General features: G+C 37.7%; 11 protein-coding genes across 18 annotated transcripts; 7 read left to right on the top strand and 4 right to left on the bottom strand.

The window, feature by feature from the left end:
- Positions 1–4,061: 4,061 nt before the first annotated feature.
- Positions 4,062–36,677, bottom strand: LOC134656988 (serine/threonine-protein kinase Tao). The gene is made up of 22 exons (XM_063512552.1): positions 36,426–36,677; positions 35,979–36,064; positions 33,938–34,080; positions 33,367–33,596; positions 32,642–32,759; positions 30,425–30,688; positions 28,346–28,468; positions 27,545–27,785; positions 25,471–25,607; positions 22,640–22,719; positions 21,487–21,758; positions 19,878–19,990; positions 17,828–17,998; positions 16,310–16,521; positions 15,326–15,476; positions 14,639–14,751; positions 13,023–13,149; positions 11,727–11,828; positions 11,253–11,387; positions 10,588–10,746; positions 5,829–5,947; positions 4,062–4,244 (listed from the first exon to the last, which is right to left on the bottom strand). Exons 3-22 carry the CDS (start codon positions 33,959–33,961, stop codon positions 4,121–4,123), a joined length of 3,015 nt encoding a protein of 1,004 aa, XP_063368622.1. The 5' UTR covers positions 33,962–34,080; positions 35,979–36,064; positions 36,426–36,677; the 3' UTR covers positions 4,062–4,120.
- Positions 36,678–37,395: 718 nt separating this feature from the next.
- On the top strand, positions 37,396–217,154 carry LOC134656962 (chromobox protein homolog 1-like). 2 transcript variants are annotated; one of them, XM_063512525.1, is made up of 7 exons: positions 37,396–37,515; positions 38,844–38,967; positions 40,604–40,627; positions 40,942–41,088; positions 42,069–42,247; positions 43,476–43,564; positions 217,138–217,154. In XM_063512525.1, exons 1-5 carry the CDS (start codon positions 37,417–37,419, stop codon positions 42,245–42,247), a joined length of 573 nt encoding a protein of 190 aa, XP_063368595.1. In that variant the 5' UTR covers positions 37,396–37,416; the 3' UTR covers positions 43,476–43,564; positions 217,138–217,154. The 2 variants fall into 2 exon arrangements, with proteins under 2 accessions (XP_063368595.1, XP_063368596.1); XM_063512526.1 differs by lacking the exon at positions 40,604–40,627.
- On the bottom strand, positions 46,422–51,918 carry LOC134656813 (uncharacterized). The gene is made up of 2 exons (XM_063512338.1): positions 51,892–51,918; positions 46,422–50,065 (listed from the first exon to the last, which is right to left on the bottom strand). The coding sequence occupies exon 2, from the start codon at positions 50,055–50,057 to the stop codon at positions 46,473–46,475; it is 3,585 nt and encodes a 1,194-aa protein (XP_063368408.1). The 5' UTR covers positions 50,058–50,065; positions 51,892–51,918; the 3' UTR covers positions 46,422–46,472.
- LOC134656853 (pupal cuticle protein-like) lies at positions 94,809–102,331 on the top strand. The gene is made up of 3 exons (XM_063512378.1): positions 94,809–94,959; positions 100,724–100,925; positions 101,768–102,331. The coding sequence occupies exons 1-3, from the start codon at positions 94,948–94,950 to the stop codon at positions 102,160–102,162; spliced, it is 609 nt and encodes a 202-aa protein (XP_063368448.1). The 5' UTR covers positions 94,809–94,947; the 3' UTR covers positions 102,163–102,331.
- LOC134657308 (uncharacterized) lies at positions 105,030–107,267 on the top strand. The gene is made up of 2 exons (XM_063512882.1): positions 105,030–105,386; positions 105,946–107,267. Exons 1-2 carry the CDS (start codon positions 105,266–105,268, stop codon positions 106,935–106,937), a joined length of 1,113 nt encoding a protein of 370 aa, XP_063368952.1. The 5' UTR covers positions 105,030–105,265; the 3' UTR covers positions 106,938–107,267.
- Positions 122,268–137,877, top strand: LOC134656841 (glucose dehydrogenase [FAD, quinone]-like). 2 transcript variants are annotated; one of them, XM_063512367.1, is made up of 14 exons: positions 122,268–122,306; positions 126,225–126,470; positions 128,737–128,908; positions 129,503–129,702; positions 129,961–130,085; positions 130,765–130,945; positions 133,413–133,673; positions 134,097–134,248; positions 134,589–134,754; positions 135,062–135,263; positions 135,351–135,395; positions 135,652–135,820; positions 136,596–136,700; positions 137,645–137,877. In XM_063512367.1, the coding sequence occupies exons 1-14, from the start codon at positions 122,289–122,291 to the stop codon at positions 137,859–137,861; spliced, it is 2,259 nt and encodes a 752-aa protein (XP_063368437.1). In that variant the 5' UTR covers positions 122,268–122,288; the 3' UTR covers positions 137,862–137,877. The 2 variants fall into 2 exon arrangements, with proteins under 2 accessions (XP_063368437.1, XP_063368438.1); XM_063512368.1 differs by lacking the exon at positions 136,596–136,700.
- LOC134656825 (condensin complex subunit 3) lies at positions 138,683–172,286 on the bottom strand. Its single transcript, XM_063512353.1, has 29 exons — positions 172,035–172,286; positions 169,805–169,975; positions 168,966–169,091; positions 168,024–168,172; positions 165,797–165,956; positions 163,588–163,769; positions 162,399–162,593; positions 161,147–161,304; positions 160,643–160,833; positions 159,403–159,501; positions 158,693–158,764; positions 151,841–151,969; positions 150,671–150,784; positions 148,927–149,095; positions 148,643–148,725; positions 148,069–148,186; positions 147,711–147,796; positions 146,382–146,501; positions 145,750–145,917; positions 145,174–145,270; positions 144,846–144,920; positions 144,619–144,732; positions 143,819–143,953; positions 143,070–143,372; positions 142,118–142,294; positions 142,060–142,075; positions 140,828–140,939; positions 139,218–139,315; positions 138,683–138,940 (listed from the first exon to the last, which is right to left on the bottom strand). Exons 1-29 carry the CDS (start codon positions 172,194–172,196, stop codon positions 138,886–138,888), a joined length of 3,834 nt encoding a protein of 1,277 aa, XP_063368423.1. The 5' UTR covers positions 172,197–172,286; the 3' UTR covers positions 138,683–138,885.
- On the bottom strand, positions 174,708–189,938 carry LOC134656863 (ABC transporter F family member 4-like). 2 transcript variants are annotated; one of them, XM_063512392.1, is made up of 12 exons: positions 189,810–189,938; positions 186,097–186,298; positions 182,617–183,113; positions 181,866–182,025; positions 178,461–178,671; positions 178,092–178,374; positions 177,903–178,003; positions 177,336–177,648; positions 176,848–176,958; positions 176,472–176,623; positions 176,115–176,319; positions 174,708–174,920 (listed from the first exon to the last, which is right to left on the bottom strand). In XM_063512392.1, the coding sequence occupies exons 2-12, from the start codon at positions 186,290–186,292 to the stop codon at positions 174,723–174,725; spliced, it is 2,427 nt and encodes an 808-aa protein (XP_063368462.1). In that variant the 5' UTR covers positions 186,293–186,298; positions 189,810–189,938; the 3' UTR covers positions 174,708–174,722. The 2 variants fall into 2 exon arrangements, with proteins under 2 accessions (XP_063368462.1, XP_063368461.1); XM_063512391.1 differs by having other exon boundaries at positions 189,768–189,934.
- Positions 194,761–197,384, top strand: LOC134656958 (peptidoglycan-recognition protein LB-like). Of its 2 annotated transcripts, none has more exons than XM_063512521.1 (5): positions 194,761–194,915; positions 195,542–195,630; positions 195,762–195,975; positions 196,798–196,916; positions 197,162–197,384. In XM_063512521.1, exons 2-5 carry the CDS (start codon positions 195,549–195,551, stop codon positions 197,356–197,358), a joined length of 612 nt encoding a protein of 203 aa, XP_063368591.1. In that variant the 5' UTR covers positions 194,761–194,915; positions 195,542–195,548; the 3' UTR covers positions 197,359–197,384. The 2 variants fall into 2 exon arrangements, with proteins under 2 accessions (XP_063368591.1, XP_063368590.1); XM_063512520.1 differs by having other exon boundaries at positions 194,762–194,915; positions 195,542–195,648.
- LOC134657155 (peptidoglycan-recognition protein LB-like) lies at positions 207,307–210,228 on the top strand. Its single transcript, XM_063512706.1, has 3 exons — positions 207,307–207,579; positions 208,872–208,990; positions 210,005–210,228. The coding sequence occupies exons 1-3, from the start codon at positions 207,524–207,526 to the stop codon at positions 210,226–210,228; spliced, it is 399 nt and encodes a 132-aa protein (XP_063368776.1). The 5' UTR covers positions 207,307–207,523.
- Positions 214,860–221,987, top strand: LOC134656950 (peptidoglycan-recognition protein LB-like). Of its 4 annotated transcripts, none has more exons than XM_063512510.1 (5): positions 214,860–214,924; positions 216,119–216,265; positions 219,676–219,925; positions 220,855–220,973; positions 221,709–221,987. In XM_063512510.1, the coding sequence occupies exons 2-5, from the start codon at positions 216,121–216,123 to the stop codon at positions 221,972–221,974; spliced, it is 780 nt and encodes a 259-aa protein (XP_063368580.1). In that variant the 5' UTR covers positions 214,860–214,924; positions 216,119–216,120; the 3' UTR covers positions 221,975–221,987. The 4 variants fall into 4 exon arrangements, with proteins under 4 accessions (XP_063368580.1, XP_063368581.1, XP_063368579.1 ...); XM_063512511.1 differs by having other exon boundaries at positions 214,886–215,023; XM_063512509.1 differs by lacking the exon at positions 214,860–214,924 and having other exon boundaries at positions 216,056–216,265.
- The last annotated feature ends 4,217 nt before the right edge of the window (positions 221,988–226,204 follow it).

Genomic DNA, 226,204 nt, shown 5'->3' with positions numbered 1-226,204 from the left:
TTTCATTAATAAGATTATATTACAATATAATAATAATTATAATGATAATAATTATTAAAACTACAAGTCGATTGTGTTATTTAAATATATAACAAAAAATAAAATGAAAACAACAACGGCCGGCGGCGGCCGCGGCCGCGCCCGCCTTGTCTCACCTCTGTCAAATATTGCTAACTACCTATCGGTGATAATAAACGACTATACAATGGTAAAATATAAAAAAAAACATTTTGTTACAATGTACATAATAATACGTGATCGCTAACTACGAGTTTGGTACTTCTATATCGTAATATTTAGTAATTTGTTGAAAGTCGTGAGGGATGATAAACGTCTAATTTAAGAACAGCTAAGGGTGGGAGGTTGAACAGGAAAGAGCCTACGCGGCTATACTCACGCCACTGACAATCCAACCTCTAGACTGAGCTTAGGCCAATTCTTTCATGAAACCGATGCTGCCAAAAATACGGGGGTGCGGGGGGACGAGGTGAGCGAATCCCGTGCCGTGATTGGTCCGTTCAAAGACACGGACCAATCATGGCACGGGATTGACTCGAAGATGGAGTAACGCTACCGTATGTGTGGCAGAGGGGGTAGCGCGACTATGCTATGTCTAGAGGTTGGATTGTCTGTGACTCACGCCTTCCGCCGATGCACCAAGAATTTCGCGACTTCACATTTGTCATGTAAATAAATAATAATAATAATTTGTGTGTCAATATCGGGTATAAAAGGTCCTTGCCGCATGGCACTCCGGCTGAGCACTAATAGCGAGCCACTACGTCCCTAACGTATGCCTGTCGTGTCTACTGCTCCAAAGCGAAAATACAGCTTCTTAAGGCCCCAGTACACAATGGGCCACTGCCGGTCACTCCAAGGGACGCATTTATATCAAATATCAACATTTATTCAGCAAATAGGCCACAAGGGCACTTTTACACGTCAATATGGAATTTACATACAGCAAAAAAAAACACGTCAATAATTATAAAATACAACTAAGCCGTAAATATCAAATCAAACTAACATAGAGATGTATAAAGCCTCTAAATGTCGAATTACAAAAAACGCAAGAACAATAGTATTGAAAAAAAAAACACAAAGATACAAAAACTACTTATGAGTTAGACTATTTATGAGTTAGAGGGAGCAAGTGATATTGCTATCTCATTCTACCGCATGGCTGCGTCCGTTGGAGTGGCCGGCGATGGCCCATTGTGTACTGGGGCCTTTACAGTTCAATTCCGGTGTGCTTCGGTTCTAATGTTTTTAAGAATTTAGTCGCGTTCTAACGACCATAAATATATCACGAATGGAAAGCAGAGGCCAAGTGGCTGTGCATGGATTGGCTATTTACTTTTGCTTTATTTTAATTTAAACGACGAATTTTGACGTGACTAAATGAGGTTCGCCCGGAGTCCGGAATACATTTCGCCCATGTTGGCCTTATTATTATGTAAAGTCAAGATGACGAGTGGTGTGAGTCTGTGTCTAGAGATTATTGTCATTTACTTGGTCAGTTCAGGTGGGGAGGCTAGGTTTTTAAAGTTCTCTAGGGTGCGCAACGCCATACCTAATAATTACTCGATCCACAAGTTTACGGCGTTTAAATATGATTAAATTATTGCAAGTCTTTTTCAAACATTTTATGAATTAAATATCTACTTCGCTTAGGTCGTGAGTTAAATTTTCTAATTAACCTTCCATAAAATAATACAAGTTGTTCACGCCAGTGATGTTTACAAGCGATTTGGGACGAAAATAAAACGAGATATATTTAAAATATCATAAACTAAATTTGGATGTTTATGACTAAAATCGGCGTTAAATTAATTATATCAATCGTCTATACATACATGACTGGTAAGCTTAGTTGACAATACAATAGTTATTAGGACTAAATAAAGAAAATAGCACTAGAGCGGGCCGCTCGGCCCGTCGCCTCCACAATATAATGTACACACACGCGCACCTTACAAAAGTAACCAACTATGTATAATAGTTACACATATATTATTGTTCTCTATATACAAACGCCGAGCCCTCTGCCACTACGGTAAGGCAAACGCGTGCTTGCGCAGTACAAACGTCGTATAAATACTTTATTATATTTACAAACTCAATCGGCAGTCGGTTACACTATTCTTTGCTGAGCACCTGCGTTTTTGTAACGTTTTAATAAAGCATTAAACAATTAAAATCTAATAAAGCGAACACGATGCCAGTCGCACCGTCACAAAGATCCCTAGATATAAAACTAACTCAGGCAAAAGCATATCAGTTCAATAGTTAAAGAATTTAACTTACAATAAATTACATGCAAAAATTGTTCCTAAAGTAAAAACTAATGATATGAATATTATAATTTTGACTATCTAATATGTTTCTTTGTGGTGTTGTTTATTGTTTCCGTTCGTTGGCTCGGGCGGGGCTCGGGTGGCCTACGTCTTCTAATAATGCCATGGCTACACTTCAAGCGTAGCTTTCGGTCAGCGCAACCACTCTCCGACTACATACTTTACCTTAATATATTTTTTCACATGATCACGGTATTTTTCGAAATTTTCTTACTCTTACTCTTCACAGAGTAATAAGATTCAAAAATTACCTCAACCACTATGTAAACTTAGTAAACTACGTATCGTACAAGTAGATCAGGAGTACTAAGTTTATAGTTTAATCATGCCCTCTACTAGGCCGGGCTCCGTTGATCTGACGCATTTAAAAATATTGCTTTTTATCGATGGACGGTCTAATCGTATCCTAGTAAAATTGATTTTAAGAAAACAGTATTAATTTTCTTACGACTAAGAGATCGTTTATAGGTATATTCCGAATGGTTTTATTCACATAACGGACTCAAAACACCTAGTCGCCAGCGCAGGTCAGGTAAATGTATCACTCGCTTCGTCTAAAGCCCCGTCTCCATATCGCGCGGCAAACCATCGAACATTGGCTCGCGCGGCAGCCGCGCGCAATGGATACCAGGCGCATCGAGTTGGCTCGCGCGGCAGCCCGGTATCCGTTGCGCGCGGCTGCCGCGCGAGCCAAATTTCAGCCAATGTTCGATGGTTTGCCGCGCGATATGGAGACGGGGCTTTATGAACAGTCGTGACAGCGCGCCCGGGAGACCAACGGACCCGCCCTACTGCGTAAAATGTCTAATATAGAAGCGTTTCATTCTCACACGACCGCACAATTTAAATATCAGCATTCTGTCGGCACTCGTCACACACACGTGGTGCGGCCCCGGCGAGAGGTAAGCGTACACCACTGATGTACACGCTAACTTTACAATAGTAACCGAATAAACCTGTAATATTAAATATGCTATAAACTAGTGTTAGAATAAACGGATTGTCCTATTGAGCCGGAGCCGCGTCGTCGCAGCTATTAATATATAATTATTTAATTATGGAGTGCATAAACTTAAATAAGGTAGAATAGGAAATGCCCTCCCGAACCACCCTCGTCTACGAATACTGCGGCACGTTTACAATTGGAAGACATAACAAAAACATCATAATCACAAACAAAGCGTCGGCAACGTCGCCAAATAACAGCGTAACAATTTGGAATCGCCATTTCTAAACTTAGATATTATCATTTCCATACTCTTTCCTAGGGAGGGCTGGACAGTCTCAGTAATATAATGGGTACATGGATCTACTATGCTCTTGCCAAAAGCACGTACACGAAACGTTCGATAAACACTAGAACGATAGGCCTTCAGCCGTCACTGACTCGAAAACTCCTACAACGACCGCCAATAAATCTAGAAATAAAAATTATTTGTCACTTCGCTAATAACCAGAGCTCGGCGGGGGTGAGCTATTTTCCTTATAATATGACGTAAGACTTGTCAAATTATAAGGTAAAGCTCACCCCCGTCGAGCTCTGCTAATAACTGTCCAAGGACAGGAGAATTTGGCAAAGAAAGTGTCGGTGCACATCAGACGCACAAAAATCCTTACAAAATGCGATATCTTCCATGGACTCGCACGTTTGATATGTGCCGACACAAATATAATGGCAACAAGATACCTTATTTGCTTCTGGCAAAAGCATGTGTGTGTGGATGGGGCGGGTGTGGGGAGTGGGGGGGCGTGGCCACGCCCCGTTAGAGCGAGCCGGCGGGGAAGGAGGCGGAGGAATTGGAGTGTGCGAGCGAGAGCATGGATCCCGACAGCGACTGCTCCTCGTCGCCGAACCCGTCCCGGCTGCCCTCTGCGATCGCCATTGCGCTGTGGACCAAATAACGATTTACCATGTCGTGCATATTGAGAGGCCTTATTCGATTCTGTATGTAGTGGCCAGGATGCGTAGCCAACGTGCCAATCGTTAACACTCCGTATCGTAGCGTAGTAATCTCTCTATTATTCTTCCATATTAGTGCGATAGTGACAGTTGCGTTTCGTTCGCTAAGGAGCGTTAACGATTGGCACATTGGCTACGCACCTAGATCTTAGAATTGGTAATTTTATGAAATTATCGGTTGGCCATATCATGAAAAAGTCAAACCTAACCTAACCATAAACTAATCAATTCTGTGATCTGGCCACGATATGTACAGTCGCCATCAGATATATCGGAGCGGCCGAGGTGCTGAAAAATATCTGAACACGCACTCTAACGCCTTGACAATAGAGCCGTGTTCAGATATTTGTGAGCAAACCTTTTTGTTAAAGACCTTTCCTAATACCACGTGTCACAAAATTCAACGATAAGCTGGCACCAGAAGATGGACCTGCTCATGACTAGGTACTCGAGGAAAAAAGAAAAAAAAAATCTCCATTTATTATGGAATTACAAAAAAAATGAAAATCGTCACTTATTTTTAACGACCATGTCTACAATTTTTCAATTTTTTTTTCCTTGAGCAGTCATGAGCAGGTCCATCTTCTGGTGCCAGCTTATCGTTGAATTTTGGGACACGTTGTATATTAAAAATCTGTTTTTTTTTTTTCATTTTAAATATAACGATTTCATGAGAGAGAGAGAAGAGTCTTGATGCAGCAATCCCTGATAATGATGTAAATGGTGTGTAGTGTTTATAGTTTGTAGCTTTCTAGTAGACCCCGAAGGCTTATCCTATTGTCTATTGTTCAGTAAAACCGCACGTGCTACTTACCTGCAAAAAAGGGTCCTAATTATTCTATTTGGCACCTGAGCGCGGGCTAGTCCAACGCTCAAAAAACCAGTGTAGGTGCGCTCTCCGATAACGCGCCTTTGTTACGCATCTCGATGACACATTTTAGACTGGTTCTGTAGCGTTCGACTCGCCGGCACTCAGTAACGGAAGTACTGACCACACACGTCGTAACAAAATATTTATCCATTAGTTCATTTTGAATCTTATTGCAATTTCCATAGGAGTTGTAATTCAATTACCTGGGTAAAGTGAACGAGCGATTTTTATGCAGGTGGTTGTGGCACGTGGCACGAGCGGTTTTACTTAACAATAGACAATAGGATTAGCCGTCGGGGTCTATTAGAAAGCTACAAACTATAAATGGTGTGTAGTGTCATAGAGAAAAAAATACATAGAGTACTCACTCCATACATCAGTTTTAGTACCAAAAAGACTATTAGCATCTAGCATCGAGTAGCGGAACTATCAGTACTGCTACTTGACAATAGATGTAGCCACCGACCGGAAAGTCTTATGCTGTTGAGATAAGACTTTCCGGTCGGTGCTACATCTATTGTCAAGTAGCAGTACTGATAGTTCCGCTACTCGATGCTAGATGTAGACACTGATATTAATAGTCTGAACTGATGTATGGAGTGAGCACTCTATGTATTTTTTTCTCTATGGTAGTGTTTACCTGAAGCCGAGCCGGGCGGACTCGTTGTCGAAGTGGTCCCGCTCGCGCTCGTGGCGCTCGTGCAGCAGCCGCGTGCGCTCGGCGCGCTCCGCCAGGAACTGCGCGCTCTCCATCTCCATCTGACCATAGAGAAAATTAAAAGCGGCCAAGTGCGAGTCGGACTCGCCCATGAAGGGTTCCGTATTTAGGCGATTTATGACGTATAAAAAAAAACTACTTACTAGATCTCGTTCAAACCAATTTTCGGTGGAAGTTTACATGGTAATGTACATCATATATTTTTTTTAGTTTTATCATTCTCTTATTTTAGAAGTTACAGGGGGGAGGGGGACACACATTTTACCACTTTGGAAGTGTCTCTCGCGCAAACTATTCAGTTTAGAAAAAAATGATATTAGAAACCTCAATATCATTTTTGAAGACCTATCCATAGATACCTCACACGTATGGGTTTGATGAAAAAATTTTTTTTGAGATTCAGTTCGAAGTATGGGGAACCCCATGGTCTAATAAAACATGGTCTTCTCTTCCCAGAGTGTCACAAGCCTACGTCACAATAACATTGCCACTTTATTTCAACATAACATGTTACATGGGTACATTATATCTATGGTTAATAAGTTAAAATATTTCTTTATAATTTCATTTATATGTATTTTATCTTAAATTTTACAATAACAGGTCATTTTTAATTATTCGTTAGCAATATCTTCCGATTCACGAAAGAAATTTCAGACGTTCGGGTAATTCTGTTTACACTACTGGCAACACAGGATAGCGCTGTCACATTTGACAATCCGCCATGTTGTCCCTGACCGTCATCCTTGTCGAACGCGTGTTAATTGTTATTTCCTTCTCGCTCAGTGTCAGCAGTCGCAGTGTTTTCCAAACTGTTCACGTCGTAAGCTTGGTAATTAATGTTTTGTTACGAAAATGGTTGGCTGTTCTATTCGGAACTGTAAGAGTAGGAGTGAAAAGGGCAGTATAGATTTGTTTTATTTTACTATGTTTCTACATGAATAACTTAAAATTAATGCCGTTAAAATAATTTTCACCGTTGGTTAAAATTCTCCCACATTTTAAAGTTTGAGAACCTGTAAACAGCATGATGACGTAGGCAAGTGACAGTTAGGTCATACGCGAATCTCGGAAGAGAGTACCAGGCGGAGTATATTATACCATGGGGAACCCCAAAAATTTATTGTTTTTTTTCTATTTTTGTGTGAAAATCTTAATGCGGTTCACAGAATACATCTGCTTACCAAGTTTTAACAGTATAGTTCTTATAGTTTCGGAGAAAAGTTGCTGTGACATACGGACGGACAGACAGACGGACAGACAGACAGACAGACAGACAGACATGACGAATCTATAAGGGTTCCGTTTTTTGCCATTTGGCTACGGAACCCTAAAAATACATAGAGTGCTCACTCCATACATCAGTTTTAGTACCAAAAAGACTATTAGCATCTAGCATCAAGTAGCGGAACTATCAGTACTGCTACTTGACAATAGATGTAGCACCGACCGGAAAGTCTTATGCTGTTGAGATAATACTTTCCGGTCGGTGCTACATCTATTGTCAAGTAGCAGTAATGATAGTTCCGCTACTCGATGCTAGATGTAGACATTGAAATTAATAGTCTGAACTGATGTATGGAGTGAGCACTCTTGTCTTACTTATTTCTCTATGATCTGACAAACAACATCGTGTTACATGCGCTCACACAACAAGTAGCAAACGCTTCATTACGGAAGATGCTATATAGTTAGTTTTTTTTTGTATTATAAATAAGGTAAACAATCTTGATATGTCTTTTAATTGAAAAACACATTTTAAAAATAAGTTACGGCAAATATGTAACAATTATGAATCTAATACGATCATTTATATTATTCTGCTTTCATAAGTAATAGTTACTAATTTTTAAAAAGCGTTTTTCAATTAAAGACATGTCAAGATCGCTTACCTTCTTTCAAGTTCTTTCTAATGCTAAAAAAAACGAACTATAGTAGACTTTGAAGCTAGTATGATTTCGCTCAAAAACTAAATAAGAGACTGAAGGAGTGTTAATTAGAAAGCAAGGAATCGTTTAGTTCGGGGCGGCACAGAGGGCTGAACTAGTCAAAGTCACAGCTCCCACACTGTACTGTATTTTTGCTCCTTTACGAGACACTTGGCCGCGGAGAGATTGTGGTCACATCACAGATGTTGAAGGAATCCTCAGGTTTGGGCTGGGGTTAACAAACCACGGCTCGCGAGCTGTTTGCGCCTCCTTAAAGTTGCACATGCGGCTCTCCAAGACACCCAAAATATTAAACCACTTATAGGGCGTATAAGACCACTCAAATTATGTTTTATGACTCTTTGAGATTCCTAAAACTGATGATTTGAACTGCGATTGGGTCTTTTCTTGCGTTTGCCGGCCCCTCTTTTAGTGGCAGTGGGAGGGAGAGGTACCTATTATAGTCAGAGGCGCGTTATTATATTTTGGAAGCAATGGAGACTATCTTACGGAAATTAATACGTATATAAATTAAACGAATGCTCTAAAAGTAAAACGTATAACATATATTGGGAATATTACGCGAAAGTCTGCGTAGGGGGCGCCACTCCCACAATAAGTTACAATCTATGGGTCTGCCGCAAACGAGAGAGTCCAAATTTTGTTATAACCTCTCTATCACTCTTGCATATTCGGATTGCATATAGCTGAGTTTCGATTTCGCGTTTTCCGGTAGGCCCTTTGTAAACAAACCGCCTTGATGTATCAATGTCATTTGATTGTCTGTGAAAACTTACAAGAAGGTACAGTATGTATAAATTACTCTATGGTATACTTTCGTCGTTAAGTCACTACTCTGGCGGCAAAACTTTGCAGTAATACTCCCTATTGAATCGAAAAGTAAGATGTCGGACACAACTGTTAAGCTTTGGATTCCTCCGAAAACGGTGCCGTCATATGACGGCCGTCATATAGCGGCCGCAAAAGACGGCCGTCTTTACGGTGGCGACATGTGGAAAGTACCACGGCGTCATAACACACCGTCATCCACCAAGGTCAAAGCGGCAAATTTGAAAAATGTAGGCGCGATGGGATAACGTCCCATAGAAAATTTGAATTTCGCGCCTTTTCCTACTGACAAGATTTGCTTGATCATCTATAATTTACCAGCCCATCGACACCCCATACTATGATAACTTAGGAACGTACTTGTTACCAACGTTGAGGCATAGTAAATAATCTTATCGAATTAAAATGACTGCTGTTGCATTTTGGTAACACATACCATACTTGCTTTCAAACATAGACGTATTATACCTACTTTTCTTTAGGTTGGTATGATCGTTAAAACGTCTACCGTCATTCTAAATTGTGGTGAAAGCGGTTATGTTACGTGTTTATTTTTTTGTGTTTAGACCAAATAACTTTAGCTTTTATTTAAATGGGGGGCAAATCTTTAAGAAAATGTGAAGTTTGTGGGGTCAGGCGTGTAAGGAAACTTACTTCTGATATATTTTTAGCAAGATTTCCTCTTGATTCGAACAGGTCGGTAAACTGATGTTTTTGTGCGATATTTTCATTTTGAGTCGTTCCCAGATACTAATTTAATTAGTTTGGAGTAGTTTTTATCGTTTACCATCCTTGATTAAAACGAAAACATTCTGTGAATAGATTCTTCTTGTAAAAACTAGGTAACCTAAGACACGAATAGTGTGCGAACAACTTATCGATAATCCCTTTATTTCAGATATCGACTATGGGTAAAGGTAACAGGTAATGAGGATTTGGAATATTTACCTATACAAAGGCTGAATGAAACTCCAACCTCTGAATATCTACAAGTGAATGAGCCTGACAGCTTTTTCCCTTTGTGGGAAGTTGGAGTTCACAGGCAAGACTCAGTGTTTGCAGGAGTGCTCTAAAAGTAGATTGTAGCCTTAGTTACATTCATAAGCGTATTGTAATATGCCTACGTAAATATAAAACTATCTGTATCTTATCTTTATTATGTAAAATAAAATTATTTTTATATTTTGCATTTATTTTATTAATCCACCTGATTTTCCATATTTACTTTTACAGTAGTACAGTACAACAGCACGTATCGCACATTTATCGATATCGATAAACAGTAGGTACCGGAAGTGTCGAGCCCTAGCGTTGTTTTTTTTTTGTGTTGGCAGTATTGACATGTATTTGGTGTGTTGGCACAATGTACGTTCTTAATTCGGTTTAAGGCTTGTTCGAGAGTGCCGACTCTTAAAACGTAGTGATTTAATACTCTTTGTAATTTACTTGGAGGATGAAATATCATCAGAAGAGGAAAATAATCGTAGTACGGAATCATTTATTCAAATCTCGTGTCATTTATTCAAAATGGCGTCACCGCTATCTAATAAAACGTTCACGAAACTATCGACACCGTCACGACGGCCGTCATCTTACGTTACGTTGACAATCAACGTAACGTAACGCCGTCTAGGAAACCGCGCCATCTTGTTTACATAGACAACGTTCTAGTGACGTCAGTCAACGCTATATAAAGTCTATTTTTTTATTCGGTAGACTGAAATGACAGCTAATTGTATGAACATGAAATGTCATTTCATACTATTAACTGTCATTTCAGTCTACCGAATAAAAAAATAGACTTTAGCGGCCGTAATATGACGGCACCGTTTTCGGAGGAATCCAAAGCTTTAGTAAAAACATCGTTGCCTAGCAACCATCATTATGATATAAGTATGTAGTACCTTCTGCTCTAGCAGCGCGCGGCGCACGGCGACGCGCTCCTCGAGCTCGCGGCGCTCGCGGTTGCGCTGCGCCTCGGCCTGCATCTTGCTCTTGCTCTGGTACGCCGTCAGCATGTCCAGCTCGTGCTCCAGCTGCATCTTCAGCTGCTCGCACTCCATCTGCACCGAATACAAAACGTTACCTACTAATAAATCAAACGGCACGCATTTCATGACCTTCTAAGGCCGCGGGCTGGACGCGGAATGTAGACTTGAATGAAACTGTTTTGGACGACAGCGGCTGCGCGCCGCGTGCGCGTCTAGTCCGCGGCCTAAGGCTAGTTTAGTGTCGCTAATAAGCGCCAACGATGATATAACGTCAACAGTTCAGCGCCGATCGCTGCCCCCTTGCCTGGAGTGAGCGTTTTAGTATCAAGCTGAATCGTCTCACACGAATGATAGATTCTAATAGTCCGCGCTCGATTAACATCAGTAAACGTTCTAGTATCGAGCTAAAAACGACTCGTACAGACGATCAGCGCTGATCAGGCGCGCTGACCGTTCGCGGCTGTCAATGAGTGCTACATTAAAAACTATGATGTGCTCGTTGTTGCAGACAGGCAAACTTTGAACATAAGGATTAATTTAGCTTATCAGTACTAAAAGGTATATAAACAAATGCTCACCATCTGGCTCTCGTCGAGCCGCACCGTCTGCTTCTGCAGCATCTCGCTGATGCTCTGATCGTACTGCTCGCCCAGCAGTACTAGCTTGCGCCGCTTTTCGTCCTTCAGCGACTTTATCACCTCTTTTTGTTGTTCCTGTAAATACAAAAAAAAAAATATTTTTAAGAAGCCTCTTTTACAATCAAATAATAAAAACACCCAGAACTTCGTCATTCTTGTATTAGATTCGGACCAATTGAATTGACATCACAGCGCTGAATTGTCGAAATGAAAATTTTACGAAACCATGACGTTTACAATGACAATTCCACACTTTGTCCAGTCAGTCGGTGCAAAAACTACCCACCTGTGCACTGTGTACACTCAAAGAAAAAAAGTCCGTCCCCAACCAAGTAGTGAATAACGAATAGACATAAGTCAAGCGAAAGTAAACTTTATGTCAATGTAAAAGAGATTAAATTCATCAGTACATACCTTGGCTGTCATTTGTAAAATCTGCGCCTTGAGCGCCTTGTACTGACGCGTCTGGATCTTGCACGTCTCTCGAAACTGCTTGCGAATTTGCATTTCTTTTTGCTGGTGAAACAAAAGAAAACATTTACTATATCTGCGTTTGAAAGGTCGCAACACTATGTAAACTTTAAATGAATGCTCACATGGCGCTCGAAAGTGTGGGCCTAAAAACCATAATGTGTGTTATAATCTTATAATCAGTGGTCAGTGGTGGTGGTAGTCCTGCCGGGCTAGCAAATGATTGGCGCGACAGTATCCCGGCACGAGATAGACTACCCGTCCCTCTTTAATTAACATGGTCAATAAAAGACGGGTAACCTAAAAGCCCTCTCGCCGCGATATAGACTACCCGTCGCTCGCTGCTAGGCCTACTGGCTGGTATACGTCTAGTTATATCTTTTGTACAGTCAGCTTTGTATTTGGAAAAGTTTTCTCAAGTGTCAGATACTTTTGGCGCGTTGTTTCATCCGCTACTATTGATGTTGACTAAACACATTTGCGGCCAGAATAATTTTCACTGCTTTACGTCGTTTCGACTCACTATCTGCCTGTCTATGTTGTTAGAATTGTGTAAATGGGTGGATCCACTATTTCTGTCCTGTCAGCCAAGAGACAATAGTAGCATAGTTTGTTAGAAAACATTGTACACTTTCTGACACGCTTGGCAGACGACCCTCAATGTCAATGTTTATAAGTATCACCAAAAAGCGTGTTTGGTGAATTTAAATGCATAAAAATCAGGTTTTAAAGATTGACCCAGGAGAACGTACCCATGGCAACAAGTGACAAGAAAAAAGTTAATTCACCCAAATGTTTCCTATTTCCGGAGTGTTCAGCGGCACTAAGAAAGAAGCTGAATCTGAGCAGGACAGAGCCAGATATCTTGGAAAAGCTAATTATTACTGGCCGCATGGCAAGGAAGCGTAGGGATGGACGCATGTCCACATGTTGGGCGGACAGAATAACGTTGGTGACAAACGCCACACTGCAGGCTAGCATGCACTGGGCCCAGCCGGGCTAGCACATGATTGGCGCGACAGTATCTCGCGGCGAGATAGACTACCCGTCCCTCTTTTATTAATGTTGTTAGAAAAAGACGGCTAGTCTATCTCGCCGCGAGATACTGTCGCGCCCATCATGTGCTAGGGGTGCAGGACAAAGCGGCCTGGAGAGCACTGGTGAAGACTGACCACAATCGTCACGTCCCTCAGCCATGAGGTTACGACAAGGAAGAAGAAAGAAGGTAAGTAGTGATACCTTGAGGCTCTTGGGTTGCTGCTTGAGCTGCAGCGCGTGTTTCTTGCGCAACTCGTGCTCGGCGCGCGCCATGTACTCGCGCTGGTTGGCCAGCTCGGTCGCGTGCTGGTTGCTCAGTTGCTCCTCTCTGCGGAAAAAATGTTTGTTTTCATTTCACATGTATCTAATTCTTGGGATTAGGTTGCCGAGTGGTTCCCAGCCTGTCTAAGGGAGGTATTCCACCTGTCCAATTTCTTGGTCTAATGTGTATTTGTCTCTCACATTTTGCTTAACCTCTCAGATCCCAGTGGCTCCAATAGGAGTCGGAATTGTATGGATTTGAGAGGTCCTGGGAAATGAGGGGTTAATAAGGGAATACCACCCAAAGTAGCTCTCGTATAAAACACTTAACCCTTTACCAGGCTAAGCACAGAACATATGTTAGGCTAAGGATATATCTTTCCCACATACATACGGTACTTCAAACCATAGAATTAATATGACTAGAACAACTGTCAATCTTCAAAAGTGCGACCAAAAATGAAATGCAAGTGTGTGCGTAAATTGTCTATGTGAGATCGAATATAGTGATGTCATGTTACAACATATTAATAATCTGTCGATGTTTGATTGCTTTATCGACTACTTTTTCAAATGTGTTATTTTAAACGTTAAAATTCTACGACATTATGACGTATAAATAACACTTGCACTGCGTGTACTATCAAAATCGTTGCAGACTTATCTTAATGTAACTCTTACTGTGTTGGAAAGTGAAGTTTAAATTTACCGCTAAACATGAGCACCTTCAAAAAGGTATAACAATCGTTATTATTTGAAGTCGGTTATAAAAGCTAATATCTTAATGATGTCTTGTGAAGAAATAATTACATAGCTATTAATATACCGACAAGTTATCGATACTGTCATATGAACATTTTGTCAAGCCCTAGTGTAAAGTAACAGGTTATGTTTTTACACAAAATATTTTAAATTATAGACTAATATGATAAAATATTAGCACACAAAGGAAGAAAAACTTATAATAAACTTTATAAACCGGCTTCTTACACTTTTTACGCTGTTATTTTGACAAAATATCGTTATGAAAATTTCGCTAGGAATATCATAAATCCTCTGAAATTTGTGTTTGCTTGGATTATTTGGCACTGTAACACTGAAATCCGGCACACTACAAGACGCAATCTTCACTGAATTACTTTATTTAATACTTTTCGTCCTAATCCGTGTATATTTTTCAATTTGAAAATTACTGTGATACGCTCTTGGCCGTCCGCGGCCGTCGTCAAAGTCAAAAGTGGTCACGTTTTCTCATTGGTAGTCTGACTCTTTCGCACTCATGGTATGTTCATATACGTGATGGCTTCCCTTTCGCACACTTCAGCTGTCTGTCAAGCGCGAGCGCGAAAATGACAAGTCTGTGCTTCAAACATGTGTTCTATTTTTGATTAGTAAGACTGACATTGGATTGTCATTTTTGAACTGTCAACCTGGTAAAGAGTTAAAACAGTCTGCGTTTATTTTTGAAATCAGGTCGCCAAAAGTGAATTAAGGTTTCCTTTAGGTTGAAAGTGGAAAAATGCTAAGATGAGAAGGTCTAATAAACAGCTTGTTACCTTAACGCGTGCACCCCCTTCTGCTGCCGGTACTCGAGCTCTTGCGTTTTCTCGTGATGCCGCAGCAGCATGGCGTGCGCCTGATCTAGTTGCTGTTGCCGTTTGTTCAGTTCCTGGACACCAAGTATAATGTTATGTATTAAGGTTATTCATAATTTGATGTATTCCATGAAGAATTGGGAGAATTCCTCAGCTCTTATAAGCATAATAAAAAAAACCGGCCAAGTGCGAGTCGGACTCGCGCACGGAGGGTTCCGCACCATCAACAAAAAATAGAGCAAAACAAGCAAAAAAACGGTCACCCATCCAAGTACTGACCCCGCCCGACGTTGCTTAACTTGGGTCAAAAATCACGTTTGTTGTATGGGAGCCCCACTAAAATCTTTATTTTATTCTGTTTTTAGTACTTGTTGTTATAGCGGCAACAGAAATACATCATCTGTGAAAATTTCAACTGTCTAGTCTGTCTATCACGGTTCGTGAGATACAGCCTGGTGACAGACGGACGGACGGACGGACGGACGGACAGCGGAGTCTTAGTAATAGGGTCCCGTTTTTACCCTTTGGGTACGGAACCCTAATAAAAAAAGCGGTTTTTATTTTAATCGCAAAACCAATTAATTCCACTTAAACAGTGCTATTTGGTGAAAGTATTTGTTTTGTATTGTATTGTGGTGGTGTAGGTACCTCTCGGAGCAGCTCCTGCTCCTTGTGGTGCGCGGCGAGCATGCGCCTGCGCTTGAACCGCCGCAGCTCCAGCTCCAGGTACTCGCGCTGCGACCGCACCAGCCGGGCCTCCTCCGCCGCCTCTGCTTGCTTCAGGTTATCCTTTTGCGACCTGACAACGTAAGAAAAACGTTAATTAATATCAGGCACACTTGTCAAACAACAGTATGTCAGCAAGAACTAGAGTCTGTACGGAAGTCGTATGTCAATATTTTTAAAAGAAATCAAACAATATGCAGGATTTTCTCCTATTGAGTAGTGTTTTCTAATGTGAATGTGTAGGTCTTCCAACTTTTATTTTGGGTACAACAAAAAATTTGATTAGCCGAAATGTATGAAGTAACGGTTTTTTTCCAGGATTGCCTTCCAGTCTTGCTCCTGCCGCGTTGTGATGTACTTCACTGGCTTCTTCTTGGGAAACCGAACCCTTAATCCCTTGAGACCACTTATATTTTAATCTGTCTGTAGCGTGGCATCCCGCTGCCTTTTACGCATGGCATCGTCCATACTCCCTTTTCAGCCGCTCCCTGTTAGCCTTGTCATCGAGCTTACGTTTCGCCTAACGTTCTACAATATGTTTTTAGTGGATTGGTCTCTTGAGAACACCATAAGTCCCTACTCAATCTTTGTTAATAGTAGTACTTTTAGCTATATTCCGGTCTATTTTATATATATTTATTTATTTATATGTATGTCTATTTGTATTTCGTATATGTGTATGTTTATTTAATGTGATTGTGTGTGTAAACGTAGGCTCCATAATGCTTTTGCAACACCTACCTTTTCGATTATTTCTCCGTTTCCGCTACCCAAAGGTTGTCGGAAGAGATCGCTCTTTAGCGATAAGACCGCCTGTTGTCTGCCTCTACATTTAATCAATTCTTTCCTTTTGTATCTTTTTACTGGGGTGTGCCAATAACGAGTATTCTATCTACTTGTACTTACTGTAACGTGGCGTCCCGCTGCCTCTTGGGCGTGGCGTCGTCCATGCTGAGTTCCTTTTTCCACCGCTCCTTGTTGGCCTTGTACTCGCGCTTGCGCTGCGTCTCGAACGCCTTCCGGTCCGCCTCCTGCCGCGCCGTGATGTCCTTCACCAGCTTCTTCTCCGCTACGGCGTTCTGCTTTGTCTTACGCTCGAGTTCTTGAGCGTGTTTTGTCTGTAACATGTAAACACGTTTAATGTTGAGCTTTCTGCAGTGGAGGATTTAGTCTTTGCCGCTCTAGGCCCCGGGCCATGTAGTAACTACTAGCCACCCCTAATGTCTTGCCGCCCTAGGCCCGAGCGTACTGGGCCTTAAGGCAAATCCGCCACTGGCTTTCTGATCCCGACAGAGGTATATCCAGGCTGGGACCTTGGGCTGAGCTAAATCATACATTATTGTATCAGTGAAGCGAGACTAGCAAGTGCAAGCACAAATTCACGTAACGGGCGTATACCCAAGTTGTAAATATATGTAATGGAATGGGAAATGTTAGTGCACTGATTTATATGCAGTAAATCATCATCATCTTCCTGGCGTTGTCCCGGCATTTTGCCTCGGCTCATGGGAGCCTGGGGTCCGCTTGGCAACTAACCCCAGTAATTGGCGTGGGCACTAGTTTTACGAAAGCGACTGCCATCTGACCTTCCAACCCAGAGGATAAACTAGACCCGTATTGGGATTAGTCCGGTTTCCTCACGATGTTTTCCTTCACCGAAAAGCGACTGGTAAATATGAAATGATATTTCGTACATAAGTTCCGAAAAACTCATTGGTACGAGCCGGGGTTCGAACCCGCGACCTCCGGATTGCAAGTCGCACGCTCTTACCGCTAGGCCACCAGCGCCAGTAAATCATGATGCAGATAAAACAACGTAAAAGGTCTGAAGTCATTTTCTTAATCATTAAAGTGTGCCGCGTAAATTGGATTTAATAACATTTTCAGATTGTTTAAGCGTTCGTTAGAGTCACTAGAGTCCTAAACGGTCCTAGTATATAGGGAGGTCAACGCCCCCGCAGTAGTACCCACCTGCAGCCGCTCCAGGTCGCGGCTCAGCTGCTGCAGCAGCGCGTCGTACTCGCGGTCGAGCTGCGCCTTGTGCGCGTCCACGTCGGCCTTGTTAGAGTCACTACTGAAACGGTGCTAGTATAGAGGGAGCGAGGTGAACGGGCGCACCCACCTGCAGCCGCTCCAGGTCGCGGCTCAGCTGCTGCAGCAGCGCGTCGTACTCGCGGTAGAGCTGCGCCTTGTGCGCGTCCACGTCGGCCTTGTTAGAGTCACTACTGAAACGGTGCTAGTATAGAGGGAGCGAGGTGAACGGGCGCACCCACCTGCAGCCGCTCCAGGTCGCGGCTCAGCTGCTGCAGCAGCGCGTCGTACTCGCGGTCGAGCTGCGCCTTGTGCGCGTCCACGTCGGCCTTGTTAGAGTCACTACTGAAACGGTGCTAGTATAGAGGGAGCGAGGTGAACGGGCGCACCCACCTGCAGCCGCTCCAGGTCGCGGCTCAGCTGCTGCAGCAGCGCGTCGTACTCGCGGTCGAGCTGCGCCTTGTGCGCATCCACGTCGGCCTTGCAGCGCTCCTCTAACTTGAGAAGAGCCGCCTGGTGCTCGCGCCGCATTCGCTTGTAGCCAGACATTTGCTCGTGCATCTCCTGAGGAACAAATGAGCATTTCATTTCAAAACTTTATTTTAACGGTTACGGGAGATACATATGGTTCACTTCGTGTCTGCCTAGCACATCCGGCCAGTACTGGTTCTGTATGAAATCCTCAAAATCTTTCCACAGAATAAGGTGATATAGAACCGGTATCTGAAGATGCCTTAACTCTACTGCAATGTCTTAAAAAAACAAATCAATCTATGTGGTGTTCCATGCCTAAAGGATCCTTGTGCTCCATCTACATAAAGACCCTTCTCGGATGAAACACCCCAAATAACTCTATTAAAAATCTAATTCCTTTATAAAATTTTGTAGATTAGTCTTATGCAGCAGTTCCGATTACTTTTTAATAGTGTCCGACCGAAACATGTTTTTTTGCCGAAACCGAAACCGAAACCGAATGTTCGGCTTCGGCTCTAGTTTCGGCCGAAACCGAAACCGAAACCGAAACTTTTGTAGACTTGTTAAAATCGTTGAAAAATGTCATAAAACCGCTTTTACACACATATTATGGGGCTGTCAACACCCAATGTCCTTGAAATTGATGTTACTTAAGCAGTTTTTTATGAAAATTACTAGAGTTAGACCAAGATAATTCTGCAACGATTTTGATAAGTTGATAACACACGCAGTGCAAGTGTTATTTTAAACGTCAAAACTTTTATGAAATTATGACGTATAAATAACATTTGCACTAGTTGCACTGCGTATGCTATCAAAATCATTGCAGAATTTTCTTGGTCTAACTCTATTCATTCACCAGTCAAGCTAACATGTAGACACAGGGTCAACTAAAAACGCGAGCGCAGCGAGCGCGAAATTTTTTGTTAACAATATCGCAAGGCCGGGTACCGATCTTCACCTGGGCCGAAAAGTCCGAAGTGCCCCATTGAGGCGAACTTTTATGCGAAGTCAAAGCCGTGCTTAAGGCTTCAGGATAAGTAGTTGAGCACAGACTCCAACCAATGTCCATTGTATTCAAAAGCGAGACCGCAGGCCGAGCATGGCGCAGCGAGGCCAAAGGCTAAGCTGAAGTAGAGGATATGTGGAATACAAACCAATGGTAAATTGAGGTAAAAAGTGAGGCTAGTTTTCTTATTATTATCTTGCCCAAGGCCCAGTAACATGCGACAGTGCTATCTCATTCACTTATAGGTATTGACAGCCTGTTAAGACTGCGTCAACCGTCCAGTGGCGCCCTCATTAGTGGAATTGTGTTTTATAATAAACCAATTAATGTCTGTACCTAATATACATGAATCAGTATATGTAGGTATTAATATTGTTGTCCTACTTATTCCCCAACTTTTGGTCTTTGTCCGAAGTACCATTTCGTAAGTTTCGGCCCGGCCGAAAGGTTCGGCCGTTTTTTGGCCGAAACCGAAACTACAGCCGAAACATGATTTTTTGGCCGAAACTGGCCGAAACCGAACCTTCGGTCGGACACTACTTTTTAATTTTGTTCCCACTGGGACTAAACTAACTAACCCCCAATACCCTACCTAATCCCCCAATTTAAAATGGTTCTAGCAATCAATGCATATACATACTAGTAAAGGCAAATAAATTTAAAGCACCACGTCTATTACCCCCATGGATAGTATAGTCCCACACACAAGACATCCTCCAGACTGAGCATAGTAGCGCTACCCCCTCTGCCACAAATATACGGTAGTTTTACTCAATTTTCGAGTCAAAGTGTCTTTGTGTGACGTCCGTGTCTTTGAACGGACCAATCACGGCACGGGACTCGCTCACCTCGTCCCCCCGCACCCCAGTATTTTTGGCAGCATCGGTTTCATGAAATAATTGCTCTAAACTCCGTCTAGAGGATTCCTAGTCTATGTATAGTCCAGACATATAGTTGTACCTGGTTGTGTTCCTTCTGCTGTTTGGTGACGATGCTGGTGGTGCGTATCGTGGCGAAGTTGTTAGCGCCATGCTCCGACACGAGCGACAGCGTGGCCGACACGTTGTTGCTCACTGGAACATCGCACAATGACATATGACTCTTTATTGACATTATAGGCGGCGGTAAACAGGACATACAATAAAGATAAACAAATTGTTTATATTATATCCGGCCGGTCAATCTGACACCGGAATTAGCGATTTAAGGGTGACGCTGGTCGATCATCGAAACAGTGCGTTAAATTTATATTCATATTAACGTTATAGACATTGGTCATCCTAATAAATAATCTAATCGACACCAGAAATACAGTTAAGCTTTGGTTTCCTCCGAAAGCGGTGCCGTCATATAGCGGCCGTCTCCATACAAATACTACGACATCCATATTTGGCCGTATTATTTAGTATGGAGACGGCCGCTATATGACGGCACCGCTATCCTAGGAAAACCGATCTTTACAGGCACGTCTAGTACCAACCATCTCCCTTTACTCTGTGGTTTCCGTTGTAATTACTTCATATGTCGACAAAGTTATACAAATTATGAATTAAAAATAAGGCGCTAGTGAACACGGGAAAACGTCACGAGTGCACCAAACACGCTTTGCTGTGTCGTCACGAGTAAATCAGTTTTAGGAAAATATGACAGTTTTGCATCAACATTGAGAACAAAACAAATTGTAAATGATTTTTGATGAGGAAATATATTCCACGATGACATCACATCACATGAATATGTGCATTTGCAAAGTGTTCCACGCTGTGTAAATCGCAACATTTAAAATTATAAAAGTTACCTGCTCGCATAAGTATTTTATGTATAATGTGCCACACCCGGCATAATAAATTGTAGCAATGAATTTATAAACATTGAATATAATGAATTTTAGTACCTACGCTAGTAACTGATCCGTACTGATAGGTATTCTCAGTTGTTGATGTTACAATCAATGATGTAGCTTATTATATCAGAAAAGTTGACAATCAAAACACCTTGAAACAATGCTGCATTTGAATATACGTATAAAATCGTTGACACTATGTTTGTTTATAAGAGTACTAACCTAACAGCAACCCCCTTAGCTGGTCATCGGTGGACCTTAAGCTTTGGTTTCCTCCGATAGCGGTGCCGTCATATAGCGGCCGTCTCCATACTAAATAATACGGCTAAATATGGATGTCGTAGTATTTGTATGGAGACGGCCGCTATATGACGGCACCGCTATCGGAGGAAACCAAAGCTTTATTTGCAATAAGGATTACTAATTGGCTACTTTCCTACTAGTCAAATCAGCTTCTTTTTTAGAACTGTCAAAACTGTAGAATTTATATGACTTTTTATATTTCAATCCAATTTATTAAATAGAAATAGTATTTGAAAATAACTGCTATCTATGTTTTTCTAATAATTATCTGGTGCTTTATTTCGTGCACGGTGTGAAATAATTTATTTTAAGTAGAGGAAAGTACCCAATTATCAGGTAACACTTTGGACAATGGTAGGAACCAGCGGCAAATGTACTAGTGTGTTTTAGTTGTCAACTTACAAGATATGATTTCGTACATACCTCTATTGGCCTGCCGACGCTGCGTGTTCCTGTTGTCGTCGCTATCCTGCTGTGAGGACCACGTGGACGGCGCGTTGACGTACTCGCGGTATTCCGCCTGCCTCTCCCGCTCCCTCTCCCTCTCTCGCTCCCGCTGCGCCTCACGAATGGCCTCCCTATTCGCGTAGTCATCGCCGTAGTCGTCGCACAAAGAGTCGCGGTTGGCGAACTCTCGCAGCGCGTCCCTGTTAACGTAGTCATCGTTGGGCGGCGGCAGAGGGCTCTCGCTCTCTCTGCGTAGGAAACAGCAACATGAGTTAAACCAGCGCTTGCGTCTGAAAGGTAAGGTGGCGATCTAGTGCGGGAGGTGCGCTGGGTGAAAGCGGGTGCGGGATGATGAAGCCTACTTGCTCGCTAAATTTATAAGAAGAATATTCTAACTGGAAGGAAAAGTTCGTTTACTAATATACAAAGATTCAATTATCGAAATCTTGAATCGGCAAGTCGATCATATGAGACTTGCGCGAACTTTAGAGATAAAATATTGCTAAAGACAGTTTTGTGCTATTCTACATGTGCTATAATAACATGCAACATTTAAGGCGAGCGAAGAATTAAGCAATAAATAAACTTGAAAACCCACCCGCTACTTATAAATTTATCAATGTTATGTTAAAGTAAATTGGATACTGTGTTTATCGAAAAAGATTTACCATCAAAAACCTTTCATTTAAATCAGCGGTCGGCAAGCTTTTAGCGGCCAAGGGCCACATAGTAGTAAACGAAGTTGACGCAGGCCGTACTTTGATAATATTTATCACTTTATCAGACATTGTTGTTTGTCAATATTACATACAAAATAGCCAGGGATGCTCGTGGTCCGCAAGTGACAGGTTCACGGGCCGCAGGTTGCCGACCGCTGATTTAAATGAATGACTTTTCTTTTAAGACAAAGTTTCAATAAATTGCCAGTTCCTTTTCCCTTGATTACCGTTAGTCCAATTAATGACGTTTCTTTGTCAAAACAAAGCACCGCTACCGAATGACGTAATATCTGACAGGAAACTTGGTCCTACGCGTCCATCGTCTTATAAATTAGTAAGTAGCAGCGAGTCATCAAACACGTAATGAAATGTCGTATAATAATGTATAATTGCATAATGGCTCAACATACCTCGTAGAATGGGAGGAGTGCTGGTGGTTGAGATGCTGGTACTGCGGCTGCTGCTGGTTGTGGTGGTTTGCGTTTATTTGCTGTAACAATCGTTAACAATTAAATTGATGTAAGTATATAGCGATTTGAAGTTACGATCATTAAATATGTTAATCAAATATTAAAGGTCTAAACCTGGAAAATGTTATAAAACAAATTCAATATAATCTCGTTTTGTTCAATATAATCTCCTGGGTATCCGCTCAGGTGATTTTAATGGATATCATGAAAATAAGTCAATAATGGTCGCCAAACTTTTTGACTCGTAGAACCACAGACTGTCTCACTACTTTTTGTGGAATTTGGCTCTCCCGCTTCCACTCTGCGGGCCAAAACTATGAGCAGAAACCGACCCGCGAGCCGTAGTTAGAAACCTCTGAGTTACAAGATCGAATACAAACGTTACTGACATTAACATACGAAAAAGACGACGATTTGATCATATTTCAAGTGTTATCCGATTCGTTTTTGTAGGCAGGTCTGCAATGTTCCTTCCAAATTAGTACATTTCACAACATTTCCCACTGTTCTGTACAATGGCATTGCATAGAAACCAAATCGTCCATGGAATTTACACAACACAGCAAACTAGCCGCCAACACTTGCGAAGAGTCAATTATGAACTGAATTATATAAAACATTTAAAGTTTATCCTTAAGTGAAACACAATTTCGATAAAGTCAATGGTAATATTGGTCATAACACGCACATAACGGTAAGAATATAAAATTGTACTTGTTAGAACTTGTTTAGACAAGTTGTAAGGCATAACGCAGTTTTGATGACGAAAATTTGTCTGGGACGACGCGCTTACTTTATACGCATGGAGGATGTAGGTGTAGGTATTTAAAAAATGTAATTAAATAATTATATACGGTGCGTGAGTAGCGGCCGAGGTGGTTTATTAGTCTGACCCAGAGTGGTCCTAATGATTTCAGGTTTACTGGTTTATACATGAGTCATGACTCGCGATCGTGCGATAATAAGTGCTAACCTGACATCATGCATGACATTTGGTGCTCATTTACAAGATAAAACATGGTTTTTCGTTTTCAATTATTTTAAAATCAACGTAAACTCATTTAAATGAGGTTTGTTCATTGAGACGTCATCGTCTTCGTTTCGTATCTAATCTAATACCTTTAAACGAGCAATGCATGTTTATTTATTTATTTATTTATTCGCTAGGTGCACGACTGGTGCTGCCCTCATTTTGGCAGACTTTCTACGTTAAATCTTATGGAGTAAAATTAGTTCAAGCGGCTGCCGCTAGTACTAATATCAGACATTCCATAAGATTACCTGTGTTTGTGACGATCAGCGCCACTTCCCCCTCCACCGACTGCGCACCTTTCCAATACGTATATTTAATTATGCCGTTTCCGAGATCCCTGAAATATATATTTCAGGGATCTCGGCTCTAACGATTTTATTTGCTGTATGGGGGTTTTCAGGGGCGATAAATCGATCTAGCTAGGTCTAATCTCTGGGAAAACGCGCATTTTAGAGTTTTTATATGTTTTCTGAGCAAAGCTCGGTCTCCCAGATATTAGTAACAAATAGTTACGATATTTCATAAAGAGTAGCTAATTTGACTAGTTTGTTGAGTATGAGTGCCCTATTGTGAAATAAGTACTAAAATCAACACTTAGCTGATGATCGGTCGACGTCATGCCTTTGCAACAAGGTAGGGACACAATACTGTGTAAGATAGTAGTAAGCAGCAATAATTGCTAAGCGGGCGAAGTGTTCAAAATGATCTTGATGCGACTTTATTGTTAAGAGAATGAGAGCGCGTCAAGGTAATTTTGAACACCTCGCCCGCTTCGCAACTATTGCTGCTGACTGTACAAACAGGAACACTCCTAACTGTACTTGGGTGGACCTTATTACAAAAGGCATAAGGTCAACCGATAGTCAGTGTGTGCGATGGTTGGTACCATAGACTAGGAATCCTCTAGACGGAGTTTAGAGCAATTCTTTCATGAAACCGATGCTGCCAAAAATACTGGGGTGCGGGGGGCGAGGTGAGCGAGTCCCGTGCCGTGATTGGCCCGTTCAAAGACACGGACGTCACACAAAGACACTTTGACTCGAAAATGGAGTAAAACTACCGTATATTTGTGGCAGAGGGGGTAGCGCTACTATGCTCAGTCTGGAGCATAGACTAGGAATCCTCTAGACGGAGTTTAGAGCAATTATTTCATGAAACCGATGCTGTCAATAATACGGGGGTGCGGGGGGACGAGGTGAGCGAATCCCGTGCCGTGATTGGTCCGATCAAAGACACGGACCAATCACGGCACGGGATGCTGACACTTTGACTCGAAGATGGAGTAAAACTACCGTATACAGTGTGTGGCCTACAACACGGGCGAAAAATTAAAACGTAGATTCTACTCCTCAAACAAGACAATGTTTGTTTAGCGACTTTTAAAAATAACTTGTGGTTTGTATTTTAAAACACTTTAAAATTTATTCGAACACGCAATGTATTACGAAATTGACTATGCCTGTACGGTGACAAGACTGACGGGCAATGTCAATTAGACGGAATTTAAAGTACATTGAAAATATTATTTAGTTTGTTTGAAAAAGGGACAATTTTAAGACTACATAATTTCAAAAAGTTGTAGAACAAAAGTTTGAGGAGTAGAATCTACGTTTTAATTATTCGCCCGTGTTGTAGGCCACACACTGTATAGTGGCAGACGGGGTAGCGTTACTGTGCTCAGTCTAGAGGATGTCTTGTCTGTGGTCTGGGGGATGTCTTGTCTATGGTAGGTACTGACCGGGCGGGGCCGGCGGCGCAGGCTGCCGGAGGACGAGGACTGGCTGGAGGCGCCCGCGGCGCTGTGCTCGGAGGTCGCCGAGTTGGACTTGGAGCTGTCGCCGCCTGAACGCTCCTCGGCCGTTTCTTCGCTGTCACCTGCGGTGAAACAACTATAGGTGAACCAGGATCTATTGAGGGTGCGCCATTTTACGGAAATTTGTTGGTACTAATTTCTAGCAATGGCAACAATTACCCTCTATGATAGTTGTCAATATTGACAATGTAAACATTGCTTTGTCTAGTTTCGTGTGAATTATTATTAGACTGCAATAATCATGCCGAAAGTTTTAGATTTTATAGAGAAAAAAGTTGTAAATAGTCTATATAGTTATTTATTGGAAAAAAAAAACGTGCGGGAGAGAAATTTCTTCCATTAGAAAACATAACGAAATTAGCATCTGAATTGACGGGTAAGTTTCAAACTTATGGATAAATGTCACTATAGTCAGGTCGTCACGATTTGGTTGATGTCTTGTAATCATTTGATTTGTGTATTAGGTGTATCGCATGCATCGGTATCACGGATTGCTAGCGAAGGGCGTAAGGGCGTAATTAAACGACCAAACCTAAAAAAAAAGAAACCAAAAAAAGAAAATTGACTTTACGCTATTCATTTTATCTAAATCGAATCAGCCATTTAAGCGTAAAAACCGAAGAAATATCCAAACATCAAACTTCGCACTTATTAAAGTTGTCGGAATAAAACAAAAATCATCTGCCAATTTCCATTGTCCCCACTATACAAATTGTTGCTATATAAAATTCAAAACGAGCGCCCTCTTGACAATACTCCCAAAGTTCTGGTTTACCTATAATTAGGTAACAGTTTAATTACCCCTTTTGGTATAGTCAAGTGTAAAAAATATGGGCGCATACAACTTACTCAAAAATATGTACAATAGTTCTTAATTCGCTGATATAGGAGCTGAGGGACATATTTATGAGTATGATGATGAGTGCACCCATATTTTTGCACACGAGTACCCCTTTGATATATATCCCATTGGGCGGTATTTTCGTAAATACTAACGACAAAAATTCCAGATTCGCTGTGAGACATGTCTATTGTATTTGGACAAACACAACGGCCGTCATTTAATTTTGTGATAGTACTGATAGCTTTTATATAAAAGAAAGATGTAACACAAATATACTTATGGATAAATAATGGCACATGTGTAGCCGATGTGGCATTTTCCTACTAATTAGAAACTTAGTACTCACCAATAGCACTCTCGTTGTGACGATCCACCATCAATATCTTCTTCATTTTCCTATAGTTCAAGTTGTCCAGGTCGCGCACGGCCGCCTTCGTCCTCTGGATCAGATCGACCAGCGCGTTGGTCGACCAGTGCCTTGTGATGTGGGGGTGCTGGAGCAGCTTCATTGATGAAGGTAACACTTTACTACTAAATAAAGTGGACTCACCGATAGCGCTCTCATTGTCACCATCGACCATCAATATCTTCTTCATTTTCCTATAGTTCAAGTTGTCCAGGTCGCGCACGGCCGCCTTCGTCCTCTGGATCAGATCGACCAGCGCGTTGGTCGACCGGTGCCTTGTGATGTGGGCGTGTTGCAGCTTCATTGAGGAAGGTAACACTTTACTACTAAATAAAGTGGACTCACCGATAGCGCTCTCATTGTCACCATCGACCATCAATATCTTCTTCATCTTCCTATAGTTCAAGTTGTCCAGGTCGCGTACGGCCGCCTTCGTCCTGTGGATCAGGTCGACCAGCGCGTTGGTCGACCGGTGCCTCGTGATGTGGGAGTGCTGGGGCAGCTTCATTGATGAAGGTAACATTTACTACTAAATAAAGTGGACTCACCGATAGCGCTCTCATTGTCACCATCGACCATCAATATCTTCTTCATCTTCCTATAGTTCAAGTTGTCCAGGTCGCGCACGGCCGCCTTCGTCCTCTGGATGAGGTCGACCAGCGCGTTGGTCGACCGGTGCCTTGTGATGTGGGCGTGTTGCAGCTTCATTGAGGAAGGTAACACTTTACTACTAAATAAAGTGGACTCACCGATAGCGCTCTCATTGTCACCATCGACCATCAATATCTTCTTCATCTTCCTATAGTTCAAGTTGTCCAGGTCGCGCACGGCCGCCTTCGTCCTCTGGATCAGGTCGACCAGCGCGTTGGTCGACCGGTGCCTCGTGATGTGGGGGTGCTGGAGCAGCTTCATTGAAGAAGGTCGGTCTTGAGGGTTCTTTTGGAGGCACGCTTCGACGAAGTATCGAAACGTGTCCGACCATTCTGGAGCCTGAAAAAATTGGATAGTGAGATGTCTTATACCCGGAAGCCACTACCATACCACTTTTAAGTGTCTTTTTATTGCTTGAGAATAGCTTCATTGAATAAAGTTTATTTGGGCCACAGTAAGTGGTTAGCATTTGACGTAAAAGTATTTTGTAAAAATACGTAAATATAATAAAAATGCTAATAAAATATCCTTTTCAAACCAAGAAACACGTGTAATTGGGAATTAAAAGATTTAAACGCAGCCTGTTGCGGTTTTCCTCTTGATTAATTATTATTTACGCTTATCAATAAAGTGATAAGTAATAATAAGATCGTATCTTTGTAATTTTATTAATATAAAATTGGCACTTATATTCAAGACTAATCTAATATTAGTGGATTTTGATGGAATTGCACTTTGTTTGAATGAAGATTCGTAGCCCCTTGGTATGAGACTTGAAAACTACAGACTTAAAGCGTTTATTTAAATGTAGTAAGAATTGTTTTCAACCTTAACTTATGACCGAATTTTGATAGAACCTTGCTTGTATAGTATTATTACAAAAATACAATTGATCAAACCTGTAATGTGGGAGAGTCGTTCTGCGCGATATGGTAGAGGGCAGACATGGCGTTCATGTTGAAGTAGGGGGGCTTCCGCTCCGCCAGCTCGATACACGTGATGCCGAGCGACCACACGTCCACCTGGTACAACATATAGTTGGTCAAGCAAATATTGTCAGTAGAAAAAGGCAGCAAATTTGAAAAATCGCGGGTTAGCAACACTAGGTTCAATTGTTCGAAAATCGCGTGTCATTTATATCTTATACAGATGAGATATAATGACCTGTTTTGTTTACATTTCATCGGTGTTCGATGTACATTGCTGCATTTGTTCGTTTCCTAGGGATACCACACTTTAGTTTGCTCTACATTACTACTGACATATCCAGCTTGATAGACTATAGCAACTTCAATTCGTGTACGGTAAACTATTTATGATTTATTTTTGTCAGTCGTTTTAATTTACTTTGGGAGTCTGCATGTGAAATCGAATATAAGTTCTAGCACCGTCTAAATAATAGTACTTTGCAGAAAGCAAAAGGCGGAAGCCGTGTTTGGAGAAGAGCTGAGAACACGATTCCAATCAGACACACCCCAAAAATGCTACTATGAATTTTATTTAAACACAAACCGGAAGTTTGGGGACAGAGAAAGTCCCGCTTAATAATAAAGCGGCAAAATTTTAGTTTGCAAAAAAAAAAACAGGAAAATTATACAATGGGATTGCTAACAAGTGTGTAATTGATTAGCTAAATAAAAGGTTCCCCTGGGAATACCCTCAGTCTATCGGATAATGCATGAGTCAACGCGAAGCTTCTCTCTAATGCCAGGAAAATGGCATGAATTTCTTGTAATCAATCATATTAGAGGCGGAGCAAAACCCACTAATGGTACAACCACACTGGGTTGTTCGCCGTATGAAAACAATGTCTGTTGTCTGGCTTCGATTCGACAACATTAGGTGAAGAACCCACTGTTGTTGTACCCTCACATTCACTCTCTCAATAATATAATTATACAATGAAATACTGAAAAAGATGAGCCAACAGTTAATAGATAGACCAACAAATTATTCGTATGAATATATGTATACTTGCAGTTCCCGGAAAGGACATTTTCCTGTTTTGTTTTATACTCGCGGTGCCCAATTCCGCCAGATGATCATTCCCATTCCCGACTCGAAAATTTGATGAATAAAGGTCGGCCAGTGGCCGTTCTCTGTGAGTGGAATGTTTCCAGCCTTGACATCTAACTCACCTTTCCATCATATTGTCCCTCGTCCATCGCCAATATGACCTCCGGGGCCATCCAGTACGGCGTCCCCACGAAACTGCTCGCCGGGCACTTGATGCGTGCCGTTCTCTGTGAGCAAAATGTTTGTAGCCTTGACATCTAACTCACCTTTCCATCATACTGTCCCTCGTCCATCGCCAATATGACCTCCGGGGCCATCCAGTACGGCGTCCCCACGAAACTGCTCGCCGGGCACTTGATGCGTGCCGTTCTGAGCAAAATGTTTGTAGCCTTGACATCTAACTCACCTTTCCATCACACTGTCCCTTCCACCGCCAATATGACCTCCGGGGCCATCCAGTACGGCGTCCCCACGAAACTGCTCGCCGGGCACTTGATGCGTGCCGTTCTGAGCAAAATGTTTGTAGCCTAGACATCTAACTCACCTTTCCATCATACTGCCCCTCGTCCATCGCCAATATGACCTCCGGGGCCATCCAGTACGGCGTCCCCACGAAACTGCTCGCCGGGCACTTGATGCGTGCCGTTCTGAGCAAAATGTTTGTAGCCTTGACATCTAACTCACCTTTCCATCACACTGTCCCTTCCACCGCCAATATGACCTCCGGGGCCATCCAGTACGGCGTCCCCACGAAACTGCTCGCCGGGCACTTGATGCGTGCCGTTCTGAGCAAAATGTTTGTAGCCTAGACATCTAACTCACCTTTCCATCATACTGCCCCTCGTCCATCGCCAATATGACCTCCGGGGCCATCCAGTACGGCGTCCCCACGAAACTGCTCGCCGGGCACTTGATGCGTGCCGTTCTGAGCAAAATGTTTGTAGCCTAGACATCTAACTCACCTTTCCATCATACTGCCCCTCGTCCATCGCCAATATGACCTCCGGGGCCATCCAGTACGGCGTCCCCACAAAACTGTTCGCCGGGCACTTGATGCTCGCACTCCCAAAGTCGGCCAGTTTGACAGTCCCATTCTCCGTGAGCAGGATGTTGCCAGCCTTGATGTCGCGGTGGATACGGCCCAGGCTGTGCAGGTAGGAGAGCCCGCATACGACGCCCTCGCATATTGCTGCGATTTCTTCTTCACGCAGGGGACGCTTGTGGACCTGAGTGGAGAAGACGTGAAATTAGGAAAGAAATGAAACCAATTTAATCTTATCGCATTACTTTATGCGGTGTAATAATGAAATAATGTCAACTCAAGTAGCATGATTATCACTATTTATTTACTGAACTTTTTCCGTATAATGTTCGTGATTTAGAACCTCAAGCGTACAGCTACAGAGTTCTTTCTAATCCTAGAAATATTACTTTATTGAAGATGCTAAATGAGACCAAATTATTGGAATAGTTTGAATATCCATATTAGAATAAGCATTTTTTTTATACCACATCGGTGGCAAACAAGCATACGGGCCGCCTGATGGTAAGCAGTCACCGTAGCCTATGGACGCCTGCAACTCCAGAGGTGTTACATGCGCGTTGCCGTTATCAAAAACCTGTACACTCCTTTTTTGAAGAACCCCATACTGTAGACCCCCGGGAAAACCTCTTAAACCGCACAGTACGGTACGCATGCTGACAGAGCCCTAAAAACTACGACCAAAGCAACAAATTACTGAAACTATTTGCCACTTTTGGTTGACCATTTATGGAAGTCAAATGCATACATTGCTCGAGATACCTATCGTACACAGCGCAACTTGATAATCGATATCGCTTATAATCATACCTATTCTCAGCGATAACATATTTCTATGTAAATGAGTACTCGAAAGCTCAAGACTGCGAAATGTTTAAATTGTAATACAGTATCAATTTCTCGGAAATCGTGAGGTCATACTTTTGGGATATATTTATTAGCCTTTGTATCTGTCATACGATGAATGATGACTGATAGCATTTAGCGTAATTGCTAAGGACTCGCATGCGTCATGGCATGAAAAAAAAAAAAACGACAACAACGAGCTATCTTGATCTCGGACACTATTTGTGAATGAGTGTGAATTCTATAGCTAAATAACACGTAGATAAAAGAGCATGTAGGTATAACTTTACTAGTTTACTTTAGTCATCCTTGTCTGGAGATAAATAAATTCTGGTGAGGAGTCACCGGCATTGAAGTTTCGTCGGTTAGACGCACTTTAGACAAAGAGGGGCAATTTATTTTAAACATTGTTCTGTCTATATCTATAGTACTTCGAATACATGGTCAAACAAGTTTAGATTTGCATTAGAACAAATTAAATCATTTTCAGAAAATATTTTAATTTGTTTTTATTTCAAGTAGACACACTACTATATAAATTATAAACTTTAAATAAATGTCATATACTGGCACAGGCACCTGCCGCGATAGCAGAGGACGCTGGTTCGATTCCAGCCTGGGGCACTGGAGGCCTTGGTCACTTTTTCTTAGTATATGACATTTATTTAAAGTTTATAAGTTTAGATTTCTTATTTATTTTAAATTTCTTGTTATTGACCCACTGTGAGAAATCCCAACTCTAACCTCTTTAGCAGATACCTACTGAAATGAAACAATTGTGTAGATCAACGTTAAATCTGGCGGCGGCAGCTGTCATACCGTAGAGAGCTGTCATACTTTTAAGCAAATTTTAACGAACAACACGGTTCAACCTTAATACTTACATAATTAAAGACGTCAAAACTGCTGAAAACAATTATCTAATTGGAGGACAATGCAGAAAAAAGGACAAAAGAACAAAATCTAATCTCATGCTTAAAACCCTATATTGTTTCATTGCCAGCTAAGGCCTACTGTCCATGGAAGCGTAGCTGCATACCGCTTCGTGGACAGAGTTGTGCGGTTTTGTATGTAGGCTGCAAGCAAGCGTACACCAAGCGTACAATGACGAATACGCGTCTATGCAGCTACGCTTCCGTGGACAGTAGGCCTAATGGTCTCTTTACCCTTAATTCCCAGGGGCCTAATTTGCCTGCCAAAACCCGACCTTATGTTTTAAACATAGAATTGAATCTTGATTCTCTTTGCTGACCCGATATCGCGTCGATAGAAAGTGAAGGTTGGAACTTACTTCGATAATGTCGGAGGCCGAACCGACACAGTACTCCATGACCAGCCACGCCGTGTGCTCCCGTTTGTAGCACCCTTTGTATTCTATGGTGTTAGGGTGTTCCAATTGTTTCAAGAACCTGCAAGAACATTTTTTAAAATATGGTATAGAAACCTGCATTAACTGCTTAGAATTTTTCATCGAGCGTGCTCGTGTCGCTGCCGGTACAAGTTACACGAAGTCTTTGTCTTATTTATCAGACTGCGGCGAAATGAGCTGGATATTGTATGTCTTATACAAATATTAGTCTACAGTTAAAAGGTTATTTTAGCAGTCCCAAAAATTATGGCCCAGACGCCAGACTCAGGGAGTACATTGCACACATTTTACCGACTTAGGCAAAAGACTCGAATAATAAAAAAAATTGTCGTGTCAGCGAACGGTCTCATAGCGAAGAGTCTCGACAAACATCTAGAGAGGCTCTCGCTGGGTGGTTGGATCAAGGGTCAGATGCAGAAGGCGGTAATTTTGGACACGGCGCGTATGTCGCGCAGGTTGGGCCCTGCCCTGCTGCCGGCGGCATTCTAGGTTAGGTTTTTTATAATGTGTGTATTTTTATATGGTTATGTATATTTTTGTAATGTTTTGTAAGTGTTTTGGTATTGTACTTTTATACTCACATTGTAAAACCCTAACCTAAGACCCAAATGAAATAAAGAAAAAACAATATAATTATGTGTGCTCACTTTATCTCTTTCAATATGTCCTGCCATTTCTCCTCACTCTGCTTCCCCAAGTATGACATCTTCTTGATAGCAACAATCTCCTTCGTGAGATTGCAGCGAGCATAATACACCGCCCCGAAAGATCCATGGCCGATCTCCCGGAGATCCTCAAAGATCTTCTCCGGGTCATGTTTGCTGAACAACTCGGCAATGTCTGGGTCCTTGAGGCTGCCAGGACGTGGCATCTTTATCTGAAATAATATACATGTGATAATATATGGTTTTTAAGCTTAGTACTACTACTATCTACTGGATAATTACTATTTAGGACAGCAGTACCTTGGCGCTAAAACTGACTAACTGTTTAAATTCGGCGAATTGTAGTATCAAGGAAATCCCCTCGAAGTTTTACTTTGTATATATTTTTTGTTTTACTGTCAACCAATTTTAAAAATACTTGACTAATTAACATACTGTTAGTTTAGAATATTCAAACAATACAAGGAACATTTTAACATAGTAAAAATTTCAAACGCAAATCAGTTTTTGCTGCAAGAGGACAATATTATTTTTAAATTGTTAGTAGGTATACCTCTGTGTTATTGCAAGAAGCCATTTCTATGTTTCCCTTATTATATCAGCAGACTCTTATTTTATATCTGTACATGTTTATGCATATATATTTAGCTGAGGCAGCCTTCCCCAACCAACAACCATCTGTTACCATAGTTGACTCTACAAAAACCACATTATTTATTAAAACGAGAAACTTAATTATTATAATAATCTTTATTAAATGGGTTCTGATGGCAAATGAAGGAATAAAAATGGAAATGATTTGATTTCATAGTGATTGAATCATCTAATAAATGACAGACAAATATATATTATGTTTATAGTACCTACTTTTGCATTTTTTTGCAATGAGGCATATCTTTGACATAGAGTATATGCATGACATCCTAATGGCAATGGATCTATTTTATAAACACTGGCAGATTATCTTCAAGTCTACACAGAAGACAAAAGGAAACTATAGCTACTTATTTAGCTATTTTGTGAATTTCATCTAGTGATTCACTACAGTATTGCTAAGCTTTGTAGCAGTCACATGTGGTCTCAGAATGGTGTATGGTATGGTGCTAATGACATTACTTGCTAATAATATGTACAAATAATACTTCAGCTAAAACTTTTATTTATATTTTTGTGTATTCATGACACAACAACAAAATTAATAAATGTGTGACGTGAAACCACATAGGTAATATAGGTATAACTCGTTTTTTTCCATTAGAAAAAAGGTAAACAATCTTGATGCGTCTTTTTATAGAAAAAACTTTTAAAAAAGTCACAGGACATACTTTATTTATTTTCAACTTTATTGCACATCAATAAAAGGTACAAATGGCGGACTTGATGCCTCGTGGCATTCTCTACCAGTCAACCATAGGGCTGAACAATACAATAATAATAAAATAGGTTTCAATAAAAAGACATGTCAAGATTGTTTACACTTTTTTCTAATGCTTAATAAACGAGGTATAGGTATCAAAAAATTCAAAAACATAATGATATCTAATATTAATTTTAGGGTGAATGAGTGATGCTCAAAATTGAATGTGAAGACATTAATAATTTCATAAATGTGTGAATATTTTTTTAGGTATATTGGAATTTTTTGGAAATGGTATACCTGTTATGGTTATTATTTTTATCATTTAGCACAGTCAATAAGGCATGATTCACTTTCACATTTATAAATATACCTACTTATCAGATGTTAGATTGTGTTATTCATAGTAACAAGTAACAATAAAAGGTAGGAGTATTTATGATGGAGATTTAATTCAATTGTTGCCTTGGTACCAAATTGGAAAAAAATAATGGTTTAGGTAAAAATGAAACCAATACAAATTAAATACCAGTTGCAGTATAGAGTATAGACTTAAATAGACAATGAACCAGGAAAAATAAATTTAAATACCTATCATAATCAGACAACAAAGTAAATAATATTTATACACTGAAAATCTATAAAGATTTTCTTATAAGATGTTTCTTCAAACACGAGCACACATAACAATTGCTCTATAATTATACACCATTGGAGCAACCTTGAATTCCAATTATTCTGTAATTGATCATTATTCCTTGATCAGTGATGTCCCATGATAAGTGCAATTTGTCTCATTATGTGTTTTAAATGGATTGTTTGCAAACATTTACAGTAATGGATATCTATTCTTGATTTCTAGTGTGATAAAATTATTTACCTATTTTTGTGGTGATATCATTTTTACTGTATACTTTGTGAATTGTACAACAATCAATATATGTATACTTGTTATTAGATGTTAAGAAATCTTCTTTTTAACAGCCTTACTGTCAGTTTCAAGGTTATTATGTATCAAAATGAGATAGATTCAAATTAATCTCCATTCATTTATTAAGGACTGAAATCTGTAACTTTTGAATATGTTAATTAGTTATTATACTTACTAAAATATTAGTTAGAAAAAGTCAAATAGAAATCTATTTCTTTCGTAAATAACTCGTGAACCAATGGTGTTTGTGTGGTATGTAGGCATATTATGGGCAGATAAAATCTGAGTAATAAGGTAAGCACATACTGCTCGCGCCAGCTGAGAGCCGGCAGCGTCCGTCAGTTAATTAGAGCACTCCCGCCGCCCCGGGCCATCCTCCGAGCTGCCGCTATCTGCAACAGTAGGAAACGGCAGCGATAACACCAACCAGCCACGCCGAGTCTACTATACGAACCCCACCCCCAACAAAAACATTTGCCGCATTGCTCCACACTGCCGCCTACACACGATCCCGCACTCTCGCATATGCTAACTACGAAACACCCGTAATTTAATTATGTGAACCTTAAGAACGTCGCCGCAACCCACCTCGGCGTATCCACAAATTTCGGACCTTCGTCACCCGTCACTGCACTTGATCACAAACTTACGCCCCCGTGGACGCCTTTCACACTCACTTTTATCAATAATTATCAGTTGCACCCTCCTGCAGAGGGTGAAAATTAGTATTATTGCGAAATACTTGGCACTTACTTAGAAAATTTCGCCTCAAAATGGCGTTGGGGTATCGTGCGCAATGATAGTTTTTTGTTTCATATGGCACTCTCTTTATGGTTTTCCATTACTCTCTGGATTCACTTTGTAATCATTGAGTCACTTTTTATTTATCTTACGCTTGAAATTAAGGCGCTTTGTCGATATTTTGTGAAAATTATTTACAACTTTCCCGTTCAACTCAACTTCAACTTTCTGAAATAAATTAAAAGCGCCCTCTACCTATGATCGCAATAAACATTTGCTAATTGAAGTTGCTAGTGTGAAAAATGACATAGACAACACCAAAAATAAAACCCATACTTGGCAACGACTTGGCATGAACTTGGCAATATAAAGAAAACGTTTTTTTATGTAATGGCAACTTTGGTTGACAGTTGTTTTTTTTTGGGAAATTGAATTTTATATTTTATCTGTTTCCGAGTAGCCGCACCGAGTGCACGGCGCCGGGTTTTTGGATTTCTACATTGCGATACTTTGATTCATGCAAGTATATCACTATTTGTTGATAAATCTTATCTTCGAGTTCTCTTCATACAATAATTATCTACGTGCTTGTTAGTTAGTTTCATAGTTAAAGCGAAATCTTAGCTTGGGTTCCTTCATTCAAAATGGCGGGATAAAAGCTTGGTTGTTTGTTGTTTCCTTGTTCAGAAGTAATGATTGTTCTTAATTGTTAGCCACAATATAATTATGGTCAAACAATAATATTGTAGGCTGTTAAATAGGATTAACAGCATATAACAAGTTATTGTGTATTGATATTTTGTTTTTGTTCCATATCCTCCAAGGTTATACTTTGGTGGTCCTATATAACTGAAAAAAAAAACATGTTTGTAAAGTAATCAAATACAGTAATTGTAATAAAATTTTTCGTTCCACTTAAGTGCTGATGACTTCACATGTGCCATAGTCCTTAACATGAAGAATCATGGTTAGCGTTTTACTAATAACGAGGGTTTCGTTTCAGATGAACATGTCTGAGAAGAAGAAGGAAGGAAGCGAGGCTGAGCCTGAAGAAGAATTCTCTGTGGAGAAAGTTCTTGACCGAAGGGTCCGGAATGGAAAAGTGAGTAAACACATACTAAAGTCTTCTTATCTTCTTTTATCAGTCCCATAGGACAGGTTAATTCGGCAGGCTAAAAACAGGCCGTTGACAGATTACTAAGGTTTCTGGATTAGGGGCTATTCATAAATTACGTCATTTCAAATTGGGGGGGGGGGGGGGGAGCCTGGACTGGGGAGGAAACGGGGTCATTCGAAGCATGATTTTTGGATGATTTTAGGGGGGGGGGGTCAAGAAACGTCAAAAATCGATGACGTAATTTATGAATAGCCCCTTATCATCTACCTATGTATTATAACATATTGCATTGATTAAACTAAAAATAATCAACTAAGTAGAAGAGTACTTCTGCAATACATTTTTGCACTTAATTATGAAGGCACTCTCAGTTGGGGAAGAAATTTCTAAATTTTTTGACCATCAAAGTCCTTTTCTTCAGCCCGAGATGATCCTGATTACAGTAATCACCATAAGCATAGGTTTGGATAAGCTAGGGTCTATGGCAGTGGTTCCTAACCTTTTCAGTCCGGTCACCCCTATGACTAACTAGGGAACCTGATTTTACCCCTCTTCCCAATGGTAATAAAAAATAAAACGTGTACGTTTGTTGTATTGTTATATTAGGTTAGCTTATTACCCCCGTAAAATACCAGTTTTACCCCCACGGGGGTAATTACCCCCAGGTTAGGAACCACTGGTCTATGGTAACACCAATTGACAATTTGATGTGGAATGATTGTGTATTTGAAGTAGAGCCTAGAGCCGTCCTAATGTATGGTAGCCAAACCTTGGCCCTGACAAAAGATACTACATCCCAGCTGGCATGCTGCCAGCGCGCCATGGAAAAGAGCATGATAGGTGTACGTAAGACTGACCGGCTACGAAAAACATCCTAATTAGGAATAGGACGAAAGTAAGACATTGCCACAAAAATTAAAAGACTCAAATGGAAGTGGGCTGGCCATATCATCCGAGGCACAGACAAATGGAGCAAGCGAGTCACCCAATGGTACCCAAGAGGGGTAAAAAGAAAGGCGAAGAAACCTCTAATGAGATGGGACAATGACATCGCGCAGGTAGCTGGCCATACCTGGAGTAGAGTGGCAATAGATTGGAGAGAGTGGAGAAGGTTGGAGGAGGCCTTTGCGGAAGGGCAAGCAGACAAAGAATACAAAAGATGGGAGATAATAGAGAGATAATGTGCAACTGTTTTTTGTTCCGTAAATAAAGGCTATTTTATTTTTATTTTATTTTATAGACCCACAAAGTAATAATAAGACTAATAATTCATATGCCATGAATTGCCATTATCTATAACTTGATATTTACAGGTGGAGTACTTCCTAAAATGGAAGGGGTACAGTGACGCGGACAACACATGGGAGCCCGAGGAGAATCTCGACTGTCCCGATCTTATCTCAGCCTTTGAAGAGGCCAGGAAAAAAAAAGAAGCTGGTACGTAAGATATATTCCTAATTATGTTATCTGTTGGTTGTGTCATGCGATGCACAAAGACTTTACATATTTAATAGGTATTTACTAGGGATGTATCGACTAGTCGGGAAAGCCGACTATCCGGCCTCATCTGTAGTCGGCGACTAGTCGGCAAAAATGGCCGATTAGTCGGCAATTTATAAGTGACAGAAAAACAGGGCTAAAAGAAATAAACAGCTAATATTTACCATAAGCTTTTAACTTATTTAACCCAAATTCCTAGTTAGGGTGCTTACGAAAACTTGTTCGAATTATTGATGGTCGCTTTCTTGTGTCCAATTGTCGTATGTGGTTTAGGACTTATTTTTTATTTTTAGCGTTACTATAATATGATAAATAGCGCGACGAAAGGGGTAAAAGGATTGTTTTTTAAGTGCATCTGAACCAAACTTAGACGAAACTAATGATCTGGCCGACTAGTCGGCCGACTAATCGGCCATCCGAGCGCCGATTAGTCGGCTAGTCGGCCAAATCAATAGTCGGTACATCACTAGTATTTACTTAACAAACCTGCATGATTGCATTGATTGCATTTATGTCAAATATAATTGTTGTTGGGGGGGATTCAACAGCTACTGGTGGAGAGCAGGGGGAGGCTATCTCCGCATACGCGATGTGCTAATAAATCTATAAAATTGGTATCTAATGTAATTGTACTCTGGTTGAGGTGTACCAAAAGGGTACGCAATGAGAGAGCGGCGGGGCGGCAGCCGGGCTCTAAATAGTATTGAATAAATAAATAAATACATAGAATGCTCACTCCATACATCAGTTTTAGTACCAAAAAGACTATTAGCATCTAGCATTGAGTAGCGGAACTATCAGTACTGCTAGTTGACAATAGATGTAGCACCGACCGGAAAGTCTTATCTCAACCGCATAAGACTTTCCGGTCGGTGCTACATCTATTGTCAACTAGCAATACTGATAGTTCCGCTACTCGATGCTAGATGTAGACACAGAAATTAATAGTCTGAACTGATGTATGGAGTGAGCACTCTATGTATTTTTTTCTCTATGATAGTATTGAATAAATAAATAAATAAAAATAAAAAGCATTTATTTCAGATGTAAAGTCCATCGGGTTTAGTATCATTATTACTAAACTTAAAGTTAGGGTTATTATTATATAAAACTAAAAAATAAAATAACAAAAGTCGATAAGTAGGTAGGTAAGTATTAAGTCGATAAAAAAAGCTCCCGTGCAATGGGCAAAGCAGCCGCTTTGCCCTTGCGTATCAAAGCGCAGCCACTAATTCTCGCCTTTGCCGCTTCGGCGCTTTCTAAGTATGCGTACCCTTTGCTACACCCCAACCGACATGTGTTAAAATTAACATTTCTGTAATCAACCCGCATAATCATATTCTGGGTGGAAAGGGTTAAAAGGTTATAACCTCTAGTGGCCCACCATACAAGAAAAATTGGCTTTCTAATTTGATCATAATTGTTTTTTTTTGTTCACTAATCAATTGAAACAAACCAAATGCAACTCTGTTCCAATTAAATAAGATTTAATTTTAATTGAAGGTAATTAGTGGGTCACTAGAGGATAAAGGGCCAATATTCACAACTCATATCCATTTAACACACTTCACAGCTGGCCCAGGAATAGGACAATCTGGTATGAATAACTCCATCACACTAACCGCTTGTAGTTTTAATATATTATTTTTGCCTAATATTTTGTGAACTTGCATGTGTCAGACTTATTTTATACCACAACACAATGTATATTGTAGTTGGGAACCCAATAAATTTTGTAATAAATATCTAAAATGGTTTAATTGAGCATACCATCCATGTGGATATGGAGCTTGTAATTAAAAAAAAAGTCGTGACAAGTATTATTTGCTGTATTCCAGACTTTTATAGATTAGCTATTTTTATACATTGCTTAATGGCCTCTAAAAAACTTATAGGTACTTCTTTTTCTAGAGGGTAAAACTGCAAAGGTGGATAAAGAAGTGAAGAAACGCAAGTCCACCGCAGCCACGCCCGATCTCAAAGGTGCTAAAAAGTCCAAGAGTGATGACAAGAAAGCATCTGGCTTTGACCGTGGCCTCGAGCCAGAGAAGATTATTGGTAAGATCCCATTTGCCTATTATGGTTTTTATTTTAAACGCAAATTGCTATGGAACCTTTTTTATCTTGGAGGATACAACTAAACGGAGTAGCCATTAACAGGCTTTCCCCTCTGTCGAAAATAGGCGGCCAACGGTCATACACAATGTATGGACTGACGTTTATCTGACATGGCTATTTTTACGTTACGCATACATTTGACGTTCCCCTCCCCCGCAAAAATCGCCAGACTGTTTTGTACAGAAAATTACAGACATGGCGTCTCCGTTTGATTATATCCTCCAAGTTTTTTATGCATAATATAGAACTTTTTTGTTATTCATTTTGTGATACTCGCATATCGGTACAAGTAGATATTGCTCTTATTGGGACCTAACAGTGAGTGTGTTGTCTGTGTGCAAATAATTCTCTGACCATTCTAACTAAACACAAACTTTACAGTAAGAATGCGTACATCTCTATGCGCTCCCTATAAGCTAGAACTCTAGAACTCTAGTGCTAGTAATTTGACAGTTGACAGAGTCAAATAGTATGAAAGCATAAGCACAAAATTTCACTCTAGCTCCATTGAGCCATAGAGAAAAAAATACATAGAGTGCTCACTCCATACATCAGTTTTAGTACCAAAAAGACTATTAGCATCTAGCATCGAGTAGTGGAACTATCAGTACTGCTACTTGACAAGAGATGTAGCACCGACCGGAAAGTCTTATGCTGTTGAGATAAGACTTTCCGGTCGGTGCTACATCTATTGTCAAGTAGCATTATTGATAGTTCCGCTACTCGATGCTAGATGTAGACACTGAAATTAATAGTCTGAACTGATGTATGGAGTGAGCACTCTTGTCTTACTTATTTCTCTATGATTGAGCTTGATCGTCTTTTATTTCCCCAACATCCACTGCACAGTCACAGGCATTAAAGTTTATTGCACACAACCAAATGAAACAATTGTGAAATATTCCTCATTTCACTTACAGGAGCAACAGACAGCAGTGGGGAGCTGATGTTCCTGATGAAATGGCAAGGCACAGACGAAGCAGATCTCGTCCCGGCCAAGCAGGCTAACGTGAGGTGCCCGCAGGTCGTCATCCTGTTCTACGAGGAGAGGCTCACCTGGCACACGCCGGCGCCTGATGATGCCAACAACGATGACTAGGTAAATTCTTGCTAGATTCTATCAACAATAAACTCAAAGCTTTCTTTAGCGATTTTTATATTTATAGTTCGTTTTTTTTAGCATTAGAAAGAACTTGAAAGAAGGCAAGCGATCCTGACATGTCTTTTAATTGAAAAACGCTTTTTAAAAATCAGTAACTATTACTTATGAAAGCAGAAGAATATAAATGATCGTATTAGATTCATAATTGTTACATATTTGCCTTAACTTATTTTTAAAATGTGTTTTTCAATTAAAAGACACATCAAAATTGTTTACCTTATTTCTAATGCTAAAAAAACGAACTATAGGATTGTGGGGGACTATTTATTGTTTATGTAAATGCCCAATCAGTCCTGTTACATTTAAGGACCATAATACTGTATGAAGACATTGATGTAGGACTAATGGGCGAGATAATTTTTTTTTAAATAAAATTTCACGTTTTCTCCATAATAAATAAATGTATGGAAAAAGTTTTTATTAATTTGTGGCTTTTTAGTACATCACCGTAAGTTGACCCCTAGGAAACTATTGATACTGGATAGGAATGGAATCGATTGCCATAAAAAAAGTTTGCTATAAATGACCTTTTTCTTGCACCCTGTGTGTTTTTTCCAAAATCTGTAAACGCCAATCTTCATTAATTTGAAATTGAGGGAAGGTCTTCTAAGACCATTTTCGCGTAGCAGCACGGGATCTGGTAGCTGTTGTCACTGACCCAATAAGAAAATCCACCCTGTATATGTTTGATCTGTGTTTTGTTGAATAAAGTGTGTGCAATTTATTAATTTGTTGAAATTGTGAAGTTACCTACATCTCAATTATAAGAGGGGCTGTTCATAAATTACGTCATCTATTTTTGACGATTTTGGACCCCCTTCTCCCCCTAAAATCATCCAAAAATCATGCTTCGAATGACCCCGTTTCCTCCTACGTCATGCTACCATCATCCGATGTCCAGCCCCCCGCCCCTAATTTGAAATGACGTAATTTATGAATAGCCCCATAGTGGTAATATGTATTTCAAAGCTGAGCTTGAATTAGAATCCGCCTAAGCTCACTTTGCACCGACTTGAATAGAACAGTGAAGGAGTGTCATTATTATTTAAAACTTCATATTTTCATGGATATTAGACATTAATGATGACATGGCCACACTTGTCATTACAAAGCCCCGCAGAGTTACCTTGGTCCAACTCTAAAGTAGTTTTTATTTTCTTTTCAGATTTAACTGCTGGAAGGTTGTGGAGGTGAAAATATTCCATTACTGTGGTATCGAAACTGTTTAATTTTACTCTGATTCATTTAAACTTGGTGTTTTTCAAGCAATATATACTTTGTTGGTTGGGAATAAGGCGTTATTTGTATTGATATTCATTCTTGAAAACTGTTCTTATAAAGACCGATGAAGTATTGCCTTTTGCTTGAGAAAGTCATACCCATTTTTAGAATCCATTATGAAATGTATCATAAGGGCTCCAATCGTCGCTGTCCTATTGTTTAAAAGTACCGGTCAAAACTTTCCAACTTGTAAGGACCCAGCTTAAAAATTAGCTACGTGCTTGTTCGCGTCTTTCCTGTACACATGGCAAAGTTAACCCTTAAATGTATGATTTTTTGTATAATTTCCTAATAAATTGAAACAGATGGGTAATGTTGTCACAGCTTTTTAGGGTTCCGTAGCCAAATGGCAAAAACGGAACCCTTATGGATTCGTCATGTCTGTCTGTCCGTCCGTCTGTCCGAGTATGTCACAGCCACTTTTTTCCGAAACTATAAGAACTATACTGTTGAAAGTAGATGTATTATGTGAACCGCATTAAGATTTTCACACAAAAATAGAAAAAAGCAATAAATTTTGGGGGTTCCCCATACTTAGAACTGAAACTCAAAAGAAATTTTTCATCAAACCCATACGTATGGGGTATCTATGGATAGGTCTTCAAAAATGATATTGAGGTTTCTAATATAATTTTTTTCTAAACTGAATAGTTTGCGCGAAAGACACTTTCAAAGTGGTAAAATGTGTGTGTGTCCCCTCCCCCCTGTAACTTCTAAAATAAATAACTCCTCTAAAGTAAGTAAGTAACTTCTAACAAAAAAAAAAATATGATGTACATTACCATACAAACTTCCACCGAAAATTGGTTTGAACGAGATCTAGTAAGTAGTTTTTTTTTAATACGTCATAAATCCCCTAAATACGGAACCCTTCATGGGCGAGTCCGACTCGCACTTGGCCGTTTTTCTTGTCACACGTTGCTATGGTTACGGTCTCCTGAGTCACTCTTAAAATTCTAGGTTTTTCGTATTTAAAATGAACCAAACTTGCATTTTATGATAGTTATAAGACCTTTCCATAATGGGACATCTACTGAGAATGTTAGTAGAACATGGTACAGCAGTTCTTCTAACAATCTATGCTACTATTATCTCCTCGCTGATGGAACAGAATAACAACAAGAAATAGTTGATTGACCCTTGTATAGATTCTGGGAAATTAAAGATAAAAATCATAGTAATTAAAAAATAATAGGTATATGCATATTGAGCCACTGGCCATCAAAATATTCGATGTAGATCTACATCATAATGCATTTAAGGGTTAAGGGTAACTTTGCCATGTCTTCAGGAAAGACGCGAATGAGTTAAGCATACTTTAAAATCTATATGACCCATTATACGCTCAAATTGTGTAGCATCCATTATTTTTATAAAACTGATTCTATTGAAATATATGTGTTACTTTCACTCTCAAAAATATTTTCTACACAAATCTATTCCAGTCCACGTTGATATATTTTTGAGTGTGCTTGCAGCACAGATGTTTTTGGGTCACGGTTAAACTTAATTTGCTTAACCCGTGTTAAATTTGCAATACTTACTGGTACATTAAATGTATGTTCATTGCATTAACTACATGAACGATTTGTAAATTATTAACGCTTGGGATTAGACAGTGTTTAAAATGAAACTATACTTGAGTATGTTTCTGGATTTGTGGATTTACACAAAAAGTTATGTGGATATAGATTAAGGATCAATCATAAGCAAATGAACTGAAAATAATTTCGTAAAAGTTTCAAACAATGATTTCTTAATTTTTTTTGTAATCTTATGACTTGTTTTGTCACCCATACAGTTCATTATGTCTTACCTTTTTATTATCGACTGTAGGTTAAGTGACCAGGCAATAAAAGTGTTTGCCAAATTTATTTTTTATTAAGCATCTCCTTTACATACCTAATTCCATTAATATGTGTGATCAGATAAGTATCTTCGCTTACAGTGCTTACAGCATTACATAGGTATATAAACAGTGCAAGTGGGCGTGTCCACGTCCACACAGAGCGAGCGAACTCGTTCGTTTGTGGGCTAGCTGCGAATAGCTAGGTAAGGTTGCGCACACAATAAATTATAGAATAGAATAGAAGAAATTTATTCAGAAAACGCTTAAATTTAGGTATTACATGAGACAACAGAACTAGTTTATTTTTAAGCGTCACTGAAAAGGTCTCCACTCACCGTAATGTCAAGATACCACCTAAGGATCTCGACGATCTTCCGTGGAAACCCTTCCGAGAGCGCAACTACACGCTAAAGTACAAATTTTATATAAGTGCAAAAGTTTCAAGTAAATTTAATAAGGTTATAATTATTATTCAATTAAAAACTAAAATAACAAACTACGGTACCTAAACAGTCATTAATCAGGTTAATCTGTCATACAAGGTGAAATTAATTATGTAATATGCGTTTGTTCTAGTAGGGATGGCACAGGAGTATAATTAGCAGTTTCTATAATAATACCGGTCAAAATCATAACCCTCCTATTGCGTTGTCGTACCTAGTCGGGTAAAAACAGAACAAACGTTTACTTGTAGACGACGTTTCATCGATTGTATTCGATGTGTCAAGAATAAGACAATTGTGCTTTGATTTTGCAGCTGATTAACTCGCAGTAGGACTCCATTCATTATACGGTAACTCTGGTTGCCAAAAGTTGCCTTGTAAATCCAGTGACCACGACACATGGCGTGGGCACAAAACAAGGGGCACGATTTCTTTTACAATCAATATCTCGTTGTCTTAGGTAAATAATTGTTTTTGGTAGAGGCACGTCGAATTATTCTTGGGTGTCGACTGCGCGCAGCAAATGGACAGACGCCTTTGAGCATGCCGAAACATAAACATTGGATGACTGGCTCTTTGTGGACCCAAATCACAAATTCATATGCCTACAATTTTTATTTTTATGGTAAAAGTGCATTTTTACCTCCAAGGAGGGGTGAGTTAAAATTGTTTTGTAAAACTCCAGTAATGGGTCGTCTTTGTCATTTCCACAGTATGATGGTAATATCCTTATAGAGACTAAATAAGACTGTGTCAGCTCTTCCGTTAGCATGTGTTTCAAAATTTCTAATCGAATTCCTTCATCTGGAATGAGATCGTCAAGAACAACCCCTAATGCCTTAGTAAAGTATTCATCAATGCTAGGAAAGAATGCCTGTATGTCCTCTCTCAGAAAGTCGAGGCATATTTTACCGAATTGTGGGGCTACTTCCTTGCAGATGGCGATCCAAAAGTCATTGTCTTCTTTGTAATTGCTGCGATCAACCTTTACTTTGTTATCGTGTACAACTTGTGCAAATGCAACTGTCAGTTTCCATTCTCTTAACATGAGATACGCGACGTTTTGATCTAGCTTTTGCTCAAGTTCTTTTTGAATATTAGCAAACATGGCGACGGGCACCATCTTATCTTTCTCTACAAGAGGCCTTATTTTTTGGCGCAAGATGTTCAGTAGCTGTTTAAGATTAGTTTTCACGATGTCATTTTTATCTTTTGTTGCCCATACAGCTACCGAATGTCTCAGTAAAGGCAACAGTACTGTTTCATATTTCTGTGCTTGGATTTCTACACTTCCAGAACAACAAAGGAATGATGCTAGCAAAGGCATCAAATTATTATGAACAAACCCATCTGTCTTATCTTTTGTATAGACAGCAGTAAAGTACTCTTGTAGAATCTCGGCTAAGAACTCTGGTTCCATCGAATCTATAATATTCTCCATATCGCATATTAAAGCATTAAGGGTTTGTACGTATTTACTTTTGTCTAAGTCCGACTTTGTAAGCAACGCTTTCGTAAACTTGTAGCTTCTCATCACAAAGGCAGGTCTAACACTAAGGGGTACTTTTCTGGCGTTTCCTAGGAGTTCGTATATGGTTTTGTCTTCCTCAAAAGTAAGCGCGTCAATAAAAACTGACAGGAGACCCCAAACATTTTCAATTTTCGATGGTTTTTTTTCTTTGCACAGCATTTCGTAAGAGAGTTTAAATGTAACCGCTCGAATCGATAAGTTTTTAATGGTTTTCCAGTGAATACTGAAAAGTCTTTGTAGATCTTCGCTTTGCATTTTTGCAAAAGCACATCGGATACCATGTTTCTGTAATGAGACGGGAGAGTCTAATAACTTGGGTATTAACTCGCTACAGCGGACAGTGCACAAGTTGTAGAGAATTGCGTTTAGAGACGGAAGAGCGAATTGCAAATAATCTCCTTTAGCGTAAAGTAGAATTTCGTCAGGAGTCGGCTGAGGTCGAGCGAAATGCATATTTTTAGCTATGTGCTTCCTCAAACTCACCAGGACTTCGTCATTCTTTTCCCAGTTTATTTTTTCGTCTTCCGGTTTATATTCGTTGATAATAACGGACAGTTCCCGTTCCGGTAATAGGAAACTCAAACCTCGCAGTAAAGCTTTATGCCCAAGAGGTTGAGTAAGCCTCTCTCGATATGATTGGGACCATTCAGAGGCAATTGAATCAGCCCAGTATATCCTTAGCTTTGTGAGAAGTTGCCGCAAAGAAACTGCGTCGTTACAACGCATGCTCGCTACCACATGTTCGTATCGGGAGAGTAAACTTGGGTCGTGTTTCAACGCATTGACACATACTCGGTCAGACTCGCACAACAGAATTGATTCTTCAAACATGTATTTTCTCCACTTCTTGTTGACGTCGTATATCCATGATAGTTTGGTCTTTATGGCGTTATCTCGTTTAACTTTGATTAGTTCGTTAATTTTCTTCAACACATGGGGATAGTCTGCTAGATTTTTTTGCCAGTCATTTAATAATGTGAGCATTAGTTCAATCAACTCAACATTTTCATCGAAAGAAGCATGATCATCGAAATTTTGTTTTTCAATTTTCTTCAATTGATATTTGTACAAGAATTCAAATAATAGTGTTTGTTCTGGTACGGTCATTTTTGTCTGGTATTCTTTAAAATTGTAAAATTCAAATCTTTTACTTACTTTTTCAGGCACGTCCTTTTTGTTTATCACTTCATGAACAATTATAGCTTTTAGGATGATTTGATCGTCATCATCATCAAAGTCTTCGTCTTCCGACTCAATGGCATTAAAGATGTTCATCAAAAGACCCCAACACTTCGAGTCATAACTGAGAATGTTGGTGGGTCTGTGAAGTAAGTTTTGAACGAATTCAACTTTGTTATCTTTGGAATCTTTTAGATGATTATCATTATAATATTGCAATAAGGAATCCAAATGTCTCAAGTCGTGATCAACGACTCGCGTTAGCCGGCGGAACATTTGGTTCTTATCATAATCGTCAGTAGTGTTTTTTATCTTTTCTTTAAACTCTGTTAAAACTACGTCAAATGGCAAACACTTGTACCAGTTCAACAAGTCACTAGTATCACTGCAGCCACTGCGATTGACGTATTGGTATAATCGTATCATTCCAGCGTTCTCATCTTTGGGTTCATCCCCATCCACGTCTTCATTACTGAACGCACTATCTAAAATATCTATTTCCTGTTTATAACATTTGTTTATAAATATATCTCTAATCAAATTTATACGTTGTTCTTGTGGCATTCTTTTAAGGAAGCATTGCACCTTGCCGAAATCAATCCAAGTAGGTTCTTGGATATTTGCTTGTGATAGCAAAAACTCTCTAACTTTATTCTCATCCAAAAATTTGACGAATGTTGGAATATGAATATGGTTAGCATAATGACAGAAGTTTTGATGAATTCGTTCAGGGCATGTCTTCATTAAGAGTTTAGTAAACTTTGCATTAAATACAGGCAATTCTCCTCTTTTGCTTTTTGCTTGAGTTTCTATCATATCGAGGTAAAAATCTAAATGCGTGTTTAACAAAAACATTGTCTCCTGAAACCCTTTGCGAGTGCAGCCCCACTTCTTTATACTTCTGACGTATACTCCTAATATATGATGTGATTTTTCACAAAGGCGTTTCAGTAGATTTGTATCAATGTCATTAGAATATTTTTCGACCTTGATCTCCATAAATGCGACAGAGCAATGTGGCAACCACTTGAGGGCAGTATTCAGATCGAAGGGTTCGTAGTAGTTGAAGAAATCTTCGACACGTTTCTCGTCTCTTAAGTTGAGCCTTATATGCAACATCAATTTATTAGCCGCTTTAGCCATCATGTTCGGGATGAGATGTGAATGTAAGTATTCCGGATTTATAATATGGGCGTAAGTGTTATCGGTAATAAGCCAAGAACTCTGCGTGAGTGCACGTGAGGCGTACAACATGTCATTACCCTTGAGAATCCCCAGAATGTAATCTACATCCCTATTTGCCCTGGCGATATCGACCTTGACTAAGTTGTTTACATCATCTTTGTTGAAATCATTGTCTTCTAGGGCGCCCCTTGCCTGGTTTGCAGTAGATTCTTGGACAATTTTATTGTAGCTGCGATGTTTATGTCCTAATGTAGGACCTTCTAACATCACCGGAGCCATTTTAATACCTGAAAAAAACAAAGAAAGATGATGACGAGTTCGTAGCTTTTGGCGTCGAGACACTCGGAACGTGGGGTAGAGGAGCGCGTGGGCTCCTTAAGGAGCTTGGTAAGCGGTTAAGGGAGGCAACAGGGGACTCTCGCGCAAAGGATTGTCATCGCTATACAGCGCGGGAATGCTGCCTGCGTGATGGGCACCTTGCCGAGGGGCCTAGGTTTAGAAGGTAGGTTTTAGGGATTTTTATTTTTTTTATTAGGTTTAGTTTTAGTTATTTTATTTTATAAGGTACTTAAGTATTAAGTTTGTATTTTTTACGTTAAATAAACAAATTTATTTTAAAGAAAGATGATTACTGATTTTTGAAGGCTGAGTAGGTACACTACCTACAGAGTCTGTAGGTAGTGTACCCTCTGCAGTACAGAGGGCCTACGACGAAAATCGAAAGTTTGCTATCAGCCTCTATCGGTCTTGCATAGGTAGATATCAAGTAACATGCGAGATTAGTCATTGTTACCAACTGACATTTCTTTTTTTTTTTAAATAAAACGTCATCAAAATTAAATTCCTTTGTTTCTCAGAGATGTTCTAAATTTGAATATACCTAATAGTTGGGCAGTAGACGATGCTAAATGTGTACTTACTCCAGCGTCGACCAGACCTATTGGAATCGAAATATTAGAAAAGAAGAAAAAAAAGTTGTATAAAGTTCAGCGAGCCGGAAAGCATCTACATTTTTTTTTAATGTTGGAGGGTTAAAAAATCGTTTGTGGGTTTGTTCGTTTTACTCCACGTTAATGCTATATTTTTTCTATAACTTAATATAACACTTATTTGTAGGCATTTTCTTAATCTGACGAACACAAGTTTGACGCCTAATTTTTACACTGTGACCGTCAGATTAAGGAAATGCGTGCAAATAATTATCAGATTAAGTAAGTAATATTTAGCACAATTATAGCGTTAATTTGGACTAATATGACCAAATCCACAATCTGTTTAACAATTTGTTGAACCCCCCACCAACCAAGGGCTCAACATAGATGGCTAAAAGGGGTAAAGGTAGACTACACGGGGTAGCAAGATATCACTCATATCTTAATTTGACGCGCTCGAGTAAACACAAAAATCCCCTCTTGGGCTCCCCCCTACCATAATTAAAATATCGATAACGTGAAGTAAATATTACGATTCAACCACAGATGAAAGTTTGTTAATACTACATGCCATTAGCTAACGCTTCTGAACATATTGGAAGTTATGATATGAAAGAAGATAAAATGTTAAATTGATGCCTAAAATGTTTGCCTTAAAGGTTTGCCTCGTCGACGTCGTTTTCTTTTTGGACTTAAAGGAAATTAAAGTATCTACTTAAAGACCTTAAAGCAAGACGATTAGATTGGGTGTAACACCAATTATGGAGATAATAGGACCTATATTTCAGACTCGAGAAAGTTAAAATGGTAAAAATGTTGTGTAAGAAAATAAGTTAAAAATAATCATAAACGCACATTTAACAGAACCTTGTTGCACTGTTATCATAAATTAGCATTTCGACCTCCCAATTCCAGCCAGAAAAAACAAGTGAGTCATTTTGCAATCCTAATAATAGACATCGTCCGACCCAGCAATTGCATTTGCATTTTTTACGCTTGTCCTTGTTATTTCAGTGTATAACGCCCACTTTTGAACACTAACATTAAAACACAAATATGAATCAAATTAGTTAAAGACTTATATATATATTTTACGTGGAAAATAACATTAAACTATAATTAGGTAACAAAAACAATGTTCAATATGTTTATTACTTACTAGAATTTTATTTTGGTCTTACCTTTTCTTTATCATATAGATAACCACAAATCCTCTAAATTCAACGATTCTTTTGTATTTGCATCTAATGTTGTGTTGTGCAATTCACCGGGTGTTTGTCTGATTGTGATTGTGCGTCAGCGTATACATGTCATTTGTCATGTATAGTTTAGACAATATTTTCGTTATCTGTGGTGCAAACTTGTGCTAGGTTCACATGGACGCGTTTTATAAAGTAAGGCCTCGTCTCCACGGTTGTTATTGGTGTAGCGATTTTGGCTGTTTCTAAGTACTAAGTATGACTACTAAACGTATAACAACTAAACGTCATGTAATGCAAAGTTAACTGCAATTCATAATATGGTAGCTAAAAAACATTTCGTTACTAGTTGGTACTAGGTAACGCTTTTGAATATTGTTTCATTTTCTTTTAAAACAAAAGAATCTGTGAAAATGCCAGGGTTGTCGTCATATTTTATGAGTGTGTTAGTACCTATTATTGTTAGTATAAAGTAGGTTTGAGTAGTGTGTGTAGTGCGTTTATGAATAAGGGGCTTAACCCCTCAACTGCCTTGTCCCGTACACGTCCCAGACAATTTGGACTGTAATGAATAGTTGAAAGGTTATTAATTAACTAGCAAATTTTTGACAAGGGCGTTCGAGGGGTTAATCTCTGCAATACCTAATTTAAAGTCGACTGTACAGCGAGCTAATTAACCCTGAATTAACCCAATTTAAATTAATTATTCAAAGAAAAGTAATATAGGATAAGTAATTAACATTTCAAATTCCCTATTATTTGTCATCCTCCCACTAGATACCCCCAAATAAATAAATAAAATGTTTTCAAAGTCTTGACTATGATGGTGTACGTACAATACAGCCACCATCAAATAGATAGTGACGGTAAAAGTATCCAAATATTTCGGATCACATTTTTCTATGGTAACACAGGTGTGTTACGATATATTTGGTCACTTTGACCGTCACTATCTATTTGATGCTGACCATTCCGATCGAATGTCCCTTGCGCAATGGGTAAATTTTTCATTGATATAAAATAAGCACTGACATTGTAGGCAAGTATCCTAGATATCGTGACCGCAAGATTATATTTGTTTAGCAACATTGCCTTGTAAATCAATGCACTCTTGATTTAGATTAACATTGAAACCAATATTACGACCATAAAAATAAATCACAATCGAGAAGAAAGATCTTATCTTTATCTCAACAACAATGAGAACATTGTGTTTTGTTGATATTATTTATGATGACTCTTTTGTGCAAATGAAGTATCGCCATGACGGTATTAGCATTTTATTAGGTTACCTATCGAAGGAGAGGGACACCTTTTGCAAGCGCCCAACTCTCAAAACTGCCACTTTTAGTTGTATACCAACGTATTAAGAGGGTGTAAACTAGAGATGCCACGAATATTCGGCAACTATTCGGTATTCAGCCTATTCGGCTACTTTGCCGAATATTCGGTATTCGGCCGAATATTGCCTACTATTCGGCCGAATACCGAATATCTGTTGCACCTACTTAAAAAGAAAAATTGCACAATAAAAATAACCAAAAACTATGTAGGTATATTTAGAATATGTTTTTGGAAAGTTGTTAAATACGAAGACCCTTTTTTGAGCATTTCTTGATTAAAAAACATTTTATTTTTATCACGAGTCTGTTTTGTTTGACTCTATTCATTATCATGCTGTTCAACAAAAATATGTATCTTAGCTAACGTCATCTAACGTTGAGCTTTGTTAGCGATCAGTTTTCATAATAATTGTGACTCAAAATGTTCGCATGTCATGCCGAATATTCGGTATTCGGCCAAAACCACTATTCGGGGCATCTCTAGTGTAAACCCGATAAATTATTAGAAGGTAACAAAAGATCGGAGCGTAGCATGCCGCGAAGGAGGTGGAATCCACAGCCAAATGAAAAAAAAACTGAATCGACTTTTACACAAAGCGAGAGATTATTGTGGTATCGTGAGCGTAGCGACAGTGTGTTGCTCCTTAGACTCGGCAACGTTGTTACGTTGGTAGGTATATATACCTTTGAAGCTCTCGAACCTGTCAGTGGCAGCAGTTCCTGAGAAACGGATTAGACAGAATTATCATAAGCTCTCTCAATGCTCTGGTTGTAGTCAGCTCGTTACAAGTATTGTACTGTAATCAACGAGGTTATAATATGTAGTACGTAGGTGCTTATATTTTGTCATATCGTTTTACCAATTTCTCATATTTTATGTAGGTATAAGTAAAATGATAACTCTAATGAGATAAATGCTTAGGTTAGGTCACAGCAGGGCGGACACGCCATACATCAAAAATGATTTGCGTTTATATATGTGTGCGCGTCACGTCTGTACACGCGTCATTGAGTTTCTGACGGAATCTCAGTAGAGCGACTTACGCACACATTCATGTCGCGGGCGAGGTAATCCGAATCGGGGCGGGGCGGTGCGTGTCCGTTCTGTATGATAATACTATTACTTATTCTGTGGTTAGGTATACACTCACAAGGGGGTAGATTAGGTAGTTAAGAACAATTTTTCCCAAATCAAGTTTTTGCCAGTCAGGTAAAATAAAAGTGCACCCTCCAATTGTAGCTATTTCTAAAGTAGATTAGGTACGGTATATTTTCCATAAAAAAAATACGCTTAGCGGGTGGAACGCATGTATTACCTAGACGCGAAACTATTTTTTTAATTGCATTTACTTTAAATATTTGAATTGTACAATATATTAAACGCATTTTAAATATTTTGTGTAAAATTTGTAAACGGGTGAATTACTTATTGCTACAGTTATGGGCCCTATTGGTTGGTCTCCATTACACAACTGCACTAATAAATTCATCACTGTATGTAGACTAGTTTGACAAATTGATCAACTTCGAATGTTGACGCCCTTTGAGAATTAACTCTATTATTCGCTTTAGGCTATTACTATAAGTAGTATAAGTAAATGTAATATGTTTCAATACAATTTTAGAATGACGAGTGTAGGTAATTTTAAAAGCTTTAAACTAAACCCTAGGGCTCTAATTTTATTGTTCCGAAAATATGGTTACTAAATACTAATACACAGAGAACATTTTACAAATAATCGGATCCCTTGAAAGTCATAATGTAATGATTGTCAGATTACCACTAGTCATAATTATGAGACCGTTAACTATTCAGGATTTTCTTAAGGTTATCCTATATGTACATAGGTTAGGTTTGTTTTAGAACAATCCTGAAAAGTTACGCGTTTCTGAGAAAAACCAAATTATGAGTAACGAAAATGCGGACTAACAATATACCTATGCGCCAAATCCCTTTCCATATTTAAAAATCTTTTAAAATCCCATTACCTGTCACTGCCTTAATTTGCTTTTATTTATTTATGTATGTGTATATATATATATATATATATGTATTTTATATATTTATTGTATTTACTTAAAATAATTCTTCAATATATCTTTTTATATTTATTCTTGATATGTGAGGCTATTCTATTAGTACTCTACGTAATCTCGTATCAGCACTACCCGTTCATTGTTGTAAGTTATTGGTTTCCTGCTACCCAAAGGTTGTCTGGAAGAGATCGCTTTTGAGCGATAAGACCGCCTGTTGTTACCTAATGTAATGTCTGTTCTTTCTCTGTATTCTTTTTCATCATGTGGTGCACAATAAAGAATATATTATTATTATTATTATTATACCTACATATATTATGACTTAAAACTTTATGGGAAACAATAGAGACCCTACAAATAATAGAAGTGGGTAATCTAACCTAGATAATCTATATAAATTTTTATTATAAGTGAATATGTATGGATGGTCTTTTATTTGAAATTTTGGCGTAAATCTCATATTAGCCACCTCGAAATATTTCGAATTCAAAATTTCAGCGGTAAGTGCCTAACTTCGCTAATAATTCCTGCAAATGTCGAATAAATAGATTTCGTAACCAATGAATCGAATTTAAGAAATAGAAGATCGTATCGGTCTAGTCGAAATAATACCTATCATTATAATGCAAATATTTTGTTATTTATATAATTCCTATTTAGCTTTAGGCCTTCGATACCTATCAAAATAACGAGTTTGAAAACAAAACAACTTCGGTACAATTATTATTGTCAGATACCTATTATACCTAAAATATGCAAGTGTTCTTTCACGTTCTCAAACAAACGTACGGGGTCCATCTGATGATAAGTGAACACCGTAGCCTGTGGACGCTTTCACCTCCAGAGGAATGACATACGCTGACTCTGTTTTTTCACTCATCTCATTCGCCGAATGACCTAATCACGTGGTTTTTAATTTTAACAGGGAGTTTTGGATTTTTCATACATACTTTTTTATGAAATTGCGGTAACTTTTCTGCCGACCCGAGGGGTTAATTTCTATAATGGAATAAACTACACAATATGCATTCCCAGATCTGACTTTAGGTAAATCGGGGCACTTGCCGTGGCTTGTGGGCTGAGTGCGTGTTACCCCACAATAAATTACTAAATAGCCCTTGTCCAGCAACAGCCTCCGAATACCCACTAGGCACTCGATTCCTATCGCTCAGCAAGCTTTGAACACATGCAAACCAGTTTTGTAAACCAAGGGCCACATTGCATATTGTTGGCCTTTATGAACGTCTGCATGATTAACCTGCTTGACGTTTGGGATCACAATAATGTAGGTCCCTCTTCTCCTAGCTCCTCTCAGAAGCTTTGACAACCTTACCGAGGAATCCTAATACGAAATATCAGCTCCGCTCTGAAGCTTTGACAACCTTACTCACCAAGGAATCCTACTTAATAATACCAAATATCAGAGAAGAATTCGCTCGACACTGTCGCTTTTCTACTTCAGACTTCAGACTAATCAGACTCCATGCTATATGATCACCACAGCTGCCAATACCTATATCGCTCTTGCATATTCGAGTAATAAAGAGATTAGAGAGGCAGATATGGCATTCCGATGTTCGTGGTAGAAGGAAGCTATTTCGATTACTCCTGGGTTTATATGATCAACAGATGTTTGTTCCGGTTAGATTGAGGCGATTACACGCTTTGCAATGGGAACGCAGGGCCAGATATTGGGACAAGAACGCGGGCAGGGCGTGGCGCCTTTTATTACGAACGTGCTTCTATTTCAAATTGGAAATGTACCTAATAGGCCCTCTGTTGTCTGCTATTCATACCTTTTCGCATGCACGAATGCGTATTTTTTATCTAATTGTTTGGTAATTTAATTTACTGTTTTTTTTGCTAATTGGTTTAAATGTTTAGTAATTTACGAACCGGATTTCGGATATTTACGTGATTCGACAGTAAATAAAAAAATACAGCATACCTAAGTTAGGCCTATACAATACAATACAATACAATAGTTATTTGTACAACAAGTGATCAAAGTTTGATATTTCTTCGAGTGCTTATTTGAGTCTCGTGCAAGCGAAAGATTCTATAATAGATTCACGAGCGTAGCGAGTGAATCTAATTTAGAATCTTGAGCGTAGTAAGGGACTCAAAAGCACACGAGATGTAAATAACTTTGATCTCGTGTAGTACACAACATTTTTCACCTGAGCAGTGAGAACATACCTATTAGACTTGAAAATTGTAATCCTTCTTCATCAATACCTGCACTCATGTTTTCTTAAGATATACAAACAATTAAGTTTAATTACCGCAAAGACCGCAATGGAACACAAAAACAAAACGTAATAATAAATTCCAGTAAAATAATATAGAAATAACAAACATTAACTGACACTTCAATCGACAACTTTTTTTTGTAAAAAAAATCTTTGTAAGATACGGTCCGAATTACGGATACGTACTATTTGTCAACTATGGTAGAAATTCTTAAAAGTAAAATAATGAATTTTGCGTGATGATCTGTGTATTTTTTGAGTTCATTATTTTAATTGTACAATAAAATACCTAAAATATAGTATTTTATCAGTTTTTATCAAATCTTAAACTTTTTTTTATATTAAGAATTCATACTCGTACGTGGTTTGGAACGATGCGGTCTGAAGTTTTTCGGGGGTCTATTATAAACCGTGAATATAGCGTTGAATGGCGTTGAATGTCGTTTTAACTTTTTTTGTCTGTTTCTTTATGCTAACAGTGTGAAAGGGACAGAGATAATAGAACCCAAGTATTTCGAACTTTTATTAGACCCCGCATGTTGAAATGACATTTGACTATAAAGGTCACTTGAATGTCATTTTGTCTCACTCAGTGCTTTTGCTCATTGTTTTAAAGAATCAAAGTACCCTTGTTCGAGCTGCTGAGGTGAAAAACTATTGCACACCTCACATACATGTAGTTTACAATAAATGTACACTAACATAAACAAAGACAATAGAGGTAACAACAGGCGGTCTTATCGCTTAAGAGCGATCTCTTCCAGACAACCTTTGGGTATCGGAGACAAAAGAATTAGAATATACGGTAGTAGGTGGCGCAAAGAAAAATTATGAAAAGTCGAATTGAATATAACCAAACAACACAAAACATTAATAAAGATAAACATACTTAAATACGTATAACCATATACGTATACATACATTTATTTTAAACTGATTAATTTTGGGCATATAGAAAAAAAACAACTTTAGGTATAACTGCATGGGAAAAACTAGGAATTACTCGATAAAACTTAAATTACTACAATATGCGACCAATGCGTGAAGGCGCGCGCAAAATATATATGAAGTGTCATCGTGACAGTTGGTGATTTTTTCTTTTATGGCGGCTCTAAATTCGCGTACCTTGGCAAGCGAGCGAGATGTACTACATTGTTAATTATCCAGAAATAAATACGAATATAATTAAGAAATGATCCTGCATCTTGTGGTATCAAAATTAATTGAAAACAAAAGAAAAATAGGTATAAGATTTACGTCAAGATTTGTATTTTTAAGCTTTTAGTAGGTACTACATATGTGGTGGGTGCCTCTTGGTAATCTTCAGGATAAGGCTATCTGTGCACTGATTTGACTGAGGGTCTTTGCCGTGGGTAACCTTACCGGGTTTTGAACCCAGGACCAAACTCCGCGGACGGAGTCACAATTTAGGTAAAACAAACTAGTCGTATTAAATCGAGATATCGTGGTAGACGCCGGTAAACATATACCGGCAATTTGTCCCACAAATCAACTGTTCACATTAATCGAGCATGAATAAAGATTTCCGGCGATTAATTATCGACTCAAGATTTAAATATCAATCGATGGAACTGTGTAGTTCCAGAAAACCGAGCTTATTTTATTGTCAAGCTTTTTCTATGATTTGTTGCTTAATAGGTAGGTATTTGGTTCAAGCGCGCAGTTTAAAGGCCGAATCACACCAGATGCTTAATGTAGCTATAGTTCCAAACATTACATTACAACCAACATGTGTTTGCTCGGGCGTCGTCTACGCGAAAAGCCAGCATACTGTACCCCACAAGTGAATTAAATCACGTCTTTTTTACTCTTTACTACATTGACATAGATCCATTTCTGATGAACTTAAACCTAAAGGGACTCTCTCCTAACGTCACCGATAATTGCATGCGATTTGCAATACACTGCGGCATCTGATCGATCAATTGAATTCGTTGCTCCTACTTGGCCAGCAATTATTTAAAATCGCATGCCATATAGGTACATTGTCGAGGACTGACTCTACTGAGGTGCATGAATTCAATCGATCGATCAAAAGCCGCAATGTATAAGCGATATTAGCGAACTTAGACTCCTTATTCTTTTATTTGTTCGCGAAAATTGTACACATAAAGTATTGCATCTACCGCATAAAATTGATTGATTTTCTATTGAGTAATAGAAATAGTCATCAATATTATCTACCTTTCAGAGTCCGACCCAATTCTTGACCTTTGCTGCACCCGCTAGTAAAGGTCGGCAAAAATAACATGCTCTTTAACATTCCACGCCGCGGGCTTGTCTTCCGAGATATTGGCTACTTTTAATGCCGCCAGTAAATTAGACGTTAAAAGCAAGTACCTACCTAGACTACACGTCAAAAGTATCTACCATTCTTCAATAATTATGTATGTTTTTAACTACCGGCAATTTTTTGCTAAACTGATCAGTATCATCTTCTATTCAACTTAAACATGTATTTGTTATAATCGCTATATGAATAGGAAATGTATGACGGCAGCAATAATAAGTATATCCCCATTTGGAAAAATATCCCTGGGTGGCACCACTCATATTAACTAATTTAGTATATAATACCTATAACTAGTTTATGAAAGCGATAATATGTGGTGGCCGCAAGTCGTCTTATGCTCTATCTAGTAAATAAAATAGATACCTGATATCTGTGGATGAAACTCAAAAGTAATTGCGTAAACAACACAGCTAATCTAGGACATCTAGGTGTAACTTAGTAATCTAAATTGGTTAATAAAGGAATTAACTATCAACACTGCATTGGATCTGTTATGGGTAATTTTCTTAATTTGCAGCTAAACTCAAGAGCAATGAAAACGGGCCACTCTGAGCCTCAGAGTCTGAGGTAGCAGTTCTCAAACTTTTTTGATGACACATCCTTTTTGGAGAGCGAAATTTTTGACGGAGCCCCAAATAAATAAAAAATTAGAAAATAATAGAAGAGTTGGGTTTTGGGTTTATTTTTATATTGCCGCGGGCGGAGCCCCCCACATACACTTTGAGAACAGTTGCTCTCAGGAAATTTACACTCAATATATACGGTTGATTCCCGCACTCTACCCGAGTGGAAAGGCAGCCTAATTGCCGGTTAAAGAGGGTATATAAAGTATATGTTTCTATATATATTCCTTTTGCACAGTCTTAACTCTTAGCCCTACCGGCTAGACGGACACTGAATTAGTAGTACCAAAACATAGATCAGAATTGATTACTTAAGGCCGCACCTGCCGCCTTGTACTGGATGAAAGCGCCGCATTGCATAAGTCCGACAACCGACAAGTACCTACTACGACAATGCTTTGTATTGTATTCTGTTTTGATAACAGATCGGGTACACTCAATAACAAACTAGGATTAACCGACTTGAATGAAGTTAGGTTTTCAATTAGGTAATGGGTGGTAATGGTGTGTTTTTTGTACAAGTGTATTTTTTTATCGTCTTATTAACATAAGTGGAAAATCTCAATATTTGCAATCAAGTGGTCGGTCCCGGTCCTTCCGCACCAAAAATACCTCTTACTCGTATCATGGAAATTGTGGAACCTCGTTAAATGGACATGATTTTATAACATATACTAATCTATGATGATTGTATAGTTAGGTACGACACAGGCCTACTTACTTTATTGAGTTAACTGTGGGATTAGGTCAATTTGTTATTTATTTTGTGTAGGTAGGTATATTTCTTTCTTCACTACTGTCCACTTGCCTATCAATCACAGACACATTTCTATCGACTAGGTAGGTACTCAGTAGTAAAAAACAATCCACGTTTTTTTTGCGATAGAATTATAAACAAAACTGATTCCTTCGCATTAGCCACAACTTTGTAACGAATGTGAATCAGTTTTATTACACAAAGTAAACATATTTGAATCGAAATGGATGCTTATTACGCAAATGTGCTCACAAGTAGTATATACTTAACGTCCTTTTTAATATCTTCCATAAACCCAGTTCCATTTAGATACCGAACCTTGAGCGATATTCTGACTCAAAAATCGGTTATAGATTTGATATTGACATTACTTTAAAAGTAACACTAACCTAGCCGCTGCCATACAGTCGTAGTAGCGCTCTCGTTTTAAAACGACATTCTGAAATAATATAATATTTTAATAAAAATTGAATTAGCATATAGGTCGGTAAAGTATTAGAGGTAGAGGTACTAGTTTTAGTTGCTAGAAATTTTAATGAATACAATGAAATTAGAGCGAGTAGAAGTTTTACATACAAAATTGTGTATTTTCATGTGAGAACGTAACTTCAATTATATATGGGAGCGGCTTTTGGGCGGCGCGGCGGGTTCGTCAGTGCATCTGGTTGAGTTTATTCATTGGTGCGTAGATACGTGATTCATAAACTGTATTAGTTTCATTATTCATGTTAGTTTTGAATAATCTGAATGCCGCTGGTGTCGGTGAGCGTACGCGGTTGGGCGCGGCCGGTACCTTCAGTCAGAAACAAGTAGGTACCTACTTACACTTCACAACTGTTTTAACATGTTGATAAGGAAAATTATAAATTTGATCATTGTAGCTTTATAAAAAGCTTAAAAATTATAACCCAATCACAGAATATATCAACGAATTCCAAAATTTGGCGTAGCCACTAGTTTTTATGAGCGACTGTCATTTGACCTTTCAACCCAGAGGGGAAACTAGGCCTTAATTGGAATATAAGTCCGGTCTCGTCACGATGTTTTCCACCACCAGAATGCGACTGGTAAATATCAAAGGATAATAATAAATATCTAAGTAGGTACTCTATAGTGGGGAAAAGTGATAGAGCGATACGCTATGCGCCCTGCCCATAAATAAAAAGGTGGTGGTGTATGCAGGCTATCACATTACGTAGGCTGCCTTTAAAAACATATTACCAGTCACACTACATCAGACAATAGGTATTTGTAGAACTATTTATTCGTTATAGATTTCTTTTGTATGTAATCTTAATAGTTCTTGCAAGTCATACTACCTCGAGCTATATTTACGAAACGTTTTTGAATCAGCTAATAGGTTCCATTGATACATCTGATACATTTAGCTATTAGTAATTAATTTTGCTCATTATTTGGGTATAGAGTTGTGTTTTGCAATAGTGATCTAGTCACTTTACTGTCCTATCATACTAGTTGAATGGAAATAATTTACAATAGCTAAATTTAATTTTTTACAAGCAGAAACGTCTGCGACCGATGCTATTAAGCTTAGAATAAATTTAAAAGTGGAAAAATTACTGTCTTGGAAGCGACTTGAACTCCAGAGGCCGTGAGTTCAAGTCTCACCCAAGACAGTAATTTTTCCACTTTTAAATTTATTCTAAGCTTAATAGCTAAATTATCTAATCTAGGTAGGTGGGTGGTGGGTAAGGCGTAGTACACACACTATAATAGTGTATTGGATACATATTATGGATGGGTATTACGTAGTTATATACAAAGCAGTATCCAACAAAATATCGTTGTAAGGCCTAAATATGTGCTATCAATATAACATAGTATGAGTAGGATATGTATGAAAATGTGTTTTCAAAAGCACTTGAATGAGCAATTAATCAAATAGTTACCTATAGGTAAGCAATGAGCACGTTTAGCACAGCCTTTACATAACATTCCTTCATTGTAATTTCGTAGATTAAGCTTATAGGATGGTTGTTAAAAAGTATGATTAAAATAAAAGCAACAATGTTTACCGAGATCCGGTGGTTTTGTGGGTGCCTGCTGGTTGTCCTTGTAGGTACACTTTCTATGGGTGCACAATACTGGACATCATGTTGGGATTGCTAGGGGTAAAAAAGTTATTCAAGGTAATATTCACCATTGGACAGTCACACGAAATTAGGGGCTGTAAAGAGACATAGACAGATATCATAGATAGATAAATTAAAAGTTAAATATCTGGGAGACCGAGCTTTGCTCGGAAAACATATAAATAGTGTCCGACCGAAGGTTCGGTTTCGGCCAGTTTCGGCCAAAAAATCATGTTTCGGCTGTAGTTTCGGTTTCGGCCAAAAAACGGCCGAACCTTTCGGCCGGGCCGAAACTTACGAAATGGTACTTCGGACAAAGACCAAAAGTTGGGGAATAAGTAGGACAACAATATTATTACCTACATATACTGATTCATGTATAATTAGGTACAGACATTAATTGGTTTATTATAAAACACAATTCCACTAATGAGGGCGCCACTGGACGGTTGACGCAGTCTTAAGAGGCTGTCAATACATAAGTGAATGAGATAGCACTGTCGCATGTTACTGGGCCCTGGGAAAGATAATAATAAGAAAACTAGCCTCACTTTTTACCTCAATTTACCATTGGTTTGTGTTCCACATGTCCTCTACTTCAGCTTAGCCTTTGGCCTTGCTGCGCCATGCTCGGCCTGCGGTCTCGCTTTTGAATCCAATGGACATTGGTTGGAATCTGTGCTCAACTACTTATCCTGAAGCCTTAAGCACGGCTAGGGCTTTGACTTTTCGGCCCAGGTGAAGATCGGTACCTGGCCTTGCGATATTGTTAACAAAAAATTTCGCGCTCGCTGCGCTCGCGTTTTTGGTTGACCCTGTGTCTACATGTTAGCTTGACTGGTGAATGAATAGAGTTAGACCAAGAAAATTCTGCAATGATTTTGATAGCATACGCAGTGCAACTAGTGCAAATGTTATTTATACGTCATAATTTCACAGAAGTTTTGACGTTTAAAATAACACTTGCACTGCGTGTGTTATCAACTTATCAAAATCGTTGCAGAATTATCTTGGTCTAACTCTAGTAATTTTCATAAAAAACTGCTTAAGTAACATCAATTTCAAGGACATTGGGTGTTGACAGCCCCATAATATGTGTGTAAAAGCGGTTTTATGACATTTTTTCAACGATTTTAACAAGTCTACAAAAGTTTCGGTTTCGGTTTCGGTTTCGGCCGAAACTAGAGCCAAAGCCGAACATTCGGTTTCGGTTTCGGTTTCGGCAAAAAAACATGTTTCGGTCGGACACTACATATAAAATGTCAAAAATTAGCGTTTTCCCAGAGATCAGACCTAGCTAGATCGATTTTTCGCCCCCGAAAACCCCCATATACCAAATTTCATCGAAATCGTTAGAGCCGTTTCCGTGATCCCCGAAATATATATAAATAAATAAATATGCAAGAATTGCTCGTTTAAAGGTATTAGATAGATAGATTTGGTTTACACCTAGATACCTTTGTAGTTTTGGAAACAGATGTTACTCATCAAAATATATAATAATTGGCTTGAAGGGTCTGAAACAAAATCAAACGTCCGGTTTCATAATTGCATTCATTCTGGGGCCCCATTTAACTCGAGTAAGTAGAGATGACGACATGGCTACACTATCGCTATTACTTTTGTGATAGGCGGCGAGGTAGCGAAAAGCTGTTAAAATGTCCAATTTGGAATTACTAAATAATATACTCGTTTTACAATCATACAGTTTACGTTACCCTACCTATCTAAGTATCTATATATAACGCCTAACGGTAGGTAGGGTATCTACCCTACCTACCGTTAGGTTAGGCGGCAAGTCGCATTGCATCTTAGTATAGAGAGGAGTAAGACCATTGACGTATAATATCTAAGGACGGGCTAATGGGGCACTAAACATCGTACTAGTTCAGCGGTGCTACCCACGAATTCCAGCCAATCGTGCAGTCTAACGCGACTAGTTGCGACCAATAGCGCGAGTAATGCGAACTCGTCAACCAATCGCGCGCGTGATGCGAACTCATCAACCAATCGCGTTGTAGCGATTTCACACCGCTGTACTGGCCCCTATCATGCCTCATTATTATTGCCCGTAAAGCCAGTCCCTAGATATCTATGTCAATGAATAAGAGATGTTCGATAATGCCGATTTAGTACCTAATCCTAATAGTTTCTTTATGATTCTGCCAGTTTCGCGAGTCCAATCGAGCCCCAGGAGTTGGCACACTTTAATAATAGTTCTCGTGACCTATTTTTAGATCCTTTAGAGCCAATTTAAATAATCCATTAATATATTCAAATAACATTCATAGCTACATGAAATTATCGAAAGATTAGAAAACAATAGATTACGTCCCACGCATTAGGAAATTAATTACTAAAGCGGAACTGAGCTTAATTTGCACTGGATTTGATAATACTTAATCCAATTATCGTGAATAGCAGGACCTATTGCCATCGCTAGAGAACACTCGCCTCAGCCGGCTTAGGTGACAATCGCTATAGCTTCGACAACGAAACGCTTTGTACGTGTCTCTGTAAGTCTGTATCACTCTTCCATATTAGTGCGACAGTGACAGTTGTGTTTCGACCGTAACGGAGCGTAAACGATTGGCATGTTGGGTACGTGGCCTGGCTGGCTATTAGTCATCAGTACCCACGTAGCTAATAATCTAGGTAATCTGGCTAAGGAAATTTAAAAAAAACGAATGCAAATGCGACATGCAGAACTAAACTCTACCATGGTAACTTTGCACAAACTTATAGGCAGTAAGAACGCATAAGTTCCACTCCACGTACTTGACGTAGCATTTGGCATGAAAACTTACCAAAAATGAATTTTGGTCATATATACGTAAATACTAAATACGAGGTTTAATTATAAAGTGTTGGAAAATAGACTCTAACACGATGACATTATGGGCGATTTTCGAAATATACCGACATTCTGAAGAATTCCGAAGTACCCAATACATTTTATTAGTATATTTTAGTTTTTATATAATATTATAAGTATTAGTTTAATTTTTAAGTAGGTTTATTTTACTTATAGTTTAGTTTTTAAATCATTGCACTAATACATTGTAATATTAGTTGAATTCTGTCTCTAATACATCTTATAAGTTAATGATTGGATCATTCGATCATGTCTGTTGCGAACTAATTAAGGTAAATCAGTTTGTCTGCAATACCTACGAGGGGTGTTCAAAATATTCTCGGTATGAGAATGAAAACAAACAAGTACGAAAAGTTTGATATTTTTATTTTTCAATATACTCCCCCCCTATGTTCATACACTTAAAAGATCGATCAATTATTTTTTTTAATCCCTCGTAAAAATATTTTTTATCTTTCGTGTAAAAATGCTCCTCCACTGCCGCCTTCAATGCTTCATCGTCAGAAAATTTATTTCCACGCAGATCCTTTTTAAGATTGGGGAGCAAAAAGAAGTCGCTGAGGGCTAAGTCCGGACTATACGGTGGATGAGTAACAGTTTTAAACCCACATTCAACAATAGCTGCCTTGGCAATATGAGCAGTATGGACGGGGGCGTTGTCATGCAGAAGCAGAATACCTTTGGTTAACTTTCCTAGCCTCTTTTCTTTAATTACATCCTTTAATTGACGTAGAATGTTAGCGTAGTACTGTCCTGTGATATTTACACCTTTTTCTTTATAATCGATTAGTAATACTCCTTCACAATCCCAAAATATCGTGGCCATGACCTTGCCAGCTGAAGGGATGACCTTGAACTTCTTGGGATGAGCTGAACCCTTAATGTGCCACTGCATGGACTCTTGTTTACTCTCTGGGTCATAATGATGAACCCAGGTTTCATCTCCAGTAACTATTCTTTGCAGCACCTCATCAGGATTTTCACCGCACAGGTCAATAAAATCGGAACAACAAGCTACACGCATGTCTTTTTGAAGCCGAGTCAGCATTCGCGGAACCCATCTTGCACTTACTTTTGACATATTAAGATGGTCATGTATAATATCATGTACGGTACCAATAGAGAGATTGGTTACTTGTGCTATAGATTTTACCTTCACTCGACCATCTTCCAATATAAGTTTTTCCACTTTATCAATATTTTCTTGTGAAGTAGCTACTACAGGCCGGCCAGGTCTAGGGTCATCTTCAATACTCTCCCTTCCGCGTTTAAACTCGCTTGACCACTTTTGAATGGTAGATAAAGAAGGAGCAGACTCACGGTAAACACAATCCATTTCCTCTTTTATGGTTTTTTGATTTTTACCCTGTTTTGTCAAGAATTTTATCACGCATCGATGTTCTAATTTAGTTAACATTGTCAATTCGCACATGATGTTCATGTTTGTTCAGCAATTGCAGAAAAACAAAAGACCATCTCGGTTCGAATTATACTTTTTTTTAATGTCAATGAATAAACCTTAGCGGCCAGTAACGAAAGAAATTTTAGAAGAGGTCGTAAGATATCAATACCGAGAATATTTTGAACGCCCCTCGTACATATTTAAACTTTCTACTCGAGTAACAATAGTAGATCATATCACACTTTTAATGAAAAACATTTTTTTTTTAATTTTATAAATATCTATTTCCTGAGTAGGACGTCAAAGATCACACAATTGATTGGTTTGCATTAGTGGTGGCGATTCAGCCCATTGGAATAAAGATCGGCGCGCGCGCCGGAGCGCGACGCACGCGCACGCGACACAGACTGATCGATGAAATTTTAATGTAAACGAATTTCGCCTTTAACTAAGGAAAAAGACCTCATAAATACATGCTTCCAAAATTTATTTTAATTTGAAACTACCTACTCAAAATTAGACTCTATATTCCTCAGAAAATAAGGGATCGATCGGTACTTTTAATGGAGTTCAATTAGGTTTTTTACTTCATTTACCAACTTTCGGTCGTTAAATGTTTCTAACATTATACTTACAAATCACTTTCTTAATCTAATCACATTAATAGCTACTAAACTTCTGCTTTTGTCACCAAATCGCATAAGAATTAGATTTCTCTTAAGAGGGTGCTAACCCAAAATTGTAGTTTTCATATTGAATTTTTACACGTTTTAGCAATTTTTTAAACATAAGTAAATTTTCATAGTATCTAGTTAATTGAGATAAAAGGTAAAAACCCGCACTATTGCCATTTTTTCCGTCGTAATCGTAAGTTTTGCGCGGCGCACTACGAGTATATCTTGTAGGTACCCCATAATCATAATCATAATCATAATCATTTAATCGCAATCCATGGTATTACAGGTGTTAACTAATGGCCTGGCCCCCACTTAAGAGTGGAGGAAGAGGGTGCACTGTTATACACCTTGAATTTTTTAAGTTTATTATTTCTAAAATTTGTACCTAAGATTTGCCTGAAGAATTAAGGATGACTCACGCTAGAACGGTCCGTATCCGCGCCGACTGTCCGCCGGGCCAAGGCGTCCGACACATCACGTCATCACCGACCCGACCCGGCATAGAAACGAAGTGTTGGAAGCCTCGACCCTGACCCAGACCGTTCTAGCGAGAGTCATCCTTTAGGTGCCTTAACGGCAGCACGCTTTGGTAAGAACCGCTAACCGAAAATAGTTATTTGTACAAGAGATCAAAGTTTGATATTTCTTCGAGTGCTTATTTTGAGTCCCGTGCAAGCGAAAGATACTATACTAGATCTCTCTCTCTCATATAGAATCTTGAGCGTAGTAAGGGACTCAAAAGCGCACGAGATGTATATAACTTTGATCTCGTGTAGTTCACAAAACTTTTCACCTTAGCAGTGAGAACATATTAGAGAACCCGAAAAATGTATTCCTTATTGATCACTTACCACTATTGACTCATGTTTTCTTAAGATATACCAACAATTAAGTTTTGACCTCAGCAGCTCGAACAAGGGTACTTTGCTACTTAAAAACAGTGAGCAAAATCACATTTTGTTACTCATTTTGTCTAATTCAGTGAACAAAATGCGATTTTGCTCACTGTTTTTAAGTAGCAAAGTACCCTTGTTCGATCTGCTGAGGTGAAAATGAACATCTCTACGACTTACGTTCTTTTATAACTGATAAAATCTGTGATGCTTGACTACCCGCCCATTACGTTACGTTATCTTATGCTCCTTGTTATTCACGTCGTAAAGAAGGATTATGAGTACATTTAATCGCTTCCTAATATTCTCATATTATAATCTTATTAAAAAGGTGTTAAAAGGAACATTGGTATTAGACATTTTGCACCTGTGACCTTTAGTTACTCGTACATAGAGTACGGACTCACAGAATGCTTTGCATATAAATGAACCGGAAAAACTGATAAGAGGTGTTGTCTATTAATTAACTTAGCCCATAAACAATTGCAAATTGATATATGGTTCTGGAGCTAGGCGTGGTCGTAGACAGTCATATATCAGAGCGGCCGCGACAAAAACTGACCAGGGCCAAAACGCGGAAACGTTACTAATACCGTTTTCAAGAACATGCTTAATGATGTATTTATTGGCAATTAACCGAGAATAATACCAAATAAGCATTGTTTCATGTAAGCGTAGACCTATTCATCATTGACACCGGCTAAATTGAGCTGCTCTAGCAGAGACCTCCAGATATCACTACCGTGTTTGACCCCTTATAAACTATTAACTCCGAGAATGTTAATACCTAATCGGAATGACTCTGGTATTTGAATTCAAGACATTTTATCGGTGCGCTAATGTAGATAAAAGGCCCGTTTTGGCGCGATTAGACAATAAACCAGAAATGCTGTATAGGCCCGTTGAATAATTGGAAAGTGTGGCGATTTATAGTACCTACCTGGTTCGTATTGACCCAATATGTATTTCTAGGTACTTCCTTGAAATAACCTACCTTACGAGTAAATTTACAGAGATCAAGGGTATAGCAGAGCCTGGTATACCTACATATACATACATAGGTAGATTAGGTAGCTGGTAGCTACCTACATAGGTACGTAGCAGAATATCTTTACATTAATCTCTTTATCTCGCAATCTTTAACGAAAGTACCTAATGCAGAAAATATAAACGAAAAAAAGATTCGATAATTAAGATAATGATCACTATTGTCCTAACAGTAACAATTCGTTTCTTAGGAAAATACTGACTAATAGGTAGTAAGTACATAGGTGTGTAAGTGCGAAAGGCACTTGTAGTGTACGTAAACGGCGAACAAAAATTCGTCCGCACTATCGCGTGATATGTGTATCGAATTCGGCGTCAATAACGAGAGCAGTGAACACACATGAGACGCCCGACAACCTTCTAGCTCAACATTACAAGCTTGTGGATTGATTACCGAAATACTACAATTAATAACCGATATGTAAACGAGCTCATGAAATATGAAACGAATTGGAACGAGTTCACCAAGTACCCTGTACTTACCAGTCTTACCACTGGCAATATGAATGGTTTACCTATGTATCGGCGCGTGGCGTTAAATTGAGACATTTCCCGTAATTTACCTATGAAGATATGGTATGTGTTTGCAATGGTTTATTGCGTAACTAAAACATTGAAATGTTTACACTTAGTTAAGTACCCAATGGTCATATAAGAGAAGACCCGTCTTCGCCACGTTTTAGTTCAAAAAGGAGAACATGTGGGAAAGCGAAATCCAGGCTCCGAAGCAATAGCTGAAATTTCAATTAAGATTCTGCTTAGATCAGCAAAAGAAAGAGAATCAAACCTTTTCAAAACATATTAATGATAATCGGTTTATCATCGAACACAAGTCACTGATTGTGAGCAAAAATGGTCAGTTTTCAGAGTAATAAATCTGGCCAAAATTTCAGAAAGTTTTAGTTTAATTTAAATTGGTATCATGATGTGACATTTGACACTCATAAAATACATAAGTAAACTTTATTCTTTCTTTCTTTAGAAGTTTATTAAAACCAGTGGAACATATAATTGAAACGTCTTACATTACGTAATGTTCTGCTCAAAACACAGCTTAATGAGTATAATGACTGTAATATTCGAAGCCATTTCCTGGTCCATAAGGTGCGAAAATTATCATGAATAAAGTGCATAAAAGTATGGGTACTAAAATTTAACATGACGGAATTGAACCAGTGTCCTTGTTACTTTCGACTCGTTCTGTAACAACCCACTTTAGCGCAGGGCTCTTCAAAATGTCGCTGAGGTCAATCTTTAATTCATACTTTATCGGTGGTTAAGACAAAAAGTATTTCATACCTATTTGTTTAAGATCAGTTTTTTTTTGCGAATGTCTCGTATGTTTGTGTAAAGGTAGAGCGAGCTGCAATTTTGCGGCCGGGATGTACATATTTAGATTGGCACCTATTGAAAAAAAGACATGCGGATGATGGATAATTGAATAGAATAGAATAAAATTTATTCAGGACGCTTATACAACATTTTACAAAAACATGTCACAAAAAGCGGCCAAGTGCGAGTCGGACTCGCCCATGAAGGGTTCCGTATTTAGGCGATTTATGACGTATAAAAAAAAAACTACTTACTAGATCTCCTTCAAACCAATTTTCGGTGGAAGTTTACATGGTAATGTACATCATATATTTTTTTTAGTTTTATCATTCTCTTATTTTAGAAGTTACAGGGGGACATACATTTTACCACTTTGGAAGTGTCCCTCGCGCAAACTATTCAGTTTAGAAAAAAATGATATTAGAAACCTCAATATCATTTTTGAAGACCTATCCATAGATACCCCACACGTATGGGTTTGATGAAAAAAAAATTTTTGAGTTTCAGTTCGAAGTATGGGGAACCCCAAAAATTTATTGTTTTTTTTCTATTTTTGTGTGAAAATCTTAATGCGGTTTACAGAATACATCTACTTACCAAGTTTCAACAGTATAGTTCTTATAGTTTCGGAGAAAAGTGGCTGTGACATACGGACGGACAGACAGACGGACAGACAGACAGACAGACAGACATGACGAATCTATAAGGGTTCCGTTTTTTGCCATTTGGCTACGGAACCCTAAAAAGGTTTAAAACGTCGCTGAAAAGGTTTCCACTCAGCTTGGTGTCAAGGTATCTTATGAGTACCTTGACGCTGGTCTTCCGTGGAAACCCTTCCAAAAAAAACGAAAGTTCGTATATCTAACTAAAGAGATATAATAATTGCATTACCTATACAATTGGATTTTCTTTGTTTGTTAGGTAAATAGGTATTGAGTTATGTATTTGCTAAAACGCATGTAGTTAGGTATACAAATAAGTTTAGTGGCCCACGACCCACACTACAGTTCGCGTCCAATGATGTTTTTTTTACTTCTTGGTTTAAGTATACTATTTCTTCACTTTTTGTTAAATAGGTAAATTCGTGCTAATCTTTCGAACTATGCGAGCCTCTTGGTTCATCTGTAAGTATTCTTTAGTAAATATAGAGCGACCTTGACGGTCGATGCTCAGCGAACAACGAAATAGAAAATAATGCAACTTTGAGATTCCTTATCTGAGACTAAAACTAAAGTGTGTTTAATTTTTAACCGACTTCAAGATTTCAAAAGGAGGAGGTTGTATATTCAGTTTTTTTGTTTGTTACTTCATTACAATCATAACTCCGAAATTACTCAACCGATTTTGAAATAGTTATTTGTACAACAAGAGATCAAAGTTTGATATTTTTTCGAGTGCTTATTTTGAGTCCCGTGCAAGCGAAAGATTCTATAGTAGATTCACGAGCGTAGCGAGTGAATCTAATTTAGAATTTTGAGCGTAGTAAGGGACTCAAAAGCGCACGAGATGTAAATAACTTTGATCTCATGTAGTTCACAAAACTTTTCACCTCAGCAGTGAGAACATATTAGAGAACCCGAAAAATGTATTCCTTCTTCATCACTTACCTCTATTCACTCATGTTTTCTTAAGATATACCAACAATTAAATTTTCACCTCAGCAGCTCGAACAAGGGTACTTTGCTACTTAAAAACAGTGAGCAAAATCGCATTTTGCTCATTTTGTCTCACTCAGTGAGCAAAATGCGATTTTGCTCACTGTTTTTAAGTAGCAAAGTTCGAGCTGCTGAGGTGAAAATTAATTATTTGATTGAAAATATATATAGGTACATTGTACATTACATATACAGATTGGTCCCATTTTTGTTAAAACCCAGTTCGGATACCTATTAGGATCCATGAGGAAACGAGGGAACTCCTCAAATGTGACAGGTGTCGCAGTCGGATCGTATAATCCGCCGTATTACATTACGGCTAGCCGTTTTCCAAAACAGGGGCGTTTTGAAATGCGGCGGTTCAACGATTAGCCGGATTGAATGCGGCTGAATGAGAATCCGCCGGAATATATTCGGCGCCATACGTTCTTCAACATGGCTAGCCGTAATGTAATACAGCGAGTCATTAGCCGCCGCTTTGACAGTTTTTAGTTCCCATTTTTAACACTCGTGGCGCTGCCTGACATAACAACAACAAACTATGAAGAACGCTGGGGTGTCCATCAAATCTGGAGTTCGTCGGACTCTTTCTTTTCAAAAAACATTCCCTTGGCAACTTAACAAGACGGATTAACTAACGGACGGCTTCTATTTCTGAGCGGTTTGCCCTTCGGGCATCTGAAGCTACCTAACGAACCTAACCTACCTACCTATTGATTTAGTGAGACGTCCGCGAAAACATTACACTTTGGGGAAAAAAGCGTAGGTAGGTAAGTAGGTTAGGTTCGTTAGGTAGCTTCAGATGCCCGAAGGGCAAACCGCCCAGAAATAGGAGCCCCGCAAAGCGGGGCTCCGTCTACTTAAGTTGTGAAGGAAATGTTTTGGAAAAGAAACACATGTAGTGCGGTGGGACCATGGTAAAAATAAATTAAATTGCAAACATTGTCAAACTCCGGTTACGTAGGCGACCGAAAGAACTGGTCACTAATCTAAATAGTATAGTACGATGCGGCTAAACGTAGACCGCCTTATTGAAGAACGTATCGCAATTACAATCCGGCTAATCGTCGAGCCGCCGCATTTCAAAACGCCCCTGTTTTGGAAAACGGCTAGCTGTAATGTAATACGGCGTATTATACGATCTGACTACGACATAGGCATACATATTTATAGTGATTTTTGTATATTCACTGTAAACTGCTTATGATGAACAGAACGGAACTCTTCATCGATGCATCTTCTTCGTTATGTTTGTTAAGCAAGTTAGGTTTTTATCAAGCCACATACAATGATATTATATAACCATAGATAGGTTATACTCATACTTGAAGAGCACAAAAAATACTTCCATATTAATTTCTGTGCCTACGAAGAAATCTGTTATTTTTGATTAATTTTCTCATTCCATAAGGTCGTCTCTTTCTCATTCGGTGTGCGTGAGCTCATTGGCACGTGCACATTCCTCGCTTGTCCAGCCGCGTTTTAAGGCAACTTGTCCAATTTGTCACAAGCGCTTCAATTTTGGAACGCCTATAACCTATCTTGAGTTATAAATCATTGGCCACATACAAGTCATACAACACAAGCTTGAGTTTTGATGATGGATTCCATGAGGAATTGAGGGAACTCCTCAACTCTTACAAGCATACTTATATAGCATATTATAACAATAGCCATAATAAGCCAAGCCATAATAGAAGGGACATGCTTCGTTGGACTTTTTCGGTTTATTCAATTATTATAAAAGTGAGGGGCGTAAAACAAATTCCATGCAAATCTTTATATGCTCCTAATTCTGATAATAGTTAAAAAATGGTGCATTGATTTCCATTTTGATAGGTAGCTTGTGGGGTGGTGTGATATGTCCTGTAACCAACCGATCATTATAATAAAAAATAAACGCCGCCGCTTTAAACTCCCCTTTGTGATTGCAATCTTCAGGTCAATTTTAAAACAAAATTAACGCAGTTTCGACTTAAATAATAGTGTATCGAGGCGTAAGGTCTTTTGAGTGTTCCGACACTAAAGGAAGCGCGCGTTCATTACATGCAACATTTTCATCCGCGTTTTCGTTTTTTTTTGCCGAAGTCAGATACCTTACTCGTATTGAGATGATTAGGTACCCAAATAAATGTGTTTTATGAAAACAAATGAATGTGAATAGTGTAAATTTAATCGAATTTAAACTTAGAACAAGTGAGTCTAAAGTCTAAACCGTAAAATTATTCAATACCTACATACATTTAAGTCAGTGGGCGGTTCCGCTCCAGTGCACTGATATCGAATCCTACATCAACTACAAATTTACCTAAATCAGATTATATAGTATGATATTCCTTACAATTCTACTTTAAAAAAAATCAACTACTAAGAAATATAATTAAAATTATTTCATGCTAAATGAACAACAATTACTTACAGCAATTCCAAAAATTGTCATGAACCGCAGACGTGTCACCGCTTTGATTTAGTGCAATCCGTATTAAAACGTTAACTTGACCCTAGTTCACTTGATTTACGGTCAGCCCATTTGTCAACGTTAATTGGCTTAATTATTTGGTCGTATCATGATCATGTAGGTATGTTCCTATCGCATGACGAGCGCGGGGGAGTCAAATTTGTGTAAACCATTGTAACTAAGAACTTGAGACGTGAAAGAACTATTTGTAATTACAGTCCACGTACACAGGGTTTGGATACGCGGTTATCAAGTGATTCAAGTGTTTGGAATGAGTGCCGTTAATTCAGTATCGGTAGCACAATGCCGCTTGCCTTGTTGTGAGCATCCGGATCCTGGCAACATAACAGGTGACACCTTTCGCTCGCTATGCGCCTATGAATTTTGTGAAATTAAAAAATGAGATAGCCAGCGAGAGAGAGATGATGAGAAAGTCAATGAAACAAGCAACAACGGTTGCACTCCGGGAGTGCCGATAGAAGTGAAAACTCACCTCACTATGTTACCGACGCCAGGTAACACGATACATACGTTTAGCGGTGGTATTCTATTTATTTATTATATATTATTATCATTCTCAAATAAGATCACACTTTTTTATTGACATGTTTATTTACATCCTGCCATGACAACGTCAAATTATTTGAACATAGGTAAAGAGTCTTGAAAAGGAGTCCGCAACATAAATGTCAAATAACATTGAGTTTTTCTTTATTGATTTAAATGCCATTTAAATTATGAGTAGCCACCTTATGGCTCCTCTACACGATGGGCCAACGCCGGCCACTCCAAGGGACGCAGCCATGCGGTAGAATGAGATAGCAATATCACTTGCTCCCTCTAACGCATAAATGCGTCCCTTGGAGTGGCCGGCGTTGGCCCATCGTGTAGAGGAGCCATTACGGGGCTTACGGTCACGTGATCGCCTTACGCTGTCTCGAGTTTATCATTTTTTCCCCACCTCAAAAAGTGCCCAGCGCCGCTAAAGAAGTTTTCACTTCAAAAATTTGTCTTAGTTGAGGTTACCGAAGTAAGGTTGTATTGTAAGCAACCTTGCCCCTGCATATAGTAGAACATATTTTTAATCACATTTTAGCTAGCTTTAACACAAAAAGTATCTACTTATCGCAAATTGAGTCAGTACCAAATTTTGTAGATTTTCTACCCTAAATTTTTCCTAGTGTTTAAATATAATTACGCATTACTTAATACTCTTAATAGCTGATAAACAATTTTGTGTTATGTTACAATTCCAAATAGAGACCTTTTTTAGTTAAAGAATTTTGCAGATAAGCATACGCATCTTATTTAGTTATTTTTGGCATTAAATTGTATTTATGGTACATATTATTTACAAACACAATGGAGAAAAAAAAGAAACTCATATATAATAATATAGATATATATAATAATGTTATTTTTGTATAATTGCTAAAGTTTTTACATAACATACATAAAAAATCAATTAAGTAAACATATAAATGTTCTAAATTAATGTAGCTAATTGGTTAAGAATGTCGCTTAAGCGTAAAAAGGTTTCTAGTCGCCAATCAAATAATAGATCAGTGCCGACATTTCGTCTAAATCATTGTAGGTACCTACCTTTTAAGTAGTGAGACCTTGTCCAGGAAGACATTTGCACTTTAACAAAAAAACCCGTCATTTTTATTTAATTGCTCACACTCCAAAATTAGAAGATAACGACCGTGCCGCAAGCGAACAAACTTTTAATAACACGTCCTGCGATCAATTACCTGCACTTAATTATAATTTATTAAGAGCTCAACTGAAATGACATGCCTCTGGCATGCATTTATTAGGTGATTTACTTACTGCGCCTTATTAAATGGGCTATCTTTGAATAATTACGGCTGTTTTGACGCGGGCAAAATTGATCGCCTTGGAATTATTCTACGAAAATAATCGGCAGTGTGTAGGTATTTAGTGCGTAATTTAAAATGCAATGAGTCGTTTCATTTTATGGGTGCTTTAATTTTGTAAAACATGATTTGTTTAATAGGTACTAACTACACTCGCAGAATTATTTAAAGTATTTTAAATGCCATCAGGGGAAGCTGAAAACTAGTTTTACATTTTCATTCTGCCGTAGCCAATTCTAGGCTATTCTTGAAATTTATGAAATGAAAAGCTAAAACTTTTTCCTCGAGGGATTGTTTTCTTTCAGTGGTGGCGGTAGGCCAAATGTGGGCATCAACTTTGCGAAGCTCCTTTACTTTTCCAGTTTATATGAAGATTTATAAATAAGACTGTGTTTTGTAACTTCGACATTTTTGCGAGGCTTTTTGTCAACGTCGGGTGGTAGGCGGTCGCCGTTGTAACACTTGTAACCAACGACCAGCGCAGCCCTGTCCACTTTATTAGGGATATTAGGGAGATACCTATATCTACCAACTGTATTATTATTATGCTAGCTCCAACCTGTGCCTGGTTGCAGCATTTTTTACTGTCGGACCTTTGAGTAGTTGCAGTTTTTGTCAACACGGCAGCCGGACAGGTGGGCGGTAGATCTAGCGATAAGCTAATTCTGCTAATTGATTGCTCGCATGCTGTGACTCTATGTTTTAGTAACCAGTAGACACTATTATGATAGATTGACTTATAAATTACTTGTTTTTTGGGATATACTTTTGAATTTTTACTGCCGTTATAGTGTAATATATTTAAAGTTTGAACAAAGTCATATTTACTGTTAAATAGGTATGTTATGTATAGGCTAAACTTAGCATAAAAAATCAGCGCTGGCTAGCATATTGATGCGGAATGCCACATAGCCGAGATAAGTTGGTCAAACCAAATTGTCAGTAAATAAGAACAAAAAAACTATACTCATCCTTTTCTTTTGGGTGCTAGTACTAGTGTAAGACAAAAATAGTATGATTCTCTCTGTCTATGTTTGAAATGAGACAGTCCTTTGACAAACTATATATGCTTACATTAAAAAAATGCAATGCCTTGCTTTATGTACTTACGTATCTTAATTAACTAGGTACCTATACTACTCGTACTAGCAACTAGTACCATTAATACTATAGATATTTAAACCTAAAAATAAATAAAAATATACATACTTAAATAAATTCGACTCCGGTTCAGCATAAACCGAGGCAGATCTGTCTGTAAACACATTACATTAGTAGATTTACAGGTACAATACATTAATTATCCTAGGCACCTAATCAGTAATCACAATCAGCCTGTCTAGATCGATTGCTTAATTTTATTGATCACGGCTTTTACCACTCTAACAGCTCTGTGAAAAACCAGTCGCGCTCGTTGTTAACTCAAATACCACAGCTTTGTTTTACAATCCCATTAATTATGTTTACTTAATTTTATTGTTGATCATGTGGCCAGAACAACGGTTAAGGCGTAAACATTGATAGCTGGAGCTGTCGTGCCATGCTGGCGCGTTACCGAACTTAATCTTAATAAATTAATAAGCCCGCATATTTGATGATGACAAGTTGGTTCGGAGTTAGTGCGAATTAAGTAGACAGATAAATCTGTGGTTTCGTGACCCGTTGACCGCTTCAATCTATTCTTGAGGCTTGGTGGCGCCTCGCCGGGTTGGGTACAGAGACGAATACAATTTCTAAAGGGCCATGCTTGTTCCTGAAGGAAAACGCTACTGCGAATAAGTGTAAGGCCTGAGTGGACGCTCGAGCTGGGCGTGCAGCGGGGCGGGGCGTGCGGCGTGCATGTTAAACAAATGCAAACGTATAGTAGCGGCCTTAGTGCACGCTGCTCAAATCACTTGTGAGCCCGACGCCACGCTGCACGCCCGCCGAACGCTCGAGCGTCCACTCAGGCCTTGCACTAAAACTTAAAAATGTAACAAATATGTATATTTAAGTACAGAAAAAATTGCATGTAGTAACATGAGTTCGAGTTTTTTGTGTGAAAATCACGTAACTTTCTGTATCTTTTTATGTATAGCAGTCAAATGCAAACAATTTGAATCTCCTTTATAATTAGTACCTAACCTAACAACTTCCTATTGAAATATTTGGTGACATTCTTGTTAGTTTTGTCAATGAATGGATTTCAAAATAGCAAATGAATGTTATTGCAATAGGTAATTGCTACCGTGGGGCTGGCTCGTTGGCGACCGGCTGTGTCGACAAAGTGCACGTAAATATCGGTGTCCCCGTAAGTGGGCCATTAAATGAAACTAGTTCCTTGGATTATTGAAAAATGCAATTCTATTATTTTTAATAACAATGTTTAGATATCAAAATAAATTAAAAATTAATCGGTCGGCTCTACATTAAGTTTCAATAACAAAGCCTGCTCAACCAACGAGAACATTTCGTTACACATTCCTTACAGCCATTCATAGAAAATCAATTTTTTTTTTATACGTATAATAGAGTAAGTATATAAAGTGAAATCATGGATCACCTTAAACACACATACACTACGCACGATAAGATAAATCCATTGATTATGGGGGGGCGGTTGAATATTACGTAAGGCATGGGTCTTCATATTTGACCACGGCCAGGTCATTTTGGAGATCATATGATTATGGTTTAAAAAAATGGATAACAGAGATTCCAGAAATACCTAGTTTGTATTTTATAATTATGCGATGGTTTTTGCCTGAGCCCAAAATCGAAGGTGTGCTTACGCGGGACTGTCCAAGAGATTTCGAGCCATGCCACCGTGAACGGATGACCGGTCTAGACATCTCTCGCGTAAACAGAGGACGCTAGTTCGATTGCAGCTCTGGACACTGGATACCTTGGTCATTTTTTCCTTCGTATATGACATTTATTTTGGTTTGATTTGTACCTTTTGCTTGTAATGTACATGGTTCGAGGCTATTACCTACAGTACAGCTACGCGGTGAATGCTCCTTTTGAGCGCCCTGTATACTTTTGCTAATTTTGTTAAGTACAGTCTTCATTCACTTGTACTGACTTATAATGTGCATCTAAATCTCAAAGCCATTCGTGAAAAAATCAGTAGCCAAGTGCAAAACGCGACACTCACAGCGAGCGGCTCGGTTCGCCGCACCGACTTGTAAAGCGATACATTACACCTAAATGTTACAACTCGGTCACCTTTAGAGAGACGGATGATTGGGCTGGCCAGACTACATCTACCATTTTCGCATTCCTTGTCATAGCTCGATTAAATTACGAGTACTTCGGTGTGGTCGTACCATTACTCAATCGGATCGGGAGGCCGGACTAGTGTAATTGAGCTATTAAGACGCAACGGTCTTTTGATCCGGGTTCTGTTGCCGCTTTGGGTAAAGAAAATGAACTTAATTTAATTTTTAATTTATTTATTTTAATTTTGTTAAAATATTTTATTTAGTTTATTTTTTAATGTACCTTAAATATTATAGATTATGTTTTCCTAAATAAATATAAATGAAACTGGAATAGATGTCTTATCAAGAAAAACTGACAAAGCCCTCCACTGGTTGAAGCCGGATTAGAACTGGCATCCCCAACTTTAGCTACGGAAGCTGGGGACATCATATTTAATAATTACTTATAATTGGATTTTTTCCCCTAATTGTAAATAATCACTGAAGAACACTTGTGTGATTTTAACTTTTAATATTACAGTCGTAAAAATTGTAACCTATCATCATTCTTCTTAGCTATGAAACCAGTACCGTGAAATTGATAATTTAAAAGAATTAAACGTCTAACACTAGAGGTATGTTAATTGGCGAAAATAATTAGATTTATAGCAAATAATAAATAACAACTAAGGAAACGTATCACTAAACTATATAATTGTAGGAATGGTCTGACGCTTAAGTATACCTACCTAATGTTAACAAAGTTTATTCTAATCGCTCACCAATCGCAGGCGAGTTCATCGATGAAACGAACCTTGATTGTGTGGGAGATGCAGAGATGACTGACCCTCCCCTGCAAACAAGTTTCTATGCAGGGGGGGTCATCAGTTATCTCTGCAGCTTAATTAGCCCCCTCCTGGCACTTATAGCAAACATTCGACAGCCCACAGTAAGCCAAATTTTCTACGAAAGTTCACATCATCTCACACATATCTTCATATCTTAGGGGTCTCCCGCAAACTTCGAATGGTCACTCCAATAACGCAAGAGTAAGACGGAGATCTCCGAATTTTGATGTTCGCGGTAGATCCTCAAATTATGCAAACTGTAACATATATTAATGCAACTCTTTTTTTATACACTGGAACGCCATTCGAACCCCTAAATGTCTGTGCTGGACTTTCTCTCATCCGGATATCTAAATATCCTGCGAACAAAAGTCCAAATCCCTTAGGTTTCGTCCGAATTCTCCACTCACCCGGGTTCACGAAACCACTAAGAATAGGCACACGGCCAGGAATCAATTGCTAAAACTTTTGTAACGCGTAAAACTGATTAATAGCTCAGAAAGAAATAGAGCGAGTAATCAAACAGTACACGCACACACTTGCCGCCTCGCGCCTGTCTGGTAACAGCTTTTGACAACCTTAAATTAAATACATAAAGGTCATTTTGGCATGGAAACGGCTGTATTAAAATTATGCAGATGCATTTGACGGACGCAATGCTATAGTTGCCAAAGTGCAGAGTAATAATGCATGAAAGAATGCAACAGTGCTAATCACTAATTGTCCTGTAGAAACAGTCAACGTGAGATTGTATTGGGGTATTTTTTATTTGACTTACAAAGTAATTACTAATTAACATTAGAACCAGTTCCCGATGTCCAATCAAGTATGCTGAAATGACCTCAGTACAATGTTAGCAGCATCAAGCTGGATCAGGGTGGAGATGGTTTAAATGCATGGCTTTTGTACTGATACGCACCGATTGAATATAATAAAGTGAAGCGATATATGTCATTATAAACGTCATATCTTTGACATTACATTACATTACACATTATTACATTACATTGTACATTATTGATGACATTACTAAAGGTTGTCATTGCAAATGCCATGCAGAGTTAGCTTGGTCTAATTCTAGACTAATGTCTAAAGAGAATTCAAACGAAAAAAACTTCTTTAGAAAATAAAATCTTTGACAAAAACTCAAAGTGGCCAATATCAGTCTCACCGGCAAGTGGGGGTAACTGAGGACAGATGGGTTAACTTTGGACAATATTTTGTGACTACGAATTAATCTAGCTCGTTGAAGAATTTGCCCTAAGACTGATAAATCTGAAGATTGTAAAAAGGACACTGCTGTCAGCTTTCCTTAAACTCGCCTAGTGGGATAACTGGGGACAGGAGAGATAACATCAGACTAAACTGAAAATCGTAATTATATTCCAAAAAAAAAAAAGTAAGACAATGTTGCCACTGCAATAATTTGTTTGTAAAATAGGTAGTAAATTCCTTTTTATAAATAAACACGCTAAGATAATTATTTATTGGTAATTTTACTCCTACGATTTAAAAAAGTACTTTTATTTACTTATCTTTACATAAATACAAGACGCGCTAGTAAAAAGTGGCAACATTGTCTTACTTTTTTTGGAATCTAATTACGATTTTCACTTTAGTCTAATGTTATCTCTCCTGTCCCCAGTTACCCCACTAGGCGACGCCATACTGTTAAGTTTTGCTTTGATCTTCAATACGATATCTATTGATTACTAATATATGGTAATGATATACCTACGGCCTGTCATCAAGAAAAGTCTAATAAGAAGTTACTATCCGGCAATGTACAAACGGTGTTGTTGCGCTTCCTAACCGGTTTCCGGTTTTAGATCGATAATCGATATCAACGATCAGTTGCTTCATGAATGCGAAATTTATAACGTTGCCGGTGTAATGGGCGGGAAATCAAGTTTGACGTGGATTTGTGAACTGAGGGGCTACAGCGAAAACCATTTTTCGCAAATTGCGGGGATCTTTCTCTTTTACTCCAATGAAGGAGTAATTAGAGTGACAGAGAAAAATGCCCGCAATTTACGAACTTCGATTTTTGCGGTTATAGCCCTGGCCGCGTAGCCAACGTGCCAATCGCTTACGCTCCGTAGCGATCGAAACGCAAATGTCATTGTCTACTAATATGGAAGAGTGATAGAGCGTTTCGTTAGCGGAGCGATAGCGATTGTCAGCTTGGCATGTTGGCTACGCAGCCAGCTCAGGGTATCGACTCTGCTGGCTGAACCTACTGCACTTTAATATTACGAGATATGACAACGTTTTAGGAGTCAAAGTTTTATGAGCTTCTCAGTCTTATTTACTATTTTTATATACTTAATCAATCTTTAATTTAAAGATGCCATGAATATTCGGCAACTATTCGGTATTCGGCCGAATGTTGCCTACTATTTGGCCGAATATCTGTTGCACCTACTTATAAAGAAAAATTGCACAATAAAACTAACCAAAAACTATTTAGGAATATTTAGAACGTGTTCTTGGAAAGTTTTTTAATACGAAGAGCCTTTTTTGAGCATTTGTTGATAAAAACATTTTATTTTTATCATGAGTCTGTTTTGTTTGACTCTATTCATTAACGCTGTTCAACAAAAATATATCTTAATAGCTAACGTCATCTAACGTTGAGATTTGTTAGCAATCAGTTTTCATAATAATTGTGACTCAAAATGTTCGCATGTCATACCCAATATTCGGTCGCCGAATATTCGGTATTCGGCCGAGAGAGGCGCCGAATATTCGGTATTTGGCCAAAACCACTATTCAGGGCATCTCTCTTTATAAATTAATGATCCATTATTTAATAGAGTCAGACCGAGAAAAGTCTGCAGCGATTTTGATAGCCCACGCAGTGCAAGTGTCATTTTAAACGTCAAACTTCTATGAATTTATGACGTGTAAATAACACTTGCACTGCGTGGGCTATCAAAATCGCTGCAGACTTTTCTTGGTCTAACTCTAGCACTGGGTGTTAGCAGTTTTTATACACCGTAATATCGCCTTATGTCATCTTAAGTACATATTACAAAATACAACAACACTGCACTGAGTGATTCTCCACACTTATTAGAGCACCGTAAATTGAGATTTAATCTCTCTCTCACACGTTTTTACCCGACTTCTAACAAAGATGGGTTATGCTTGCCTCAATCATTTTACTTGCGTCACTTTAATCTTATAAATGTATTGCGATCGTTCTATTGTGGTTCACCTCTAAAGTCTATTTTTTTATTCGGTAGACAAAAATGACATTTCATAGTATGAAATGACATTTTATGTTCATACTATGAACTGTCATTTCAGTCTACCGAATAAAAAAATAGACTTTAGGCGGTGAAATTTGTAGCAATTTATGTCAATGTCATGACTGTTTTAGTATCAGGATGATTGTAACATGAATTTGACATTTGTTTCACGTGGCTTTACTTAAGAGGCAACAGGAGTGGTCATTTCTCCATACAAACGTACTCGACTGTTTCCTCCGTGGGTTTTGAAGCTAGAGCAATGATTTTTTTAACACAGATTAATATTATCAATATCTGTGTCGGACCGTTTTTCTTTTTTTGATATTTTTGTTTTTTAAGGCGCTAGAGCCCTTCAAAAATGGCCAAAATGGCCTAATTGACTATGCCGCAATGAGAGGCGTGTTATTCAAAACTGATATCAATTAGCCAAAAAATCAAAACGGTCCGACACAGATAATTTCATAATCATTTAGATTTCCAAATTTGGTTACGATTGGTTAAGTTTTGGAGGAGGAAACAGTCGAGTACGAAACCTCGATTTTTGAGATTTTTACGCAGGATTTTTCGCCTTGTCCTTATCGCACTAGTTTTAGGAGCCGCTTCCGTTAGCGATACGGGTATATTTACCTAAAATATTTAAATCTCAGCTCCTGTTTCGTCTTAACTTGCTCGATACATAGCAAATACTTTCAACATTTTCAATCTGTTGACCGACTCCCGTTTGCAAGTGCCCGGCAACCATCTGAATCTAATAACCGATTAATAAGGTATTAGCTAACGTGCCAATCGTTAACGCTCCGTAGCTTATCGTAGTCATCACTCGCTATCACTCTTCCATATTAGTGCGACAGTGACAGTTCCATTTCGTTCGCTACGGAGCGTAAACGATTGCACGTTGGCTACGCACTCTGGAAGACATTTCTACTTTACAAGTAAAGTAGTTAGCTTATGAAAAATAACCCATTGAAAATACCCTACCTACCTAAATATATCAATCAAATTAACGGACAAATCGACTTTGGGGTTGTGCACAAATCATGCGAGGTGTTTTCGGCTACTCCCCCCTCTCCCCCTTGATGATATTTGGTGAACTTTTTGGCTACCCCAACCACATAACCTCACGTGTATTTCTTAGATTTTATTTCATTCGACCTAATTTTAAGTTACGCGCTCCAAAATTTTGTAAAATAAGATAATAGCGCGGTAAAGTGCGGACTGAGGTTTATGTTTAACGAGACCGAGAAAAAGTATCTAATCATGATGTGGTAGGTATTTTTCTTAGTTTCGTTCACTGTAGAAAAATACCTACACGTGAGGTCTTATTCTTATACCCATCCCCCAACGTGATCTTTCGTGATTTTTTCGTGACCCCCCTCCTCCCCTAACAAACCTCGCGTGATTTGTGCACAAGCCCTTTGTGGTCTACTAGCAAGATAACCGCATGTTTACGAAAACAATTTATTTCTATTACCGAGTGATGTAACTCATTGAATGGCAGTTGGCGTGCCATTGAAAGCAAAACTCGACCGCCGCGGCGACCCCGCGCGAGATCGAAAGTGCAAGCGCAGCGATGCGCTCTAGGGATTCCCTGAAGGTGTGTCTCCAATTAGAGCTATAGAGAGTATGGGGATTATAGTTATTTTTTTTATAAATCTGTGTGTGTCTACACGGCCACTACCGAGGACGAGACCTTGTTTTAGCACCTACCTATTAGAAAAGATGTTCTCGAACTTGAAAACTACTGTGAGAGGAGTATTCGGGAAAAAGAAAATGTCGATGTTACTGGAATTCTTGTTAAGAATATCAATTTTGATTCAGGGATAAATGTTTTTTAGGAACTATTTGCTTCATTCACGTTAAGTCCAACACACACACACAAAACCAGACGATTCAACGGAGCCACGCCGTTTTGTCGCCTAAATAGTGTTTTAGTTTTTTTTTTAAGTTTATATAAAATGCATGTTATATATGTTAGTCTGTAAGGTATTTGTAATATGGGCCTTGTTGCCTGATTTAAAATGTTAAATAAAATAAATAAATAAATAAGTAATTAAACCATTCATTTTCAATAGGGACATTAATCTGCGTCTTATTCCATATCACCCCATTATTAAAATTCTTTGTTGTTCTCAAAAGTCTATCTCCTTTTTCCGGACAGCCCATAATTTAACAGACCTACAGATAGGTTAGCCCGGTAAGTAACTAACCTGTGCCACTTTTGAAAACTTTTTTACGTTGTTCAAAATACGTAGGTACGCAACACACCTACATTAACGATACAGGTCGTTAAGACGTTTCTTAGGAGTTCAATTGCACTTTTATCGCAAAAATAACTCATAAATAACCGACAACACGCCATCTTTCATGTGATAATCCGACAGGTGACTAAATGATAAACATGAAGAGATCTCTTCCGGTTCAGAAAAGACGTAAGAGACACGTTTAAACAGTTCACTTACGACGTTTATTGTAAGCAGAGCTATAACGTTGAGAAAGGAAAATGCAATTATTTCAACGCATATTGGGAATGCATGTTTTGCCGCATTTATACTTTTAAACTTAAAGTTTGATTTTGAACGGCAAAAGAGCCAAGAAATGCAACAATTAATATAGAGTCGACCTTCGTCCGAGGAATTTCATGCATTTTGTTCCATTATTCTGATAGAAAGGAGAGATTAATTCACTTATTGGCCATTGCCTACGCTTCCTGCTTTCCGCACGCGAGATACATTTATATTTTAATGACGATGAACTACAGAAATCATTGACTTATTTTTGTTGTGCAATCATTTTCTGGAAAAGGGTTCCATTTTAAAATATTATGTAAGAAAAAAGTAATGTTTTTAAACGTCTGCATAAGCATAAGGTAACTCAATAATAAAATGGAACTTTGTAAAACAGCAAGTATTCACGAGAACTGTTATGTGATAACTTCAATTAAATATATAATGTAAATCCATTCCTGTAACTTGTGAAGGCTAAGATAGTAGTTCCACTTCACTGAATGGCGGTTAATGTTCTATTTAGTACCTACTCAGTTAGTTAAGCAGTTTATTGCAGTTTGAGTAGGTACTTAACTTAATAGTGCCAATTAAATTTAGGAATAAGGGCCGTTGCTCAGGCGAAGGCGGCTCAGCCAGATTTTCTTTCAGGTACCTAGGTACTATTAATTAATACTACAGTAATTACAGTTACAGTAATCGAGAAAGAGAGATCTTTTGTTGCTTTGTTGTGTGTTAACCATATGAATAATGTGACCATGAAATGTCTTCTAAAAACTGTACTAGTTAAATATCTGCGCTAATTCTTTAACATCCTGCAATTAAACGAATCAGTTGCATCTTAATTAATAAAATAAGTTTGCTGGTTATTTTATACCGCCTTTCCACGATGAAGGATAAATACGATACTGGTCGAGGTAATAAAATCTCATATACCACCAGACATTGATACTGAGGATATTAAAATCTGTACAGAGGGCCTACCGCGAACCACGTTCGACGTGTTATCTCCCTGTCACACTTACGTACGAATTTACAAGTGCGACAGAGAGGCAACACGTCGAACGCGGTTCGCGGTAGGCGCTCAGATTTCATTGAATAAAATTAACGAAGGTATGTAGTAATTGTAGATAAAAATCTAATGAGATAAAAATCAGCTAAACTATAGAATGAACTGTCGCCTGTGGTATTTTTGGGCCGATACGACCTTCAAACCTTAAAGAAAAGAGCGTAATCCCATCTTAAGTGCCGGCAAAGCTCTTACAACCCCTCTGGTGTTGCGGGTGTCTATGGGCGACGGTAATCGCTAGCCATCAGGCGGTTCGTCTGCCCGTTTGTCTCCTAAATCATAAATGTGTAGATAAAATGGTTTGCGGAATAGTTTGGGCAGGTAAATAGTAGCAAATTAAAAATGTTTATTTGCCACTATTTAACTGCCCAAACTATTATACAAACCAAAGTATGTATAAGCAACATTTTGGGTTAACTTTATTTCCCCGGGACTACGAGTATCTAATAAAATGATTACGTACCTACAATGTCTACGTTATACTTTTTACTAGCCACCCGCCCCGGCTTCGCACGGGTTAACAAATTATACATAAACCTTCCTCTTGATTCACTCTATTTAAAAAAAACCGCATCAAAATCCGTTGCGTAGTTTGAAAAATCTAAGCATACATACAGACAGACAGACAGCGGGAAGCGATTTTGTTTTATACTATATAGTGATAATAAATAATTCATTTTCTATAATCTCCTCGCCAATTTGACAATTGTCATGCATGTAATCAAATAATCATCATGGCTGCATCTATGCTTCAGTATAAAAAAAAAATCTTATTGTCAAGGGACCGATTCGGACCTGAAAATACCTGTAATATGTACCTATTACTAAAGTTACTATTAATCGCCATAAACCGGCAGTTAATCCGTTTACGAAATCAAACTGACAGGTGTTTGACAGTCTAATTCCAATATTTGACAATCCGATTGTCGCCTCTATTGCCTCGAAATTAGGCAGTCAAACACTGGTACATTTAAATGCCCCGAAACCCCGAGGCTCTACGTTATGCGTTGATTGGGTAGTAATTGGCTAATTGTCGGGGTGTGTCCGGTTCTATGCCACTGGGTTAGCAGGGAGCTCGTATAAACAAAGAGTCATTAATATCATTACCCATAATGAGCACTGTGCTCTCAAAGCTATTTGCCTGTTTAAGGCTGCGGCAAAGTCCGAGCGATGCTGCTTTTGTTATAGTTATGTTATACATAATAATTCGTCGCGGATAGAATGCCGCAAGCGATCCCGTGACTCTCCCCTAACGGCAAAGAGATGCAGAAGACGTTAGTGAACACTTGGGCAGTCTCCTACCCTCCCTCTAGCTAGCAGAGGAAGCTATGGGCTTCCCCAGCCCGGGGGTGAGATGCGTAAATGCAGGGGTAAAAAAAAGGCCGAACAGGCATACAATTAGTGGAAATTGAAATGTTTATTAAATGTATTTATATGTGTATATTATACAGCGTGTAAGACCTTACCTGCAGTAGTAAAATCAGTTGGTTATCAACTGCATCTGGATAATTGCTACGTATTAAGTACTCTCGTTTACGAACAACGGGCGTAAGTGGCCGTAATAACGCCCTAACTACTAATTACACGTAGTTTATTGTCTGTTTACATTGACTTTTACAAGGCGGTCATCAAAATTCCTTAGTTGTTAGATAAAACAATAACGTAGTGTTCGGAAAAGCATAATAGGTATTGATAATGATACAGATTTAGCAACCATACAGGATGGGCGAGTACAATGTTTTGTCAACGTAGGTTAAATTTGCTGTAATTTAGGTATTTTCTATAAAATAGCATTTAATCTACCATAGATTTGGCGAAGACCGGCATACAAAATGGAGTTTTCGCGTATTCGTGAGAAGATTAGAGCCGTATACGATGACTTGTCTAGTACGCAAGTGATCTGCAATTCAACAACATTCATTAATTCTAGATTTTATTCGACAAGTTTGTAACTTATTTTCATTCCAATACACAAACATTTGTGGATTCCGTAAACACTAAATTTGACAGGTCTAATTACAGAAAATGACAGTGTTTACGCTAACTTTGTTTTAATTGGGTGGGTATTCATTGTTTAGTCTCGTTAACGTTAACTTTAATAAGTACAGTGCGCTACGCAAATACACGGTTTTTTTACTAAATCTACACCTAATACTACTAAATTTTAATTCAGCTTTAAAAATGTTTTCGTATGTCTGTCCAGCTGCTCTGTATAAGTCGCGTTTACATAACCGATTCTCGTAAAACCTACAAAATATACAGTTTTAGATGTATGGATTTTTTTACCTCAGTAGTAGGCATTGTGAGAATTTATTTTTCGTGGTTTTAATATGTCGTGTTTTTATCTAGGTATATATTTTTTTATTTACTTCATTTTGATATCAAAAAAAATTGTCCATAGGTAGATGATAATTAAAAGTCGTTTACTAGATTATAACATTGATATTATTAATTTGGTTTTCAGCCAAAAAAACTGCTTTTTACTGTCCTGGAAAATCAATTAGGCAAATCTTGTATCGGATCCCATAGATTACTAAAAAAATACTTAAGACATAAAAAATCAGAAACAAATAGTTTTCAAAAAATGTAATTAATATTTCTAAACCTTTTTTTTTACCTTAAGCTTATGCCATCCCGCCCTATACTATAGTTCGTTTTTTTTAGCATCAGAAATAAGGTAAACAATCTTGATGTGTCTTTTAATTTTAAAAATAAGTTACGGCAAATATGTAACAATTATGAATCTAATACGATCATTTATATTCTTCTGCTTTCATAAGTAATAGTTTCTGATTTTTAAAAAGCGTTTCTCAATTAAAAGACATGTCAAGATCGCTTACCTTCTTGCAAGTTCTTTCTAATGCTAAAAAAACGAACTATAGCAGATAGCAAGTGGCCATACAAAAGACATCAACGCCGCGGCCGTTTCAGTAGTAGACAAATAAGTAGCTCACTCCATACATGGATAAAACCGATTACCTAATAACAAGTTTTAAGCGAGCGAGCTTTGTGAAAACTTATTTTTAATAAGTATTAAACTTAATAAGTTTAATTTACAGCCAGTTTAAAACAAATTTTTAGTTTACCATACCTCCTGATCTCCCATACAACTTATTAGTAATATGTATTTAAATTACAAAATCCATGTATGGAGCTATGGAGTGAGCACTGTAAGGTTAAGCAGGTCATACACATTTTTAGCAAACTTGTCCACGTCTTTCATGTAGACATAGCAAATTTACGGGAATCTTAAGCAAACTTTTACGCGGCACCTTTACAGGCGGGATACACTTTTTCGGTACTTGAGAGTCAAATAAGAAAAACAGGATATCTATGTAGGTACCAGAGTCGTTAACTTTGATTGTATTGGCCACAGAAGTGACCTTTTTCTAAAATGTGTTTGACTCAAGTATTTATTTCTGCACGGTCGGGGTTAGAAATTAGAATCGGTTCATCGATCAGTTCGCGTGCATTTGCGGATTGTAGTATAGTAGTTACCTTTTGTTTTAATTACTAACCACTTACTGCCAATAGGTATTATACTTTTATACCTCTATACTCTATACTGGGTGCTTCCTGTAACAGGAGCAACAAATTGAACTAAAGGCTGTATTCCTCAAACTGACCAACATTTGTTCAGCAACTTTTAAAAATTATGAAAAAGATTTCCTCTTTTTCATACAAAATAAATATTGCCTTCAATGTACGCTGACATCAGTGTGTTTGACGTTGCTTGCCACGCTTTAAACATAACAAAATTTGCAATACATTGCGTCTTAGAATAAACTTTAAAGTGTAATAAAAATCAAAACATGAGTTATTATCAAAAGTTGCTGAACAAATGTTGGTCAGTTTGAGGAGTACAGCCTACAGTTTAAATTATTGCTCCTGTTACAGGAAGCACCCTGTATACGACTTTAATAAACGGTTACGAATAAAATACTTAAACGACAAATAAACTTGATTTAATTTGCAAATTAATTTTCTAATACCCATTTATAAACGTTAAAAGCGACTAAGTGATATAATAAAGGTAACATTAGAATAATTAAATAGGTTAGTAGTGAATTTATAAAGCTTCCATATGATATTACTGATTTTTCCTTAAAATAAGTATTTATTTTACCGGTTTTGTTTTTATGTAAGGTTTACTATGGAAATTGACAGTAACAGCGACGCGTTCAGTACCAGTAGTGCAGCTGCGGTCAGAAATGGAATGTTACCCTTACAATAAATAAAATGGGCCTACACAAGTTAACCCTTTGGCATGGGTTGTATAGGTAAATATAGTTTATCTACAATATTTTTCAGGATTTTTTTTTATCATTACCTGAAGTCAAAGTGGATTAGACCGACTGTAAATGATGATGCACAATTTACTCATCACTATTTTTGTAAACAATATATAAACGGGCATATAATGGCAGTAATTGCCATTAAAAAGCAGTTATAAAAGGGAGTGAAGCTGGGAATATACAGGGTGGCCCATTTAGATCGGTCAGGATGATGGGAAAGTCTGAAACTATAAGACATACGAAGATCTGTTCTTAGGAACCATGTCATCGATTTTAATAACATGAAAAACTACATTCATACTTAAAAAAACAAACCTGTACTCAGCTCGGGAATCGAACCCGGACGTTTTGAAAAATAAAACTAAAACTATTTTTATTTAGATATTATATCGATTGTGTAGGTCTTAAGCAGTAAATTTTACCATGAAACATGATGAAAGTTATATAACTAATTAACATTCATAATTAATTAAAAAAAAATCATACAAAGGTATAAAACGTTATTTAACCTAACCTAACCTTTGGCACACCCATATCTTTATACGGAAAACCCACCTAATGCCGGCACCATATTAATTATTAACACCAGCTAACAAAGACAATAGAAGTGACGATCCTATAAAAAGTACCTGTCACTGTCAATGCCAACGACTGGTGTTTGGGTTGTCAATAAATGGAGGTATGTCGTTTAAGTTTACCTTGCATATTTGATCATGAAAGCACTTGACTTTACAAAAACACTTTAATAAAATGATAATGATTATTACTGAGAATGTAACTAAATAGACCTTTTGAGTCTAATCGGAACAATGTTTGATACCTTCACCTAATCGACAAGTTTTGGACCTTAGTAGAGAATATGAAAGAACAAATCGTGACTCCTCATAGCTGGTTTACCACACTTACTTAATTAAAGATGAACAACATATGTAAAAGTTGCGGAAAATCTTCGACTCCGAAACAACTATCGGAAAATTCTTAAAATTTTCAGATTAAGTAAAGGGACTTTCAAGTTTAGATATGAAAATTCGCAGTTTAAATTCACTGTCAAAAAATTGAGCAATTCAAAAATATTTACCGGAAAGAAAACCATAAACATGCGATATAAAGATGTGCAAAGCTAAAAGCAGATGGCACTGCAATAATTTTGAGAAAAAAATATCTCGTGGTTTGGAAACAATAGTATCTACACCATTTTATTCATTTTCGGAAAGATCCGTTGCTGGCATATAAAACCCTGAGCACACCCCCGTGTAATCCCGAAAATTACAGCTCAAAAAAAATCAACATCATTTGTCATTATCGACTAATACACTCAGAACTCCAAGAACAATGGCATGCTAAATCATCATTATCATCAAACTAAGATTCGCTGCCAAAAAGTATTCATGACCTCTCCGTAGTCCTGTATAGTTATCCTCCAAGCCCGGCCTTTGGGACTCGCCATCTCACAACTTTAACTTAAAGCATCGCATCGAAAGAAAGAAGAAGAAGAATCTTAGCCCATCCTAAGTCGTTATTTTCACTGATTTTATCTCAATACATTTCCAAAAATGAACAATAGAGATCACTTTTTATAGTTCCGTAACTATATCTTCCACAACATGTGACGTTCCATAAAAATATATCGATATTACGAATTTGTAAGCCAAGTTCGACGAAACAGCCGCGTGACACTGCAGTGTGTATTTACACGAACCTTTTCGAGCCTCTAATTCGACCCCCGTATCTTTTTCCCAGTACAGCCAAGGGCCTTTTGATCGAGTCCGAATTTGTGTTCTGATAATGTAGCTCTTCGTTAGCATTCCATTAAAGTTTCGCTACAATACGAGAGAATGTATTACCTCCAAAAAATACACTAATCGAAAGAAGACCGAGCCTGTTAAGTACGTATACGAGTATGTAAAGTATATCACAGTTTTATTGCTAACAAAGAATACGCTCCCAGAACCATCAAATCCTCCACACAAGCACTAAGTCCACCCCGTCCACATCCCCAAGTCCTCCGGAACTAGCCATCTCACAATTAAAACTAAAGCATTGCACTTGCCCGCTAATTGTTTCCAATTACAAGCCTCGTAGCGGGGTGCGTCATATATAAGGGGGCGAACTGTGTCCAAGCGGCATTCCGACTTGGGAGCTAGTCGCAACAACGTCGCACTTAGGCGAAAATTCCTAGGCGAGTACTGGCAACAGCAGCGCCTAAGCTAGTTCGTTTGAGATCTCCACCTAGTACCTAAATACAGTAATCATGCAGTCTATGGTGAGTGTTTTCAGTTTTATTTTAGAGCTAGAAAGCTAACAAGTTTCAGCAGTTTCAAAAGTAACGAAGTTTGGTTTTTGTTCAAAATTGTTCATAAGGGTTTAAATATTCTAATATATGTATCTATTTAGCTTATTATTTTTAATTTATTCTCCATATTATAGTTTGATAATTTTAATATAATATTCTTCAAATAACTTTTTTACTTACTCATACATATAAAACCAATGTGTATGCGTGTGAGATATACGTAATGTAACTTAATGAACACCTATTTCAAATACATATAAATGTATACCTACCTATTGACTGAAACTCCTGAAAACCAATTAGCTTGAAATCGCATGACCAATAATATCGGGATTATGATCGCTAACACCAAACTGATCGTATAATAACTTCCCTAACACTTCCTCACTGAATAATGTAATATCGATGTATCGGCAGATTACATCAACATTACATCCTATTAAAAAAAATATCTTCCTTTTCCCGTAGAACAATGCTTCGCCCAATAAAAAATCTTACGACTTCATTCTTAGAGAATTACAAACAAGGCAAAGTTCTGCATACGTTTGCTATTTTAATATCCCAAATCCCAACACGTTTAAACAATATGTTAATATGCATAAACAAAATGTTACGAATTGCGTTTAACCTATTTAATCGACTATTTCATAACCACCCCAGATAAAACAAGCAGTCAGATAAGCTAAGTAAGAACTTACAATTTTGCACCGTATAGGTAATCTCATTAGTAAGTCCAAAGTATTTATTTGTAATAGTAACATGTAAATTTAATAAATATATAGCTGAGAGTGCTGCTACAAATATGTATCTACATATTTAAATAAGGAAACTATCCATTCAACATGTTTTATTTAAATGAGCAACAAATCTTATCATTGACGCGGAGTAAGTTCATAAACAAACTAGACAAATAGTATTAAAATGTACTGCAGTTTTATGCAAATGCACGCACGCGTGCAGTGGGCGGCAAGATTCTTGTATTCATGTGCAAGCCGCCTAATTCGGCCCACAATTCGTTAATATCGTATAAATCATCGGAGCAAATTCCTAATCAGTGTGTCAAGGTCGTAATTTAAAAATGCATCTAATCGTAGACATATGACAGGTGCATCCGGTTTTTAATAATGCCTAGGACGTGTTATAAAAAAAGTATTTCATTTTGTAAGAGTAGTGTTACGAAATATGATATTCATGCATATAGCGCTGTCTATCTAATTAATCTAATATCTTTAAACGAGCAATTCTTGGAGATTTATTTATTTATATATTTATTTATGTATATATTTTAATGATCTCGGAAACGGCTCTAACGATTTCGATGAAATTTGGTATATGGGGGTTTTCGGGGGCGAAAACATCGATCTAGCTAGGTCTTATCTCTGGATGAACGCTCATTTTTGAGTTTTTATATGTTTTCCGAGCGAAGCTCGGTCTTCCAGATATTCTTGTTAACCCGTCCGCTCCCACGGCTCATATCTTGTCCAAATACAAACGGTGTAGTCACTTTGCTAAAATACTGAAAATTTCCATTACTTATCTATTGAAATAGCTAAAGCAATACGCAAGGAAAGGACAGTCATAATAAAAAAAGCGGCCAAGTGCGAGTCGGACTCGCCCATGAAGGGTTCTGTATTTAGGCGATTTATGACGTATTAAAAAAAACTACTTACTAGATCTCGTTCAAACCAATTTTCGGTGGAAGTTTACACGGTAATGTACATCATATATTTTTTTTAGTTTTATCATTCTCTTATTTTAGAAGTTACAGGGGGGGGGACACATTTTACCACTTTGGAAGTGTCTCTCGCGCAAACTATTCAGTTTAGAAAAAAATGATATTAGAAACCTCAATATCATTTTTGAAGACCTATCCATAGATACCCCACACGTATAGGTTTGATGAAAAAAAAATTTTGAGTTTCAGTTCTAAGTATAGGGAACCCCAAAAATTTATTGTTTTTTTTCTATTTTTGTGTGAAAATCTTAATGCGGTTCACAGAATACATCTACTTACCAAGTTTCAACAGTATAGTTCTTATAGTTTCGGAGAAAAGTGACTGTGACATACACGGACAAACGGACAGACAGACAGACAGACAGACAGACAGACAGACAGACAGACATGACGAATCTATAAGGGTTCCGTTTTTTGCCATTTGGCTACGAACCCTAAAAACGAATCAGGAGATGAAGAGAAAGGTTCTACCGCGTTGGGCGCGCGCATCTTCTTATCCGAAAGATCGTGGGCGGGAAACTGAGTAAGCCTCAAACAGTGTTAATTGCTTGTAATTGAATACAGCTGATTCATCCTTTAATAGCTATTAGATTTGTATGTGTTTCAGAAATCAAACATTTCGAATGTTATTAATGTTATTATCCATACATATCTACTCGTAAAAGCTCTCTAGAACGTTTGTTCAAAATACTTTTTGGCGTCACCAAAGACCCGATATGAATTAGCCTGCAGCAATCTTATGTATGTAAACAATAGTCGTGAACCGGGGTTTGGTGACAAGATTATTTATTTACTTTAGCATAACAGGATGTTAGTAAATTATTGAAAGCCAGTTACACGTAGGCGGTAAAAAAGTTCGCTGCGCAACCCGAGACACACGGCGGTCAATCAAGCGAGTAATTAGAAATATTTCAATAATCCGGCTTTTCTCGTGACCTTCGCGAAACCATAACACTTCCTCACGCCTTCGGCTTCCTCCGTTTTGCAATCCAATTGCAATACTGGTTGTGCACCAGTTCGTCGAATGATAATTCCGATCTATTGCAAAAGGCTTTTGCAACAGAATGCAAAAGCGGCCGATATGAGGCCCACGCCCATAAAATCACGGGGCAACCTGCTTTGTCAGATCCTGGTTCCCTCGTAAATACGTAACCTAGCAAGGTCCCATTTCGCATTCTAAAACGCGCCGGTTTGCAAAACGCTGTTTATCGATACTGATTTGAAATGACCCATTCGAATACATAATTTTCTATAACTCCTTAAAGCAATTTTAACAATTGCATTTTCCTGTACGCAACATCACCTACCTACTAACATTTAATGCTCCAATATATCATGTTAGTGTGAACACAAACCTAGTTAAAAATAATTAAAAAGATAATTACCTATAGATACTTGGTCTAGTTTCTGCTGGACCACACATTACGTCTGCACGAAATGTGTAACAATAACTTGCCATTACATTAAAGGTTAACGTCGAAACACAATTCCCTGTTTAAGAATTACCTACGAGAGCAGGGCGGTGGCTATTTATCATTGCACAACCACCGATTGTTAGCAAATGGCAACGTCAGTCATTCAAAATGGAACCGACATAAACTTGACCACACACGTCCCCGTAAATCCAACTTAAGGTACACATTATCCGTGTGCTGTTTCGTCGTAATGTTCAGAAAAGGTACTGAACCTTGAAATGGAACTATATTTGGACCACAGCCGCTGGGCTTACCTATAATGTTATGTAATTTCTACTTAATTGCAGAGATCAAAAACTTTAAGCACCTGTTGAGAACAAATATGTTAACTCATGCGGTATAGAGATAAAAAGGAGGTTTTACACTTAGTTACATCATTGTCAGTCAATTTAATTGCTAATTATTTTCATTGTTTATTGGGAGGCTTGATAAGATCGAGTGTTGCGATTTTCTAATAAGCTTACTTATCAAAGACTATTATTTTATCGAACAGATATTTCGAAGCGATAGCTGATCTAGATTGTTTCAATCCAATAAAAGTATACGAAGCAGAAAATAAGCTTTAATAATACATTTGAAAATCTTATAAGATAGCAATGCCAAACATGATGCAATTAACTCTTCATTTAAACGAACGTTTAAACAATACACGGAACACGGAAGATGGAAAGGAAACGATTGTTTTCCATAAAGTGATTGAAGGATGCACACAAACAATGGGATTCCGTGAATCCTACAACCTACGTTAACAAAACATCAAATATAAGCCTAGTGGCCCATTTAAACAGGTTACAACTTACGGTTTTCAAGTCGAAATAGATAACGTAGGCTAAAGAGTTCTATTTAGTTTAGCAGTTGGTCAGTGCGTGACAAGCGCAACCTTCTTACCGATTCAGTTTCATAAAATGTTACTTAAAGCTTAACAATGAAATGCGGCTCAAGGGAGAACTGCCCTTATGATTCGGGAAGAGTAGATATTTAAATCAACAATATTTCATCCTCTTTCCAAAGTAGGAAAGCTTGGTACTTTGGATACGTAATACTTACTAGTTGACATAGTTCAATAATAATGGGTTTCAATATAATTACCAGCACTCTCACTATCGTTCCGTGGACCTATAAATAGTCCGATAAATTACTCGAAAGTAGTTCTGGAACTAGTTTACTTATTTAAAGCTTTCCTGGTGCAGTTATTTTATCTGTCATCTGCGGTGCGTGCCGCCGCGCCACGCCCTCGCCCGTGCAACGCCTAGTCGAAACCTTTGCAAAACCCTTTTAAGTATCTATATTTTGTAATTACAACTACCGTATATATACTTTGCCTTTAGTCTGTCAAAGTTGTCGAGGTGCGCAACATACCTACTTCAGTTTGTCATCACTGTTCAAGAGATCCATTGCTTAAAACATCATAATACCTAGAAGACCCATGCCGTTTATAATAGGCAATAAGAAATGGCGACAGAGTCCAAAAAGGAGCATCAGGCGACAGAGTCCAAAAAGGAGCAAATAAAGTATTATCTCTCCCGAATTCACAAGACAAATATAGACGATGGGACTCATGGGAGCATATACCAACCATTTAGCAGCTTAGTGGTCGCATTAAACAAAAAGAGGCGAATTAATCGCTGAATCATGTAAATAGTTATTATAAATACGCGTTTCATATCATCCGAAAGCAGTTGACATTGATAAAAATCCGCAAGCACTTTGTCGAAATCTCGTTACGCTTATAGTTTAATTACCCCATTCATATGGTTCTCCATTTCACACGCATTGTAACACTAACACACTGTAAAATAGTTTATTTCGCAACGGCCCAGTATGATCGCATGTAATATTAAATGGTCCGTGTTGTCCAAATCTCATGATCTTTTGTAAACTGTTGAGCAACTTAGCGTGCTCTGTGACACTTCATTAGAACATTTTCCCTGACGCATACCTTGATAAGGATCTTGTCACCTGTCCACACTGACGGATATATAATTAAGAATAACATGATCTCCGATAAAGTGAAATGCCTAATCCGATGTCACAAACTCGGGACAATCTGGTTTCACTTTTAATTAAACGCTGGCAAGGAATCTGGATGTTACTCAATCGAGAACTCGCATCGGTAGCTAACGATTATTTTACATTTTGATTTAATTTGTTAATGCTATTGTGTCATTGCATTTGTGTATCATTTACTAGAAGTTATTATTATTATTATCATTAAAGTCAATATTTCATAAAGAGATTTTATTATCCTCGTATCTACATTATATAAGTAATCACCCCCAAAAGTCGCTCTCATCTCATGTTAGTCAAAATTACAATGATTGACATGTATATAAACTTAACCGATGAACCAAGCGCTATTTCAAGCCCTGTTTCATCTGAATTATCCGGTCATACTCCAGTCAACTATTTTTAAAATTCTTTGAGTACGTCTTAATCAGACTTGCAATGTTTACATCAACCGCTGACTCCTAATCCTAATAAACATGACATGAAACGGTCCACTCAATAATATTTTCATTTTCAGATTGTCCTCGCTGCCACCCTCTGCCTGGCCAAGGCTTCCTGGCTGCCAGCACCCGTGCAAGACACCCCCGAGGTGGCGCACGCCAAAGCCGCACATCTGGCCGCGCACGCGCAGGCCTCCACCGCGCACGGCGCGTGGGCGCCGCTCGGACACGCCGGAATCGGCCTGGGATACGGCGGACATTATGGCGCGCCTGCTGCTGGTGAGTTGGCTCATTTTACTGATCCTAGTAGTCCATGAAATTGACGATTTTTCATATCATGGGATACGACTAGTGTATTCCGAGCCGAGCCTAATTTATCCTTAAAGTTACAAAATATACAAGAATTTCTCAATGTTTACATGAATAGATGGATACGTTAGTTATTCCAATCAATAAAATATATGGTAAATATATTTCGAGTATAAATGACATGAATTAGTCGAAACTTAATTAGTCGAAACCGTAAATTTTCCCAACATTAATTAATCATGGAAACAATAAAATTACCCTAATCACGCCCTTTGTCTAATCTGCTACTTACTGTTCTAGTGCAAATTATTTTATTAAATTACGTCGCGCATTATCTTTGAAATCTATTTATCATTCTGAGCATACGACACGCACTAGTGAATCGGTTTCGTGAACAGTAATATCTTTTTTACTAAAGCACTAAATAAATTTTAAATTTAACTCCTTTCTACACATATATTACGTTAAAGTATTTCATAGTTAAGTTCAAGTGGGCGTTAAGAATTAAGAGTTAGGTACTAGTAACGCATAAGTTTAACCTAAAACCTAAATAATTAATGTTTCGGTGGTTGATACTTTTAGCTGTTTGCTTGATTAATCAGAATTTTCTAATTAAATCATTCTATAGGTAATTTATTGATATTCTTTTCCTATGAACAATAATGCATTGACAATATAGAACACAAATATAGAGGTACCTAGTTACCTACCCATCTAAATCAACTACGAGTAATCGATTTTTGTATTAATAGTGTTGTCATTTATACCTCAACCACGAGATATCTGATCTTAATCGATTGTTCATCTTTCAGGTCTCTTGAAATACGGCCCCGCCCCCCTGGCGCACGACGGCCGCGTGGTAGACACGCCTGAGGTCGCGCACCTGAAGGCCGCGCACGCCGCCGCGCACGCCACCGCCGCGCACGGTGCGTACGCGCACGGCCCCATCGCGCCGCTCGCCTACCACGGCGGCGCCGGGCTCGGCCCCATCGCTCACGGCGGCTACGCGCCCGCCCACGGCGGCTACGGCAAGTGGACCGGCCCCCCGGCCCACATCCAACTCACCCACGACGGACAGTACGTCGTAGACACCCCCGAGGTCCAGCACGCTCGCGCCGCTCACCTTGCCCAGTACGCTCACGCCGCCCACGCGGCCGCCTCCGCGCCCGAAGAACCCTGGGGCCATGGCGCTCACGGCTGGCACTAAATCCTACCTCTGACCCTAGCCTCAACACTGCCTGACTCTTTATTTTGATATAAAATAGAGAAAATGTAAAAAAAATGTTTTACTGTGTATAAAGAATGCGAACTGTGTATGCAAACTGCAACTCTTGTAGAGCGAACTTGCGAAAAGTAAGAATAAAAAAAACTAATAATGTTAACTTTTGTATTTATTTTTCTGTATCCGTTCCTTCGTTCTTCAAACTTGAAAATAAAAACGAAATCTATTGATAGCCACTTTAGATACCTATCATTTTTAGGATTAGAAAGAGCTTAACAGAAATAAGCGTGAAGTATTTATCAGGCTCTTCAATTGTTATAATAATAATGGAAATATCAAATCTAGCATGTCAATACGTCTAATTTACTTCAAAATTTTACCACAAAAAGTGGTCGATTTGGAACCACAAGCTTACTTCTACGAAATTCTTTCTAATGCTAAAAAAAACGAAGTATAAAACCTACATGGTCACTTAAGCGTGTCTGTCTTACCTTGCAGGTATAATTAGTGGCGACAGGTATATTTTGCCACACAAATTGCCTATTAAAATTACACAGCAATAATTAGGTAGGTACTGGTTAGTAAATATAGGTTCGATGTATACCAATATGCAGTTTACTAGCACGCATCAATGACTTGACTAATAGTTATGTCAACACAGAAAAATGCTGTGATCGTTAGAAATAGAAATAGCCTAGGTCGTTCATTTTGTAACACTATGCCTGAATATGCAGCAACATATGGCTGGTTACGAAAAGATACTAGATAGGTAGAATAATTTCGACTGTCAAAAATGCAAATATAAATTTGTATACAGACTTACAGCTTTCGGACTTTTTCCTTTACATACATAAGACATTATTTTTTGCCGGATTTAATGTTTTAGGTCAACGAAAACTATAAATACCTAGATTGCGGCGAGTTAGAAGTTTGAGTTTTGCATGGATTCAAGGGAGCTAGAGCACAGCCGATGCCGTGTAATCTCTAAACTACTCCTACGGTAAAAAATCGTAGAACTTTTACATGCCGATGTGGTGAAAATGCCATTAACACGTACCTACTTCTTAAATAATTCGATAGCCCATAAAAGACTATTAAGGTCTTTGTGGCTAATTCCGTCATAGGGACTATTCCGTCTATTAGAGTTTTGCTCGAAAAACGAACAAAATTGATAATTTTATCGACAAAGCAGCGATTGTTTTTAGTTTCAGCAATCAAAAGCAGATGTTTTTAGGGTTCCGTAGCCAAATGGCAAACAATGGAACCCTTATGGATTCGTCATGTCTGTCTGTCTGTCCGTCCGTATGTCACAGCCACTTTTTTCCGAAACTATTAGAACTATAGGTACTGTTGAAACTTGGTAAGTAGATGTACTTATTCTGTGAACCGCATTAAGTTTTACACAAAAATAGAAAAATAAAAACAATAAATTTTGGGGGTTCCCCATAGAACTGAAACTCAATTTTTTTTTTCATCAAACCCATACGTGTGGGGTATCTATGGATAGGTCTTCAAAAATGATATTGAGGTTTCTAATTTTTTTTTTTCTAAACTGGATAGTTTGCGCGAGAGACACTTCCAAAGTGGTAAAATATGTGCCCCCCCCCCCTGTAACTTCTAAAATAATAGAATGATAAAACTAAAAAAAATATATGATGTACATTACCATGCAAACTTCCACCGAAAATTGGTTTGAACGAGATCTAGTACCTATAAGTAGTTTTTTTTAATACGTCATAAATCCCCTAAATACGGAACCCTTCATGGGCGAATCCGACTTGCACTTGGCCGCTTTTTTTCCTACGACTGAAAGTCAAAGAACGCTTGTGGACGGAATAGTCTCTAATAGTCTCAATGTGGCAAATTCCGTCATAGAGACCCTCTATGACGGAATTTGCCACATTGACCTTACCTAAAAAACACACGCATTTTGTGTTGAAATTTAGTGTAATTATTTAAATCCTGCGAGATAAGTATATCTTGTCTTAAAATTATGGCAAGCGTTGCAGAAAAAAAGGTAAGCCCAAAAATTTACGGTGCCTTAGAAAGCTCTTGTAAGTAATTTGCCGACAAAAACGCAGATAAAACTAACAGGCGCTCATACATACAACCTGGCATATACACTGATACCTTGCATAATAGTCTTTAGGTTGTGTATTACGATATACCGAAGCTTTCAAGCTTATAAACAAATTAAAAGTGGAAACATTCACTGTCTTCGGTGGGACTTGAACCCACGACCACTGGATCGCTAGCCCAGTGCTCTGCTATAGTTCGTTTTTTTAGCATTAGAAAGAACTTGAAAGAAGGTAAGTGATTTTGACATGTCTTTTAATTGAAAAACACTTTTTTTAAATCAATAACTATTACTTATGAAAGCAGAAGACTATAAAAGATCGTATTAGATTCATAATTGTTACATATTTACCGTAACTTATTTTTAAAATGTGTTTTTCAATTAAAAGACACATCAAGATTGTTTACCTTATTTCTAATGCTAAAAAAAACGAACTATATCTGAGTTACCAAGACCTTACCCAATACCTACAGCGAATATTTCCACCATATATGAGCCTAAGGGAGGCCCTTGCGACATCTACCGTAAGAGTGTTACACATCTTAAACGGCTACCGGAGTTCCAAGGCATACTATTACGCGGATACGAGGCTCCGCAGGGCAGTGGAGTTGGAGAATGAGTAGTCACTGTTCGAACATCAATTTGTTTTATTAACTCAAAACTTACATTAGGTATTGGATACATGAATTAATACGATATAAAAATGGAGATCGTACACGTTCGACCATCAGCAATCGATACCTAAGAGAAGGGATAAATGAGCAGTGACATAGACTAATTATATTTCCTAGCTTCATTCTTAGCGATTTGTTTACATATTGTAGCTGAGCTCCACATCACAGCCTTGCACGGATATTTAAAGTAGGGAGATTTTAAAATCCCCTACTGGCAACACTCAACAACACCCTGCACCGTACCCCTGGTCCGATCTTCACATTCTGTGCTTCCGTGCTCATAGCCTTCGCACGTCACACGATTTTAAATAAATTATTTCAAGCACTGTTCTCAACCATGTCGAAACGAAAAAGTTGTGAAAATGACAGTATCAAAAGGAAGATTGCATTACTGGAATTACAATTACTGCGAAATTCCAAGCGAAAAAGAATAGTTTATTCTGATCATGAAAATGAAGGTGAGTTTATTTCTTTTATTGTTCCTTATTTTATAAAACGCCAGACATTTCAAGCATTAACAAAAATAAATCGGTTTAAAATACAACGCAATCTTGTGTCAACCTACCCTCAAAAAATATTTTTTTCTTTTTATCCGTGGTGATACCTTCATAATGGTGATATTTTATTTTCCATATTTATTATACATTTCGTATAATATCATTTGTAATGATCTTGTGATGCGAGACGCCAAATGGGCTATCTCTTTCACGTATTTTAGTAGCTCGCAAGCTACGATATTAAGACTGGTAATATTATTTTGTGATGCGAGACGCCAACTGGGCTATCTCTTTCACGCAACGTAGACAGGTTTACCAACTTGCGATATTAATTATGATGCGAGACGCCAACAGGGCTATCTCTGTCATATATTTTAAGTGAAGAGTACTCTCAGAACACTTCGTATGTGTGATGCGAGACGCCAACAGGGCTATCTCTTTCACAAAATACATACAAAAAACCTGATGACTTTCATATATTTCCACACGTATTAAGTAAGCTAAATTGTTTTAGGATCAGATACCGATACCGATATGTCGTCAGAACAGCTCGATCGAGATGATTCATGTACATTAGCATCACCGTCACGCGTCGCACAGGCCCCGGAGCCAGCACCGGTACCGAAACAAGCACCGGCACCAGCAATTGTTACTAATGCGCCCTCGACTTCTGACCCTACGATAGCGTCTTTGATCACACAAGACACTATTTCTACAGAACTTGATGATGAGATTCTAGAAGTATTAGGTGACGCACCAAAATCAGAAATCAAAATGGGAAAACCGACACATAAAGATTTAGCATCGAGATGGCAAGAAATCCTAGATAAAGGATTAGTCAAAGAGACGAAAGATAAATTAACCGAAGCCTATCTTATTCCTGAAAACTGTGATTTACTAGTTGCGCCGTTATTGAATCCTGAGGTAAAGGCAGCTTTAGCGGATAATTTGGTGAAACGTGATAACGCTATTATGGCAAAACAACATCAGATTGCCATAGCAATTGCGGCTCTGAATCAAGCAGCCGAGTTGATAATTGCTAAAGAACAACACACCAAGATTTTGAAACCAATTAGCGATGCGTGCAGGCTTTTATGTGACAGCCATTGTTCGGATACGAAAACAAGGCGTGGGTTCGTCATTTCAGCGATTAATCCTGATATGAAGGATGTGCTTAGCGAAACCAAACGCAACAAGTTTTTGTTTGGAGACAATGTATCAGAAAAATTAAAATCTGCAAAAACAATAAAACTGTCTGGATCCGACCTTAAACAAGCAAAAACTTATCGTTCTAACAAATTTCATATAAACAACTTCGTAAAAACGAATCGCAACAACGGAAATAATCGTTTAAACTGGAAGACGATGCCTCGGAAGATAACACCGAAAGCAGACTACTACGGGAGGAGTCGCCAGTCACAACGCAGCGAACCACGTCACGGCTCTCAACGAAGGGGGACAGCGGAGCGACCAGCGGAGCGATCAACGGCCTGGAGGAGCAGGAGACGATAGATGTAGAGGTAGCCTATGCCGGCCGTCTTAAATATTTTTTGCCACAGTGGGAACAAATTACTGACGACGAGACCGTTTTGTCGTGGTTGCAAGGATATAAGATTCCATTTACTTGTACACCTTCTCGTCCTGATGCTCCAAGTGTGTACCCGAAGTCAGAGATTGAGCATACTGAATTTTCAAATGCAATAACTTCGTTGTTAAATATGAAAGCTATCTCAGAATGTAATCACGTAGATAACGAATTTTTATCAAACATATTTCTCGTGCCTAAACCAAATGGTGACAAAAGGTTTATTTTAAATTTAAAATGTTTGAATAAATTTATAAAACCTCAACATTTTAAAATGGATGATTATAGGACAGCCTCAAAACTAATAACCAAAAATTGTTTCATGGCATCAATTGATTTGAAAGACGCTTATTTTTTAATCCCAGTCCATGAAGATTATCAACGGTTTCTTCGGTTTAAATATAATAACACATTATATAAATTTAATGTATTACCTTTTGGTTTATGCACAGCACCATATGTATTCACAAAACTGCTTAAACCTGTAATTGAAAATTTGAGATCAAATGGTTATATGTCGGTAATTTACCTGGACGATATACTTTGTTTTGGTAGAACTTATTTAGAATGTCAGCAAAATATCACATTTACTAAAAATTTGATTCAAAAGCTTGGGTTCATAATTAATGTAGATAAAAGCTGTTTAATACCGAAACAGCAATGCAAATTCTTAGGTTTTATATTTGATTCAGTCAATATGGCACTTAGTCTCCCTGAGAATAAAAAATCTAAAATATTTGATCAATTAATTAAATTTAAATCACTTACGAAATGCAAATTACGCGACTTTGCCGCATTTATTGGACTTTTAACATCTGCCTGTCCAGCCGTCCAATATGGATGGCTGTACACTAAACAATTTGAAAGGCATAAATATCTTTGTCTTTTAGAAAACCCTAATTATGATCAAATAATTTCATTGCCTAGTAAATTTAAGGATGATTTTAATTGGTGGATTGACAACATAGGCTCCAACAATCCTTTTAAATTTAATAAATTTAGATTAGAGATATTTTCAGACGCTTCTTCAAGCGGGTTTGGAGCATTTTGTAATGGTCAGGAAGTACACGGTTTTTGGAAAGAAAATGAAAAAGATATGCATATAAATAGCTTAGAATTAATAGCTGCTTTTTTAGGTTTGAAAACCTTTGCAAAACATGTGTCAAATTGTGAATTGTTACTAAGGATTGATAATGTTACTGCTATTTCTTGTATCAATCGTATGGGGAGCATTCAATACCCACACTTAAATCGCATATCTCGTGACATATGGCAATGGTGCGAAGACCGAAAAATAATACTGTTTGCATCATACATAAATACTCATGAAAATATAGAGGCAGACCACCTTTCGCGTAAAAAGTTTACTGATACCGAATGGGAGTTGTGTGATGAAGCTTTTCAAGTGATTGTAAATACTTATGGCAATCCTACAATAGATTTGTTTGCAAGTCGTAGTAACGCTAAGTGCTCCAGGTACGTGTCATGGAAGAATGACCCGGAAGCCTGGGCAGTAGATGCATTTACAATCACATGGAAAGGTACGTTCTTTTACGCATTTCCACCTTTTTCTATCATATTAAAAACCTTACAAAAAATTATATTGGATAAAGCCGTAGGAATTTTAGTTGTGCCATATTGGCCTACTCAGCCGTGGTTCCCAGTGTTGCGAAAAATTGCCATTTCCAATTTTATACATTTTGAACCAAATTCTAACTTGTTAAAATCTCCTTTCAGATTGTCCCACAACTTGAACAAGACCCTTACATTGGTTGCCGTGAAATTGTCCGGAAATCGTTATCACAAAAATCATTAAATGATAAATCTATAGAGATTATAATGTCATCACTTTCAGAAAAAACTTACAAGCAATATGATAGTTGCTTAAGAAATTGGTTAAATTACTCTAAAGATCATGGTATAGATTATCTGAAACCAACTATTCCCGATATAATAAATTTCTTAGCATTTATTTATGAAAATGGTGCTCAATATGGCACAATAAATTCGCATAAGTCCGCGGTTTCTTTATTGATAGGTACGTCATATCTTAGAGACGAGCGAATTAAAAGATTCATGAAAGGAGTATTTCGTCTTAGACCAACGGGCCCGAAATATGATTTAACGTGGGATCCTGGTATTGTTTTACGTTACCTGTCTAATAAATGGCCCAATGATTCACTTGATTTAGAAAGCTTATCAAAAAAGTTGTCAACATTATTGGCACTCGTAACTGCACATAGAGTGCAAACTTTAACTTTGATTAAATTAAATAATATTAATATTGTAGAGAATGCAGAGGTCTTAATTAAGATACCAGATCCAATAAAAACATCCCGGTTAAATTCAACACAACCTTTATTAAAATTGCCATTTTATGATCAAAATCCGAGTATATGTCCAGCGAGATGTTTGATTTCTTATATTAATAAAACCAGGTCTTTGCGGTCAGGCGATCATAACAACTTATTCATAAGTTACAGGAAACCTTACTCAAAATTATCGTCCCAGCGTTTAAGCCATTGGATTAAAGATACATTAAAACAAAGTGGTTTAGATACTGCCATATTTGGTACACATAGTACCAGGCATGCGGCTACATCCAAAGCCAATTCTCTCGGCGTAAGCTTAGATGTGATACGTAAAACCGCGGGTTGGAGTGCGTCATCCTCCGTGTTTGCCAGATTCTATAATCGGGAAATTGTAATCGATCACAAAAATCAATTTGCTCAAGCAATTCTCTCCTGCACATCCAATACCACTTTACATTGATTAATAAATTTAATAATGTTAAATGTGAAGTTAGACCTTTTTTCGTTTCGTAATAAAATTTTAAAATGTTTTTTCTTTTTCTTTTGTCTTAATATTTTTCTCTCAACATCCTACAATATGTAAACAAATCGCTAAGAATGAAGCTAGGAAATATAATTAATGATCAAACGAACTTACCTGTACGTGAAGTTCGATCATAATTATATGAGTAGCTTCATTCGACGCGATTAATAATAACCCTCCCAAATATCCCTTCCCTATATATATAAAAAAAAAAAAAAAAAAAAGCTTTAAACGAATATGAAGATCGGACCAGGGGTACGGTGCAGGGTGTTGTTGAGTGTTGCCAGTAGGGGATTTTAAAATCTCCCTACTTTAAATATCCGTGCAAGGCTGTGATGTGGAGCTCAGCTACAATATGTAAACAAATCGCGTCGAATGAAGCTACTCATATAATTATGATCGAACTTCACGTACAGGTAAGTTCGTTTGATCATTAAAAAGACGTTAAGTGTCATATTATAGTGTCATATATTATAAGGGTGTTAATACAAGGTTCAATTTTCTAACACATACTCGTATCATAACATTCAAAACGAAGGGAAAAGTGCCTTAAGAAATTGGCGGCGGGTCAGGTCACCACCCTCGCATGCGCGACATTCGCGTGTTAGCGGAGCAAGCGTCCCGTTTCTAACAAAAAAGTAATTTTATATTTATGGTGATACTTCCACACTACGTCTTTGCAAAGTCTACGCAGAGTTAGCTTGATTTGATTTAAAGTACATATAATTCGCATACTGTTATAGCCTACAGACCCTACATTCATCAGTGCAACACCTGTTCACCACGGGTACATGGTACATTACACCTGCCAGGCCTGTGGTTGTGTTTGCCGCTCCCGTATTGGCTTACATAGCCACGAAAAATGGTGTCGCCCTACCTGACACTGTTTCAATAGTCTGTAATAGACTTTAAGGCCAATGATGGTAGCCTACAGTAATGTTACGGGCTGTTGGTACGTTCAACGACTTTGCACGAAGCAGTTTTGCAGGCACTGTATTTTTTTATAATTGTTCCGAGCCGTCCAAATGGCGTTATATTTTATAAATGCGCTACAAGCCTCAATTAGCAATTAATTGTTTGCCTTTATCTGTGATTTTGAAATGGATAAAATATAAATTAACTAATTGATGCTAGTCTTTATGAATAAGGGGGATAGAGTCGAAATCTGGTAAGAAACTTGAAAGCCTCGTTCTTGCTCTTGGTAGAGCGAAAAACTTATCGCTTTGGTCCAGAATTGCTTACGAAAAATGTATCTGAGGAACTAGAACAATTCCACGTGTAGAAACAGTAAATGCCGGAAAATTAAGATTTTTTCGGATAAAATTCAAGTCCCTTACGAATGTCCGTTATTCCCGAAAATGGAATCTGACCTGAAAGAATTATGGGGGTTTGTAAATGATTGTATTCGTAAATGATTCAGAATTCTTAAATATTGTTTTAATAGTGCATTGCTAGTTTATTACAGTGTTGATAAGCAAAATACTTCTTTTTTCCTATTGGGTTCTGGGTTCTGAGTGACCAGCCAAGGTTGTCACATGATTGAAGCCCCGATCGAACTGATTTGCAATACATTGCGTCTTAGAATAAACTATAAAGTGTAATAAAAATCCTAACACGAGTTATTTTCAAAAGTTGCTGAAAAAATGTTGATCAGTTTGAGGAGTACAGCCTACAGTTTAATTTATCGCTCCTGTTACAGGAAACACCCTGTATATATGTGGGTAACCTTTAAATGAGTATAATAACAATCGATTTATGTTATCAGCCATCAACATGTCATATTTATGTCTCCCCGCATATGACACTTTCTAAGCCGAGAGATCGGTGTCAAGAGCGAACCTCAGATCTGCGGGAAAGCCCGAGGGTCTAGCATGCCCCACAAAAGTACTTTATAGTATATTTTATAACTGTATTTGCATATACAGGGTGCCATTTGAGTCGTGATCAGTAATATGTTTTTCTAACTCTATAAACAACCGTTGTTTAACAACGAGCAATTTAATGCCCCTACTCTTACTAAAATCAGACAAGATTTTTTTTATTTTTTGTTTATTTTTTGTCATTTATTTTACTTTTATAAGTGGATTTAGGATATTACAACGGCTTATTAAGATATTTAAATTAGTAAATTGAATCGCCTCTTTGAATCGGAACTGTCATTGACATCAATTTTGTCATTTGTCCCAGTTAGAAATAAAATTTACTTAATTTTTCATTTGAAATATCTGTTGCTGTTGCTATATCTGTCAAAGCTGTTTAAATACCACATTGCCACTTATAAAAGTAAAATAAATGACAAAAAATAAACAAAAAAATAAAAAAAAATCTTGTCTGATTTTAGTAAGAGTAGGGGCATTAAATTGCTCGTTGTTTATGGAGTTAGAAAAACATATTACTGATCACGACTCAAATGGCACCCTGTATTTGTACGTGAAAAGTAAATAAATGATCTGAATCTGAATCGTGATCGAATGTTTTCCTAGATTTTTTTGCACAATACGGTCCTACAAGACCGTGTCCGGCGTCACGGCAGGCAGACCAGAAATCATTGGAGAAAAGAACTTAACGCCTTTCTTGGTAACTGGTGGTAAACTGAACTGTTCAAAACCGGTAAGAAAGTATTTTCGAAAGTAAGGGGTTTAAGAAATATGTCCCTTTCTTTTTAACTGTCATATAAATTGTACATGCGTCTTTGCATGCATACAACTACTGTATAAATATAGCACAATTATTAACGCAAGCCACTTAAAAGCGCTGGATTCACTCTCGAGCAGCTTTCCAAAAAAAAAACAATTTAGTAATAAGTATATAAAGCCAAGTCCAGTACTTGCAGTGGCTTTGGACGAAATCGGCAAAGGCTTTCATCGTCACCATCATTGGTCGATTTTATTTAGCCTTTTCAACACCATCATGCTAGACATTATTGTATTATGGGGAATCCGAGACGAAGCAATTTCTAGCCTCACATATCTATAGATATAGTTTTACTTTTTATGTTATCTATCACTCATTGAGATACACCCGTGTAGGTACATTAGGTTCTATTTTTGGAAGATATTTTGTACTTAAATAGCATAGTTTTTTACAATTAGCGTTAGCATTAGATATGATTCATAAATCATCATCATCACCAGCGTACGTGTATCCCACATAGATTTAGCTAAAATCAATACTATTTTATTCAATATTCACTTAAAAATGGCTAACAACGCGAGGTATTTATATTTACTTAAACACACGGAAAATAAAATAAATATAAAATTGCCCATAATTCCGTGTTACAAATAATGTGGTATTCAATCTCCAGAAAAAGAATGCCTGCTGCAACAAAATATACTCTAGCTACTCTAACTTTAAATTACATAATAAGATTAGCAGCAACACAGCTACGAACACTGTTGCTCAAAAGAAACTGTCCATATTGTGAAAATTTGTATTGAGAGAAATTATGGTTTTTATCAGTTGTTGTTGATTCAAGATTCCAAGCAGTCTCGCCTCCAAGAAGACTAGAAAATTATGGAAGCTTCAAGGTAAAAATATATTATTTCTATTTTTTTTTTCAGTGTATATTTCTATATGTAAAACAAACAAGATATATACAGTGGTATTACTAAAAGAAATTAAAAACTAGCTTAAATCTAAAATAGGCCCTTGAGCCATTGTACCTACCAAGGATTTCTATTTAGTTTATGGCATCGGGTTTTATGTTTTAAAAGATAAAATCTCACATAAAAAATTAACAAAGACAAGCGTAGAGTTTTATATGTCTATAATTTGGAATTTGCATAGTTAATTGAGGAATTCCGTGTCCTACTGTGTTCGAATTGCTTAATTATATGTTAGTATTATATGCACTACTAATTTTACGTAGCAACAAAATAAACAAATATTACCAAATATCATTAAAAGCGGATGTTGATTTAAAATAAGTTACCGTCCGTCTACCGCATGACGCTTCGTGATAAGTTATTGTGATATTTGTGGTTGATTATTTACGTTGCGGTGCGGCTGAAAGTTTAGTACAGTCGCCATCAGATATATTGGAGCGGCCAAGGTGTTCACAATATCTGAATACGCACTCTAACGCCCTGACAATAGAGGCGTGTTCAGATATTTGTGAGAACCTTAGCCGCTCCGATATATCTGATGGCCACTGTACAAATTGTGTTGTGCTTTATGCTCAGTAATCAATACATCACAATTAAGAGAATCTAGAGTCATTTTTTACTGCTCCCCTACAGGCAGGATACATTTTTTGTCAAATTTCTAGGAAATTATTATAATTTTGGCACTTTGGTTCAAGTCGGTGCAAAGTTAGCCCAGACGGACTCTACCTTACATGTTGGCCAAGACAACCAACCTGTCAAGATGGTCAAGTCCATCTCATTTCACCGCATCTCATTCAATCCGTAGATGACCAAACATGCAACTAATCACAGTTGAAAAATACAATACATACAACATACATATGACCACGCCTATTTCCCGGAGGGGTAGGCAGATACCACGGATTTCCACTTGCTACGATCCTGACATACCTGTTATGTGGCGTGGAGTAAAACACAGTTTGACGTTTCAAACTAGACTGATTTAATTTGGTACGTAGTACTGCTTATAAGGGAGACAAATCTCATTAGGATATTAGGGTAAACATGAGAACAGTAAATACATTTTGGTCTCAGGACCATTTAAGATAACTTAACACTAATTACAAATAACACATTAAGACATGAGGATGTTTACAATTATAGATGGGAAGTGTAAATAAAGTAACTAACAAACTAATTAGGATTTCAAAGTACAAAGCTATTGGGAAAGGTAAATAAACTTGTGAGTAACAACTAACAACTTAATAACTAAAACTAGGTATATATGTCGTAGTCAGATTGTATAATCCGCCGTATTACATTACGGCTAGCCGTTTTACAAAACAGGGGCGTTTTGAAATGCGGCGGTTCGACGATTAGCCGGATTGTCATTACGATACGTTCTTCAATAAGGCGGCCTACGTTTAGCCGCATCGTATCTACTATTTAAATTGTAGAGTGACCATTCTTTCGGTCGCCTACGTAACCGGAGTTTGACAATGTTTGCAATTTAATTTATTTTTACCATGGTCCCACCGCACTTCATGTGTTTCTTTTCCAAAACATTTCCTTCACAACTTAAATAGACGGAGCGCTCCTATTTCTGGGCGGTTTGCCCTTCGGGCATCTGAAGCTACCTAACGAACCTAACCTACTTACCTACCTACGCTTTTTTCCCCAAAGTGTAATGTTTTCACGGACGTCTCACTAAATCAGTAGCTAGGTAGGTTAGGTTCGTTAGGTAGCTTCAGATGCCCGAAGGGCAAACCGCTCAGAAATAGGAGCCCCGCGAAGCGGGGCTCCGTCTAGTTAAGTTGCAAAGGAAATGTTTTTTGAAAAGAAACAGTCCGACGAACTCCAGATTTGATGGACACCCCAGCGTTTTTCATAGTTTGTTGTTGTTATGTCAGGCAGCGCCACGAGTGTTAAAAATGGGCACTAAAAACTGTCAAAGCGGCGGCTAATGACTCGCTGTATTACTTTACGGCTAGCCGTCTTGAAGAACGTATGGCGCCGAATACATTCCGGCGGATTTTCATTCAGCCGCATTCAATCCGGCTAATCGTCGAACCGCCGCATTTCAAAACGCCCCTGTTTTGTAAAACGGCTAGCCGTAATGTAATACGGCGGATTATACAATCCGACTGCGACATATAGATCATATTATATAACATACCTCTTTCGCTTCCGAAATCAATATCAAACCTAACGCTCATTTTGTTTGGTTAGTACGTTATTTTTTAAAACTATTTATTTTCATGAAGTAGTTTCTTAAAATGAACCTTGTTTATAAACCATTAATGTTCAATTTATAAACGAGCTACGGAATGTTATGGTCTTTTTACAAGACATTCCTCGTGTTGTGTAACGTTAAACGGTTGCAATTTGTAATGCACGTAACTGCCGGTCGTCGCTGAGGTCACTGCCAAGGAACGATGAACTTGCGCGCACGTTAGCGAGTCAAGAGCGAGAGAACCAGGGTAATGTGACCTGGGACTTGTAACAACTTTAAGTACTCGTAGGACTCGCATATACTGGTACATTTAGGACGCGAAAGAGTTAAGCATACAATAGATTGTGTTTGACTTGCAGACCGAAAGACGGACGGTAAAAAAACGTCTCGTTGGTGCCCGATTATTACGGTATATTCCCCGCCGGACACAGATGGAAATAGGTGTATTCATATAAATCATTCCCATTTGTCCTCGCCTGATATATGGCGGCGGTCTTGCGGGGCGGGGACAAATGGGAATACACCATTATTAATAATTAACAATCAAATTCCATAAAAATTATAATCCAAAAATTTATTAACGATTATTTAATAACGGACATTATTTTTATTTGGATTATTATTTTTATGGAATTTGATTGTTAATTATTATTATTATTGATGTTGGGTTGCGGCGATCTTTTTGTGAATGCATTTTATTTTGACATGTAAAATATAATGTACATTTTCAATCAGAAATAAATTAATCTAATCTAATCCATTACAAACCTCTAAAAACATAAAGCGCGAACAATAAAGATGATTCCAAATGAAATTAGATCAAACATAAACCAACCATTACGTAAATATGAAAAGCGTGATCAAAATTCGCCACAGTCAAGCTTCCTTAGTACCTGGTAGGTAGATTAGACATTCAATGGCGGAATCAATCTAATCGTGATCACTGGCGGAATATACAGTGGGAACAATGAGGTATTTACCTGCGTAAAACTATTAAAGGGGCCCACTGATTAACAGTCCGCCGGACGATATCGGTCTGTCAGTTAGAACAAAAAGTTGACAGCTCCGAACAACTGACAGGCCGATATCGTCCGGCGGACTGGTAATCAGTGGGCCCCTTAAGATCCTAGTAAAATCGTACCGAAAGTAGTTCAGTGTCACGAGATTGTTAGTCATTATTTAACTGCATTTTAATAAGTAATAAAAAAGCAAATAGCCAATAACCTTTTGTGAACAGGTATAAATTAATTTTGACCGTGATATAAAAAATGTTTTTTTTTTTTTTTTTAAGTTGATACTTGATAGTTATTGAGAAGGATTTTAACTTAATTTAGAAACACTGCGTGATTATTTATTTTATCTACTAGAGAATTCTGGTGGCAAGAAGAATAGGTATTAAGTCCGCCATTTGTTATTTATTTTATACTGTGAACCAGGGATGTTGCGGATGCCGATTTTTTGACATCCGCGGATGCGGATTTTTAAAGGCTCACATCCGCGGATGCGGATGTCAAGATAGGTACATAAAAAACGTGAAATATTACATTTTAGTAATTTTTATTTCAAAAAACCGGCCAAGTGCGAGTCGGACTCGCGTTCCAAGGATTCCGTACATTAAGTCCCACTCGCGCTTGACTGCTAATTTCTAATAGGTTTTTTTTGCTACTGACTAAATTACCTAGCAGTCTAACATTTACGCCGATGCTAAGACGTTCCTGAGGGCCTACCGCGAACCACGTTCGACGTGTTGCCTCTCTGTTGCACTTGTAAATTCGTACGTAAGTGTGACAGCGAGGCAACACGTCGAACGTGGTTCGCGGTAGGCCCTCTGTACCGACCTGTTCCACATCCGAATCGATTTTATGCATGCATCGATATTCACAACATCCCTGCTGTGAACAACACTGTTCTTTTGGTATCTAATCTGCGATTATTTATATTTAAAGTGACCTTGTGATCATGTTTTTTTGGATGGACAAAATAGTATTTAACACTACACAAAAAATATAGGTACAAACAATCAACGACGGTATAACGCACAACGGACCAATAATGTCCACCGGACATATTTAATTAAATCTACTAAGGTCCATATTTCAGTAGTTTATTTATAGTGAATAACATAAACAGATAATAAATTCTGAATATACAATAATTGTAGTACCTCTGTATATTTAATTATGTAAATAAATGATACCTGGACCTCAATAAAAAAAAAGAATATACAGGTGATTTCTATGATCTCAGAGCATAATCTCAATTTTCAAACACAAAAAGCACTAAACAAAATGTCACTAAGTGACCCTCGAATTTAAATCCCCGATAACGCATGCATTTTTTAATTGCGTCACTCAAATGGCAAATTCAAAGTGCATCCTCAGATGTGTGTATCGTATCGTATGGACGAGTCGAAAAAGCCGCGAGGTCGGGAAAACCCGAGCTCATCCGTATAACATCAGTGCACAGTGTAATCTGCGTGCGCGCCTGTCGACGGTGCGTCTCCTCGCCCGGACGTCGTGTTGTTTTTGTGCTAGTGTACACGTGCTTAGGAAATTCAGGTAAATGTTACTATATGTGGGAAATAAGTAGGATACATCATAGGCACGCAGTTTAATATTCTTATTTTTTTTTCAAGTGAAAATAAATTGTGTAATTTTTATTTGTCTTAAATTTAAATGGTGCAATTTAAAAGTAATGTGGTGATACATTTTGTGCATATTTTTATTTAAAACAGTTTATTTACAATAATTTTACTAAGCGCCGGCAGGGGCTATAATTTCAGCAGAACTACGTCAGGTACGTTTGTATCGTGCGTGTGATCTACAGTAAGTAGCTACTGCGCCGATTTTGACGAATATGATGTCAATTGACTTGTTACAAATAGCATATCGGGCCATGTTTAATAATGTTTTTCTTTTTTTAACTCATACCTACATGGATTATTTACGAAAATATTTATATTATCTACCACGATATAATTTAATTGTTGTCTATCTAACGACACTAACTACGATGGGGTTAAAGCGTAAAAATAATCATCTCCACTTTACGTGTTCCTCGTAGGTACCTAGGCTTTTTTTTTAAATAAATAAATATTATAGAGACAACGATATATATAACATACAAATACTTAAATACATAGAAAACAACCATGACTCAGGAACAAATATCTGTGCTCATCACACAAATAAATGCCCTTACTGGGATTCGAACCCAGGACCGCGGCTTCACAGGCAGGGTCACTACCCACTAGGCCAGACCGGCTCAAATGCTGAGCCACATGATTAAAATTAAATTACTAATAATGATTTTCCATGTATTCATTGACCAGTTAAGCTACCATGTAGGTACAGGGCCAACCAGCAAAAACGCGAGCGTAGCGAGCGCGAATTTTTTTGGAAAAAAATTGTGAGAGCGTGTTAGAAAGGCCGCGCCGGCCCTAAAAATTCGAAGTTCCCTAGTGAGGCGAGCTTTCATGCGAGGTCAAAGCCGTGCTTCAGGACAAGCTCAGCTGGAGCACAGTGACCCTCACTACCCACTAGGCCAGAGCGGTCGTCAAAACCTAGGTGGAGGTGTCTAACATTTTTTTTTTCGAAACATAACAATACACTCAAGTATTTTTACTAAACTGACCGCTGAAGGTATAATTATAAAATACTAGCTTTTGCTTGCGACTTCGTCTGCGTAGAATAATGATGAATGAATGATAAAAACTATCCTATGTCCTTCTTCCGCCCTCAAACTATCTCCATACTAATTTTTTGTTAAATCGGTTCAGCGGTTTAAGCGTCAAAAGGCAACAGACAGACATAACTAGTTACTTTTGAATTTATAATATTGGTAGGGATGATAAGTCCAATTGTATCACAAATTGGACATCAAAACCTTGAGCGCGCAACAAATCAGACAGATCTAGTTCATCAAAATCATCAACTGTAATTTTAATAATTATTTGAGTGACATTTCCTTATTTGATTGACACGAGCCAGTAGGTACATAATACCTACATTGACACAATACATACATATTAAAATAATAATATTTTTTTATTGCAACGAGTTTTTAATGTGAAATTTCTCCGCCGCTTTCTGTCGCCGAGTATCTACAAGATACTAGCAGTTAAATAAATATATTTCTATACAGTATATCTTCAGGATACTAGAAGTTTAATAAGTATATATTGATTGATTGTCTTCAATTGATTATAAGAGGTAGGTAAATAATAACATTGCTACTTTGTAAAACTAATAATACCTATTCCAGGATCACATAAAACATTACTACCTATATTAATATGGGTTAGCTGCCAATATGCTTAATGATCTTATTTTTTTATCACGTGTGCATAAAATAACCTTTCAGTAAAAAAATATCTAACATCAACCAACCAATCAGAATTATATATGCAACGCAGAAAATCAATTTAAGTACATCATAAAGCTGTATATAGTAATTTTCCGGTTTATTGAAATACTTACCTATATTATATTGTCTTCGGTTCCGCGCTAGTTACTCATAAAATAAAACTATTAAAACGGATTATAATTATCGGGATGTAGTATAAATTGAATATACGCGATATAATCCGTTTTAATAGGCTTATTTCATACTCATATTGATAATAAACAACATTATAAACAGCACTAGCAACACAACACAAAACAAATTATCAGCAGCAGCAATTGAGCTTATAAACAGCATTAGATTTGTAAGAAAAAATATCACAAGGACTGCAAATGTTGCACCTAAAGTTGAAACCTTAATGACGACGAAGCGTTAGCGACAATGTAGTTAGATTGAAATAAAAACACATCGTTAAAAGTTAATTAGTAAAGTTGTGCTGTAGTTAAATTTAAATACTATTACTGTAATTTCAGAATACAACGCCGAGACAAGATCTTGTTCAAATCGGGCAATTCTATTTTACTCTACAATAATAAAAGATGAATGGTACGTTTAATGAGTTCCGCCTTGCCATAAATATAATAAATAAATACTATGGGACATTTTCTTACCACAAATTGACTAAGCTCCACGGTAAGCTCAAGAAGGGTTGTGTTGTGTTGTTTGATAAGTGATAATAAAATAACCTTTTAGTTTTATTAATGAGTTAATCTAAAATTAACTTTATTTTTATAACTTTACTTTTACTAAAACATTATATTTACTAACTTTTTACGTCCTTAAATTTACTGAGAACTAATTTGAAACCCGTGGATACCCGAAATCGTCTAACAAAAACCATACCAAACGCGACATTTCCTCAATGTGAATGAATGGACACTTCGTCAATGTAGAATACAATTGAATGTTATCTAAACCTACATCATTGGCGGATCTTATGATAACTGTCAACCTTTTGCTTAGGACGGTAAATTAGAACTAATTACGTAATCCTGATTTTACTACAACAATACTCGTATATAATTAGTATATTATTATTTTTAATAAAAACCCCCTACGCATTATGCAAAAAAAAAAAACAATTTATGGCAAAAATGCTTTACAGCATCATTTTGGAAAAGAGCTGATACTCTTCAAGTTGCTGGATCGATTTTCCTCAGATAGATAAGCAGACCACCGCAAGCAAACTCGTTTACAGCATCATTTTGGAAAAGAGCTGATACTCTTCAAGTTGCTGGATCGATTTTCCTCAGATAGATAAGCAGACCACCGCAAGCAAACTCGCTTTCACGTAAAGAAAACCGCATCGAAATCGGCCCTTCCGTTGGAGAGCTACAATGCCACAGACAGACAGATAGACAGACATTGGCGTCAAACATATAACACCTCTCTTTTTGCGTCGGGTTAAAAACGGTAGGTAGGTCTAGGTATAGGTTAGCTCAGCCCTTTTTTCCGCGGTTTTTTCCCAAATAAATGAAAAATATCACATCTTTGGCAGACCATGTAATAATAGGTCAGGACAAAACCACCGTTACGGAAACGGTGAATCGATGCGAAGTGAATCGGTAACATAAAGTGAATCCGTTACTTTCAAGCGACACGGCACATCAGCTTCTGCGCTTTACAATAAAATTTGCATTTATGTAAATGCCTGGTGAGAAATTTACGCACAATACTGGATTGGTTATTATGATTTTATAGCTTGTTTTGAAGGTTAACGGTTGTGGCCGCGAACTTGCGAATGGATGGATTATACGGGGGCTTGTTCACTACAGCATCGTGCAATTGTTTCACGGTTAATAGCTTCGAGAGGGAATCTTTCTTATATCATCTTTATTTCGGGAAACTTTGCACTTTTCAATAAACAAGATGACCAATATTGAAGCAAAAATTTGAGTATTTTAAGTTAACGTCTTAAGTATTTCATATCAGTTCAAACACTTAGGTATTAATTATTTTATGAATTCATTTTATCTGAATATGTGTAAAATTATAGTACATTTTACTCGGCGAAAGTACTTTTCTGAACCAGTTATTTGAAACGAATATCAAGTTAGAAATGAGGATAACTAAGGTGGCAAAGTTGTAGCTATAATTTTAAATACACACGCGTGTGATATATGTTAAGAGCCTAGGTGACTGAATAAATTAAAAACTAACACATTTGCCTGAAATAACTAATAAGTATTCCGTATTGTTTCAGTTGAATATCAGTGAAAATGATACAATCGGCAGAGGTAAGTCCGTAATCAATTATACAATATCACTAATAGGTAATTACTAATTAGTTCAACCATAAAAGTATTAATTAGGTATTGCGTTAGCTGCATGCCATAAATTAATATTCTATGGCCGCTTTTAACGTCGATATATATGTTAACATTATCGTGTTACAAAACAGGCTTATTAAGTTTTTTTTCTACTCCAGCACTTAAATGTGTCAATTAAATGACTGACAGTGATATCTAAAGCAATGTCATTTGAATGCTTTGTCTATAGGCTCATAAGATGACTGCTAGCAGTCATCTTATGAGTATAATACAACTGCTTTATTTTTTTTAAAGATACAAGTTCCGATCATCTTGATTGAAAGAGGTATGTTTTCATTTACAATAATAACTCTTTTTTTTTTTAAATAAGAACTCAATTTTTTTTAAATAATAACTATTTTTTTTAATAATAACTCTTTTTTTTAATAATAACTCTTTTTTTTAATAATAACTTTTTTTTTTTTTTTTTGCTGCATAGAAAAAGTAATGTATGCAACAGCTCATAATTGGTTCTTAAAATTCTCGGGTCTTTTTTTACAAAACTCGACTACGTCTCGTTTTGTAACTTCGACCCTTGAATTTTAAGAACCCTTATTATATCACTGTTGCATAAACTACTATATAAGAGCATTATATTATAGGAAGACGATTAACTACCGATACAAAGCATTATGAAAGCCACCGAATGTACAGTCAGAAGTAAATAAATACTTGTAAAAAATGAAATAAAGGAGCTACATACGATTCATTTGTAGCAGGGATGTTGCGGATGCGGATTTTTTGACATCCGCGGATGCGGATGCGGATTTTTAAAGGCTCACATCCGCGGATGCGGATGCGGATGTCAAGATAGGTACATAAAAAACGTCAAATATTACATTTTAGTAATTTTTATTTCAAAAAACCGGTCATTTGCGAGTCGGACTCGCGTTCCAAGGGTTCCGTACATTAAGTCCCACTCACGCTTGACTGCTAATTTCTAATAGGTTTTTTTGGCTAATGACTAAATTACCTAGCAGTCTAGCACTTACGCCGATGCTAAGACGTTCCTGTACCGACCTGTTCCACATCCGCATCCGCATTAAATCCGCATCGATTTTATGCGGATGCGGATGCAGACGCGGATGTTGAAAATAATGCGGAAGTTCCGCGGTTGAGGATGCGGATATTCGCAACATCCCTGATTTGTAGATCGAAAATATATTTTAAGCTCCTCGGGGTTATATGCGTAAAATATTTACTTGTTGTACCGATTGCAAAATTGACTATGGCAGTAGAGCATTCAAAAATTAATACTAGGTACTTGTACTGTCAAAATTTATACGCCAACGGCTTTAGAAAGTTTTCACATTATCCGATCCGATATTAAATGTTAGATACAAAAATTAAATAAATGCCTTTTTATTTTTTTATACATTTAATTATTCTTTGTCAGATCAGCCTCGGCATATATGTATTGCTTTAATCCCAAACCTTAAAATGTAGATCTCTGTCTAGAAACGCATTAAACACTTGATTAAATTAGTTTTTGTGGTCTAACGATAATTACTCGCCTAATCTCCGGTATCCGTGACGAATTGTTTTATACTTGTTCATTTACCGTGACCATGTTAGCGATTTTATGTAATTTAGGGGTATGTCAATAACTACACTACAGCCAGCATCAATAATAGCGGATGGAACAACGCTCTAAAAATATCTGCTATCCTGGATTATTTTACAATTAGAGATATATTTGTACAGTTCGCTATCTAAAGTAGGTACCTGCCAGCCTTCCACCTTCCACAGTGTAGGGAATTGTTCTACATACAGGGACTTACTAATAAATACTTTTGACGCGTAGTATGAACCGTTACTTTTGATGCTGTCTGTACTGTGATGAGCTGATGAGAGATTAGTGGGTAATCGAAAGACACTAACCCTTAAATGCATGATTTTTTGTATAATTTCCTAATAAACTAAAATAGATGGGTAATGTTGTATGGATTGTAGGAAAAATAAATAAAAAAATCATAGTAATTAAAAAATAATATTTGCATATTGAGGCGCGGGCCATCAAAATATACGATGTAGATCTACATCATAATGCATTTAAGGGTTAATATGAATTTGAATCAAAAATGTAAAACACGAAATTATATTTTAGAGCGCCGTTTTAGATTGACCGTGAAAATTGAAATAATTTGAAACAGCTCAAAAGGGCTATTTGGAAGTCAGTGGTAAGGTTAGGCTGAATATTAATCAATATAAGTATCTATGTAATTTATATTAAGAACATACTCGTATGTGTGGTGCCACGGAAACCCTGACTGTTACCGACCGGATATTCAAGCTCATGGTCAAACTATTGAGAATAATTTTGGTACGAGTCGTTTTTAAAATTTTGCATTATTTAAAAAAATGTTGGTTTGTTTTAGTAGAAAACTAAAAAAATGCGCGACAAGCGTGTAATTAATTAATTGCCAAATTAACCAAACTTTTTTTTATCTAAGTAGATACCTAACATAAATAAATTTCGTTATAACGAATTAATTATGAACATGAACGCGTAATGATAAAAATGGTCTTATTATTTTGAGGTGGTTGAACTTTTCATAATCACGTACAGTCTGTATTTTTACGAATCGATATTATGCGTATAAGGCAAGTAAGCAGGCAGAATATAAACGCAAAAATAATATATTTTAATACTGATGATGACTGATTTGCTGATTTTTATCATTTCATTTACTAACTACGGGATTTAAGAGCAATACATTTTGAATAACGATGTGTGTGTTTTTTTTTTATTTTGCATGTTATGCTTTGCCCACCTAGACAATATATAATAGGAATACTGAATAGGTAAATATTGTAAAATTTTGAATACGCCATAGTCACGACGAAATGTCGATCCCGCATCTACAACGTACCTACCTACAAAAATCAATGGAAAATCCAAGTTTTTACTTTACATAATTATGTGAAGCCTTATCTCGCATTGATTAATTGTCTACATGTTTAATAATGGAAAAGGACGTGTGTATACCACAATTATAGTATACTTAAGTCATTCTACAACATTGTATGACGATCATGAATGACGGCTAGTTGCCAACGCACGACAAAAACAGTCTTTACATCCTCAATCATTGGAATTGGTACATGATCTCGTAGTTATAACAATTAGATGAACTGTATTGATGAAATCGTGGAGGAAAAAATAATTACAATCGTAGATATAATTGTAGAACGTGAGTCCCATGGAATTATTATTGAATTATGTCTTTATCCGATGATTAGAGGAACTGATTTAGCAATGACAATGAATTGATTTGTTGACATGATGAGGCAGCAAAAAACGAAGACATACCAGTGTTGTGTAGAACATTTAAGAAGAATGACTACGCAAAAAACATGAATTTGTAAAAAATAACATGCTCGTGTTAGTTGAAATAGTTTTTGTTTTGTAACCGTTTCGCACTTATATTATATTAATTAAAGGAACTAATATAATATATAGTAACTTTAACCTATGTTAACATTGTTAACTTATTACATAGGTATTTAATTTCATGCATGAACATATAAGTAATAAAAAACTGCCAATAAAATTATATACTTGGACACTAGGTTCCTTAGGTCATGTTAGCTACTGATGTGGAGACTCTCCACTGGAGAGTAGATCTTCATAATATTACTTATTAGATTTTTGTATCGTCTTAATCTTGTTATCTAGGCAATCGAATAATCGCACTGGGTTGTTCACCAGATTGGTCGCCGATTTTAATAGATAGGTAAGGCTGCCAGGCTCCCAGTGTGATTGCACCTTAACTTTTTTGGTTCTTATCACAAGAAATTACAACTTTTTTTTACTTAATATCCAATTATCCTTGTTTTTTTCAGCCATGCTCCTGCCCCATACGGGAGGTAGGGCCATCCATGGCCGCCTCCTGCGGAGGACAGTTCATGCTCTTCATGACCGTCTTAGAGGCCTTTATCAACGGCCGCTGCGACCTCGCGGACCCCTGCAACAGGGTCACCAGTGAAACCCCCGACAGTCTGTTGGACAGCTATGACTTCATAGTCGTGGGTGGCGGGACTGCGGGCTCGGTGGTTGCTGCGAGGTTGTCGGAGAATCCACAGTGGAAGGTATGTCTTATCTTCACTGATCCTTTGTTTATCCGAGCGATAGCTACAGTCGCCGTCAGATATATCGGAGCGGCCAAGGTGTTCACAATATGGGGCATTATCTATGAAAAGGGACCTTATTGTCGATGGCGCTTACGCCGCATAGCGTCGCGCGGCATTGTATTTATATCGTAGCATCGTTACTAATGGCGTAAGCGCCATCGACAATAAGGTCCCTTTTCATAGATAACGTCACATATGAACAATATCTGAACACGCACTCTAACGCTGACAATAGAGGCATGTTCAGATATTTGTGAGCGCCTTAGCCGCTCTGATATAACTGATGGCGACTGTACAAGACATATTGCGTATGGTTATACTATAGAGAGTGACATATTTTCGTTCATGGGTAGAAATACATTCGTTCAAGCAATCTCTACCGGTGTTGTCTTCGCCCAGTTATACAATTACGTTAGAGTTAAATATAAGCAATGTCTTCTTACAGATTGTTCACTATAAGGATTCAACAAACGAGACTTAGAAGCTTAGCTAAAGTTCTTTATTCGCTTAAGTCAGTATAGGTACATCTTCAACGGCCTCCCATTCACAATGCCTGTCCATCCGTGTCTGATTAATGTGAAAATCCGTGCATTGTCCATGTCTGCAGAATACAAGATACTATATACATTGTTTTGTTAATTGATGCACTACGGGTAAATACAGCAGCGGTGATTTGTTGTTTAACACATTTGGAAGAAATGTCCAAATATTTCATTTAGTAGAGCCAATATTATTTCTATAAAAATATACGCGTTAATTGGCTAATCCAACTAACGCGTTGTTGAACGTTGAACTTGGAGGATATAATCAAACGGAGACGCCATGTCTGTAATTTTCTGTACAAAACAGTCTGCCGATTTTTGCGGGGGAGGGGAACGTCAAATGTATGCGTAACGTAAAAATAGCCATGTCAGATAAACGTCAGTCCATAAATGTATAAACTGGAATGTGTGCACAATGGTGTATGACCGTTGGCCGCCTATTTTCGACAGAGGGGAAAGCCTGTTAATGGCTACTCCGTTTAGTTGTATCCTATCCTATGTAATGTTAAAATATCGCATGTATGTCTACCACATGTCTACATTTTGTTTTGGTCGATTCTTTGTTACACATCGTCCGAAAAATACTATTATTACATTACAGCGTTATTTTTTAAATAAAACTTAAAGGCATGTAAAAGGAAAAAAAAAAGATAGACAAACCAACCTGCCTCTGCTGCAGTCAAATTCATAATCTCATTTATGTTGATAATTGTTGATGTCAGGCTAAAAGAACCTGATAAAAACGCAGGTATTCGGATAAATTAAGAATAAATAAATAAACATTTAACGGTCCGCCAAACGGGTTTAAAAACCTTACGCCCTGACCTAACACTTCCTGCATGTTTGGAATGTTCTACCAAATTATAACGCGTGATATTTTGTCACATATCGCTTCGCTTAGATCGCTAGTTCGATTTCTAATCTAGTTAAAAACACATTATAAAAAATAAGCTTTTTAAATCTCATTTGATTAACACAAATAAACAGTTCATAACTACAATATAAAGCACTTGGAATGTCAATTAATAGAACAATAACTGAACCTACTTATTACAAAAAAAGAGAAAATGCATAGAAATATTGTAAACAAAGACACAATCATGAAACATTTTTTTAATAGGAATATTTACAAATAATATTTTCCCAATCTATGTAAACACGTGAAGATACTCTAATGACATCATCGTACATCAACATAATTAGTTAAGAAGGTACGAAACTAGTTTTTTAATAAGTTAATCGTTTAGCCGTTTTATATTTTTTATATGAAAACCGCAATCACGGTGTGTGACTGTTAAAAGCAAAAAGTTGCGTGTACGAGTAGGTATAATCATTATTTTAGAGACTCGTAGTAACTTCCAAAACATTCGTTATCTATAAATATGTTCCTGATTTTATTATTGTTAGGCCCACTTGCACCATTCTTCTAACCCGGGGTTAACCGTATAAACCGTTAACTCAGTGTCAAATTGTAGTGGTAACCATGGCAGTAGTAGTAAACTCTTTATTGTACAAAAAGATATTAAAAATAACAAAAAAAATAGTAAGAAGTACAAAGGCGAACTTATCCTGTTGAGGGAGGAGTATCTCCAGGTTTAACCGGTTAACCCCGGGTTAGTGGGATGGTGCAAGTATCAGTTATCAACTGTAAAGGAACTCCTTTAACCTATTCTTCTTTTCAGGTACTTTTAATAGAGGCGGGTGGGGACGAACCAACGCAATCTTCAGTGCCAGCATGGGTGACGGCTTACTGGGGTCGACCGGACACGGATTGGCTGTACAAGACTGAAGCTCAAGAGAAAGCCTGCCTATCTGAAGGCTCGTATTGCAGTTGGCCTAGGGGCAAGATGTTGGGTAAGTCTGGCTTAGTGTTCCTTTAGTTCTTAAATTTCAAGACGGACTTTGTTCCATAGAGCAGGAGAAATTAACGGATAAGTATGTTAATGTAGACGTTGACGTCTGTCGTGCGCAGGGATCGGAACCGGTTTTTTGCAAAAACTTAGAAATAACCATATTTTTCGAATTATTTTATACTCGAAATGTAGGACGTGTTTTTAGGTTACGACTTCGTATTATTAGATTGCTCAATTAGAAATGAAGTAATTAGCAAAGAACGAAAAAATACCGTTTCCGTTCCCATACAAAAAATACCGGTATCCGATCCCTGGTTGTGCGATTAAACTGCCCTAGATACATACATACATACGACATTCTAGGCGAGATAACGGTAATGGCTTCATTACTTATTAATTCATTATTATCATGGTCAACATATGAAAGTTAGTAAGGATGGCCCACGTCGACACAGAGGATTTCGGGCTATCTGCCCACGCTAGTCTACTACGGAATACCTAATTTCCCTGTATTATATCATGACAGTTATGACAGTTGTATTGTCATTAGCTGAGGGGCTATCACCCTATCACTATGTTTATTCCTAAATTCCAGGCGGATGTTCAACAATCAACGGCATGATGTACATGCGAGGGCACGCGGCCGACTACGACGGTTGGGCAATAGAGGGCGCCACCGGCTGGTCCTGGTACCACGTGCTACCTTTCTTCTTGAAGAGCGAAGACAATAGGGAGATCGGAGACGGAGTGTCCAGCCAGTATCATAATACTGGTGGGCCGTTGCCGGTTCAGAAGGTGAGGATACATGACTTTGTCAAGTCGTAAATTTAGCAATTTTAATCATAAAATTGTGGCTCGCGTGCGATTCTATATTCAATGTAGAGAAGATGAGCAAATCAAGTGCCAATTAGCAATTCCAGTCTATCATGCGAAGAGCTAAGAATTTAATTGATATTTATAAAGTAACGAAAAAAAATTCAGGTCAGTATTTGTTGCCTGCTACACAAAGAGCTATAAGTTAAATTATTAAATATCCTTTGTATATGTTAACAGTTCCGACACGCACCACGGTTCGCGCACGACGTGGTGTCCGCGGCGATCGAGCTGGGCTACCCACCCACCAGCGACCTTAACGGGGAGACGATCACTGGCTTCACTATCGCACAAACCCTCAATGAGTTAGTATACCTACATACAACTTATTTTCTTTAAATTACTAAAAGACATAGACAGGAATATAAAACTAACTACACTAACTACAATTAAAATAACTAAAACTAAAAATTAAAAATACCTACCAAAAGTTGGTGCCCCCGGGAGGGTGCCCAATACGCAGGCAGCGTTCCCGCGCTGGATTGCGATTGCAATTCTCTGCGCGAGAAAGCTGCCCGCGCGGGGGTCGCCCGTTGCCTCCCTCAGCCGTTTCCCGAGTGCCTTGCCTATTTTCTTTTACAATTGTACATGTGGTGGTCAAAAATTGTGCGTTCAAACCTCGGCTGTGCGGATGGCAGACCAAATCGTTCTCGAAAAAAGCAAAAAGATGACTAAAAATTCAGTCAGGGTCCATATCATACACAGACAAGAGGTTAAGGCGGTTACTAACTCTACACAGACTATGACTGAGCGAGAATACGGTAAAAAAAACACATTTAACTGATTTGTAAGACCGATGTGATCCCATAAGTGTACTGCGAACAAAGTTTGTGCCGTACACTAAAAAGGATATGCCTAATCCAATGCCACTTCCACATCTGGATCTCTTTATGTATAGCATATTTACCTAATTTACCCAATGTTAACATTGTTAACCAGTCCATCAAATGTAGGTAGTCGGTGACATAAACGCATTTTTTACAGCAACGGTTCCCGGTTCAGCTCAGCCCGCGCCTTCCTCAGACCTGCGTCAAATCGCGAGAACCTTGATGTCCTGCTCAACGCCCACGTTGCCAAAGTACGCATAGACCCCAACACGAAGAAGGTCATCGGAGTCGAGTACATCAAAGACAAGCAGACGAAGTTTGTCAAAGCCAGCAAAGAGGTAATAATAACAAAGTTTATAGGTAGTTCTAGGAGAGCGAGATCCTCTGTTGGTCAAGTAACTTTCATGCTGAATTATTTAAGATCTATCCAGGGTCCTAGGAATAGACCTGTTAATATCTGTTAATATTGGTGATCATTACTTGACCGGAACAACATCCTACCCCTTAGACTACGTGACTCTAGGTCTAGACTAGAAAATCGAAAACATTTCGAGTGGTTCACATTATGCTTTTGACTACTCCGAATGATAGATACGTTATTAATGTTTTTTGAAGTGAAAACTTCTTTAGCGGCGCTGGGCACATTTTGAGGTGGGGAAAAAATTATAAACTCGAGACAGCGTAAGGCGATCACGTGACCGTAAGCCCCGTAAGGTGGCCACTCTTAATATAGATGGCATTTAAATCAATAAAGAAAAACTCAATGTTATTCATAGTGGACCAAAGACCCGCGCGTGGATGGCAAACTTTTACACTTCCATAATGGATTCCGGGAAAATGCCTACATCATTAAAACGGGCTAGGGTAATCGCTATCCTCAAACCAGGAAAGCCTGACGACAAAGCAGAGAGCTATAGACCGATCGCTCTCTTAAGCGTTGTATATAAATTACTGGAGAGACTAGTCCACAATCGCATTCATGACGCCGTAAACGCAATCATCCCCCAGGAACAGGCTGGCTTTAGACCTAACCGTAGCTGCTGTGACCAGGTGCTCGCTCTCACAACACATGTCGAAAACGGGTTTAATAAGAACCTTAAATCATCTGCGGTTTTTATCGACTTGACTGCTGCATATGATACAGTTTGGCGCCAGGGATTGTTATATAAACTGTTGAAAATAATCCCGTGCATGAAGATCTACAGGCTTATTGAAAACACCCTTACTAATAGGCCGGTACAGGTTTTCCTGGGTGACGAAACCAGCAGCGTCAGAACACTAAACAATGGGCTCCCGCAGGGTTCTGTCCTAGCCCCTCTCCTGTTCAATATCTACGTGCATGACCTTCCCGATACTGTGTCACGTAAATTCGGATACGCCGACGACCTGGCTATGATTACCCAACACCACAAAATGGATTCCACCGAACCAATCCTACAAAGAGACCTGGAAGCCCTCGACGACTTTTTCACCCGGTGGCGCCTCTGTCCTAACCCAAGTAAGACGGAAGTCTGCTGCTTCCACCTTAACAATAAGCTTGCAGAAAGAACACTGACAGTCAAGTTTAAAGGCACAATACTTAAACATAACCCGCACCCCAAGTACCTTGGAGTTACCCTGGACAGAAGTCTTACTTACAAGTGTCACCTACAAAAAGTATCGGCTAAACTGCAGACCAGGAATAGTCTAGTGCAAAAATTAACAGGAACAACTTGGGGAGCCTCTGCCTCCTGTCTCCGAACCACAGCGCTGGCCCTGGTTTACTCGACGGCTGAGTACTGTGCCCCAGTCTGGATAAATAGTGTTCATACCTCAGCCGTCGACACGCAGCTAAACCAGACTCTCCGTCTAATAACGGGATGCCTTAAGCCAACACCCACCCACTGGCTTCCAGCTCTTAGTAACATAGCCCCTGCGCACCTGCGAAGAGAAAAATGCCTCCAACGCGAATTAACGAAAGCGCACTGCAGTCCTGGCTTACCAATTCACCAAGACCTCGAGGGTTTCGGAAGTAAACGTCTTAAATCCCGAAACCCCCCTGCATTACTGATGGGAAATTCCCTGACCACCCGGACCCTGGAGGAGGCATGGACCGCAGAATGGGAAGCCCTCAGAGACCAAGCCAACCCCTTCTCTACTCTACCCCTGCGTGTACCCCCAGTAGGCTTCAAGGAACCCCGCCGGGTGTGGTCCGCTCTTAACCGCCTAAGAACAGGAGTTGGCAACTGCGGCCACCACTGGTATAAATGGGGCTGGAGCTCCTCTCCTGCCTGTAACTGCGGGCACCCAGATCAGACCATCAACCACATCATTCTGGAATGCCCCCTTACTAGATACACAGGCCAAGTAGACGATTTTAAGACCCTGTCAGATGAAGCAGTCGCGTACCTGGGAAGGGCGAAATTCTAACTAAGATTTTCTTACAACCTTAACTTTGACATTGTAATCCAGTGACATGTACATATGCCATACGATAAATAAATAATAATAATGTTATTTATGTTGCGGACTCCTTTTCAAGACTCTTTACCTATGTTCAAATAATTTCACGTTGTCGTGGCAGTATGTAAATAAACATGTCAATGAAAAAGTGTGATCTTATTTGAGAATGATAATAATATATAATTAATAAATAGAATACCTCCGCTAAACATATGTATCGTGTTACCGGGCGTCGGTAACATAGTCAGGTGAGTTTTTACTTCTATCGGCACTCCCGGAGTGCAACCGTTGTTGCTTTTTTTTTTAATTTGGAGTATTGATAGCTAAACAAGTATTCAAAATAATAAAGCGTCCTTGTTTTAGGTGGTCCTATCAGCCGGCACTCTGAACTCCCCCCAAATCCTCATGCTCTCCGGCGTGGGTCCTAAGGAGATGCTCCAGAAAGTCAACATCCCCGTAGTTAAGGACCTGCCCGGCGTAGGTCAGAACCTGCACAACCACGTCGGCGTGAATCTCGAGTTTACCCTGACGAAGGAGCCGCAGATTGCCGACTTGGACTGGGCCAGCGCCACTCAGTATCTGTTGAATAGAGATGGGCCTTTGTCTTCTACTGGTTTGTCTCAGGTAATTACATTAATAGTTGAGGCTTCTCGACAAACGTTCTTAACGAACTTCATCCAAGAAAAATTTAAGATCCCAACGATAACGTTAGCGAAAAACAACTTTTTTACTGTCCAAAATTTTAATTTGTATTTTCGCCACAAAAATTTGTGTTTTATTTTTAATGTATGTATCATCGTATTTGCCAAATGGATGAACCTACTTTAAGGCGGTTGTTTTTTATTGAACCCATTTTTTGTTTTTTAAAGATGATCCTTATTAATTATGGGCGGTTTTGACTTTTAATTCATTTTTATATTTTGTACATTTTCTACAATAATTTTGTTATATATGTTTAATGTTTGTCACTTAACAAACAGATATTTTTTTTTAGATGGTTCTTATCTGTTGAATTTTGATTAATGTTAATATACAAATATTCCGTAGCTCACAGGCATTGTGAACTCCAAGTACGCGGCAAGAGGCGGCCGCCACCCCGACATACAGTTCTTCTTCGGTGGCTACTACGCGTCATGTAGCGATGGTGTTGCGACTGATCCCGACAAAGTAAAGGATATCCGCGAGAGGAGAAGTGTGTCGTAAGTTTCCAAAGATCCTAGTGTAGTGTCGGTAAATAATGATTTGAGTTACAATAACAAGTTAACAGATCCAAAGATCTGATCTACTAGATTAGCCTACATGAAGAAGATAAATTTAATGAGAGACTTGCGAAATGCTTTAGCATCTAGAGTTATCTTATGATCTGTTTAGTTACGAGTTACGGACACTAAATTTTTTCCTTTACATCTCAATGACAGTCTGTTTCTTCCTGTCTTTTCCACGCGTTCTTCCCTTCTGTGCCCCTTTATATTTTTCTCATTACCTCCTCACTTAATCATCAGCTCACTCAGTTATAACCACAATCCCTTTTATTTCCAGCATATCGGCCATAGCCTTGCAGCCACGCAGCCGAGGCTACCTCGCCGTGCGTTCGGCAGACCCGCTTCAACCACCTCTGATGCAGCCCAACTATTTTTTCGATGAACATGAGCTGGATGTCTTGGTTGACGCAGCTTGGGTCGCTCATAGGCTGGCGAATACTACCGTGAGTTTTTGTTGTTTTTGTCCGAACATAGCTATTTTTGGCATACTTCCAAATTTCGAAGACCGATTATAGAAATTAGTTTCTTTGTCTTTGAAAGGTATTATTGCCATCACGTCAGGATCTAATTTTGGGATACTGGCGAAATCAATCACATACTACTTATTAGTAAATAGTGTAGTTTCCTTCGGAAAGCACAGTTTGATAAAAAACCAGGGTTCACTTCACATTTTAATAGTACCTAGTACGTACCTTCTAATAAATGTAGGGCCTAAATAAAACAACTAAGAAGAACTTTTTACGTTATTAGATAATGCGAGAGAAATACGGCATGGAGCCTTCAAAACGCGAAGACTGCCAGGACTTCCAGATACCTTCTGACGAGTACTTCAGATGCCTAGCCAAGCACTACACGGCGCCAGAGAACCACCAAGTGGGCACATGCAAGATCGGTGCCAAGACTGACCTGATGGCCGTCGTGGATCCGGAGCTCAGGGTGTATGGAATTCAAGGTAGGAATTGTGAATCATGTGATTTTATGTGCGAGAAAATACCTGCTAGGATTGAATCAATTGCTAAACTTATTGTTTATTTTTCAGGTCTGCGCGTTGCTGACGCGTCTGTGATGCCTGTTGTACCATCGGGTAAGTGAATTAAGGATATCATCAGTTCATCATATAAAATATATACGTTCATATCTAAACCGAAATATTTTACCGAACAGAATCGGACAACACGACTTCGGTAACCGCGCGAAGGCACCTATCATATATTTTCGTTTGCGATGATAACAAAGACATATATAATTAGTTAAATACGATTACAAATGTGATTTCTATGCGTTCCATCTAACTATATGTCATGACAAGGCAAGCAAATGACATCACCCCCATATTTCAGGTAACACAGCAGCCCCAACCATCATGATAGCCGAGCGAGCGGCTCAGTTCATCATGTCGCGCTACTCCCGCCTCAAGAACAAATTCGGCAACGCTGCCACCACTGATGCCATCAGTAACCGGTTCGGCAACGATGCCAGTCCTCCTGATAGCGCAACTACTGGTAAAAGGTAAGGCTAGGTATTTATTTATTGGCGATGTTTAGAGAGACCCCATACTAGCGTCAAACTTCGGCGTCAAGTCATCTCTATGGCTGCTGCTCGAAACAACGTCGCAACTACGCAGCGACACCGTTTTCCATTGCGCTGACTACGAGTAGACGCCACGCTCCGGAGACGCTAGTGTGGAGTCTCTCTTAGGTGAAAGATGAAAGGTAACGGAACTACCAACGTTTTGAATCCTTTTACTTGCAGCGCCGTGGAGCGAAAGATCGTTATAGGCAAATTAAATTAAAGTGGGTAGGTCAAGAAGATCAAGCCAGGATCAAGCTAATTAAGATCGGGTTTCCTATGATAGCGGTGCCGTCATATAGCGGCCAGCTCCACTAAATAATACGGCTAAATATGGATGTCGTAGTATTTGTATGGAGACGGCCGCTATATGACGGCACCGCTTTTGGAGGAAACCAAAGCTTTAGTGCCGTTTTCTGAACCAAATCTATAATCGAATATTATATTTAGTCGTGTAACCATCTAGTGTTGTCGCTAAATGAATTATTATATATCAACTAGTCAAACTGTTAATTGTTGCAGAATACGAGTATACCACTCAATCAATTTATGTTCGTATAACATTGTTTACGTTCCAAATATTTGTAATTAGTTTTGATTTCTAATTCAGGAAGACTTCTCCTTTAGTTAAATCTATTAAATTCAAAATTAGCGGTATAGGTCGATCCAAACCGACCACTATTGGCTTCTAGTTCAGATTGGATGTGTATTTCAGCTTTGGAGAGTCGTCCAAAACGGCGCAGTCGATTTATTTCCAACCCAAATGGAAGTACAATCCCAATGAGAAATACGATTACGATACTCACTATAACCCGGACAGGTAAGGTCTTATTCAAGTGTAGGTAGCTGCTAGAAGCACTGAATGGTAGAGTAGTATTTGCACTATTGCCTCGCACACCCTGACACACCTCTCTTCTTCTTCACCTGATCATCAGAGATCGAATTTTTTGCAGCTAAACATAGTGTCAGTAAACATAAATTATGAACAAGAACGTGTTGAGTTGAGGTGACTAGTCGAGCTTACAGTGCCGGCACGTCACGCCCAGCGGGCTCAGCACGGTTCCATTTTTATCCACTATCACTAAGCCCGTCACTTTCGCACTTACATACTTGTTAGAACGTGACAGGCATGGTGATAAATGATAAAAATGCGACCGTGCTACTAGGGCAGAATGTATTGCTGCGAGTGCTGCGACTAGCAAGACTAGCAAGAGAAGAAGATGAAGTCGCGCGACTTGTGTCAAGATAAGCCAGAAGTGACGATATGCTTGGGCTGTCAAAGTCGAGGCACGAATTTTCTTACACGTTGTTTTAGCGCATGAAACTTGCGGCAGTCTTGTTTTGCTGATAAAAATCCGATCTCTGCTAGTCAGGCTAAGCGTATGCTGAACGCAGGCAACGCAGTTCACGAAGCACAGCGCAGAGCAGATTTTGTAAAGTAAAGAACGTCCTTTAGCTGCGCACGCTGCATCGCAAGGACGTTCCATACTTTACAAAATCTGCTCTGCGCTGTTCTGCGTGAACTGCGTCGCCTGCGTCTCAGCATACGCTTAAGATCGGTTTTCCTAGGATAGCGGTGCCGTCATATAGCGGCCGTCTCCATACTAAATAATACGGCTAAATATGGATGTCGTAGTATTTGTATGGAGACGGCCGCTATATGACGGCACCGCTTTCGAAGGAAACCAAAGCTTTAGCCTTATGCTTCCTTTGGCGTTGTCTAACAGTCACTAACAGGCCCTAATAAGAATTTTCTATTCCCAGATGGTACGGTCACAAAGACTGGAAGATACCGTCGTGGCACGACGCCGATTGGAAGCAAGGCTACCACGGCTACCAGGACGAGCAAAAATACAAGGACAAGGTTGTGGATGGCAGCTACAGAGACAAGTACGACGATCAATACCCTGACAAGTACACGGGACCCAGTCTAGATTGGACTACCATTGGATATCCTAACGATTATACGCACGGCCATTAATAATATAGAGTTTATTTAATAACACCTAATCAGAGATAGCAAGGAAGATGAGCGTTATATAGTATCGTCAGGTGACAAGCAAAACTCACTAATTACCACCATAAATTCATAGCCATAGTGAACCATATTAGTATTAAAAGGTTGATTTTTGTTCAAATATTTTTTAGTCATTAGTGAGTTTTGCTTGTCACCTGACAATATACTAGCGACCCGCCCCGGCTTCGCACGGGTTAACAAATTATACATAAACCTTCCTCTTGAATCACTGTATCTATTAAAAAAAATCGCATTAAATTCCGTTGCGTAGTTTTTAAGATCTAAGCATACATAGGGACAGACAGACAGCGGAAAGCGACTTTGTTTTATACTATGTAGTGATGAAGAGGTAGCCAAGACGTAGAGAAATATGGATACCTCCAGTCCAATCTTTAATTTTTATGACAGGACTCTTCTGTTAATGATTCTAAATAACCCCGTAAGGTACAGGTTTTTTCACGAAAGCTCCGAATGGAATGAACGAAACTTTCTTGTATGAGTGACACATATATTGGTATACAGTCAGAACCGACACACATTATACAATTTCATTCACCCATTCGTTCCATTCGTGCCAGCTCTTGTGAATTGACTTGTACTTTAACCTTTTTCCGTTCCTATTTATTAGAGTTCATACAACACAAAAATTGGCCAAACTGCAGAATAATAAAGATCAAATTCAAGATTAGTTTTGAGTTTCTAAAGATGCGAAATCGGTGGTTTACACAGCATAGTATGTGTGTGTGTTTATGTGTGATTCATAAGAAAACGAGTGTACCCATGTGTGTGTAAAGGCATTTAATTATAGTACAAAACTTACAATTAAGCGTAAATTCATGAACAATACTGAATATGCTAGAAAAAAAGTTGTTACAGTTATATCTTCATTTCTATTACCCGTTTTCTCTAGCCCATTCGTACTGTAATTAGTTAATTACTGTAGAAATAATTAATAAATTGTTAATTAATTTGGACTTGTTTTGATTGCCTACTTCCGTTTGCCTTTTGGTTTTGTTATCACCTCTTCTGGTTCGGAATCGGACCTGCAAAAATATGTTTATGTTGGAAATTTTGGTAACCAATTTAGAAGTACTTAATGAAGCAAAACGCAAGGCTGCATGAAGAAAAACGTAAGGTTACCGAGTTATTTACTTTATTTTTATTTATTAAAGAATAAGCGCTGGTATTTTTAAATTATTTGCATGTTTGTGTTACTTTTTCAAAAGCTTTTGAATGAGTTTTAAGCCAACTGTTTTAGTAATACTCATATGTCAATGCGTGACGTTTTTTCTACACAGTGTAAAATAAAGGTGTACTTACATATCGCTTCCTTCGGGCGTCTCGGGGATGGTGACGTTTCCTTTGGAATCGCGTCTGCTATCGGCTAATTCGCTCGAATCGTTCAGCAGAGATTGTTGCTAAAAATACAATAAAAAGGTTTACTTGTCAAGTTAAATATGCTGCTCTCATATCTATCATGGACAAAAGGTTAGATATCGTTCGTAAGGGAATTTTAAAGCAACAGATCAGCTAGTACAATAAATTAAGTTTTGTAGCAACAATTTAAATAAAAGAAGTATTATTATAATATTAAAAAATAAATCCTAAATGACTGAGAATGTTGCCTTCAGGGCATGGCTCTAGCAAGCCTTTCATGATTGCTCGGGAAATGATAATTGAGAAACTGGCCAATGCAGATTTACACAGAACGAAATTGCACCTCGCCAGGAAATCGCCGCTCGAAGCAATCGTTTTGTAAAGACTTTACTGAGCATAAGGGCTGATTTAGACGGTGCGCGAACTCGCATGCGATTTTAGTTACATTGCGGACCATTGAGGTTACAACAATTCAGCCGACCGATCAAATGACGCAATGTAATGAAACTCGCATGCTAGTTATCGCACCGTCTAAATGAGCCCTAACGCAGGCGCGGTCTCGTTGTCTTGAGCGAGGAACGTCGTCACAAAGAGATCTAAGGACCTACTGCGAACACCGAAGTTCGCAAATTGCGGGCATCTTTCTCTTTTACTCCAATCAAGGCGTGACTAGAGTGACAGAGAAAGTTACCGCAATGGGGTTGGCAACTGTCAAAGGCTTTCATAGATGGCGCCATCATAGCTTGCCCCTTTTTCTATGAGATTAGGCTTCAAGGCCATTAAAAAAAAATTACACAATTCTAGGGATTGACCGGGCAAGCTATGATGGCGCTATCTGCTAAATATTTCGACCGGCCAACCCTATTTGCGAACTTCGATTTTCGCGGATATAGCCCTGTTTCGAGCGGAAAGGGTATAGCCGGGTAAGCATGGCCAAACTGCCCTTAGCGAAAAAAACAATTTCCTTTAACTGGATTATTAACCTATGTATATGTAGTGTTTTTCACACTGTTAATCCCGATTTTAATTTTTGAAAAAAATATATGTTAAACATTATTAAATTCTACATAAAATATGTAAATTTGGTAACTGTCGCTATCTCGCACGTATTTTTTTTATTTTTCTGAAAATTTTCATCTCAATTTTTTACTATTATTTTAAGAGATAATTCAATATTATTTTTTTCAGAAAGCGACCTTAATTGTATATACAACATACCCAAATTACAAAAAAATCGGATTATTACTTTGGCTGTAATAAAATAAAAATGATTTTTCTTTTTTTGCATTTTTTTTTTAAATCTGAAGCATTTCAGGCTTAATATTTGGTGAAAGCACTACATATACATAGGTTAATAATCCAGTAAAAGGAAATTGTTTTTTTCGCTAAGGGCAGTTTGGCCATGCTTACCCGGCTATACCCTTTGCTCGCAAAGCGACTAGCTGTGTGGATCCACTTGTTAACCCGTGAGTTCCCACGTGTGTGACGTCACCATAAGCGTGACCAAATTTGAGCCCTTGGGAGCTGACAGGTTAAGGTTAACTTTAACTTACAAGTTCATTGTCGTAGACGATAGTGTGTAGTTCAGTCTCGTCGGCCGAGTCGTCGTCGGACGGGAAGCTGCCCGTGCTGCTGCGATAGCTCGTGGAGGCGCGAGTTTGAGCTCTGCTGGTGGTTTTGGTTACTGTCGATAAGGAAACAGAATAGTTTTAATATGTACTGCAATGGTATGGATGTATGCATTGCATTGGAACGGGTTATACAATTGAATTTTTCATTTTGCGGCCTAAACCGCAAATAATAAAAATCTGGTGTGCAATAATAGTTATTTACGATACAAGTGCGGAAAAGAGGAAATTCGAAACGATTGGCGATAAATTAAAACACGACCGAAGGGAGTGTTTTAAATCGACACGAGTTGCGAATTACATATTCGCACGTGTACGTTTTACAGTACATATGGCACTTTAAACTTTCGACATAGGCACGGAAAGTGCTATTTGCCGCACTAGTTCGGGAAAGTAGCACCATATGTACTGTAAAGAGTATTTGTATTGTATTGTAATATTCAAAGCTGCGGGTATATTTATGGAGAAGGCATAACTGTCTGTGAAGTGTCAGAAGTGTCAGTCACATATGGACTGTTGTTTGAAGTAAAAAATGTACAGTAAGCTGCAGAGATAACTGACCTCCCTGCAAACAAGTTTCTATTCAGGGGGTCAGTTATCCCTGCAGCTTACTGTACTGAGAGCTTCGTCTATATACAGGGTGTCCCAAGAAGTAGTGATATACTGAAGCTGGGAGGTAGAGGACCTAGAGGGCTATCTGAATCACCCCCATGTATGTTCCGCGATTTTTCGTATTTTCGGAGTTACGTGTTCACAACTTCAAGGGCGCTTAGAAAAATAAAACATACTGGGTAATTTTATCTTTCTTGGCATTAATTTTTTTTTTAATTCCATTCAGTGATCTAACGATAGTAAATGTTACCATACTGAATTGGCCTATCTATCAGCTTAGCACACAAAAAAAATCAAGCATCTACCGCAATAATTCACGTCACCACAAATAAAAATCTCATCGTACTCGGCGATAGGTGAAAAATTAAAAAAAAATCATAACTCCGAAAATACGAAAAATCGCGGAACATACATGGGGGTGATTCAGATAGCCCTCTAGGTCCTCTACCTCCCAGCTTCAGTATATCACTACTTCTTGGGACACCCTGTATATTCCGCCGCTGATTATTGCCGATAAATGTACCCAAGTATTAAACCGCGTTTACTCACCCGCCTTCTTCCCTTTCCCCTTCCCCCTCCCCTTGACCACTACATTATCAGTGCTCTTCCTACTGGCAACTTTAGAGTCCGAGTCCGTGCTGGAGCTGGACCGCAGGCCCCTGGACTTGCGGATGGTGATGTTGGAGGTGTCGATGTCTTTGAGAGGCGGGGTGGGGGATTTCGGCGGTGGGGAGGGGGACTTAGGAGCTTTCTTCGATTTGGTCGCTTTGGCTTTTTGGGCTGCAAATAATTTTGGTTATTTATACATTAATAAAATCACGAGCGTAGCCGATAACACGTGTTTCCCGCTTTGTAGGGAAAAGTGAATGTGTTAATAAGAGGTTTGATAAGTGTAATTAGGTCAAGTCTGCACTCTAGATGAGTTTATAAATTTATAATGCTTGATAGACAAATATATTTAATTGACTTGCACTTCGATCGATTTCCGCTTTCTTCTCGTCTATTGGGCGTTTATTTTTGTTGTCCCCTACACTTTTTTTTTCAAATTTGGGATTTTTTATGTTATTTCTACTCAGAACTGACTCAGAATCACGAGCTCTTTCTATCCTAATAGGAGAAAAAAAGTGTCCCAAAATTTCCATACATTTTTCGATCTTTCCATTACGCGACCGCCATACAAAGTCTATGAAAAATGGTGACGGAATGGAAATAAAAACCTTAGGACACTTTTTTTCTCCTATAAGGATAGAAAGAGCTCGTGATTCTGAGTAGAAATAACATAAAAAATCCCAAATTTGAAAAAAAAGTGTAGGGGACAACAAAAAAAAAAAAAAAACGCTCTACTACAAATAAAGCGAGGCAAATATTACAAACATATTTTTTATTAAATAGATTGATATTGTCCGTCAGAGGTAACAACGATTCTCCCTCCAAAGAAACCCGTGCGGTGTCCACATTTCTGGGAGCATCGCTTAAACCTATTCTCAAAGGGAGCATATATTTAAATTTGATCTTAAGGCGCTCCTGTTAAGGCTCATTCTGGCAAATCACTTACCTCTATCAACATCGGCTAGCGATCTCTGAGACCTGCTCCTCTTAATGCCACCCTTTTCAGTTTCTTCTGTAGACTCTTTGGTTTTCTTGCCTCTTCCTTTTACGTTTTCTGTCTCTTCCGAAGTCTCAGTACTCTTCTTGCCTTTTTTGCCTTTTTCGTTTTCTGTTTCTTCCGAAGTCTCTTTACTCTTCTTGCCTTTATCTTTTACGTTTTCCGTTTCTTCAGGCGCTTCCTTGGTTTTCTTGCCTTTTGCTTTAGTAGTATCTGACCCTTGTCTAGTGATGGATAGTTTCTTCTTTTTGCCTAAATAGAAGATACGACTTACGTAATTTACACTAACTAATTGCAATAATATACCTGTATATATACATCTATCTATAGCTATTTAAATTACCTTCAATAACTAGTGAAAACTCAATTCAAATGCAGAAATTACTAGACTAAAAATGCAATACCTACATCTTAACCCTTTACCAGGCTGACATTTCAAAAATGACAATCAAATGTCAGTCTTACTCATCGAAAATAGAACACATGTTTGAAGTGCCGTATGTGGGAAATATCCCTTAGCCTGGTAAAGAGTTAAGTTGCCAATAGTTGAATAAAAAAATACTATTGAGGCACTCAATGTAATTTATGTCTCATGGTACATCAACATAACCTCTGCAAAGCTCAATCTACAAAAATCGACTCAGTACCATTAAATACAAAGTTGAATATTAAATAACAGAATTCCAGAATCACAATACCTTTAGTAACCTTGGCCTTCTTGATTGGCGAGACTCCGCTGCTGTCGCTGTCCCCGCCCTCTGGTGTGGGCTGCGAGTCGGGAATGGATTCGGGGGAGTTGTCCTCCGGAGTGGGTTCCGTAGTTTCAGTACTTTCTGTATCAAAATAAATATGAAGAATGTGGTTACTCTTTTCTAAATTTTAATCTTATTTAACAAAATTAAATAATTGGCGCGGTCGGTAGGATCCGACTTTCCGAATCGGATTATACTATCTGACGGCGTCTTACATGTCGCTATATAGGTACGCATATACTATTGTAGTCATATACTTTATCTCTTCTCTTTTTATCTATACTGCGGAATAGGGATGTTTCCTGTACTTAAAATAAATTATTTCAAACCGTGCACGAAATAAAGCACCAGATAATTATTAGTAAAACATAGACAGCAGCTATTTTTAAACACAATTTGTATTTAATAAATCGGATTGAAATATAAAAAGTAGGTGAGTTTACCGTGACGTCACTACATTCGTTTTCATATAAATTCCGTATTAGCAAATCGTTTTGACAGTTCTAAAAAAGAAGCTGACTTGACTAGTAGGAATGTAGCCTATACAACAAAATGAATATTTTGAATAATATAGCGAAGATTGAAGGCCCTAGCAAAAAAATACATTAAACAGATCAAGACAAAAAGTGCACAAGCTATGCATGAATGCGAGTCACGTAGGCGAACTAATGTTTAGTGCCTTCTACGCGAATTCCTTTGGTACTAGTGTAAATTGTAAATAAATAAACTCGTGTAAATAAACTCGCCTTCGGTTATTTTTGCACTGAGTTCAGTAGGAGACGTCTCGTCTATTTCTACCTCTTCTTGGACTGTGTCGTTGACGACAACGTGGGTGCTTCTGGCCAAAGGTTGTGTTGTTGCTGGCAACATATAAAAATACATTAAATTGTTTTATTTATTATTTTTAATAAAAGCAGATAGCTCTGAATAAATCAGCTTTTTATTTACTTTAGCACGAGTTTACAGTACTTACGTAATGAGGTAGTGATTCGGCCTCCTATGTTCCCAAAGGTTGTGTCATCCGCTTGCATAGTTCCTTCTGTAACTCCTGAAAAGGATGAATGTAATATAAAAAGATACGGCGAAAATTTACAATCATCATAATTTTCTACGCGCTCACCAGGGGCCCGTTTCTCAAAAACTTGTAACTTGTAATACAAGTGGAAGTCCCTTTCTAACAAAAGCTGTCAAAAAGTGACATCCGCTTGTATAGTGGTCAGTTACAACTAGTTACAAGCTTTTGAGAAACGGGCCCCAGGCGTTATATGAAACATGGTATATTTTATGCGTTATTTACCCACCTGTATTAGACATTTTGTTCATCGTAAGACGTTCGGTGGCTTCTATTGCCCCGAGATAACGCGTGAGGTTGCGAGTCGACTGTTTGTCGGGAAGTTTCTGTAAAAAGTAAAATTTAAATCATAGTTCTGATGTTTGGTCGCAAAACTGCAGAAACAGTGGTATGTTATAGCAGATGACCGCATGGAATAATAGACTATAGTTGGTCAAACCAATTTGTCAGTAAATAAGAATCAAAACAACTATACTCATCCTTTTCTTTTGGGTGCTAGTATTAGTGTAAGACAAAGATAGTATGATTCTCTCTACTTATGTTTGAAATGAGACAGTCCTTTGACAAACTATATTCGAAAGATTGACATAAGTCTATGGGCCTTTGTTGCCTGATAATAAACGATTTATGATTTGATTTAATAAGTGCTAGGCGTTCGTGACCATATCATTGGAAGATGTTTTTATTAATCTGAAACAGTATTGCGGCTGCCTCTTTCCGGCCATTTAGTCCTATCTAATGCACACTCCCCTCACTTTTGATTATGTGAAAATTTACACATATAAATATAGCAAAAAATACTTACGAGACAGAGTTCTTTCAACATATTCGCCAGCACAGAAGCCTGATGCGCGTCTCTAGGCGGCGATAGTAAAGCTAGCATACGGCAAGCTAGGCCCACTTCGGAGGAGGATGGACGCCGGACTAAGTAGCTGCAGAGTAACATCGCCATGGACCCTTGACTGTCAGTCAGCTGAAAAATGTATGGGATTTGATTAGGCAACGAGAAAAATCCAGGAGTTTTATGCATTGACGTAGTGACGTGACTAAGTTAAACTACGTATTTTCGAATGATTAAAAAAGCATAAATGCCACGTAAAATAAATGTATATAACCCAATTGCACCTAAAAAGCTGGTAAAATTTTATTTTTTTATTAAATAAAAAAAACATGAGAGCGAAAGAGCCACCAAAACCAAAAAAAACAAATTTTAATATGGTGTTTGAACCAGATTTAAACCAGTGACAGTGACTTTTCACATAACAGCCGTAAGAACCATTAGAACATCAGTTTGAATTTGGAATTCATTTCGCTGGAACTGAATTTTCCAATCGCTGTTATGCCTGTTAAGGGCCGTATGTCTCGACTACACAGGCATCAAAAATAAACATGATTCGCTAAAATAAATATTAATTTATCAAATCATTATAATCATACCTCATGGTTGATTCTTGTGAGTGACACGATAAACCTGACGACCGCTTCCTGATCTATCTCTGATAGCGGCGAACTAGATGGAGCGTTTGCAAGCGTTCGCAACGTAGGTAGTGTCGCTTTCTGAGAAAAAAAAATACTTAACCTTCTCCACGCCGTGTCAAACACAAAAGCTGTCATAGCCTAAGCAAATTAGAATAATCTGCGGAAATAATTCGTGTAGTTTTGAAAATTGGTACAGATATACCTTGTGGTGTCCAGATAAACATACTAAAAGTCCTCGAGGGTAGGGGGTGTGCTGAGGGTGTAGGAGGGGGTTGAAGGTACGTTTTTTCATATTTTTGCTCATATCTCGAATATCTGTACGAATAGCATTGTAATTACTTCGGACAAAAGTTTTAACATAAAATTTCCTACAAATTTTGTTATGTTTATTTTTACTCTACGATCAAGACTTTAGGAGCTACAGGCTGTTAAAATTAAATAAGAGATAAAAAAATAGACGGTTTAAGAAAATGACGATTTTTCGTAATTGTTCATCATAAATCACACCCTCAGCACACACCCTACCCTCGAGGACTTTTAGTATGTTTATCTGGACATCATAAGGTATACCTATACCAATTTTTAAAACTACACGAATTATTTCCGCAGATTGGCCAAATTTGGCTTAATTTGACGTGGCTATCACTCAGACGCCACATCATTGAAGTGTCAAAACTAAAGTTGAACTTTATGTATATGCACGTAGGTCGATGTTGCTCTGTGGCCTGTGACTGATTAATCGGTCTTTGGCGTTGAACCTACGGTGCGGATACATCGGTCATTGGCGTCCAAAAGGTTAACTGAGTCCTGAGACCCATTCGCGACGACACGTGGTTAAAAATTGGCATTTCCACTTAACTGTGCACCTTTAACGGCCGGTTAGCAATCGTTACAAAACTGACGGTCAATCTCAGATCCCATACATTTTGTGAGGAATGTAACGGTTTGACGTTATTGAAACACGACTGAAGTCGCGCTTTAAGATGCACAGTTAAGTAAAAATCCTCAAATACGATGTCGAGTGCTAATATGTAGTAGTAGTTTAGATTTACATAAAATTTACAGAAATAAACGTACAAAGGCGAACTTATCCATATAAGGGATCTCTTCCAGCGAACGTTCGTGTAGATGAGGGGAGAATTCAAATTAGATAGACAAACTTACGGAATGCACAATGACATTTTAAAAGTAAACACTCACTAAAGTTTAAAAAATTGAAGTCAAATTAAAATATTTTTATACGGCAGACTTGTTGTTTACTGTAATGTAATTGTAATTAAAGCCTACCTGTATTTGTTCTTGTGCCCCGTCAACGTTCGCCGGGAAAGTTTGGAAGAAAACTCCAATCGTCTGACGTAGCAAATCCTCCTCCACTAAAAAATATGAAATGTGAATGTTATAACTCCGTAATTGGTGTTTTTAATTTAATAAATTGCGGATGCAACCAGTCTCCACCACCACCAGTCTACCAGTGGCGGCGCGTCAAACATATCCATAGGCAAGCCGGGGCTACCCAATTTGGATTACATATTTCCTTTACTACTCTGCTCATCGTCCAAAAACAGGCAAGCCGGTGGGAAACTAAATTATCTATCTAAACTAAATTCAGATGATATATAAAAATTGATAATTTCTATGAAATTACCTGTAGCAGGGTTGAACCAAAGCAGCATTAACCGACTCAGTATAGAGGGTGATTCAATTTGTCCAAGATGCAGTAGGCGACACAGGCCTTCCACTATTATCAGCCTGTATGATGCACACTACAACAAAACACACAAGTTAATAATACCATGAGACGTCGTCGTGACAAGTATAAAAACATCGCTATATTGCTGAGATTTAAAGCCTTTCAGTCAAACATTTCAATTTACTACGTTTTAAAATTTGTCGTTGAGACTATTAAGCCCCGTCTCCATATCGCGCGGCAAACCATCGAACATTGGCTCGCGCGGCAGCCGCGCGGAATGGATACCGGGCTGCCGCGCGAGCCAACTCGATGCGCCCGGTATCCATTGCGCGCGGCTGCCGCGCGAGCCAATGTTCGATGGTTTGCCGCGCGATATGGAGACGGAGCTTTACGTACAATTTACCTACCTAATAATTTCAACAAAAAACCCAATTCGCGTTCATTGTAACGATGCTATCACACTGGTACGTGTGATCGGACCAGAGCCGGACAAATTTGAACTCTAATACAAAGACAATGAGACACTTACTGGACTGTCCATGATTTTCAAAAGTAGCTCGATAACGGTACTGTGCGCTGGAGACATTGACAGGATGGACTCCGAAATGGAACCTGAAATGTAACCAGTACAATTTGACACCGGGTTAAAGATTTAACCGCTTAACTCCGGGTTAGTGGGATGGTGCAAGTAGCCCTTACAGAGTTGCCACAACTTGATTTAAGTGACAATCGGCAGGGGCCTTACTGACGCAGGTTGGCTCTTGAGTGCCAATAGCGAACTGTAGTATGCAGAAAGAGAAGAAGATATCGTACCGTCCCCGTCTACAGCGTCCAGATACGCCTTCCTCCTGCTCTTAGACACGTTCTTGGAGTCGTCCTGTGACTCCTCGTCTTCGAACACTCGCACGCCGTGCACGCACAGCAGGTCCACTATACATCGTAGTACTGTGAGCACTACACTCTCGTTTGATGTGTCGATCAGCTGTAAGAAGATATCGACTTAATTTCACAAGTTGATGGTGCATTTTTGAATGAGGTTTTGTGAAATGTAAAGCGAACTAGTCACCGGGTCTATAGGCTGTTACGGAAACTTAATTTAATAAGTTTTTGGCAAAAATTTCACTTTTCTTACAACAGACAACTAATACTCATCGAGACAATTCTAAAAACCCCTAACACAATTAGGTTGCGTTGTTTCATCACACAGTTCCTATGGCCACCTCCTGTCTCCATCATCAGATCAGCTCGATGGTACCATAATATTGCATTGTCACCCGACTTACATGTGTATGCAAATTTTCAGCTCAATCGGAAACCGGGAAGTGGATCAAATTTAACTTGCAAGATTCCATTACATAGTTACATACAGGTCGACCTAATAAAAGCTTGTTAAAAAGCAATGGTTTAATATTTGAACTACATATTAATAAACAGTGCCCTCAGTCAGTAAAATTTCTTCAATTGAAGCATTCTACGGGCTGTCCCGTACAATCATCGCCATGGCATCTTTTTTTCGTTGAATGCTGATGATTATTTTTTTGAGCATATTTTGACCATTTGTCACAGAAAAAGGAACTCCTATACCTGCAAATCTTGTGGAAATTCGCGTTTCTACGGGACAACCATAGACATTAATGGAATGTTCAATTACTGGTATCAGTTACGACAAAAACAAAAATAATTGATGAAAAATAACAACAATAACAGTATCGATATGATGTGACTAACGACAATGGATAATTAACCTAAATACAATAACACAAGGTGTATTTCGACGTGTGCGCTAGTTATTAACGATTCGTTTGATTGTTTGTTGTATTTATCTACTAAAATAAATCAAAAGATTACGTGTATAAAAAAAGAAATCTAAATACAAGTTATTTCAATAATCGTACATCTTGTCCACTATGCGACGCGACACTGAGATCAGAGCATATTGACTGCATGCTTATGGATCTTAAGAGCTGCAAGAAATTATGAACTTAAATACTAGTGTAAGAAGGTTGTTTTTCCATTTGATAACACTTTCTTTTTTGATGTGTCTATAGATTGCCTATACATTCAGACAAAAAAAAATTGGACATCAAAATATCCAAAAATATATAAATTTGTAATAAATATGTATTCGCTAGGTGCACAACTGGTGCTGCCCTCATTTTGGCAGACTTTCTACGTTAAATCTTATGGAGTAAAATTAGTTCAAGCGGCTGCCGCTAGTACTAATGTCAGACATTCCATAAGATTACCTGTGTTTGTGACGATCAGCGCCACTTCCCCCTCTACCGACTGCGCGCCTTGCCAATACGAGTATTAGTCCCCAGATACAGGATAAGTTTGACACTTATGCTTTCAACAGTATTTAACCCTCAAACGGGCATAAGGGCGTCAGAAATTATTCAAAATATAACCCTATCACTTTGCCATAAAGTTAAAATCATAGTGGGAAATATGTATATTCCCTCTACCTTATAAATGGTTTTCGGATTTCCTAAGCATCATTCTCACTCATTTTTTTATTATATTTTCATTATAATTTATTGTTTTAATTCATACGTACATTAGCAAAGAAGAATGCCTTGTTGTCTTTGGCAAAATTTTTGTCCAGCATTCCAAATAGGGCCACTGTTTCTAGAGCAGGCTCCAAGATGTCTGGGTTTTGGAAGATGTCCACCTAAAAACACAAACAATTAAGAAAAATAAGTTTATATTTAGGCGGTAGTACAGTCAGCAGCAGAAGTTGCTAAGCGGACGAGGTGTTCAGAATTATCTTGACGCGACTTTATTGTTAAGAGAATAAGAGCGCGTCAAGGTAATTGTGAACACCTCGCCCGCTTAGCAATTTCTGCTGCTGACTGTACGTAATTACTGATCGGTTTTTGTTTTGGCACTAATTTTATTTCTTTTAATTTTTTCTTTACTCTTGGTTTTGCCATTCAATAAATAAGGAAAGTAAAGAACTTTCTGTCAAAATATTAAAAACCAGCCGGTCTAGCCAAGGCGACAATCGCTTGCGCTTCGCCATCGAATCGCTTTGTGCCTCTCTATCACTCTTTCATATTAGTGCGACAGTGACAGTTGCGTTTAGATCGCTACGGAGCGTAAGCGATTGGCATGTTGGCTACGCGGCCAGGCCCTAAGCAAAGACGCCAATAACGATCGTGGCTCCGTTGAAGTTACTAATCACTACGACTCCGTGAATTGACTGAAGCTGGCAATTTCAATCTGAATTCATGGCAATAAAGTGAAATTGAAATTAGGATGTTAAAAATTGGCATTTTGGCATGTTAACTAATATCTAAACCACTTACCAAGGCTAGAAAAAACGCCCATCATATAGACAACTAATCATAATTTAAGATCCATTTTAAGAGTCGAAAATGTTCGTTTACGGTCTACGGATGTCATTGGGGCATATTTAATTGTTGAGATTGGTGTAAAGAAGTCTGTGTTGTATGGAACAGAGTAATGTCACAGAATAAATAATAGTAGGCTAGGTACAGAAGGTTAACTCTCTAACAAAACGCGCCTGTTACGACACATATGACCGCTAGGTGGCGCTAGCGCGAGCAGACGTCCGTTCCGTAGCGGTACGCGGCAACTACTATGGCTAGACATCAAAATTGGTGTGGGCCGCATGTACTTGTAGCGACGCGACGAAATCGCGGAGTGAGCCACGTCTGGTAATGTTTTCAAAATGACAGGCGATTTTCCGAGTCTTGACACTTACTTCTAACTCGTTGAATATGGTTAGCAGCATGGGGGTGACAGTTTTTAGCTGTGGTGTGTCCAGAGCGGCGTTTAGAATGGTGAGGCACTTGATCAGCGTGTCGGCGTCCGATACCTTCTCTTTTATGGTCTGAAACATCACCACAACACTAATTAACCACATAATCTACCTATCTACCTTTTCGCCACGGCTCCGCGCTGCGATTAACCCCAAGATTTGTTAGCTCTAGTTTTTAGGAAAGCGATTGTCATGTAACCTTCCAACGCAGAGGGGAAACAGGCGGTCTAGCCAAGGTGACAATCGCTATCGCTTCGCCATCGAATCGCTTTGTGTCTCTCTATCACTCTTCCTTATTAGTGTGACAGAGACAGTTGCGTTTCGTTCGCTACGTAGCGTTAGCGATTGACGTGTTGTCTACGGGGTCTGGGCCTTGTAGTAAGATTAGTCCGGTTTCAACACGGCGTTGTCAATGAATCACACAGTTGCATTTGACTCAGTTTTGATTTGTGGGCGGGTAGAGAATATAGTTTTCACCTCAGCAGCTCGAACAAGGGTACTTTGATTCTTAAAAACAGTGAGCAAAATGCGATTTTGCTCACTGAGTGAGACAAAATGACATTCAAGTGACCTTTATAGTCAAATGTCATTTCAACATGCGGAGTCTAATAAAAGTTCGAAATACTTGGGTTCTATTATCTCTGTCCCTTTCACACTGTTAGCAAAAAGAAACAGACAAAAAAAAGTTAAAACGACATTCAACAGTATATTCACGGTTTATAATAGACCCCTGAAAAACTTCAGACCGCATCGTTCCAAACCACGTACGAGTATGAATTCTTAATAATTAATAAATCAAAATAAAGTTTAAGATTTCATAAAAACTGATAAAATACTATATTTTAGGTAATTTATTGTACAATTAAAATAACGAACTCAAAAAATACACAGATCATCACGCAAAATTAATTATTTTACTTTTAAGAATTTTTACCATAGTTGACAAATAGTACGTATCCGCAATTCGGACCGTATCTTACAAAGATTTTTTTTGTTGTCAAAGTTGGCGATTGAAGTGTCAGTTAATGTTTGTTATTTCTATATTATTTTACTGGAATTTATTATTACGTTTTGTTTTTGTGTTCCATTGCGGTAATTAAACTTAATTGTTTGTATATCTTAAGAAAACATGAGTGCAGGTATTAAGTGATGAAGAAGAATTACATTTTTCAAGTTGTCTAATAGGTATGTTCTCACTGCGCTGAGGTGAAAAATGTTGTGTACTACACGAGATCAAAGTTATTTACATCTCGTGCGCTTTTGAGTCCCTTACTACGCTCAAGATTCTAAATTAGATTCACTCGCTACGCTCGTGAATCTATTATAGAATCTTTCGCTTGCACGGGACTCAAAATAAGCACTCGAAGAAATATCAAACTTTGGTCACTTGTTGTACAAATAACTATTTCACCTCAGCAGCTCGAACAAGGGTACTTTGCTACTTAAAAACAGTGAGCAAAATCGAATTTTGCTCACTGAGTGAGCAAAATCGCATTTTGCTCATTTTGTCTCACTCAGTGAGCAAAATGCGATTTTGCTCACTGTTTTTAAGTAGCAAAGTACCCTTGTTCGAGATGCTGAGGTGAAAATTTAATTGTTGGCATATCTTAAGAAAACATGAGTGAATAGAGGTGATGAAGAAGGAATACATTTTTCGGGTTCTCTAATATGTTCTCACTGCTGAGGTGAAAAGTTTTGTGAACTACACGAGATCAAAGTTATTTACATCTCGTGCGCTTTTGAGTCCCTTACTACGCTCAAGATTCTAAATTAGAATTATAGAATCTTTCGCTTGCACGGGACTCAAAATAAGCACTCGAAGAAATATCAAACTTTGATCTCTTGTTGTACAAATAACTATTGTCAAAGGACTGTCTCATTTCAAACATAGAGAAAATCATATTTGTCTTACACTAATACTAGTACCCAAAAGAAAAGGATGAGTATAGTTTTCCTGGTTCTTACTGACTGACAAATTGGTTTGACCCAAGGCTGGGAACCGGTTTTTTCTTCATACAAAAAATACCGGTATTATAACGTTCTTTTTCGTTCGTTGGTTTATTATTTCATTTTTAATGGGGCAATCTAATAATACGAAGTTGTGATGATTCAGACCTACGTAAAGAGCATCAAATAATTAAGAGTGCTATTACATTTCGGGGATGAGCGAGTTTAGGTATTTTACGCGCTGCGGCAGGCCCCGCGATCTCAGGTCGCCGAACCCTTCCACCGCATTTTCCCTCGGTCGCACTACAATGATGGATTAAACATTCTTGATCCGAACGTGAAGCACATTGAAATCAATCATAACAACACTAACTGTACTTTAATATCAAAGTCCTAAAAATGTTATTTGGTACGAAAATACTAAATCCAGTGCAAATATACATACTTATGTAGGTCATTATTACTAGAAAGAAATTATACGTACTGACTTAGGTACTCGCTTATTTTCATTTTTCGTCATTGCATATGGTATAGGTTGTATAGTGAAACTATTTTAGCTATATAATAAAACCTTTAATTTGTGACCCCCGCGCGGGCAGCTTTCTCGCGCAGAGAATTGCAATCGCAACCCTCCCGAGGGCACCAAATTTTGATAGGTATTTTTAATTTTTAGTTTTAGTTATTTTAATTGTAGTTAGTTTTAGTTTTATATTCTATGTCTTTTAGTAATTTATATTTAATTTGTATCTTAAGTTTAGAAACGAGCTGACACTAAGCATCTGATGATGAAGCCTGATGATGATGATGAAGGTGGTCACGGATACCAATCAACCATGTAGTAACATGATTAGGCTCGTTTGATTCGTCTCAACAAGATCTTTGGCACTAGGTGACACTCAGGGTCTGATAATGGAGCTGGAAGATGGCCACTGGAACCAGTCAACTATGCAATTAAACCACTTCGTGTTTGAGCTCGTTTGATTCGTCTCAACAAGATCTTTGGCACTAGGTGATACTCAGGGTCTGATGATGGAGCTGGAAGGTGGTCACCGGTACCATTCAACCATGCAACTAAACCACTTCGTGTTTGGGCTCGTTTGATTCATTTCAACAAGATTTTTGACACAAGATATGACTCAGGGTCTGATGATGGAGCTGGAAGGTGGTCACCGGTACCAGTCAACCATGCAACTAAACCACTTCGTGTTTGAGCTCGTTTGATTCGTTTCAACAAGATCTTGGACACTAGGTGATATTCAGGGTCTGATGATGGAGCTGGAAGGTGGTCACCGGTACCAGTAAACTATGAAACTAAACCACTTCGTGTTTGGGCTCGTTTTATTCATTTCAACAAGATCTTTGACACAAGATAGGACTCAGGGTCTGATGATGAAGCTGGAAGGTGGTCACCGGTACCAGTCAACCATGCAACTAAACTACTTCGTGTTTGAGCTCGTTTGATTCGTCTCAACAAGATCTTGGACACTAGGTGATACTCAGGGTCTGATGATGGAGCTGAATGGTGGTCACCGGTACCAGTCAACCATGCCATGCTTCGTGTCTGGGATGACAACCTTCCAGCTGCACATCAGACCCTGTGAGTACTATGTTGTGTCAAAGATCTTGTTGAAACAAATCAAACGAGCCCAAACACGAAGTGGTTTAGTTGCATGATTGACTGGTACCAGTGACCACCTTCCAGCTCCATCATCAGACCCTCAGTACTATCTTCTGTCAAAGATCTTGTTGAGACGAATCAAACGAGCCCAAACACGAAGTGGTTTAGGTGCATGGTTGACTGGTACCGTTGACCACGTTCCAGCTTCATCGTCAGACCCTGAGTTCTATCTTGTGTCAAAGATCTCGTTGAGAGGAATAAAACGAGCCCAAACACGAAGTGGTTTAGTTGCGTGGTTGACTGGTACCGGTGCCAACCTTCCAGCTCCATCATCAGACCCTCAGTACTATCTTGTGTCAAAGATCTTGTTGAGACGAATCAAACGAGCCGAAACACGAAGTGGTTTAGTTGCATGGTTGACTGGTACCATTGACCACCTTCCAACTCCATCATCAGACCCTGAGTCCTATCTTGTGACAAAGATCTTGTTGAGACGAATCAAACGAGCCGAAACACGGAGTGGTTTAGTTGCATGGTTGACTGGTACCGTTGACCACCTTCCAGCTCCATCATCAGACCCTCAGTACTATCTTGTGTCAAAGATCTCGTTGAGAGGAATCAAACGAGCCGAAACACGAAGTGGTTTAGTTGCATGGTTGACTGGTACCGTTGACCACCTTCCAGCTCCATCATTAGACCCTCAGTACTATCTTGTGTCAAAGATCTCGTAGAGAGGAATCAAACGAGCCCAAACACGAAGTGGTTTAGTTGCATGGTTGACTGGTACTGGTGACCACCGTCCAGCTCCATCATCAGACCCTCAGTACTATCTTGTGTCAAAGATCTTGTTGAGACGAATCAAACGAGCCCAAACACGAAGTGGTTTAGGTGCATGGTTGACTGGTACCGTCGACCACGTTCCAGCTTCATCGTCAGACCCTGAGTTCTATCTTGTGTCAAAGATCTCGTTGAGAGGAATAAAACGAGCCCAAACACGAAGTGGTTTAGTTGCGTGGTTGACTGGTACCGGTGCCAACCTTCCAGCTCCATCATCAGACCCTCAGTACTATCTTGTGTCAAAGATCTTGTTGAGACAAATCAAACGAGCCGAAACATGAAGTGGTTTAGTTGCATGGTTGACTGGTACCATTGACCACCTTCCAGCTCCATCATCAGACCCTGAGTCCTATCTTGTGACAAAGATCTTGTTGAGACGAATCAAACGAGCCGAAACACGAAGTGGTTTAGTTGCATGGTTGACTGGTACCGTTGACCACCTTCCAGCTTCATCATCAGACCCTGAGTTCTATCTTGTGTCAAAGATCTCGTTGAGAGGAATCAAACGAGCCCAAACACGAAGTGGTTTAGTTGCGTGGTTGACTGGTACCGATGACCACCTTCCAGCTCCATCATCAGACCCTGAGTCCTATCTTGTGTCAAAGATCTTGTTGAGACGAATCAAACGAGCCGAAACACGAAGTGGTTTAGTTGCATGGTTGACTGGTACCGTTGACCACCTTCCAGCTCCATCATCAGACCCTGAGTTCTATCTTGTGTCAAAGATCTCGTTGAGACGAATCAAATGAGCCCAAACACGAAGTGGTTTAGGTGCATGGTTGACTGGTACCGTTGACCACGTTCCAGCTTCATCGTCAGACCATGAGTTCTGTCTTGTGTCAAAGATCTCGTTGAGAGGAATAAAACGAGCCCAAACACGAAGTGGTTTAGTTGCGTGGTTGACTGGTACCGGTGCCAACCTTCCAGCTCCATCATCAGACCCTCAGTAATATCTTGTGTCAAAGATCTTGTTGAGACGAATCAAACGAGCCGAAACACGAAGTGGTTTAGTTGCATCGTTGACTGGTACCGTTGACCACCTTCCAGCTTCATCATCAGACCCTGAGTTCTATCTTGTGTCAAAGATCTCGTTGAGAGGAATCAAACGAGCCCAAACACGAAGTGGTTTAGTTGCGTGGTTGACTGGTACCGGTGACCACCTTCCAGCTCCATCATCAGACCCTGAGTCCTATCTTGTGTCAAAGATCTTGTTGAGACGAATCAAACGAGCCCAAACACGAAGTGGTTTAGTTGCGTGGTTGACTGGTACCGGTGACCACCTTCCAGCTCCATCATCAGACCCTGAGTCCTATCTTGTGTCAAAGATCTTGTTGAGACGAATCAAACGAGCCGAAACACGAAGTGGTTTAGTTGCATGGTTGATTGGTACCGGTGACCACCTCCCAGCTCCATCATCAGACCTATATATTCTGATTCTGACATGTCATCAAAAGCATTTGTATTCAGCCATTTTTTAATTTAGTACCTATAAAATATCAGATCATTTCAAATATCTTTAATGCTGTCCGGTAGTTACATACTATACTATAAAACCAAATACACAGTACTAGGATCAAAGTTTCTCAGTCGCCGTATACACGCACTGTCACGCACACAGTATAGCATTTTACACGGCGCCTGCCGCACACAATGATAAAAAACCTCGTCGTCGCCGTTGAAAACGTGCGGAGCCGACCGACACACGTCCTACCTCTACAAGCTCTGCCGCGGCACTGAGCTCACGACCGCGCGTCATCGGTAATATTAGAGTCGTTTTCAAAAAATTGCCAAAAAATTATAGTAGAATTTCATAAACACTAATGTATACCATCAGTATAAGCAAACGCTGTAGATTGCTTGAGTATGAAAATGACTTCGATATTAAGTAGAATTTAGTAGGAATTGACACTTGTTTCGGAGAGAAAATTGAGTTTGTTTTTCTTCGATTTTCTCTTTCTCAAAGGTATTTAGGAAAAATGTCAAAAGTAATTCCTAATGTACAGGGTATTAGTAATACAAAATAGCCAGCTTTACCAGAGTAAACTTCTCAACATTTACAAATACGAGCTCACAATTTAGTGCTTCACGTGGTTTTTCGGAAACAACCATCAGAAAAAAAATCATTACTAATTTAATAAGCCCTTTTTCCAATATTTAAAAAGTAATTCCTAAAGATAAGAAGACGCTTTTACCGTAACAAGTACTCATTGTTTCTAATAATGACCCTAAAGTACTGAATGTCATCGAGGAATATCATCAATTTTGCATTATTTTGACTTTTCTTGTTGGAGCGCTCTTAAAAATATTGGGATATTTTGGGTTATACAAAAAAACCGGTTCCGAGCCCTGGTTTGACCAACTATATATATTCGTTATAGTCATAGTTTACTTACAGGTATGGGTACCGGCGGTGGCGGCGCGGCCTGAACCTCTAGTTCCTCTAGTTGCTTCTGAATATCTGCCACCTATACAATGTATGACAGTCATAATTAGGTTTAGACAGAAGCAGGCGTGGCTCACTCCGCGATTTCGTCGCTTTGCTACAGGTAGCTAAAAGTACATCCGTTCCACACCAATTTTGGTGGCTAGCCATAAGCCGCGCGTGGCGCTGTTGCCAACTAGCGGCCATATCTGTGCTGATCGTAACAGACGCGTTTTGTTAGAGAGTGAGTCTTCTGTACCTAGTACTATTATTTATTCTGTGACAGGAGTGCAAAAATGTTGCCAAATGCTCACGTTCAAACTCAATCTTGCTAAAAGGTATTTGACGGCAAGATGCTTCGTTGACTTTGCATGTCTATCGTGTAAAAATGTAACCAGGCGGTCTAGCATGAGTTGCGTTCGCGCGCGCGAGTCCATACTTAAAGTCGCGCCAGATGTATGGAGACGCGCACGAGAATGAGACTCATACTAGACCGCCAGGCTTCAAAAGAAAAAACCTTTGTAGAATGAGCTTTTTGAATAGTTAAATTTTAACTAAATCTTTATAATCGTAGCTCGATAAGTCGCTGCGATTTCTCAATAATCAAATCGAGATGCTCAATAACTCGATATCTGCTTACAAAATAAAATTAAAAAAAAGTTAAATGAGAACACTCTGTACCTTAGCCTTGCACTCGGCAGCGAGCGCGTAGTTCTCCTCCCGAACCGCATCCTCCTGCTCTTCTATAGCTACGTTTAGCGACACGCGCAACCTCGCTCGCTAAAAAAAAAACAAAATAAAGATAGGATGAGAGATTTTGTAATAAAAAAAACAACGGGTTGCACTCAGGGAGTGCCGGCAGAAGTGAAAACTCAATCACTATTGCAAAATGTCTGCAGCACTATGTATAATTGAGGTTAACGCCATCTAAAGTCTATTTTTTTATTCGGTAGACTGAAATGACAGCTAATTGTATGAACATGAAATGTCATTTCATACTATTAACTGTCATTTCAGTCTACCGAATAAAAAAATAGACTTTAGCGTTATTTCGTCGCATTACTCGAGTTATATCAGTTATTACCAGTTAGATCGAAACTCACTAGATGGCATTTAAATCAATCAAGAAAAATTCAATGACATTGAAGTAACGTTTTACGTCTTACGGTCACGTGACACCTGTTACGAGTTTAACATTTTTTTCCCAACTCATATATGTGGACTATGCGTATATAATTATGTGGACTTCAACTGCATAAAGAAAAGTATCTAACTCGTTTCCTCGGATATTATAAAACCAAACATTTCATTATACGTACGATCCAAACTTGGCGCTCCATGTTTCACGATCACGATCTTATCAGCTATCTTGCGAACGATCCTGCACTTATAGTTTGTCAAAAGACTAATTTCAAACATAGACAGAGAGAATCATTCTTATCTTTGTCTTACACTAGTACTAGCTCCCAAAAGAAAAGGATGAGTATAGTTTTCCTGGTGTTACTGACTGACAAATTGGTTTGACCAACTATACATCGCGCCATAGAGAAAAAAATACATAGAGTGCTCACTCCATACATCAGTTCAGACTATTAATTTCAGTGTCTACATCTAGCATCGAGTAGCGGAACTATCAGTACTGATACTCGACAATAGATGTAGCACCGACCGGAAAGTCTTATCTCAACGGCATAAGACTTTCCGGTGGCGACATCTATTGTCAAGTAGCAGTACTGATAGTTCCGCTACTCGATGCTAGATGCTAATAGTCTTTTTGGTACTAAAACTGATGTATGGAGTGAGCACTCTATGTATTTTTTTCTCTATGATCGCGCGGACCGTCATGTCAGATCGCACCGCACACTCCTGTTGCGCCCGTTCGAGGCTTGCTTGGATAATGACAGCTAATGACCAATAATACCTTCATTTTGATCTGCTGCGTGTCTTGTTGGGGTAGCGGTGCCGGAGGCGGGGCTTCAGGCTCGGGCGGGTCGCGCAGCGCCGTGATGACACCGCACAACACTTCCATACGCGGGGACAGCTCAGGGAAAACCAGCTCTAGGGCTGATACTAGTGGACGTATCACGTCTGCACTGAGATGGCCGTAGTCGCCTGTTGAAAATAGTGCTGCTTAGAAATGAACCTTAGTAAGTCGTTTTAAGGTTGAATACAGAAGTGTTACAGTTAATTTTCTTAAACATTGTTTAACCTACCTACCTACTACAAATTTCAATCTTATTACTAACAAGTTAAGGTCTATAAAGTTTACCGGTGAGCATGTCGTTTATAGGGTTTTGTAGCGCAGTACAACTTGTAATGTAGCCTAGTTCATTAAGAACATATTGGCGATTGCTAGTTACCTTACGAGTTTCAGGAAGACTCAAAATTAAACCTTATTAATGAAACATTATGGTTGAAAGTTTACCGGTGAGTACGTCGGTTATAAGGTTTTGTAGCGCAGCGCGGCCTGGCGGGTCGGTGTCATACACTCGCAGCATGCAGCCTAGTTCGTGTAGGACATATTGACGCGTGCTGAAGCTCACGGGGTCGTCTGCTTCCGACGGGCAAGGGGACTCCACGATACTGTAAAAAATGTTTTATTGATTATATCTTTTACACACCTTTAAACGAGCAATTCTTGTATATTTATTTATATATTTCGGGGATCTCGGAAACGGTTCTAACGATTTCGATGACATTTGTTATATAGAGGTTATCAGGGGCGAAAAATCGATCTAACTAGGTCTTATCTCTGGGAAAACGCGATTTTTTTAATTTTTATATTAAATAATGGGACAGAAAGGTACGATTCACAACTTTTAGCACAAATTTTAAGCTACAATTAGGATTTTATTCTGACAAGTGACACCATATGAAGGGTACACGGAAAGATTTGTCTAGTAATTTTTTTTTTCAAAAATAAGATTTTAATCTCCAAATGTAGAGCTTTCAATGAACTATTTGTTACAGCTTCTGTTGCCTCTGTTATTCTTAAATATAACTCCTTTTTTTCTCACTTTAAAAACACCCATTAACGAAAATTGTATGGTTAATTATCTAAATCATTCCTTTCAAACCGCGATAACTCAAAATGTTGTCAGAGTGACTAGCTGACTAGACATGTTCTTTCCGTGTACCCTTCATATGATGTCACTGGGCACTAAAGGGTTAATAAATGCTGCACAAAGTCCACAAAATGAGAAATTGGTCATTTTAGAATTATAATATGCAATGGCAAGTTATTTACACTCGCCGCCGTCATCGGGCGCGGAGAGCTGAGGCCCGCAGTCTGCGCCGGTCCGTCACCGTTAACGCAAGCTCCTGATGACGCTCCCCGGTACGGAGTGAAATTTGTCGAGCGTTTTCGACTTAAAATACGTGAGTGACCCGTTTATAATATTTTTAATGTCTAATGGTGCCATTAAAAAGATGTAATCGTTTTTCGGTAGATGTCGCTATACGCCACCCCAAAGGCGTGTGGAGGGAAGGAATGGAAAAAAAATTCGCAAGATTCTGGTAGGCTTCCGTAGCTCAATTGGCAGAGCTAACGCACGGATTGCGGAGGTTGCGGGTTCAAGTCCTGCCGGAAGCGTAATTTTTTTTTCCATTTTTTCCTTTAATATAAAATTTTCTAATGTCTGTCTTACGGAAGTTTTGTTATTAATATTGACACTCACGCTCTAATATACCCGATTAGCACGACCAGGTCGGGCAGCACCAGCTCCAGCGTTTCATCGTCGTCTATTTTCTGCAGGTGCTCAGCCAGGTACCTCCAGTACCAGGCTGTTTCTTTGTTAAGCTTCTCCGCTGGTATTAGCCGGAGGGACTTCTCTGTGGGTAGCCATAACAAGAGCTCGGAGATTGGTAGACGCCTGAAAATTTGGGTTTTCAATAAATTTATAGTCAAGACATTCTGTTTCTACCAGTCTCTACCTCTTTAAATTTGACGCTCAGTTTTCAGTGGCAGAAATGGTTGCCTAAAGCTTTGGTTTCCTCCGAAAGCGGTGCCGTCATATAGCGGCCATCTCCATACAAATACTACGAGGGTGAATCAACTTTTTCTTGTCACTCGTTGCCATGGTTACGTTCTCCTGGGTCACTCTTTAAAACCAGATTTTTAGGCATTCAAATTCACTAGACACGCTTTTTTGTGATACTTATACACCCTTTCCATTGAGGGTCGTCTACCAAGCGTGTCAGAAGAAGGTGGTGTACAATGTCTTCTAACAAACTATGCTACTATTGTCTCTTGGCTGACCGGATAGAATAACAACAAGAAATAGTTGATCCACCCACGACATCCATATTTAGCCGTATTATTTAGTATGGAGACGGCCGCTATTTGACGGCACCGCTATCCTAGGAAAACCGATCTTAAGAGACAAGGAGTCATCTATACAATATATTGTCTTCGTTAGAATTTTATATGAAAATAATCAACATTAAAACAGGTACGCGGTTCGTATATCATTGCCAGTATTTAAAAAAAACCGGCCAAGTACGAGTCGGACTCACGTTCCAAGGGTTACGTCCATTAAGTCCGACTCACGCTTGACTGCATATTTCTAATAGGTTTTCTTATCATCTATCTAATATATATAGGTAAAGCACTATTTTATGTATTTTTTTCAAAAAATTTGACTTGTTGTTTCGGAGATAAAGGGGGGGAATGGTCGGACAGACAGACGCACGAGTGATCCTTTCCATTTTTTCCTTTTGAGGTACGGAAACCTAAAAAGTAGGACTTACATACAACAGTTTGGCTTTAATAAAAAATATAGAAATCATCATTCGTCTGATCATTTTGCAATTATGCTGGAGCTCAATTTTCAATTATTTCACTATATACAGTTCAAACAAACTTACTTAAACAATGACTCGAGCAGTTTCCCAGCAACATACTGAGAATCCTTAGCGTCCTGCGCGTTGTCCAATCGTATAGCCTTCAGCAGATCGATGATGTTGCCTTTGAACGTGCTCAGCCAACCGGGAATGAGGATCTCTTCGACCACGCGGCGGACGCGAGTGCTTCGCTCAGAAAGGCCCACCTGAGCAAGGGGAAAACGACTTAACACATATTACATTAAGAATTAAATTTGAATGCCATGCATGGAATTTCAAATTGGAGGTCACAGACAAGACATCCTCCAGACTGAGCATAGAAGCGCTACCCCCTCTGCCACAAATAGGTATACGGTAGTTTTACTCCATTTTCGAGTCAGTCTTTGTGTAACGTCTGTGTCTTTGAACGGACCAATCACGGCACGGGACTCGCTTAAGCTTTGGATTCCTCCGAAAACGGTGCCGTCATATTACGGCCGCTATATAGCGTTGACTGACGTCACTAGAACGTTGTCTATGTAAACAAGATGGCGCGGTTTCCTAGACGGCGTTACGTTACGTCGATAGTTTCGTGAACGTTTTATTAGACAGCGGTGACGCCATTTTGGAATAAATGACACGAGATTTGAATAAGTGATTCCGTACTACGATTATTTTCCTCTTCTGATGATATTTCATCCTCCAAGTAAATTATAGATGATCAAGCAAATCTTGTCAGTAGGAAAAGGCGCGAAATTCAAATTTTCTATGGGACGTTATCCCATCGCGCCTACATTTTTCAAATTTGCCGCTTTGACCTTGGTAGATGACGGTGTGTTATGACGCCGTGGTACTTTCCACATGTCGCCACCGTAAAGACGGCCGTCTTTTGCGGCCGCTATATGACGGCCGTCATATGACGGCACCGTTTTCGGAGGAATCCAAAGCTTTACCTCGTCCCCCACACCCCAGTATTTTTGGCAGCATCGGTTTCATGAAATAATTGGTCTAAACTCCGTCTAGAGGATTCCTAGTCTATGTTGGAGGTATTTTAACAATAGCATAATTTCTTTCAACAGCCATCAGCTGCAGAACATAGGGCTCTCACTAGAAACTTCAAAGCAAACAGTCATGTGACGCACAAACCGGTGGACCTTATTACAAGAGGCATAAGGTCCACTGATGTATGTCCAACGATTCCCCGTGATCTCGACTAGATTATGGTGTCATCTTGTAGACGACCTGTTAGGTTACGTCCTCCTACAAAAACGTGGGTGGGGCACTGCCACCTAAGTCTAGCTAGTAGAGTTATCTCCACGGCGGATACGCAATTTAAATTCGAGTTAACTTTTAGGTTCTGCAAAGCTTTGGATTCCTCCGAAAGCGGTGCCGTCATATAGCGGCCGTCTCCATACAAATACTCATCATCTTCCTCGCGTTGTCCCGGCATTTTGCCACGGCTCATGGGAGCCTGGGGTCCGCTTGGCAACTAATCCCAGTAATTGGCGTGGGCACTAGTTTTTACGAAAGCGACTGCCATCTGACCTTCCAACCCAGAGGGTAAACTAGGCCCGTATTGGGATTAGTCCGGTTTCATCACGATGTTTACCTTCACCGAAAAGCGACTGGTAAATATCAAATGATATTTCGTACATACGTTCCGAAAAACTCATTGGTACGAGCCGGGGTTCGAACCCGCGACCTCCGGATTGAAAGTCGCACGCTCTTACCGCTAGGCCACCAGCGCTTCCATACAAATACTACGACATCCATATTAAGCCGTATTATTTAGTATGGAGATAGCCGCTATATGACGGCACCGCTATCCTAGGAAAACCGATCTTAAAGCTTTGGTTTCCTCCGAAAGCGGTGCCGTCATATAGCGGCCGTCTCCATACAAATACTACGACATCCATATTTAGCCGTATTATTTAGTATGGAGACGGCCGCTATATGACGGCACCGCTATCCTAGGAAAACCGATCTTAAGAGATGTCCACTAGTAGCCGGAGAGCTAGCCACGAAAATAGGTATGCAATTTATAGAGCAACGAAATCCCTCTAGTTAGTGTGCCATACTATCATTATTAATTAATCCGGTCGCCTGGCAGCTGTTCAGCGGTGGGTGTGACAGTGGTTGGGCAACAAAGGGGTTGTAAAATCAATCGAAGGTGTGCAATTTATAGAGCTCTGTGTTTGGTGTGATATAATAGCTAATTATGTATTTAATTCAAATATAACAATGCCAGTTGTACCTTGAGTGTGTGCACCCTCTGCCGCACTCTGAGCTGAGTGACATTGACGTTGGCGATGTACATGAATGCGGCGCGACGCACCGCCTCGTCCACGTCGCACAAACGCTCAAGCACGTAGGGTACGTTGCGAGTGCATTTCGCTATTTGCGATACTATTGCTCTGCAAACAAAAACGTTAGGTGATAACTTGTTGTAGTTAATTATAGTTCGTTTTTTTTAGCATTAGAAAGAAGGTAAGCGACCTTGACATGTCTTTTAATTGAAAAACGCTTTTTAAAATCAGTAACTGCTACTTATGAAAGCAGAAGAATATAAATGATCGTATTAGATTCATAATTGTTACATATTTGCAGTTATTTATTTTTATAAAGTGTTTTTCAATAAAAAGACACGTCAAGATTGTTTACCTTATTTCTAATACTAAAAAAACGAACTATAGGGTGTGATATAAGATTTGGCTGCGTGCTACCAAATAACAATCTGCTCTGTTTAAGTGTTTATACGACAACGGTTTCACTCACTTGAATTTTTAGTCGCTATTGGCGACATGTTTCGGGCCCTTCGGGGGTCCTTCCTCAGGCTCGAGTGCTCGCGGCGACAGCAACTCGTGCACCCCCCGAAGAAGATGAAGGTGAGGGGCCCGATACATGTCGCCAATAGCGACTAAAAATTCAAGTGAGTGAAACCGTTGTCATATAAACAGTTTAAAATATGTCTCACGAAAGTTTAATATCGAACAATCTGCTCAGTAAATAAAAATACAATCTGACCTTCTTTTCCCCGCCCCACGTAACCAAGGCTAGGCAAAAGGGGAATACACCATTAGATATTGTCCCAAACTAAGCTATCATCTACTAGACTAGAAAACCAGTGCAAAACAAGCTTGAAAAACGTTTATAAATTAAATATTGTAGAGCTACTACTGTATTCCAAGAATATTAACCTTTTAACCGCCAGCAATTTTTGATCGAGCGTGCTCGTGTCGCCACCGACAGTAATTGTACCACGCAGAGTAAGGTGGGCATAGTTACGGGAGTTATAAATGTGCTGTAAAAACCAAATCAGATCTTTGTCTTATTTATCAGACTGTGGTGAAATCAGCTGGATAATGGATATGTAATGTCTTATATATCAGACTCTGGCGGTTATAGGGTTAAGGGTGGGTTAAGGGCTACGCGGAAATTATGAATATAACATATAACATAATTGATAATAATTGGGTTGAAGATATAAAGATTTGCCCCTTATTCATAAACGTGCTACAAACCTCAATTAGCTAATAATCGTTTGTCCTTATCTGTCATTGACTTATGTATTTGTAAGAAAGGGATAAACCATAATTGAACTAAATCAGGCCCGTAAAGTTTTATGAATAAGCAACCTTTAGTTCTTTACGTCACCCTAGGCTCGTAAGTGGGATTTTGTTCCCACGACGCGAGAAGAAAATCTCACTTCCTGGCCAAGGCAAGACGTAAAACTTTATACAAACCACGGGCGGTAATTCGTAAAGCCCCCGATCGCATATTTATGGCCCTCATCTTCGGTTCGGGCCACAAACACCTGCGATCTGGAGCATTTACGAATTCACCTCCCTATGTATAGTTTGTAGCTTTCTAATAGACCCCGAAGGCTAATCCTATTGTTTATTGTTAAGAAAAATCGCTCGTGCCACGTGCCACAACCACCTGCATAAAAAATCGGTACTTCGGTTACTGAGTGCCGGCGAGTCGAACGCTACAGAACTAGTCTAAAATGTGTCATCGAGATGCGTAACAAAGGCGCGTTATCGGAGAGCGCACCTACACTGGTTTTTTGAGCGTTGGACTAGCCCGCGCTCAGGTGCCAAATAGAATAATTAGGACCCTTTTTTGCAGGTAAGTAGCACGTGCGGTTTTACTGAACAATAGATAATAGGATAAGCCTTCGGGCTCTACTAGAAAGCTACAAACTATATGTAATGTACTATTGCATAAACGGTAAGGAGGTACATGAACCTATAATACCACAAGGTGCGTCCAGATCTGCGAAGCCGTGAGCGACCGGCGCATTCGCTAGATCTGGACTCACCGTTGCATGTCACATATAGTTTGTCAAAGGGCTGTCTCATCTCAAACATAGACAGAGAGAATCATACTGTCTTTGTCCTAGTACTAGCACCCAAAAGAAAAGGATGAGCATAGTTTTTTTTTGTTCTTAATTACTGACAATTTGGTTTGACCAACTATACCTTCTGACTGAAGCGCTAGGATCGCAGCTCATGTGGAATTTGTAAGCCCTTGTGACTTCATCCTCTGGGTCCATAGGGTCCTGTAACCGCTGTAGCGCGAGCGCCGCTCGGCACCGCACGGCACCGCGGGTGTCTTGGAGTCTTTGCATCTGTAAGTATAATAAGAAACATAAAATTAAGGAAAGTAAACTGATGGGCAGAACCAACATAATGGCGTGACAATTTAGGGAGTTTCAATAAATTGAATCTCTTGATTAATTGTGAAAACGAGATTAGAAACAAGTCTGATAATATCTGGTTAGGAGAATTGCAAGGCTGTCAGCGTTTCTGGAAGTTGGCGGCCGGTAGACAGGATTGGTTAATATGATGGTGACCATGTACGGAGAAACAAATGAAAAAAGTTTATTGCATAAATTTAACATTTCTGTGTCCTGAGCTCGGAAACCCTGGGGTACAGGACCCAGTTTCATGTTACCAATTTCTTAACACCAATAGGGGGTATTACTGCAATGTTCTGCCACCAGAGTGCAGCACTAGCACCCATCGTAAACATTCGTAAAGCATGTAATAACTTATACATACTGTACCTTAATAACTGTTTTTTTGACAAGTTTTCACAGACAATAAAATATGAATAAATATTTACTATTCTATTCTATCCTAAACAGACCTTTAACCTTTTAACCGCCGTAGACTGATATATACGGCCCACTTGCACCATTCCACTAATCTGGGGTTAACCGGTTAAACCTGGAGTTACCATGGTTACCAGTACAATTTGACACTAGGTAACGGTTTAACCGCTCAACCCCGGGTTAGTGGTATGGTGCAAGTGGGCGTAACATAAGACATTCAAAATCGGGCTCATTTCGCCGCGGTCTGATGAATAAGACAAAACTTCGGTGAATGGTTTAGGTGTATGAATTATTTGGTACCAGTCACCTGTGACTGGAGTAACTTAGTGCAGATCTCCTCGTCCAGTGAGGCGTCTTCCCCGAGTGCTGACAGCACAGCCTCTAGCAGCTGGCTGGCGCGGTACCGGACTGACTGGCCAGACACACATTGACACTGAAAAAAAAAGTGTTCTTATAAATATATGCTGGCCAAACGTTGATATAATTAAAAAACAATTCCAATGTGTTTAGGTTAGCGTTGTTGTTGGTGTATTCCAAATTTGAAATCTAAAGTTCCAATAGATATTTAGCAATGTGTCAGACAGACGGACGGACGGACGGGCAGAGTCACATAATAAAGGTTCCTTTTGTACCTTTTTGATACGGAACCCTAAAAAGTACCTGTAGTAAAAGTTCACTATCTAACTGAGGGATAAAAACCGCTTTTCACAAGATCACTTGAAGTTATGCAAATATCCAACTTCCACTTCTAAGTCAATGCAATCAAAAGATATGCCTGTTTATATGAAATCCAAAATATTATAAACCAATAAGGTACTTGCCATTGACCTTGAAACATTGTTTAGCAAAGAGCAGTGTCTTTTAGCACAAAGGGGAAGTCAAATAAAGAATTGTATGTATTGTATACATGTTCAGCATGTTCTGAATAATACCCCATTTTAGGAATTATTATTAAGCCGCGTATCAATATCACGCGGCAAACTATCGACCATTGGCTCGCGCGGCAGCCGCGCACAACGGCTGCCGCGCGCGCGAGCCAACTCAATCATTGGCGGGCTCAAACGTGCCGCGCGACGAACCATTTATTATTATAAGATAAAGGTATTATTATTAGATAAAGTCTACATCATGTAAATAGGTACTTACATCAAAAATAATATTGATGATAAAAAACAAGAACTCCTCCTCATCATCCAGGGTTGTGCAGAAGGTGGCCACAAACTTGATAACCCGGTCCACATTGGGACTGGTGTCTCCGAAAGTAAATAAGTACATTAAAGCATTCTTGAAACTCTCTCTGAAGACTTGCTCATCCATCTGCAAAACGTCCACCATTTATGATCAGTACAAATACAAAAGGGTATAGCCGGGTAAGCATGGCCAAACTGCCCTTAGCGAAAAAAACAATTTCCTTTTACTGGATTATTAACCTATATATAAGTAGTGCTTTCACCAAATATTAAGCCTCAAATGCTTCAGATTTAAAAAAAAAATGCAAAAAAAGAAAAATCATTTTTATTTTATTACAGCCAAAGTACTAATCCGATTTCTTTGTAATTTGGGTATGTTGTATATACAATTAAGGTCGCTTTCTGAAAAAAATTATATTGAATTATCTCTTAAAATAATAGTAAAAAATTGAGATGAAAATTTTCAGAAAAATAAAAAAAATACATGCGAGATAGCGACAGTTATCAAATTTACATATTTCATGTAGAATTTAATAATGTTTAACATATCTTTTTTTCAAAAATTAAAATCGGGATTAACAGGGTTAAAAATTCGAATTTGTAACTTCCCATAATACCTTCTCTTCATACAAAATAACTTGTACGTTATACTAGAAAGTTATATTCCCAACGCAATTTGAATTTAGAACGCGACTTATTTTGCTGAGCGCGGACCTTAAACTCCGTGGCTGTATGTGGCTAGGGCGAACGGCATTCAGAGATTTAAAAAAAAACCGGACAAGTGCGAGTCGGACTCGCGCACGGAGGGTTTCGCACCATCAACAAAAAATAGAGCAAAACAAGCAAAAAAACGGTCACCCATCCAAGTACTGACCGCGCCCGACGTTGCTTAACTTCGGTCAAAAATCACGTTTGTTGTATGGGAGCCCCACTTAAATCTTTATTTTATTCTGTTTTTAGTATTTGTTGTTATAGCGGCAACAAAAATACATCATCTGTGAAAATTTTAACTGTCTAGCTATCACGGTTCGTGAGATACAGCCTGGTGATAGACGGACGGACGGACGGACGGACGGACGGACGGAAGGACAGCGGTGTCTTAGTAATAGGGTTCCATTTTTACCCTTTGGGTACGGAACCCTAAAAACAGGAACAGGAACGGGAACAGCGCGGGAACAGGAAAATAGGCACGAATTTTATACAGAGTGTTAACGATTGAAAAATGTCTGTTCCTTTGATGAATAAAATACATCACATTCTAAATTCAAATTCGTAAAGACTGCGTTCACAATATACTTCATTCGTTTATGACTACTTAGCTTTGCTTGTATGAAGAGAGAGTATTATGGGATGTTACAAATTCGAGTTTTTCACACTGTTAATCCCGATTTTAATTTATGAAAAATATATGTTAAACATTATTAAATTCTACATGAAATATGTAAATTTGATAACTGTCGCTATCTCGCATGTATTTTTTTTATTTTTCTGAAAATTTTCATCTCAATTTTTTACTATTATTTTAAGAGATAATTCAATATAATTTTTTTCAGAAAGCGACCTTAATTGTATATACAACATACCCAAATTACAAAGAAATCGGATTAGTACTTTGGCTGTAATAAAATAAAAATGTTTTTTCTTTTTTTGCATTTTTTTTTTAAATCTGAAGCATTTGAGGCTTAATATTTGGTGAAAGCACTACTTACATATAGGTTAATAATCCAGTAAAAGGAAATTGTTTTTTTCGCTAAGGGCAGTTGGGCCATGCTTACCCGGCTATACCCTTTATTTCCATTAATACTTTTACAATTAATGTAGGTCTTATTATTAACACATTCAGTGCCGAAAACACAACTATCGGGTATTTTATGATTTCGTTCCCAGGCCGGACGACCCGATAGTCGGGATCGTGGTACTACAGGTTTATATGACGAAATTGTTGTGGCCTGGTACGGATGTCTTGTTTGGCTGGGTGGCAATGAATGTGTTATGTTGATGAGAAAAAATTTATAGGCACAGCTTGGTAAATTTTAAGCCCATACGGTTAATGATGATTGATACTGTAAATTACAAATTGGGTGTGATAAGCTACAACATAGGTACACACTATGAACATGGCATAACATTTTACATTGTAACTCACTTTGCTTTAATGTTTACATAATTATTGTTTTATTACGTACCTTTTTGTAGAGTTTGGTCATCTCCTTAGCATACTTTTTGTGTTGTACAATGTTGTATTGAACGTTTTGAAATATTTGAAACATCGTCGGATCGTTTTTCGGATTGGGTTTCGGCTTATTCATATTAACACATTGCAGAACGTCTGCGTCCGTTGGCGGCATTTTTGTCAATACTTACAATAGCAGTGATATGTTAACTAATTATAAAACCTTTAAGAAATTAATTAACAAATAATAAAGAAAAGACTCAAATTCACTAGAGAGCGACTTGAGAACGACCGTTGTTTGTTGTGATATTTTCGAAATTTGGCTTGACATTTGCTTGGTTATTGCCATGTAATAAAATTATAAGGTACGGCGCCTAAAGTCCTATCACACTATCGCACCGCATCGCAACCTTGGTGCGTCGTATTTTAGAGTTAGACCAAGAAAAGTCTGCAGCGATTTTGATAGCCCACGCAGTGCAAGTGTTATTTACACGTCATAAATTCGTAGAAGTTTGACGTTTAAAATTACACTTTCACTGCGTGGGCTATCAAAATCGCTGCAGACTTTTCTTGGTCTGACTCTATCTTCTTAGTAGTTTGTGGTCTCAACTGCAAGCGCCGCATACTCATAGTCGTAAAGATAAATTGTTACGTTTATAGAGCCCTTTAGCCATAATAATTATGAGTACGTTGGCAACACCTCATGTAATGTCAAAATTTTAAATTTTTGGTATGGTTATTTTTATTATTTTTAAACAGAACTTTATGAAGTGAAATAAAACTAGGTACTTGTGGTTTTCGAGTACTAAATAGACAAAAATATGGAAAATTACATAATATTATACACTACAGTACTGTATATGTGCCTACTTACTTTATCAGTTTTGTTAAAAATCATAAAATATGAAGTGGATCATGGATCTACTATGGAAAACTTTGCCAACATTAATAATGAAAAGGTATTCTGTTAATAAAAAATGGTTAAGTTAACGACGTTAAGAGTGTGATTTTTCTGTCTATCGTAATAAATGACTTAAATCTCACGTGTTCCTTAACCATAGCCGAAACCATGCCGAAACATGTCTTCAGAAGAATTTACTTCCATCGGGCTTGTACATGTGTAAGTAATATTGTATACTTTTATTATTCGTATTATTCGTAAAGGTTGGTTGGAAGAGATCACTCTTAAGCGATAAGACCGCCTGTTGTTACCTCTATTGTCTTTGTTTATGTTACTGTACATTTATTGTAAACTACGAGTTTGGTGAGGTGTGCAATAAAGAGGTATTGTATTATTATCACTCAGATTTATATACTTACTTTTGCGGTACCCTTCGGAGCGGCTTCCTTGTGTATCCCTGTCTGTTGGGGAACTAGGGGAGGTTAACATGTGCCGATGTTCCCCATATCCAATATATATAATCAATTTCCAAGGCTGCTAGTATTGGGAACTAAGTAATAGTAGCATTCATGGTCTGTTGTACAATTGCGTCCCCTTCTTCTTCTGTTCTAAATACATTATTATACTATTGAAGCATATGAATTACTCCATACTTGTATAAAATCACCTGCCTGTGAGGTACCTACCGCTGAGGGCCAGGGAATATTATGCTGCCCACAGTACAAAATTTAAGCAATGGAAGTTTGAATCTAGTTGTCATTTTATTTGGGTTGAATTTCATTTGTTAAAAATTGTTACAAGACACAAGAAATGCTACTTTATTTGTTTTAGTGATGGTTGAAACTCTATTGAAATAGCATGTACATCACAATGTACACTAGGGGGGCATAAGGTTATGCTAATAAACTGACTCTATTGTGCAAGGAGAGATCTTGTATCCATAGAGTAAATCATAAACAAACAGCTACATAAGTTTAAAAAAAGTTTATTGTTTTCCTTTGGCAATACAAATTAGGCATTATATTAGAGATTATCTTATATGTATGTGTCAATATTATATACAAATCACATAATATTTTTTTAATTAGTATACCTGCATAAAAATAGATGCCATAATAATGTGGTCAATCTGACATATTATAATAGTAGTTCCGCCGTTTAATTCATTAAAATACTGATATATAAATATTCTTAACATGTAAAATGGTGGATATAAATAAATATGCACCCTAAAAGGGTTAAAACAATAAGTATTTTTATTAGTAAATAATTATTAATAGTTCTCAAGCAATCATAATTTTTATTTTACATAGTTTCTAGTTATATTTTAATTTGCGGCATGATATGTTCAACATTTCAATTGTTGTTCTTATTCCTTTTATTCCATTAAAGAAAAGAATACATAAATTGCTAGCAATCAAGTTTTAGTTACTTTACATTGGTAACTTAATATATTAGTTAGTTATTACCATATTCCTTGTTATTTATAAAAAATAACTCATTATTTTATCAGCAACCAAAAATGTCATGTTTAAAAAATCTTTACATAACATAGGTAATCTTAATTTTTTGAATATTTACTTTTAATACCAACGACACTCCATGTTTGAAATTTATACGACTTAATAGGGTTGGTTAGATGAAGCTTTTTACATATGGCGCCAGCATGTTTCCCCTGTCACGCCTATCAATAGTGTCCAATAGTTTATTTTTTTGTTTTAAGGCCTTGATGAGCCCTTATAGCCAAATCCCATACAACAAATCTAAAAACAGGGGAAACCTTTGGCAGACCCTTCCCCATTAGCCAAGTTCGCTAATAAGAGAGTCGAGTTCATTCTTGAGTGTCATGGATTCTTCTCTCTGCTTCAGTACGTCATCCTTCAGTCTGTCCACATTAGCCATCAGGAGAGCGTTGCCTTTCTTTAGAGCGGTCACTCTGCTCTCGTGTCGCTTCAGCCTTGTCGAGAGGTTGTCCTTCTTTTTCGGCAATGGAGCGTCCTGAAGTAGATATACACAAACTTTACTTAGTGTTTAGTTAACAAATAAATAGGTAGCCTACAGGTACTCAGACAACGATTTATATAATACATAAATATTTAAATACATAGAAAACACCCATGATTCAGGAACAAATATCCGTGCTAGATAAATGCCCTACACAAATAAATGCCCTTACCGGGATTATTCGAACCCAGGACCATCGCCGGCTTCATAGGTAGGGTTACATTCCTAATAATACGTATACTCAAGACATGAGAAGGGTTACTCGATAAGAGAGATATTTATTATCACTACATAGTATAGAACAAAGTGGCTTCCCGCTGTCTGTCTGTCTGTATGTATGCTTAGATCTTTAAAACTACGCAACGGATTTTGATGCAGTTTTTTTAATATATAGAGTGATTTAAGAGGAAGGTTTATGTACAATTTGTTAACCCGTGCGAAGCCGGGGCGGGTCGCTAGTTCCTAATAATACGTATACTCAAGACATGAGGAGGGTTACTCGATAAGAGATATATTATTAATCAGAATAAATTATCATTATTATCACTTGTTGTACGTTGAAGTTAAAAAATAATCCTGCTGCACTATGTGCTGGAAATACTGCATTTGCATAGAAATACACACTTTTCTTTAACCTCTAGCCGTCCCGCCCATACGTCATGGCCCATCGTGTAGAGGAGTCATTAAACCTTGCCAAGCAAAATGAAATTTTATTTTGTCAACACAAAGTTCAAATTATAATGGAACAGGAGACCGTTTTATAGGTCACTGGGCGGTTAGAGGTTAAAGAAAATACGTTTGCCATTATTTTCGTACACTGACCTGTTGCTATCTCTATTGCACGCGCATAATTATATTGCTGTCCCGCCCATGATGCCGGCTGTCAATGGAGTGTGCGAGCGTGATAGCAATATAAGTATGCACGTGCAATAGAAATAGCAACTGGCGGGTCAGTGTAAGAAAATCCTTGTGGTAAGCGTCTTACCTTTATAGTTTGTCAAATGACTGTCTCATTTCAAACATAGAGAGAGTCATACTATCTTTGTCTTACACTAGTACTAACACCCAAAAGAAAAGGATGAGCATAGTTTTCCTGGTTTTTACTGACTGACAAATTGGTTTGAACAACTATAGTAGGTTACTGTTCAACTTAAAGTTACTACTTAGCCTCTAATACAGATCATTTACCTCAGGTTCACTCTCACTCTCCGTTTCGCTCTCTGTGTCCTGCTCGGTCTCAGTTTCAGTCTCCTCTTCGGTTTCACTCTTCTCCTCCTCCTCCTCTTCCTCTGATTCCTCTTCCTCCTCCTCCTCGTCTGAGCCCACTTCTTTCATCATGGCTGCCATTTTGTCTACTTCGCGCTTTAATTCTTTGTATTTCTTCTTCTCGTCTCTGCAAAAATAGTCAAGTATTTACTCGCCTGTTTTGGAGAGCATTACGTTACGTTTATTGAGCAGCAAACACTAATCAATATATTTAAAAGGCCCTAATGTACAAGCACCAAAATAGCACATAAGCAGTAAACCTCTACTAATTCTACTCACTTCAACGCCAGTTGTTGGTTTTTCAGGGACATTTTGAAAGCCATTCTTTCGCGTTTCATAAGGTCCTGTTTTTCTTTTAGGTGTTGGATTTTGTTTTTCATATTGCGTACTTCTTTTTCCATTCGCTTTTGTTTCTTTTCTTCGCTCTCCTCCTGAAATTAGACATTTTTATTAGATAAGTACTTAAATTGTACCGTAATTGTCATTATTTCAGCATTTAAACCCCCGCTGCTGAGCATAGGCCTCTCTTAGCGTACGAAATTGTTCAAGACTAAATGGTAAGTAACTCATTATCTATCTGAAATTATTTGAACTACCTACCAAAATGCTTATGAATCAATGCAATCATAAAAATTATAATATTTATTATACACACCTCTTCTGGCTCTGATTCCTCTTCCTCCTCGAAACTGTCGTCTCTGGTAACCGAAAGCTGTTTGATTGCGTGACTTGATCTCCTTGAACCCATGCTTGTAGGCATTATACCCTAGAATGGTTAAAATGTGTGAGTAAGATTTTGTTTTGTATTTATACGTAAAGAGCAAACTTCTCGTGATTAAAAAAAAGCAACCCATACCTCATCATCGCTATTAGTATCAGCGTTAGTAGTAGCAATAATGTTAGTTGATTTAGCGCTTTTCCTTAACTCCTGCGCAGCAGCTGAGTTTATATCAATGTTTAATAACCTACACTCTTTTTCGAAATCCAGCTGTCTCTTCTGGTAGAATGACAGTGGTTCTTCTGACGTATATACCTCCTCAACCTGTAAGTGTTAGTTAAGCTAAGCTGAAGCAGTTTTAATATAAAGCATCATGTTAAACATTTCTTTAAAGCATATAGGTACAAGTATATTTAAAGTTTTACCTGTAGTGCTTGTTCTAATTTCTTTTCTAATTCTGAATTCTTTCGTTTTAATTCCTCCAGTTCTGTTAGTGCCGTGTCCCTGTCTTCTGCGGCTTGCAGGTATTGCTTTTCCAAGTTATCTGCTGTGTCTTTAGCCCTATCTACTTCCATTTTAAGGCTGTTCACCAGTCTCTCATCGTAAGCATCTGTTACTGATATAACCGTCTTATGTTGTTCCTGTTTTATAATTGCACGTTCTCTTGCCAATTCAGCTTCGAGATTTTGTATCTTCGTCAGCAGTCGTTTATTTTCCCTTTCTTGAGCTTCTTTATTCCTGCAAAGATTAAAAACATTTTTAGTAAATGTATAAAGTAAAAACAATATATTGCGAGATTTTCTATCATAAATAGAAGAATTTAATGCTATTTCTTGTTAAATTTAAGGAAAAATACACTTATATAAATTATATCATATTTCAGGACATCTTAAGGCGGTGAGTTCTTCCATTTTTCCTTTAACCAAGTAGATCAAGTTTTTGCTAGGTAGCAAACAAATTTGCTTTGTACATTTATTTATTGTTGATTATACCTAAGTTCAATTGCCAGCAATTGTTTTGTTGATTGAAGGTCGTCTCTGACTTTATCAATATCATCCATCTCATCGATATCTTCTTCTTCTGCACCAGGGACCTTAAATGTAAAAAATATAAATAATAAAATTAGTGCTGGTTTTCCTTTCAGATACTCTTAAAACCTAAATCAGGAAAAATATTTCTACCTCTGCTACTCCTCCTGCTATTGAGACTCCCGAAGGAGACGAAGCTAATAGATTAGCTTGAGACATGGACTTTTGAACCTGTTCTTCAATAGTCATTTGCCTTCTAAACTTCCTTAAACCTTCCAAATTAGGTTTGCTCCTGTCATTTGTTTTAGTTTTCTTTAGCTTAATGCCCTGATTGATTTGTTTTAATAGAGCGTTGTGTGAGTTTGGTTTCTCCGATTCAAATATAAATTGGTCTTTATTTTTTACTACTGATGTTTTTGTAATAATTGGGCTTGATCTGCAAAATAAAATCGTTACTTTAGTTTCTGATCTTGTCACAATCTTCTGAAAAAAAGAGAAGGCATTAATATACACAAAATAAACCTGTCATTGCAAACGACGTGTTTCAATTTTTTGCCATCTTCTACTTCTTTCATCATGTCACTCCAGTCAGGCCGCTTTCTAGGTCTGCTTCGCAGGCTTTCCAACTTTTTCAACTTTTCTGGATCTAATGGACCTTTTTTGAACTCGGGTGGAGGAGGCATTTTCGGTGGCAGTGGTGGCGGCATTGGTGGTGGCGTTGGTTTCAACAAGCCTGTTGTAAATAATCTTTGTTTTAAGTTTGGAAATGTGATTACAAAAGTAATGAACTTGTATTTTTGGCTTTAATTAGAGATATCATCTGTAAAAGCCCACAATTCACACAAGTCTGATAGTTTTGAATAATTTTACGGTTTAGACTCACTTGTTTTTAACCGTAAAATTATTCAATGTTAGCATGTCTCACAACAGTTTAAATTCGATAAGTCTGATAGTATTAAACTTATCACCTGTTGCCTTTCAATACAGTCAAACTAACCTTCTTTGTAAATATACCTCTTTATAAGAATATTTTGAAACATATTATTGTCAATAATTTGTTCTTATGAAAACGAATATCGATCTAGCTAGAGTTTATTAGTAAATATACTTTTTCTACTCCAGCACTTAAATGTGTCAATTAAATGACTGACAGTGATATCTAAAGCAATGTCATTTGAATGCTTTGTCTATAGGCTCATAAGATGACTGCTAGCAGTCATCTTATGAGTATAATACAACTGCTTTATTTTTTTTAAAGATACAAGTTCCGATCATCTTGATTGAAAGAGGTATGTTTTCATTTACAATAATAACTCTTTTTTTTTTAAATAATAACTCTTTTTTTTTTAAATAATAACTCAATTTTTTTTAAATAATAACTCTTTTTTTTTAATAATAACTCTTTTTTTTTTTTTTTTGCTGCAGCTGTCATAGAAAAAGTAATGTATGCAACAGCTCATAATTGGTTCTTAAAATTCTCGGGTCTTTTTTTTACAAAACTCGACTACGTCTCGTTTTGTAACTTCGACCCTTGAATTTTAAGAACCCTTATTATATCACTGTTGCATAAACTACTATTTCCTTATCTTCAGTCACACTCTAGATAAAAAGTTACACAAAGTTGCGCTTTCTACTGCATTATTATGTTTTGTCAAAATTGTGATAAACAATAGGTACACTGAAAGTGTCTTAATGTGATTAGCGGACTAGGCGCACCAATCACTACAGAAAAATACTACTTAAATAGAGCTAAAATATACAATCATTCATTTTTACGAACCCTTAAAAAGATTAACACGATCATCTGTGTAGTCATCCATGTTCACTTTAATCTCAGTTTTTTTTTCACAACACAAAATTTTATGCTGAATTGCAATTTTTTTAAAGCGATTCTCTTTTCATTATAAGTAACACTTTAATTTATATTTTTTCAAATTAATATAAAGTGGTTACACTTAATAGTTCTCAGTGCAATACACCGCCTAATAATCAAATTTTGCACCTGATTCATGCACGCGACGTACGCGGAACTATCTGTGACTATTTTGGTTGGATTTAGACTACTACCTAGGCAGTCTGGCGCACATGAGATGAGTAAGTTAATACTTCAGGTGCGTCGTCGCCTGTAATGTATGCGATACGTTTGTAGTTAATAATATTCCTAGATATTTGTTCCTAATCCTTTTGTGAATAAAAATATTTATCTACGTATATATTATATATATTTTAACGACTTATTGTATATGTTATTACATATATGTATATTTATTTTGAGGTACAAATAAAAAAAAGCGGCCAAGTGCGAGTCGGACTCGCCCATGAAGGGTTCCGTATTTAGGCGATTTATGACGTATAAAAAAAAACTACTTACTAGATCTCGTTCAAACCAATTTTCGGTGGAAGTTTACATGGTAATGTACATCATATATTTTTTTTAGTTTTATCATTCTCTTAGTTTAGAAGTTACAGGGGGGGGGACACACATTTTACCACTTTGGAAGTGTCTCTCGCGCAAACTATTCAGTTTAGAAAAAAATGATATTAGAAACCTCAATATCATTTTTGAAGACCTATCCATAGATACCCCACACGTATGGGTTTGATGAAAAAAAAATTTTTGAGTTTCAGTTCGAAGTATGGGGAACCCCAAAAATTTATTGTTTTTTTTCTATTTTTGTGTGAAAATCTTAATGCGGATCACAGAATACATCTACTTACCAAGTTTCAACAGTATAGTTCTTATAGTTTCGGAGAAAAGTGGCTGTGACATACGGACGGACAGACAGACGGACAGACGGACAGACAGACAGACATGACGAATCTATAAGGGTTCCGTTTTTTGCCATTTGGCTACGGAACCCTAAAAAGAGGATTTGTATTTGTATATTTTTTGTATATCGTCTTCTAGTACGCCAGTGCCTTATTGACTCCACCACTTTTATTTATTTATTTATTTCAGTAATATATTTAATGAAATTATGACGTTTAAAATAACACTTCCACAGTCTGTGCTATGAAATTCGCTGCAGAGTTAGCTTGTTCTAACTCTACTTAATACAATATAGCGCAACAATGAGATAGAGAAGGGTACCTATGTGTAGGCCTGTAGGCATATATAGGTTGAGATTTTAGGTTCAAGATGTTTTCAGTTACACAGAAACCTCTATATCCTAAAATTGCCGCATCTAAGCCTATTAATGTCATCTAACTCATCGTGCCAATATCGATGACGATTGATCTTGCGCCTGCGCCGATTGAGCGCACTATCTGTCACGCACTCTAATTATAATGCAGCGAAAGTGCCACTGTGTCAATGTTGTGCTGCTACGGTACAAACAAAACGAATCTTTTGGATTGGATTATCATCAAAGGTTTGTACTGTGTACACAATTGGACCACGACACGTATGCATCGAATGAAATACATTTCAAATTAATCGGAGCAATACATACTGTCCAAACAGTTTTGAAGATTAAATTAAACATAATTTAAGATAGGTAATATAAATAGGAATCTATTTTTTACTTGCTCTATAATTAGAAATCTATTAGTATCAATATCAAGTACTTAAATAAATAAATTAATTGTAATCATAGGTGTGAGTGTAATGATTATTTATGATCAAAATAAATTTTCTTAAAATGTCAGTGATTTTGTAACATTTACAATATTTTGCCCAAATTCACAATACAGATCAAATTAGACATACAGTGGTGTGGAAATTATTTCAAAATCCACTGCACCCACACGAACGCATTTTAATCGACCTTAAAAATAAGTACCTAGGCTATGTTCTCTATTAGTCGATTTGGAGAAGTAAGTAAACTGCTGGCGAAGACCATAATGATGGCATCAAAAAAAAAAACAAGTGTGTACTGTTAAAGTTATTCTATACATTATTAGTACTTTAATATCTCTAAAACTTACTTCTTAAACTTTCATTCTTTGTCAGCGTATGTCCTTTAGGAACTTCATTAAGTGTCTTATCAATGTTTTCCTTGACCCGTTCGTGTAGAGGATCCCTCCATTTCTTGACTGGTTCATCCTTTGATGCTTGCTTTACAAGGGATGGCTTGCGCGGAGGCAACTGTAAAAATTGAAATATTTTCTGATGTATCGCTACAGAAACAAATGAAGCTGGCAAAATCTACTAACATATCTATAATAAGGATTAGATCGCTTCTGTTTATTAGCTATTAGTTCTTGAAAATATGTAACATTAAATTGTAGCTAACTTCCGTTAGTAATTTACAATTCAAGTTTATTCAAAACATATCCTTCCGATGTTTGATAATTCCTATAGTTACGGAAATGTGCTCTTTTCTATTTTTGAACTCGGTAGGTGCGTATGTTTTAGGTGTAAGCTATAATATTAATAATAATGACGTCCACCAAAAAATAGATCATAGAAGCGGAGCACAACTCAAACATCCGTGATAACATCGTGGGCGAAAACAGTTATTTTTGAATATGGTTTTATGTTTTGTTTATTCATAAAAGTTGACATCGTTAAATGCCTACATACTTAAAAATTATACGCAAAAGCTCTTGTTCTAATGCTACGCACACAAATAAATTATAAGTGGTTAGTGATTGATATCTAACATTGCAAGTTATTTAAGATATATTGAATTTGATCTTATTTTATGATCAAAGAACACCAAAAGATCATACACACCTTTGTAGTAGGTTTTTCGATTGGTGGCTTCGTCGCCATTTTTGAGTCGTCCTTCTCTTCTACTTTGGTTGTATCAGTTTTCTTAAGAAGTGGCTTTGTCTCTGAAGTTTTGCTTGTTGAGTTTGTAACACTTTTGTCATTTGGACTTTTAACATTTCCTACAGTATTATTTGTTTTTGATGTACCATTTTTCTCAAAAGGTTTCTTATCTACGATTGTTACTGACTTATCTTTCGTTTTATCACCATCAATTGTTCTCACACTCCTAAGTGCAGGTTTCTCTGGAGCCTTCTCATTTGAGTTTTTATCTTCAGTTTTAGGTGACTTATCGACTGATCTTAATGAAGATTTTGTAAATCTAGGTTTTTCATCTGCTGGTCTTGACGCCTTGTCAGCGGATTTCGCTGCTGACGGTTTTACAAGCTTTTCTTCGACTGTCTCAGATACGCCATTTTCTGGTTTTTCAGATTTTACTGTCGACTGTTTTTTTAAAACGGCTGAAAAATATGAATTATTCTTAGGGTGCTGCCACACATATCGGGATCCGGCGAATATTCGTGATGGCGTCTCTTGCTACCCAAGGAAAATGAAAGAGACGCCATCACGAATATTCGCCGAATCCCTGCATGTTTGGCCAAACCATTAGACAACGACACTACAAATACATCTGGCGTAACTTTATCTATACTGAACTATAAGAGTGTATTATACATTTTAGCGCTCTGAAGTGTAAAATATTGTTGCATAATGTAGGTGACTTTAAATGATTTTGATGTGCTGTATTTAAATCGTTAACTATGTACACGTAAAGGGGCCCACTGATTAACAGTCCGCCGGACGGTATCGGCCTGTCAGTTGTTCGGAACTGTCAACTTTTTGTTCTAACTGACAGGCCGATAGCGTCCGGCGGACTGTTAATCAGTGGGCCCCTTTAGTAACTTAGACTATTAGCGATTTTGGTATGTATTACCTATATTTTTGGGTATTTCAGAATATTTCGTTAAATAGATGGAAGCACGTGTTACGACCCCGAAGTGGTGCATTTTGATGGCATTCACGTACGTAAATAAACATACTGGCTGCCAAGATGGCCGACCTTCGCTATTTTAGCGCGGTTACTTGTCAAACTTTCCTATTTGATGACCGCCGGGATACATTTTTGTAACCATGAAAACATCATCATCAAAATTTGTTATATTGTATATTCAATATGAGGCTAGTAAGTATACTTGGCGATTTTTTTAAAGGTTTTAATAATATAATAAACAACTTGAGTTAACTAAGTATCAAGGATTGTAATATGTTTCAAATAATAATACAATCGTTAAGACTATGTCACATTAATGAACCCGCTTTACTTTTACCTAATTAGTAACACGTGTATGTATGTCACATATATCTCATGAATTTCTGCCTGTAAAGTGGATGTATATATTATAATATTTAATTTCATTCTTATTCTTAATTCAACTACATATCGTCTAAATCAAAACTTTAGCCGTAACCACAACATGTTCATTTGTTTTCAAAAAGTCTGTCGCGCCTAAAAATATCTCGAATCGTTGGCATCGGCCAGCTGAAAATATCTCCTCTTAACATCTTCAACGTTTATTCAAACAGAAAATACGGGACAAAATGCAATCAGTTTCGCATTGCTATGAAATGCATTTTACAGGACAATGAACTTAGCTGGTATTGCTAAATACATAAAAATTAGCGAATCTACGAATTAACAATATTTGTCGGTCGCCTAAGAATAAAACGTAGACATGTATATTTTCAGAATTCCAATGTTACGATCATATTTTTTCTATAGTTGTCGTTGTATATGTCCTTAGGATTTCGTACAGATCGACTGACTCTCCTCTATGCGAACTCTGCCTCATAAGTAATGGATTTGTATACCACCTTTTAAACTTATAAGACGCCAGATGCTAGTGTTAACTAGTCAGACTAGGAATAGATGTGGCTTTAAAATTAAAAGTAATTCAGTTCAAATTTACTTATGCCTTCCATTATAGATACATTTTATTACTTAAAGATATGAAAACCCAAGGTTAAAAACGATTATATTGGGGATTATTAATGCTATAATTATTTAAGCTGTGGTTTTCTGCAATAGGCCTACCTGCGTTATTATTATTACAGTAAAGCCACGGAAAGTTTTACTTTAAGTAGCACATGCACTTATACGTAGGTATGTCACTTGATATACAAAAACGTATCACGAAATTTAGCAAAATGTGACTGAATTCACCGATCGTGGACACAAGAACGTCACTCGGTTCCAAACTCCAGACTACCAACTTACGAACAGTTTGGGAGAGTCAATTATTCAGAACTCGTGTCTCCTGCCAAAGTTTCGGGCAGGTGTTGACGTCACTATGCTGTATACATCAACACCTAAACACAATCGTACAGTTCCTAAATATTATCTACGTATTATAAGACAGCCCACTCACGGAGCATGAGAAAAGCGGGAAAGTTGACGAGTCATTCTAGTATGCGACGCACAATTTCACTTTCAAAAGTTAAGTGTTATGTAAATTATATTAATTATTAATCTTTGATAATGTTAGTTAAATAACAGTTAGATTTTCGTGACTATTTTCGGTTAAATTGAGTCAGCGCCTATGTAAAGTTACGAAACAATCTCCAAAAAATTTCCTCTAAGAACTCTGTGATAAAATAACGTAACCTAGCTTTGTGCGGGTTTGGTAAAATTGTCTCGATGAGTATTAGTTGCCTGCAGAAAGAAAAGTACTATACTTGATAAGTACTATATCGTGATAAAAGCCTGTATCAAAAATGTAAAGTTTGACTAAAATATTATAGGTATATTATTTTTGGTCAAGTTGAGAATTACTCCTACTTCATAATTGCTGCAAAGTTTCCAATCGTGCGAACAATTTCCGTTCGCGAAAGGTCCGCGTGAAACAGGCGCCCTGTTAAATGTACGTCACAACTGCGTTGGTGGTCGGTCGTATTTAATTGTAAACAAATAGAACTAAAGTGACAAGTATCCAATCTAATTGGAGCACTATGATGTTCTATACCTTGTTTTAGAACGCGACTATTTTAATTACGCACGGAATGTGACACGCATGCAAAAATGGGGTTCAATTTGGTTTCATCGATTTCGTTATTTCAGATAAAGTTTGGTATCATATAAATATTATGTACCGAGTTTTTAATAAACTTAGTTTTTAATAAGCTTTTACATAATAATAGTTTACCATACTTTAGGTAAGCGAGCAAACCGAAGCGAAGGCTGCTTTAGAATGCAACAAAAGCGGGCGGAGCTTTACATGGTAATTTATTGTACAATTATGAATGATTCGTTCAACAAATCAACAAGTATCGTTTACAAAGCCTTGGCAGACACGTTCTGTATACAATATACGTAACTACTTCAATTAGGTACATAACATTATAGAGTCTTATATGAAAGTGGACGAGTAAAAGATACTTAGTACTTACGCTTCAGTGCTTTTGCTGCTGGGGCCGGAGTTGGTTGCGCCTCACCGTCAGCCTTTGCTGTCTTTGCAGTCTCCACTGGTTTCAATTTCCTCTGAGTCCATGGTGGCGGAGCTGTTGCGTCCTTATCCTTCACCCATGGTGGTCTGAAGGTCTCCCGCTTGACTGCCGGTTCCTTATTGACGCTGCCTATCGGCATTGTGTACTGCAGTCAACAAAATGTTTCCATCATTTCTGTACGAATACCTACTCTATAGGAAATGAATGTGTTCATTGAACACATGAATGGTGCTACTATTTTCCGAAAATCGTTTTTACCACTTTTTAATTTCTCAATAGGTTTCTTTCCCGATAACATCTCTAACCAATTCGCATATTTTCCTATATGTTTATTTTTCTATAGATTATTTCCCTAACAGGATTTCTAACCATTCGCATAATTTCCCGATATATTTCATTTGTTTACAATCACCAAAGAGTGCCATTTGACAGAGCCTAGTTAGGTACGACGACGAGCGAAGCGAGGAGTGTGTTAGGTGAACTGCGACCAAAACAGTGAGCGAAGTCGAGCGAGCGAAGCGAGCGTGCCGCGGTAGCGGCCGGCGAGCGCCAGAACCAACATATTTTATTGAAAAATATTGATTTACATTACAGATAATATTCGAATGGTTTGAAAACGTATCAGGAAAATAAGCTATTGAAATATAATTATAATAGGAAAATATGCGAATTGGTTAAAAATGCTTCCGGGAAAGGAAGCTAGTGAGAAAGAATAAAATGGTAAATTTTGCTTCCAGTAAAATTCGATTTTCCGGAAAATAATCGCTACCCTCGAACACATGGATGTTTAGTGTGAAGCCTAAAGTCCATGTCGCTAGTAGCCTAGTAGCTATCTAATGTAATAACGACTCCAAATGTAAAGTGTAACGACTCCAAGTGTAACGAGTTACAAAAAATATTCCAAAAGAAAAATACTATGATAGTCTGATAAATAAAAGATTAGATCACGTTCAACGCAATTACGGTATCGTTACGAGTACCTAATGGACATGGACAAGTGTCAACTTTATGCTTTTGTTTTGCAACAATCAATTTTATTTAGAACCGTATGATTTTGAAAGTAAGAACAAAGTGTTCGTCAGTGATGCCTGGGGATCTAGGGGCTTATACTAAAAATTCAATATTTAAAAAATGTAGAAAAAAGTTCAATTACTAATTTTAAATAATTGTATAGTAAACAATAATGTATCGCACGCATATGTATAATAATGGTCAAAAAGTAAAAAGCATTTAAAATTCAAATTTTAAGTAACTTAAAATTTATTAATACCTTACATGTACCTAGTAATGACAATGCTTTCGTTGCGTAAAGATAATAAATAATACATCAATAGTAAGTGACTTTCATCCTAAACTACGCTACGTACCGTCCATGTCCATTCATTCAATATGTATTATTTTTAACGTGGCCGTCATATGCTCTACGAGTCTTATTATAAACACTTAAAGACGATGAAATGATGTTTTCCAACGATTAGACGTAATCATGCTTGTTTTAAAAGAGGAAAAATAAATGTTACGTTATCCTCTAGTAGTTACACATCCGCTCCACGGCTTAGCCATACAGGATACAGAATTTCCAAAGGATGTTTTTTTTCCTGGAAATGAAAATCTAACAGACTATGCTCAGATACCTCAGATCAGATAATTGCGGTTTTTTTCCTATTTGCAATAAAAATATGGTAGCTACGGTATTACTAGACATAAGGTAATAGAAAATTAGGCTAATGTCTGTTGTAAGACATGTAAGTATAGAGACTATAAGACACAATCAACCAAATAGACAAAACGCCTCCGCGTTTTAGTTTTTGTTTGGCACTGATATCTCGTAAACGCCATCGAGAACGTAATTTACTTTCTATATATCTCTCTTGTACTCGCGTATTAGTGCGAAGATGTAGCAGTACTGATAGTTCCGCTACTCGATGCTAGATGTAGACACTGAAATTAATAGTATTTTTGGACCAAAACTGATGTATGGATTGAGCACTCTTGTCTATATTTCTCTATGGTACGGGGTAAGATGGCAACCTAAAACTGTCCATTTATATTTGTAGAAGTAAAAATATGCGTCTTAAGGTGCTATAGCATATTGCAGCAAATTATCTTAGTTTAGTTTATCCACTAAATCGGTTTTAGAGTTTAAAAAAAGGTGTTTCATATAAAACTAGTATTACGTATTTTTCCCGTTATTCTGCGTCATTTTTGCTACATTATCAGACGGTTTATACAGCGTTGTTTTCTATAAATTAGTTGACCTCTAGTATTATAATTTAGTGTAATGATCATGTAATCAGATCAGTGTAGTAGTATCCATTGATCTAGAACAGAAAATAAAGTAAATAAACATTGAGATATTTTGCATGAATTTTACATATAACTAGCGACCTGCCCCGGCTTCGCACGAGTTATACAAAACCTTAACAAATTATACACCTAAACCTTTCTTAAAAATTATTCTATTGGTAGGTGAAAACCGCTTGAAAATCCGTTTAAGTACCTAGTAGTTTTTCAGTTTATCGCGAACATAGATACACACAAACATACAGACGCGGCGGCGGGGGGCTTTGTTTTATGTGTTGTGATTACTAAGATCCGTGCCTAGAAATTCAAATGAATTAACATTATCATGTGACCTGAGAAATACTTGGCTGATATTCTGCTTCATTAAGCATTTTGATCTATTGAGCATTGAGTATGACATATCCCAAATAAAAAGTTATGTTGGAAAGCTCTCAACAAGTCCAAGGTTTTAAAAAGGTCAGAGAAGGTCTTTACATCCGGTTGTACTATAATACCCAATTACTGTTTGAATAGTATGATATATATGTAGAAAACAATATCTGACTTTGTAAACTAATGGGCGTTTCTTTTTTGCTGTCCCAAACACTTTTTTTTTTAATTTGGGATTTTTTATGTTATTTCTACTCAGAATCACGAGCTCTTTCTATCCTAATAGGAGAAAAAAAGTGTCCCAAAATTTCCATAAATTTTTCGATCTTTCCATTACGCGACCGCCATACAAAGTCTATGAAAAATGGTGACGGAATGGAAAAAAAACCTTAGAACACTTTTTTTTTCCTATTAGGATAGAAAGAGCTCGTGATTCTGAGTAGAAAATAACATAAAAAATCCCAACTTTGAAAAAAAAGTGTTTGGGACAACAACAAAAAAAACGCCCTAATATGATCAACAGTAGTAAATGATACCGAAACCAAGTAAAAAACTAAAACTGACGGTTAATTAAAGTTTTAAGTACTATACCTATAGAGGGCTCGATTACTAGTAGCCGTTATTATTTGCTTGTTTGAGTTTATGAATAAACTTTTTTGACAATTATTTATTCTAAGAAATCATTAATTTCACCTCCAAGTTCTCCAACTATATTTTTACTCTCAGCTACCCAGGCTAAAACATTTGATTAAGCGGTTTTATATGAGAGAGGAATTTCTGCACGTACTGAATGCACCCCTTCAATTACGATAAACCACAACTGTTCACATTCCTTACAGTGTGTTTACACAAAATTTTAGATAAACCCAGCTATTTCTTAGCAGCTGCGTATAGAAACAGACGTTTACGGGATTCTTGTGATATTAAGAGCTATCTCTTACTTAGTTCTGGATGTGTAGAGTGTTGATGAGTTAATTACGCACTTATTGAAGACACAAGTGACACGACACTCAATTCAACTGATCATATTTTCGGTAACCCGGAAGAGGAACCAGGAGGAACCGTCAGTTTGGGAAGCGGCCACGAGCGCGCTCCGCACTCGACTAGCGCCGGAATTTCATGACTGAACAATCCTCTGGAACTTATAAATAGGCGCGTCAAGACGGCGTGAACCGTGAAACTTTTGGGATATTACATTATCTTACTAACTTCACAAGTTTTTAGTAGAACTCTTAATAGTTAATAATGCTAGTCCATTACATAATTTCAAATAAATATGTTGAAAATTAATACGGTGTCCTTTCCATATTGCTTATTTTATTTATCTACCTGTTTTATTAAGATGAATATAGGTTTTTTAGCTGAAACTTCCTTTTAGTAACCGTAGATAAAGCGATTTAACGCTATTGTCTAACGGAAATGGATTTACAAAGAACAAGTTTCAAATAAAATAGAACGTCCAGTTGATCTATTTCTGAAGCTTTCGCGTTGCGTCCGCGTCTCCTCTACATTACGGCGCGTGCTCTACGTGCAAACGAGTATAATACATATATGTTCCTCCTTAACCGTAAAGAATATCAAAATATTGAATTAAATTAAAATAGATTACATTCGCTAAGACGAGTGCTTATATTTGCTATAGCTCAGTTACTGTTTAAAACACTTCCTTGTTTGATATTAATTAGTGAAACAAATGACAAAGCTACTCAACTGGACTGAATTAGATTACCTTTATTTTTTTAATGGTATATATTTCATTTAAAAGTTTACATTGTATGTAGTAGTCTAGTAGTGGACTAGTGGATAACAAGTGGTATAATAAGATTGTCAGTTATTTGTCTGGATAATCGACATAACATAATTATTAGATCAATATGCAGAAATCTTTCGGTAATCACCGCCTCTTCCTGCCAATTTATAAGATATGGCTGATCGTTTCCGGCGCGGACTTTGCCGCGCCTGCGCGTAGACAGCTTCGTTGCGCTTGAATATTTTGCCACTCCTTTGATGACCGCTGGACTGTGAACTAGTATGTCATTTAATTTTGGGAAGTCGATTGTTCTACCAAGTACCCTATAAATAATTTTGTTTATTAGCTAGAGCTGAGTACCTACAATAGGTTTATTAGCTACATTGTACTTTGCGGGTTGCATCGAGAGATTAGAGCACTATCTGACTGATTTTAGTTCAAAATTGAAGCGATAGCTGCTATAGAGAATTGTTAAATATCCTTTACTTACAAATAGTTTAATCGACTGTACCTTACAGTCCGTAAACGGTTAATCTAATAGGGATGATGACACATGTTGAATTTTATAACAAAATCTAGTAAAATAGATAGCAAACGAGCAATTTATCACAATAATGTGGATATTAAAATAAAATATTGAAAAATTACAAAATTCCAGGACCTGAATTTTGTAATTTTTCAACTTCCAAACTTTTTTTAACTTCCAAAAACGATAAAAGTAAGGGTACCATTCGATTCCTTACATTTCATCCAAAAAAATATTGTATAACAACTATATACATAAACGCAATATTTCACCGACAAAAACGCAATTTTCTTGTTTTGTCCATACTACAAGATGGGCGATGACGTCACGGCCTCTGGCCGTTTTGTATAGGGCGTTTCGCGAGTGAAGTGCGACTGTCGGACTTTGACTACAATTTCTGACTTTTGTGTTACTTTAATGCAATGGGTCCCATTTTGACATTTGATCCTAAAAACAAACCCGATCGATTGATACCATAAAAAAAAAATAGTCATGTAGCCTATTGTATGGGAACCAAACGCAAAACCCTACTTTTTGAAACCCTGCTGTAGTGGGTTACATTATCTTGTTATCATCATTCGGCGCTAATAGAATGTTTTACTTATTGTTAGACAGGGGTATTGTGGAAGACCATAGTGAATTTACTAAACTCCTAACGTAGTGCGAGTAATTCATTATATTTATGATTTAATTATGGCAGAGAAAACCTAAGAATACGTGGATAAAACTTATAGGTATCCAACACTTCACCACTTTTTCTTTAACATATGACATCTATTTCAGTTTATAATTTATATATAGTAGTATGACTACTTAAAAAAAAACACAAATCAAAATATTTAATGAAATAATTTGATCTGTTCCCATAGTTGTTTATATCCAAAAATTTAATCTTAAGTAGAAAGGTGTGAAATTGCTCAATGCATCAAAACCGGGAAACCCCTTATCATCATTATGATTGTGATGACTTACTTGAAATATTACTATGAATAACACTGATTTATTTTACCTACTATATGAAAGTTATAGCCTACTAATTGATTATAATCATCACCATGCATTTTTTACGTTACTCATATGCCGTGATAACTGACATATTTAATAGCAGACAACAAATATTAACTACACTAGTAAGTATTTTTTACTGAAGGCAGTATTTGATCAAGAACAATAGGAAGTACTGTCAGCAATGCTCTGAACTGACCATTGGTAGGCGCTATGTCTTTGAAATAAGGTTTACGAATTGACATTAAACATTGTGCAAGATGGCACTAGGACTGGGGGCTGTTCTCATCTATTTTTGACGATTTTTACCCCCCCCCCCCCCCCCTAAAAATGCTTCGAATGACCCCGTTTCCTACCCTACCTGCTACCACCCCCCCCCCCCCAATTTGAAATTACGTAATTTATGGATAGCCCCTAGGACGTAGAAGCTCTTTACAATCAATAAGGCTTAAAGCCGATAAGATTAAAGAGGATGATTACCAGGACTGCGAGTACGTAATGTTTTAAAAGATACTATTTTCAAACTTGACTGATTAGGGAAAACACCTTCAGAACTTCAATGTTCCCAGTACTGTAACGTAACATAACTGCTTAAAATTTATACAATTAAAAAAAAATGTAGAGATTAAAACATGCACGACGGATCCGAAATGTATGGAAATATCCGCGGATCCGGATCCAGATCCGGATAATTTCATACATTTCGGATCCGGATTGCAAACCCTAAGTAGGTAGTAATCAATTTTGATCGTATTTTAAATCGCGGGTGAGATGAGAATGCTTCAATAATACTTATGTACTTGATTAAATTTCATGTATGTATTCGAAAATAAGAAGGAATTATAATAGGTAAATGAAATTCTACCTAGAGCTTACCTACGTTGCTAGTTCACCGGTTATTTGCGGGGGTAACATAGTTAGTACCTATCAAAAAGTCCCTTATCATCTATGCTTATTTCGTTTGCTTGTCAACCATTATAAACTAGGCGTAGAACATTTTCTTAAATAAGTTTATCAATTAGCAAGAGGTTCAGGGGTAACATTGAAAAGGTTAGGAACAAAAGGGCTACAACTAGTTGACGGATCCACGAATTTGTGTTCTGAGTACCTAAAAAGAAATGACGAAAGGCATAAACTCAAACATGTACTCATCGGTATTGCCTTTAGTAGGTTATACATAAATCAATCAATTGATTTCGAAAGTCCCCGCCTGAAACAGCATAGTTCACGAGTAAGTCCCCTTGTTTATTGTGGCAGTTTTCCTTTACCTAATAGATCTCTTGACACTAATAACGATGACTGATACCTAATGCTTACAAATTTCTCATTCTACTTTACATTTGTCTAGTTTATCTATGACACCATTTTAACTTTATTACCGAATGAATTAAAAATGTTGCAAGGCAATATTTTTAAGTATAAATTAAAGAAATGGCTGATTGAGAAGGTGTATTATAATCTGAAAGAATTTTTTGACGATGCATGTGACAACGAACTGTAAATAATTTAGTTAATGTAGTTAGTTTATAGGTAAGTAGTTTTAAGAATTGTATTGTATGTTCGCAAAGGGCAGCTGTTGATACCATTTATTTGTAAGATCATCTATAATATGTATACACAGTGGACAATAAAAACCTTCTTATTCTTATTCTTAAATAAGTATTTTGACGGAAGGGGATTTTTTTCGAATGGTTTAACAGTATAATAAAGTGGAATACTACGAATCCCTTTTTGCGCTGTGCTGTTTGTCAATGGCTTTATGTAGGTACAGTCAAATAATTTAATTTCCGTACCATTTCGTACCTAGGGACCTCATATTATTGTCGCTGTGACAAGCGGCGAAATGGTACTGAAATTAAATTCATTGACCGTACACGTAGTTAGTGTCCCTGAACACTTGAATTGGTCATGGATTGGTATTCGACTAAATGGCTGACAGCTTGTGACATCAGATCACTAAATGGAATGTTAGCAAATATAGATGGTCAAGCAGATCGTGTCAGTAGAAAAAGGCGGCAAATTTGAAAAATGTAGGCGCGAAGGGATATCGTCCCATAGAAAATTTGAATTTCGCGCCTTTTTCTACTGACAAGATTTGCTTTTGCCATCTATAGTTGATAGTTCAATACCATAGCCACATTCATTATGTCACATTATATCATTAAAAAAAAGGCCGGAAAAAATGCAAAACAGAACACCTTATCCGAGTTGTCAGCCTACACAGAATAATTTCACGTAATAAAGATCACGATTGACTTGAATCTTCTATATCTATTCTAAACGAGCGACCGTTTACAACCCCGAATGAAGCAACTGTCAATGCAGTTACGATTCCGATTTCAAAAGTTATGAAACGACGTGCTTGAAGAAAAGGTTCTTATACAGAATGAATTAAGCGTGCAGGTCCTCCAAGGGTCCGGCTGGAGAGTAAAATCTGAAGTCGGACCACGCCTGGACCCGCTGATATCTGGGACACAATGTCTGCCGAACTACGAAGGTATAGTCAGCTGCAGAGAAAAGGTACCACCCCTGCATACAAACTACTATGCAGAGGGGTCACCTCTCTCTGCAACTGACTGGACATTCAATTTTGACTGGCAGAGAATCATGTAACTTTTAGGGATCTTCCCAGCCCTGAATGACTAATCAATACGTCACGATTCACGAATGACCACGACGCGCCGAATTATCTCGAGAAATTCATCATATCGCATAATGTGCTACATATATAAACACGATTGCTTTGCATAGATATCATTAAGAGGGTGATCAACGTCGAGGACGGAAAATATATTAACTATTTAAAGGGTAAGTAGTCGATATATATTATTGGATTATTTTGTTATATCTATCATGTTAGTAAAAAAGGCATGATTTCCGATATTCCGATCGCAAAAGCCAGATTCATCCGGATCACTAATACCTACGTTAGGTATTCAAAGATCTCGTAAGCAGACAGGTTTTCTAAACACATGACAAAGTTTTTTTCCCTTCTATTATATCTTAGGCATACAGTATTAAATGAAAGTATTAAATTTATTTTTGGTATACGTATAAGTAAAAACCGTGTCTGCAAAGTGATAAATTGAGCGTTCACATCCATGTCAAAAGTGCAGCGATCTTAACAACCTACCTTAAAACCTGATTAACTTGTTTACGCCGCATAATTTAATCCCGGAATTCTTTTTTTTTTCAAATAGTTTTTATCATGCAAATAATCTGTATTTATTTGGATACCCTGCCTTATTGAGTTAAATTATGATTGATTATATATGAATACTTATCAGAAAAATTGGTCCTTTATATTGAGCAATATTTTGATTATAAATCAGGTACACTAGTAAAAAGGTCTTTAAATAGTATAATATGTAGTAATCACACAGTATTATCCGAATGTATAGAGAGATTCAATAATTACATACTTTATTTTTCAGATAAACAATGGCTGGACGTGGATACATTGTTATATTTGCCTGTTTGGCTGCCAGCGTTTTAAGTTTGCCAGCTAACCAAAAAAGTGACAGTATCAGAAAATTTCAAGGTACGAATTTAATCTTTTAAAAGTTCACATAGATAAATTCAAGCTATAAATATGTATTTACTAATACATACTTATTGATGATGATTAATTAGAAAAACTTTACGTTATTGAAGGTTACCGTCTGCGCTTCCCATACTATTCAAGAGAAGATTGGGGAGCCAAACCAGCCATTTCCGTAGTCCGCCTCAGTTTGCCCGTTCCTTACGTGACCATCCACCACACATACATTCCAGCTGCATGCTTCACCGCCGAGCAATGTAAGAGTGCTATGCGGAGTATACAGACTTACCATCAGGACGACCAAGGATGGAATGACATTGGATACAAGTACATTTATTAATACCCTTGATACTTATTACACTAGTGCATTTTATTGTAATTGATAGATATCTAATCAGGTAATCAATCTGGAATCAATATAAACGGGCCTATTTAGTTAAATAGATATCTAATCAGATAATCAATCTGGAATCAATAAAAACAGGCTTATTTAGTTAAATACATTTATCTGCTTTTGCTAAATGTAAATCAATTTTTATTGCAATCTTAAGTATCGATCTAACAGCTAACTATGTATTAATGTTGGTCAATATAATGGGACGCATAGGTACATATTATATAAAAAAGACATTATAAACTTAATTAATCGAATGTGTCCAAAATCAGGTAACTAAAAAAGAATATATGTACCTAACATGGCACCAAATCGTCCGTCACCATTAAAGAGTTCACAAATATTGTATGGAAAGTTTCATAGTAAAGCGCCGCGCCGCGCCGGCTGACGTTGATCAGTCTGTCAAATGCAGACTAGTAATATCTGTCAATATCTTTATTGACATTTTGCTGGGACGTCAGTCTTCCGTGACCACAGCTAGTGCAACCTGACCAATGAAAGGGACTAAAGTCTCCTCGAGCTTTCTGCTAGTCGTTTTTTGGAGGCGAGAGTACAGTGTAGGTTAATTAAATTAAATTAAATAATCATTTAATTCTGGCAAGACCCATATAAGAAAATTGTGTATGTATGTCTTTGACATTCGGCCACGTAGTTTACGCAGTATACAACAGATGGCGCGGTGTTGCTTAACGAAAATGATCGGTTCGGGATTGTATGCATGGGCCTATCTTTACTTTTGAAATAATTGGTTGCAGCTTTGCAATAGGCAGTGATGGCGCGGTGTACGAAGGACGAGGCTGGTCGGCTGTCGGCGCACACGCCGTAGGCGTCAACAGCCAGAGTATAGGAATCGTCTTCATAGGAGATTATGTTTGTAAGTATTAGACACTTATGTCCTTATGACACTTACTGAACTATGTATTACCTATATCATATCAGAAAACCTCGGTGCGATCTCTAAATAACGGACGATGAACAAAATTCTCAGTTATAAAAGGTTTAAACTAAGATCAATGTCCATTATCACAAGTTCTGGCGCTGGAGTAACTGAGCTTATATGCTTCTTCAATTTGAAACCCTATTTTCCAATAATGTGTATTTTAAACTTTTCTGTTTCAGCTGACCTGCCGCCCCCAAAGAGCCTGCAAGCTGCCAAAGATCTGATTGCTATTGGAGTGAAGGCGGGCTTCATTTCTCCATCCTACCATCTAATAGCCCACCGCCAGGTGTCCGCGACCGAGTGCCCTGGACAGAGTCTGTACACTGAGATCACCAGTTGGGATCGATTTTTACCTGACTTTGACGTAAATACGTAAACCAATATAGAATTTAGTGCAATTTACTTCGTCTTTTTATTTACAAGGAAATAATTTATGTCCTATATTACCTATGTATACCTATTTGTATTGTGTATTAGTGTACCGATAGACTTTAATAACTTTAACATAGGCGGCCGAAGGGGTAAGAAAAATTAATTCTATTAAAGATTATTACGTACTTGCTTTCCCTAGATAGAAAATATACTTAAAGTTACCTCTTCTATATTTATTAGAATTTCCTCAATATATATTTCACAGAATCAAGCAGTTTGTGGAATTTAACATATGGTTTTCTTTTCTGGTAAAAAACCTGCTTCTCTTTCATAGCCACCTAATTTTTTTATACATAGGTATACATAGGTATACATAGGTATAAAAAAATTTGGTGGCTATGAAAGAGAAGCAGGTTTTTTAGAAAAAAAAAACGTTATATCAAATATTTTTCTGCCCTCCGGACAGAATGCGTTAACTTTCGGCCCGTTGCGCTAAACAAAGGTTCCGTGGGATAGAGAAATAGTATATATAAACCTCGGGCAGTAAATAAATATGCTTCAAATCACATGTTCGTCGACGACATTTCTTAGACTTTACAGCCAGTTCACTCATTCTACTCTTAACAATTACAGATAACGTAACGTGTCATAGAAACGAATCGATTGACACCTCATTCACTAAAATCTGCTAGTTAATTAGTTTTGACGCGGCAATCGTGACATAATCGTTTTGTCGTACCTACCTCTAACAAATAATACATACCTAGTTATTATTATATAAATTACTGTCATATACTAAAGCTCTCCAGTTTCCGAGGCTGGATACATACCGACGTCATCAAATTCCGCGGCGAATTATTTCTTTTCATAAAAATATTGTAAAATGCCTAGCCTAAGAAAATAAATAAAGAGTGTAAAAATCATATTATTTAATAAAAGTAATTTGTCCCTAGTTACCGGCAAATGTTTTCTTAGGATATTTTGCGGCCACATTTGCTGCCACGTATACAAGGCTGCTGCTATATGGTGTAACAAAAATATTGGGGATGCGTTTAAGGGCATATTCGGTACCTATCATGTTCTGATCAGGAAAAAGTAGAAGAAAACGAGAAAACATTTTGGCATTTGTATGGAGGGCTGGACGTCTTGGACGACCTGCCCCATAGAGGAAAACATTTTTTTTTCGCGTCAAAACAAATTTTCTTCTATTTTTTCCAAATCGAATATACTCGTATATGCCATTTAAATGGATCCCTACTATTTTTGTTATACTTTGTACTTATATTAAATTAAGGTTCATGTTTAAAGATTTAAAAATACCTATTTAGCACCTACACCCACCTAACTAAATTAATTATTCGATGAATTGAAACGAGTCAAACCTTTCGAATAGGTAAGTAGGTACGGTAAGTACCTACCTAACTTACACATGATTCTGCTAATTCCTCACAGTTCGTCAATTCGGTTTAAACTTGGTAAAAAATGTTACTGGTACAGGTCATTACTCGGAACTGTGGGCATTTGAACTTATTTGTAAATACTCCCATTATGTAGATTATGTAGAACGTAGAACCGTATGTAATACTTAACGCTAGGTAATTCCCGGTGAAGCATATTGTAGTGAACATGTTGTGGTTCTGTATGTGTAGGTTCGAAGAAATAATTATTGACAATTGTAACAATGACATGGTCCATCTGACTTGGGTGAAAACACCAAAGGATCCCTCCTTGGAGAAGGAGGAAAATAACTTGTGTCCATTTCAACACACTTATTTCTATCAACAATTGCGACGTTTTATTGTGTTTCAAATGTTTCAATTATAATGTAACAGTTGCTAAACGACAAAAAGTTAATTGGAATTTTGGACTATTGGAGGATTTAATTAGCACAAATTTTGTTATACTCGTACAATGTAATGTACCTAATACATGTGTTTCCTTAAGTAAAGATTGCTTTTACAAATCCAGTAGGCGCTAAATCCAATTCTATCGGAATTTTATTTTTAACGTACCTAATCTCCTAAGGGTGTATTCCGTGTATTGCACAACTTACACAACAACAAAACAGAGGTCCAAGTTGCAGAATGTTTACAAAATGATGCGATAAGTTATGGAATAAAAGGATGTTTGCATTGTAGCTACGCCTTTACGCTACGTTTACGTTAAATATGGCATCAGAGCGCCTACCGCGAACCACGTTCGACGTGTTGCCTCTCTGTCGCACTTGTAAATTCGTACGTAAGTGTGACAGGGAGGTAACACGTCGAACGTGGTTCGCGGTAGGCCCTCAGTACCCGTACCATGAGTCACTGACAGTGTCAAAAGTGACATATATGCTCTAACGTCTACATAATTTACTTTCTATACATCTCGCTCGCACTAATAAGCGAGTACGAGGGTGATTCATAGAAAGTAAGTTACATTCTCGATAGCGTTTATGTCAGTGCCAAACTGGTGCTAGCCACATAGCAGCCTCTCCATCTAACTTAACGGTATTAACCCGAATATCTTTGTTAAGGCCGTGCATCGAAAAATAACAGGATCTTAGAAAGGTGGCAGTGGCTAGCCCCGGAAACAAACAGTAGTGATTTTCGAATATATGTTTCTTGACTATATGATAAGAGATTTCGTAGTAGTCGAAACACGAATGCTTAAAATTTTCTCGATAGAAAATAAATCCAAACTTACGTGTTCATTTTTCGGTTTTAGCTTCGTGCAACTAGAAAACACATCCATATCCAGCACAATCCACCTTACAGCAAAGGTTTTCATCTCGTCTTAACTTTCAAAGAACTAAATATTAACTTATTATCCTTTACCGATGGATTTATTATCGATTTTTGATTTTATGAATTCAACAGCAAACGCCCATTTTACGCAGTTCGGTTTCTCTTTCTGTCATGTGTCAAATTCATAAATGCATCCTTTATGCCAGTAATGTTAGATGGCCGTCGTGCCTCAAAGAGGTAAGACCTATGTCACTTCGCGCAGCGCTCCGAATTACGTAAAATTTTAATATCCAATAAACGTTGAGTCGTAACTCCATTGAGTAGTAACGGAATCGGAGGTAAACCTATGATGGTGCCTTCTTACAGGCCTATACGTTACGCATGTGTGCGTGTTTGCTTAGCTACGTCATGCTACGTCGAAATCTATACTCTTTGTCAGTTACAACGGGTTAGGAAATTTCGACAGATATTGAAATGTATCGGTAGCTGTTTGGTATTTAGCCATCAGAATCTAACCGTAACTTTTTGCTTTATTTTTGTTTGAAAATAAAATATGTATAAGAATATATTTTTTGCTTTTTTTCTATTGTAATGATAAAAATAAATCTAGTATGTTTCATGCTCAAATAATTTAAAATAATTGAATAAATATTGAAAACTAATTGATGTTATTCGTTTTAATTATTATATTATTAAGTTTGTTTGAATAAAATATTTTATTTCAATAATACGAAAAGTTATTATATTTAAGTACTACTAAAAAAGGTCCTTACTTACAAAAACTCACTTGCACGGGCCGGGGTTCGAACCCGTGACCTCCGGTTTGAAAGTCGCACGCCACTACAATTTCACATAAGTAATTTACAATGACATGATACCGTGGAAAAAGTGAATATTACAATGTACTGTGTTACTATCATTTTATAGTTTATTTTGGCTTGACAAGGAGGAATGAGAAAAACGTGCAGAGCGAGAGGATTAAATCTCTCTGTCCCTTTCTTAAAGTAGCCAATCCTAATTATGACATCTGTTTTGATATTAATTCTTTGAACATAATTTGTCGATGTTCTTTTTTATATCATCGAGAAAGATTTTTATTAAAAAAATGTGTTGAATTTATATGTTTTATTTATGTTTTTTTGGCATAAATTTCATTACTTTTGACAAATTTTGATTGTGATGACAAACGATTTGATGTGATGTGTGAAACGAACCATGTGATCAACGATTTATCTAATAAAACTTCATTTAGTCGAAAAAAATAGTTGTCTACTACCGGGTGGTAAAAATTATGGGCCCTGGAGGGAAAGTGCCTTAAAACCTTAAGTTTGCTCATTTTACTTAAATGAAACATTATTGTTTTTTAAAGAAACAACTGCATTCAAAGATTTTTGAAGTGAAAACTTCTTTAGCGGCGCTAGGCACTTTTTGAGGTGGGGAAAAAATGATAAACTCGAGACAGCGTAAGGCGATCATGTGACCGTAAGGTTTAGATGGCATTTAAATCAATAAAGAAAAACTCAATGACATTACATGAAAAAGGTTATAATCTTGTACGGGCTGAAATACGAGGATCTCACAGTATTATAACTTTATATCACTCAAATATAATTCAATAAAGCTACATCTTGATGAAATCGCTAATAAAAGTGAACTCTAGTACTGGTGAATAAAACTCAAAATATCATGACCAAATATATTTAGATGCGAGGTCTGCAAGGTAACTTTACAATTTCTATTCGAATTTTAAACAATTAACGCTATAAATTTGAATTTCGAATTTTAAACAAGCTCACTGACCAGCAATTTCGGAACCAAAAGTTTTCAATAGAAAGGAGGATGGGTCAATTATACATAGTGCTGCAGACATTTTGGACTAGTCATTGAGTTTTCACTTCTGTCGGCACTCCTGGAATGCAACACGTTGTTTTTTTTAAATTCGCTTAGTCGCGCCCGGGAATCGAACCTACTTTTTCCACACTGTATAAAATAACACAAATGCTTTTCTTCTGGTAACTTAAATGTTCTATCTATCTTGGTGATATTTCAATGCAATCAAATAATCTGAAAAAATAATAATAACCCAATTTATGAATTCCTTCAGAAAAATGCGAAATGTACGTACAATTTTTAGGGATATCGTACTTTTCTCAGAGACAAATTTAGTTGGCTAAGAGACATTTTCACTGATCCAAATCTGTACTAAAAATCTAACATAATATGATAAGGACTTAATCGTTTTAAGCTCAAGAGTGAGTTTTCCTAAAGCTTTTTCTAAAAATTATGTCTTTATTAACGTTAGGAGTGCACTGCAGCATGTCAAATGTATGCCAAAATGTCAAGGGAGAGAACAATAAATTAAGTTTCAATTCCACTTCCACTCATCATCAAAGTGATATAAGTATATCAGCAGTTTAAAGTTATTTTAGATTACAAAATTAGCGCATCAAAAAAATCAAAGTGCATAGAAAAAAAGTCTCCTGAGTCATAATAAAATTGATGTCTCTTGGGTCACCAGAAAAGTCACCAGGGAGAACGATGACCCAAATCACATTTAAAAGAAAAGGTAAATTTTGTGTACTACCTACGAACATTTTTCAAAAAACTATGTTTTTATAACATATTAGACCCAGGATAGATCTAATACCTCTTTTCGTACCCCGGATAAAATAGTCGGCGACTAAAAAAGTAACTGAAACGTTACGTTATTAGGTTCACGATGCCGCGTTGTGCCCTTGCCTTCGTTGCGATATGTTTGGTAAGTCAGGAGACTTAAAAAATGAGCCATGATTTTGGGACATATTAACAAATATTTTTTTGAATAGGTATATATTAAATTTAGCGGACTTTAATAATTTACCAGTTAAATTAGATGTAAATACCTTTTTAGTTAATCGTTAATATGATATATTAGTAGCAGTAAAACACTTTATTGTACAAAAAGACACATACACGGTTCACAGAATACATCTACTTACCAAGTTTCAACAGTATTGTTCTTATAGTTTCGGAAAAAAGTGGCTGTGACATACGGACGGACAGACGGACAGACAGACAGACAGACAGACATGACGAATCTATAAGGGTTCCGTTTTTTGCCATTTGGCTACGGAACCCTAAAAATGAGTGTTTCAAAAAGGCACCCTGTATTCCTTACATACCTAAATAATCTCTTATTCAATAAAACATATAATTACTAAACACTGTGATTTATTTCAAATAAATGCAAATCGATAGGATAAAAAATATTAATACCTACCTATACAACAATGAATACGAGTACAGTCAGCTGCAATAATATGTTACACACCGAAGGCCGTTTTGCGGTAGATCATGTTAGATCTTATTTGTAGAGCCATAAGAGCATGTCACATATTTTTGCGGCCGTCGAAGAGTAACATATTATTGCAGGTGACTGTACCTATGAAAAATTCGAGGGTTAAAAAGCATTTCAACCAAAGCATTTATAATAATAACGACTATGGACGCCTGCAACCCCAGGGGTATTGTAACCCCATAACAATAAGGTTGAAATTTGCATTTAGTGACCGCAAAGTCAGGTGAGCGTAATCAAGTAAATCTCTTTTCATCATATTTTATCAAAAATAATCTCTTTTCTGTTCTTGTGCTATTTTCTTATTATCAATACTCTTAACTTATATGCTATATACGCTGCTGCTTCTATGCTGTTAACATCTTCCAAAACAACAATAAATATTCAGGTTTATTAATTAATTATTTTATTGTTTGCTATTATGAACAAGTAACAACGCCATCTGTTTCAATTTTTTCCGAATTTAAGTTTATGGCTGACCGCAGCGACCGCGTATAATGGTAGTTAACTTCTGTAACGTTAGATGGTGCTAAAAGGTCACACAAACTTCACGTGCGGCGCGAAGCGTTTCCATGTGTGCGTGTTAGCGGGGAGGGAAGAACTAGCGGGCGTGGTTTACGAAGCGCCAGACGCGGCTGCAGTAGGCCCTTAAGATTAACAATTTATGGCTAACTAAACTAATAAGTTATAATTATTTTTTTCGTTTTAGTTATGAACAAAAAATAAATCAAAAGTAAGCACTTTACAATATACCTAAGTATCTATATTACCGTAACCACAGGGCGGACACGCCATACATCAATAAAAAACCGGCCAAGTGCGAGTTGGACTCGCGCACGGAGGGTTCCGCACCATCAACAAAAAATAGAGCAAAACAAGCAAAAAAAAACAAGCAAAAAAACGGTCACCCATCCAAGTACTGACCCCGCCCGACGTTGCTTAACTTCGGTCAAAAATCACGTTTGTTGTATGGGAGCCCCACTTAAATCTTTATTTTATTCTGTTTTTAGTATTTGTTGTTATAGCGGCAACAGAAATACATCATCTGTGAAAATTTCAACTGTCTAGCTATCACGGTTCGTGAGATACAGCCTGGTGACAGACGGACGGACGGACGGACGGACGGACAGCGGAGTCTTAGTAATAGGGTCCCGTTTTTACCCAACCAAACCAAATACCCAAAGGTACGGAACCCTAAAAATGATTTGCGTTTATATGTGTGCGCGGCACGTCTGTACACGCGTCATTGTGTATCTGGCGGTTTAGCATGAGTTGCGTTCTCGCGCGCGACTCCATACATCTGGCGCGACTTCAAGTATGGAGTCGCGCGCGAGAACGCAACTCATGCTAGACCATCTGACTGACTTCTGGCATGCTCTCAGTAGAGCGACTTACGCACACATTCATGTCGCGGCCAGTCGCGGGGCGAGGAAATCCGAGTCGGGGCGGGGCGGTGCGTGTCCGTTCTGTATGATAATACTATTACTTATTCTGTGCCGTAACGTAACGCGAGAACGCAGAGAAATTGAATTATTTGTGCCTGAAATACAATAAATTAAAATTTCAATAACTATTCTGTTGATATATTTGTTTTACTCGTAATATCATCAGGAGCACGTACTTAAAATCTTTCAGGATGTTTGCGCTTACTCTGTATAGAACTGTCCCTAGATATGTAGTGTAGGAACGCCCGCCGGAAACAGATGGGCTGTCGATCGCTTGTTACATTCATTCAGCCCAATTTTCTGGAGTTGGAGCTGCAGGTTATGGTACCATCAATCACACTGTTAACTGTGGACCCCTTTTTTGTGTGGATGCCTTTTGTAATAAGGTCTACCGATGTACAGTTAAGAGTGTTGCTGTTTAGTACCACTCGAGCGCGAGTGTGTCAGATTAACATATGAAGGGTACACGGAAAGAACATGTCTAGTCACTCTGACAACATTTTGAGTAATCGCGGTTTGAAAGGAACGATATATTTAATTAACCATACTATTTTCGTGTATAGGTGTTTTTAAAGTGAGAAAAAAAGTAGTTTTATTTATAATTACAGAGGTAACAGAAGCTGTAACTAATAGTTCATTGACAGCTCTACATTTTGAGATTAAAATCTCATTTTCCAAGAAAAGTGACTCTAGACATGTTTTTTCCGTGTACCCTTCATATATGAGTGATATCTTGCTTCCCGTGGACTCTACCTTAACCACTAGTTTATAGCCGTCTATGTTAGTGAGTTGGTTAGTGAGGGGTTGGTGGGCAGTTAAAAAAATCGTTAAGATTGTGGATTTGGTTAGTTTGGTCCATGTTTGCGCTATAATTGTACTAATAAATAAACGGACTATTATTTGTATCCATTTTCTTAATCTGACGGTTGCAAGATTTTTACATTGTAACCGTGAGATTAAGAAAATACCTACATTAACTTGAGTTGTCTATTGAGAGTGTTATGACCAGTGATAAAACTAGTCAAAATGTTCTTTCCTAGATTATAAAAATACCTGATTCTCCTGTGATTTATATGTACTACTTATCATCAACTTCTCTTTTCTAAAACTGTCCATACTTCCAATCAAATAAATTTAAAGACCTTCTTATAACGAATTTGGATTTGGGGTTGCAGGCTTTCGATAACATTCTACTTTGTCATATCCCCAATATCCTCATGACTGAAGGACGTGTCGACTGTGCCCCGTGGACCTCTTCACCAGTGCTCTCTCTATACCCGGCCCCGGGCCCGGTGTAACATTAGTCTGTAATGTGGCTCTGACGTTATTCTGTCCTCCCAATGTAAGATAGTACATACGTACTACATAACATAATAATAGAATTCTCATATCGAAAATCTTCACACTTACACAAAAAAAAACATTTCGGTTCAGAAATGACGAAGTTCTGAGGTGACATACATACAAAAAAAAAAAACAAAAAAAAAACGATCGAATTGATCCTTCTTTTATGGAGTCTGTTGAAAATAATTGCGTTTCACCAACCGTTCGTAATTTGCTAATTTCCGGTTTATTACAATTATGTTATCTTTCCGATTCCGTGAAATTTACAAAAGCAATAAAATTAGGTATGCTTAAAATGATCCACGTGTGTATAATACCTACCTAAGATTTCTCTGCTCTTTTTCAGAAAAAAACAGGGTTAATTTATTTTCCTTATGCGATAAGTGTCTCCGCTCCACATATTTATATTCTATTTTATGAGGGAACCCTAGGAATACTATTACTTATTCTGTGCCCTAGGTTAGTGTTTTAGAGCATCCGATAAATAATCTTTTGCACTATCTTGCACTTTTTATGGTAAAGTCCGACACTTCAGCTCCCTCGGTAAAGTACCCTGATCCAAGTGCAGTTCAGTATAAAGCGCATAAAGCAACTGTTTATAGTTCAGTTGGACATGCAATCAATTGACACTCACTTGTTTTAGATAAATATATTAATATTTTATTAAGATAAACATTAAACATGGCGATATCGGGCGCCAGCTATTGTTTAATGTTGATAGTGTTTTGTTATGTGAACGCTCATCCTCTTACTAGTGATGGTAAATAAATACTCTTAACTTTGAAGTGTGTTATAACTTATAACATAAGTACAGTCAAATATTATGGTGATTAATGAATGTTGTTAAAAAACCTAAAGCATCATTATTTACTTACGTGTAGCTTATGGACCATTGTTCAATTCCCGGTACCGCTGCTGCTAAAAATATAATATTATGATTAATATGGAATTGAGAGCTGTGTTGTGACATTTTCTAAATCGTTTTCAATGGTTTTGGCTTAACAAGATGTTATACCTGCCTTTAATGTTTTTAAATATTGGCAGGCCAAAAAACAAGATACTATTAAATCTTTCACTCTTAAATAATTTAAAATAAATTTAGAAATTATCCATTTGTTATGTTCTTAGTGTTAAAAAACTGTCTTCTTATTCGAAACTCTCTTTTTCAAAGAATCGTACCTATATTACACGCGAGCGGATTGGCTCGCGGCCCCAGCCACTGACGTCGAGCCTCTCACCACACCAGTGCCATACGTGGTCATCCACCACACGTACATCCCAGGCGCATGCAACACCACTGCCCAATGCGTCGCGTCCATGAGGTCGATGCAGAAGTACCACCAGAGCCTGGGCTGGGGCGACATTGGATACAAGTGAGAACTTTGTTTACCTCGAAACCTAGCCTCTTTTGGCTCTTGCTGGTGTCTCTATCGAAACGTACAACCGTTATTGACAGCTCATAATTAGATCAAAGCTATCTATTTTCAGTTAAACAAAATGCACTACCTATTACATTCTAGTTATTATAAATAAAAGAGTAAGTGGAACGCAAATACCTGACTATTACACCCTTACGTTTTTGTACGTATTCAAACTTCAAACACGTCTTATATTTTACTCGCAGCATAATGCACTATTGTGGCCTTAAATTCAATGTAATAATATGCTGCTAGAAACACATGTAAGCAAAATAGATGAACGTGTGTCAACATTTTTCCCTAATTGCTCGCAATACACAGTCAACTGTAGTGTAACAATTTTCCTGCGTTTAAGGTAAACAGCTGTAGTCGGAAGTGGGAAATTATCACTAGGAGTCATTAGTCTTTCGCGACCTCTAAATTGCAGATTTACCTGTCCATTAACTTAGTCAAGCGTATGGTGTTTGTAAACGTTAGCAACTATTGTATCAATTGTATGTCTTTTCCCGTATATTGACTTCGTAATCATTTAGAAAATGCATTTTTTTCTTCTAGTCAAGGTCGCCTCATATCGGCAACTGTTGAGGACGTTTAAGTTTTCTTACTGATTTCTTTTCTAAAATGTATTCTGACTGTCATATATGAAAACTTAGGGAAAGGTCCTGAAAGGTCTATTTTTGAGTATAGGATTTTAGACCCCTAAAAGGAGTATTTGAATCTGTTTGTATATCCAGATTAGATTGATGACATATGTATATACTTACGTAGGCCCCGCAACGTAAAACAGCCGTAACATCAGACATTTAAAAATCAGTTTCAATTTGGAAACGGTAAACAATTATCTTGAACTGTTATGGGCGGTATATAATCATTGTAGGTACCTAATTGCTGTTTGCTAAAAAAATTAGCAAGTTACAAATCGGTTTAGGTTTCAAGTGTTCAATCATTTTATAAATGTAGGCACATTACTTACGTCAAGGAGTGGCGTACCCAATTAGTAAGACATTACGGAGAGTAATCTTCTGCTATCGATCAGTATACTAAGGAAAAACCTCCACCTGTCATATTTTTAACAACTTCGTTTTAGGGTTTTTGTAGGGTTATGTTTTATTCTTTTTTAACATACACATAGTTATTGTATAAGTAAGCCTTATACACGGACGAATATAAGTATACTGAAATATAGTTGACTAACATTAATAACGTCCATCATTAGATCTATCTGCCTAACAATAATTTTATTTCAGTTTTGCAGTCGGAAGTGAAGGAGGCGCCTATGAAGGTAGAGGCTGGAACACCGTCGGCATCCACGCCGGGAGAGCCAATAACTACAGTCTCGGAATCGTTCTGATCGGTGATTGGCGAGGTAAGCTGTGGATAGATACATCTGTACTGTGTGTTACCTAAGGAAGGCCGTTCATACCTAAATTAGGTATGAACGGCCTTCCAATATAGGGTGTATGTTATATTTTTATACCACATCGGTGGTGGCAACCATACGTTCGCCTGATGATAACCGGTAATAGTAGGCTACGGCTGCTTGTAGCGCCAGTGCTGTTCCATGTGATTTGTTGAGTCTTTAAAAATCTGTACACTCCTTTTTTGAAGAATCCATTCCATTCCATTCCATTCCACTGTCCCCATTCTATCATCGAAATTTTAGACGCACGGCCGGTTTCCATCCTTGGTAGATATTCCACCAATGTGCACGAAGCGCTTTGCTTCCTCTTTTCTTATGCGCACTGCCAAGGAATGGAATTCCTTGCCGGCGTCTATATTTCCGAGCTCATATAACCCGGCAACCTTCAAATCAAGGGTGAACAGGCACCCTCTGGGCAGGCTCGCTCCATCGTAGGCCACGTTTTCGCCACGGCTAGTCTGTGGCCATGAGTAAGCCCATTTATAATTTAAAAAGAAAAAAAAAGAATTCCATATTGTAGTCCCTCAGGAATAGTTCGGCAGGGAGCTAATAATTCCATATTCGGAGCGTGACGACATTACTTTGAAACCAAAATTTGTGTAAACATATATGTACTATAATAAAACCGAAATGTAAGCGTCCATTTAAGTTCCAATTATTCATGCGTTTAAATATATGATTTTTACCAGTTATGAATAAACCTATTTTTCCAGTAAGACCTCAATTTTATTAAGATTGTATTGGGAAGGTGCGAAGTCGGCGGAGGGGGAAGTGGGGATCGTCACAAACACAGCTATAATCTTATGGAATGTCCGACATTAGTACTAGCGGCAGCCGCTTGAACTAATTTTACTCCATAAGATTTAACTCCGACAAAATGAGGGCAGCACCAGTCGTGCACATAGCGAATAGGTAATTAGGTAGGTACCTACAACGATTAACTTCTCTTTTTCTCTACAGTAAACCTCCCGCCTGCCAAACAGCTGACCACAGCAAAAGCGATCATTGCCAAAGGAGTGAAAGATGGCGTGATCAGTCCTCAGTACCGCCTGATAGGGCACAGTCAAGTCATGACGACAGAGTGCCCAGGGGGAGCGCTGCTTGCACACATAGCCACGTGGGACCACTACTGGCCCGGCCATGTGGAGTTTAAGGCGGCGAATACCAGTCCCAGTACTCTGTGAGATGGATGGAGCTGGAGTTAGGATTTAATTTATGTTATATTTTAAATTAATGACTGTTACAAGTACTTCAGTGTTACTTAAAAAATGTGTAATTAAGGGTTTGTACCTGATGGTACTAAATTTTTTTTTTATTGACTAGACCGCCCGCCGATCTGTTAACTGTAGTTAAGTTTTGTGCATTATGTAACAGTAAAGGAAGTAACTTAAATTATATAGTATTAAGGGATGTGACTGTCTTTAAATGTTATTTAATCAAAATACATTAAATAATGACAATATTTTATTACTAGCGACCCGCCCCGGCTTCGCACGGGTTAACAAATTATACATTAAACCTTCCTCTTGAATCACTCTATCTATTAAAAAAGCGGCCAAGTGCGAGTCGGACTCGCCCATGAAGGGTTCCGTATTTAGGCGATTTATGACGTATTAAAAAAAAAACTACTTGCTAGATCTCATTCAAACCAATTTTCGGTGGAAGTTTACATGGTAATGTACATCATATATTTTTTTTAGTTTTATCATTCTCTTATTTTAGAAGTTAGGGGGGGGGGGACACACATTTTACCACTTTGGAAGTGTCTCTCGCGCAAACTATTCAGTTTAGAAAAAAATTATATTAGAAACCTCAATATCATTTTTGAAGACCTATCCATAGATACCCCACACGTATGGGTGTGATGAAAAAAAAATTTTGAGTTTCAGTTCGAAGTATGGGGAACCCCAAAAATTTATTGTTTTTTTTCTATTTTTGTGTGAAAATCTTAATGCGGTTCACAGAATACATCTACTTACCAAGTTTCAACAGTATAGTTCTTATAGTTTCGGAGAAAAGTGGCTGTGACATACGGACGGACAGACAGACGGACAGACAGACATGACGAATCTATAAGGGTTCCGTTTTTTGCCATTTGGCTACGGAACCCTAAAAACCGCATTAAAATCCGTTGCGTAGTTTTAAAGAGCTAAGCAATAAAAAGGAACAGACAGACAGCGAGAAGCTACTTTGTTTTATACTATGTAGTGATGAATAATTTAATCTCTTAGTAATTCAATGGTCACTTACAAATAAAAAGACAAACAAAAATTTGTACCTAACTCTACTTCTTTAACGATTCCCTTTTTTTATGTTATTTACAGCTTTATCATGCGGCATATTATATGGCTAGAACAGGCCTAGTAAATCGTGTAAGTAATAGCTTATTAAAAAAAATCTTATTTTGCCTTTTCACTATTGGTATCTCTAATGAGACCAACACATGTACGGCAAAGTCCATACGAACCATTATGATTATGACAGACTACCAGATAAAGAAAAGGAAACGAATTGTCCGTTACTAGGAAACGAATGAAAAGCGTCATCGATTTAGTTATTCCCCTATTGCGAATACTGTCTTGTCAGCGTTACACATGACTTCTTTAATTAACCCCATAACATGGGTAATTAACCACATCAATGGTATAAATTTAACTATAGTCCGTAGTCATACTAACATTTAAAAATCCCAGTTTTGATTTTATAGTACTTAAGTTTATCAGCAATTCCGCATTTGACAAATCAGCACCTATTCGAATATGCCGACGTCAATTCATATTCGCGGCATATTCAGATTTTTGAAATATGATGCTATTTTATTTAACTCGTATCCGCGCGTAGGCGATAGCTTCCGATTGCATTAAGATTTAACTCAAATAGACAAAAAGTGAAAAATGGATAAATAAATAGCTTTATACAATATCGGATCATTGAGGTTTATTAATAGTGCACAATGCATCAGATTCTACGCTAATGGGTCACTCGACACGATGTGCATAATTGTGTCTGTAATTTATATCAAAGTAATTTGAACTCCGACTAGACTGATACTGATACATGAATATATGACTATTGTGCTAGTAGGTACCTACGTCACAGATCTTTATCAAAGCAATTAGCTAGCAACATTTCTGCAAACATGTATCGACTTGTACTACATATTAGAGTACCTACATATAAACTGTATACCTACCTACCTAAGCACGTTTCACCATGACGGAAATAGAAATAATTCATTATTTTTACATACATAAATTAAGTAGGTAGCATTCAATATTAAACCAAGACAAATACATTATGAACAGTCGCCATCAGATATATCTGAGCGGCCGAGGTATTCAAAAATATCTGAACGCGCACTCTACTGCCCTAGTCCTAGTGCGGTAATTACCACAATATACGTGCCTATGTCGAAAATTTAAAGTGCCATATGTAGTTGTACAACGTTGTACCTACAATACACGTGAGAAAAGGTAATTTGCAACTCGTGTCGATTTAAAACACTCCCTTCGGTCGTGCTTTTGTTTCAATTTATCGTCACTTGTTACCTACTTTTCGCACTTGTATCGTAATGTAATATTTATGTAGTGTTTGTTGTTTTGCAAAATAAAGTATTCGCATTGCAACTGCATTTAATTTCGTAGCTAAGTATTCTAGTTCATTTATCCTGATAAAATCGGGGGTCAAAAATTTGCCGAAAACCTCGCGTGGTTTGTGCACAACTCCATATGACTGACATACGTAGTAACATGTTCCACGGACAGTGTTCTAAATGATTTAATAGCACATGACGACAGGTAGTCAGTTTTCAGTGACATTATGTTCTCGAGCCAGTGCGCTATCTGTGTGTGGAATTTGTGAAGTGTAAAGTGATTATCAAAGTTTTATTATTACTACAGTGAAACAATTTATAAAATATTTACTTAATTTAAACCAGCTTAACCAGCGCTAAAACTGTTGTTAGGAAAAGTGCACCTATGAAGGCGTATCAGTGGAAAAATATTCAGAAAACAGGTAAGTTTAAAATGTTTATTTTACACTTAAAATCAAATTACTAGGTAGATGCTCAAATATCAATCATTATTATATTATATTACCTAAACACACACGCTTAAACAGTAGTTAGGGGCATAGATTATTTATGTAATTATACTTACATGAGTAATATGTACACAATGTTGGAAAAGTAGTAGGTAAAAGTATATATTTCCTATTGTACGAAGTCTGCTATCTACAAGTATAATTTGTGCAGGGAGGGACGTACTTTTTTTTTCGTTTAGGTAATATAATAATTCAGCCTACATACGCCCCACTACTGGACACAAGCCTCCTCTCATGACTCTTCTACACGATGGGCCAACGCCGGCCACTCCAAGGGACGCATTTATGCGTTAGAGGGAGCAAGTGACATGGACCTAGAATATTACGGACGGACTGTCACCTAAGACAAACTGTGACACTGCAATGGCGGCCAGTTTGAATGTGTGCGTGTAGACGAGTGTTACCATGTAACACAAATTCTCCCCTAATGGTGAAACAATTATTTTTAATATCGTCCTAGTTTTTTTTTTAATTTAAAATAAAAAATTAGGACAGTTTTACGTTACACAATAAAAAAGGTGTGTACGTATCTGATTTTATAGGTCCTGAAAATGCGCAATATTGCACAATTACTTTGTGCAAACATTATTTTCAATACCTAATGATATTTAGCATCATAATGAAATCAGTTCGTCATGTTTTTTTAATTTATACATTTAACTTGAAACATATCTGGTTTTCAACAAAAAAATTATAATACATAACAAACAAACGTTAAGTATCGCTCCTTAGTATCGGGAAATTACCATACCGACCTAGTTTGAAATGCACAATCAATAATTTAACCATTTACCTAAATGATCTCTTAATAAATAATGATTTAATAAGAAGGGTATCAATTACCCTACTTTCCGGAAATTACCCTATTCATGTTACTGGTCACACTCCTGTTTTGCAGTTTGATAATTTATAAACAACAAATTATCGTGATTTTACGTACTAATTGATAAACTTAAGAATGAAAAGTTATTCCGTGACTTTTTTTCTTTCGATCGGTACAATTCTAGCAGGATTTAACTACGCATGCCGGCATATTTTATATTTTTCTTCGACATGTTTACTTCAATGACGTTTCGATTCGTCTGACGGCAAACTGGTGGATGTGGGCTGTCAATGTGTGTGTGTCACGCGTAAATACTTAGAAACTGATGGATGTCGGAATCACAGCTGTGTTGTAAGCGAAACTCTGTCCGTAATATTATAGGTTCATGGCAAGTGATATTGCTATGTCATTCTACCGCATGGCTGCGTCCCTTGGAGTGGCCGGCGTTGGCCCATCGTGTAGAGGAGCCATCATGCGCGAGAGGGCAGGGGCCCACGCTGGCCCAATGCGGGTTTGAGACTCCCTTGATCGTCTTCGCGGATGTATACAGTACAGTAGGATTCCTCAAGATTTTCTCGTTCACCGAAAAGTTAGTGGCAAATATCAAATGTTATTTAGTACATTAGTTCCGAAAAACTCATTAATAAGATACAGGATTTAAACAGAAAACCATAACTTATGCCTAAAGTATCTTTTGTAAGAATCTTAGACACTAAAGTACGTTTCTATTTTTCTGAACAATGTAATGACTAATGTTATTCTTAATCGAAAAGATTAGCCGTATACTTAAATCTTATCCCATTTTTCATTTCATGGATTCAGTCCATCTGATCAAGAATGTCGGTCGGGGAATCACCTCGATTGCCAAAGCACCTATATATATGTATAAAGCAAGTTGAACCATACACTAAGTTTCTATAGTCCCCCGCCAGTCCACCACGCTGCTAGCTCAAATTGTGAGTTCGCGTACAGTTGTCCAATTCTTTAGTTTCAAGCTATCAAGATATTGGATAAGAGTGTCGTACGAAGACTTGTGATCAGTTGTTGATTAAAGTGTAGGTTTTTTTACTTTTTTTTTACTGGTTGTTAAAGAAATTGGCAATATTTTCAGGTTGCATTAATTATGACGATTCACTTTCCTTTTAATCCTTTAGTGTGTCAATGGATTAAGAATAAATTTTGAAAAAATTACGTTAGATTTCGCAATGTGAATATTTTTAATCGTCAAAATTTTAGTTAAATCAAACTATAACATTTAGTAAAAAATACCTACGTTTGAAACAATAACAGTTGCCTTTTATATAATAAAATTAAAATATGGATGGAATATTAGCAAAGCGTTTAAAGATGGTTCGGTGTTGATTATATTAAATTTATTCATAAGTTTTGTGTAAAACATTAATCATAATTAATATATAGGTAGATGCCATTGACGTGGGCTCTATCGGATACGGACACTCAGAATATATTTAAGATTTTAATTTTATTGTAAGAGTATTATTAATTATTATGGAAACAAATACTTTAGTTTTGAACAGATTGGTTTTCTTAAATTTTGCGATATGTCAGTGGCAACTTTTTTATAAGTAATAAGGTTTTCAATATTTACTCATTTATTCATGATTTAATGAATGATGTTGCAGTCCTAAGTTGTTGAGTGCCTACCTACTTTAAATTAAAGGTTATTAAAGTCTATTATTTTATTCGATAGACTAAAATGACATTTCATTGTATGAACATCATGTGTCATTCCATACTATGAAATGTCATTTTAGTCTACCGAATAAAAAAATACACTTTAGGTACGAATAGGTATTACCTGAAAATATCCGCGTTAGATTGGTAGGTTAATGCAGTAGCTTTAAAAACGGAGATAGACATGCTTCATGTTAGTAACACCCATTATCAATTAAAATTATACTTTATGTCAAAGGTGATAACAGTGTTTATGTTTTCAACTTTTTCTGTTTGCGTATTTGAGATCGCACTCGTAAAAACTTATCTCCTCACGAGTACGCGTCCGATAAAACTCGATATCTACAGATTATATGATAAAATTATCACACGGAAATAATGTAAACAGTGCCTAGCAACTTTTCAAAGTCTTCACTTGTTTTTTCATCGTTGATTCATGTATAATTTGGTTGCAGATATGTCAGATGCGTACGACAGTGATTGTGAAGAATCGCATCCTGTGAAAACTGTAAAGAAGACAAATAGAATGAGAATTTTAATTGCGCTTTTATTGATTGGATTAGTTGGAATGGCCGTGGCCATTCCAACTGTGATGTTAACTCGTAAGTAGAATTTCGTACCTAGACCTAGTCAGCAAGCTTGTGAGTAGTAACCATAGACCGAAAAGATCAAATGAGTTAATGTCATGGAAATCTCTAATACCTATTGATATTATACTGTTATGTCCCCCATTTTGGAACCCTTGGGACTATTAGGAACTATTAAAATTATAGAGTTAAATACTGATACTGATGATTCATAATTGAAAGTCCATTCAAATAAATATCGATATAACCTATAAAACTAATACAACCCGTCCTGGCCCCTATTTCACCACGACGACAGGTGCGACAATTCCACAAATGTCACTGTTGCTGACGTCACAGGCATCCATGGGCTACGGTTACCGCTTACTATCGGGCGGGCCGTATTCCTGTTTGCCACCATCATTGTATTATTTAAAAAAACTTTATTATATCGGCAAAAAACAGGTATTTCTCTTTCGAAGTTAATGATAATGATGATGACAATTGTCACACGATTTAATAGAACTTTCGGTAAATCTTGACAGAAAATGAATTCTGTGTCGGAATTTCGTGACAATTGTCGTGTTTCTTGTGACAATTGTCATTAGCTTCGCAAAATAAGTACTTATTTATTGGCGATATAATGGAGTTTTTTTAAAATTAATATGTTGGTGGCAAACAAGCACACCGCCCGTCCGATGGTAAGCGGTTACCGTAGTCTATGGAGGCCTGTACCGTCAGTAACAGTGATGTCGACAATTGTCGCACAGGTGAAATAGGGGCCTGGTAATTGCAAATAAATAAAATTATTGGATGTGTAAAAAACATAATTACGAGTAGGTACCTAGAAAATATGAAGCAGCTTGTAGTGGACTTGCGTTTGTAGGTGGGTATACTTACTTACATAGCATTGCAAAATATACCTTAATAAATATTTAATTACACAAACGGGTCTACCACGATATTAATTTAATTGTTTTTACCTTAATTCCCTACAACTGGCTGCAACTCAGCTGAAACGTCGGAATTAAAGGTAAAAACAGTTAAATTATATCGCGGTAGACCCGTTTGTGTAATTAAATATGTGTACAAAACGCGAGAGTTTAAAGTGTATACCTTAATAAATATGTACATGCATACATCTACTTCCTGAATTAGATGGAACCTGGCAATATCTCTATGCAAGCATGCGCTTATAAAAAATAAGATTTTTTGTTGATAAATTATACGATAAGCGATAAGCGGCATTTGTCTTATTAAGAGTAATAAAAGAAAAGGAGAAATATTTATTAATAATATTTTACTCAATAACAAAACTATTATAAACTATTATTAAAATTTATTCAACGTTGGCGCATTTTGAGAAACCTTATCATCTTATATTTACGGTTGTCATTTAACTATACGTATACTTACTTAATTACCAGCATATTCTTTTTTTTTATCTACTTATTTAAAAGAAGCCTTCATGTCGGATCCGTTGGGCCTCTAAAATAAATAATTTCAACGAGTGTTTAATTTCAGCATATTCTTAGTGTTCAGTGAATATTTTAGTTGATTGTTGATAAAAGCAGATATATGTTATTGTATATCTGCTCATTAGAAGTCGTGCAAATAATCAGGAATAACATGCAAATGTATCATAATATAAAATATATAAATATATGTCGGAGCGTGACTCCCGAAGGACGTATTGCAGCCTTACAGTTCATAGTTTTAGACGCCTGTATATAATCTATTAGCAATGTTTGGCTACGTTTTATTGAAGTTGTAACGAAATTCATAACGTAGATAGTAACGCCGTCTATTGGCGTATTGTTGAACTATGATGACAGGTAGAAGGCTTTGGAATATCAAGTTGTGTAACTTGGGTGAAGTTTGGTACAAGGTGGCAGTTTTGTCGTTATGTTGGTAGACCGGTCGAACAGGTTTGCCAACTTGACTTCGAGGCGGGAGCGATGAGGCTCCGCCGGCAGACTTGATCGGACCGCGCTAGAGATCGGACGTTAGCCATACCTAGTGCCTAACTCGCCACGTTCCTGAAGGCTTATACCTGAAGGATTATTCTGAAAGCTTATAGAATCCAACGTTCTTTATCCATTTAGCTAAGTGTTTTATTCCAAGTGTTATTTTGATTTCTTATGTGTCATTAGAAGCTTACTTTTGTGAAATAAAGAAAGAATGTGTTGTTTTGAAAAGATGTGTCCCGCTGAGTTTGTTGCCGGTCCCATATTGGGCTAAATCTTCTCAGGTCAGAGGTGTAGGGTTGGAGCCGGCCTAGCTTGACTTGAATAAAGATTTGAACGTTTCATGTGATCTTTTATTTTACAACAAATCAGTTTGCATTCGAATAGCAATTAGTTCTTTTTATCATTTAGTACTGGACTATAGTAGGCGCTAGTATGGTTAACAAGTCCGAATGCTTATTTCATGCACTAGTAGCATACTAATTTAGCTGTGAAGTAATACATTGAGGTACTACGCCCATCGCCGTCGCCCGTGCCTCCGTCATATAGGTATTGTATAGGTACCTATACAAAAATAGAATTATTTTAATCAGTACTAGGGTTGTTAAAGCACTTAAACCTGTAATTATTCAAAATATAGTTTTTGTGATAGATGTGACAAATTTTACCAATGGTCCAATAATTATTGTACAAATATAAAGTGTGGTTCACACAAAATGTAGGAATAAATAAATCCCCTAATTTTCGGATGCCTTTAATTATGTTATCAAGGCCATTAATCGGCTTTACCTTTACGCTATAGTAAACGAAGTTGGAGAGAAACAGCCACGTCATGTCCTTTATACAAAATATTTGTTTACTGTTGAGACTCAAATCTCGTTGTGTTCAGACGCGCCACTAGATAAAAAAACGATTTAAGCTTTATCTGGATACTTGCACCTTCGTTATTGATAGGTAACATGGTTGTGATATCTAAGTCAGGTCAGTTATTCTTTTGTTTTGTATTGGTAATACTCTAATACAGTATTACTCTTAATTGAAAATATTTAGTAAAGCAATAAGTATAACGTGCATTCTCGTTTTAGTTGTAAGAGTGTGTAAACACAACAGTGTATCAATGTTGTTAAGTAACTAATTATGCACTTTTGCAGCTCTCTGCATGTTATAGCCAGCCCAATATGTAAAACCTCTGCCTTTGTTGTCGACTCAGTGGTATGAGTGTGCAATGCAAATTTATACAACCATTACTAGACATCCTACTCTTATCATTGGCATCGAGAAAATATAGTAGGTATAGGTACTTAATTTAAAACATTGAGTAAATTCATTAATAGTTTTGAATAAAACATCATACACTTCGTTTCTTAAACCCACACTCAAATTTTAATGCCTTTCATTATGTAGCAGTTACATAAACTACTATTACACATCGTTTCAAAAACAAATGATACGCTAAATACATTGTTTAATTAATTACAGGCACGTCGTCTAGTTCCGATCCAGCAGAAAACGAGGTCGTTACCTACGACTTCCCTTATGTGAGCCGCTCAGAATGGGGGGCAAGGTCGCCTTTGGAAACGCTGCAACTGCGCACGCCGGTTCCCTACGTAGTCATCCACCACTCGTATACCCCGCTAGCTTGCTACAATAGAGATGATTGTATAAAGGCTATGAAGAGCATGCAGAATTTTCATATCGATGATCGACATTGGTGGGATATTGGATATCAGTAAGTACATTAATTGCCTATGTCTTGATTAAAACACGGTATTATGCGTTCCGATTCCCATATCGATAAAAAATTGGTGCTTAGGTATACATATTTGTACCTAGGTAAAGTAACATAACCTGCAAAATGCATGTGTTTTGAAAATAAAGTATTTTTTACTGTTTGTTATGCGTCATATAGTCGATGACATGACTGATATGAGGACATTGCTGCTGTGTAACGGTAAAATGTTAATTTACATATTTTATATCTACCTAAATTGTAATTATTCGCATAGGTACAGCTAGGTACAAGTAGCGTAAGTCGCGTAACGTAATAAGTAGAGTGTGGTAGAGATGCCCCGAATAGTGGTTCTGGCCGAATACCGAATACCGAATATTCGGCCCCTTTCTCGGCCGAATATCGAATATTCGGCGACCGAATATTCGGCATGACATGCGAACATTTTGAGTCACAATTATTATGAAAACTGATCGCCAACAAAGCTCAACGTTAGATATAACGTTAGTTAAGGTATATTTATGTTGAACAGCATTAATGAATAGAGTCAAACAAATCAGACTCATGATAAAAATAAAATGTTTTTTAACAAACAAATGCTCAAAACATGGTCTTCGTATTTAACAACTTTCCAAGAACACATTCTAAATATACCTACATATTTTTTTGTTATATTTATTGTGCAATTTTTCTTTTTAAGTAGGTGCAACAGATATTCGGTATTCGGCCGAATAGTAGGCAACATTCGGCCGAATGCCGAATATTCGGCAAAGTGGCCGAATACCGAATAGTTGCCGACGGGGCATCTCTAGTAATAAGTATAGTATCAGATACGAGGTGTATGGTGATATTTTTAGTTTTTAGTTTTTTTTTATCAACTTTTTCTAGCCAAGGATTTTGGTTTTTAAGGTATTTTATGCTTCTTTTAGTTTTGGTGTGGGCAGCGACGGAGTGGCGTATGAAGGCAGAGGATGGACCATTCTTGGAGCCCACGCGCTGCATTTCAACAACGTCAGCATTGGCATCTGCGTCATCGGCGATTGGACAAGTAAGCATATCACACATTAAGTGTTTTGACGTAAATTAGCAGACAGCGGATAGAGAGGGATGGCTAAGGGGCACAAGAAAAAGCATTTAATAAGTTCCTCCAAAAAATATTAGATCCCTAGAATTCCCTACCTACTCTTAGATTCAAGCATATTGAGACAAAGTATTTATTTTTTGTAAGTAATCAAGTACCGTAGGTACCGTCTAAGCTATTCGTCGAACGATGGCCCCTGACATTAGTTAAGTATGGAGTTGGTTATGGAGTAGCTGTTACTTAAAATAATTTTAGACATTTTTGGAAGTTAAGCACAAATTTAATTAATATAGAAATGTAACATTTAAGTAAAAAAAAATGCGGTCAAAATATATTTTTATAATCATTTTTTAAATTAAGCCCAGCTAAAAGATAATTGACGGATAAATTACCATTAGTTTGCAGACGTTTCTGCTTAATACAAAATTATAAACAAAGAGTACAACAGTATGTAAGCAGTGTGTGCAGGGTGCGCGACAGCCGCCACAGTCTCCTGGCCGTAGTGGCAGGGAGATGGGATAGTGCATTAGTTAGGCAATGGACCTCCCAACATCTTATCTTATTATCTTAAAGTCTATTTGTAAGTTTGTAACTAACACTGTGTGTTTTGTAGAATATGGATTCAAACGTCCGAAATAAATGATTTTATTTTTTATTTATGAATTAATTATATTATAACATCACATTTTTATTTACTTTCAGACTCTGTCCCGCCAGCAGAGCAGGTGAAAACCGTGAAATCATTAATAGCAGCGGGCGTTGATCTGGGCTACATCCAACCTAACTACAAGCTGGTTGGGCATCGACAAGTCAGAGATACCGAGTGCCCGGGCCAATCCTTCTTCGAAGCTATCAAGAGTTGGGACCACTGGTCGGCCTTCCCTGCATCGGCTAAGGACCTTGTCAATGTGCCTGAGCTTAGCGAGGAATTTAGAAAGGAATATAATAAAACGCTTAAGTCAATTTGAGGCAAACTTGAGATACAACGCCCAAAAAGTAGGTATCAGCCACTTTCAAATAGTTTTCAGAATAGGATAATCTCAAAATTTCGCGTTCAAAAGTACAACAGTTTCCCAAAAAGTTTTAGGTCATAAAGGTATTGTTTGCCCGCATTTTCGTTAGTCATAATTTATTTGGGTCAGAAACGCGTCACTTTTCAGGATTGCCATAAAACAACCCTAACCTAACCTATCTATAGGATAACCTTACGAAAATCCTGAAAGTTAACGGTTTCAGTTTTAAGACTAATGATAATATGACAAACAATAAATTATGACTTACACTTTTTTGGGAAACAAAGGGACCCAGCAACAGCAGTTACATTGTTCTGTAAACAGAAAATGGTAGGTAGACTTTTGACGCATAGTCTGATACGCTACTTTTAATCCTGACTACTAATAAAGGGCATACAATATGTGATATTGTTATATTTATTTATTTATTGATATTTAATTTAGGTGACTATAATGCCATCTGTTTTGATCTGAAGTCGTAAGTCCTCCGATAAGTTATATAATCATAGTATACTGTATTCAATGAGTCATGAAATGTATTTTTGATAAGGTTTTATAGCTCGTAATAAATACATTTAATTGTAAATATCTAGACGCTTCCTTTTTTGTTTTAACTCACCTACAATTATAACTAAAAAATTATTAAATAGGAACACACACACGTATCCACAAACAGGCCTCACCTGCTCAATATCGCCACCGAAATATCGGACGTAAATTCAATTCATTTCCGTTTCTTAGTAAAAGGAAATTAAACAATAAATATAGCGTCCCGTTAGCACAATTATTAAATATCTCATTTAAAATGCCTTTACAATACCTCTGGAAAAAAATTGTAAGTATATCGTAGAACTAAATAATTGCATACAAATTTTTAGTTTATTGACAAATGCTCTCAAGTTTTAGGTAATCTTTAAATTGGCTTGACATTATTCACAATTTTCCCTTTAAATTAGGTGCAAGTAAACAGTGAGTCAGACTAAAACTAAAAACACGCGTAAGTATACATACGATTCATTAACTCATCGCGGGTGAATGATCGGCTGTGACGTCATATATTACGATGAAGCTACTACGGATGCTACGGGGCATCACCGTACTACCTGTCTTTCACCGAGGTCAAATACTTTTTTTATATTTATAGTTAATTGATACTCTGGGCTATTTTTATACTTGTTAAGCAAATTACTCTTGGAGTTTTTACCTAATCGTTTACGTTAATTGTAACCACCTTGACCTACCCTAAGGTCCCCAAGCTAATTATGCAAGATTTTTTAAATATAAACTGAAGTTGATTGAATAGCCGCATCACGAGTTAAATAGGCCCCGACAAAAGGCAGGCAATTGTATTCCGTGTAAATTCTAAGACTAGCCTGAAATGATAATTGGTTTCAACTGTTCCTGACCGACTACAATTCACAGGAAGAGATAGAGTCAGGCCAAGCTAACTTTGAGCCGACTTTGGCAAAGCAAAGTGAGGGAATGTCACGCGTCATGTTTTCATAGAAATTTTACATTACGGATTCTAAATGCCATGCAGGTTTATGTCAGTAGGTATTTAGAGTAAACATCGATGCGAGGTTACGCAGTGGCAGCGGTGCAAACGCAACTGAAACGTAACTGTCACTGTCGCACTAATATCATAATATGGAAGAGTGATAGAGAGACACAAAGCGATTCGATGGTAAAGCGCAAGCGTTCGTCATCTTGGCTAGGCCGCCTGTTCTGATTGGTGCGTGTGCGTACCTTTTGGTGGATTACAGCGGATCGCTGCCTCGCACAGTTCTAGTGTACACAGCCTTAGGCTGAATAATAAAACATCGATACAAGTGTAAACATATTTTAATGACAAGATGACTTTCACAAAAATAGTTTCATTACGAATCTATAAACAATGACAGTTAGAATGTCATTTATTAACATCGTTAAATATCTATTTAATCTACTTAATATTCTTTAGGATATACTATAGATAAGTAGGTGCTACATGAGATAACTAAAATTCATGGCTGTGTAGGTGTGAACTGATTATTTTCTATAACATTTTTGGGACTGTTGTGAATTTGCCTGAAAATATAAAATAATGAGAGTGATTTGTTTTTAAGCGATTAACGTAAATATAAATGTGTACCTACTACAAACCGCTACAAAAGATTCATCGAGGCATTTTGCTACCATTTTATTGAAAAGTCTATCGAAGCTAGACAAGTACAAAAAGACATTTAGGACAAATTCGATACAATATTCCAATAGCTATAGACACTTTAAACATCCATCTATACAACTGTACACTAAACAGAATTAAATAATTTTTTCTACTCCAGCACTTAAATGTGTCAATTAAATGACTGACAGTGATATCTAAAGCAATGTCATTTGAATGATTTGTCTATAGGCTCATAAGATGACTGCTAGCAGTCATCTTATGAGTATAATACAACTGCTTTTTTTTTTTTAAAGATACAAGTTCCGATCATCTTGATTGAAAGAGGTATGTTTTCATTTACAATAATAACTCTTTTTTTTTTAAATAATAACTCAATTTTTTTAAAATAATAACTCTTTTTTTTTTAATAATAACTCTTTTTTTTTGCTGCAGCTGTCATAGAAAAAGTAATGTATGCAACAGCTCATAATTGGTTCTTAAAATTCTCGGGTCTTTTTTTACAAAACTCGACTACGTCTCGTTTTGTAACTTCGACCCTTGAATTTTAAGAACCCTTATTATATCACTGTTGCATAAACTACTATTATCTCCTTAATTTAACGAGTGCAATAAAATGACCATAACATTGATTCGTACAAACATTTATCAAATTATATAAAAAAAAAACATCCTTTATAATTTCTAATTTATTATCCGCAATGCGAACAAAACGTTTAGAAATATATTTAAAACTATTTTTGATAGAAACATACCAAATTTACTAATGGGTTGACCACAGAAAATCATTTTGAGAGAATATACTTTCCTACTCGTCTCGTTCGCAAAAGGTATAGTATATTTTATCGTTTCCTTATGTATTTTAAATATATTAAATTTACTAAATTTGACACCAGTTAATGTGTTCTTAACACAATAGCTTAGCTAATATTATAATGTTTGGACTTAGGCCAATGTTGTATATAAAGTTAATGATAGGGTAAGCGTATTGATCATCAGTTCATCACATGCATCCGGACAGACTGACACAGAACGTGTTCCAGAAATACTAAAGATTTAGACAAAGAAAGCATTGTTAATGATGAAATCATTTTACCAGTGCCGTGGTGAATAAAACAACCTCAGGCAGATTGCCAATTTAGTTGTGGTGTTGTTCCAATTTTTTGACCGAAATTTTGTAGGTACTTTATATTGATGACTGAGTAGTTTGTCACCACATCACTCTTGAAGATTAAAAATATACATAGAAATTTATTTAAAAAGACAATTCTAAGAATATAGTGGCTACACTTAATACAGTTATAAACAAATATAATTATATTTTGTTATATATAAATATTTTCCCTTTCTTATAACCATAAGATACGTTATTATTATATGTATGATGAAATATGGCTAACATATTTTATCAATAAATGTTTATAAATATTTAAAATATTGACAATTATAAAATATTAACGTATTGATTGCCTAGCTACTCCTTTTACCAACGCGACATTGATAAATAAAAAAATGGTCGCTGAGTGATTGCACCCAGTCGTTACGGTATTTTCACGCACAAATGTGGCTTTCCATCACTGAAGGGTCCTTATGCTTCAAGTGTAATAATACTAATAAGGACTTTTTTATCTGAAGTTCCAATGGAAATTCTGATAGAATGGTCCTCATTGCACATGAAGCATAAGAACCCTTCTCTGATGGAAAACCACAAATGTGCGGCGAATTATCAATGTCAGATGACAGTGTCAAGTAAGTATAATCGAGACCTAACCAAACAGCTTTATTTAAGTTTTCCATACATTAAATAACATTGTACAGCAGCATTACTGCTCCGATGCCTCCGTTGCCGGTGGTACACTAAATAATGTTTTCATATTATGAGTATATAAATAAAATACCTAACTTATATATTAATTATGTAAGGGATTACGATATACAACTGTACACAAAACAAACCCATTATGGAAGCACTTATTATGGTAATTTATGCTTAAGACAATTTAGTAACAAGCTTTACTCGT

Source organism: Cydia amplana, chromosome 19 (genome assembly GCF_948474715.1).
Source record: "Cydia amplana chromosome 19, ilCydAmpl1.1, whole genome shotgun sequence".
In the NCBI taxonomy this organism is placed as follows: Eukaryota; Metazoa; Arthropoda; class Insecta; order Lepidoptera; family Tortricidae; genus Cydia; species Cydia amplana.
The sequence above is the reverse complement of the archived record's forward strand: the minus strand, read 5'-3'. Positions and strand labels throughout refer to the sequence as shown.

Bases quoted from the DNA above. Each gene is read 5' to 3' on its own strand.
- LOC134656962 (XM_063512525.1), top strand. From the start codon at position 37,417: ATGAACATGTCTGAGAAGAAGAAGGAAGGAAGCGAGGCTGAGCCTGAA. The intron at 37,516-38,843 runs GTGAGTAAACAC...TGATATTTACAG, and splicing joins GAAGGGTCCGGAATGGAAAA to GTGGAGTACTTCCTAAAATG. The intron at 38,968-40,603 runs GTACGTAAGATA...CACACTTCACAG, and splicing joins CAGGAAAAAAAAAGAAGCTG to CTGGCCCAGGAATAGGACAA.
- LOC134657155 (XM_063512706.1), top strand. From the start codon at position 207,524: ATGAGGTCGATGCAGAAGTACCACCAGAGCCTGGGCTGGGGCGACATT. The intron at 207,580-208,871 runs GTGAGAACTTTG...ATTTTATTTCAG, and splicing joins TGGGGCGACATTGGATACAA to TTTTGCAGTCGGAAGTGAAG. The intron at 208,991-210,004 runs GTAAGCTGTGGA...TTTTCTCTACAG, and splicing joins TCTGATCGGTGATTGGCGAG to TAAACCTCCCGCCTGCCAAA.
- LOC134656825 (XM_063512353.1), bottom strand. From the start codon at position 172,196: ATGCCGCCAACGGACGCAGACGTTCTGCAATGTGTTAATATGAATAAG. The intron at 151,970-158,692 runs GTAAGTAAACTA...GTGATGTTTCAG, and splicing joins CACCGCCGGTACCCATACCT to ACCATAAAAGAGAAGGTATC. The intron at 138,941-139,217 runs GTAAGTACACCT...ATATTTTTGCAG, and splicing joins ACGCCCGAAGGAAGCGATAT to GTCCGATTCCGAACCAGAAG.
- LOC134656988 (XM_063512552.1), bottom strand. From the start codon at position 33,961: ATGGCTTCTTGCAATAACACAGAG. The intron at 15,477-16,309 runs GTAAGTACAAGT...TTACGTTGTCAG, and splicing joins CAGCGGGACGCCACGTTACA to GTCGCAAAAGGATAACCTGA. The intron at 4,245-5,828 runs GTAAACACTACC...TTTGGTCCACAG, and splicing joins TCCGCCCGGCTCGGCTTCAG to CGCAATGGCGATCGCAGAGG.
- LOC134656958 (XM_063512520.1), top strand. From the start codon at position 195,549: ATGGCTGGACGTGGATACATTGTTATATTTGCCTGTTTGGCTGCCAGC. The intron at 195,649-195,761 runs GTACGAATTTAA...ACGTTATTGAAG, and splicing joins CAGTATCAGAAAATTTCAAG to GTTACCGTCTGCGCTTCCCA. The intron at 196,917-197,161 runs GTAAGTATTAGA...TTTCTGTTTCAG, and splicing joins CTTCATAGGAGATTATGTTT to CTGACCTGCCGCCCCCAAAG.
- LOC134656853 (XM_063512378.1), top strand. The intron at 100,926-101,767 runs GTGAGTTGGCTC...TTCATCTTTCAG, and splicing joins TTATGGCGCGCCTGCTGCTG to GTCTCTTGAAATACGGCCCC.
- LOC134656841 (XM_063512367.1), top strand. The intron at 134,249-134,588 runs GTAAGTTTCCAA...TTTTATTTCCAG, and splicing joins CGCGAGAGGAGAAGTGTGTC to CATATCGGCCATAGCCTTGC. The intron at 135,264-135,350 runs GTAGGAATTGTG...TTTATTTTTCAG, and splicing joins CAGGGTGTATGGAATTCAAG to GTCTGCGCGTTGCTGACGCG.
- LOC134656863 (XM_063512392.1), bottom strand. From the start codon at position 186,292: ATGCCGATAGGCAGCGTCAATAAGGAACCGGCAGTCAAGCGGGAGACC. The intron at 178,672-181,865 runs GTAAGTTTTAGA...TATTTACAACAG, and splicing joins AAAGAATGAAAGTTTAAGAA to GCTTGTTGAAACCAACGCCA. The intron at 177,649-177,902 runs GTATAATCAACA...TAATCTTTGCAG, and splicing joins TTGCTGGCAATTGAACTTAG to GAATAAAGAAGCTCAAGAAA.
- LOC134656950 (XM_063512509.1), top strand. From the start codon at position 216,100: ATGTATAATTTGGTTGCAGATATGTCAGATGCGTACGACAGTGATTGT. The intron at 216,266-219,675 runs GTAAGTAGAATT...AATTAATTACAG, and splicing joins TCCAACTGTGATGTTAACTC to GCACGTCGTCTAGTTCCGAT. The intron at 220,974-221,708 runs GTAAGCATATCA...ATTTACTTTCAG, and splicing joins CGTCATCGGCGATTGGACAA to ACTCTGTCCCGCCAGCAGAG.
- LOC134656813 (XM_063512338.1), bottom strand. From the start codon at position 50,057: ATGGCTCCGGTGATGTTAGAAGGTCCTACATTAGGACATAAACATCGC.
- LOC134657308 (XM_063512882.1), top strand. From the start codon at position 105,266: ATGTCGAAACGAAAAAGTTGTGAAAATGACAGTATCAAAAGGAAGATT. The intron at 105,387-105,945 runs GTGAGTTTATTT...TTTTAGGATCAG, and splicing joins TTCTGATCATGAAAATGAAG to ATACCGATACCGATATGTCG.